This window comes from Ictidomys tridecemlineatus, chromosome 3 (assembly GCF_052094955.1).
Source record: "Ictidomys tridecemlineatus isolate mIctTri1 chromosome 3, mIctTri1.hap1, whole genome shotgun sequence".
Taxonomy (NCBI): Eukaryota; Metazoa; Chordata; class Mammalia; order Rodentia; family Sciuridae; genus Ictidomys; species Ictidomys tridecemlineatus.
This window is the reverse complement of record NC_135479.1, coordinates 205227770-205514870: the sequence shown is the minus strand read 5'-3', so window position 1 is coordinate 205514870 and position 287101 is coordinate 205227770. Positions and strand designations below refer to the sequence as shown.

At 45.4% G+C, this 287101-nt stretch overlaps 5 protein-coding genes and 3 long non-coding RNA genes across 14 annotated transcripts; 5 read left to right on the top strand and 3 right to left on the bottom strand.

Annotated features, from left to right (window-relative positions):
• Window positions 1–11828: 11828 nt before the first annotated feature.
• Window positions 11829–21834, top strand: Cfap298 (cilia and flagella associated protein 298). Its single transcript, XM_005323533.5, has 7 exons — window positions 11829–12291; window positions 14310–14477; window positions 16355–16422; window positions 19439–19597; window positions 20351–20482; window positions 21200–21295; window positions 21548–21834. Exons 1-7 carry the CDS (start codon window positions 12153–12155, stop codon window positions 21656–21658), a joined length of 873 nt encoding a protein of 290 aa, XP_005323590.2. The 5' UTR covers window positions 11829–12152; the 3' UTR covers window positions 21659–21834.
• Window positions 21835–32525: 10691 nt separating this feature from the next.
• On the top strand, window positions 32526–51417 carry LOC144376474 (uncharacterized). Its single transcript, XR_013436997.1, has 4 exons — window positions 32526–32725; window positions 34221–34714; window positions 36178–43340; window positions 45250–51417. It is a non-coding gene; the product is annotated as an uncharacterized LOC144376474 (long non-coding RNA).
• Window positions 51418–54130: 2713 nt separating this feature from the next.
• Eva1c (eva-1 homolog C) lies at window positions 54131–133637 on the bottom strand. 5 transcript variants are annotated; one of them, XM_078044534.1, is made up of 9 exons: window positions 133478–133617; window positions 120633–121009; window positions 96221–96417; window positions 93426–93549; window positions 87447–87599; window positions 69440–69583; window positions 62764–62844; window positions 60830–60919; window positions 54131–54700 (listed from the first exon to the last, which is right to left on the bottom strand). In XM_078044534.1, the coding sequence occupies exons 2-9, from the start codon at window positions 120820–120822 to the stop codon at window positions 54324–54326; spliced, it is 1356 nt and encodes a 451-aa protein (XP_077900660.1). In that variant the 5' UTR covers window positions 120823–121009; window positions 133478–133617; the 3' UTR covers window positions 54131–54323. The 5 variants fall into 5 exon arrangements, with proteins under 5 accessions (XP_077900660.1, XP_005323591.3, XP_040142912.2 ...); XM_005323534.5 differs by lacking the exon at window positions 120633–121009 and having other exon boundaries at window positions 133478–133637; XM_040286978.2 differs by lacking the exon at window positions 120633–121009 and having other exon boundaries at window positions 93426–93546; window positions 133478–133637.
• A 125-nt stretch (window positions 133638–133762) lies between these two features.
• On the top strand, window positions 133763–145198 carry LOC144376473 (uncharacterized). The gene is made up of 2 exons (XR_013436996.1): window positions 133763–133903; window positions 139081–145198. It is a non-coding gene; the product is annotated as an uncharacterized LOC144376473 (long non-coding RNA).
• Window positions 145199–149857: 4659 nt separating this feature from the next.
• LOC120890373 (uncharacterized) lies at window positions 149858–150829 on the bottom strand. Of its 2 annotated transcripts, none has more exons than XR_013436995.1 (2): window positions 150714–150829; window positions 149858–150137 (listed from the first exon to the last, which is right to left on the bottom strand). It is a non-coding gene; the product is annotated as an uncharacterized LOC120890373 (long non-coding RNA). The 2 variants fall into 2 exon arrangements; XR_005734559.2 differs by lacking the exon at window positions 150714–150829 and adding an exon at window positions 150409–150591.
• Urb1 (URB1 ribosome biogenesis factor) lies at window positions 150808–220258 on the top strand. Of its 2 annotated transcripts, XM_005323536.5 has the most exons (39): window positions 150808–150949; window positions 154680–154819; window positions 155751–155902; window positions 156976–157108; window positions 161536–161632; window positions 164422–164507; window positions 165484–165618; window positions 166663–166787; window positions 170374–170569; window positions 171894–172031; window positions 174300–174473; window positions 175298–175427; window positions 176026–176142; window positions 177501–177613; window positions 179513–179632; window positions 181223–181339; window positions 184476–184614; window positions 185399–185569; window positions 186525–186718; window positions 188440–188658; window positions 189277–189456; window positions 190650–191505; window positions 192451–192652; window positions 193243–193429; window positions 196787–196845; window positions 198855–199048; window positions 200418–200528; window positions 200612–200675; window positions 202245–202416; window positions 202784–202889; window positions 210135–210295; window positions 210878–210989; window positions 212712–212818; window positions 213333–213476; window positions 214589–214698; window positions 215827–216012; window positions 216894–217135; window positions 217788–218387; window positions 219518–220258. In XM_005323536.5, the coding sequence occupies exons 1-39, from the start codon at window positions 150808–150810 to the stop codon at window positions 219688–219690; spliced, it is 6804 nt and encodes a 2267-aa protein (XP_005323593.2). In that variant the 3' UTR covers window positions 219691–220258. The 2 variants fall into 2 exon arrangements, with proteins under 2 accessions (XP_005323593.2, XP_021581021.2); XM_021725346.3 differs by lacking the exons at window positions 150808–150949; window positions 154680–154819; window positions 155751–155902; ... (1 more) ...; window positions 161536–161632; window positions 164422–164507 and having other exon boundaries at window positions 165486–165618; window positions 170421–170569.
• A 1779-nt stretch (window positions 220259–222037) lies between these two features.
• Mrap (melanocortin 2 receptor accessory protein) lies at window positions 222038–238803 on the bottom strand. The gene is given in 3 exon segments (XM_005323537.5): window positions 222038–222575; window positions 224996–225095; window positions 238445–238803. Coding segments are annotated over 3 exon segments (480 nt in total). The 5' UTR covers window positions 238551–238803; the 3' UTR covers window positions 222038–222301.
• Window positions 238804–253337: 14534 nt separating this feature from the next.
• On the top strand, window positions 253338–265493 carry Mis18a (MIS18 kinetochore protein A). The gene is made up of 5 exons (XM_005323538.4): window positions 253338–253952; window positions 256615–256681; window positions 260803–260925; window positions 263074–263170; window positions 263728–265493. The coding sequence occupies exons 1-5, from the start codon at window positions 253625–253627 to the stop codon at window positions 263806–263808; spliced, it is 696 nt and encodes a 231-aa protein (XP_005323595.1). The 5' UTR covers window positions 253338–253624; the 3' UTR covers window positions 263809–265493.
• The last annotated feature ends 21608 nt before the right edge of the window (window positions 265494–287101 follow it).

The following is a 287101-nucleotide window of genomic DNA, read 5'->3' as shown; positions in this document are numbered from 1 at the left end:
GCTGCCCCCCTAACCTTCATTGGATGGGAATTTCCCTTGAATTTTTTGTTCCCCAATAAAAGCCCACTCCCTGGCGTGTTCTCTCTCTCGCTAGCCTCTTCAGTAAACCTCGTTACCGCATTAGGAGGCTGGAGGCCGGAGCTAGGAGAAGCAGTCCTGGAGCTGGTATTAAAGGTAATAAGAGTCTTGTCTCTTTAATTTAAAACTCCCTAGCATTTACTCATGAATTGAACCTTCTTTCATGAAGCCAGCGCTGGTCACATGGCAGAAGTGGCACCCAGAAGTGAGGCATAAGTAAATATGACTATGTTGAGTTAGGGAGCACGCTATAGAAATACGGGATTTGTGACATTTTTAGGGTCACGGAAGTACCAGGCAGTTTTTGGAGCGAAGGGTCGTTAAAAAATTTTAATAATGGGGAATTCAACTTCTGATAAAGACATGTATTTGACTATTTTAGAGACAATAATTAATCAGAAGGGAAAGCAAGTTAAAAAGACTCGATTGCTACAATTCTTAAACATTGTAGGTGAATTTTGCCCTTGTTTTTGCGACCAAGATTCACCAAATTTACCTAAATGGGATAAATTAGGAAGGAAATTACATAAAATTTGCCTTTCTAATGAATTACCTGGAAACTTTGAGAATTTTCAAAAGGTTTAGACTGCATTAGAGATTTGTCTTTTTGATTATATGGTCCATAGTCTGGGGCCCCCTGAAGATCTATTGAAAGATATTCAGAGAGCCATTAAGTCTATTCAAATGGAAAAATTGCCTGAGGCTAAGGAAATCTCCTTTCCTCTAAGCCAGCTAAAAACAAAGCTAAGACAAATTATATTCAAACAAAAAACCTCGGGCAAAACCAAAAGTAAAAAACTTAGCTTTGCATGAACCGAACCAGAAACCAGAACCAGAGTAATCTGGAGGAAGACCCTAGAGAGGAAGCCTGGGGGGCGGGGAGGGGGGGGTAGAAGATCCTTCTCCCGGAGAGGAAAATCCAGAAGAGATTCATAGAGAGATAGAAAGTCCTCCTCCACATGGCTTACAAGCCCAGATTCAGCATGGCAATGGGAGAATCTATGGAGGAATCGCAGTCTGAGGGAGCAGAATCAGGGAATTTCAACAGGCTGTTCTTAATAGCACCTGCCCCAGCCATTCGAATTCGGCCACTGTCTGTTAAAAGAACAAATTTTAACAGATACTCTGAGCTGGCAATGACTTTCTTACTCCGTTCCAGCAGGTAATTAGGAAGGCTCAGGAAGCTGGGGAAGATACTAGCAAATTTCAGCTCTTCCCAGTTTTTGAACAGGTTAATGATCAAGACTAGTGTGTTCGCATCCATGCGGTAATTCCTTATAAAACTATTTTTAAAGAGTTAAAAAACGCCTGGGAGGTCTACGTTCCAAATTCACCATTTATGCAGAGCTTGCTTGAGACTGTTTGCTCTCAACTGCTCCCACCGAGTAACTGGATTTCCATCGCCAGGACTTGCTTGAGTGGGGGGATTTTCTACTTTGGAGGTCAAACTGGACAGACTTTTGTTCCGAGCAGGAGCATCCCCTACTGGAAATTAAAATTAATCATAAAAAGTTCAAAGGTGTAGTGGACACAAAGTCAGTCCTGTCTAGTCATTTCTGGCCTAAGAATTGGCCCTTACATATAGCACCAGCTAACCTAGAGGGAATTGGACAAATCTCACAGCCTTCTCAAAGTGCAAATTATCTCCTATCTCCATTGGGAGGATCCTGATGGGACCAATGGAGTTTTTAAAACTTATGTGTTAGAGTCCTTACCAATAAACCTATGGGGAAGAGATATATTAAGCAAAATAGGAGTATTATTAGTAACTCCAAATTCTATGAGATGATTTGAGGAAATTAATCAAGGGATTCTTCCTGGAGATAATGAGGGAACTTATCAGGGAGAGTATCTGCTTACAAACCAGTCTCCTCAATAGAGATTAGTAAATACTCCAAACCAAAATTTTTACTAGGGACCCTGAGTGTTTCCCTGATCCAAAAGATAGCAGAAAAGATCACATGGCTCACAGAAGAGCTTATATGGATTTCTCAGTGGCCCATCTCAGGGGAAAAACTTAAGATAATTCATATGTTAATTGAGGAACAACTTCAGGCTGGTCATACAGAATCAATGCTTAGTCCTTGGAACACCCCCATTTTTGTTATTAAGAAAAAGTCAGGTAATTGGAGGTTACTACAGGATTTAAGGGCAATAAACCATGCAATTCAGCCTATGGGATCATTGCAGCCTAGACTATCTTCCCCCATAGCAATTCCTTTAAACTATAGCTTAATGGCAATAGATCTAAAAGATTGTTTTTTTCTCAATAAGGTTGCATCCTGAGGATTGTGAAAAATTTGCTTTCAGTGTCCCAACAATTAATTTTAAAGAACCCTTAAAATATATAACTGGAAGGTCTTGCCTCAAGGGATGCATAATAGTCCTACTTTATGTCAAAACTTTGTGGGTCAAGCGATAGCTCCTATAAGAGATAACTTTCCTGATGCATATATTATTCATTTTATGGATGATATATTATTGGCTCATGCTAATCCAGAAGTACTTTCAGAAATTTTTACTCAGAGGCTTCACTTACAGCAATGGGTTTGTGCATTGCTCCTCAAAAGATACAAAAGATGCCTCCCTTTCAATATTTAGGTCAGATAATTCAAGGATGTACAATACGTCCTCAAAATCTACAGATAAAAGTTACATACCCTTAATGACTTTCAAAAATTATTAGGAGATATTAATTGGCTGAGGCCATCCTTAAAACTAACTACTTCTGATTTAAGTCCTTTATTTCAGATATTACAAGGAAATCCTTCTCCTGAAAGACCTAAGCAATTTCATTCTGCTTGGGATCTTATTTTGCTCTGAAACTTAACCTCTGACTTATTGTAATCCTAAAGTCAAGAAAAAAATCTACAGAAAAGCTCTGTGGAAACAGTTCAGTTCTTGGAAAAGCTGGAAAAGCCGCAGATAGGCCAAGATAACCACATATCTGAAATTCCAGATGGCTTCCACCTAGGTATGGTGACCAATATCTAAACTAGAAGCCCTGCAGTTTGGCACGTACTCCCCTTGCGACATCCTCACAGTTTAAACCAATCAGTTTAAATGAATCCCCCTCTTATAGTGACCAATCCCTCCTACCCAACTTGTTCCCACCAGTGAATGTGCTAATCATGTTTTAGACTTGTTATTTGATTTTCCCGTGGTGTGTGATGATTTGCTAGGAGATGCTATGATGTATGTGGAGGTCCCTGCCTTCTCCAAAGAATGTATAAAACAAAACCTGGGCTTGGGGCCTCTTAGAGTCACCTGTTGCTGTGTGTGTGCAGAGGACCGAGCTAGCTCGCAATAAACATCTCTTTGCTGCTTACATCGATCTTGGGTCTCTGGTGGTCTTTTGGGGGTCCCGAATTCGAGCATAACACTCTAACCTCTCCACATTAGCTGACAATAGAGGCTAGCTTTTAAAAAGGTTGAAAGTGCAATTAAAAATGCACAGCTTACTAGAGTTAATCCAAAGAACTAGTATATTTATTAATATTTCCAACTGTACATACCCCTATGGGAGCAATATGGCAAAGATTGGGAGTTATTGAGTGGATTCATTTAGCCCACTCTCCCCAAAAGACATTAATTCCTTTTCATGACTCTATTACTCAATTAGTAATTAAAGGTAGAAGGAGAGTTTTACAATTAATTGGATCTGAACCTGATATTATTATTATTCCATTTTCTGTTCAACAAAATAATTGGCTTTTTCAAGCTTCTAGCAAATAGCTTTTGTTGATTTTCCTGGTCAGATAGAAAGTCATTACTCTCGTGATAAAATTATTCAATTTGCATCAATAACACCGCTTATTTTTCCAAAGATTGTACGTGCCCAGCCCATAGATGGAGCCCTCTTGGTGTTCACTGATAGTTCAAGCTCAGGTAAAGTAGGTTTTTTAAAAAAAATTTATTTTTAGTTTTCGGCGGACACAACATCTTTATTTGTACGTGGTGCTGAGGATCGAACCTGGGCCGCACACATGACAGGCGAGCGTGCTACCGCTTGAGCCACATCCCCAGCCCCCAAAAGTAGGTTTTTATAGCCATGTTCACACAGAGGTAACAGAAACCTCATATACTTCTGTCCAAAGAGCAGAGCTGCAAGCTCTCATTTGTGTCTTAAATTACTTTACAAATGAGCCTATTAATATTTATTCTGAAAGCTTATATGCAGTCAGAGTTTTCAAAAACATTGAAACTTCAGTTATTGGATATACCTCATCACAAGAGCTATTTAAATTATTTCATAATCTACAAAAGGCAGTACAAATGCGAAAATACCCATGTTTCATATGACACATATGAGCTCACAATAATCTTCCAGGACCTTTAACTTCAGGTAATGACAAGATTGATAAATTAGTAGCTGTTTGTCAACAGATGTCTCCATGTATTTGTGCACAAGCTTCACATTACTTGTATCATCAGAATGCTTCTAGCTTACATAAAATGCTTAATATTACCAGAGAACAAGCTCGTCAAATTGTAAGTCACTGCCCTAAGTGTGTTATTCACACTCCATCTCTGCCATCAGGGGTAAATCCCTGCGGATTAAAACCAAATCAAATATGGCAAATGGATGTAACTCATTTTCCTAAATTTGGTAAGCAATGTTATGTACATGTGATAGTTACACACATTCCAGATTTATTTTTGCCACAGCAGTACAAAAGAAAATACTCAACATGTAATTTCTCATTGCCTAGCAGCCTTTGCTGTGTTAGGATGCCCTTTACAAATTAAAACAGATAATGTACCAGCTTAAGTAAGCTCTTCTGTGGAGAGCCATTCTCACACGTGACTGGGCAACTCCCGGTTTGGGGCTGAGGCGCTCTGGCTAACTGTGTCGGAGCTTTCCGGGCCCTCTCCTGATGAGAGAACCCGTCTGTGTGGGGGTGTGACTGACCACTGACCCTGGGGGCCAATCACTGACCCTGACCTTGGAGTGCGGCGCCCCTCAACCTTCATTGGATGGAATTCTCCCCTGAATTTCTTGTTCCCCAATAAAAGGCTACTCCCTGGCGTGCTCACTCTCTGTCTCTCCTGCTAGCCCTGAGTAATCCTTGCTGCCCTACTGGGTGGTTCAAGGTGGGAACCAGAGAGGGGAGCCATCTCGGACCTGGTCATAGAAGAAGGTAACTGTGTCTGTGTGTTTTATTTCGATCTCGCTAGCTTTTATGCCAAGAACCTCATTAATGAAACCAATGTGCTGGTTGCATGGTGGACTCTTCTTTTCAACAATTTTGCCAAGAGTTTCAAATTGACCATAAAACAGGAATTCCTTATAACCCCCAGGGTCCTTATAACTTCCAAGGTCAAGCCATTGTGGAACGAGCTCATTTATCTATTAAGCTGAAATTACAAAAATTAAAAGGGGGGAATAGGTTTATGACTCCCCAAAATAGCCTCAACCATGCCTTGTTTGTTTTAAATTTTTAAAATTGTGATGCAGAAGGTCACACTGCAGCTGAGAGACATATGTCTTCCACAACAACACGGCCTTTAGGCAGAGTTTTGTGGAAAGACTTACAGACTGGTCAATGGAAAGACCCAGATTCAGTGATTATGTGGGGCAGAGGTCATGTTTGTATTTTTCCAGAAGATGCTTTCCATCCTATCTGGGTGTCTGAACACGCAATCAGACATGGAAGAGATAGAACTGAGATTCAAGTGACTGAAAATCGACCCGGAGAAGCCTCCACTCAAAAGGAAGAGATATCGAAGATGGATGAAGAGGAACCAACATGACCCAGCTGAAAAGCTGATCTCATGGGAAGACATTGCCGCAGTCCGGCTGCAGCATAATAACCGGGGGGTGACAAATAAGTTGTGTACGTTGATGCAGCAGGAATGGAAGCCCTTTATTGTAGGACAACAGAGCTATTTATACATTTTGCACAGCTTATCTTAATTAGCATAAACTAGATACATCAGTCAACCAATAAGGAATCTCCACACTTAATGGCTTGCTTTTGTTATTTCTCAAACCACTCCCTCTGGCATTTTGCCAGGCACGATCCAGACTTGTTTACGAACTCTAACATTCCCCTGGCAAAATACCAGGTGTTATTTTGACTTGTTTACAGACCTTAACAAGACATAAAGAAATTGACAACATACACTTTTCGAATAATTTGACTCCTAGGAAGGAATAAGACCCCATTGATGATGGTAGCTACAGTGATTGCCCTGCTGGGCTGTCAGGTAAAAGGGAGTCGAGCAGACACTTGACGTATTTCCCAGATCCACCCCTGGTACACCCAGCTGTGTGGACTGGAGAATCTATTCCAGTGTTTACTAATGACTCATTCATGATGGGAGGATTTACAGATACTCATATTACTCCCAATCATGTGACTAGATTTAATTATTCTGGCTATAGTGCCCAATTACCTTTGTGTTGGTCCCACGATAAAGATGCTAGCTGTCTGAGAGTATCAATTGAGGAAAAGACACAGCTGGGAGACCTAGACTGACTAATCATACTATTTATGGAGACTTAAAACCTTATACTATAGCAGTGATTAAAATAGAACTTTCCCATAACAAACCAGTCATTTCTGCAAAATCTTCACGAATACCTCATTGTCCAAATAGTTCTACAATTGAGATTGGCACCTTTCCTAGATGGATACCTTGTGTAAATACTTTTCCTGTACAACATAAGGTGTCTAAAGGTAATGGGTATATTTTACACTGGTCTCCAAAAATTGATGAGATAATTACGAAAAAATTCTGCTATGACACCTGCAGGATTTGATGGCAATATTTTGACTTACAGAGAAGGTGGTATTCAAAAAGATGTTTGGTGCTTAATTGCTGCCTCAGAATTCTTAAATTTTACAGACAAGTCTTTACCAAAATTTGTTGGCAAGAGCTGTAAGGAGGGGTCTTGCTATCGCTTATGAGCCTGTGTCCAATGTCCTTACGTTTTAATCATTGGAAATGTAAAAGTTAAATGGATAGATGATAGATATGTTGTAACATGTAACAATCGTAACCTAACCAATTGTATTAGTAGATATAATAGAGGAAAAGGAGTGCTGGTACTTCATCAGCCCTCTTTGTTTTATTGCCTACTAATATTTCAGAGCCATAGTACACTGATGCTGGTTTTCAGGTCTTACAGCAAATTCATACCCAGCTAGGGAGACCTAGATGTGCCATTGGAATTATAATTGTGGGAGTTGTGGCTTTGGTTTCTTTCATTGCATCCACTTTCACAGCCTAGATAACTTTATCTCAAAATATTCAACATGCAAAATTTCTTAATAATTTAGCCCAAAATACTTCCAAGGCTCTGCGTAATCAAGTAAATATTGATGAAAGGATTGAGACTAATTTAAACGCCTGAGAGGCGACTGTTATAAATATAGGCAATGAACTTTAGGTTTTAAAGTTTAAAGAAAGGCTTAAATACCACACAAGTTATAAATATGTGTGTGTTATAGCTGCCAAGTACAATGCTTCTCTCTGGGATTGGGAAAAGGTTAAGAACCATTTGCTAGGTATTTGGCATAATAATAATAATAGCTTGGATCTTTTGGAACTCCATCATCATATCCAAGATATTCAAAATAAAGAGCTGATTTTTTCCGATCCTTCTTCTTTGGCTAATCAAATATTGAAGGAATTAAATGGATTTAACCCTGGAGATATTCTTAAACACTCATCCTGGTACATTATTGGATTATTCTCTTTGCTGTTAATTATTTTTTGTGTTGTAATTATAGGATGCCGACCCTTCAGAACAACAGTGCAGAGACTCGAGAGAGTAAATCATTGCCTGCTTTTTAAAAGAAAAAAGGGGGAATATGTGGGAGGCCATCCTCACGTGTGATTTGAGTTATCTCCCTGGCTGGGTGAGAGGCACTTAGACACAGCTGTGTCAGAGCTATTCCCCACCCTTTTCCAGGTCCAAGGGCTTGTCCGTGCAGAGGAGTGCCTGACCACTGCCCTGAAGACCCAATCATCGCCCCTGACCTTGGGATACTGCCCCCCTTAACCTTCATTGGATGGGATTTTCCCTTGAATTTTTTGTTCCCCAATAAAAGCTCACTCCCTGGCATGTTCTCTCTCTCTCTCTCTCTCTCTCTCTCTCTCTCTCTCTCTCTCTCCCCCTCTCTCCCTCTCTCCCTCTCTCCCCCTCTCCTCCTCTCCCTCCCCCTCTCCCCCTCCCCCCTCCCCCCTCCCCTGCCCCTCCCCCTCCCCCTCCCTCTCCCCCTCCCTCTCCTCTTCTGTAAACCACATTAGGTGGCTGGAGGCGGGAGCTAGGAGAAGCCATCCCGGAGCTGGTATTAAAGGTGATAAGAGTCTTGTCTCTTTAATTTACAACTCCCTAGCATTTACTCATGAATTGAACCTTCTTTCATGAAACCAGCGCTGGTCGCTGCAGAGTTTCCTAAATAGTTTAATTCTGTTCATTCAACTTTAAGTTACAGGTACAAAATAACTGACTTTACAAAAACCCTTTAAGATAATCTTAGAATTATATGTAGTTTTAAGAAATAATACAGAGCAAGCCCATGTACCCTTTACCCAGTTTCCCCAAGTGGGAACATCCTGCAAACTATACTACAGTAGTACAACTAATATATCAACATTAATGAGAAGCATATCATCACCATAAGGATCCCTTTTCCCATTCCCCTGTCATCTTATCCCATCACAGTCCTTTTCCCCTGTCCTTAACCTCTGCCAACCACTAATCTATTCTCCATTTCTATAATTTTGTCGCTTCAAGAATGTTGTATAAATGGAGCTAGGGGTATAGCTCAGTGATAAGGCACTTGCCTAGCATGCTTGAGGCTCTGGGTTAAAAAACTAGCCCCACCCAAAAAAGTTATGTAAATAGAATCATGTAACATTTTGAGATTGTGTTTTTTCACTTAATATATTCCAGAGATTCATCTAGGTTGCATGTATCAATACATGCAAGCAGCTAGTGATGTTCCTTTTGTTGTAGAGTATTCTTCTACAATATGGATATACTACAACTCATTTAACCATATACCCATCAAAGGACACCTGGCTTATATCCAGTTTGAGGCTATTAGAAAATGCTATGAACTTAATTTTTCATTTTTTCTGAGATAAATCCGAGGAGTACAACTGTTTGGTCATAAGGAGGTGGCATGCTTCAACTGTCTTTTTGTTTGGGTTTTGTTTTTGTGCTGGGGATTGAGCTAGGAGTGCTTTACCACTGAGCTGCATCCCCAGTCCTGTTTCCAAGTGCCTACCATTTTATATTCCTATCAGCAATGTATGTGAGATTCAGTTTCTCCACATCCTTTCCCTACTGGCTACTATCACTGTTTTTTGTTGTTGTTGTTTTTACTGTAGACACTGTAGAAATGGAATTTCATTGTGGTTTAATTCCCATTTCCCAAGCAGCTAGTGATGTTAAATATCCTTTCAAATGCTTATTTGCCCTTTTATATCATCTTTAGTAAATGTCTAAGTGGATTTTTTTACTTTTGAGTTTTGAAGTTTTTCTGTATACTCTAGATGCAACTTATCCTTTGGCATGTGGTTTGAGACTATTTCTCCAGAATCCACTATTTCACAGGATCCACAGTCAGATCTTGAGCTCTACAATGATAAACAAACTCATGAGAAGCTGATATACAAGTCAAAATGCCAATACATTAATGTCAGAGAAATGTGTCTGATCAAGGATTAACAAAAGTCAGAAATGGGAACTCATATATTGTTGGTGAGAGGTTAAATTGGTCCATCAACTCTAGGGATTTAAGAATGTCAGGTGAAATTTATATCCCCTATTAACAAGAAATTTGACTTTTTGAGAAATCGGTACTGAGGAGCATGAGCTTCATCGTTTGTAACGGTGAAACTAGAAACAAACTAAACAACAACAGGGAATGGAATGGCATATTCCTACAGTGAAATAATACAAAGCAGTGAAAATAAGTGAATGAAAATAACCCTCACTGTGGAGCAATAAAGCAAATTACAGGATAATACTATAAGACATCACTATGTAAAACTTAGAATAGCAGTTTACCTCTGGGGAGAGGGAAAGAAGGCAATAGGATTAAAGAAGGGTATAAAGCAACTGTCTAAATTCTGGACTTTTCCTAAAAAGTTTTTAATCATGTAAAAATTGCCTTTTTCTTCCTCACTGCCTGATATCCAGCAGCCATTATGAATGACCTATAAATTATCCAGACCAGAAAGTTCATCACTGATGAACTTATGATGGTCTGTAGCCCCCTCCATCGTGGGCTACGGAACCTGGGTGACTCAGGTGAATTGAGGCTGGCACAAACAGATCACACTGACACAGAAAGTACCTTTTTTCTTAGGGCGTTTCAGAAGGCTTCTCCACATCTAGCTGAAAAACTCAGGAGGGAGGCTGGCAAGAGAGGGAGGGGGCATGTCCTGAAGCCTATTTATTGAGGGGAGTCCTTCAATACAACATTCCACCCAAAAAAGGTAAGGGGTAGTATTACAAAGGAACAAGAAGGCTGCCCACTCCCTTTGGGTAACGCCTACTCCCAAAGCCTTACTCCCTTGCCATCCCAGATGGTATCCACCTGTTTCTATGCTCTGGGAAACCAGTGTCCACATTTCCATCATTCAAGGCTAAGGGTTTTCGGCTCCTTATGTGGCAGTTCTCAACAATGGTCAAAGGATACCTTTGCCCTAAAAATGAACAGTACCTAAATACACAGAAAACTAATCACAAAGCACAAGGCCACAGCAAATGTCATCTTTTTTTTTTTCTTTGAATATTTGAACCCACTTGGCTAACGGGATTTCATCCTGTTGCAGTCTGATCTCTGGGTGTTCAGAGAAGCAGACATGAATTAATCTTGCCACAGCCTAAGCGCTTAAAAGTGTTAGTGGCTCAGATCCCTTGGTTTATGTTGTTTTGAAGTCAGGTAACTGAGGTCAGTTATTCACGTATGGGAGACCTAAAGTTTGAGGTAACATGCTTCAGAAGGGGGAATTCATTCCAAATTCTCGCATTTGGGATCTGAAACCGCTCTTAAAAACCTCAAAACAAAAACCACAAACTCCAAAACGTAGCAAACTACAGGTTTTGCATCATTACAAAGCCACACAGCACGTGCATCCTGTTTATAGACTTCTTTATACCTCTATTTTAATTTGCCTTGCGCTTTCGTTTTTGTTTTCCTATTCGTCGCACTAAATCTCCATGAGAGCCAAGACTCTGGATCCTCAGCTGTGTCGTAGGGCGCCAGGAAGAAACAGTGCCCTTCTGGTTAAGATGTGTTGGACGACACCTAACTGGATATTTTTGGGAGGACTGCTCTGCAACAACCTTGTGGGCTACCGTAGACACATAAATCCGAATCAGCCCGCACAAATAAGTGCTGGCACTCGCCCAGGCCCCCCCCGAGCCTCGAAACCGGACCTACACAGGTCAACTGGAAGCAAAGACCTAGAAGCTCTACTCCAAACTTCCCCAGACCGGAAGCAGCGTGAGTCGTTTCCGGAAGTAAAGACTGCCAACGGCGGAAAAGACTGGGATTTGGGGCGACTATGGGGAAAGTGTTGCTAAACCTGGCCCCTCTGGTGCCCATCAGCCCACCCATTCCCGACCTAGCACCCCCCTGCCTCGGCCCGCCCATTTCCCTGGTTGGGATCTTGGGCCCCTAGAGAATCGGCTGGCGGTTCGCCCTCCCCTCCAGCGACTTAGTGTGAGTTGCTGGAGCAACGTCCACTTCCGGGGTCGGTTCGCTCGAATCCCGCTCCCCCCTGCGGCCTGGGTCGGCGGCCCTTGCGTTCCGTGTGGTTTGTGGCTCAGGCAGCAGCTGCGCACGGAAGCGGATTGTCGGGTGTCCGGCACCCGGGTTCGCCTACACCGCTGACTTAGGGCTGGTTCTGACCGTGGTTGCTGCTGGCAACGTACACTTCCGGGAGCGAGTGCCGGCCCCAGCCCGCCGGACGCCCGAACCCGGGGTTCCAACCTCCACAGCGGTTAGGTAGCCGCTGCTCGCCGCCGGGGAAGACCTCGACCCAGCCTGCAGGTCGCCTGTCGCGGTCCTTTTCGTCGCCTCGGCGGGGCCTCCAGGGCCGCCATGGTTCTACTGCACGTGAAACGAGGCGACGAGAGCCAGTTCCTCCTGCAGGCGCCGGGAAGCGCGGAGCTGGAGGAGCTCACGGCGCAGGTGGCCCGGGTCTACAACGGGCGGCTCAAGGTGCAGCGTCTCTGCTCAGGTGCGGCCGGCGGGGCCGTGTGCCGGGACGGCAGAACCCGGGGCGGGCGCGGGCCGGGCGGGTGAGGACTGGGCGCCCGGGGATGGAAGGTGGGCTCGGGCGGGCCTCGGGGCGAACCAAGGATCAACAACAACGAAAATACGAAGAACGTAGAGCGGGTCTGACCCCACCGGCTCCGAGGGGCAGCGGGTGAGGCCCAGGGTCCCATGAATCAGTGGGAATAAAAGGGAGCCAGACCGGGCTGAAGAACAGGTGTGAGGGTGGAATGGTACCCGCTTGGGTTTACAGACGGTGCTTGCCCTGTTTTGAGACACTCGAGGGAAAGCAGTGTCTGCCTTGGGACGTCCTTGAGAGGGGAGAAGCTGTGAGCAAGTGTTTCCCGTCTCCTTGGAAACAGTGTGTGGTCACCCCCCTCCACTCTGGAGCACCAGTGACCAATAGAAGGGAAGTGCCCCCGTTTTCTATGGTGTCTCATCCGCATGCACGAGCTACTTGTGGATGTTGAACACTTGAAACATGGCTGATGCTACCAAGGAACTGAATTTTTAATTTTTCTCATTTTAATTAATTTTTAAAAGACACATTTTTAAGGTAGCTTCTACATTTAAGAGCACAGCTTAGACCTTAACGTGATTCTCTGGTATTATTGTAATTATTATCATCATTATTGAATGTGTATGTAACTGTATATACATATAGGACAACTATGTAAAATTAATAAACTTGTGATCTAGTAATATCTAACTATATAAAATAGGTGTTATGATTTATTAAAATACATAAATGTGTGATTTTTGCACCATTGGGAATTTTTTTGTGGAAGCATTTTTTTTATTGGTTGCTCAAAACATTACAGTGATTTTGACATATCATATTTCATACATTTGATTCAAGTGGGATATGGATTCTTATTTTTACCACTTGTACAGATTGCAGGATCACATTGGTTATACATCCACGTTTATACATACTGCCATATTAGTGTCTGTTCATGTTTTTAGGAGCATGTTAGTTTCTGAATTAAACGTGTGCTTCCAAAATAGGCTCAACATTATGTTATTTTTAAATTAAAGCGTATGAGAAGAAAAGGAACTCAATATATAAACTGAAAATGTGGTGCGGAATCTAAAAGTCATGTTGGTGTACTTAGAATCCAGTTGCCAGTGTCAGCTGTGACTCCGCAGGCATCAGTGTTCTGCCTTAGGAAGAGGAGGTTGACTAAAGAGATTGTCCCCCAGTTGCTGAGAGTCTAGAAGGGGGAAAATAAAATTCAGTTACACCATTCATTCCATAGTATTATATCCTTACAGGTCACATGATATCTTGACAATCTTGTGGGAACACCTAGTTCCACTTACCTCTTCACAGAAAGAGAGGAAGGGAAGGAGGAGAGAGGAAAAAAGCCAGGCAGTTTTACAAATTAATATGTAGACTGGTTGTGGGGTGAATGTATATGGATTAGGAAGAATATAAAGCTATGCATTTGGATAATGAACATAATAACTAAAACACCGAGGCCCATGTCTTTTATTTTCGAGAGGTGTAGTAAGCTGCTTTAAATCCTCCCCACTGATTTATTTAAATTATCTATGAAGCAATACAAGCCAGCCTCAGATGATAGAGCTATAAGCCAAGGAAGACTGGAGGTCGATAACTGTCTTGCCTGCCTCACAAGGTCACACTTATGAGATCATCTGTGGGGACCCTTTGGGAAGATGGTAAAGCCCCAAATGCCTATGGAGGCTTTCCCTGACTTGAGCTCCAGGCAGCACAGCATGGGGCAAAGGTTTAGCACAGAATCTGCAGCCAGCTGCCTGGGACTGGGGGTGAGTGCTTGAGCTCTCTCTGTTTCCGTTGACTGAGCATGAATCGGTGAGTTTGTCAAGGATCAGGGACAGGACGGGCACATAGTAAGTGGGCCAGATGGACTAGCTCTCTGACTTTCCATTTTTGTGTGGTTTGAAATGTTATAGCGATGATTATGATATATATTGTCTTAACATTCCCTTCTCTTTAAGAAATGGAAGAATTAGCAGAACATGGCATATTTCTCCCTCCCAATATGCAAGGACTGACAGATGAGCAGATTGAAGAACTGAAATTAAAAGATGAATGGGGCGAAAAATGTATTCCCAGTGGAGGTTCAGTATTTAAAAAGGATGACATTGGACGAAGGAATGGACAAGGTAATTGGCCATTTCTGTATGCAGGCCTGAAATACCAGTGTATGAAAGCAGTCATTGAAGTTAAAAACAAAACTATTCATTCTGTACAAAGTTAGGAGAGAGTGCTTGGTGTGACTCCTTGGTAAGACTAATCCAGAATGGTTTAGGTGGATAAGGAGGCTTCTGCCTTCTTGTGGTTACTAAATTGCCACTAGATTATAAGTGTATTAATGAACCATATGAAATTACCATTTCAATAGTTTAGAAATGGCTGAGTACCGGCAATTTTATATGGTTCAGTCCAGTAGTTTGGGGTAGGTGTTTATTGAAAATGTAATGAAGGTTGGGTGCTACCATTTGCAGATGTTGGGTTTGTTTAAAGGACATACCTCTCTGATGCAAAACACTTTAGTATGGGGCAGAACACTGAAGAAATCCTCCTTTTGGTGGATGATTGATAATGTGGGATTAAAAGGGGTGAAAATCCTTTTTGATATCCTTTTTAACCTGTGTAAAAAGCTCCATTTTGTTTATAATTGATCATTTAAGAAACACCTAAATATCTACTATGTCCCTAAAACACTATTAAGAGCAGAAGAGCCTGGTGTGGTATAGTGGCTCTAGAAGGTGAAATAAGAGAATCGTGTATTAAAAGCCAATCTCAGCCACTTGGTGAGGCCATGTCTCAGAAAGGGCTGAGGATGTGGCTCAGTGGTTAAGTGCTCTGGGTGTAATTCCTGGTACCCAAAAAATAAAAGAGCAGAAGAATATATATAAAGTAGTATGCCTGCAGGGCCATTAAAGATCAAAAAAAAAGTTTGTTTTTTTTAATATTGAGGATAATAAGGAGTCCAAATATTGTTCTTTTATTTATTTATTCATTTATTTCTTGATGCTGGAAATTGAACTCCCCAGGGCCTTGCACATACAAAGCTGCTCTTATTCCTCAGCCCCATTTCCTTTGAATTTTCCTGGAAAATAGTTGGTTTTTTTCCATATCTTTTCATAACTAAACTCATTCTCAGTCTGGAGATATTCTTTGCTTTTTAGAAGAAATTACATCATCATCAACCAACAACAAAATAAATAAATAAATAAATAATAAAAATATATATATATATGTATGTATGTATATGACCAGTTAGCAGTTCATTATTCATCTTTAAACTAATACTGCCCTAAATTAACCATTTCTATTCTAATACTGGTTTGTATTTCTAATATTTTCAATGTGTAATTAATACTGTTATTAATTAAGTATATGGTTTCAACTTGCTCTATAACCCCTAGATTTATATACTCCATTTCCATGTCTTTTGCTCCTAAACTTTCAAGTTATTTTTTTCCCCCTTTTCTAAGAATCAGCAGTTTATGGGCCATGTGCCACATGCAATCAGTTGCTTATTTATTTCATTTTTTATGCAGTGCTGGGGAATCAGGCCTCATGCATGCTTCTGCTTTGCCACTGTCCTGCACCCCTAGCCCAGCTTTCCTATTTTTATAAGGTTTTACAGCCACCTGGTTCATTTAAATATTGTCTGTGGCAACTTTTGTGCTATTGTGGCAGAGTTGAGTAGCTGCGCTGAAGCCTGAAAAGCTTAAAAGATTGACTGTCTGGCTTTACAAGAAGTTTGCTGGCCTTCTCTATGCAAGGATGGGTACTCCTACTCTTTGTAAATCTTTTTCACTTTATATATAGTACATTGCAGGCCTCTGTGGTCAAGATGGGACTATTACCTAATTCCCCACAGCTAGGCTTCCTGAATCCCTCCCCTATGTTCCAGAGGCGCAGGCTCTCTCCTTGCACATGCTTCCTGACTCTCACAAGAGGTTCAGGAGAGTCCAGAGACTGTATATTTGATGGCTGTCTCTCTTCCTCTTCTTTTTTATTTTTATAGCTCCAAATGAAAAAATGAAGCAAGTTTTAAAGAAGACTATAGAAGAAGCCAAAGCAATAATATCTAAGGTCAGCTTTTTAAAATGATGCTCTAAAGCTAGTCTTTTGAAATACAGTTTCTAAAATGGTATCTTCTGGAAATACCTGTCAACCGAAGTTTTCTGTTTGTTTTTTAATTTTTGCCTTCCAGAAGCAAAAGAAACAAGCTTGTTTGGGGTGGGCCCTAGCTTTTCCTTTTTATAATTATGAAAGTTATCCAAAATCCTTCTAATTCTTACCAGGCAGACAAGTTTTTGTTGATCTGTGTGAAAATAGGTTCATATTTATAATACAAGTATGAATTAACTTAATCTGATTTTGTTTCTTTTACCTATGTGAAGAAGTTAAGAATAAGTACAGGGGGATTTGAGTATCATGGCCATAGAATAGCCCTGTGATTCTTGATTGATACAGTTTGTGTTTAATATAAATTAGTTTTTTGTAATTTTCTCAAATATTTATATAAATGTATTTTAAAGAAGGAGAGGCATAAATGTTATCATTGATATGCAGGTAATGTGCATCTGGCAGAAAATAATTTAAAATAATTTTTAAGATACTTAAAGAAATGCCATTTTTACCTGTTGCATTTACTTTTAGTGGATGACGTTAGTTGCTGCCGCCTCATCTGTGGTTATCTTGATTTAACTGCTTTTTCTTGTACTCCTTCTGATTCACTTGGCAAAACTGTTACTTTAAATATTTCTGAGACTCTTGAAGCCCTTAGCTAATCTTTCAAGAGCCTCAGGGAAGACTTTCTATTAACTTGGTAAAGGCTCTGTGAAGACTTACTGGAAAGGCCTTGGTTCCTTTGTTTGCGGCACTTCTTCTCTTCGCCTGTAGATTTACCAGGGTGCTTTTTCCTCGGCCCTCATTTTCCCTTAGTGTTTTGTCTCTTCTGCCAACTGCAGATTCCATTCCTCTTCAGCTAACTCTTGCACGTCTGTCCTCTGCCCCAGCATCTTCCTGAAATTGAAGCCCAAGTTTCCAGCCCAAGGTTCTGAGATGGCTGTACCTCAGTGTCCAGCAGCACTTCAAACTCAAATTTTCTAGAACTGAACTCATTGTTTCCCTCACTCCTTTCCCCTCCATATTCTGTACCTAAGACTGAGCACACCACGCCAGCTTTTCTGTTTCGGTTAACAGAACCACCAGTGTTTTGGTTGACAGGCTGCAACCCTGTGTCTTCAGTGTGTCCCTGTCCCCCATGTGCTTTATGTCCTATACTGCCTGCTCCTGAGATGCCTCTTAAGTCCACCTCCTTCCTTTGGTTCTGCAGCCACCTCAAAGCTCCTGTATGTAACCTTCTGCTTTCCGATACCAACTGGGTGTCCTATAATACATGTCAGTTCTGACACTCAACTATCCACAGTACAGACACCACAAGTTAAGAGCAAAACCCTTCAGTTCTGACACTACTTGAGTTAGTATCAGATCCCACAAGTTAGAGGGCAGGGTGACCACCATCACTCCTCCTACCTTCAGGCACCAGCTGCAAGTGGGTTCCCCATAGTACCCACACTTCTCTGTAACCTGGGTATAAATTTGGGGCTTCCCATTTCCCCACCCCAACTTAGTAATTTGTTAGAGTGACTCAACTCATTGAAAGCACTATATTCATGTTCACACATCCATTATAAAGCTTGCAGCTCAGAAATGGTCAAGCAGAAGAGGAGCAGAGCTCCTGTGCTTTCTGCCCACGGAGTCTGTGTGTGTGACCAGAACATCAGTGTATCCACCAACCAGGAAACCCCACTGAGCCTTTATGCCCAGAATTTTTATCAAGGTTTGACAGGCATGATTAAATCATTTGGCCACCTGATCAAGTTCAGTATAGTCACCCTCCCCTCCCTGGTGGTTGGGGCTCAGGGTGAGGCTGAAAGTTTCCATCCTCTAATTATTAACTTGATCTTTCTGGCATGGTCAGCCCTTTCCTGGAAACCATCTTAGTCCATTTTTTTGTTCCTATAACAAGATACCCGTGGCTGGGTACTTTACAAAGAAACTTTATTTGCTTACAAGCTTGGTAGCTAAAAGTTTGTTGTCAGATGATCCCATATGTTTGACTGTAAGACACACATACACCCCCCACACACACACACAAATGCATGCATCACTGTGTCACAACACAGCAGAGTGTGCAAAAGGGGCCATTCGAGTGGGAGAGCCTCACTAACAATAGCCCACTTTTGCAAGAACTTAATCAGGATCCTATGAGCACTACATTAGTCCCTTCCAAGGATGGCATCCCTGTGACCTAATCACCTCCCACTGGGCCCCATCTCTTAACATTGCTTTGCCATGTGCAGCACAGGTTTTCAGTGCTCACCATGGATCACTGTGTTAGCACAAACTTGGGTATTGGTGAAAGGGGCTTTGTTATAAATAACAAGAGACTCCTATCATTCAACTTGAAGCTCTGTGCTAAGAGCCAAGGGCAAAGCCAGATATGCCCTTTATTGTGTCACCCAGTCCTCTGTAACTGGTCTCTCTCTAATTAGGCCCATTCTACCCACTTCAAGGTTAATCTCCCAAAATATCACTCCTTCCCAGAAGAGCCAGTTACTGCCAGTCACCTGGCAGAGTAAATCCAAACTCCTTGCTGGCTCCCACAGCCATACAAACAGCAGTCTGCCCAGCCCCGTCTCTCTTCTCCTGCCTGCCTGGAGCCAAGTGGGTTGGTACCTGCACTTCTCTGCTCTGTCCTGAAGCACCTGCTCGCAGTTCCACCTTTCCAGTCCCCACATGTTTTAAGGCCCACGTAAGAGGCTTGTCCCCCCACAGCCTTTTCTTACCCTCTCCCATCCATGCTGCTAGATTTGGCCCTTTCTTCAAGCGCCACACTTCTCGCTGTGCTGCTCATAGTCTGCTGTCTGATCCAGGTCGCCGTGGACCTGGCTTAGTCCTCAGGTAGATGGAAGTCACTTGAAGAGCAAGAACTGTGTGATTGCTGTTTGTTGTGCTGGCAGGAGTCTTCTGGAGCCTGAGCAACACTTCCTGCGTGGACTGGCCAGGTTGTAGGTAACGGTGCCTCATCCAATTTCAGAAACAAGTGGAAGCCAGTGTCTGTGTCACCATGGAGATGGTCAAAGATGCCCTGGACCAGCTTCGAGGTGCAGTGATGATAGTTTACCCCATGGGGTTGCCGCCCTATGATCCCATCCGGATGGAATTTGAAAATAAAGAAGATCTGTCGGGAACTCAGGTATGGGCTCCTGGGCAGTCTGGAGGTGAGGCCATGTTCCCTCAAAGCCCTTCTGGCTTGGCTGTCCTCTTAAGGGAGCAGTTGTTGCTTCATGCTTCAGAGCAGTGTTCAGAATTCAGGAAAGGACCCTGGGAGGGTGGAAGTCAGAGATGAGGGATTCCATCCACATGTAGAGGATTTTTGAAGATCATTTCTATTTTCTCTGGCTGCTGGAAAGCCAGAAACCTAACTTGTGCTGTTTCCACCCAAAGATATGGGCCTTTTTCCGTGACATTTTGTGTTACAGCCTTACACCATGGTCAATGTTCTTTCCCCACTCCTACAGTCCATTTTCCTTTGAAATTTTCATTTATTCTTTTTAGGTAACCTATATCTTGCTAAGCCACCTTGAGTAGGTGGAATATGCAGAAACAGAGAAGCAGCCCCATATGCCTGTTTTTCCCTGGATTCCATGGTTTCCCCATGGCCATAGGTCCACCTAAGAAGGACCTGGTATTACAGATGAGGTTACTCCCCATTTACCACAGCAAGAAGGTAACTGAGTCTGGGCCTGATTGGAAACTTAACAGGGAAGATGCTAAAAATAGCAAGAACTCTGAGTAGGATGGAGGATGGGGTCCCCTGTGGGGAAAGGAGGATGCCAGAAGCTGTCCCCTGCTGGAAGGGCCACTGCCAGGCTCTGCACCCCTGGCAGGAGCCACACTTGTGGCTCATCCTCACACCTTTGAAGCCAGTTCTTCTGATTTACCCCAGGCAGGACTCAGTGTCATTAAAGAATCAGAGGCGCAACTGTGGTGGGCAGCCAAGGAGTTAAGAAGAACAAAGAAGCTTTCAGACTATGTAGGGAAAAATGAAAAAACCAAAATTATTGTCAAGCTTCAGCAAGTAAGTATCTTTGCTTTAACATACAAGAGTTTCTTATTTATGTTCAAACTGATAACAATGTAGTACCTGAAAGATTTAAACTATTTGTACAAATACTTGAATCCTGTTGGCTTGGGCTTACAGGAAATATCTTCTCTGTGTACACCAATAAAAACTGGAAGAAAATGTGGCTTAATTGGCCATATCTGGAGTTTATGTTAATTTGTAGGGAGGAGGTATGTGCCATGTTAATTTCAACCTAAAAAAGCAGGGCTGCAAGTCAATAAAAATGTGTTCTGCAAGTCAATAAAAATCCAGCCTAGAGCACTTCTAAGTTTCCCAAGCCCCCAGTGCTCTGCAGAGGAAGAGGAAGAAGGGGTAGAGTCCTCTAAGGCTGTCACGTAGCTGTCCGCCTGTGGGGCTGTCTTGGTTTATGCATGCTCCTAAATCACAACTTTATGATGTTGGGAACAAAGCCCTCCACCGTGTCTGTCTCCCACCCCCATTGGGCCTGCAGTGGCTCTCTTGGGAGTGGCTGTGACGCGGAGAGCATAGTGCAGTGCTGTCTCCAGAGCACAGGTACTGTGAAATCCAAGACACCCCATAATATTCACTTTGAATCATCAGATGTGGATGACTTTCAGATGGCAGAGGCAGTTGTAAATCCTTTGTTGCAGTTTTCTGGATTGTCGATGCAAGAAGACTCCTTAGTCTACAATTTGCTTTCCTCTTTTTTAGAGGGGACAGGGAGCACCAGCCCGAGAACCTATTATTAGCAGTGAGGAGCAAAAGCAGCTGATGCTGTATTATCACAGGCGACAGGAGGAGCTCAAGGTAGCTGTTTGGTGGTGGGTTTTCAACAGAGCTGGGACCCAGGGCTTGTGCCCCATGCCTCACCTCAGGGCTAGGGGCAGGTGGGGCTGCAAGTTCTGTAGGATGTCGGGGAGGGACCTTCCTAGAGCTTCTGCCCCTCTCCAGGGATGTCCCCCAGGTTAGCTGGAAGCATCCTGCTCTGGGAGGGCAGGGAGAGGGGAGGTTGGCCACCTTCCTGAGATGCCTTCCCGAGCAAGACATATTTATTTCCAGAAATTGGAAGAAAATGATGATGACACCTGTTTAAATTCTCCATGGGCAGATAACACTGCTTTGAAAAGACAGTTTCATGGGGTAAAGGACATAAAGTGGCGACCAAGATAAAGCTCACCAGTTGTTGAAGCTTTCAAAACTACTATCCCACCTTTCTTTTAGGCAAAATAATTACCATCTTTGATGAAAAATGTTGAAATTTCTACTTTCCTAGTGTTCACTCTGATTTTTAAAATAACAGTTATTCAAAGTTCTTAGAACTTAATAAATATATCCTCAAAAGAAAATGTGTAAAATTATTTTGTTTCAGGACAGCTATGAAGTGTCTTAGGGTTTTTTGATAAAATACTAATGACATGATTACAACATGATTTTTGTCTTCCTGGTTTCTTTATGTTCTAGTAAAAACTGCATTAGAGAAAATTCAAGAGTAGCTTTTCCTTCATAGCAAGTTCACCCACTCTGACATGGAGCTTGACTGTCGGTGACCACTAGAGGGCACCAGATCCATACTGTCCTGTGCATTTCTCCTCAATTGGTTGGAAACTGAAATCTCAGTCTGTGAGGCTTGGGTCTCACTCTGCCCAAGGGTCTACCTGCAGCCACGCATCTCCAAACCTCCAAGATGAAGTTTGCTTCTGGCCAGTGCCTCTCTGCCCTTGTCTGCCAGGAGTAAAGGCCACCTGTGATGGCAGTTGGTAGCCAGGCTGGTCTGACCTAGGAATTTAAGATCCTTTATTCTCCTTCAGTAGATTTCAACAGAGTAGATTGGGTACTGAAAATATGTGCAGGTCCTGGTGAAGGGTGGCAGGGCTTCCTCCAGGCCCAGCCTCGGTTCTCAGTGTGCTAGGGGACCAATGGCATCAGGCTTAGGCAGCCACATTTTGCTTATTGACCTTGGTGGAGTGGGTGGTTCACCCATCATCCTTTGATTTTAAATAGTCCAGCCTGTTGTGCCTATGAACTCTGACCCTTCAGCAAACTCTGACCCTGCAGCTGCTGTGGTGCTACTCGAACTACCTGTGTCAGCCAGGAGTTGCCTAGAAACCCACTTACGCTTGACCTCCAAGATGTGGTTCTCCTAGTTAGAAGGAACACATCTTGCCTGCCCCAAGGAAAAATGAGTTATGAGGGCATTTCTCTATGCTGGCCTTCCTGTGTCCACTGCTCTCTCCTGCCTCAGTGCCTGAGCTCCTCACCATGGCCACAAAGAGGAGGTGTGGGGACAGTTTCCTAGTCCCATTGTGGGAATTCAACCACTTACCCCTCTACACATCTCCATGCGGTGGAGGAAGTAAAACTGGAGCTCAGCAGATTTGTCCAGACTACCCCAACCACCTGGAGGAGATGACCTGGGCTCCTGACAGAGGCTGCAGCAAAACTAAGCCCTGGACATGTTCATCCTCCCCTCTCTCCACCTCCTCCCTGCTCCCTTCCATCACCAATTTGCTTTGGGTGGCTGCCTCAGAGCTGGCTTAGGAGTTAAGCTGCTTTCAAAATTGTTTCCTAAAGTGGGGTGTAGCTGGCTATGTGCCATGCTGTGTCTTCCTTTTTCTGGTCATCAAGTTTTGTAAAACCAAATTTGCATCTCTCTTCTCTTTGATTATCGTTTTAAGTGTGTCTGCCTGAAAAGTTTTTGGCCTTAGGCGATATAAAAGTTTTCTGTAAAAATCTTTTTTTTTTTGAGGAGCACTCTCTTTGCCAATGTGTGGTTTATATGCATAGATTCACACTCAGACTTGAAAGAAAGAGTGAATCAAGGCACACGGTAGGTCATGTGAAGAAACACTACTCCCACGAGGGTGCTCTAGTGGCGGTATTCTGTGACTTCGTATAATCAGCAGAAATTACTAACCAGAGCCACTCATTTCTGTGAGAAGAGTTCACTAGATTCCTTGCATCACACTCTACTGCTGTATTGTGTATCTATGAAAAGAACAATCTTCTCTGCCTTCCTTCTAAGTGTCGCAAGGTAACTGCTCATTGGAATGTAAGCTGTGAGTGGCCCCTTTCACCATCCCTGAGGATGGGGTGACAGGCAGGCAGGCCCTTGTGCCCACTCTGCTCACCACGCTATGTGAATTCGCTTTGCATAAATTTCTGACACATTCAGAGTCACACAGCTAGTGAGGGTGGCACTCGGGGACCACACCTAGGACTTGCTCAGAAGGTCCCAAGACATCTTCCTAGTGGCAAAAGTTAGCTTGGCAGTACACACTATCGATTAGCTCAAGTTTGTGGTCTAGGTTTTATTTTCTTCTGCTTTTAATCCAATGTACATCTTTGGATTAATGTTGAAAGGACATGAAGTGACTGTTGTGTAAGTAGCAGTCCACCTGGCTCTGTGGTTTTATCTTTTGACCTAACTTGTCTTATTGGGTTATTTCGTGGAGACCAGGAATGCTAGTCATAAAACTTCACACCACCTAAAATGTTTTTGACCAACAAACCGACCACACCAGGTAGTATTTCCGTCACAGGATTACCTCGTTCCTTGGCAGCTACACTGCAAAGAATGTGCCATCAAGCTTGAAATTAACTGTCACATGCTTAAGAGCACAATAGCACCGGGGAGTGTCAGCCCTGACAAATTCCCATCCAAAGCCTCAGCAGCCACTTTTTGGAGAGGTGATGAGAGAGAATAGCCTTGACAGTGGTGTCAAGGCCCCAGAAGTTGGCCTTCCTTGTTGCTGGGAGTCCAAGGACAGATGGGGTTGCTTCCCCAAGAATTCAATACTAGATATGGTAGTAAGGGCAGCCAGCATTCAGTTAGACCTCGGTATTTCCCAGACACTTGTACCAAGCACTTATTTTTTTCATTTATACCTCCCAACAGCCAAACTAGGAAGAAACTACTATTATCACTTCACAAATTAGAAAACCAAAGCTCAGAAAGTTTAAACTGCCCAAGAGGCAAGAGGATAAGTTCAAGTCCAGCCCATACAACAGGGAGAAGTCCTGGCTCCAAATTTTTAAAAAGAGCTGGGGACGTAGCCGCAGTAGCAGAGCGTTTGCCTAGTGTATATGAAGTCCTGGGTTCAATCTTTGGCACTGGAAAAGGGAGGCTAATCCCGTTCATGAGAGTTCTACTCTCCTGACCTAATCGCCTCCAGTGTCCCACCTCCTGATGCCATCACCTTGTGGCTTAGGTTTCACCTGTGAGTTTGAGGGGACACAAATACTCAGTTTCTAGCAGTTCACTAACCTCTTAAAGGAAAAGAGAGATACCTTTGAGATGCTTAAAGCAAAAAGGGTACTTGGTTCAACTCTAAAACAGCCACTGCACCAGACCATAAAAGAATGTGTCTGAGGAGAAATCCCTCCTGCTTCCAGGCCTGATGCAGGCAGGTCACAGGATGCTGGGTCACTAGCAAGACTCAAAGGTCCGTTGATGGATGGATTCCCTCAGGTAATCCCTGCTCCATTATTACTTTGGATAAATCATATTCTCTGTCTTCAAATCAAGAAAGCAACAGCTGAGGCTGTCCTGCCATTCCAGTAATGACGCAGCATCCCATGAAGTGCAGAATGGAAAGCATCAAAAGCCGAATTGGTGGTTTTGTGACCTAAGTCCCTGATCTACACTAGCCATGTTAAGTGGCAGCCTTAACCGTAGCTCATCGCTGTTTCTCCCCTAACCCTCCCCGAATGCATCTGGTGCACCAGCCCAAGGTACCTAAGCACATTGTAGATTTTTCCTTGACTTTGTGAAGAAATGCTGTTGTGCTCTGAGGTCCAGAGGGTACAAGTCAGAACTGCAAGAAGGTGGCACATATCCCCCATTACAACACTGAAGCAAGACGGAGCTGGCGCACAGCAGCATGGCCAACAGGACTACAGTGAGGCATGCTGTCTGCAGGCTTCCTCTCCCACTCCCTGCCACCTTGCCACCACTGCCCCAAACAAAGGAGGCTCATACGATGGCAGCATTATTCTTGTGAGTTCTCTGTTTCTTGTTATCCTGTTTGCATGGTGCTAGAACAGATCCTATAGGCTTAGAGCAAAATATAAGATGCACTAGAGCTCATGCCAGCAGAATCCTGTGTTATGGCTAAATCACTTACAGCTGTAAAGATAAAAGGGAGGGAGATTAAAAACTGGGAGCCCTCTGAGTTTGGCTACTTGACTTTGACAGAATGAACTCAGCTCACCTGAACAGGTACTCAGCTTTTGTTGGCACCTGTTTCCAGGCCCTGACCTCTTAGCGTTTCTAGAGGTAATTTACGTTCAGTCACAGAAGGAATTCTGGGGGGTCATAGCTCTCGATTTTTTCTCAGGAATTAATTCGATCAGCTGTTAGATATAGGCTTTTAATAGATGGTCACAGATCCAGAGAGTAAATGAGTATTAAATGACTATTAGTAAATATAATTTGACCTGTTAAAATTTAATTCAAGCAGTCTATATTGGGAAATTCACCATGGGTTGAAATAGAGGAAAATGAAAGAAAACTTTGCCTGGTTGGAAAAAAAAAATTATACTTGCCTGGTTGAAATTATTTTAAAAATTGGGAAAGAAAGAATATTTCAGTGTATGTGAAAAGCTCATCCTTTTGAAGCAAACTTAAGGACTTAATTGTGTAACTACCAGAATGCATATGGTGAGGCACTAAGTGCACCAAGTGCCTTGGAATGTGACTGCATTTGGATTGGAGACAGAGCCCGGGAAGAAGCGATTAGGGTTTAGTTAGGTCAAAGGGTGGAGCTCTGGTCTAATAGGATGGGTGTCCTCAGCAAAGGAAGAGACACCAGGGGCAGACACAGCAAGAAGATAGCCATTTTTTGACCAAGGAGAGATCAAACCTGCCAACACTGTCGTGTGGGACTTCCGGCCTCCAGAACTGTGGGAAAATAATACCTGCTGTTTACAGGGCCTGGAGTGTGGTATGTTGTCATGACAGCCTTGTGGTCTAAGACCAAAAACAGAGGAGATGGATGTTTTTTCCTTTGGTGAAAGTGGACTCTTTCTTAGCATGCCGTAGAACAGACTGATGTGGTAAAATAAATTCTTTTTTCTCAGTGAGGAAAACACCAGGACATGCAATTTGAGCGCTATCTATATATCTCAAGTTCCCCTTTCTGCCCTGGGTCAGGCTGAGAGCCGACTGCTCCCCAATCCCCAGGTCCCTGGGTTCCCCCCTTCCTAAACTCTTGCTAACCACCCCCTTTGAGCTGTAATTAATCACAATATCTGTTTGCTTGTCTGTCTCCCTGGATGGACTGTGAGCTTTGGGGGACAGAGCAGCTGTTTTGGTCAGATTATAACTCTGTCCTCCCAAAGGCAAGTGCCTAGACACTGTCCCCAGTCTTCCTGAAGAACTCTGCAGCGGCCTTGAGGACAAAGGGCAGCACAGCGCCCTCTGCTGTGGGCTCACGCCTGTGCAAAGCAGGGTTCGGAGCTGATTCTGTGAGTGCAGGGCTCAGTGACCAGCTTCCAGGACCCCTGCCAGCCTGGCTCTGTTGTGCCTGAAGATTGCTCTGTTTGCACACGTGCTGCAGGCCGTGGAGTCCTCGGCCACAGGTCGATCTGGGGCTGCTCAGTGCATAATGTGGTCTATGGGTGCCTTTGTCACAGTCCCCTTGGGTACCTGGAGAGAGTCCCCAGTGCAAGTCCACCCTCTAACCTTCTTGACCAAGGAAGCTATCCACAGGCAGATTTTCCTCCTAGGGGAGGAGTCCTCAGCAGAGGGCCAGAAGTTCATTATGCAGAGCCCACCATAGTAGATCATTTTTTTTTTTTAAAGAAAACACTTAAGGGACCAGCAGCGTGGTAATGAATCAGTGCCACTCAGCACAGCATTAAATGGGGCATGCAGGTTCTTTCTGTCTTGGAGGCCTCTATCTAGTGTTTCTCAGAAGGGCCATAGAAATGTCATCTTTGTAAGAAAATGTCAAAGAGGCATGTATCTTAGAAGTTTCCTGCTGAGTATTTGGAGCTGGAGCATGTATTCACCCACATCACCACACCCTTCAAAATAGATCTCCTAAATGGGGGATTAGGACTCCCCTTATCCAGACAGAGTTTGGGGACCTGGAGCCCCCTTCAACCCAGAGTGTCCTTTTTCATATCAGGTGTGCTACAGCAGATTCATTCCTTTAGAGCTTTCCTCATCCACTTGGTTCTACTCCTGTCACAGTCTGTTTTTCGTAACTATAATAAAATGCCTGAAACTGGGTAATAAAAAAAAAGCATAGATGTTTTTTAGGCTTGCGGTTAGGAAGGAGGCTAGGAAGTCTAAAGCCCAGCCCTGCATCGGTTCAGTGCTTTCTTTTTGCATCACAACATGGTAGAAGGCATCATAGGGCAAGACATCAAGCTTCTAGCTCAAGTCTCTTCTTATAAGGTCACTAATGTGATTCTGGGGCCCCATGCTCATGACCCCATCTGAATCTAATCACCCCAAAGGCCCTTGGATATGTAGTGTCCCTCAAAAGTTTATGGTGATTCAATGCAAGAATTTTCAGAGGTTAAATGATCAGATTTAGAGAGGTGCGACATAATCAGTGGAATAATCCACTGATGTGGACTAACTGGATGGTAGCTTTAGCAGCAGGTAGGGTATGGCTGGAGGAAGTAGGTCACTGGGGGTGTGCCCTTGGGGTTTATGTTGTGTTCCTGGTGATCAAGAGCTGTCCCTCTGTTTCCTGGCTGTCTTGTCCTGAGCTGCTTTCCTCCACCTCACCCTTCCACCATCAGTCCTGCCTTACCTGGGGCCCAGAGCAATGAAGTCAGCCATCTATGGACTGAGACCTCGAAAACTGTAAGCCGACATAAACTTTTCCTCCACTATGTTGCTCTTGTCAGGGTTTTTGATCACAATGATGAAAAAGCTAAGACACCCTACCTCTGAACACCATCAGCACATGAATTTGGGGATTAAACTTCACACACATGAACTTTGGGCAGCTACATTCAAAATGCAGAACGGCCTCTTGGGCCACACGTCTCTGCATTATCCTGCCATCGGGTCCAGCAGCCACTGTGGGCACCTGTGGGTACCTGTTGGCACCTGCAGCCACAGGATCCTGGTGAGACCTAGCCAACGTCTCAGTGCCAAGACTTGGTTTTTAATCAAAATCCTACTGTCATGCTTTTGTCCTTAATTTTCTAAGTAACTATTAGGAGACTTTTAACTGTAATGTGTTCTCAATTTAGAAAATTTGGGCAGAAAAAGAATAAAGAAGAAATCAAAAGTAATTCAAATACCAATCTCCAGGGAGTATTACTGTTGGTTTTTTATGATGAAATTAAAATCATGAAAATACAAAAAAGTCATGATGAACCCCAAGAACCTACCACTCAACTTAAAATTGAACAATTTTGCTAATCTTGGGTTTTCTGTCTTCCCATTGCCTCCTACCAAAGTTAAAGAAATTCACCGACTGGGCTGGGCGTGTAGAACACTTACCTAGGTTTAACCCCAGCACAGAAAAAAAGAGACAGAGAGAGAAAGAAGAGGGATGGGGGAGGGAAGGAGGGGAAAAAAAGAACCCCAGATATCATTTCATTTCATCTTCAGTTTTCATGTGTCCCCAACAAGTCATTCGTATAGAACCATCACCAAGAAAACATCAACAAATTCCAAAACTATAAACCATACAAAGAACATTCTCTGGTCAGAATGCAGAAAACCCTGGAAATTCACATTAACATTGAAATCACAAAAAAAAAAAAAAACCTTTCTCCTGAAATTAAGCACAACTCTATGTACATATTCATCATATATAATCTCTTGGGAGAATGGGGATACTCAAAGCATAGTTGTACAATTTCTAGACAGCAATGGAAGATCATATTTGAATTAATGAAAACTAAACAGGAATCCAGGTAAATGTACAGCAGTAAATTCGAGAATTGATTTAAAATTAAAAATAAATTAATTAGACATTTAAATAAAGAACTAGAAAAGAATCAACAAATGAATCAAGAAAATATAGTGAAGGAACTAATGAAGATAAAAATGAAGATAAAAACTGTAAGGAAATTTTAAAAGTTTGAAAAATTGACAAAACTGGAGAACTATTAACTGACAATTAAAAAAGGGAAAAATCACAAATATGCAAAATAAGAAACAATAAGAAAATAAATGAAGGAAAGAATTTCTAAAAATAAGATAACAAGTAAGCAAGTAATTTTGAAAATGCCGAAGTAGATAAATCTCTAGGAAAGGGATACAAATTCAAATAAAAATATAAGCAAATGTAATCCAAAAAAATCATTAAAAATAACATATCATGACCAAGTGGAATTTATTGCAGGAAGGCAAGGGTGGTTTCAAAATTAGGAAATCCACCCCACTAGTAGACCCGGGGAAAGATCACGTGATCATGTCTTAGACTGAATGTTTATGTCCCTTCCCAAATTTAGATGTTAAAACTCTGCTGTGTGATGGTCTTGGGAGATGTGCCTTGGGGGGGACATTGGGTCATGAGGGTAGAATCCTCATGAGCCGGATCAATGCTCTCAGAAGGCCTGAGAAAAGTCCCCTGTCTCTCCGTCCCACCTTGTGAGGCCACAGCAAGGAGCTGCCATCTCTGAACCAGACACTGATGGCACCTTGATCTTGCACTGTGCAGCCTCCAGACTGGGGGAAATAAATGCCACCGCAGTCCTGGGTCCATGGTAATTTGATCCAGCAGCCAGCTAAGGCTGATCTTCTCCATAGATGTCAATAGGGCATTTGACCAAATTCAACTCCTAGGTGACACCTCCGTAAACCACCAGTGGCAGGGTGCAGCTGACGTTGCATCCTAGCACATTTCCTGGCTCTTAGACATCCTTCCAAAATGTGAGGAGGAAGGGGTTCCTTGTTGGTTCTCCAGAGCCCCTCTCAGGAGGAGGTGGAGTTGGAGTGAGCTGTGGGCTGAGGTCTCACCACAACAGTTCAAAGGAGCAAGCCCACGGAGGTGTCTAGGGGAGAGTGGCTCCCGCACACCATCTCGGCCCCTAGTGCCCTACGTCCCACATTTGTGGGTCAGGGGTCAATGTGAAGCTGGAGAACAGGGTCACCTTGAACATAAAAAGCAAGGGCATGAACAAGTGCCCCGGCCTGGGATTCAGCCCTGTGTCTGAACTTGGGCGGTCATGGCAGAGCTGCAGGGTGCTGGTGGTTTTAACCTGGCAGCCTTCGCTCTCCCCCTCTGCACAACGGGGGGTTAACACCGCCACTGCATCTGTTGGAACCATGATCGGCCATGTGTGCCGGAGGCTCAGCCACAGAGTGAACCACGGGGGACTCTGTGTTTCTCACGTACCAGGAGGTTGGGGGCAGGCAATTCGTGCTGGGTGCAGTTGAGGAAGCCACCAAGGTCTCTGCTCCTGCTTGCTTCCCGCCCCGCTGTCCTTGGCTTGAAGTTTTCTTTCCCAGGGTTGCAAAATGGCTCTTGTGCCTGTCTCTGAGCCTCCCCACAGTGTGTCAGGCCCAGATAGGACACGGGGCAAAAGGCAAGAGGCCACAGCATGGGAGCCACTGGTTTGTCCTCTTTTACGAGCCCACCAGCACCTTTCCTGAGTAGAATATCGCCCAAAATGAAAGGAACTGCTTTGTCCAGGTGAGCGGTAGAGGAACACCGGGCGGTCAGTATCCGCTCACCATTCACAGGCAGACCAAGGCCTCCGGAGCTTACCCTGCTATGGTTTAGACATGAGTGTCCCCCAAGAGCTCACATGTGAGACGAGGCAGGAGGTTTAGGGGAAATATGATCCGGTTGTAGGAATCCATCCCAATCTGTGGATTAATCCCCTGGTGGGAATTAACTGAGCTGTAACTGAAGACAGGTAGGGTGTGGCTGGAGGAGGTGGGTCACTGGAGTTTGTACCTTGACATGGTGAGCAGAGATCTCTCTCTCTCTCTCTCTCTCCCCGTCCCTCCCTCTCTCCTTCCTGGTGCCATGTCCTGAGCTGCATTCTCCCACCACACTCTTCCACCATGATGTTCTCCCTCACCTCAGGCCCTGAGGAATGGAGCCGGCTGTCTATGGACTGAAACCTCTTTTGTGAGCCCCAAAATAAACTTTTCCTCCTCTAATTGTTCTTGTCAAGTCTTTTGGTCACACACCCCAACTACCTCCATTCAGGGCTCCACATCTAGTGCCTTAGACCTCTGCCTTAGTCACCCCAAGGCCAGATACCAGACAGTTAGGACACCCCTGCGACTTAGAACTGGCCCCAACTGGCCCCTCCCATCCTGCCAGCCCTGCCTTGCTCCTTCCCTCCTGGGGGGTCCACAATGGCAGCTCCTGCCCCACACCCCCTGCCCCCCTGCCTCCTCACGACCCTGGCACTTCCCTGTGTGGCCTTCTGTGGCGTGGTGTGCCCCTCACCTTGGGGTCTGTGAGTAACCCACTATTTTTAAAATCATATTTGTCTCCTGATCTATAGGCCTCACCACACCTGAATAACAATAAAACCTACATTTTAAACATGAGGACAACACAAAAATATAGGTGAGCACACTGCTGCTCAGAGACTGATCCCGGTCGGAAGGTTGTGGAGATGGTGGTGTGGACCTCAGCCTCGGGTTGGCCCCCAACTCTGCCTGATGCTGAGACTGGGTGCACCTGCCACTGTCCCACATCAACGTCGACCCATACCCCACCACTTTATGTGTCTCTAACTGGACCCACACTTTCAGACCCAAGGAAGAAAGAAGCTGGCCAAGTTTAGCATCTCAAAGAAACATTCACAGCCTGTAAACCCAGAGAGCTTCCGGGCCACTTCGGTCAAAGCCGGGAACAGTTTAGCACTTCCTTGTATATGACGGCACACACCACCTAGCTACACAGAGCTCAAGATCTTGTTCTCCTGAGAGTTTCCATAGCTGAAGGGCAAGCACAACTCTAAACAGAAGATGCGGTGTGCTAGCTTGAGTCTTGAATGTCCCCCCAGGCCATATGCCAAAGGCCCGATTGCCAGTCCCCAGAGCTGTGTGTGGTGGGGGAGGTGTTGGGACCATTAGGGGGTGGGGCCTAGTGGAAGGAGGAGAGGTCATGGGGGCGTGCCCTGGAAAGGGATATGGGCACCCTGATTCCTCCTCTTTCTCTCTCTCCCTTTGCTTCCTGTCCACCACGGTGAGCAGTTCTCCACCATGTGCTCCTGCCATGATGCACTGTGTGGCCACAGGTCCAAAGTATCCGGGCCAAGTGACCATGGACCGAACCTCTGAAACCGTGAGCCAAGGTAAACCATTTCCTTTAAAGTTGATTTTCTCAGGTATCTTGACGCAGCAACTGGAAGCTGACCAACACGTGAGGCCCTGTGAAGTGGGAGCGAGGAGGTGGGCTTACAGGCAGGGTCTCAGCTTGGGACAAGAGGAAACTCATGAGGATTTGCTCTCCAGGGACGGATGGGGCTGACCATGGGAGTTAATCTCAAACCAGGCTCACACCAATATACCGGTGCTGTCAGCCACACGTGGTAGAATCTCCAAAGTGAGAGTCCCCTCCTCTGTGGCACTGTGACCCATCACCCGAGGCTCTTGGAGCACCTGCCTGCTGCCCCGAGACCAGGTTTTCTCAGCCCTCCCTGGAGCCCCAGCACAATTCCACCCAGCCTTTTGGCACAGTTTGTTCCTGGGCCCAGGCAGGTTCTCAGCTGCATTGTGTAGGGAACCCTCTGCCCACCTCTGAGGTCTCTCTGTGCAGTTGTCCCTTCTCTAATCTCTCTTAGGGGAGCTCTAGCCACTTGATCCCCCGGATGCTCAGCTCCATGGCTTCAACTACTGCCCATTCCCACCTTGTCCAGCTTTTTCTAATTCTGATGTTCTAATCCTATGTTCTCAAGTGCTTTGCTCTCTCCTCTCCAGCTTGGCAGGGTGGAGTGAAAGACATATTATGGATAATCACTCATGGCTGTTTGGCCATTGATCAGGAGATACGATGCCAACCCCTAGACTATGCTGTCTTTTCCAGGGCTGCTGTGCAGTTGTTCGGGTTGTACACAGCACAGACATTTCGGGCTGAGAGAATTGTGGGGGCTGAGATGGAGCATAGAGTTGCATCTACCCAGAGAGCGCACCTTTTCCAAAGTTCCCACCTTGTCCTGCCACCATGCCATGTGTTCAGGGGCCACATCCATGGAATGGAAGGTGTCTTTTGTAATTCTCACAAGGGCAATATCTTGACCTAGATGGAAGACCTCTGTCACGGGCAGCGTCCTGAGTCTGGGGAAGCTGGGTGAGGTGTGACGCTCCAAGTGACTGGTCTGAATCCATGAGAGCCCGGCCCAGTCCTGAACTCGGATGTCTGTGACATTGCTAAGGCTCCCCACGGTGACTGGCTGCAGTTCCCGGGTGTCAGCGTGGACAGGGACAAGCAGGGAGGCTCCCAGGCCTCCTCCCTGACGGGATCGAGTGGAGTGGACCCTACTTGTCTTGGCCAGGAGACAGACTGAACGTCCCGTCTTGATTATTCAGCTCTCTCCCTCAACTTCGTGCCTCCCGGTAGCGATCCTCTCTTTGTCTTTAGTAATCTCTCTCTCTCTCTCTCTCTCTCTCTCTCTCTCTCCCCACCCCTCTCTCTCAAAGTCAGGCACAGGCTTCTACCCCCCAGCACTCCTCACCACTAGTGGTGCCATACGATGAAGCATGAAGCGAGGGACAGAGGCATTGAAGGAACCTGGGACTTCTTTCTAACAGTGACCTTCCCGTCTTCTCTTTGCTCATTTCTGCTGCTAGGAACTCAGGTACATCTCCTGGTCCTCATTTGCACCAGGACATGGGCGTAAGAACACAAGGGCAGCGGGACAGAAGGAGCCGGGCTCCAGACACCACGAGCCACGGTCCCCGCAGGGCTGGCCGTGTGGACCTCGACCTGAGCAGGACTCGGCCACTCGCAGGTGAGGCAGTCTCCCTGGGAGAGTGGCGCAGCGTCTGCCTTCCTCTCACCATCCTGGGCCCCAACCCTGCAGCACCTAAAGAAGAGAAGCCAGAATGAGGACCCCTGCGTCCCCCAGGGCTCTGGAGAATCAAGATGCGGTGCAGCCATTGTTGTGCCAAGTGTTGAAAGACGCAAGGGCTTGCAGCGGAGGAGAGCAGGGGGGCTCTGAGCCCCCCGAGACCCGCCCTTAGGAATGCGCCCCACGCTGCAGCCGGATCATCTGCTGACTCGGGCTCACTGACTGCTGTTGGCTGGGCCTCCTGCCTGGCAGCCTCCTCTCCAGCTCTGAAAGGTAAGTCATGACCACGGGCACCGGCTGGCCCCTCAACACCCAAGAGAAGCAAAAGCTGTCCAGAGCTGCCCCTCCCCGGGTGAACCAAAAGACGGGGTGGAGGCATCATTATTTAAGCAAAAAAAAAAAAAAAAGAGAGAGCATTTTGTAATTCTGGAGTTGAGGAAACGGGCAGTCCCCCTTAAGTGGCAGCCACGTGTCTGTTGAGGTTCTTGTGGTCCTTCTCAGGATGGTGTGGGCGTGAGCGCCTGGGGACACCTGGGGACACCGTGTTCCAGTCCAGACACAAACGCTTGCCAGCTCTGACGTCTGAGCAAGTTACTTTGCCTCATCTGTAAAATGGGAATAAAAATTGCCCTGGGTATCCCTTATCCCAAACCAGGGGTATGGCAAGGTTTGGGGATTTAGGATGGTTTTGTATTTGGGGATATTTGCATATGTATAATGAGATATCCTGGGGTTGGGACCCAAGTCTAAGTACAAACAAACAAACCACGAAGACAGCGACCACACCTGCAGTCCCTACCGCTTCCCCTCAAATCCCCTCCGGGAGGCGCTGGGTATTTATACCCACACGCCTGACTTTCAAGACCTTGGATGAAGTTTGCAGCCCGGCCCTGTTGAGAGTGTGGATTTTCCAGATGGGCCTGAAATCCAATGACAGGTGTCCTTTTAGGAGAGACACAGAGGAGAGGGAGAGGCCCCCAAAGTCAGGCTGAGGCTGGGGAGATTTGCCACAAGCCACGGGATGTCTGGAGCCACCAGGAAGTGGCAGAGGTGAGGAAGGACCTACCTCTGTTGACATTCTGATTTCTGACTTCCACTACCCAGAACTGTTACAGAATGCCTGTGACCTTAAGCCACCCTGTTTGTGGCAATTGGTTACAGCAGCCACAGGAAACAGAGTTCAAAGTCAAAGTCCTTCACAGGAGCCCTGGCCCTCACCTCTTACCACCCTGGCCTCCTTCCTTTCTTCAGCAGGTGGAACGTGTGGTCTCCCCAGGGCCTTTGCACTCCCTGTTCTCTTCTCTCTGATTTGTGCTCACGTGCATGCTTGCTAGAAAGCCCTTCTCTTATAGACTCGCACACACCCCTCAAGTGCTGTGTGTGCACAACACGTTTTCTATTTGTTCATTTAAAACCCAACATATATATATATATATATATATATATATATGTGTGTGTGTGTGCATATTTATATAGGCTTGGGTGTAGCTCAGTGGTAGAGCACTTGTCACCGTGTTTGAGACTCTGGGTTCCATTCCCAGACTGGGAAAAAAAAAAAAAGACTCCATATTGATAAAGGAAGGATATCTAAAGTGCATGAAAAACTTTTAAAGCTGAACAATACAAAAGAAGTAACTCAATTTAAAAATGACCTAAGGACACCTCAGCAATAAATATTTCCCGACTGAACAAGCGAAAGGGCTGTCATTAGCTGGACCACCTTCTCCTTTCTCCAGGACCTGGGTGGAAGGACACAGGAGCGAGCAGGCAGGCGGGGAGGAGAGCCCTGCTCCTGCAGGCGGTGCACCTTGGAGAGCGCCCGCCAGCGCCCCCTGGCGCTCCACCACAGCAGGACCACGAGGACTGGAGCTTGAGGGTGCTGGTGGGTGCTCCCCACTCACCCCCAGGAAAGCGCCCCGCGTGGCTTCCAGACCCTGCTGCGGCTGGGGTCGGGGAGAAGCTGAAGCTGAGATGACAGCGGGGCCTGTCATTGGAACAGCAGCCCCTGCCCTGGCTGCTGCCCAGCGCCTCCTGACCAGCGCCTTCCCTTTTCTTTCCTCTCGGATCACGTTCCTGGGAGCACCCAATGTGTCACCCTGGCCTGTCATAACTGAGCCGTCCAAGCGCAGAGAAGGGCATCATCCAGGCTGAAAAGGTGTATTTCATACCCACCCACTTGACTTTCAAGACCCTGAATGAATTTTGCTGAAATAAATGCTCACCTTTGGGTTTGGTCCAAATATGTGAAGTTTTGGTCCCAAGAATCTTTTCTGTGTCTTTCTTTTTCAAAGAATATTAAAAGTGACTGAAAAGAGGGATTTAGGAATGAATGACGACTTTTCAACATGCCTTATGAAATGAAAAGGAGCCGTCACTGTGATATTCCTTAGAGGAACGGATTAGTGAAAATGAGGTCTTGAGTCCAGTCGCTGTTTAATGCAGTGTGACATGACTGTCCTTGCGGGTCCCTGTGTCTAGACCTGCGCAGTCGGCAGGGAGGTGAGAATGGGGGTGAGGCCCACCTGGGATTTCCCAGGACTGCTACCCCAGATCAGCCCTGATTGTCTTGTGTTGAAGGAAATGCCTCCCTCCCTCCCTTGGTCCCCCCACGGAGGTTTCCACAGCCATGAGAGGTGCTCAGAGTCCCACTGAATGAGCCCAGAGGACCAAACTTCCCAGACAAGTTGACGCCATATGGCACCTACATCACTCACCGTTCATGCTGCCAAGTGCAGATATTTATGAGGGACTGAGAAATAACACCTGGTGTCACATCACATTCTTTAACTTCTTTTTTTTCTTTTTAGTTATGCATGACAGTAGAATGTATTTACATGGAGTATAACTTCCCATTCTTGTGGTTGTACATGATGTGGAGTTACACTGCTCATGTATTCATATACGCACTTGGAAAGTTATGTCTGATCCATTCTGTCTTTCCTATTTCCATCCCCCTCCCTTCTCTTCATTCACTTTTATCTGATCCAGTAAACTTCTATTCTTCCCTCCCAGCAACACCCCTTATTCTGTGTTAGCTTCTGCATAACAGAGAGAACATTAGTTTCTGGGGATTGGCTTATCTCACTTAGCACGATAATCTCCAGTTCCATCCATTTATCTGCAAATGCTGTAATTGTATTCTTCTTTATGGCTGAGTAATATTCTATTGCGTATGTGTACCACATTTTCTTCATCCAAAGGACACCTAGCTTAGCTATTGTAAATTGATGTGACGTCACTACAGTATGCTGATTTCAAGTCCTTTGGGTATAGAGTGAGAAATGGGATAACTGGGTCAAATAGTGGTTCCATTCTTAAGTTTTCTGAGGAATCTCCATACTGCTTTCCAGAGGGGTTGCAACAATTTGCAGTCCTACCAACAATGTATGAGTGTATTCTTTCCCCCCTCGCCCACATTTATTGTTACTTGTATTCTTAATAATTGCCATTCTGACTGGAATCTCACTGTAGTTTTAATTCACATTTCTCTAATTGTTAGAGATGTTGAACATTTTTTCATATATTTATTGGCCAATTGTATTTCTTCTTTTCTGAAGTGCCTTTGCCCATTTATTGGTTGGGTTATTTGCTTCTGTTTTATTTTAGTGTTAAGTTTTTTGAGTTCTTTACATGTCCTGGAGATTAATGCTGTATCTGAGGTGCAGGTGGCAAAGATTTTCCCCTATTTTGTAGGCTCTCTGTTTATGTTCTTGATTGTTTCCTTTGCTGTGAAGAAGCTTTTCAGTTTGAGACCATCCCATTGATCAATTCTTGATTTTCCTTCTTGCATTTTAGGTGTCTTGTGGAGGAAGTTGGTTCCTAAGCCCACATGATGGAGAGCTGGACCGACTTTTTCTTCTAGTAGGTTCAGGGTCTCTAGTCTAATGCCTTATGCCCTTGATCCACTTTGAGTTGAGTTTCGTGCAGGGTGAGAGAGAGGGGTTCAATTTCATTCTGCTATGTATGGATTTCCCAGTTTTCCCAGCACCGTTTGTTGAAGAGGATATCTTTTCTCTGATGTCTGTTTATGGTGCCTTTGTCTAGTGTGATATAACCATATTTATGTGTGTTTGTCTCTGTGTCTTCCATTCTGTTCCATTCGTCTTCCTGTCTGTTTTGATGCCTATACCATGCTGGTTTTGTTACTATGGCTCTGTAGTATGGTTTAAGGTCTGGTATTGGGATGCCTCCTGCTTCACGTTTCTTGCTAAGGATTGCTTGACTATTCTGGGCCTCTTATTTTTCCAAATAATTCTTAACTCACTGGAAATCACCTGTCACCTTTAGCACTGAGAAAGATGACCGTGGAGACCAGGGCTGAGGTTTGTGGCCCTGACCAGCCCCAGCAGAGCAGCAGGTGGCTGTGGGAGACCACAACCATGCATCCTATTGCAAGCTGCTAGAAGGTAGGGGCTTTGCTTTCTTCTTGTGGGGACTCCTGGTACCTAAGCTGGACCCTGACACAAAGGAGACCTACATATGTAGCTGCTGTGCGGGAAAGAATTGTCATGGTAAAAATGTAAAAGGCATTGTGCCTGTGCCTGTGTGTGTGTGTGTGTGTGTGTGTGTGTGTGTGTGTGTGTGCGTGCGTGTGTGTATGTGTAGGTACGTGCCCCCCCACACCTCCCCCTCCCCCGCCACCACCACCTTGTGTCATCTCTAGGGACTCATACACAGCCGGTCTCCCCATAGCTTACAGATGGTGGCAGATGTGACTGGGCATAGTCAGGGCTATTTGCCTGACTCAGTCACCCTGTACCAGTGGACCACTGAACATGGAGGCTGCTCTGTGGACCACGCTTCCTCCAGCGGCTTTGCAGCCGACAGAAATGGAGATGCTCCGGTGCATTTAACCAGTGTCCTTTGGACCCAGATCACTGCACTACAAGCCCTCAAGGCCACGGTTATGTTTGCTCTTTGCCTCACAACCACAGTGCTTCTCCCAGTTGGCTGCATGCTGGCCCTGGCTGGGGAGAACTGATGTTTAAGGATTCGTGCAAACTGGTTGTTAAACACAGTCACCATTAAAAATTAAATTATAGAAGTTTACAATTAAACAGCTTATATTAGACACAACAGTAGTAAATTCTCCAAACTCATCACTTCCTAATTATTTCATTTTATCTTTGCTCGGAAGTGTTGTACAAGGAGTGCCACAGGATGCCTCTTCCCAGCTCGGTGACAGTAAGGTCAGGTCTTTAGCTTATACTGCCCAAGGAGGGAGTGTTTACACTGTGGATGTGCAAAGCATCAGGACTTCTTCCTCCCAGACGGCGGGTGGCTACACCTTTCCCAGCACCCGCCGGCCTCAGCCCACCTGGGGCCTGGCACAGAGCAGGCTCAGCTCACATTCTGTAAATAAAGTTCCTTGAGTGATCCGAATGTGATGTCACCTGCTTCCTGCTTGGGTATTGGGCCTTGGGCTACTTGCAGCTCCTGGAAGCTGCTCTGGAATCCATTAGTTTTCTCTGTCACCACTGTGGCCCTAGATGGTGGCATAACACAACAGGAGTTAGCTCTGGAGGCCAAAAGGTGTGGCCAGGGCGATGCTCTCTCTGAGGCTTCCAGGAGAGGCTGCTCCCTGGCCCCTCTCAGCTTCTGGGGGCCCTGGCCATTGTTAGTCCTGCTTGGCTTGTGGCTGCCCAGCTCTGACCCCTGCCTCGGCTGTCGTGTGGCTTCCCCATGAGTCTGTCTCACATACATGTAGCTCCAACCAAAGCTGCAAGAACACTCGATACAGAGGCGGTGTTCAGTTGCCTCTTTCAGGCTTGCTGTGAGGGTGATTCCTATACCCTGTGCTGCACTTAGCGGTTGTCAAAGCTGACGCCACTTGTTTATTTAATCTGATCCTCATTCCATCACATGAGATGGCTTCTCATCACACACACTTTTGTTGCAAACACCTGAAGTTGTTCATGGGCCTCCGGGGGAGCATCCGTGGTCCTCTAGGAGCTCATGTACCCCAGGAGAAGCAGCAGGGAAAGGAAAGCAATTCTGAACAGCTGACACGTGGCCAGTGCCTGCTCCTCCTCCCATCCCTCCACACCCCCCGTTGGCTACACCCGCTGGAAGCCGGAGACAGAGGACATGGTGGCACATGGCCTGGAGGCCAGCACAGGTGGAGAAGGCTGGATACAGCTGAGGACTGACCTTCACAAACAGAAGGATTTCTGTCCAGAGTGAACAAAAAGCCAAGCTGCAGGGGTTGGACTGTGGATGCTGGCGTCCTGGAGACCAGGCAGCTGCGGGCCCAGGGTGTCTGGGAGCTTATTCCAAAGGTATGGATCCCTGGGCCCCACTCCTTGAGATTCCACTACAGTGACTTTTTTTTTCTGCTTCTTTTCAGAGATGAGGTCTCGCTATGTTGCCCAGGATAGCCCTAAACTTCTTCTGGGATCAAGTGATCCTCCTGCCTCAGCCTCCTAAGAAGCTGGGACCACAGGTGCTTGCTACTGCACCTGGTTCCTCGGTGATTCTTGGGGGAGAGGGTGGTGGAGCCAATGGTTTTAGATGTCTTGCACCAGTGTTGGGACGGTCCTAGGCAGGGACTGCAGATGGCCTGGCCGGAGGCTGCCTTAACCTGGGGAAGTCAAGGGCCAGGAAACCAAGGCCATCAAGATGGCTCGACTTTGTGCCTCCACAAAACCCAAACCCTCCCCTCAGCCTGCCCTGCAAACTGCTGCTTTGTCTTCTTCCCTTCTTCTCCTCTGCCCTCTTGGGATTGAGTGGGCAAGCAGATGTGGGAGTGACATGGTGAGAAGCTCAGTGACCATAAATGAAGAGTGTAGGGACAAGAGCCCAGGGGACAGGGACATCTGACCAGAGGAGCTGACTCTGAGCAGCTGTGAGCAGTGTGTCCAGGACCTCAGCTGGGCCTCACCCTGTCCCCAGGCCAGTGACCCACCCCCACTTCCCAGGGCTGGCCAGGCTGGCCCAGAGCACTCTCCACAGCCCTGAGCCTTCCTTGTCCTTGATCTCTCCAGAGACAGGTGATGATCTCCAAAATTAACCTGGTGTGAGAGGAGCAGAGTGCTGGGGTCAGGGGACCAGCTCCCCAGATGACATCCCACAGCTCAAAAGACACCCAGACGACTTGGCCACTCGACTCCGCAGGAGACCCAGTCTCCTGACTGTCACCCCAGGCCACTCCGCCAGTTGCAGGCCACCATCTGTGGACCCACGTTAGTCTCCCTGCCCCAGTATGCTCTCATTGATCCTGGTCTCAAGTGATGGACTAATTTTGTCTATACTGAGGAAGTTCAAGGGCAGGACTGTCCTGGAGTGAAGATTTGCTATGACTCCACCACTGGCCCCCTTCACAAGGAAACCCAGGTTCCCGGCCCAAAAGTGCACAGTGCTAATGCTGATCTCAAAGATGGTGGTGGATTTCCTCCCACAGAGGAGCAGAGATTCAGGGGCCACTCCCTTCAGAGCAGGCCTGGCTTTCCATGCCACGTTGGGTGGGGGAAGGATAGAGACCAGCTGGAGCGACCTTATTGGGTGATTTCCCTGGAGCTGACGCCCTCCATCAGACCCTGGAGTGTCCCCTGTCTCGCCTTCACTACCACAATAGTGACTGTCATCCTTCACTGCATTGTTTCACGTCTGTCTCCCAGACCAGGATGTGAACTCCCTGTGGGTGGGGGCCACACTGTGTTCACCCTGTACCTCCAGGTCCTCACACAGAGCCTCGCACAGAGTGGCGCTCAGAGGAGATCTGCAGAATGGATGAATGAACTGACAGACGGGTGGATGCAAAGGAGGAGAGAGGAGGAAGATGGCATGCCTGTTTGGGGTCTGGGGAGAAGGAACCAGCAGTGCGTCACAGAATCCTGCAGAGTTGGTCCTGACCGAATCCTTTGTGGCTTTCCATCAACATGGAAGTGAGCTCTGAGCCCAGGGTCTGGAGGCCCGTGGAGATCATGGAGGCGTACACAGGGGGGTAGAGGTAGGATCTATCCAAATCGGCCAGGGGCACCCAATTCCTTCGTTGCCAAGAATTATTAGTTGTTGTTGTTGTTATTATTATTATTATTATTATTTTCTTTTGTCAAACAGTGTTAGAAATAATCTACTTGTTTTCACTTTTTTTTTTTTTTAATGAAAGTCATCTGTAAGTCCCTGGTGGCCCTTCTTACCAAGAGGAGATGGTGGAGTTGAAGTAATTCTAGCCCAAAGCAAAGCAACTTGGTACTTTCATTAGAGGTTGTAGCCAGGTGGGGAGCTACCTTGCATGAGCTCCAACCAACTGCTCCAGGTCATCCACAGACTAGGGGTCCCAACAAGATGGCATCCCTCATGCCTATTCTGTTTCAACACCCCACCCCCACATGGGAAACCTAGGGTTTAGTATGGGAACCTAGGATGTAGGATGCATGCTTCTGGAATGTAGTGCTGTGGTAAGGAGGGAGACAGGGAGGGGAGGTGGAGGAGAGAGCGAGCGTGTGTTCAAACTCATAAATACTCATAAATGTTGTATGGAATGGGCTGAGAAAAACTTAGAGGGACCTCCTGTTATCTATCTTTCTTTGCAAAAGAGATTAGAAACATTTCCGTTTTCTTTTATTCTTTCTTCCCGGTGGACATCATTAGCTGCCTAGATTGCATGGGACACTGAGTTCCACTTAAGTCTTGATTTTGATGGGAAGGAAGTTGGTATAGAATAGTTAAATCTGTGAGTTCATCCAATGGGGTTTGTATCCATCCAAGATTCAGTCCCTTTGTTTTGGTTTGGGTACAGGGGATTGAACCCAGTTGTGCTTAACCACGGAGCTATCCTCAGTCCTTTTTATTTGATTCTTATAGGATCTTGCTATGTGGCTGAGGCTGGCTTGAACTTGATCCTCCTGCCTCATCTTCCTGAGTCATTTGGATTATAGGCATGTGTCACTGTGTCCAGGTAAGATTCAGCCCCTTGATGCCCAAATATTGGGCAGAGGAGTGAAATAATAGAAAATTTGGTTAGGGCTGTATTCCTCTCCAAGGGCACATGATGATTGAAGAATTAATTGTGATGCATGTCAGGCACAAATATTTATCAGGTGCAAATATTTGTCACAAAGCCCCAATGCAGATAGCACAGGGCTGTAGATGTGAGCACAGCCCAGATCCTGCCTTCAGGAGGCTTTGTGAGGTGTTCCCAGCACCCTCTTCCTAAGCAAGAGACCCTTTAACTGGTGAAAATTATTCAAACACAAAACACATCATTTAACTGTGGAACAAAACTAGATGGCCTTCAATAGATGAGTGGATAAAAAAAATGTGGTATATATACACAATGAATATTACTCAGCAATAAAAGAGAATAAAATCATGGCATTTGCAGGTAAATGGATGGAGTTAGAGAAGATAATGCTAAGTGAAGTTAGCCAATCCCAAAAAAACAAATGCTGAATGTTTTCTTTGACATAAGGAGGCTGATTCATAGTGGGGTAAGGAGGGGGAGCATGGGAGGAATAGATGAACTCTAGATAGGGCAGAGGGGTGGGAGGGGGCATGGGGTTAGAAATGATGGTGGAATGTGATGAACATCATTACCCAAAGTTCATGTATGAAGACACGAATTGGTGTGAATACTTTGTATACAACCAGAGATATGAAAGATTGTGCTTATGTGTCTAATATGAATTGTAGTGCATTCCACTGTCATATACAAATAACAAATTAATTTTTTAAAACTCTACCATTTAAAAGTCACTGTAAATCGGGCTGGGGTTGTGGCTCAGCAGTTGAGTGAATGCCTTGCATGTGTGGGGCACTGGGTTCCATCCTCAGCACCACATTTTTTTAAAAAAGGTATTATGTCCATCTACAACTAAAAAAATTTTTTTAATTAAAAAAAAGTCTCTGTAAATTGTCCTGGGCATATGGTAAATGGAAAAACACCTCCAAGCCCAAAACTCCAAGTCGCAGTGGGAACAGAGAGCATCTGTGGCACAGTACGCGCGAGTCGCGCTCCCATCTCCCTCCAGCTCCATCCATGTGACAGGAGCTGGACTTGGGCAGCTGTGGACATTTCTCTCCCCCTCGGCCCTTGTCTGGCCTACAGCTTCACCCCAGGAAGGGCAGGCTGCCAGCATCCCTTACCCACCAGCTTTGAGTTGCAGAAGCCATGCCAGGGCAGGCACAGAGGGGGGGGCCTGGGGCTCCCGTTCCACAAGCAGCTTGTCTCCTAGGCTGAGGGTTCTGTCACTGGGGCCTCCGATGTCCTCGGTCTACTCACAAGGCAGAGGGTGTGCACAGGAGGGCCAGAAGACCTGGTGGCTATCCCTCCTCCAGCACTCTCTCCCAGAGCAGGTGCCCTCCAGGAGAAGTGGGCCCCTGTCCCCTTTTTTCTCTGTTTGTGTGGTGGAGAGGCCCAGAGTGACAGGTGGTCCTTCAGGACAGAGTGACGCCCAGCTCTGCTGGAGGCGACTGTCTGTCTTTGGAACAGAGCCTGGAGAAGTTCAAGCTCCAGGGCACCGTTGAACAATGGGGATGGAATAATTAAGCAATCCTGGATAGGAGCTCCAAGATACCAGTAGCAACAAGTGGAGCTGTAGGCCAGCCAGAACTCTGGGGGCACCCGGGAGAGGCTGCAAAGATCAGCCCTCCCGGAAGCGCGCTCATCCTCGGGGGTGCAGAGCCTGTGCGCATGCGCTAGGCCGCACCCACTCGGGAGAGTCGCGTGCATGGCTTCGTGATCTATGTATTATTTTGCAGTTTGAAGTTTCCGTTTAATAATGCCTTCACGTTTCATGTCAGTATAAAAAGATCTACGTCATTTAAAAATAACACAATGTATCTTTATTACTATTTTTTTTTTTCAGATCAGCTGGAATTTTCCCAAGGTGCCTTCAATAAGAAGTTATCCCCATGTATGACCTGAGTGACGGAAGAGGGACTCCAGCAGAAACCCGCTGACCAACGCCCGCCTGGCTTTCCCAGGGCCCAGAGGCTCTGCCATCCAGGTCAAGTTCTAAGGAAGGAAGTGAGGCCGCTCAGAGCTGGGAGGCAACTCTCCGGGTTTGCAAATTCTTCATAGATTAGTAACACATTTTCTTTCTAGTTCATTGTTAGTGAGGAGAGAGAGTTTCCCTTTTTCTCTCTTGGTGAGGTAATGTCATTATTTCGCACATGCCTCTAATTGGAGCTCCCTCCCTTCCGCAGAACCGAGCAGAGCTTTTTCCAGGTCAGATGGGTGCTTAGTCATCTGAACATGAGTCCTGTCCTCTTCCCTGATCTTTCCCAGGCTGCATTTCGTCTCTGGAACAATAGGAAATGACAAGCTCTATTTTCCTTTTCTTGAAAGCACTCGATCCATAGAGTCATGAGCTTGGAACAGAGCAAGTGCAGGCAATTCATGTGTGCCCCCGCTCGGAAGTGACCAGCTTTCCTCTCTTTGTTCTGCCGAGACCCTGTATTCGGAGCTCATGAGAGCCCAGACTTAAAAGCAAGAAGGTTGCATTTTTAACTCAAGATAAATTCCTGATTGGATTTTCTGTCGGAGCCATCTGGAAGAAACGCAACTAGGCTGCGAGCAGTCTTTAAGATTGGGAACCTTTTAAAAAAGGGCTGTGCTGGAAATAATTTGTCAGACCCTTGGCATTGATTTGCATGGTGATATCAGTTGCATTTTAAAGAGTCCTCTCTCTGGGCCTGGTGGTACACTCCAGTGACTCGGGAGGCTGACACAGGAGGATCACAAGTTCAGGGCCACCCTGAGCAATTTAGTGAGACCTTGTCTCAAAATAGAAAATAAAAGAGTGTAGCTCAGTGGTAGAGTGCCCTGGGTTCAATACCCAACAACAAAACAAACAAACAAAAACAAATTAAAGCACTCACAGGACTTGGTGCCCAGAAGAGATTTCTAAGAATGCCAATTTTAGACTCTCCACAGAATTAAGCTGTAATTTGCAGGATGCCAGATTAACTGGATAGTGATCAGCAACCTTTTTAAATTTAAACTGGTTTTTAACTGATACATAAAAATGTCCAGGTATACATATTAATGGGATACCAGAGGATGTTTCAGTATGTGTATTCATTGTGTAATGTTTAAATCAGGTTAAAAATATCTGTCTTCTCAAACAGCTATCATTTATTTCTTTATAGTGAAAGCATTCATAACACTTTCTTCTTGCTTTTTGAGATATATAGTCCATAACTGTTATCACCCAGCTGTGCCATAGCTTCGTACCCAGTTCAACTTCTGATCAACCTCTCCCCATCCCTCCCCAAACCCTTCTCTCCCCAGCTCTGGCAGCGTCCCCACATCCCACCCTTAGCTCCTCTGAGATCAACATTTTATGTTCCACATATGAGTGAGATCAAGTGTCACTTGTATTTCTGGCTTATTTACTAAAATCAAAAGCCAATACTATTCCAAGAGCCAGAGGCCATAGTTTGAGGCCAGGCCCAAATTCCTGGCTGTGGGTCCCTTAACCTACTCCAAGGATTGTCTCTTACCTTGGGAGGATGGAGGGAGGCTGCCCAAAGGGAAAATGCCATCCTTCAATCAGGGCATCAGATCTGCCTCCTGGCATCCTTCACCCCCTGTTTTCCAATGCACCCAACACTGGGCTGTTCCCCATCCCCAGCACACCATTCCCACCTCTAGCTCATTGCTGCCATTCCATTCCGTTTCTCACCTCCACTTTAGGAAATGCTGCTTATTCTTTGAGGAGCCCCGAGGCCATTAGGTGGACTCAGGCTCTCTGCACTCCCAGGGCTGCTGGGTTGCCTCTTCATCATTCCCACATTCTGCCTTGTGAGCTTCAAACCTCTGAAGCCTAAAGAAAAGGCTGAATCTTCTCCTGGGCTCAGCAAAGGGATGGAAGGGACTTAGAGGAGGGCAGACGGTTCAGTGCTCTGCCTGGAAGTGGGAAGCCAGTAGCCTGCGGGGTTGGGAGGAGGGAAGCCCCTCATGCTCTTCTAGGATGGCACAGCCTTCCTGGGGAACGCTGGAAGGAGAGTGAGCAGCAGTGGTGACCCAGGAAGTGTCGGTGCAGCAACTGCTACAGGACAGGTGCCTCAGCTGTGTGCTGCAGAGTGAAAAGGAGCTGCGGGTGGTGTGTGGCTGGGGGCAGGAGAGGGGACACAAGTCCTCAGGCTGTGGCTCTGTGGGGGGGAGGAGTTGGGGCTAACAAAGACGGACCTGTGCACCGAGACACGGGGGCCAGGAGACAGGACAGGTGGGCCATCCCCAAGAAGGTGAGCAGAGGTGGGGTGGGGGTCCCACATTCTGTACCTGGGACTTTGACATCTGATTACATCCCTGGTTGGTGAGGCCGTGTGAGGCAATATCTGCTCCATTTTATCACCGTGAACTGGGTGGGTGTCTCTGAACCTGACGGTGTTTGCTAGCGCAGCATTACCCAGTAGAACCCTCGGCACCATCCAGGTCTGGCCACGTGGCTACTGAGCACTTGCAATGTAACTGGTGAAACTGAGGAGCTGACTTTTACATTTCATTATCTTTATTTTTTGTGGTGCTGGGGATTCAGTCCTGGTCTGTGCCAATCCTGGCTTGCCAGGGGAGCTGTGTACCACGGAGCCACACCTTGGTCCTGTTCATGGCTTTTAATTGAATTTAAATAGCCTCCTGTGGCTAGTGGCTCCCGGCTGGAACTTACGGCCCAGGATTGTCAACACCAGTGATTAGACACTCAGCCTCCTTGGTCCCCAAGGAGCCCAGCACTGCAGCCCATTGATTTGCCCGTTGATTTGAGATTCCTAAAAAGGACTTGGTGGCTCTGGCTTCCTGAGTTCTCCCTGACACGGTTGATGGTTATCACGGCTTTTTCTGGCCTCCTTCTGGCTGGAACCAGGGTGGCTTCCTGTGGACGGAGCATGTAGTGGAGTATTGTTACAATTTCATCTCTGAGGCCACTGTCGAGTCTTGGAGTGAAGTTTGGCCAACTACATTGAGGGTCAGGCTTACAATGGGCTTCTTAGAACAAAATGACCGCAGTTCCGGGTTATGACCACTCTGCCAAAGCTGGGCACGGCCTCCTAAGTCTGTGTGTGGGAGACTTCACAATGGACGGGGCCCCAGAATCCAAGGAAGTCCAGGCTGTGACACCTTTCCTTTGAGCTCTGTAGACAATGTTATTTCTCCCCTACAAACTCTTCCCCATACCCAGGCCTTAGGAGCCTGCCTTGCTCTCTCTCCCTCCCTGCGCTCTTGTGGGGCCTCTGAATTCTGTCCAAAGCCCTCAGCGTGGTCTAAATGGTGCAGTCTTGACCCCACGTGTGCAGGACGCTGCTTCTCAGGAGGACAAAGTCACCCATGACAAATGCCTCAGTGTGTCACTGTTGTGAGTGCAAAGCAGCATCACTCTCCACACCACCAGGAGATACTGTTGCTTTGCCATTTTACAGGGGAGGAAATTGAGGCACAGGTGGGGTCAGGCCTGCACCGTTTAGACCACACTGAGGGCATTGACCCCAAGACCCAGGTAGGGCCTCGTTACAGCAGGGGCAACCCAGAGGGTGAAGATACCCAGAGTCTGCGTGGGGCAGAGTCATGTCCAGCCTGGTGGATGCCAGTTTTCCAGGGACCTGGGGTGCAGAGCAGGGCAGTGACGCTGTCCAGAAGGTCCTTCGAGGCAATGCAGTCTGCTGGGAGCATCCTGGAACCCCAGGGAGAATGGATAAGAGGCTTGGTGCTGTGGTTTGAGTATGGTTTGTCCTCAAGATTCATGTGTTGGAAACCTGGCCTCCAGCATAACCGTGTTGAGAGGCGGTGGGAGCTTTAGGAAGTAATTGGTCATTACTTAATTACCTCAAAGAAGGGATTAATGAAGTTCCTTCTAGAGTGGGTTAGTGACTGTGAAAGCGGGTCGTGATAAAGGGAGCCTGGCTTTCTCCGGCTTCCTGTCTCACCAGGTGACCTCTCCCCAAACCGCTGCCTTTTCTCCTCTTCTCCACCATGCCTGGAGCAGCACTGGCCCTCACCAGAAGCAGAGCAGACACCGGCACCATGCTGTTGGACCTCTAGAACAATAAGTCAAAACCAACAGCTATTCTTGATAAACGCCCCAGTCCCGGGTGTTTGGTTTTAGCAGTAGAAGATGCTACTTGGCTCCCCACAGTGGCCTGTACATCCCAGCACCAGGCTTTAGGGTTGGGGGAACCTGGATGGGGTTTCCAGGTTGAAGAAGGGTGGGGGAGATTGGAGCCCCTTTCCCAAGACTCACCAGGGGTCAGACACGTGGATGGTGGACTTCCTGACACCTCTTATGAGACGGGAAAAGTCTCGATGTTCCTTTGTGGACCCTGCACTGATAATGTGGACCAACAGGGACTGGCATGTAGCCCCAGGTCACAGACCCCACTGGACAGGGTAAGTTAGTGTCTTCAGACAGAGGTTTTTTGTGGGAGGGATTTATTGGGGAGTGGTCTCTGGAGATATGCCTGTAAGAAAGGGAAGACGGGTAGGGCCATTCACAGCACCCCCAGAGCAGCTAGGAAAGTGCACCATTAGTGGGTCAACAGTGGGACTGTCTCCAGAGCTCCCCAAGCCTGCTGGATCCTGGGTGTGCGGTGCTGGAGCAGCAGCAAATACCACAGCAGTCACAAAACACCAGATGCACCTCTAAAAAGCTCTGGCAAATCCAGAAGAGCAGAACCTGACCGCAGGTAGCTCAGGACTTGGAAGTCAGCAGTGGGCAAGTGACTGAGGTGGTGACCGGAGCAAACCTTCCAGCAAGGACTGGCTTCTTTCCACTGGACCTCCAGGCTCCACAGCCTGGACTCTGCTGCCCAGAGATGCACACAGGCACCAGGAAGCAGCAGCCCATGTGTGCCCTGGGCTCCCTGGGGACTTCCGCCCAGGAGCTTCCTCCCAACCACCACGGTCCAGGGGCAGCCTCTCATCCAAATCGGGTTTGGTCATTTTCCTCCTGGGCTTTGTGCCTATCCAAACACAATCTCAGCAGGACCCTCAGCCTCCTTCCATGGGAAGAATGTGGCATTCTTCTTTGGTGCTCAGAAAATGCAAATAAATCACTCTATTTGCACAGGTCAAAGACTGACCCTGGCGTTGGCAGGCATGATGTCCAGCTGCCTCTTCAGGAACCCTGGGAGAGGTGTGTGTGTGTGTGTGTGTGTGTGTGAGAGAGAGAGAGAGAGAGAGAGAGAGAAGGGGTTCCAGGTGCCAGAGAGACTGAGATAAGAGGAAAGCATCATAGACTTGAAACCCATCTGTGGCCAAGGTCAGTGTGGGCACAGCTCTTTGTCCAACAGGCAAACACACTTTGCAGCCATGTACTCTTTGGTCATCCAATGAACAGGGTTTATGTTCACAGAACGAGAGAAGAAGTTGTTTGAGAACCAGAAACAGCTACTACAGGAGGTGCCACTCTGGGAACTGGAACAATATTGAAATGCTCTTGCTAGCTTCAGGGAATTAAAAGGACAAAGGTTCTCTTTGATCAGAATGTAATCATTTTAAAGAAGCTGGACCGCAGAATTCTCTTCATTCTCTGTAATGATCTAGGTTTCTTTCTGGTATCATCATCACACCCAATGACTTCTTCTCATTGCCTGCACTGTGGATGGAGGCCGAAGGGACCTAGAAATCCTAAGGAATCTCAGTCTCACCGAATATACCCCCTGCCTGTCCACATGACACCCTCTTCATGAAGCCCTGCTGTCCACTTGCAGAGGGTCAGTGTAAGAGAATCCATCTTGGAAACTGGCGGGAGAGGGGATGCTGCCCTGATTCACCATGATCACCCCCTTTCCTCTGCTGAGGGGGAACCACAGGACTTCTCTCCAACTCCATCTGCAATAGTTGTGCTATGCACGGTTTTACTCTGGTAAAATACCACATGAGTGTACACAGCAACACTATACACAACAGCCCAAAGAAACAACCCAGATGTTCACCAACTGATGACTGATGACTACATGAATGAGTTGTGGTATATCCAAGCAATGGAATATTATTGAGTCATAAAAAGGTGTCTTGGTGCATTCTATAACACAGAAAAACCTTGAAGACATTATGTGAAATGAAATAAAAAAAATCATATAAGACTACATACTGTGTGGTCCCATTTATACAGACACAAAGCAGATTGGTGGCTCAAGAGACAGGGAAAATGGGGATGGAGTCTTGGTGGGCATTTTTTTTTAAGATTAGTAAATAATTTTTTACTTATATGAAAGATGTTCAGCATTGCCATGAAGTTCTTTAGAAGATAATATAATTTTTTACTTTCTATATCAGAAAATATGAAAGCATTGTCAAAATTTTCCCAAATCAACATCTTATTTTCATCAAAACCAATCACACAGGATTCGCCTTCATATAGCATTTTTGAAAACTTGAGATGAGAAAATTATTGTTTCTGCTATTCAGTATTTTGAATATTCAAACTTTTCCCTTTAGTGTATGAGTCCATCATTTTTCAGGTTTCATTTTGATCATTATGGTCTCAACAAAGGAACCTCTTTCATTGCCATCAAAAGAAAAAAAATTCTACACCAGAAAATCAAAAAAGATCATGAATAATTATTCATAGAAGCTAAGTCTGCAAGAGCAACTCACTTTAATTTTTACTGTGTCTGCAAAATTCCTCCTGTGACGCTGCTATTACAGGTTTGTGCTTTCAAACAGAAGACACAGAAATCTTCTGGCTTTCAAATGGAAAGTGATAGAGAAGAGATGCTTACAAAAAATCAGAATCTCAAATCAAGTGCCTTGTTCCAAAGTGCATCTCATTTTATTCGTTATCTCTGTATCCTGTCCATAATTTAAGACTAAGATGAACCTTTAGGGAATCCTAAGCCATTTTGATTTGGGGTCATTTGTCTAGATTTCCCAGGGTTGGAGTTTTCTTTTTAGGCAGTGAAATATTTAAGAACTAGATAGAGGTGGTGGTGGTATAACACGATGAGTTGATACAATTATACTGAATTCTTCCCTTTAAGATTAATTTTATGTGACTTGAATTTCAACTCCTATTAAAAAAAATTTTTTTGAAGACCTCTCTTCCCATCTGGGAGTCTGGGTCTCCTCACTCCACACCTTCACCTGATGGTCTGTAGCCCTAAAAAAGATGCCTGCTACGGGCTGGGGTTGTGGCTCAGTGGTAGAGCGCTCGCCTCCCACGTGCGGGGCCCTGGGTCCATCCTCAGCACCACGTAAAAATAGATAAATAAAATAAGAGTATTGTGTCCCACTTCAACTAAAATATAAATTTTTTTTTTTAAAAAAGATGCCTGCTCCATACCTGTGACTGTCCCCAAGGGAGCAACTCTGCGTTTCCTGGTGGCTCAGGACCGAGTCAACTCCAGCACATTCTAGCCAGGCGCAGTGGACTCCAACACTTAGTCAGCTTTTCATTGTCGTGGCCAAGATACCCAACGAGAACAATTTACAGGAGGAGGAAAGGTTTATTTGGGGTTTTCGTCATGGTCGCACACTCCATTGCTCTGGGCTGAGCTAGGCAGAACATGGTGGCAGAAGAGCTCACCCCATGGTAGCCAGGGAGGAGAGGAAGGGGGTGGGGGGAGATCACAGCCAAGGCACCAGGCACACCCCCAGGGAGCTACTTCCTCCAGCTACCCCCCACTTGCCTAGAGTTCCCTCCCAGTTAGTCCATTCAAATTATGAACCCAGCAAATGGATTAATCCACCGGTGACATCGCAGTTCTCATAATCATTTCACCTCTGAACATTGCTGCACTAACACAGGAGCTTTCGGGGGACACCTCAGATCCAAACCATAACATTCATCTACGGTTTTTGCAGAGCTGATGCGAGGGCGAAGGGAGACTGGGCGGGGGGCTTGCTGGTGGTAGGTGTATGAGATGGACAAGAATTTTATGCTTCAGTCCCACTAGGATCAAAAGAAAACATCCTCTGCACCAGAGCTATAGTCTCCTGCTCACAGGGGGACATCTGAAGGTGCTGCCAGCACCTTCCAGCACCTTCCAGCACCTTCCTAAACTCTTCTTTCTTCTGCTCCTTCATTAATGCTTTGAAAGCTGACTCCACTTGCCCCTTACCCCACGGGCTGCTGGGTGCTCTGGTTATTGGCTTTTACACCCAGAAGCTCTGCAGTTTTCAACCCTAAGCCGGGAGTCCACAAACTCTTTTGGTTCAGAACAAGAATAACTTTAGTTTTTCTAGACTATATTTACAAAGACAGACTGCGATCCACATCCAGCCTGCTGCCACATCCAGCTAAAAATGGTCTTTATATTCTTAAATAGCTGATGTTAAAAGTAGAAGAATATGTGTAATGTGAGAATTAAATAAAATCCATATTTTGTTGTCTAATGGAACAGAGCCACATTCATTCATTGGATGCTATCTATGGCTTCTTTTGAGCCACAATAGCTAAGATGAGCAGTTGTGGCAATGCCCACAGTATCTGTTGTCCTGCTCTTAAAGAAAAATTTCACCAATCCCTGCTCTAACCAAATAATGTTAGCAAATCAAAGCACTCATGAGCTCGTTTGCTGTCCTGAGTACCAGTACAGATTTTTAAACTGATATCTGTGGATCTTCTGCTTATTCATATGTAAAATAGGGATAATGTCACTGTCTCGTGAAGTTATTGTAAATATACTTATTCAGCGAACAACAGGTAGGGCAGTACCTGTCACTGTAAGTGCTCAGTAAATGTGAGCCCTGTTTACACACAGACTTGTTAATGATAGACACAAACTCAAATAAGTACGGAACGCAAAGACTTCTCCCCTCCTAATTTATTTTGGGGTGCTGTAAACAATCTGAAATGTCCCTTTGATGGCTTTCTGGCTTCACCAGTCTTGGATGCCATGGAAAATTCTCCTTCACAGAAGGTATAAATGAGACAGGCCTGGAGGGGCATCTTGGAACCTTCCCTCTTCGGAAAGTGTGCACTCATTGAGAGGCAGACGGTTTTCAGTAGAAGTGGCTCATGTTCCTCGGGAGGGACGTGTCCAAGCCACTGTTCATCCATATTTCCTGAATGATCTGCTCCCGGCGCTCAATCCTCTCGGCCAGCTCTGCAGCCTCGACGGAGCTGTAGGCTGGGTATGAAGTCCTGCAGAACCCCGCCAGCTCCCCTGGGAACTCCGAATCAGAGGAGTCCTCCTCCTCTGCCTCCTCCTCGCTGTCCGCCCCAGGTCTGTCGCCTCCTGGCACCAGGTGCTCCCTCCCCAGCTGCAGCTCCTGAAAGTCTTTGGTGCAGGACACTCTGATGACCAAGGCACATAAGGTGAGGCTCAGGCCAATGCAGACACTGGACACAAACAGAAGGGCCGCTCTCTCGGGGTGGGCTGCGGAGGAGAGAAGAAGCAAGGAGTTGGGAGATGTCAGTCTTCACCAGCCCAAATCCCACAGAACCCGACGTCTGCCCGGGCAGGCAGCTAGTGAAGAACACCAACCCTGGGCTGCACCTCTGGCACCACCTCGGGGACCCCATCCCTCAGTGGCCAAAAAGAAAAAAAATGTTGAGTCCCGGCAACATGTGTATGTGCATGAGGGGACACAGGAAGAGGGACTCAGGAGCTTTCTAGAGCCAGATTCCCCTGAATTTAAACACGGACCTGCCACTCATTAGATGTGAGATTTTGAGCAAGTTGTATAACCTCTCTGGGCCTCAGGTTCCTCACCTGAACAATGGGGCTAACAAGTACTTTCTTATTTTAACGTTGTTATGATGAAATAGGTTCATTCCTAAGAAGCTCCAGAAATACTCACGGGTGTGTAGCCAATGTTCAATAAAGTGTTAGCTGTTACCAGTGGTAGACTATGAAGAATTAATTTTTGTCTGAAGTACAAATGACTTCTTAAGTTCATTCAGATAGGAACTTAAGTAATAATATTATAGATGTTTGCCAAACTTAATTCCTTTCTTTTTAGGTCAAAAAAAAATAGAAATTCTAGTAATTTTTCCTGCATCCAAATGGACCTTCCATATAGTAATAGAAATAAAAAAATAATGCTACTAAGTTCTATATATCTTGGTCTAAACCCTTACAATGCTTAGTCCTTGCGTAAGGCCAGTGTAGGGAGGACTAATTCACTTATTTTACTATCACCTCTCTATGGTGTCTACCCCTTGGGGTGTGGGCACTTCCATTCTGGATACAAGTAAACTCCTTCTTATTATGGATCTGGAGTCGGCAAACTTTTCCAGTAAATGATCAGACAGTAAATATTTTAGTTTTCATGGGCCATATGATCTCCATTGCACATACCAACCTCTGTTGTTGTAAGACAAAAACAGCCATAGTGTGTAAAGTAGAAGGCACCACTATCCCACTATCCCAATAAAACTTTATTAGTAGATTTGGGCTGTGGGCCACAGTTTGCTGACCTCTGATGCAGATACTACAGCTGGGACCCAGAGGGGAAGCTGCTGTCAAAAGCCAGTGGCCTCTTCAGACTGGAACCCAGAACTTCAACAGGGGGCTCCTTGTGGGGCACACTTTGGTTCCCCCTGCATTTCCTCAGTGCATCTCAATGGACATTTGGAGACACTGGCACTTGGAATGAAGTCATTGCACAGTAAGAGACAAGATGCCAGGACCTGAGGCTCTGAGCCAGCTGACAAATCTTTTCCCCTCTCTTCCGTGCAAATCACAGCCTCATCTTCCCCAATTCCATTCTTGCCTCCTGTATGGTTTGGACACGGTCTAAGTGTGCCCCAAAGCCCATGTGTGAAATATAATCCCACTGCGAGGCATTTACTTGGCTATGGTGCTCGGGGTGGGGCCTTTGAGAAATGATGGAATTAGATAGGCCAGATGGCTAGAGCCCACCTGGAGGGGGTGAGGAGGTGACCGCAGGTTAGACAGCACTAGGCTTGCTGCCTGAGGATGGGGCTCCATAGTTAGTTCCTGTTCTCCCTTTTCTCCTGGGTGGTGGGGTCTGGGTTCTACTGCCAAGACAGCTTCACACCATAGACCTAGTGTCTCTTGACTTAGATGCACCTTCTGCCACGTGACCACTCTCCTGGGCAAGTCCACATCAAGTCCACTGGGATCCAGTGGCCAAAGATGGAGAGGATGGGTCACCCTTGGCAAGCCCCCGGGAAGGGGCTGCCCAGTCAACTGCATGGACTGGTTTGAAGGCTCCTATTCTTGAAGGCTGGTACTTACATGGAATCTTAGAGATGAGCTGGCTGAATCCCTCCTGCTGTGGCTGAGTCACTTGTCCAAAGCCACCTCTAGTTGGGACCCCAGACTCAGACCACGGTTATCTACAGAGCCCCAGGCTTATGCGCGATAAGCACATCCTCTGTTTTCTAGAATCAATCGGACCACATTAGTCGTCTGGGACCCCTTTTCTACCACATGTTCTGGAAGGTAAAGTCACCCGTCTTCTCGTGGTTGAGTAGAATCTTCACACCGTGTTTCGTTGGTATTGTCCTAAATGTCACCGTGGTTCATCACAGGCTAGAGCAAAGGACTCACTTTATCCTCTGTCTGTAGTGTGCTCTCGGGAGCCTCAGACCAGGGGTTGGTGGCCTTTAAGTCCCCTTTTAATTCTTAGATCCTGGTCTGGGACCAACACAAGCAACAGTTCAAATTTAATTCGGTCCAGATAAGATACACAGGAGCCACCTCCTGGGGACCTACTGCCACCAGAGGACCCAGGCAGCAGCCAGGGCCAGGGTCTTCTGAGGGCAAGCTAATGTCCTTTGGCCTTGCGGACAGCACTTAGGGATGTGTCAGGAACTTTCTGTCATGGAACCAAAGATTGGAGACCGTGGGGACACGTCAGAGCCTGTACCTCTGTGACAAGATGGCTGATCTCCACTGGTCCTCCCTGGCAGGGGACCCATGACTGCGACTTTGCAATGTGTGATTAAACTTCTTTCCCTGGGTTTGTCTGAGCCCCAGAGTTCCTGTCACAGGAGACAAGGATGCCCCCCAGTCAGGGGTCGCTGTGAGCCTGTCCCCAGCGCTGGCTCTGCTTCTTTACCTGTGGCCCCGGTTACCCCCAGGACTCTCCAGTCCACAGCAGGGTCTGCGGGAGGGCGGAAGGCACCTGCTCATCACAGTCCCAGGGCGCGGGGCAGGGATGGGAAAAGAGGACCACAAAGGGGTCTGCAGGCCTCCATGGGGCGGCCACACGGAGCCAGGTGCAAAGAAACACTGACGAGGTTAGTGACTAATTGGCAATGGGAGGGGTCATGTTCTGAGGTGAGATGGCACTTACACAAAGTCTCCTCCAGTACAATCTGCCAGGGGACAGTAGCTCATATGGGGACAGCTAGGAAACTGCCTTCCTAAGAAAATCTTGATATCTCTCTCTCTCTCTCTCCCCGCTTCCCTCTCTCTCTCTCTCTCTCTCTCTCTCTCTCACACACACACACACACACACACACACACACACTCCTTGCCGTTCCTCTAATTTCAAAACCTTCTGAGTTGGGAGAGACACCTCACCGATCACTCAAGTTGTCAGGGACCCCTGAGTATTTTCATGTCCCTTTTCCTGACCTCTGTGTTCCCCCCACAGGACGTGCCCCTCAGTTGGTTTCTTCTTGTCCCACGTATACTTGATTGCACTAAGTGTTGACGCTCCTCATGGCCTGACCTACAAGAAGGTAGGAAACATCCTTTTAGATCCAATTTACCAACTACTTGGCAGATTTGGGCCGGAAGCAGCCCAGGTCATGCTCTTGGTCCCCAGATGCTCCTGCCACTGGGCTCTCCTTCAGGGAGCTCTGTCCACTCCTCACCGCATACCTCTGTGACCTCAGATGCTGAAGGTACACCTAAGAGTTGGCTGGTCCCCTCTTTCCAGGAGTGACGAGGATGATGCTTGCATTGTTTGATATTTGCTGTGGCCACTGCCTGGTTAGGTTGGAATTGCCTGTCTGACACCTCTGGTGACAGCTGCCCCGTGGACCACTGACCAAGCACCTTGTGCTGTCACATGCAGGTGGCCACTTAGGGAAGGCCAAAGGCAGACCTGGAGGCATTTCTTCCTCTGTGAGCCTCTGTGACTTGAGTCATGAGAATCCTGTGTGACTCCATCTAGCCAGGGTCCAGCCTGAAGCACTTAAGAGTCATTTCCCCCAGGACAGCAAACCCAGGCTTGGTCATGGCTCGCGGAGATGAAGGTACCCAAACATCCCCAATAAAGCCAAATATCAGCCCATCGAGTCTTCACATTTAAAAAAATTATCTACAAATAGTAAATCCTGGGAGGTAACAATGTCAGGAGAGATCATAATGTCACTTGCTAACTGTGCTCCTTGCCAGCGCTGTCCTAGACACCAGGACCTGTCAGCAAACAAGATGACAAACTCTGCCTTTAAGGAGCTAAGTGTCTCAAGGGGGGACAAGCACTATGGAAAAAAGTCTGTGATTTCTGGGAGCAAGATGTGAGACGGCGGGCAGGATTGGAGAGAATTTGATATCTCAAGGTCAGAAAGGCCCTGGGCCTCCAAATGTTAAGGGCACACCTCTTGGCTCAGAGAAGACCAGCGATGGCTTTGTTGCTGATCCTGGGATCCTGGGCTGGCGCTGTCCATGGCTCAGCTCCTCTGACCCTCAGCTTCTGAAGTGCAGAGTTGGGGGGTCAGAGCTCCATCTCTGGGCTTTGTTGCTATGGACTGAACTTTGTCCTCCCAAGTTCATTTATGAAGCCCCACCTTCATGTGATGGGTATTTGGAGATGGGGCTTTAGGAGGGAATTAAGGTTAAAAGGAGATGGAGGGGTGGGGCGCTAATCTGGTAAGACTGGTGGTTTTACAAGAGGAAGATCCAAGGCCCCATCACTGTCATTCTACGTCCCTCTCCCTCTCTCTGCCTCGGGAGGACCTAGCAAGACGGCAGCTGTCTACAAGCCAGGAAGAAATCGAATCTGCTGCCATCTTGATCTTGGACTTCCATCCTCCAGAACTGTGAAAAGATAAGCATCCCTGGTTGAAGCCCGCGGTCTGCGGCCTCCGGTTATGGTAGCCTGAGCAGACGCAGGCAGTCACGAGGGAAACGAGGCCCACAGCAGAGCTCAGGGCACGGCCGCAGCTCAGCCCGTGAGTCCTTCCCCTTCTCTTCCCCCTTGTTCTGTTTGAAGGAACCTCGTGATGCCTTTTCTCCAAGGGACTTTGAAAACCTGGGGATATTTCTGACAATGACCATCTTTCTGTGTCTTAAACGTAACAGTTCTCAGAATGGCAAGATGTGGAAAGGGTAGGGTGGTTATAAAAAAGAAAGAAACCAGTAACCACATGACAAACCCACAGGAGGAGGAGTGCTCTGGAGAGACCATGGAGGAAGAGTGGCAGGACCAAGCTCGCTGGCGCGCTCTCTCTCTCTCTCTCTCTCTCTCTCTCTCTCCTGTACTGAAATACTTCCTCAAGCCTTATCTCCCTCTGAAGAAGAGTGATCCAAACCCAGTCCCAGCCCCGTCGGCCTTGATAGGAACAACATTATGCATTATATTAATGTGTATTTTACTGAGGGTCTCAGGCTTTGGCCTCTGATATGGTTTGGATAAGTATCCCTCTAAAGTTCGTATGTAAAAGTTGGGTCCCCAGAGCGGGTACTCTGTGAAAGTGCTGTGGACCTAGCAGAAGGGTCTTAGGCCACTCGGGGCATGCACTTAGAGGGGATTGTGGAACCCCGGTCTCTTCCTCTCTGCTCTAATTCAAGATGTGACTGCTCAGTATGTCAGGTGCCCCAATAATCATGATGTGCCAGAGGCCTCACCAACAGGGCTACCTGGTTTTGGACTTAAGCCGCCATAACTCTGAGCCAAAGTAAACCTCCCTTTACTTAGTAAGTATCATATATTGAGTTATAGCAATGGAAAGCTGACAATTATAACCCCCCTGACCAGGCAGGCAGGCACTGTTGAAACTTGGATCAACATGTCAAATTACTATCTGTCGTAAGCTAAGCAGGGAAGGTGGCAAAGATTGTTGGTACCTCCCCAAAGAGGATCTGCAACATGGCCAGGCTGGGCGCAATCCTTCTGGCCCTGCAGTTCAGGAGGACTGAGTCTGATTGCTCCTTGTGGGGAAGATTAACAAAGGAAACCGTGGCAACCACGAGAAATGACACTCCACTGGGAAAGTGACTCTGTCCTCGTGGGGCATGGCTTGTTTTGTTTACTTAAGAGGTTCCATTCTTTTTTCTTCCAGTTGGGGTGGAATTCAATAATCCCACGCCCTTCCCAAATTTTAGACCTGGGAAATGCATTCCAGCTTTTCAGTGGGGAAACACCTGAGGAGCCCAGCCCTAAACAGAACAATTCTATCTGTGGTTCTCTTGCCCGTGGCCTGGTTGCAGCTGTACTTGAATTCGGGTTTCTGGATCTCAGAGCTCGGCAGTTGCCATGTCCAACTAAAAGTCATTTTACCTGTTTCCATTGAATGGCGCATTTGTTAACAAGGCTTTAGTAAATCTGTTAGCATTCCAGGAGGCTTTGAGTCGATGACCTACCTCTAATGTAAGCAAACGCTGCCAGAGAGTTGCTAACCATCACTCCATCTTTCCACAGAACTTTTGACTCACTTGGGTCGAAGTTTATACCTGTTTTATAAATTAAAAAAAAGTACAAAAGAAGTTCATCAGAGCTGTTCATAGTACCCCTGCCATTCCTTGTCCTGGACTACCAGAATAATTAAAAGTCACCAAAATCAAACAAATGAGCCTCTTGCTATATGATGGACAATGAAGCCATTAAGAGTGCACAGTAAGCAGTCCTTGAAAATACTGAACGATAAAAGGGATTAGCAAATCCCTTATTAACAAGCGTCAGTGCCAAATTCAGATGTGGCTCATCCACTCCAGTGCAGAAGAGAACAAATCAATCTTTCCTTCCCAAAGGCAATGGCATTCATTGTGCCTCTGGGAGGCTTAATAGGTAACATCTCGTGTTAAATATGGACCTGCTGCCGGCTCTGTGGACCAGAAATAAGACAAACCTTGGATCCTGGGGGCAGACACTGTAGGTCTGCTTTTTTTGGAGCTCACAGAAGAATGGGGGAGGGTGGCCTGTGTACATGCTGTTGAAACTGCCTGGATGAGTTAGCCAGCTGGTGCTGGGGCAGTCTGGGGGCTCAGGGGACCCCTGAGAACATCAGACAGGGCAGATGTCTATGAGAAAGATGACATAGATTTCTCAGGTCCCCTCTGCAGGGGGACCAGGTATTTATGGGATCAGTGGGTCTGAGATGCAGAGCCTGGCAGAAAGCAGAGTCGTGAACCAAAGAACACAGAAGAACATTACCAGTAATTATTTTTAAGCTTTGAACTAGGGGTGATTTCTGTTTCTTGGTGTTTTCCTGTGGTTTTCATACCAAGAAGTTTATATAAAGGCAAATTATAGGGCTGGGTTGTGGCTCAGTGGCAAAGCACTTGCCTAGCATGCGTGAGGCACTGGGTTCGATCCTCAGCACCACATAAAAATTAATAAATAAAATAAAGGCATTTAAAAAAGCAAATTATACAGTTAGCCCTCTCTATCTGAGGGGGTCTGCATCTGTGGATTCAACCAACCACAGATCAAAAATATTCCCCCCAAAATTGCATCTATACTGAACATGTACAGATTTTTTTCCTTTTCACATTTCCCTAAAAAAATATAACACAGCAACTATTTACATAGCACTGACATCTTATTGGGTATTATAATTAACCTAGAGATCTTTTAAAATATGCAGGGGGATGTGAGTAGGTCACATGCAACACTACTCCATTTTGTATAAGGACATTGAGCTCCTGCTGGTTTTGATTATCTGTGGAGGGTTCTGGAACCAGTTCCCCACAGACAGAGGAACATGGGTACTTTCATAATTAAGGGGAGATACCTAATAAATATAATAAAATAACACACTCACTACCCCAACCCAGCATCTGAGGTGCTTCCTATTCTCTGCAATTTCTCTCAGGAACCCCATGGGTCTGAAATCCATTCTAGATTTGACACAGAAATCAAGATTTCCATCCCTCCTTATTGACAGAAATCCAGGGAAAACTGAAGGAGGAGGGTGGGGTGTGTGGAGGCTGTAGGCCTACCTGGCCCTGGCCACCCGAGTTCCCAACAGGACCATCTTTGCTGACCACGAATGGGCTCCATGTATAATCTAATGTACGTCTGAGCAGATCCTTGTTCAAAGTGGCTTTTCTTTTAGGAAGCAAAATGGGAATGGAGGGGAAGTTTATTCTATTTAATACTTTTATAAAATCAAAACCAAACCAAATGCTGGCTGCTGTCTGCACCATTAGACTCCAGTACTGGCATTACCAGAGTAAGTAGCTCCAAACACCTCCTGATGTCCCCTGTCCCTCTGGGCAATGTGTGCATGGTGGTGATCACGGGGTTCTCTACCTTTACTTCAAGATCAGGGCGAGAAGTAAGCCACCAACATTACCATGTTCAGCGTCCTTCTGCTTCAAAGAAGGCTTGAGGTTAACAATGGCTGGATCGATCGCAGTAAGGATGTTCTTGGGAACTAAAAGCCAAAAAGAAATATTTATATACTTGGTATATTTTTAAAATTTATACACTTAATATATGTTTAAGGTAGATAATATTTAAAATCCACTATTCAGATCGGTTCAAGAATCACTGCTTGTCAGATGCCACATGGACACACATCCATTCTCTCTCTCTTTCACACACACACACACACACACACACACGCACCAATGGTGCCTGAGTAATCACCAAATATCCCCGAAAGGTAAAATTTTAGATCCATTTTTGCATTAATAAAAAAAGTGAAAAATAATAAGACTATGACATATTCATCCCATGGAATACAACCTAATGATAAAAAGAATTAAGTAGTGATACATGTTTTGAACCTCAAGAACATGCTCAGTGGAAGAAGCCATTCACAAAAGATCACCTATCATGTGCTTGCATTTACATGAAATATTCAGAAAAAGTAAATCGAGTGATAGAAGTTAGATTAGTGGCTCCCTGCATCCTCAATGAATGTGAAGGGAATTCCAGGACTCTATGCCAAATGATTCACTAAGTAGGATGAGAGGATTATAGAGAGACTGGTAATGAGGAAGGCAGCCCCATACACGCCTCTGGAGGTGGTTAAAGATTCCTCTGAACTGACCATAAGAATAAGTGGTCAGACGGCAGGATCCCCAGGCACGGCAGCTGGCAGATGACAGCAGAGGCTGAAACAGAGCACAGCATGGATTTCTCAGGTCCCCACTGCAGGGGGACCAGGTGTTCATGGGATCAGAGGGTCAGAGATGCAGAGCCTGGCAGAAAGCACAATCAGAACTAAAGAACACAGAAGAACATGACCAGTAATGATTTTTAGGCCAAGTGCACTGCCTGCCACAGGCCCAGAGAGGGCGGAGGAAACCAAATAGTCTGGCAGCAGAAAATTGCTTCTTTTTATTTGTCCTTTTGCCCAGCTGATATCTGGGATAAGCGCTAACAGGAAATAGAAGTGCAGCCAACACAAACTGCAAGTTCGACTGCGTTGCTTTTTAAAAAGAATGCCTAAGACATCTTCGGCAGCGAGAAAACTTCATTTCCGTTCTCGGAGAGCTTAACTAAATTCTTCTGGGGATGTCCCAGGATCACCAACCAGAGAACATTCCTAAATTGGGAGCTCTCCATGAGCAGGAGGCCCTGGCACCGTCGTGCCCACCAGTGAGGTCAAGTTCTGAAGAGACCCAGAGAAGACGCAGGGCACACTACCCATCCTGGGACCGTGGCAGTGCCTGGAGGGCTGAGATTGAACTCAGGGGCACTTGACCACTGAGCCCCATCCCCAGTCCTATTTTGTATTTTATTTAGAGATAGGGTCTCACTGAGTCGCTTAGTGCCTTGCTTTTGCTGAGGCTGCCTTGGAGCTCGTGATACTCCTGCCTCAGCATCCTGAGCCTCTGGGATTATAAGTGTGGGCCATCGTGCCCAGCACAGGGAGCTTTGTAATCAAACAACCTCTGACTCCTTTCTGGGTCCTGAGAATGATGTTCCTGGTTCCCTGGCACCAGTAAGTCAGGACATGTCATTTCTCCCTGCCAGGAGTGACACTTCCTTCTCACATCTCTCTCTTGGCTCATTCTCCAAATGTGGCCCTAGGAGCCCTTGGCTCTCTGCAAATGCCAGAGACTTCACAGGCATGAAAGATCAAGAATTTTATAGAGGATGCAAATCAAAACTACTCTAAGATCTCATCTCACTCCAGGCAGAATGGTAGCTATTATGAAGACAAACAGCAATAAGTGTTGGCGAGGATGTGGGGGAAAAGGTACACCCATACACTGCTGGTGGGAATGCAAATTGGTGCAGCCAATATGGAAAGCAGTATGGAGATTCCTTGGAAATCTGGGAATGGAACCATCATTTGACCCAGCTATCCCTCTCCTGGGTCTATACCCCCCAAAACTTAAAAACAACATACTACAGGGACACAGCCACATCAATGTTTATTGCAGCCCAATTCATAATAGCTAAACTGTGGAGCCAACCTAGATGCCCTTCAGTGGATGAATGGATTAAAAAATGTGGCATATATATACACAATGGAATTTTACTTAGCAATAAAAGAGAATAAAATCATGGCATTTGCAGATAAATGGATGGCATTGGAGAAGATAATGCTAAGTGAAGTTAGCCAATCCCCAAAAACCAAATGCTGAATGTTTTCTCTGATACAAGGTGACTGACTCATAGTAGGGTGGGGAGGGAGAGCATGGGAGGAATAGATGAATTCTAGATAGGGCAGAGGGGTATGAGGGAAAAGGAGTGGGCAGGGGATTAGCAAGGATGGTAGAATGTGATGGACATCATTCTCCAAAGTACATGCATGAAGACACGAACTGGGTGTCAACATACTTGATATACAGAGATATGAAAAATTGTGGTATATTTGTGTAATAAGAATTTGTAATGCAAAAAAAAAACCAAAATAAAGTACATGTATGAAGACATGAATTGATATGAACATACTTTATATACAAAGATATGAAAAATTGTGCTCTATATGTATAATAAGAATTGCAATACATTCCACTGTCATATATTTAAAATATAAAATCAATTATAAAAAAAGAATTTTATAGAGGAGCTCAGAGAGGAAGGGCATTCTAGAAAGAGCTCTGCAGGATAACCAGACTCATGGGATAGCATCGCCTGTGTCTGACACAGGTCATAGCAGGAAAATTGCTCATTTAGTATGTAAAAAATGGCTCTGATATGTTGAGAGCCACAGCCAAAGGGGCCCCAGTAAACTTCCAGCTGCCAGCTGATGATTGGCTCACAGCGGCCCCAGCAACATCTAGCTGATTGGCTCCTCTGCGGTGATGTTCATTGGGCTGTTTCCCTGCCCTTCAGACTATGGAACTGCTCATTGGGGGACTTCTTTGGCTCCGCCCATGCGACCCAGCCAATCAGCCTCAAGAGCAGGAGGATTGTGGGAGGTAGTGAGGTTGGTGTGGGAGAGAGGCTTGTGGAAGCCGGTGGTGGCAGTTGGGCTCTGAGGGTTTTTTTCCTGAGGAGCTGTTTTGTTTGGCTTTTGTAGTTCTAAAAATAAAGTTAGTTTCTTTTGACAAGTGGCTCCTGAATTGTGCCCAGCCAGACTTCAGCACTGATATTGAAAGAACAGTTTAGGACATTTAAATAACAGGTATCAACACACCTGTCAGATTCTTCAAACCAGTTCAGGACAGGAGCAGGCACTGGGGTGTGATTTATTATCATCTCTCAAACCTGCTCCTCTCCACTTCAGGTAGGTTCATGAAAACACCAGCAAAGTGCTCCTATGGAGCGCCTAATATGGCTGGACCCTGTTGTGGCAAGGTTAAACGATGCATCTAGTAGCCTGGTAAAGATGTGTATTGTTCCCTTTCTAAAGATAGAAAGTAGGGGCTCTAAGAGGCACCATCCCCCAGGAAGGGCAAAGCCTCCACTCCTGGTGTGGCTCACACAACACCCTCACTCTCTCCACCGTGATAGACTGTCCCTGGCACATCCAGCCTTTGGGAATTGAATCCAAGATTATTTTAAAGGATTATAAAGATGGCAAAGCAATTCCCCCTCTGGAAGCCCCTCTTGGATCTGTGTGCCTGAAGCCAGACTCTAAGGGACGTGAATGGTTTGCTAAATTTGGGCAAAACCCTCATTTTGATCAACTGATAGGTTGATTGACTGACTAAATAAACCTACTGTGTCAAACGTGGATCAGTGCAGACTTTAAGAAAGAAATCTCCTAAGTTGAACTTAGGACCTCAAATAATTCTTAACATCAGAGACAAAAATGGTTTGATGTAACCGTAGACTATGGGGTGCCCAGATGGTCGGTATGTGGGTCTTTAAACAGTGACCACTGTCCTCTCCCCAGTCCTCCAGGAGGAGCTGTGGGGCCCCAGAAAGTTGTCAGGGTGGGGATGCTGGCAGTGTCTGCCCTGGTGACCCTTGGACCACAAGAGGACCCTGGGCCTGTGTGATGGGAAGGAGCCCTTCGTGCAGAGAGGAGCAGGGGTCGGGGAGCTGGCTGAGCCACACAGGTCTGCCTTCCCACGGGGACAGCCAAAAATCCAGCTTCTCTAATCAGTTTAGTTAATGGTACAAATACCTCATATTGCAGCACTCTAAAGATGAGGACTGGAATGACGTGTCTCCAAATCCAATCAATGGCCACATGCTCTGAGCTCTGAGTGCCCTGAAGTCAGCCAGACTGAGCTGCTGTCATGGGAACTGCAAAAGGCTGCACAGCCCAGGCGCTCCCCCCAGGGCATGTGACAGTGCTGATGTCAACCACCCAGCCCAGATGCAGGGCGGAAATGCAGAGCCACGAGGAAATGATGCTATAAGACGGGGAGGAATATTCTTTCTAAAATGCAAGTTCCTTGTGCTCTGTGAGAAAACCTTTCAGGGGTTCTCAGTGCCGTCAAGTACAACACACTTGAACTTCCCGTCCCCCCATGTAGGCTGGAGCTCACCCCCCAGGCTTTGTCTATGCCCTGCCTTCTGCCTGCCCTGCCCTTCCCTTCTCCCCCTTTCACTTTGCAGACTCCCCCCGACATGTGGTCACACCTGCCTCAGATACCACACCCCCTGGGAAGCCCTCCTGACCCCTGAGTGCTCTTCATGGTGCCATGACATAGAACCCCCATTTCCACTCTAGCCCCCACCTCCATGCCTGGCATGTCACTCACGCAATAAACACGCACGGCAGGAATAAAGGTGAGCCTGAAGCAGCACTCTCCTGTCCCTCTCTGACCCAAGAACTCAGCCACAGAGCTGAGCCACAGAGCGGCGGTTCATGCCTGATGAAGGCCAGCGATGGGACGTACAGACGCTCACACCCGCAGATTGTCTGGTGAGTCCCTTGATGCCTACCTCTTCCCTGACTGCCAATCTCATGAGGACGAGGACCATGTGCTTTGTTTGCCACTGGACCCTTAGCACCTGGCACAGCTCTGGGCTACAGAGAAGGCACACGGGATGTGCAGAATGGGACATGTGACACCCAGCCCCCATCCCCACCCCCGGTCCTGAAGTTCAGCTGTCTTTTTAGTAGGAGCTAAGGGGAGCCACAGCCCTAGCAGAACAGGCCGGCAGAACCTGCTGCTGCTGGGCTTGAAAGCACACGGGAAAAGTCACCTCATTGGCAGGCTCCAGCCCCGCTCCTCACTCAGACCCAGCTGAGGAGGCCCGCAGGTCTGGGACCTCCGAGTGACGAATGTTGAGCTTCCAGGGAACCTCAGCCAGGAAGGGCTCCAGGTCACCCAGAGCATTTTAGATGCGGTGCAGGAAAAAAGACTGAGCCAGCCAAAGCAGCCTTCCTGTAGCAAACGTGGGTGCTACTATTTGGGGAATACACTTATCTAGTCATGTCATTGTACCTATTGTGGCCTTGACACTAGAGAAAGAATATTTTAGTTCAGCATATAGAAGTCTGGAGATGCAAGGGGGTTTTACCAGCCACAAAAAGGAATGCAGCACTGCCACATGCTCCAGCATGCTTAAACTGTGAAAATACACACCAAAGGTCACACCCTGTGTGACTTGAGTTATAGGAAATGTGCCCAAGAGACGAATCCCTGAAGCAGACAGAAAGCAGACAGGTGGCAGCCCGGGGTTCAGGGGTGTAAGGGTAGATTCGGGGAAGTGGTGAGGTGGGGCGCTGATTAAGGGCATGGCATTTCTTTGGGGGTGATCAGAATGTTCTTAAATCGTTTGTGGTGATGGTTGCACAATTCCATGTACCTACTAAAAACCATTGATTTGTACGTTTGAATGAGTGAATCGTGTGGCTTGGGCGTCACATCTCAATAAAGCTGTATCAAGAGTAACAACCACACAAGGCTGGAGATATTTGTCAGGGGAAAAAGGTATCAAGCTCTTCTTTAGAGAACTCTTTTCTTTGCTTTGTGCTCATTAAAAAAAAAAAAATCAACGTATTCGTCTTACAAAGTAGAGATCTACAGTTCCCTCAGAAGAATAACGAACGGCTGGCTTTTAAGTCGTTTTATGGAATTAGAATCTAAACAAAGCAAGCATTTCATTCTATTATTTAAAGACACTAGAAAAACAAAGTAATGCTGTCATATCACCCTTTTAATTGACTCGGGGTAAGCATTTGATCTGTTGACTCAGTGCTGAGGGTACGTAGATAAAAGAGCTGTTGGCAGCACAGACGGTTAGTCATTTCAGGCCCCAGAGCAGCTCTAGAAGGTTAAGTAGGAGCCAGGCCATTCTTCGGTGAGCTTGCATGACACACCAATAAATTTTCAAGCTGCGTAAGAACCCAGATTGCAATCGCTGTTCCCGGTGACCTCCGCGTTCTCTCTCCTTGCTAGTCCTTCCCCTACCCCCACCTCCTGCCAATCACATTGCTACGGCCTTAAACTCTGACCAAAGAAAATTCTATGACTTATCTGATGTGAATGCCATAAACAAGAATCAGGACTAGAGAGGGGTTCTGGAACGTCTGGGGTGGCCACGCTGTCTCAGAAGGGGAGTCCTTTGGCTCCTTGGCTCCATGCAAACTGCTTTGGTTGACACAATCGTCACCTCCCAAAGAGGCAGCGTCTTGGAGTAGCTGGGTCAGGGCTCATTCTTACCGCATGCGTAGGTAACTGTGAGGTATTTCTTCACTCCTGGCAGGCAGGGGCTTCCGAAATGGTGATTGTTGACGGGGATCTTGCATCTCTGCTTCCCGTAGCACCTTCTGGACAGGACTTGTAAGGCGGAGTAAGACACACAGTCTGAAAGGGAAAATGAACTTTAGGGTTCATTCCACACCAGGCTGCCACCAGCTATGGCACCTCTGTAAGTACATACACAGACTTCAAATCAGATGAAGGTAGTTCCCCTGCTTATGCTTTATTCTCATTAAAGAACCCAACCTGGCAAATGCCATAATATCAATCTTCTTTATAGCTGCATAATATTCCATTGTGTATATATATACCACATTTTCTCTGTCATGCTTAGTGAAATAAGCCAACCTTTCAACCTTTCCCACTCTTTGGAATATTTAATTTGTTTATTCTAAGTCTCCCTCTCCCCTACATGAACATAAGCTCCGTGAAGGAATACTTCTCTCTTGTTTATCATCTAACTGCTACTGCCTGGTCCACTGCAGGAGCCCAATAAATAACTGATGAATGAATAAATGAAATGAAATAATAAAGACAAAAAATGTGTTTTCCCACCCCCTGACACAATGCCATCGTAGTTAGTATTAACTGAACACTGATTTCTCTGGTTTCCATGCGTCCCCCATACATAGATCATGTGTTGGAAACTTGACCCTCAAAGTCATCTGATAGTGGTGTGTAGAGGTGGGGCTCTTTAGCTCTTTAGGATTAGATGAAGTCATGAGGGGGTGACCCCCATAATGTCATTCATTCATGCTTTTACAAGAAGAGGAAGAGAGACCCAAGCCAGCAGGATCACTCTGTCTCACCATGTGAAACCCTCTGCATTAGAACCAGAAAGAAGACTCCTGGACTTTTCAGCTTCTAAAACCTTGAACCAAATACACTTCTATTCTGTATAAATTACCCAGTCTCAGGTGTTTTATTATAGCAACAGAAAATGGACTATTATACCTATAGAGGATGACGTGCTGTGCTATGTACTGTTGGGAAAAAAAACCCAAGAAGACCCCTCCCTTGCCTTCTCAGGATGTGCAGTGGAGTTGGAGAGACAAAACCCATATGTGAGACCAGTGTCTAATAGGTCACCAAGGGACACCGTGAATGAATGTCAGCAAGGAGTGGTCCAGAAAAGAGGTCCTTGAGATCAAGAGCCAGAGGGATCACTGTGGACCAGAGAGGTCAAGACAGGCTTTGGGGTGGGGAGGGGCTTGGCCATGGAAGAAACAGAATGAGTTGGCAGAGGCAGGCCAGAGGGAAATGTATGAACAGAGGTGAGAGGACCAGGAGCAACCCAGGGGCTGGCCGTGAGCTGCAGGAGTGTGTGGGTGGGGCTGGGCAGGACGGAGACGGCCTCTGACTGCTCAGCTAACGCATTTGAACTTCCTTCTGCAAGCAACTGGCGGCCTCAAGAAATGGCCTGACACTAAAGACCCCTGGGGTCAGGGGACAGGATGACCTGGAGAGAAATGGAAATAAAGACGGGGACAACAGTCTGGAATCCATTTTAAGTATGCACAGTGGGGGCAGCTGAGGGTTTGAAGAGCAAGGAATGGAAAGGGAGGGAATTTTAGAGACCTTGCAAAATTCAACCAAGTTGTAATGCTATGATGACAGCTGACATTGGGCCAGGACTGTTCTTAACAGCCTATGTTAATTGATTTAATGTTCCCAATGGCCCTATGAGATAGGCTTTTGATCACACACACACACACACACACACACACACACACACACACACACACACATTTTAGGGATGAGAAAGTTCTAGAACCTCACAGAGCTAGAGAGTAGTGGGACATGGACATGAAAATTGCCAAGGCTCCTGAACCTGCCCGACTGAGCTCTGAGCTCTGTTCTCCAGGTGTCTGGTGGAGCGCAGGTGAGGGAGCTCCCCAGACCAGGGAAGATCTTGAGCTGTGGGCCTGGGACGCTGTGGTGCTGCTGACCATGATCGAGGAAGCCGTAGGAATGGGCAGTCTGCAAACAAGAAATACCGTCCTGCATTCAAGATGGAAGGGGGCTTTCAAGAGGACGTGTAGATGTGGAGGCGGCCAGGACAGGCTCAGGCTGGGGAGACCAGGGGCTGGTGGTCTGGGGAACAGAAGCAGGAGTCGTGTGTGTGTCTGCTCATGTCTTACAGGACAAGCTCCTCATCCTCCTCTCCAACAACCCCCTGCCCTCCCCTACCCAGGCCTGTCCCCGTCCTGGTCTCTCTCCTTCTGGAAAGGGTCGGCTGTGCCCCTTGCCTCTGCTGCACCTCCCCACTCCTCAGTGTCCTCTGTCCCACCCATGCCCTGAAACTGATCCCTTTCCGAGGATCACAGGAACCAACAATTGTCACATCCAAGAGGTGGAAGCCAATCCCAGTTTCTCTCTGTCTCTGGAACTTCTGGTGCCTGAGCTCTTGTTGGAGGATTTCTTCCCAACCTTGGTGCCCTGGTGCCCTTTACCCCAGTTTGTCTCCAATTCCTCTACCCAGAGCCTCTGCAGTGCTGCCACCCAAAGCAAGCTCACTCCCTGATCTGGGCTCTCTCTCCCATGTCCTCCGTCTGGGCTGCAATTCTATCCCTGTTGCTGCCAAACCACTGGACTGCAGCTTTCAGTGGGGCCCATCTTCAGAAGACCTTGAGCAATGACTGCCCGGACTGCACTTGTGGAACAGCTCCCTCCGGTGTGTGGACCAAATGTATCGTCTCGCCCATTCCCCTGCCAACATCCAGGCAGCACCACTCTCCCCTGCGGGCTCTCCAGGTTACATTCCTGCTGCCTGCCTGTCTCTGTGGCTGGTAGAAACACTTTCACAGGAGCCTTAATGGGAAGCCTCTGCTCCCCCCTCCTCCTCCTCACACCCTCCCATCTGATGCAGGACATGAGGAGCCAGGAGGATTAGAGAGAAGAAGGTGAAAGGGAAGAGGATACCTGATGAAGGGGGGGGAGGTGCAGGAGGGGAAGCCCTGAAAGCCAGGGCCCAGGGGCAGCAGGGCCGGAGGTGGACAGTCAGGCCAACAGAGAGCCAGCGGGTCGGGGGATGAAGCGTGCCCTGGATGTGCTCATCTGGTGCTTTCAGAATGGGCCACGAAAACGTGGGTCAGGCTCTGGGAGGGCTTGGGAGGAAGCAGCATCACCCATAAGTGTGTGGAGTGAACAAATGACCCTGGACCAAAGTGGACAGTTTGTCGTGACCCAGCCCTCACTGTGGGTGAGTGGCACTGGAGATGGCAGGGGACATGAGTTCCTTCGGTGGGGCTGGCTGGGCGTGCACAGAGGCACAGCTGTGGGTGGTGATGGGTTAGGTCTTACAGAAGCCACGGTGTGGGCACAGAAGCCAGGTGGGGTTGTGCTGTGGCTGGAGGTGTCCCCCAGAGTCTGTGTGCTGTATACTCACTCCCCAAATTCATATGTCGATTGGTACATGGAGGTGGGGCCTTGGGGGGTGACTAGGATTAGGTGAGGTCATCATGGTGGGGCCCCTATGATGACATTAATGGCTTTATAGGAAGAGGAAGATAGATCTGAGCTAGCCCCATTGCTCTGTCTTGTCCCGATGCCCTTCACTGTGTTATGACACAGCAAGAAGACCCTCACCAGATGCCATGTCCTTGGACTTCCTGGCCTCCAGAATGGTAAGCTAAATTCTTTGTAAATTAGCCAGTCTGTGGTATTTTGTTATAGTAACAGAAAACAACCTGAAGCTAAAATCATAAATCAATAAATGCATCTGCTGAGAAAAAAAAAGGGTTAGGAAAAAAAGCAAGCAATGGAGGGATTCAGGGCACAGGTAACCTCAATGGCTGATCCACAGAGAGGATAATGCATGTGATCAAACGGGCCAGTACAGACGTTCAATCAATAAATGGCGGCTCCTTTGCCAAGGATGCTGGCATCAACTATATTCCAAGGAGCCCCAGCATTCTCAGGAAGCACCTTGGGGACTACACAGGGTAAGTAAAGGGAAGGAGCACGTTTCATGAACGCTCTGCTTTCATCTCTGGATCCGCTGAAGAGCTGTCAAAGAGTCTGGGAAAAGAAATCTCTACGGCTGACCACTAAAATCTCCAGTGGCTAAACACTAACCATAGGAAAGACAATGACCTTAAGGAAAAGACAATCAAATAAATGTATTTGGCCCTCTGTATCTCCAAGTTTCACATCCAAACAACCACCCGTAGAAAATATTTTTTAAATTCCCGAAACTTCCAAAAAGCAAAGCTTGAGTTTGCTGCACTCTGAGTACTATGCTGACTCCACGAGAATGAAGTGGTGCAAAGCATTCTATTAGATAATAGAAGTGACCTTCAGATGATCTGGAGTTCACAGAGCACGTGCACGGTCGGTAGGCAAATACCACAGCATTTCATTTAAGGGCCCGGGGGGTCCTGAGCCATCCCCAGCAGGTACTGAGGGATAACTGTATACGCATCACCACTAATGGTGAGGACTGTTATAAAAGGAAGGATTTGGATATATTCTTGAAAGTTCTGATCTATTTTGTTAAGAACAATTCCACAAAGCCTGATAATCAGGGTGCTGGTCACACAGCAGGAACTCGACCAATAGGTATTTAACAAATGAACTATTGCATTGAAATAAACAGCCTGGCCCATCGGGCAATGCACACACCCCATGTATCTGGCTCTAGAACGTGGGGTTTGCGGGGAAGGGGAGCCCCTGATCTGTACGTCGGAATCTGGGCTGAGAAGAGCTGTCTCCAGGGAAGTTGTTCACCTGTCATTCTTCTGAGTGCCGCGTGGGTCAGCTCTCAGCCATCCCCCCTGGGCTTGGAGTGAATCCATCCTTCCCTGCCGGCCTCAGAACACTCCAGCCTAAAGGAGGCAGCTTGCCAGGCATCCTCTCTTGGTTCCGTCTGAGTGACAAGTACCCAGAGCAAGTCAAGAAGTTGATAAAGCTGGAACAGACTCTTTTACGAGCCTGTCTACAGCAGGTGCCAGAGATGTCAAGTACATCCTTGGGAAGAGCAGGTTCCCCTCTACTGCAGGTTGAGCATCCATAATCCCCAAATCTGAGACCCCAAATGCCTCAAAATCTGAACTTACTGAAGGCCAACGTGACCACCCCGTGGAAAATTTCATACCGTGACATTTTGTTTCCTCCACAAAATTATTTAAAATGTTGCATGACATCACTTCCGGGCGCTGCGTAGAAGCTTTCTATGAAACAGAAATCAATTTCCCACGTTCAGACTCGGGTTCTGTTGCCAAGGTATCTCATGATATATATATATGCAAATGTTCCAAAATCCGAAACGTACAATCCAATGCAAAAGACCCCGTGTCCCAGGCACCTGGATAAGGGACACTCAGCCAGCAGTGCAGTGGGATCACTAGGGCCTTGAGTCACCCAAGGCTCATGTTAAGGTTTAGTAAAGAGACTGTTCGCAGAGGTGGGGCTGGAAGGAGGATGCGGGGCACCATGGAGGAGCCAAGGGAAGGAACAGAGAACAGAGATTGTCCCGTCTCCTCAAGGGGCCGGGGTACAGAGGGGGAAGCTCCACAGAAAGGGAGGCTGGATGGAGCTGGGGCCTTGGGGTGAGCGTGGTGACGCTTCTGCGGTGCTGAGAGGGATGTCCTGCCAGGCGGGAGCCCTGGGGGAAGGAGAGGGTGTGCTCCCCCGCTGCCCACCCGGCGCTCGCTCAGTGTCCCGTGAGGCTGGTGCAAAGCCACTGTGAACTGGTGTTCTCCTCGGCTGTCCCTGAGCGTCCCCGGAAGCCTGCCGTGGTTAAGACTGAATGTCATCTACCTGCAGCAGCTGCAAGGGGCAGAACAGAGCAGTGGCCAAGGGCCTGGCCTCAGGCCAGCTGAAGCCTCCGTTTCCCACTCGGACAGTAAAGGTTCTAGGAGATGATTCCAGGTTGCGACAGGAAGTGAGACCCTTCAAGTACCATGTGTGATGCCGGTACCCACTGTTTCCGGTCACCTTCATCATCATCAGGAGGCCTCTTTACTTAGATGGTGTTAAAGTGCAGATTTTAAGCGTCCCCTAAAGAGCCACGTACTAAAGGCTTGGTCCCAGGCTGGCACTATGGAGAGATGTGGAACCTGTGAGCCGTAGGCCTAGTAGAAGGTCTTCAGGTCATTGGTGGTGTGCCCTCCACGGCCTGGCGGGACTTCAGCCCCTTCCTCTTCTTCTCTCAATGGTGCCCAGGCCACGAGGTAGGCAGCTTTGCCGTCCTATGTGCTCCCCACCATGATGTGCTGCCTCACTACAGCCTCAAAGGCAACGGGGCCCACCAAGCATGCACTGAAACCTCTGAAAACATGAACCCAAATAACCTCTCTGCCTTTACAAGTTGATTATATCGGGTATTTTGTTATAGTAACAGGAAACTGCTGACAGACAGGAAAGTGGGACTTTTGAGATAGGCCTAGGGGACTTTGACAACTGATAGTCTAAATTATACTCCTTCTTTGGTCCTGGGAAGTGAAAACAAGCACAGATGGTCTGTTGTGCAGAAGTCAATATTAAGACCTGTATATAGAAAAAAAATGGAAGGAGATTCACAAAGAAGGTCATAGAGGATATTGTTTGTTAGAGGGAATGATGCAAGATTCCCTCTCAGCCCTATTGATTTTAAGGTACTTTCCAAGTTTTTGTAAGTTAACATTGCTTTAAAATAAGAAAGTATAAAATGAACTTTCTCAAAAAATAGGATAAGATTCATGCCTGGACAGAGGACAGATTTTGAGTAGCAAGTGTCTTGGAGGCATTTTTTTTCATAGCGTAACATTTTCTGTACATATTATATTAAACTATTCTTTGTAAAACTTAACTTGCCCCAGAAGCCATGAGAAGTTTCTCTAGACTAAAGACATCCTCTCCATGTTCCTGTGGTTTATTTTTTTTACTGCTTTGTGGACGCACAGGGCTGATTAAGGATATTTTTGTTGTCTTTAGGAGCCTGGTTGTTATTTGGGGTTCTTGGCTGAGCACATTCACCAGTTGGGAAAAACAAAAGATTTTGTTTCTCCTCAAATAAGCTCAACTGCAGTCCAAGAGCCTGAGGCAGCCCAAAGTCCCTCCCCCACTGGACCAGGACAGTCAAGAGGAGCACAGTGCAGCGTGGGTCCCTGTACAGCGCGGTCCCAGTGCAGCGGGCTATGCGGGGAATTACCAACACTCTCTTAGAAGGTCGATGTTTTAAAACATAATTCTTCTTGTTTCCTCTTTTTTTCTGATAATTTTTCATATTAAAAAGCACAGATAAGCCAAAACCGGGAGGAAAAAAAGATCTCCAATAAATCCTGCTATCAAGAAAAAAAAAATTGACCTTTAAAGAACATTCCTCCCTTTTCTGTGTGTGAAAGTCCTTCTCCATCAAAGGCCGCACATCATTTCTCCATGGATGATACTCCTTCCCACGCAGTAATATATTTGCGAATGTTTTAACATAAGCATTATCTTAAAAGAGCTGCACTTTTAAATTTGTGTGTGTGTGTGTGTGTGTGTGTGTGTGTGTGTGTGTGTGTGGACATGACAACATCCTTAAAGCATAAGCATGGTAGCTTCTGTAGGAGTTCTTGGTGCTGGATTCCTTTGTCAGAGGGTATTAAAAACATTAGGGCTTGGGACACAGACTCCAAACTAGAATCCCGAAAACTGGCTCTGGTACATATCACTGCCAGAATTGTACAAGTGTCCTCTACACATTGTGCTTTCATAGAGCTTTGTGGATAAATGTGCCAGACCATATTCTTTAAAGCTAACAGAAGAAGAGGGCGGCGGGGAAAAGACTCACAGTGGTACACACCTGCAATCCCAGCAACTCGGGAGGCTGAGGCAAGAGGATTGCAAGTTTGAGGCCAGTCTCAGCAATTGAGCAAGGTCCTAAGCCACACAGCAAGACGACCCTGTCTCAAAATAAAAATCAAAAGGGCTGGGGAGATGGCTCTGTGGTCAAGCACTCTTGGGTTTGATCCACGATCCACAGTAGGAGAAAGAAGGACTCCCAGGAATAAGCCGATGGGAGGTCTTGGGGCCATTGGGGCAGTGGACAGGTTTCCGTGGGAGTGAAAGAAGTTATCTCAGTGAGAGAACCCACAGTGTGGTTTCAGGAAGTGGCCCCAGGTGAGTAAGATCTGACTCAGGTTTGACCAGGTCCTTGTTGGCACTGAGCTCTGACCCATTCGCAGGGTCTTACCGTGGCTGTCCAGGGTTAGTTCCCTCCCACACTGATCTGCTTTGCGCCCTGTGCTGCTGGCTGACTGGACTCCCCTCCCGTCCCCCATACGTGTGATAACAAGGTCTTCCACCACTGCAGCTTTGAGTTTTGGCAGTTGTTGAACACTGAGACTGCAGTTAATCGCTCTGGGCCGCCTGTGTTTATTTAGATAATTGGGCTGGCTGCTCTTAAGTGGCCCGTCTTGGCAGTGGGAGCTCCTGGCACCCCTGATCTTTGGCTGAGAAGCCCGGACCTGCCCACACTTGGCCTGGGGACAGCCTGAGCCCCGCCTCTGCGGCCCGTCCTCTTGTTAAGGAAATAGCAGAATCCCTGGATCCTTCCCAGAAAATGTAACCGCAGCGGGAAGGGACGCCCCACCGTGGACGGCCCACGGGGCTCAGTTCTGAGTCCCATGGCCTCGTGTGAATGCCATGTGCTCCTGTTCACGGCTCATGCTCACTCATGCTCACTTCCTTTCCGGTTCCCTTCCACCTAAGTTCCAATGGGCCCCAGTCGCTCCAAGACCTGTCATAAATGCCTCTGGGCAAGCCACCGGCTAAAGGAACTCCGATCCGTCTCTGGACAGACCCCGCAGGGGACAGATCCCGCAGGAGAGGACGATGTCGCTTTTGGAAGAAGGTCTCACGCTGGCTTGTTCGTCTTCCTTTTTACTCTCGAGTGTGGTCGTCCCTCTTGTGTTGGTTTGGGAGAGCTGCTGTGACCTGTGCCACGGACTGGGCGGCTCAGATACCTGAAATGTGTGTCTGGGGGCGGGGAGCGAGATCAGGGTGTCAGCAGGCTGGTTCCCTCGGGGCCTGGCTCCTTGGCTTGCCGTCTTCCCCCTGTGTCTTCACACAGCCATCGCTCTGCACATACCTCCTCTTAGAAGGTGGCCAGTCATCTCGGATGAGGGCCCATCCTTATGACCTCATTTTACCTTAATCACCTCTTTAAAGACCCCATCCCCAAATAAGGCCACATTCTGAGGGACAGGGTTAGGCTTCAATGTATGCGTTTTGGAGGGGAAGAAGTAACCCAAAACAGCCCCCAAGGTGATTCCCCGTGTAGCCTCTTCCCACAAACCCTAAGAGGGTCTGTGTGCCCAGGAGAGTGTGGCTGAGGTCAGAGTAGGCCCCTCTAACTGCTCTCTGCGAGAAGCTAGATGCCATGTTTCCTTTTAAACAATTAAATTTTGGAGTATTTGTTACATAGTCATAGAAAATGGATATGCATTTTGATACCTGGAAATGGATGGCTGGGGTAACGGAATCCTAAACTGTGGGAATGCCCCTGGACTAGGTGACAGAGCTGAGCTGGGAGGACCCTGAGGGGGGTTTAGGGTAAGTCTGGGGGCTTGAGGAGAAGCCCAGCCGCTGTAGTCTTTGTGCCCTTTGGCCGCACGTGGCCTCGGAGCAGAGCTTGGACTCTAAGGGGAATGGCAGGACCTGCTGGGACGTTCCCTGAGGGGCCTGGGCTGCCCTCGCCCCTGATTTTGGTTGGAGCAGCTGTATCTTTACATTTTACTCCGCTGTGCCACACAAATATAACCATCTGTGTGTGGGATGGTGGCAGAAGGTTGGGAAGCTCCGTTCAAGACAAGGGTGTGGTGTGTGACCCATTGTGACCATTTCACGCCGGCCTCCCCATGCCTGGCTGTCTTGATGCACTTCCAAAGTGGGTAGCTAAGACATCATGCCCAGAACACGGGGGCACTGCCCTCCTCCCTCTGCACCCAGGACAGAGGCTGTTTTGAGGCAGGAGTGAATACCCTCAGATTCTTGGAAACGTTCAGTAGGAGCATGTGTCCCCTTGGAAGGGTCCCGACAGCCAGGCACCCCTGGGGATGCTTGTAGGGGCATGATGGCATCTCATTCATAACTCGGTGATCACATGCACACACATCCTGACCTCTACACAGCCGCTCCGTCCCTTCCCCTGAAATTTGTTCTGCATGCAATATACATGGAATAGAAAAAGGTACCAGCCCTGCACAATAAACCAGAACCTACAAGTTCAGAAATAATAGACTGCGGGAAAAGCACACAAAGGGCTACTCTCTGTACTCTTCCAAGAGGCCATAAAAATTTGTAAAATCAATGTAACAATCAATAAAAATCCCAACAGGAAAAAAGAAAAAAGGCTACAGAGATCATGTGTGCAAATATGAACACAAGAATCTCAAAACCATGGGGAAACGTTCAAGGTCATTCATAATTCAAGAAACAAACGAAAACGGTGCTGCAGGATCATTTTACACCTCTCAGATTGGAAACAGCCAGGAAAATCGTACATATGGCTGCCAGAATTGTAGGCAAAGCCCAAGTTATGCCTCACTGTTTACACACAGAAGGTGGTGGGACAAGATTTTGGAAAGAACTCTGATGATACACATGAAGAACTGTAACCATGCCCATGCCCTCGTGGGTAGAAGATGTCTGAGAATGTCTCCCAAGAAAACAATCTAGGAGAAAGAAGAAGCTACAAACACAAAGTCATTATACGTTACTCAGAATATTTTGAAAGTCCAAAGCAACAAGACTCTCCAGCCACCAGGCAATGGTTAAATAAGTGGGTAATGCAGGGGCTGAGCTTGTGGCTCGGTGGCGGAGCGCTCGCCTAGCACAGGCGAGGCCCTGGGCTCAATCCTCAGCACCACATAAAAATAAAAAAAATAAAGCTGTTGTGTCCATCTACAACTAAAAAAAAATATTTTTAAAATAAATGAGTGTGTAACATATTCCTTGAACAAGATGGTAGGGAGGGATGGACAGAGTTAGGACCTTGTTGGTCACCTGGAAAAACACCCAGGACAAAGGAAAACGAAAAAAGCAGAATGCAAATTACCATGATGCTTGAGACCGCAGGGCTTTGAAGAAATAAAGAACAGATGCGTTATCACCTGGACACAGTGTGCAGTTGGATCTTCTTGTTGTTTCTGTTAAGTATTATTCCAGTGTTGGTGCAGAAGAGGAAAATGATGATGATAGTGATGAGGATGAGGATGAGGATGACGATATTTTAGAAAGGCCTAGAAAGGCTCTCTCCCTCAGTGTCTGAATCTTAAAGCCACACTTCACTGTTGTGAAAACCGAAGCCGTCCCTGACCACTGGGGGCTTCTTGGTGATGTGTGACACCCTGAGCCTGAAGCACATGCGAGAGGAAACGCATGCCAGCCACCCTCTCAAACCAGATGTTCCGGGACGCAAACTGGAGAACACCCTCCTAAAGGCGGATGATGAGATCCAGTCTGTCTACTGAATCATGCCAGGGTCTAGGGTAGAGGATAAATAGCCCTTTCCCCTTCTTCAAAGCCGGGCGGCCGAGCTGCAGAACCTACCGGGAAAGCAGAGCTGAGATCACACACACGCTGGCAGCCTGTGGCCTGGATGTCGCCCGTAGGCATGTTTTGTTTGGCTCCCTTGGTGTTTTAAAAGCTGGAACATTTCACATTTTTTGAAAACCCAGATTTCCAGCGTCTCATGAGTGGTCAGAAGCTGTAACAGCAGGCCCACATTCCCAGACGACCATCTCTCTGCAGGAGCTGCGTGGGCACCTCTGTGTGCTGGGGTGTGGTGGGGGACTCTGGTTCATTCACACGTCTCCAGGTTCACACGGGCACTTGTTCTGTGCCAGGCGCCACTCTCGTTGCTGGGAATTCCACAGACCTGGTACCTGCAGAGCTCAGATTCTGGGGAGATGGGCCACACCCAAACATCATGGAGTCCTTCCACCCGAGGAAGAAAATCAACCAGGGATGGCTGGAGGAGGGTGGCAGTGACAAGGTGCTGCTCGGGCAGGTGCTGGGGCACTGCTCTGAGAGGACATTCCAGTGGATTCCTGGACCATGACACTGGGCCAGCTACACAAAGGCATAGATAAGAGCCCAAGCCATGGGCTGGGGATCTAGCTCAGTTGGTAGAGTGCTTGCCTCGCAGGCACAAGGCCCTGGGTTCAATCCCCAGCACCACCAAAGAAATTTAAAAAAGAGAGTCTAGACCAAAGAAGTAGCTTGTGCAAAGACCTGGGGGTCTGAATGAACAAAAGATGTTCCTGAGATTTCGAGGAAAGGGGACAGAGTGGCAGGATGTCAGCCAGGACCAGGTGCAGGGCTTCACAGAGGGGGCAATGTCATCTATTTAATCTTAATGACATCCCTCTGCCTGACAAATGTAGGGACGCAGCCCTGATGATGCAGGCAAGAAAAGCCCAAAGTGGGCTAAGTGGGCCGGGAGCACAGAGGCCAGACTAGAGAGGCTCGGGCATCCGAGGGAGTGCCCAGGACTTGTGGATAGGTCGCTGGGGGGAGCGGAGGTCCAAAGAGTGTACTTTTTCAGGTGGGTGACATCAAAGCCTCTTTATACAGGAGGGATCATGGGATGACTTTGTGTGCCATGCACAGGTTAAAACCTTGAGGCGTGGTTTACCTGGGCCCAGTGAATGGTCTCAGCATCCAGTTAAATGAAGAAAATGTACCCACAGGCAGAGCCTGGCCCCAAGGTGCATCCGCCTCGGAGGTGAGAATGAGGCTGAGGTTTGCACACAAGGCTGAGGCTGAGACGAGTTGAGCATCCTCAAAGGCCACCCTCGGCTTTCCCTTTGGCCCCCTGCACGCGGCCCAGCACAGGCAGAGGGGCTCCGGCATCTGGTCTGTGGCTCACAAAGGCAGGACAGAGCTTGCTCAGCCCGAGTGCCCCGAGAGCGGGGACAGACAAGCCGGATGGGGAGGCAGGGGCTGGGAGGGACTCCACAGGTCCTCCTGCCTTGATCAGCTACTGAGGGGCGCAGACTCCATTCACAGACCCGAGGAATCCGCCAATCTCCACGGAAACCTGTCTCCTGGACCTGGTGCCCGTTAATACTTCATTTGACTAATTACGTTTCCCCTTGGAACCCAGGTCCCATCCACCTTCCAGGAACACAAGGCAGCAAAAACTTATTGGATTTAAATCCTTCAGCCGACAGATCTTACTTGGCTGAAGGAACTTTTCCCAGAAGAGCAACTGAGACAATCTATTATTGCTGCTTCCCCAAACACACGCAGCCAAGTGAGACCCAGTGAGCCCGAGAAGTGGGTGCCCTTCCCCTATATTGCTGTGGGGCTGGGGGAGCACTGAAGAATGCATACAGAAGAAACAGAGCCCGAGGCGCCCTCCAGGACCCCGCAAGCGCCCTTTAGGAAACTCGCTTGAATAATAAAAAGGTCAGCAGTTAAAAGAGTGAAGTCCTGTTCTGCAGAAAGAGGTTAGATCCAAGAGCTTCTTATTTCACCACGGAATTCAGATCACATAAGGAGATGGGAGGATGCCTCTGGCCTCCCTGGGGAGAAAGGCCAGCCCAGAGTGCCCAGGCAATGGTCCCCTCACCTAAGACAGTAGCAGGGAGAAGACAGAAAGTGTGGGGACCCTGAACACAAAGAAACCAACGGCTTCTGTCCAAACACGAGCAGGTGTGATTTGAGAGGGAGAATGGAGATTCAGGAACTCACAGGTCACTCAGGGGAACGGAGCAGAGGAGAGTGCCGTTAGCAGCCGATGGAGAACCCCCTCACATGGGCCTCTCTGCTCATTTGGCCGTCACACCTGTGAAGACAGGAGCCCCGTCCCCCAGGTCTACTTAAGAGCAGCTGGATGACCATGCCTGCCTGCCTTTGGGGATCTTTCAAAGTGGCCTTTTAACAGATGTCCACATTCTCAACAGAGCAGCTTTCCCCCAACACTGGGTATGGGCCTATATTGGTCCATTTTTAGTTACTACAACAAAATACCTGAGACTGAGTAACATTGTAAAGAAAAGAGGTTTATGAGGCCCACAGTTCTTGTCCAAAGTCAAGGGCCCACATCTTGTGATAGTCCTCTTTCTGACAGAGTCCTGAGGCAGCTGAGGGCATCAATAGGCCAGAGATGGGGACAGCATATGTGTGTGACTCTTCTGGACTTTCACTTTCTTCTCTTAAGGCCACCAGTACTCAGTCATAGAGACTCCACTGGTCCACTGGGATGAATTTATCTAATCCTAATCATCTCCCAAAGGCCCACCTTCTTTTTTTTTTTTTTTTTTTATAGAATTGGGGATTAAACCCAGGGCCTTTTATCACTGAGCTACATTCCCAGCCCTTTTTGCTTTTTGAGACAGGGACTCCCAGAGTTGCCCAGACTGGTCTCAAACTTGTGATTCTCCTGCCACAGCCTCCCAAGCAGTTGGGATTAGGCCTGCACCACCACGCCTGGTGCCTGAGGCTCCCCTTGGAAACACCCATAATCAGATTAGATTTCCTTTTAACACCTTCCAGGAGGGATTAAATGCCAGCGGGGACACACTTAGGCCACACCCAGGCCCTAGCATTCTACCCCCCGCCCCCCTACCTCTAAACCTCCTGTCTTCATAACCTAAGTGACAATGGCTCCATCTCCAACAGTCTCAGGGTCTCAGTTTATCCCAGGATTATTTCAAAAGCCCAGAGCCTCCTCTGAGACTCAAGGCAGACCCCTGCAGCTGTAAGCCTGTCCATAAAAACAAGTCCTCTCCTTCCAAGATACCACGGCAGGCCAGGCTGGGGGTGGGGAAACATTCCTATTCCCAAGGAGAGAAACAGGGAAGTAGAAAGAGGAAGCTGCCCCAGGGAAGAGTCAACCTCAGCAGGGCCCATGTCCAATCCCAAAGCTCCAAGTTCAGCATCCCACGCACACTACAGGGAGGGGTGGGTTCCCAAGGCTTTAGTGCGGCTTTGCAGACGGCAGCCGGCAGCCGGGATGACTCTCTCATGCAGTTTCCCCGCAATGGGAGCTGCACATTACTGGGGTCCCCCCTGAGGCTCCAGTCCTGTGGTTCCCAGCAGGGGATCTCTGCGTGGCATTCTGCACACTCAGCACCAGCAGCCCCCAGCCCGGACCACGCTGGCAGAGTGCCGTCCTGTGCTGTGCCCCTGGAGGGTGTCTGAGCCCCTTTCCTGACATTCTGCTGCCCTGGAAGGTCTCTGGGCCTGCGAGGGGAGGGCAGCCTCTCTGGATGGCCTGGCCTCCTGTTTCCCATCCTGGTGTGAAGCCCTAGCTTGCTTTTATCCTCACTAATCCTGCAAGGGGTTTCTTGGTCAGGACCCTCACCTGCTTTTCTTAGCTCCTTCCTTGGCCAAGCTGTGTGTTGATTCCAACCCTTTCCATTCTCTTTCCTTTTGCTCTCGAGTCTCACAGTCAGTCTGACCAAAAGCAGCCCACAGTGCCCAGGACACAATGTAATGCGCTTTGTCCTTTTGACGTCTCCTCGGCTAAGTGAACTAGTCCGTCACCATTGGCTTTCACAAAGCCTTGGGGCATGTACACAATGAAGTCAGGGTCTTTACTCCTTCATAACCAGGGTGACCTTTTCTTCAGTCTCCAAGAAGATCCTTGTTTCCATCTCAGACTGATCCCTAGTCTCTCCTCCTGAGCCCTCACCAGACTTTCCGGTAGTGCTCTTCTTATATATAGTAGCATATTTCTAGCTTGTTCCTTCAGCCTCTTCCAATCTCTGTCTGTTATTCAGCTCCAAAGTCACTTCTACATTTTGGGGTCTAGTTAAAGTAATGACCCATTCCTAGTTATAGTACTGACATTCTTAGTACCAATTTTCTGTATTAGTTTGTTTGCATGTTTTTACTACAATAAAACACCTGAGCTGGGTAACGTTATAAAGGAAAGAGGTTCTGGTTAAATATCAAGGACCTGCATCTGGCGATGGCCTTCTTTCTATGTTTTGTGGTACTGGGGATAGATAGAACCCAGGGTCTTGCATATGCTGGGCAAGTACTCTACCACTGAACTGCACTTCCAGTCCTTTATTAATTTTTGAGACAGGGTCTTAATAAGTTGTTGAGGCTGGCCTTGGACTTATGATCCTCCTGCTTCAGTCTCCTGAGCAGCTGGGATTGCAGGCGTGGGCTACTCTACCTGGCTTGGTGAAGCCCTCCCACTGGCAGAGTCCCGAGGTAGACCAGGGCGTGACAAGGCAACAAACAGAGAGCATATGTGTGTCTCTCCTGGATTCTCTTCTTTTAAAGTCACCAATTTTCTACCAGAGGAACTCTCCTGGGATGACCTAATCCAATCCTCATCACCTCCTGAAGGGCCCAGCTCTAAGCACCAGGGTCAGATCAGGGTTCCAACCTCTTAATAGCTCCCCATGGGGAGTAAATGTCAGCTCCTGAACCCTGACCGTGCCCATGCCATCACGAGTCCTTTGGGGCACATGATCCTGGTGACCTGGCTCTCTATTGAGTCACCTGCATGTTCACCCATACAGTCAGGCCAATTACTTTTCATTTTTAGGTCCAAGGTCCTCCTGAGACACAAATTTACTCCTAATTTCACGTGCCATTCATGAATAAATCATAACGATTTAATACATCAAGGGCTCATTTTAGAAGCTGATCAATAAGTGTGACACTTCATCTGTCTCATGGGTGGGTCTGCCCTTCCTGGTAACACAGTAGAGAGACATGAAGCTTTTTCACTACCACAGGCTGGAATTTGATGGCTAATTTTGTGCATCAATATTCAGTATCCAGTTGTTTGGTTACAAATCAGTGTGGTGCTGCAGTAAAGGTATTTTTTAAGATGAAACTAACATTTAAATCAGTACACTAATTTAAATCTGGAGTAAGACAGATTGCCCTCCGTGGTGTGGATGGGCCTCATGTAATCAGTTGAAGTCTGATTAAGGGCAAAGACAGATTTCTCTAAAAAGGAATTCTCAAGACTGCAGGAATTTTGAATTTGAGACCTCAGGATCGACTCTCCCTTTGGCTTTCCAGTCTGCCAAACTGCCCTGCAGATTAAGACTTGCCAGCTCACAATCTCCCGCCTTTTTCCAAATTTGTGCGCGCACAAACACACACACACTAGACCCTGACTAGTAATACAGGCTGGCTCTGACGGGTGGAGCTATCAGACTACACGAAGGCATCATCTCTTAGCTCCAGACTGCAGGCCTCTAAGTGGCTCTGAACACTCCACATGGAGTGCAGCCTTGAGGTCTTGAACTGGCTCCCCACTCTACCTGGACACTCCTTCCCAAGTGTCTGCTGAGTCCCTCCCTCATCTTTTCTAACTCTCTGCCCCACGTGAACCTCATTCCATAAACTCTGGCTTCTTCACAGCATACCCTGCTTCTCCACCTCCCCTCTCTGGTGTGATTTCCTCCTTAGACTTGTCTGCACCTGACACATGACATAAAATTGTCAATCAGTATCCGTGAGGGATTGGTTCCAGGGTTCCCTGCAGATGCCAAACCCCATGCGTGCTCAAGCCCCTTAATCAAAATGGTGTAGTGTTTGCATACAACCCAGACACATCCTCTCATGGCTTTAGATCATGTCTAGATGATGCACAATACCTGGTGCCATGTAAAAACTATGTCAATACGTGTTACACCATTGTTGAGAGAATAAGAATGGGGGGTGTGCATGTTCAGTGTAGGCAAAAAATTTCCCCCCAAATGTTTTCAATCTCGATCTCAATCCTATTGAATGAATCCGCAGAAGTAGAGCTCACAGACGTGAAGCCCGCTGTACTAGTTCCTTCTTTTCTGCTTTCTCTGCCGTCCACTGCTGGAAGGTCAGATCATCAGTGTAGAGATGGTGTTGGTCACTGATGCCTCCTTGGTGCCTAGAACAGGGCTCTGCATACAGCAGGTACTCAATAACTGCTCGACTTTCCCTCTGACCCAGATGCTGGCCACTGCAGTGACGTCTTTCCCAGGGGACCCAGGGCCCTGATCCACTCAGCACCTAACTATAAGCAAACAAAAGCACGCACCGAAGGGGGGCAGCCGCTGGGCTTCGGAGGCGCAGGTGTCCCTCTCCTGGGTCCTCCTGCCGTAGGTGGCGGAGTAGATGTTGAGGAACTTGGATTGGTGGCAGTGCAGCTTCAGCTCCTGGTCTTCACACACGGTTTTGTTTTTCAGTTCATCTGGAGTGGAAACAAAAGCCGGCGGCACCATCAGCTCCCCTCGGAAGCAACAGGAACGGTGAGCACTGTCCAAGTCCTGGTGCCCAGTCCTCTGAGCTGTACTCAGGACCTGTCTGCCAAGGGCATCTGTGGCCCTGGGAAACAAGTCCTCTGCAGGAAGCAGTGGAAAGTGACCTGCAGACAGCAGGGAGACCCCAGGAGTGATACCAAGGTGCAAAGAACAGACGCCAGGTGAAGGGAGCAGAGACCCGGACGCTCGGAGCCTTCCCTCCCCACTCGCGGATTCCTTGACTGCAGGGCCCTCTAAATGTGGACCTGGGACTCTCACAGGGAAAGACCAGATCTGACCTTCTGGGAGAAGCACCCAGGTAAACCGCACTGCCAATGCCACCATCCACTTCTCCAGAGACGAAAGAGAAGCAGAGATGCTATAAAAGCAAACTACTAGTACTACTGCTATTATGATATTATTATTATTATTTTGCTAGGAAACTGGGCCAAAAGAAGGTGCTGAGTCTGTAAAGAATCCCTGTTTGTGGAAGTGTTAGGAGCTGCCCCACAACCAGGAACCCCAGGTAGGCAAAGTTTGCTTATCTGTTTGCCATAACAAATTATTTGACTATTATACAGTGACATTATAAGTCCACTGTCAAAAAAGAAAAACACTTTATTTTTTAATAGCGTATCCCCAAATCATTCAATTAGTGAAAGGTTTTAATAATGATTTTATTTTTAACATATTTGCTAACACTCCAGCCACGAAAGACTGCGTATCCTATATTTCCATTTACAGCTGTCCCCACATCATCCGAGCTCCTGCCTTCTAGGCTTTCAGTTACCCACGGTCTGAAAGTAGCCCATGGAAAATTCCAGAAAGATGGACTACATTCCCATAATTTTTATCATAGTAATTGTTATAAATATTTTATTATCATTGTTGTTAAACTCTTACTGTGCCTTGTTTATAAATTAAACTTTATCATAGGTAAGTATGTATAAGGAAAAAAAATCACATATATTTCAGGCACCCACTGGGGGTCTTGTAACACATTCCCCCTGGATAAAGGGGGACTATGGTGCAGTCACCGTGTGTTCATTGACAAGGGGAATAAATTCTGAGAAGTGTGTCACGAGGGAATTTTATCATTGGGTGAGCATCACAGTTACTTCCCCATGTCTAGATGGTACCGTCTGCTACATACCTACGCTATCTGGAATAGATGATTGCTACTAGACCACAAACCCACAGCATGTTACTCTCCTGAACACCACAGGCAATCGCAACACAATGGTAAGTGTGTGTGCACCTAAACACATCCACACACTGAAAAAGCACTGTAAAAATACTAAGTTGATAGGAATTTTCCAGACCCATGGTCCGTTTATGGGACCATTGTCATATAGGTGGCCTGTCACTGACCAAAACGTAATTATATGACATGTGACTGTCTACACTATATTCAGAAAGGGAAGTCTTCAGGGGCAGGATGTAGATGAGTGGTTTCCTGAGGGGATGTCAGCAAAGAGCAATAGAAAATGGGCACGGGGAGCGTTTTGAGGTGGTAGAAATGTTCTACGGCTGGACTGTGGTCATGGAAGCAAAACTCGGTAGATATAGACTAAAGATCATCAAACTGTGCACTCAAATGCATGATCTGTATGCTACAAAATTATACTGACTTAATAATATCTTTAACTTATAAACAATAGTAACTAATACTCACTTTTTTGTGTGTGGGAGAGGATACCAGGAATTGAACTCAGGGGCCCTTGACCACTGAGCCACACCCCCAGCTCTATTTTTTTGTATTTTATTTAGAAACAGGGTCTCACGGTGGCTCCCCCAAAACACAAATAACCCAATCAATAAATGGGCCCAGGACATGAACAGACACTTCTCAGAAGAGGATATACAATCGATCTTAAATTGTGTACTCTTCTGAGTAGTGAGTAGTATGTTGAAATCTTTGGCCACCTTGGCTCTATCCCACCCAGGACATGAATCACCCCCTTTTTTTTAGTGTGTCCACTTGATATGTGCTACTTGCCTGTTAGTCATTCACTAGCTGTCTTGGTTACCAGATTGACTGTCACCGTATTGCAGTACTTGTGTTCAAATTATTTGTATTTTACTTGATAATGGTCCCAAAGCACAAGGTTATATTGATGCTTGTGATTTTACTATAGTATGTTGATACAATTGTTCTGTTTTATTATTAATTGTTGTTAATCTCTTACTGTCTCTAATTTATAAATTAAACTTTCTCATAGGTGCATATATATAGGAAAAATAGAGTACACACGAGGTTGAGTATTCTCTGTGGTTTTGGGCACCCCTGGAGATCTTGGAATTCTTTCTCAGTGGATAAGGGAGGACTACTGTACGTAAAATGGGAGCATTCAGGATTAATCAAAGGCTCAGAGAGGAACTCATGTTACAGATGCACAAAATCCCTACCCTGTCTAGTTCCCAAACCACCACCCCTGCCTGTTAGTTGGACACTAGGAAGATCCACATGCAGAGGGCACAGTAGACCTGTGGCTGGGAAAATGTGTAGAAGGCCCTTTACCTGCTCACTGGAAACAGCATAGCAGCTTGAACTTAGAACCAGGGAAAATTTGTTTCCTTTTTTTTTCTAAATAAAAAGAACATATTGACCCTGACCCTGACTTTGGAGGCTTTGAGTCTTTTGGGTGAGTCATCTCCACAAACGCATGAGGATTTCCATGCATTATGCTAAGTCCCACCAACACTGACATTTTCTTCTGACTTCAAAGGCCCAGGGTGAATTTAATGCAGACCAGAGGCCAAGCACCCACTTCCAACTGGGAGAACACCAGAACATGTGAAGAATGCCTTCCAGGGGCAGAGCTTGTCCCCCCAAAAAGGGCAGGAAAAGGCAAGAAAAAACCAAGCTTTATCTAAAAAATGGAAACTTTTTTTTATTTTTTTTAAATCAGACTAGATTTTCATTTATTTATTTATTTATTTGGTCAGAATGTTGAAAAATTAGATTTTTTTTAAAGGCACATCATGAAATGTACCTATTAGCCACATCTCTGAGTTCCAAAGGCCATTCATTGAAGGTAGCCTAGAGGCCAGCAGAACCCACCCAAGGTAACAAAGCACCTGCACGTGAGGCCTCCAGAGATTTCTGTCTCCACATTACAGGCAAATGATCGTCCAAAGTGGAGGGGCCTGTGTCTGTCACATTATGTCCTGGGGGTCACTGTTGTATTATATTTAGTCACTTGGTTCTTTGAGAATGTGCTATTTCACCTAAGAGTGGCATTTCTGGGCTCCAAGGGACAATGGGACTACTAACATAGTTACTCCTTTTCTTAGAGGACTAGGTTTTGCTTTGGGGCTCATTTGCTCTGCAGTGAGGGGTGAGGGCTGCCCTCCAGAAGTAAGTCACCAACACTCCTGCCTCGTAGGTGAGGAGCTGCACAGGAGCTTGGGGAGGTAGCGAAGTGACCCTGCATAGAGGACCCTGGAATGACACTCTCCCTCCTGATTCTACCCATTACAGGGCTGTGTGGGACACCCCATCTCTTTTTAATAATACACACACAGGGGATCCTCAGCTTGCAATGGGGTTATGTCCTCATAAACCCATCACGAGTGGATAATATCATTTTTTAAACAGAAATCATGTTTTTAAATCAGAATTTAATGCATTTAATATGCCTAATCTACCTAACCTCATCGCTTACCAGCAGAGCGCACTGTGAAGTATTGTTATCTCCCCTGGTGGCTGGATGACTAACTGGGAGCTGTGGCTTGCAGCCATAGCTCAGCATTGCAAGAGAGGATTGTACTGCATACTGCTAGCCTGGGCAAAGATCAAAATTTGAAATTTGCTAGGCTCAATCCCTAGCACCAAAAAGAAAAAAAAAAAAAGTGTGGTTTCTACTGAATGTGTATCACTCTCACACCATGATGAAGCTACACATTAACATCCTAAGTCTGGAACCATCCGTACAGTTACTTATCAGTAGTAGCCTTTTAAAGATGGGCAGCGGAACAATTTGCCATGATAAAAGTATCTTATTACGGGCATTTCTTAGGATAGCTAGAACATGGTGACATTACAATGTAGACAAGCACTTGGTCACTTGCGTTTTTAAATTCTGTACAGTGTGCCCTGCCATTTCCCTCACCCAGGAGAGGCCAGGCCATTCCCCTCACTGCCCTCGATCACTCAGATCTGTCCCAAGAATGACTATCTTCTTACATGAATGAGAGCTTCCATGATTGCACTCTCCTTCATGACAAGTCTGGTGCTGAGCATTTTACATGCACCACGCTATTTACAGTCTCTAGACAGCCCTGTGGGGAAGCGGCATTATCTTCTTTTACAATGGAGTCCTGGAGCCTCAGAGAGAGTCCTGAACAGGACCCGAGAGGACACAGCAGCTCACAGCAGAAAGGGAAACAGATCCAGAATTGCCTAGATCTAAGACCTCACCAGAACCAAAACTCTCTGTAGACTCGAGATAGAGAGAATGGAGGGAACCCGACCTCACTGGGGATCTTGCACACATTTCTGTAATTCTCCAAGGCATCCGGTAATGGAGCACACAGCACAGGGCGGGGTCTGGCTGTTCTGCAATACTCAGACCTGTTTGTAGGTATTTGTGATTGTGTGTGAGTGTGTGAGGGTGTGCATGACAGTGTGTATGTGTGAGCATGTGTGATCGCATTGTGTATGCTGCAGGGTGCCGGGTATATGATAAGATGTGTGTGTCAATGGAGCATGTGGTGAGTGTGCACATGCATGGATGTGTTGTGGGTGTGAACATGCGTGGATTAGTGAATGTGTGAGTGCATTTGCATGCACAGTACCCGGGCAGAGCCACAGGAGCAGTTCCAAGGTTTCCAGGTCCTAGCAGGGAGAGGGTTTAGGAGAAGCTTGGATGTCTGCAGAGAGGATCCAGGGGTTCTCCCCAGATGTGCAGTGGAGAAGTGGCACCCATGTGGCTCTGTGCCTCCTACCCTCCAGCACCCAGGCTGCAGTGTCTTGGGGAATTCTGGGCTCCAGAAAGAGAACCAACAGAGAACAAAGTGCAAAAAGTGAAAATGATTGTGTGGGGATTATAAAAATCATCACTCCTTATGTTTTGGTTAAAGGCTGTTGTTATCATTTCTTTTTCAACGGATTAATTAAGAAAGTCTAGGGACGCAATCCCTCGTGGTGTTTCTCAGGCACACGCTGTGTGCATGGAAGAACGACCCACTCATTGAACAGGGATTATTTTTTGGCTGATAAAGGGTTAATCACAAAACCAATTTGCATTAGAAACAGCAAGAGTCAGTGGAGAAAAGCAGAGAATCAGATAGGAGAGATTGCTCTGGCCATGTCCTTCCTCTCTCATCCTCCTTGGAATGAAAATGGCCAACAGAGTCTTGGCCATCTATAAAAATCAGAGAAGGCAGTTTCTAAACATTTGAAGCAGTCGTCTCTGGTGACTGCCTTGTCTCGGTCCTCAAGGACTCCAGCCTCCTACCAGGACTGCCTCTAAAGAGCAGAATTAGTTCTGCATTTTGAGGAAAATCAATGGCTGTTCCTTGTCACCTCTAATAGTTAAGCGTCAGTCAAACTGAGTTTTACGCACTGGGAAGGATTTTTAAATTCATGGATTTATAAAAACACACACCCATTCTTTCTGCCTGTCTGTCTCTGTCTCTCTTTCTCCCCAACGTTTCTGTTAACAAGGTTTCAGAGTTGGATAAACACCAGGGGCAGAGAATTTTCATCAGGAGATTCCAGGAAACCGGGAACCAACCCCACAAGCACTGTTCCCCCCTCAGAAGTTACTTACTAGGTTGGCATTTAAAGGAGACCAGGAGGTATTTACTGCTTCCTGGGCAAAGGTCAGGTCCAAAGACACGGCTATTGACCAGGAGGTGGCAGGCCCGCTGGTTCTGGCACTCGTCCAGCACCTTCTAGAAGGAGGGGTAGAAAAGGCACAGGCTTGTGAACGCACACCGTGTCCGCCAGACCCCACACCTGTGCTGCTCCGGGCTCTGAGGAGCGGGGTAGCCTCCCCACCGGGCCTAACTGTGTTCAGGACAGAAGTACCCACATGTGGGTGAGGGCGCTGGCTCCCTGCTCCTTCCCGAAGGAAGAGACCTGATCCAGCAGAGCCAGGACCATCATCTTAGGACCATCACCCAACCAGCTCAGCTGATGCTCTGGTTGATTCCTTTGGCAAAAGTGCTGACTTCCGGAGGCTCCAGGGGACATGGGCAATATCAAGTGTCAAATAGCAGTGACGATCAGGAATCATCCATACAGCTCCTCCCCTTAGAAGAAGCTCTACAGTGGGACAGGCAGGGATAGCTGGTCAGTGGGACAGGCCCCAGACACCCCAAGTCTTTCCAGCTCATGACCCAGCAAGAGACCAACAAGTGAAAATTACCGCTAATTCCACCATGATCAGACTCAAGGGTAGAGAGCCCATGTCTCCCTTGTGGAGCAATTTACTCAGTGGGACACTCAGGCACTGTGCTGAGTATTTATTCTAAAGCTTTCCTTCCTCTCTCTCTCTCTCTCTCTCTCTCTCTCTCTCTCTCTCCCCTGATTTTCCTTTTTTTTCTAGGCAACTCCTTCATTTGATCACGCATCTGCTCTGTGGAAGCTAATGGACCACCTGATCCTGGGCCATAGAAAGTTCCAGTGTTTTACTGCTATTTTTCCAATTCTTGGTTTCCAAAAGGAACAAACCCTGTCTGTGATTAAACTCAGAGGTCCCAGACTTGAGGACTTGAAGGATGCTGGCTCTACTAGGTGTCACCTGTCACCTCATGGGCCCAGCAGGTATGGACCAATCAACAGAAAGATGCCCAGGGAAGCCCCCAACTCCCCAGGAGGTGTTGCTCTCAGAGGACGATGCATGTTGGCCTGGTCAAGGGTCACCAAAAGTGACTCGGATGTCACAGGACGGCGCCTCGAGGACAAGCTGTGTCCCAGCTGGAAAACACAGAGAGGGGACTTCCTGTTGACGTTAGTCTTGGGTTGGGTCAGTCGTGGTCACCTGAGTGGATGTCAACCTGTCCCCTCTCTCTCTGTCATGAGCAAACTCTCTTGGAGGAAGCACCTTGCCTCTGTTCCCAGCTAAGCTTAAAAGTCACAAAGGAAAGGATCTCTTCTTGATCTCTGGATAAAAGAGCAGGGCACAGGGATGCTTCTGGCAAACGAGCCTCCGAACAGCCTCAGAACAGTGTTCACAAATACTAACTTGTCGGCCTGATGGAACATCCTCTTCCCTCGGGGCACCTGGCCGAGGCAGGAGCTCCCGCCTGCCAGAGTTCAGGCTTTCTCAAAGGAGGCACTTCCGGCCTTTGGGCACTGGCCAAAGTACTTATTATGCACCTAAGAGGGCAGCACACAGCTGGACACCAGGGCTGGGTGGGCAGAGCAATGGGAGCAGATCAACAGGGAATCGGGGCCCCTGAGGGGAGAATTAGGGTAGGTTGGGCAAACCAGGAAACTAACTGCTTGCCTCCATCGAAACATGTTGTCACTCATCAGAGTGTGGAAGCCGCGTCAGAGAATTCATTCCAACCCATGCTTTCTGGCCCCGGGTTAATATTTTCACCAACCACGTGACTGCCTGGACACCAAGATTCTTGGAATGAGAGCAATAAATGTGTGTGAAACAGAAGACCCTCCATCTCATCATGATACTTCTGCCTCTCCTCTTTGGGCCCTAGGAAGAGGGACACAGCATTGAAGGTCATTCTCCTTCTCTTTAGTTATCTCAGTGAATTTATCTTTATCTGTGTTTTCTATGGCTGACAAAATCAAACTGCTTCTAACTTTCCACCTAAGCTAAACACCCAGCTTTCAGTGTATTCATCTGGAACTTGGGAGTCTGAAAAACATCCCAGGCCAAGTGTCTCCATAATCTTGACCAACTACTTAAAACGCCAGGATTAGTGTATGGAAGTGGCTTGGGTAACTGAAAACCATGGGTAGTCTAAAACCATCAGTGAATGTTAGTTTGCCCTCCCTCTACACCATCTTTCCCCAAAAGGGAATGACTTAGAGTTCCCTCCCCCAATTCCTGGCTCTATCTAGAAGAAAAAATAATTCAGCAGAGGCTGCTCAATGTAGCTCCAGAGAATAACCAGGACAATGTGATTATCTTGTGGAGAAGCAAGCCACAGTTTTTGATATTCCTCTTCCTCGTGTCATTCTCTAAGAAGTTGATCGTGACCTTGTACATCTGCTTCACGGAAACACGGTTTCCACCAAAGAATTCCTTTTCTACTTTAGTATTTGTGGGGGATGTGGACCCAGTGGTTGAAGCCCAACTGTGCAGTAAGGAAGATGCCTATGAATAAATTCATATTGCAAATGTACTAAGGGAGCTCTCCAACAGGTAGGGATTATATGGACTCTGGTAAAGGCCTTTGAGAAGCAAATAATAGCTCACCTGCCAAATAGGTGATTTGTACAAATTGAGATTTTCAAGGACCGGATTTGCTTCACAAATACATATTCAGGGAGAGACAGAGAAAGAGACTGAGAGACAGAGAGAGAGAGAGAGAGAGAGAGAGAGAGAGAGCTGAAATCATTTTATCATCTTAACACATCTACAAAAGGTAATACCTGCAAGGTAGTGGGTGCCACACAGGTTAAGCTGTCTTCCCTCTGGGAGGCAGGCTGCTGGGAACTACACATTTGGTAATCTTGCCCATAAAATGCCGATTGGACACTGATTGTAGAATGCCGAGGGCACTGCAGATTCAAGTGGTCCCCGTCACAGGCATAGGCGGTGTGGTTTTGCAGGAGTTTGGTTAGGTAACCTGGAAAATATTTAGCTGGGTTATAAGAGGCCCAGGAACCCACCACTCCTTCACAGTTTTGGAGCAGGAAGACATTGGTTCCCCCAGGGAAGGGGCTGCTCAGTCAGGAAGATGTGGGGTGCGGCCGCCATAGCTGCTCCAGCAGAGAAGCCACCAGAAGTGGCCAAGTTGGAGTTCCAGGAGCAGATGCCGGTTTTCATGTCTGGGCCAGAAACCGTGGTCTGGGGTGGCCCACGGTGAGGCTCTGAGGGCTCCCTTCCCTCAGGAAGCAGAGGGGACAGGCCAGGAGCCAAGGAGTCTGGAAGTACCCCTATAAAGGAGGAAAACATGCTGAGTGGGAGTCCCCCAGCCTGTGGATGCCTGTCCTGAGGGACACCAGGCTCTCTGCTCTCCCAGGCCTTGCTGGGGTGAGGGGATGCAGTTTCACTTTGGGAAACTTCTCCAGGGCCTGTCCCCACCCCTGCTGGAGAGGAAAGCCAGGTGGCCCCCTGCCCTGTGTAGGGCAAGCTGGGAAGAGTGTGGGAGGAGAGAGGGGGAAAGGATGGTGGGGTTTGCTGTGGGTTGAATATGGCCCCCTGAAGGCAGATGTTCTCCAGGAACCTCGGAACGTGACCTCATTTGGAAATAGGGTCACCACAGACATAATTAGTTAAAATGAGGTCACACTGGGGTAAGGAGGTCCCTTGCTACCACTTGTCCTTATAAGAGGAGAAGGAACACAGAAGACAGCTGAGTGAAAACTGAAGGGACATCTACAAGCCAAGGAAGGCCAAGGACTGCCGGCCACCACGGGAAGCTGGGAGAGGCAAGGAAGGAGTATTCTTTGGAGCCTTAGGAGAGAGCGTGGCCCTGCTGATGCCTGGACTCCAGACTTCTGGCCTCCAAAATGTGGGGAGAAGGAGATTCCCTTCCTCCTTCTCACACCTCACGAGGTCGACCGCCAGGCTGCTGGGAGCAGAGCCAGGGACTTTCTGGTGAGGTGTGTGGGAGATGCAGTGGGCAGCCCTCGGCCTCTGAGAGGGAGGAGTGAAGGACAGCTTCAGAACGCCCGGTTCCCACACCGATAACCCCTGCTTACGTCGCTCCATTCAGGTTTCAAAATCCTCCCAGGAATGTGATTTCTGGCCAAATCAGTTCCCTGAACTTCCTGGAAACTCACAGTCCAAGGGATTGAGATAGTCTGGCCTGGGGTCATCCCATTCACCCATCTAGAATGTTCTGAAGAGGCTGCGAACACCTACAAGCACACTTAACCCAGGCCTTGGGCTCCCTCTAAACTTTTATTTCCACCCTTGAAACCTTAAAACATCCCACCAGTATGTACAGCTATAAGGCACAAATAAAAAAAAGAAAGAAAACCATCATGAGAAGGACCACAAATTCAACTACCCTGAGTGAATCCCCTTGGAGGGGCAAAGTCTAACCCTAACCCTAACCTAACCCTAACCCTAACCCTAACCTAACCCTAACCCTAACCCTAACCTAACCCTAACCCTAACCCTAACCCTAACCCTAACCCTAACCCTAACCCTAACCCTAACCCTAACCCTAAGGGGCACCAGGCACCAGTGTGTCTGAGTCCGGCACAAACAGCCAACATCACCATCGTGGTGCACCTGGCCACACACATCAGAGGCCATGCTGAGGCCCTCCAAGGTCCTGAGCCCTGGGCCAGGGTCTCCCTGAAGGGCACCCAGGTGGACCCTGACAAGGTGAAGGACACTGGCCATTCCAGTCTCCTTTGTGGGATCTCACTATGAGCCACATGCTGCTTCCAGGGACCCAGGGTCACACTGATGCTACCTCTAGGCCAGCACCCAAGACTGTGAGCCCACCACTTAGTTCTCGCTCTTCAGACTTCTTATCAAAAGCTTCTTGTCCATGACTGTATCATTCCCAGGACCCTGATGAGTGACCAGCTGGCTACCATACCCAGGTGATTCTAAGAGCATGACTTTGGCTCAAAGTTCATGGTCTTTCCAACGGAATTGTGTGTTATCCAGCTACATGAAAGAAATGACAAGACCCGGGGGCTATGGAGCCACAAGGCAGGAGGGACCTTGCTCCACATTCCTGGACAGAAGGAGTGCCTGCTCCACAGACTGTGAAATGGGTGACAAAGAAGCTTTGGCTGTGTTGGGCCATTATCTTTCTTCACTCTGTTTGTCACATAGTCTAGCCCATCTAAACAGAACTTGACCTCTGCAGAACCATCTGAATCAGAACATGTGTGTGCAGTGCAGTGGCCCCATACCCACCATACCATACCCACCATACCATATCCACCATACCATATCCACCATACCATACCCCCCACCATACCATATCATACCATACCCACCATACCATACCCACCATACCATATCCACCATACCATACCCACCATACCATATCCACCATACCATATCCACCATACCATACCCACCATACCATATCCACCATACCATACCCACCATACCATATCATATCATACCCACCATATCATACCCACCATACCATACCCACCATACCATATCATACCATACCATACCCACCATACCATATCATACCATACCCACCATACCATACCCACCATACCATATGCACCATACCATACCCACCATACCATACCCACCATACCATACCCACCATACCATATCCACCATACCATACCCCCCACCATACCATATCATACCATACCCACCATACCATACCCACCATACCATATCCACCATACCATACCCACCATACCATATCATACCATACCCACCATACCATATCCACCATACCATACCCACCATACCATACCCACCATACCATAACATACTATAATATACCATACCATACCATACCATACCCACCATACCATACCCACCATACCATATCATACCATACCATACCATACCCACCATACCATACCTACCATACCATACCCACCATACCATACCCACCATACTATACCATACCATACCATACCCACCATACCATACCCACCATACCATATCCACCATACCATACCCACCATACCATATCATACCATACCCACCATACCATACCCACCATACCATATCCACCATACCATACCCACCATATCATACCCACCATACCATACCCACCATACCATATCCACCATACCATACCCACCATACCATATCATACCATACCCACCATACCATACCCAACATACCATACCATACTATAACATACCATACCATACCATACCCACCATACCATATCATACCATACCACACCATACCATACCATACCATACCCACCATACCATACCCACCACACCATACCCACCATACCATACCCACCATATCATACCCACCATAACATACCCACCATACCATAACATACCCACCATACCATACCCACCATACCATATCATACTATACCACACCATACCATACCATACCATACCCACCATACCATACCCACCATACCATATCCACCATACCATATCCACCATACCATATCCACCATACCATAACATACCATACCATAACATACCATACCCACCATAACATACCCACCATACCATACCCACCATACCATATCCACCATACCATAACATACCATACCATACCATACCCACCATACCATATCATAACATAACATACCATACCATACCCACCATACCATAACATACCATACCATACCCACCATACCATACCCACCATACCCTCTATACCAAACCATACCCACCATACCATACCCACCATACCATACCCACCATACCATACCATAACATAACATACCATACCATACCCACCATACCATATCCACCATACCATACTCACCATACCATACCATACCACACCATACTATACCATACCAAACCATAACATAACATACCATATTCTCACTCTGAAAATGGAATTCTGAGGGCAGAGCCTCAATGGCTCAATGTGCAGAACTAACAAGTTTGAGCTCATTTGGGCCTTTTGTGCTCTGAGGCAGAGGGGAGCCCCCACCTCAGTCCTAACCCTATGCAGTACAAAGAAGATACGATAGCAATAAAACTTGCACTAAATTTAGTTCAATGCCTTCTTTGAAATCTTTGCCCACATCCAGACTGTGGATAAGAGTCGATGTCAAAATAAAATAAACCATCAAGCCACCAAAAGACACGGAGGAAATTTAAATTAATATTAAATTAAATTAATAATAAACTAATATTATGAAATGGAAGAAGTCAGTCTGAAAAGCCTACATACCATGTACTGTATGTCCAGCCCTATGACATTCTGGGAAAGACAAAACTATGGAGACGGTTAAAAAATGACTGGAGACTGACAGGAGTGAGTGGGGAAGGAGGGTGAGTGTGTGGTGCACAGGAGATTTAGATCAGTGGGATGACTGTGTATGACGTGAAATGGTGCATACATGCCACTTCCATTGTCCAAACTTTTAGCGTGTACAACATCCAGAGTGAACTCTAGTGTAAGCTATGGATGCCGGGTGGCAAAGATGTGTCTGTAGCGGTCCATGTCCATCAGTTGTAACAGACACTCCAGTTGGATCTTTATTGCAGAAGAGCCCGTGTAGGGAGGCAGGTACAGGGAAACTACTTCCTGTTCAGTTTTGCTATGAACCTAATGCTTCTTTAAAAATAAAGTCTGTTTGAAATGAAAAACAAACCAAAAAGATACCTATGTCCCCCCAGGGCAGAACCGCAGACAAGGTTCAGCAGTGGGGAGGGGCTGAGCGGGTCCAGGGGAGCTGGCAATGCTCAGTTCTTAGTCTGAATGGTACACAAAGGCTGTACTGGGTGAAAGTTCACCCTGCTATCCAGGATTTATGCACTTTTATTTGAAAGTAGGTAAATGAAAGGGTTTGTTTAAAAAAAAATTCATCTGTAGTTATAGGCAGAGAAATGGCTCCAAAGATGTCCACCTCTCTTAACCCCCAGGACCTGGATTAGGTTACCTTACATTGTACAAGGGACTCTGTAGGTATGATTAAGCCAAGGATCCTGAGAGGGAGAGACTACCCTGGATTATCTGGGAGGGTCCAAGGTAAACACAAGGGTTCTCAAAATGAAGGAAGCACAAGGGTCAAAAAAAAAGGATATGTTACAGGGAATCAGGTGTGACACAGCCTGGAGCCAAGAGGGTAGGCGGAAAAGGCAAGGGAAAAGATTTCCTGGAGCCTCCGAATGAAGCAGCCTGGCCAACACCTTCATTTTACACTTCTGACCTCATACAGTACCATTAAACTTGTGCTGACTTACGCCACTAAGATCGTGGTAATTTGTTACAATAGTCACAGGAAGTGAACAGTTTATACAAATGACTGTTGCAACACCCTGATGAAGAGGAGAGACGTAGGGCGATGGTTGTAAGAACTAACGTTTAGGGAGAGATTTTGGAATGTTTATACTTGGAAGTGTGTGCATATGTGTATGTGTGTATGTCAATGCACATGCAAATGAGTCCTAGGTCCCAGGTAGGCTGTGGTCCAAGTTTGAAAGTGACTATTGGCAAGAGATTGCTTAAAATTATGGGCCCCACGCTAAATACAGGGAAGGAAATGAGCACAGGAGAGGGGAGAGGTCCAGGGGAGGAGGAGTCCTGCTGGGCCAGCGAGGTCACACTGAGGCAACCACACCAGCAAGCTGGAGAGGCAGGAGGTGGCGGTCAAAAGTTCTTTGAAGGTAGAGTCATTGCAGATCATGGACATGTCCCAGAGTAGCCGTAGCAGGGGGTTCTATGGCTGAATCCCTCCTAGAGAAGGTTCTGGAAATGAGGACGCCAGGGCTGAGAGTGAGGATACCTCCGGAATGAGCACATCCTAAGATGAAGGTGGGAGGCAGGGTGGAGCAGGAGCCTGCTGCCAAGGCAGTTCTTGAACAAGGGCAGATGACGGATGAGCCGCTCCCAATCTAGAGCGCTTTGCAAAAGCGTATCCGCTGCTCAGTGGGCAAGCCCATTCTTTGCAATGTGCTGGGCAGAGTCCACATACTACTTAGCTTCCCCACACCTGGGTTTCTTGGCTGGTTTAAAAGAGAACCATTTAAAAAAAAAAATCTATTAACGCTATTTTTTTGGTAATGGTTCACTCCGGATCAGATTCTGTATCATGTTGGATGAGTCAAAAATGTTTAATTCCTTCATACTCTCTACCAGAGTTTCTTCAGTCTTAACTCTAATTTTATAGGTAAGTCTTTGCTCTCTGGAAAGAATATGAAAGTGCAAGTTCTTTAAAAAGTCAGTCCTTAGAATCCAGTGGAGCCTGACACGCTCTGTTGATCCTGTTTACACTGGTGGGCAAGGGAAACGGGAGGGTGTAGACTGTTCATCGGCTTCACCTTCATGAAGCTTAGGTGGCTGATGCAGTTTAGGAAGCTCCAAGTCACCCTTCCCTGGTGAACACCCCACAGCAGAGAAGCTCCTTAAACTATGGCCACAGCTAGAACCTTCCTCAAAGCAACATCCTGCAAGGCTTGGGGTGGGCAAATCTTAGAGTAGATTCATATGGGTTTTTTAGGTTTTCCTTTTTTTAAACAAAGAGGAAGAATTCCTGGGAAGTGAGCCCCTAAAGAGCAGTGGGAGCTCTCCTCTATCCTCGGAAAGATTTGGGGAGGTCTTCTTGGGACCATGCCCATCACATTGACGGTGAAAACTCATTTGCGTACCAGCAATCAGGGGCTAGAGAATGACCAGAAAGGTGGAAACAACTCATTGTCAAAGTGTTGCATGGGATAATGGGTGTTTTGCAGAGTCAGGGAAGGCATTTCTATGGCAAAATAAAGCCTGGGGCTTGCTGGGATAAGTTCAAGGTCAATACAAGTCTTCCCTGAAGGACTTCTGAGAGCCAGAGGTGCCCGTGTGCCCTGGGACGCCCGAAGACCAGAGCAGGCCCGCGTCTTGACCAACCCCCACCTTTCTGCATCAAGCTTCTGAGGGTTTAGGTTAAACACATGACTGTGTTCAACAAGGTCTCGGCCAAGGCCTGCATCTAACCTGGAGGATTTCAGAGGGCCATGTGGCCACAGAATCATCATGAGTAAGCCAGTGATGGAGGGTGGGGATTACAAATCCCAAGACTAAGGTTCAAACGGGGATCAGGGTGACTGACTGTCGTGCTTACTTTGAGGAACTGATGTCCCCAGGTAGCAGTGTGAGGATCAGATGATGCAATGGGCATATACATCTTTGATCTATGATAAAAAGCCACTGCACAACTCTAAGATATTACCACTGTAAATCTCAAAAAAAAAAAAAAAAGTTAACTAATGTAGAGATCCCATTGGTGAAGTGCTGAACAACCCTGCGCCAATCCAATTCCACTCCCAGTGCCCTCTCAGCTCTGGACCCCCGAGAGAAAAGTACTTAATTCAGCAGCTGCCCTCACAACCCAGAAATGTCACCGTTGAGCTTGCAAGGAATGAAACTTCTCCATCTCTCTCTCCTTTCTTCCTTATAATTAAGATCTAGAAAGTTACTAATATTTAGAGGAGATCAAATGTGCTGCAAATTCTTCCCCTCCCTCTTTTCTGTTACAGTGATGTCCACATTTCCCAAGCTCTAACGCTGCCTGAGCCACTCTGAGCACACCATATCCATGTGCTATAAAGTTCCCCAATCACCAGGGGCCAATTTCACAACCTTGCTTCTGGGAAGAGAATGGAATTCAATTGTTAAGACTTTGCCTCCCACTCCTTCCCCTTCAAAAAAAAAAATAATAAGTGGCACTCTCCTCTTGTAAATGCTGCAGATAAGAGACCACTCCCTTTTATTCACAAACATTCAGAGGTGTCTCTACATGTTTGAAGTCCTTTTCCAGAAAAGAGTGTTTTTTTTTTTCTTTTGTGTGTTGTGGAGAATGCATAGAAGCAATGAGTCAGTATTTCTAAGAATACAGGAAAGGCCCCATGGCAGATGAAGAGTAGGACTGGGCTCCATGTGGCAGGCAAGAAGATCAAAAAGTGATTCAGGGTTGCAGGGTAGCTCAGTGGTAGAATATCTGTCTAGCATGCACAAGGTCCTGGGTTCATCCCCAGCACTAAAAAAAGAAAAAGGTGAAGTTAGATGTGAGTCTAAGTCCTTTCTCTAAATCTGAGTTCAGACTAAGAAACTGAACCTGGAGGTAAATTAGGATGAGAACTAGAATCCTCAGGCTATTTCCTAGATACCTGAGATGGGGCAGGGATTGTGACAGAATCATGAGAAATAGGGTGACAGGGAGTAGTTATTACTACTCTTAAGTGATGAACTTAGATCCTGGCCCCAAAACAAACTAGGGGAGGAGAGATGGTGAACTGAGAGCCTAGACAGGGTGGAGAGGATACTTGCTTTTTGTATGGGAAGATATACTTTCCAGGCCCCCACTTTGCAGTAGAGAGAGCCACTGGAAGGTTCTGGGCAATGGAAAGAGGGCAGAGGGACGTTTGTCATTTGTAGGTCTAGCCCTTGAGACCCCTGTGCAATCCTCTATGTCTTGCTTTCCCCTACCTGCTATCATGTGTGGACAAAGGACAGGATGAGAGCCCCAGAAGTCAGGAGAGGGGCCAGATGGAGGGAGCTGGATCCCCAGATGACAGCATGGAGCAGAGCCTCCCCCATTTCCAATCCCAGTGAACAATGACATCAGCAGGAAGAAATCCTTTATTCTGTGATGACATGGGGACTTGGGGTTTGTTTGCTTCAAGCACCTAGCCTACTATGGCTAACACTCCAGCATCCTGCCAGCTGGTGCTTATGCTAAATACGAAGATGGTAAGACTTTGAGAAGTACCAAAAACAGCTTACTGTTTTGGGATGCTGTTGCCGAACCCATTCCACATGACCAGTAATCATCTTTGGTGGAATCATTTTTTTTAAGGCTTTGTAACAGTTGAAATGAGTTAAATCACTGAGGAGAAGAAAGGGATTAGATGTCTCATTAATTGGCCTCTCAGTCACACTCTTCACTGTGATACTGACTCAAAAATCGCACAATCACAAAGGGAACAGCAGAAGCAAATGGGCTCTAAAGACAGCCACAGTCTAAAAGGCAAAGGATGGAATTTGATATACCATGAGAATGGAGCTTGAAAACAAGGAGAAGCAGCAAATCAGTTACATCTGAGAGATGCAAAGATGGTTTAACATGCCCAAATCAGGGGCTGGGGATGTGGCTCAAGCGGTAGCGCGCTCGCCTAGCATGCGTGCGGCCCGGGTTCGATCCTCAGCAGCACCACATACCAACAAAGATGTTGTGTCCGCCAAGAACTAAGAAAAAATAAATAAATGTTAAAATTCTCTCTCTCTCTCTCTGTCCCCCTCTCTCTCACTCTCTCTTTAAAAAAAAAAAAAAAAAAAAAAAAAAAACATGCCCAAATCATAAATAGAATTAAGGACAAAAATCATGTAGTCATCTCAATAAATGCAAAGAAAGTCTTTAACAATCCCATTTATAATAAAAGGGATAAAAATTGAAGAAGACACTAGAAGATGGAAAGACCTCCCATGTTCATGGATAGGCAGAATTAATATTGTTAAAATGGCCGTACTACCAAAAGCACCATACGGATTAACAAAATTCAGCACCCAATTATGATAAAAACACCGGAGAAATGAGGGATAGAAGAAACCTGCCTCAGTATCATAAAGACTACATATGACAAACCCAAAGCCAACCTCATAGTAAGTGGAAATGAGAGCATTTCCTTTAAAATCTGGAACAAGACAAGGATGTCTGCTCTCACCATTCTTATTTAATATAGTGCTAGAAATTCTAGTGAGAGCAATTAGGCAAAAGAAGGAAATAAAAGGGATACAACTAGGATAGGAAGAAGACAAATTATCACTGTTTGCAGATGGTATGATCCCATACTTAGAAGATCCTAAAAACCCCACCAAAAGACTGCTAGAGCTAATAAACAAATTCAGCAAAGTAGCAGGTTATAAAATCAACAAACAAAAATTTGATGACTTTCCTATATACCAACAATGAATCTGCTGAGAAAAAAAAATCAGGAAAAACAATCCCATTTATAATAGCCTCAAAAAAATAAAACAAAAAACCTAGGAATAAATCTAACCAAGGAGGTGAAAGATCTTTACAATGAAAACTATAAAACATTGAAGAAAGGAACTGAAGAAGACACTAGAAGATGGAAAGACCTCCCATGTTCAAGGATAGGCAGGATTAATATTGGAAAATGGCCATACTACCAAAAGCAACATGCAGATGCAATGCAATGCTCATCAAAGGATCAGTGACATTCTTCACAGAACTAGAAAAAAACAGCCTGAACAATCATTTGGAAGAGTAAAAGACCAAGAATAGCCAAAGCAATTCGAAGGAAGGAAGGAAGGAAGGAAGGAAGGAAGGAAGGAAGGAAGGAAGGAAGGAAAGAAGGAAACACCTGACTTCAAACTACACTATGGAGCTACCATACAAAAAACTGCCTGGTGCTAGCATAAAAACAGACACATAGACCAATGATATAGAATAGAAGATGCAGCAACAAAACTACACGCCTACAGTCATCTGATCCTTCACAAAGGTGTCAAAAGTATACAATGGCGAAAAGACAGAGGTTTTAACCAATGATGTTGGGAAAATTGGTCATCCATATGTCGAAGAATGAGACTAGACCCTTATTTCTCACCCTTCACAAAAAATCAACTCAAAATGAACCAGAGATCTCAGAATTAGATCAGAAACTATGCAACTCCTAGAAGAAAATGTAGGGTGGACACTCCAGCTTTTAGGCACGGGCAACAACTTTCTTTTTTTTTTTTTTTTTTTAGGTGGGGAGAGAGAGAGAGAATTTTTTTAAAGAGAGAGAGAGAGACAGAGACAGAGAGAGAGAGAGAATTTTTAATATTTATTACTTAGTTTTTGGCGGACACATCTTTGTTTGTATGTGGTGCTGAGGATGGAACCCGGGCCACACGCATGCCAGGCGAGCGCGCTACCGCTTGAGCCACATCCCCAGCCCGCAACTTTCTTAATAGGATCCCTAAAACTCAGGAAATAATGCCAAGGGTTTATAAATGAGATGTCACCAAATTTAAAAGCTTCTAAACAGCCCAGGAAGCAATTAGGAATGTGAAGAGAGAACTTACAGAATGGGAGAAAATTCTTGCTAGCTATTCTTCTGACAGAAGAATGCGTAAAGAACTCAAAAAACTTAACACCAAAAAAATCAAATAACCTGATTAATAAGTGGGCCAATGAATTAAGCAGACACTTCTCCAAAGAAGAAATACAAATGGCCCACAAATCCATGGAAAAAAAAATGTTTGACATTGTTAACAATTAGGGAAATGCCAATCAAAATTCCACTGAGATTTCATCTCACACCAGTTAGAAAGGCCGTCATCGAGAATACAATAGTAATAAGTGCTAGATGTGGCGGGAAAGGAATACTGTTAGTGGGATTATGTCAATTAGGACAACCACTGTGGAAATCAGTGTGGAGGCTCAGAAGACCAGGCATGGAACCACCGTACGACCCAACTATGCCATTCCTTGGTATTTATCCTAAGGAATTAAGATCATTGTCGTACTGTAGTGACACATGTGTACCCAGTTTGTACAATTCACAATAGTCAAACTGTGGAACCAGCCTGGATACCCTTCTACAGTTGAATGGATAAAGAAAAATGTGGCATGTGTACACAATGAAGTTTTATTCAGTCTTAAAGAAAAATGAAATTATGTCATTTGTAGGAAAATGGATGGCACTAGAGACCATCATGTTAAGTTAAATAAGCCAAACTCAGAAGGTCAAGGGCTGTATGTTTCCTCTCATAGGTGGAAGCTAGAGAGGAAAAAGGGGGAAAAAGGTGAGGAGGGACTTTGTCATAAAACTCAAAGGGAGATCTGTAAAGTAGAGGAAAGGAACCTGGGGTGGGAAGAGGGGACGGAGGGGGACATGCTGGGGAGCGATGTTGGCCAACTCATATTGTTCCATTATGTGCATGCACAGATAGGTAACGACAAACCCCACCATTATGCGCAACTATAATGCAGCAATAAAACGTGGAAAAATGACAATCAATATATAAATTGAGAGTAGAATTAGTCCTGAGATAGGAGAGTGGGTTTTCACTTAGAGCTTACATTTACATCACGAATGAGATCAATGAAAACATTTTAAATGTTGATTGTTTACAAAGCAGCAGCAGCAGCAGCAGCCTCAGCAGGTGGGCCCTGAGGGACACTCAAGGTCACCTGCTGAGTGTGGGGGATGGGTGGGGACCAAGGGCAGGCTGGCATGATGCTCCGGGCACTCCGGGCACCAGGGGGGCCAATTCGGAGGCCACATGTCCTGTGGAGAGAGTTCAGACTGGAAGCTCAGGTTGGCCTTCAACAGATGGCACTGTGACCTCTGTGCTCCTTGGTTTCCTCCTCTGGAAAATGGACGTCCACCCTGCTCTCCAGTTGATCTACAGCTGATAAGAAACCCTTGAAGCAGAGCACCTCACATAGTGGCCGAGCCTGTCCATTTCCTTCCCTGGAGAGAACAGGGGGGCTATGGCCTGCCTGTGGTTTCAGGGTGTCCGCCACAGGTTCATGTGTTGACATGGGATCCCCTTAGTGAGCTTTTAAGAGGAGGGAAATTTAATCTGGTGCTGGCGTTGAGAGGTGGGACCTTGGAAGCTGATTACGATTGGATAAGGTCAGCGAGGTAGAGCCCCATGATTGGAATAGTGACCGCTTTATAAGAAGAAGAGGACACACACGCATGTGCTTTGTCTTTCATCCTGTGGTACTAGGAGAGGATGGGAGACTGTCAACAAGAAGGCCATCAACAGGTAGGGCCTTGGACTAGAACTGAGAGCCAACTGAGACCTCTTTTCTTTATAAAGTTGCATGCCCTAGGGCACTTTGGTTATAGTAACACAAATGAACTAATACAATGATATTGTGAGAAGGAAAAGAGATTAGGGGCCAGTCTATGGAAATGAGGGCCCCAGAGAAGGAAGGATGAGGAGCACCCCTAATCCACTGGTTCCGGGCTTAGCCTGAGTTTGTCCTGAGAATTAAACATTTGCCTCCATGTTTCAGGTGCTACAGAAGCACTTTTCATGGAATGAGCACAACACTCCCTGAAAAGAACCATTTAAGTGCTAATGCGGAAGAATTTGCTGACTTCTGCTCTGCTCCTTTTTGAGAGTACAAATTCCTGAAATCCAGTTTCCAAGCACTCTTCCTCGACAAACGCAGCTGTCCTCCTTGACAATAAAACTGTGGGGTTGTCTTGGAGCCCTTCTATTTCCAAAGGTATAAAACAAAATAAAGCCCGTAAACTCTCTAAACATGCCACTGTTTGAGAGCATTTAAAGGAATCCCACAACACAAGGGATTAAAATATCCCCACATTTCTCAGTAACAGAGAAAATAACCCTGGAACCTGTCTGCCAACCTCTGACAACAAACCCTGGTTCTTTTCTGCCTTAAGAAAACCCGCACGAGGCACCTGGCTGCCTTTTCCACGCCAACAGGGACCTCCTTCCTTTCATCCTGGTCTTAGAGTTCTTGTTGGTCAATGTTGGGTTTTGACAGCCACTTGACCAGCTGCCCCTTTTCTTGCTATTTTTCTCCATTCATTTCCTTCTTTCGGTGCACTGACCACTGACTCATCAAGCCCTGTACTTTCCCCGTGTATTCATGCATATTTTCAGTGGCTTATTTCTGCGTGGCTGCCCACACGCGTACAGTCAGGCATTGCTTAAAAACAGGAGAATGTTCTGAGAGCTCCGTTGTCAGGCTGCTTCATGGTTGTGTGAACAGGACAGGGTGGGTGCCTTGCACACACCTAGGTCACATCATAATCTCAGTCTGTTGTTGGCTGAATGTCATTCTGCAGCTTGTGACTATGTGTGAGGACTGCAGACCCTGTGCCTGCTGGACACCAACCTGACCCTGCTGTCCTTGACCATGTGGAGCCATAGGGTCAGCCCTCCCCTTTGGAATGTAAGCAGGGACTTGTTTTACTGACAGCTACATCCCTGGCCCCTAGAAAGAGTATGACCTTCAGCAGAAGGGCAACAAGTCATTTCTGAGTGAGCGAGAGAGGGAGGGAGGAAGTTAGCCAAGTAGGAGCTGATGGAAATTAAGTAAGTACAAGTTCTGATCTGATTAACCCTCAGAAGCATCCAGCACCACAGTACTTACAGATTTCTCCTTTTTTAATTTATTTTTTTTTATTTTTTAGTTTTCGGTGGACACAACATCTTTATTTTATTTTTATGTGGTGCTGAGGATCGAACCCAGCGCCCCGCACATGCCAGGTGAGCGCGCTACCACTTGAGCCACATCCCCAGCCCCAGATTTCTCCAGAATGTGGTACATCTGCATGTACACATACGCATGCCTACAGCCTTCCCTAGGTATACACCAAAATTTGCATATACCAAATTCTCACATTTCAAGTCCCTTTGTAAAATGGCCTAATATCTGCATACAACCGACACACATCCTCCCATTCACTTTAAGTCATCTCTAAATTACGTACATCTAATGCAATGTAAACGCTATGTAAATAGTTATAATACTGTGTTATGATTCAAAAATACTAGAAATAAAGTCTGTACGTGTTCACTATAAATACAATTTATTTTCTGAATATTTTCAATCCTCAGATGACGAAACCATGGATACAGAGGGAGGACTGTGTGTGTGTGTGTGTGTGTGTGTATGTGGAGAGAGAGAGAGAGAGAGAGAGAGAGAGAGAGAGAGAAGGATATGAGTCAGTCAATTAAAGAATTACTCCAAATGTTCTGAGTTGGTCTTGAATTACAATCTTTAAATTATATCCCCTGTTTTATTCCAAACAGGTCTGGTAGGAGCCCCTGTGTGCCTTTTCAATCAAACACTCCAAATCCTATAAAAATGAACGCCTTGTTTGGTGACCAGGTACTGACTGCGGAAAGTTATTCCGCGAACATCATCTGGATTCGATTAGCCCTAAAAGTAACTGTATCAATCCCCATTTTCCCCAAGCATCTAACACAAGACACCTTTTCTTTTCTTTGGGATGCAGAGTGATCCCCAAGCTACAGAGCCACTTGGCGGTGAAGCCGGGATTGCAGTGCATTTGATAACTTAATGCAACTTTTACCAGCACTTAAAACGCAGATATGAAATCTATACTTGATCTTTTCTGCTTGGAATTGGCCAAATTAGTGGTTCCCTCCCCACGTACAACAAAAGGCTCTCAGAAACACTCAGGTGCTAACCAACCAGAAGGACCGGCAGAGCCCAACACCCAGGCATGGGGGCGGGGTGGAAGGGTGCCTCTCCACACCTACTGCTCTAAACAGCTTTTGGCTCTGGACAGCTCACTCCCCCTCATGCCCACTTTCAGGATGTGTAGGATGAGCAAGGCAGGCATGTTCAAGGAAGAAACAAAGACTTTAGGGCATGTAAGCTATGTTTAATTGACTTAATTGGAAAATTAGATAGTCATTTCACTGTTCGTAATCATGAATCTCTTTTTTCTTTTTTAACCTTTCACATTAGGGATGGTGATGGTTCCAGAGTAGCATTAGGAATCTCACAAAGCTATCGGCTGTGGGGGCAGGACAGGTTTGCTGTACTCCTGACGGAACATGCTTCATTCCCTAAGCGGGTGACAGAATCAGTGACTGGAAGCTCCTAGAGCTTCAAACGGATGTTAACAGCTTTCTTGAAAAGGCTGTGCTTTGAGCCAGGGTTGGGTGACCCGCTGGCTGTCCCTGTTACGGCTCCTCCCGGGCTCAGAGCCTTCTGGACAGGTCCTTCTGTGACCCTATCTCATTTCTCCTGTGGATTTCACAGAGGCAGAGAGCCCGGCTTGGGAGTTGGCAAGTGATGGCTGGCCACCCTCTGCTCCTCCTAATTGCTTTGCTGGCTCGCTCACCCCAGGGCCTCCTTTGAGTCACCAGCAGACTGAGCTGCACTGGGTGGCCCCGGAGCCCGGGCTATCTTCACTCTCCCATGGGCCCTGTACTTTTCTCTGCTGACCCTTGTCCCTCTGGCTGCCCTCATCCTGTGCTTTCTCCTCTGTTGCCTTATTTTAAGCATCAGTGTTGGGTGACAGCTCAGTGATTCCCCCTTAACATCTACTTTACTCACCACCATCCAGGAATCTTCTTTTTGATTCCTGGCCGTCTTTTGGCTGGAGAAGTTGAAATCGTGCACATACACTCCCCACCCCTGACGCCCCACTGCCAGTGTGTTGGTGGACCCACAGTCGACGCCCCTATTTGTAAATTCTGCATCTTGCAAACCCCCCTGCTTGCTGATAAACATTGGGGGGTGTCCTGGACATGTGCAAAGTGGTGCAAAGTGTGGTTCTCCTGGGGCACAAGGTCCCAAGTGAGATCACAGGGGATGCTCTGCCTTCCTGATTCAGCACTTCAAACTCTCATACCAAAAACAAGTGTCACAGTCCACTTAGGAGAATCCTTTCACATTTTTCGTTGCTGCTGGTGATTTGGTTAGGTAAAACAGCCTCCAAGGAGAGTGCTGAAGTGCTGCCTGGCGTTCTTAACTCCCCCCCAAAATAGTGATGCACCTCACAGAACGAACGTTCGGGAAGCTTCATTCAGTCAAGGCTCTAACAAACTCTGACTTCAGGTCCAAGATCTTCCCAAGTTGAAGGGCCCTAAGCCTCCAGGGCAGGATTTCCAAAGAGGGAGGTGCCCACTCCCTCCCACTCCCTTTACAGTTTGTTACATTATGTCCAGGGTTATCTTGAATGTAACAGAAAGGGAAGGAAGGGGGATGGGGGTGTACCTGGATGAAAAAAGTTGAGCTGAAGAGAAATCGCATTTAGAGGGAAGACAAGTCTCTCCGTTTGGAGGTCTGGCAGGGTGAAGGCCAGCAAAGCCGTGGGAAGAAAAGCAGGGCCTTAAAAACCAGTTGCTCCTAGTCTTGAAGAGGAAACAGGAAAGACTGGGGCCGCACGATATTATTTCTAGCACTGGAGTAACTTGGCTCTTGCAGCCCTAAAGACTCCAGATTTGTAAATGCCACTGGAAGGCAAAAGGCTCTTTATTCTCTCATTTATCACTAAGAAGACCTGCATGTGGCCCTGGCCTTAAGGGCCAGCCAGGCCAATTGCTTATTGTGTCTTGGTGGGTGGGTGCTGTAAGAGGAAGCACCGGGGGGTATGGGGGCAGGCAGAAACAATGGGCGTCTGACCTGCCCAGAGGTGAGGAGAGTTTCCAAGTGGGAGGTGATACCTGGAGAAAGAGCAGGGATAACCATGTGAAGACCATGTACTCAGGCAGCAGGAGCAAAGGAGCTCAAGGGAGCTCTTCAAAGGCTCAGGGGAGCTTCTCAAGGTTCAACACAGCCAGGCTGTAGGGTGAGAGGTTGGAGCAGAGGTTGGGAAGTAAGCAGCACCTTGCTAAGAGTCTGAGCTTTCACCTGATAGTAGGTGGGAGCTACTGCAGGCTGCTATGAAGGGGAGGCAAGCAGGATTTGCAAGACCGAAAACTCTTGGGGTGGCCCGGGTTGGGTAGATGCAGAGACCCATGAAGAAGTCAAGGTGGATGGAGTCCTCCAGGGATGGAGAGAGGATGGTGGCAACTGGATCAGCACAGTGAGAAAAGGAGCAGGAGGGACTGAGATCAAGGCCAAATTCAGGGGTGTATCACACACGAAGCACTTTGTGCTTGGTTGAACACTTGCTGATAACTCTCTTGACATTCTTCTTCTTTTGCTTTTAAGATTTGGAATTCCCATTTTATTATTATCAACGGCATCTTTGACATTTTTATTTATTTTATCTTTGAACTTCTGTTTTATAGTGAAATCAAGGGGGAATGGAGCACGTCTGTACACAGATGAGGTGCCTGCCGTGAGCGCTACTCCCTTCCTGGCCCCTCCCTCCCGTGGAGTGTTCACGATGCATAGAATCCCGGAGGGTCCAGAGCGCGTGGATCCCAGCAAGACCAAAGTGGACACAGGGCAAGCATCGTACTTCCTCAACAGAGACTGCAAGAGACGCTCCCACAGACATTAGACTCAGGATGTGGTTTAATTAAAGAAGGTAATGGGTAATGACATGCTGTACCAAGGACCTCCAAGAGGCCCCCACCCTCTTCTTTCTTGTGTTTCCTTCCTTATACTAGAAATGATGACGCGGGAGGAGAGGAGAAGACGGTGAAGTCCACAGTTCTGTCCTTTGGGTCCTTCCTGACACATCAGGAAGCCAAAGGTAGAGAGTCACTGCGGAATGTGCGGAGATGAAAAAAGAAATAAAAACATTTGAACTCGTTTCTTTCAATGTTCTCATTGATCCAGTGAGGAAAAAAAACCCCACACATGCAAAATATAAATTTTGTCATTTCTATGATTCCATGGCCAAGTTTAATGCTCTTGCAGAAACTTGCATTTGAAAGTGGCATTGCGGGCTGGGGATGTGGCTCAAGCGGTAGCGTGCTCGCCTGGCATGCGTGCAGCCCGGGTTCGATCCTCAGCACCACATACCAACAAAGATGTTGTGTCTGCCGAAAACTAAAAAATATATTATATATATATATATTAAAATTCTCTCTCTCTTAAAAAAAAAGTGGCATTGCGCAAGATAAAAACAGGCAGTCATGCTGATAATTTTAAAAGTTAATTTGTCTTTACTCAGCATATTAAGTGAATTCGGAAAACATTGTGACAAGTTGAGAGACTGAGACCTGAGAAGAAAGGGGAAAGTACACTTTTAAGTTTCTAACATTGTCTTTCCTGTGATTTTAAAACAAGGGCTCCACATCTTCATTTTGCACCGGACTTTGAAAATTATGCAGATGGTTCTGATGTAAATATGGCAGTTTAGCCCTAGAATCGGCAGGAGTGGGTGGTGGGGAATGGAGGCAGAAGGGACAGGGAGGACTCAGGGATGGTGGCCGGGTTTTGTGCAGGTGACGACGTTCATGGGGAAAGCCAGCACCAAGAAGCAGGCTTTGTGATTTTTGTCTGCATAGGCTGACCCTGCCAGTGGGGCATCCCAGTGGTGCCCAAGGTCAGAAGTTCTGCGAGGGATCTTGGAGGACAGACCAGCAAGTCAAGGGAGTGGCCACCTGAGAACAGTGGGCAGGGACGTTTAAGAAATGGTGACAGAGAAAGCCCCATACAACGAGAAGGTAGGGAAGGATGACAGGAGGACCAGCGGGGGTAACTAGGATGAGAGCAGAGGAGGTATTAGGGGTTGACCAGAGTGGGGGTTCATAAGCTCATAACGCTGAGCAAGGCGTTCAACCCCTCTGTGCCCACATATGGTCATCTATAAAAGGAACGTGGTCACAGCACCCATCTCGGGTTCATGGGGGAGATGAAATGAGAAACCACAGTGAAGTGCTCAGATCTTCGCAGTCTTCGATTCCCAAGGCTGTTTTAACAAGGCACCACAAACTGGGTGGCTTGGAATAACAGGAACTGGTAGCTTCACCCTTCTGGAGGCCAGACATCTCAGAGGAAGGTGTGGGTTGGGCCGTGCTCCCTCGAAGACTCTAAGACTCAGCTCCCAGCCTCTTTCCTGGCTGCTGGTAGTTTCTTGGCTCCTGGCAGCACAGCTCCTGTGTCACGTGCTATTCTCCTTGTGTGCACGTCTGTCTCTGTCCAAGTTTCCCCTTTCGTAAGGACACCAGTCCTGTTGGAAGAGGGCCCACCCAGATGACCTCATTTTAACTTGAATACCTTTGTAAAGACTCTGACTCCAAATAAGGTCACATTCTGAGGTACCAAGGGTTAGGACTCCAATCTGCTGCTGTTGAGGGGACACAGTTCCCCACCATAACAACCACTCTGCCCAGCATCAGCTCTGTACAAACATTCACCTTTATTCTTATCACCTCCATTAGTTGTCCTTTTCTTCAAAGGTATGAAGCGGCCCAGCAAGGGGCATCCCAAGGCTGGGGAACCTGTCTGTTGTGGCCACAGTCTCCACAACAGACCGTGTTCCTCCAGCAGCACGGGAAGCCCAGGTGAAAGCCCACAGATTAAGTAAGAAGAGTGAACAGAGGGAAGGGAACAACAGGTTTTGATAAGGAGCCCAAGACCATCACCAGCAGGAAAATCAACAACAACAGTGCAGAGAGAAAATCTCCCTGTCTTCCTCCAATTCTGTGCAGGGGCGAGCAGAAGGCCTGAGACGTCAGGTGGACAGAAGAGACCACACCGCTTCTCAGCCTCCATGCACAGGTAGAAGGAAAGCCATGTTTCGGTCATTTATTAAGTCAAATGGTAAGTCTGATCCGCAGGATGAGAGCCTCACCAGCAGCAAAGATTGTGCTTGCAACTGGCAAGTTGCAGTGCCCTTGGAGATGGTAAGAGGCACAAGCATGACATCTGACCTGGAGGTGAGCGGTGGGTAGCACACAAGGTGACCTACCAGGAGTGCTCAGTGGGACATCACCTCATGGAAAGGATTCCTAGAGTTACTCTGAATGTCATCAATCCCAGGGGAAGACTCAGATGGAGCTGCAGGGTGAGCCACAGCTTGGACAGAGGGAGTCTGTTCTGAGGAAGAACTGAACAGGAAACACTGAGATGCAGCAATAGGCACAATGGGCACAGGCAGCCCCAGCAGAGCCCAGTGGGCAGTCACCTCCTACCCAACCCGGAGCCACGTCCAGGCCTGACGCTCTCCTCACTTCATCCTAACACCAGACAACTTTGACTCCGTCTTCTCAGAAGTCCCCCCTTGCCAATCCACCAGGATCCAGGAAATTTCCTTCTTTTTCTCTAAGACTTACATGTCCTAAGTTCAAGACATTTCCAGCCTTGCTAGATAAATGATCATGTAAGAGGGTCAATTAACACAAGAGATAGGGATGATGATGCCTCCTTTGACCTAAGAGAGGCCCGTGATATACCTCAACCAAAAGTTCACTTCTGCCTGAAGTGATGCACAAGACACCTTGTCTGTGACAGTCCCGCCCCCCAATACATAACAATACAACCAGGAAGAAACATCAGGCAAATACAAACCAAGGGGCATTCCATAAAATAACCATCAAGTATTCTTCAAGAATGCTGTTTTAGCCTGTAGTTCATCACTACAACAAAATACCTGAGACAATTAACCGCATAAAGAAAAAAAATTATTTAGCTCATGAATCTAGAGGTCCCAGTCCAAGACCACTGCTTTGAGCAGTGGCAACAGCAGGGAGCACATGGTGGAGTAAACACCAGGAGCCAAGAAACAGAGACAGAGGGCAGGCCAAGGTCCCACAGTCCCCTTCAAGGACATGCCCCCAATGACCTAAAGACCTCCCTCTAGGATCCACCTTCTGCAGGTTCCACCAACTCCCAATGGCCCCACCCTGGGGAGCCCTTAATGCCTGGTGCTTTGGGGGCCTTTGGAAGACATTCAGTATCTGAACTGTAGCAAAAGCCAATATCAGGAAAGATAAGACGGAGGAGGCGCTCCGGGGTAAAGGAAGCCTATAGGTACACAACAACTCCAAGTGTGATCTGGGATTTTCTCTTGCTCTGAAATTACAGTCAGCTCTCCATATCTGTGGATTTTGTACCCATTGGTTCAAACAATCACTGAACAAAAATATTTGGGGGTAAAACTGTATCTGTACTGAATACATAGACCTTTCCCCTGATCATTATTCCCTATGTGATAAAGAATGACAGCTATTTACATAGCATTTACATTGTATCAGGTGATAAACATCATCTAGAGGTGATTTAAAGTAGACAGGAGGGTGCTCATAACTTATGTGCAAATATGACACCATTTTACATAAGCGACTTGAGCATCAGAGGATTTTGATACCCATGAGGATTCCTGGAACCAAATGACCTCAGACGTGAAAGGATGGAGATGTACACACACACACACACACACACACACACACACACACACACACACACACACACATACACACACACACAAAACTAATGGAATCTGATTAAGGTCTGTAGATTGGAAAATGATATTGCAACACGATTTCCTAATTGTGTTGATCATTGTCTTGGTTATGCAAGAAACTGTCCTTGTTGTTAAGGTACACACGGGGATATTTAGGAATAAAGGAGATCTTGGTTGCAATTAAGAGAGAAAGTAATACGGCAAATGTGGTAAAAGGGTCATATTGGGGAATATAGATGAAAAATATAAAAGACATCTTCATACTAATCTTATAACTTCTCTGAGTTTGAAAAACAGTAATAAATACTAAATATTGAATAAGTAGATCGTTTAAGAATGTGCAATGTTTTCCTGCGGGTCTCAGTCTTATCTTTACGTTAGAATCACCTCAACAGCTTTTAGAAAATATCGATGCCCCAACCCAGAGATTCAGTTCCAATTAGCGAGGAGTTAAACCCCAGGTGTCAGCCTAGTTGAAACACATGGTATATTTAAACCCGAGGTGACTCTGCTGTGACCCCAGAGTAGCAGCCATTTCTGAGCCTGATGTGTTCAGGTGAGAGAGCTCTAGGTGGGAGAGCCCTCGTGCCTGCTTTGTTTGAGAGCCGACCCTGAGGGCAGCTTGGTGACCCCAAACAGGAGCACAGTCATAGGCCCCATCTTGGTCCTGCCACTAAGAAGCCAGGAGACACCTGGTCCAAGTCCTCACCTGTACCATGTCTAGGTTTTCGGAGGCTGAGGAGTCTCCCAGGGGAGCCTGCACAGCATCTCACTCTTATATCCCCTGCCCCGGGTGGGGGTCACACAGAAAGACAGTCCCAAACCCCTGCACTGACTGGGTGTCAGAAAGGGATTTGGATGAGCACAGCTGGCTGGCTTCCGGTACCATGGGCAAGTCCCATCAGTTAGCGCGACTCTCTGAGTTTCTTCCCTCCCTTCACAAGAACTGAAGTCTGGGAGGGGTCTTGGGAAAGAATCTGGAAGAGGCAGAAGAAAGACACCAATCTTCCTCTAAGTCACAGGGAAGCCAAGCTCCCATGGATAAGCTGAGACACCCACCCTTAGCCTCCTCATGAAACAGGTCAGACCTAGCATCTAAGATCATATTCTGTTGCCAGTAACACAATGCCACAGACTGGGTAAGTTATAAAGATCAGAGGTCTATTTGGCTCATTCTTCTGGACCCACATGTGGTGATGCCTTCTTGCTAGCAGAGTCTCAGGACAGCACAGGGGTATCAAGTGGCAAAAGACAGGTATTGCACAAGAGACCTAACCAAGGGGGCCTTAATAGCAGACCCACTGTCAAAAATCACCCATTAATCCATTCGTGAGGGCAGAGTCCTAATCACTCCTTAAAGTTCTCACCTGGTCCTCTCTCTTAATATCTCATACTGGGGATTACATTTCAACCTGAGTTTTGGAGGAGACTGACATATTCAAGGCACAGCACCTGGCTCTGGCGAAACAGTACCCTCACCAAAAGATGATACACAAGGCAGGAGGCTCTGTCTAACCCCAGGCTTCACCTAAAGCTGCACAGAATAGTGGCCACGGGCCACACACAGCCATTGAGCTCCTGAGATGTGGCTGGTCTGAATTTGGATGTGCTATAAGCTAAAATATGCATAAGATTTCCAAGTGTTCACAAGCCAGAAAGATGTAAAATATCTCATTAATAGTTTTAAAATATTGAGTAACATTGAAATAATATTTTGGACATATACGGTTAAATAAAATTTACTAAGGAAATTCATTTTACCTCTTTTACCTTTCCTAATGTGGTCCAGAGGATAGTTAATATTACATATATGAATTACATTATATTTCCACTGGACAGCTCTTTCCCAAAGTCTACATGTTATCCTTTGGTGGCTTATTTTCTCAGTGATAATTTTATTAAAATTAAACCCAGGAAAGGCCAGGCGCAGTGGCGCATGCCTATAACCCCATTGTCTCGGGAGGCTGAGACAGGAGAATAGTGAGTTCAAAGTCAGCCCCAGCAACGGCAAGATGCTCTAAATAAAATACAAAATAGGGCTGGGGATGCGGCTTAGTGGCCAAGTGCCTCTAACCTCCCACCACCACCGAAAAAGAATTAAGTCCAGGAAGGATTTTGTATGCAGTGAAATCAGCTCTGGTCCCTAAATATTCTGCAGAATTCCCCTGTGGTTCTTAGGCTTCCGTAAATCCAACAAATTTACTCTTCCCCACAGTCCACTAAAGTGCAGATACTGTCATATAATGTTCATTTCTCACTGCTTGCTTGAATAATAACAGAGATAATTATACTAATTTAAACCTCACCCTCAGCACTGCAATTTTAACCCAGTCTGTGAGGCTGAATCACAAACATTTGACAATCTTTAAAGTAAAGCTCTCAATTAATACATCAGAGTGCCTAAACCTTGCCTATAATTTACCTTCCCACAGAAAGAGAATACGTGGGTAATGAAGATATATGATACATAGCAGGCTTCCAGCAAAGACTCCTTGGTGGTAATGAGTCACATTCCAGAAGGTTCCATGGAAGGCTGTCATTTGGGGTTGGTTTGCTGTCACCATGGACTGCCTTCTAAGGGTGAAGGCTTCCCGCTTGTGCTTACGCTGCATCCACAGGAGCCATGAACTAGGACATTCCCTTTAAGCAGGGCTTCCTCGCCGTGACTGGGTAGTGGAGAGCCAGGTGGGTTTATCTGTGTCTATTTCTAGAGACTGATCTTCTTGTTCACAGTCTGGTTTCATCTTGGAACCAGCCTGGCGCAATCCATAGCTTGTGGTCTCCATGTTAAATCTCCCACTATGGAAAAACAAAACAAAACAAAATCCCTCTTCAGGGCATTAGGGGAACCCTGGAAAGCAGGAAAAAGGAAATAGGGTTGTTTTACCCAAAATAGATGACACTGGATGTAGGATCCAAGCAAGTGGTTTGAGGGCAAAGCCATCCTGGTCAGGTGAATGGATGGTTGGTGACACTGTGAGAAGGTTTCCCAGCCCAGAACCTTATCAGCTGTTCATTGCACAGAGGGATCCTGGGGCTGAGTATAATGCTCAGCTGCTGGCTCCCTCTCTCTCTTTTTGATAAAGTATGTAATCTTTAAAAACAAGAGAAGACAGATGAGGAGGACCAAAAATATGTGTGTGAATATACATATCATTGTATGTGAATATATATATATCATTGTATGCATATATATATATTATATATATATATTCACATACAATGATATATACACACATATGATGGGAAAGATCGCTGCTCACATGTCCAAGGGTAAAATTAAGACACAACATCTTCATAAACAAGTTTTTCCTGCTTAATTTTCATGACATCTATACCTAGAAGTAAGTTCTGAATGCATGAGTCAGGCACAATGTCTCCAGACCTATATTTTCTAAACCATGAGGAGCAAAAAGAATAGTAAACTCTTCGAAGAACATGCTCTGAAAAAATATATACACAGTCTCCTATATCCATGATTCCTCATCTGCCATCTAATCCACTGCATATCAAAAACATTCAGGAAAAAAATTGTATGTACTGAACACGTACAGGCTCTTCTTATTGTCATTGTCCCTAAACAACTATGACAACTATTGGCATAGCCTTACATCGTTTTTAGGTATTACACTGTGTTACACTGTAGTACATTGTTATAAGTAATCTAGAAATGAGAAAGTATACAGGAGGATGTGCATAAGTTATATGCAAATACTATGCCATGTAATACGGGGGACTTGAGCATCTGCAAATTGGGGTGCCTAAGAGGGTGGGCCCTGGAGTCAATCTCCTATAGATGTTGAGAACAACTGTATGTATACATTATATATAGAACATATACTGTGTACATAGTCAAGAATGTTTTCCTTTTATTGCAGGAAGCCACATTCATTTGAAGGCCATCCTAATCTTTGCATAAGAACACAATATCTTTTAATGAAGAGGGTGTCAGAGAAAAGATGCTTCAGTGTCATAAATATGAGCTAATTCTGAAAACTGAAGTTCTGCAGCCCCCAGATGAGCAGGGACGAGAAAATGAGCAAAGCCCTCCTGTTGGACAGCATTCTCATATCACCCACTTGAAAATTAAATCTGAAACAGAGTTCTGACAGGCCTGCTCTTTTCTTCAGTGCCAAGAGTCATACAATAGACCTTTTTTTTTTTTTTTTTTTTGACAAAGCTCTTAAAATGCTTGGAAATTCAGATAGCCTGACTCACGAAGCTGTACAAATACTGCCCACCAGTTCCTGCTGGTGCCCTTGGAAACAATGCTAGATTTTCTCTGTGTTTGGCAGAAGGAAAGAAATATTTTAAGTAGAGTTGCAACTTGTCTGGGGGAGGGGGGGCGGCGGTGTTCTGAGAGGAGGAGCTGTCCTGGGTCTCATGGCCCCCAGGGTTGGGGTGGTGATTCCCTTTTCAGAGAAATTGCAGGATCCCCCTTCTACTCCAAGTGGACCCTACATTAGTGCTCAGCCCCATGTCCACCCAAGCTCCAAAAATGTCCTAAAAAATGTACAATAGGCAGCACCGAGAGAACACAATGTTGCACAGAATTAACCCACGCATGTGAGTGTGCCAGGGGCGGTCTGTCCCGGGGTGGGTGTGCAGAGGCAGGGGTGGTGATACACAGAGGGGCAGGAGGAGTGAGTGCAAGGGAAGCGAGAGAGAAGACTTAGGGAGATCCAGGGGAGAGCGGGTCTTTGCACAGTCTCCAGGACTTTCCCTCTCTTTGGAATTCCAATCAAACGGCACCCCACACACCTATGATTGTTTCTCTGCGATTTCGAAATCATGGAAATGCTGGCTCACTTCAAGCCTGAACACCTCTCCAGAGCGGTATTTTGGTTTGACATTCATGAGGGCAAACGGTCTAGCCTGAGATGAGGAGGGCCAAGTGTGGGAAGCGGGAAGCCCAGCAGTGGCTGAGTTTCTCTTTCCTGACTGAAGGTACTGAAGGTTGGTTCCCTTGGGCTGCAGAAGGCAAGCTGGGCATGAGGTTGGCAGCGATGCAGCCATGTCTTAGGACTCAGGCTCAACTCTGCCTCGCTGGCATCTCCCAGTCCTGCCACCCCCCTTCCCCCATACTGGGGATTGAACCCAGGGGTGCCTGACCAAAAAATCCTCAGCCTGTTTTTAATTTTTTTTTTTTTTTGAGACAGGGTCTTGCTAAGCTGGTAATTGGTGTTTAAGAAAAAGTTTCACTTGCTTCACGTTCCAAAAGTGTAGAAAACAAAACAAGGACAAGTCTCTGCCATCTAGCCTCTGTGTTCCTCAGCCTCGACCCAGGGACCAGACACTTCTTTGTGATAGGGACTGCCCCATGCTTTGTAAGATGTTCAACAGCATTGCTGGATGTCACCCACTAGGTTCCAATAGCACCCCCACTCCCCAAAGTTATGACAGAAAAAGTTGCCTCCAAATATTGCCAAATGTCCCAGAAGGACAAATTCGTCCTGGGTTGAGAATCATTGGTTTTGACAAAACATTCAGAAAAGCTAAATTTTCATTGGGTAAAATTTCATTCAGGTGGTTGTTGACTCTATGACAATGTGGCATTTGAGTGAAGGTTAACAGACCAAATGATCTGTCTTGAGCAGCCAGAGAGAAAGAAGCCCAAGGTTCATGGCTTCCAAGAGGCATAAGGCTACTTTAAAATAATCCTGGGGCCTCCGATTTCAAAGGAAAAAGAGGGAAATCAGAAGAGAGTATAATATGTCAAAATACACTCTACTATTATGTATATCTATAAAGAACAAATAAAAAATTTAACTTAAAAAAAAAAGAAGAGAGAGACCTTTGAACTTGGGCTTTAAGGTTAGATAAGGCAGAAAAGGCAAAACCATAAGATCTGTAATTGTGCACAGCAGGACCTGCAGCAGTAGGGTCTTGGAGATCCCTTCTCATTCCAAGGCTGTGGATGGGACTGAGTCTTTGCATCCAGCCAACCACCCACAAAGCATCTCTCATTGTTCATTTTGGAAGCAGCATTTAGTTATTCAAGTCTCAAAAAACTGAAAAAGGCATTTAAAAATGATTGTCCCTTAATTTTTCACACCAAATAGACAAGAAAGAGACACATAAGCCTGAACTTGGGTTCAGGGGACATTCTTTTCGTGGAAACAGACTGTAAACTTGTACACATTCCTTGAAGCAAATCCCTCAAAAGCGGTACAAATTGGTTTTCCAGATAAGATCACCCACTCTCTTTTCCACCTGTCTCCCGTGCAAGTACAACAGACAGAGGGAAAAGGGTTCGGCGGCCTGAGTCTCTTTCATTCCTCAAGACAGCACAATGATTTATGATTTCCAAGTCTGAGAATTTCGGAAGCCACCAAACATGAAAAGAGTGAAAATTCTTCTAAGTCAAGAGAAAGAAAAGAGATGACTTGGTAGCATAGTGTGCGCTTCTCAGACTCTGAAACACTACTCTGAAAGCTGTCACAAGTAAGCATTGCATGGTCCCATGCAGACAAAAAGGGTTATTTTATCCAGATTATTCCCCCACATTGCCAGGGAAAAGGGACTCATTTGTAATCATCAAAGGAATGCTGACAGACTTGAAATGGGATTACACTCTATTATACTCATCCGAATTAAAGATTTGTTTTGGAGATCATTCTTAGATTTCTTCCTTTCTGCTCCTCAACTCCAAATGAGGCCATTTGTATTCACGGGACATAGCAGGCAGACATGAAATCAGACTGTTCGCAAACATATGTTTCAGACTCAACGGCCTGAGTTCTGAATTTTAATGTTGCCTGATTTCTGTATGTGGAAAACCTTGCTCTCGGGGTTGAAACTAGCCCTAGCATCATTTCAACCTCTTATTTGTTAGGGCAAGGGAGATTCTACTTTAGGGGCTTCCATGAGCTGGGGGTGCAGGTTGGACGGAATGTAAGTCAGAAATGACCACATGGAAAGGTAAATCTATGCAGAGACAGAGCTGTCTGGCAGGTGTGTGGACACACTAAGAAACCCACGGTTTCAAACTCTGCATTTGATTACAATTTTTATCAGAGAACGTGACCTGCCAAATCTATTGTTGTATTTCAGACTTCTTTGAGATTATTTGTGTGTCCATGAACCCATTTAAACGCAGGCTCCCTCAGGACAGGAATGACTCTTTGGGGTAGCCCTATATCATACATAGCACAGCATCTGGTACCTGAGACACTTTCATGTTTCCTGTTCTTTCCTAGGGAACTACCATTGGGTAGTCATCCTGGAACTGAGACCCCCACTGGAAAGGAGGCTGGGGTGCCCCCCAGTGGGTCAAGAAAGTGTCTTGTGATTTTAAGTGGGGCAGAGAACAAAATATTTGAGAGACCATCTCTCTCTCAAGGTAGAGATATTACTCTTTTAAGTAGGAAGACAAAACAAAGCATGAGGCCAAATGTATTAGAAGTTGTACCACTTCTTTGCTCACAATTTCTTTTCTATCTCATACATTCCTTCCAGACTTAGTGTCTTTCTTCATGAAGTGTATCCTTTAGTGGTTCTTTCAGTAAAGATTTATTAGTGATAAATTTGTTTTTATTATTTCACATGCACTCTTGGAAATTAGTTTTTTAGGTGCATATGTAATCCTGAGCTGACAGCAGAGGGATTTTTTTCTTAAAACCTAGAAAATACTATTTCAGTTCTCACTGTTGTTGGAGACACTTTACAGATAACATTTTTTTCCCTCTGGTTGTTTTTAAAATGGTCACTTTGTTTTTAGTATTTTAGTTTTGATATGATACATTTACAAATAATTCATTTTATTTGTTTTGCTTGGAATACTCAAATTTGAATCTTTCTTGAAAATCTATGTCAGGATACTATGGCCTTGAGTGTTACTTTTCCCAGTTTTCTTTCAGACATTTATCAATGTATATTGAACTTTCATTCTGTCCTCCCATCTTATAAATTTTCTTTCATATTTCCATGTCTTTATCTCTTTTGTTCTATTCCAAATAATTTCTCTAGCTTTATTTTCCAGCTCATTGTTTCTCTCTTCAGCCATGTCTAATCTGCTCTTTAACTTATCTATCAAGCTTTTAATTTTGATCAATATATTTTTTCATGTTAGTAGATATATTTGGCTTTTTTAATTTAAATATGCTTGCTCCTTCTTGATAGTCTTTTGTTTCTTTTTCATTTGAAGAATTTTCTTTCTTTTTTCTCAAGGACTCTGTTGCTGCTGCTATTGAATATTGCGTTTGTAATGTAATGTTGAGTTGTGTGTTCATAATCAGCAGGATTATACCTATAGGCATCTTGAGGAGCCTTTGTTGATGTTTCCATGCAGGGTTTAGATGTGTGTTCATTTTTGCCAAATACTAGGGATATCTTTTATCAGTTTTTCAGCTTGTGTTTCCCAGTAAAGGTAATGAATTCAAAACCCAGAGTCTCAAAAAAGCAGGTCTCTGGTTACGCATTCTCAAAGGAGATTATCTTCTTTCACCAATCCCGAGCCCAAACCGAGACCAGGTTCCTTGTTGTCACTTTGTCACTTTCCTTTGCAAGGACTAATTTGCTTCTCATCCACCTTTTAAGGAAGGTTTACTCCTACAAGGTCACAAATTTCTAAAGAGATCTCTACTCCAATTCCTCCTGTTACACTAGTCTAATGCCTGTCTCCTGCCCTTATGTACCTGTTGATTCCTGATTGTCAAAACCATCAAACAACCCCAGTGCACCCCTAGAGTCAGCTCTGGAAGACCTCTCTGGCCTTCCTGCCCTTCCTTCATTTTTGTTCCCTGAGCACTTCTTCTACTTAATCATTCATTTATGCATTTAAAAGATATTTGTTATATCTTATTTAGCAGTTCCAGGTATCTTTGTGGCTAGATGGTGTTTCCTTCGACAGGCCGTGGAATAAGAGCTGGCTCTGGTTGTTTAAGTGATGAACATTACAGAAGTGGCATTGCTTTGAACTACTTGCAATATGTCTATTTTTATTTTCTTCCCTTGCTATTAGAAAAACTCCTAAAAGTCACTTAACCTCTCTTCACTTTGTCATTGCAATTTTCTGTGACAGTTGTGAGGATTCAAGTAGTTAATGAATGTGAAGTTTCTAGAGCAGTGTTCGTTATGTGGTGATGTATGTGCCAGATACATATACATACAAAAAAACGAAGTGACCAAACTATTGTTAACTCACCAATGTCTCCACTGTGTTGGGACAGTTCTAACTGGAGATGGAATTCATATAGGGGCCAGGGAAGGGATGGTAGAACATGGTCCTGCCTTTCTGAAGGGTGGGAAACGCAGATTAGTCGCATGTTCAGACACTCTTCGAACCTGGGATTCTCCTTCTAGTACGGAAATTTTTGTGATTTTGGGGTTTCTCTTCTTAAGAGAAGGTATTTTCTCACAGAAAGGCACAGACACATCAGCTCATTAAAGGAGTGGCAGAGAACTATAAAATTTCAGTGTGCCCTGGCCCTACCTTCCTGATTCTTTCCTCAGCTCGGATGGTGAGTATAGGTACCTTCAAAACTGGATCAGTACTGGGTTCAAATTCTGCCTCAAACTCTTACTGGCAGCCATGGAGCTTGGGAAAGGAGGCCGGTGGTATTTGGGGGTTGAGACAGAGACAGTTGTTCTCTCAATTTATCTCTTTTGTTTTATCCCAAACTAGTGCCTTTTCAAGACTGCCTAAGGCACTACGCTGACAGGAGAAGACAAGTGACTTCCACATTTTCATAGTCCTGAACCCCATCAGGAAAACTGTTTGAGAACACAGCTCTGAGATCAATGTGTTTGTGTGTACATACTATTCAACTGTCAATTTACATGTCAATAAGCAAAACTTCCCCCCCCCCAAGATAGAACAACAAATACAGTTGGCCTTCTGTGCCCACAGGTTCTATCTCCATGGATGTAAGCACGTGCAGATTTTTAAAAAATAAATAATTGGGTCTGTTGTGAACATGTGCAGACATTTTTTTACCCTTATCCCCTAAACAATGATTTACGTAGCATTTATGTTGCATTAGATATTATAAGCAATTGGGAGATGATTTAAAGTAGACAGTAAGATCTATGTAAGTCATATGCAGATCATATGCCATTTTACATATGATCTGCATATGACTTAGGCATCCCAGGATTTTCCTAACTATGAGGGTCCTGTAACTCTCCCCGGCAGATACTAAGGGACAACTGCAGACAAGTTCAGAAATTCTAACACTTTTCTCCTACATTCTAGTGTACACATAGCCTGCAACGACACCCACTTTGGAATGACGATGGGAAGATGCTTAAGAAAGAGTAGGAAAAGGTCAATCTCCTCCGAAGGCACCTGAAACGGCAGAGTCCACTCCATGAACTCCCTAGAAAGGTCAGGCAGATCGTGGTCACTTTTTTTTCCTTCCTGATCTTGCTGCCTTGACACTCTCAAGGACCAAGTCCCCAGCTTGGCCTTGGTTTAGTGTTGGAGGCTGCCCCGGTCCTGCTTACTAGCTGGGTGGTCCCAGGCAACTTAGTTACGGTCTCTGAGGCTACTTCTCATCTGTAAATGAGATTAATACTTACCTCATGGGGTTGCTCTGAGGATGAAATCAAATAACACTGAGCTCAATTAATTGTTACTCCTTCCCTTTCTGTTTCACCCCTGGGCTGCCCTATCGAATAAAGCACCTGGGCGACCAAAGCCATCAATTACAGGACCGCTCGCAAGCCGAGACACTGCCCTGCTGCAGAAAGAGCTGGCAGAACATTATTCACATATGGTGACTTTCCAAGGAAACAGACAAGCAATTTCAGACACTTGCTCCTCATCGCTCTTCTTCTGTGACAGCTAGACACCTCCTTCGGACACTCAGGTTTGTTTTACTTTAGTTACGAGTTGGCTTTTCATTGCATAAAATGTTTTAAAGTGAAGATAACTCCTGAAATACCGGATGATGTGACGGAGGCATAACAAAACGTGGAGGGGTGTGTGCGCATGTGTGTGTGCCCGTGGGAATGGAATGAGAGGTGTTGACTGGGAGGAGCTGGAAATGCACAGTCCTGGTCTCTCTGAGGGTGAGCCCTGGGCTGGAGTCTGAAGGGGACACCCGGCCAGCCACACCTATGTGCCCCTGGATGAAATGATGCATGAGCAGGAGGCAGCCCTCCTCTGTGACACCAGGGCAGTTGTTCCCAACTCTGCTTTAGAAAAGAGACAATGCCTGGCTCTTCCTGGGTCAATGAAATCAGAAGTCCTGGGGTCCAGCTGAACAAATATTTTTTAGTCTCCTCAAGTCATTCTGTGTGCTTCCAAAGTGTATTCAACTGCCACATTTCAATATTATGAATATTCCTGGCCAATGAAATAAGGAGCTGCCAGTCAGGTTTATTTATTGGGCTGCCAATGAGCTACGTTATAGGCTGATTACATCCCACTAAAACTCACACCGTGAGGTCCAAACTTCCAATACCTTAGAATGTGACTGTATTTGGAGCTATGGCCTTTAAAGAGGTGGTTGAGTTAAAATGAGGTCATTAATGTGGGCTCTGATCCAATATGACTGTTGTCCTTGTAGGGGGGATTAGAACACAGACACACACAGAGAGAAGAGCCTGTGAGGGCACAGTGAGAAGACAGCCATCTTCAAGACAAGGAGAAAGGCCCCAGAAGGAACCAACCCTGCCGAGATCTTGATCTAGGACTTCTACTATCCAGAACCATGGAAAAATAAATCTCTGCGGTTTAAGCCACCCAGCCTGTGGCACTTTGTTACGGCAGCCCACGCAGACTGATACGACCTGGTACTAAGTGCCACTTGTTGCATACTTGGGTTACAGATGGCAGAGAGCAGAACAGTGGCCCAGGGAACCACATCCATCATACAATGACCTTTCTTCGAAGCCAAGGGGCATTTGAGGACAAGGAAGACCTTGCAGACTGCCCCCACTATCTTTGTCTCCCATCCCCTCTCCCTCCTGCTTCTCACACTTTCCACTACATGCTAAAAGTAGGGCAAAACCAGGAAGAAAGGGAAGAAATGGGTGGAAAGAGAAGACTTAAGTGTGTCCTCATCAGAGAAACCACAGAATAAAACCAGCAACAACAAAAAGTCAACAAGTACCCAGGTGCCACTGCAAACCAAGTCCAAAAGACACATTGAAGCCCCACTCTTTAAGGCAGAGGTTTTCATTGATGGGGTCGCAAGGATACCCCACCCTCCTCTCAGCTCTCACCCCCACACTCCAGTGCCTAGCCTTGATCTCTTATACTTCCCTTTGCTTTCTTCAAAGCAACCCCTCAAAAATCAATGACCAATTTGGCTATCTCAGGCCAAATCCTCATTTTGAGGATGCAGTCAATGGAACGGAACCCCATCCCAAAGAGGAACATGGATGGAAGCCAGTCACGTTTGAGGATGGGCTTAAGGATCAGAGGCACTAATTTTGCATGCACCATGCTTGCCTTCTCTAGGACACATTTTTTTAATGCAGTGATGATAGTCTTCTAGTGGCCACTGGCAACATCTCAAAATCCTCAGGGAAGAGAGAGAAGAGAATGCTTGGGAGCCTGTGTCTCAGCAGGCTTGGAGGTGATTAGCACAAGTCACGAGCATGGAGGGGGAGGAGGGGGCCAAGATGCAGCCTCTGGGTTATTAAGAGATCTGATGCTGGAATCCCCAGGGCAAAAAAATCAATGACCCAGGAAAATGATACCAGCTGACAGCCTCAGGCAAAGGCTCAAGGAAGAGTTGCAGAGAAGAGAAAGGCTTAAGTAACTTTCCCAAACTGCAAAGCAGACCTCCTGGGAGGCCCTATAGTATACAGACTGTGGCTGGGACCCCTGACATTTTGGCACTTTCTTTCATATGTATAAACCACCCTCCTGCAAAGGAGTCTCCCTGCATCTTGCACCAGTTTTTGATGTTTCCCTTATTTAGAAAACAAGCCAGCAGCATCTGTATAGTCAAACATGCTCTCCGGTCCTCTGCTATTGTTGTAGAGCTCTGCGGGGGAGGGTCCCCTGTCTCTGTGGAGCCTCTGTTTCATTTCTATATACTCCGCCAAGTTCATAAAAAGGGGAACAGGACTGTCTGTCCCCAGGAAAGCAGGCTTTGAGACCACAGGGAATCACATGATCAGGACCTACTGCTTCAACCAACACATTCAAGTGGACACGAAGACTCATTTTTGGAGCTTAGGACTTTCCTTCCATGCCCTCTAACACAGGGCTTGGGGTAGGGGGTCCTAAAGTTTCCTAAAGTTTCTAGTAAAATCAGCTGACTTTGCAAAACTTCATCTTTCTTCCTGAAACTTTTCTAATGTTTTCTTGATCCCATACTGTATAGAATTGGGGTTTAAACTTGAAAGTGTCTGTGGTTTCCTCTCGTCTTCTTCCTCCTCTTCCCCAAAGGCTGACTTACACTTTCTCCCTAGCCTTCAGGTCCCCAGGAAGTAACACTGAAATATGGGGCTGGGTTGTGGATGGACCTGGCAACAACACCACCTACTGCTGGTTGCAGGGAGTTTAAAGCTCTAGAATTTGGGTCCACATGGAGAACAGAAGGAAAAGGCTTTTGTTATTCTTATTACTTACAGGAATCTGCATCAGAGCATCCATTTCCCTCAGGATGCAGTCTCCCTGTTTGATATGTCAAATTCAAGTGTATAATTATTGCTACACAGACAATTCTAAGCTGGGGTGGGGTGGGAGCGCAGTAACCTATAGACTGTAACAAGTATTGCAACTACTTCCCTAAAGAAACAAACTCTAAGTGTCTATAATCTGTGAAAACAATCTAATGGTTACAGTACAATTTGCCTAAAGCAATATTTGTTCAGTTGCAATGATGTCACCAAAAAAGGGCTTGTCAGCTTTTCATTCTTGCCTTACAATATTCAGAGCTAGATGTACTGAACTTAGAACGGCTCCCTATAGCTTAAATCAGCAAATGCAAAGCTTTTGTAGCAGCCAAGAAAGTTCTATTATAAAGAAAAAGGAAGAAGGAGGAGAAAGAAAGAAAGAAAAAGTCGATAGCACTTGAAAAACCCGATGCATTTCCCCAGCACATTTACCACAGAGTTTTGATTCTCTGGGGCTTGATTTTAAGGGCCATAGTTTGCTTGCCAAATAGGCATATCTTGGCTTCCTTTGCCAAGCAGGAACACTGCCTTGATATTAAATATTCAAAGCAAAGAACCTCTGACCCAAGGGCTTTCAGCTAACAATGGCATTCTCTGTAAGTAAACCAGAAACCCAATTCAACTTTTGCTTTGCCAGTGTTCTTTGCCATGTACTAGTCTACTGCACAAACAGCGCGGAGGAATGACTCCATTTACCATGATTATATTGCAAAAGACCCTGCACCAGGGGGCCCCAGACAGGGTCTGTGTAAAGCCTGGACTTGGCAGAAGATCCCTGAGAAGGGGGAGTGTGGGGCTCGGAGCTGCTTCCCGGGTTAGGCGGAGGGAGTGGGGGCTGTTTGCAGGCTTCCAGCCTTGCCAGTTGGAGACCCAGGGCCATAACTGCAACAAGGGCTCTTGTTACCTTAAACAAGTGCCGCGCTAATAGAAGCACATGTTTCTATAGCCATCACCGACCTCGAAACTTCACTGACTTTGCGGCCACACCTGCCTCCTTGGAACTAACATCCTTTGCAGGAGGTTGGGTCGGAATTCCCAAAAAGAAAAGCCTTGTAGTTTACTCAGTAGGAGGAAGTCGGGACATTTGTATGTGTGTGAAGGAAACCAGGGAGACCGGGAACGTTGGGCACCTATTGGAAGTGAAGTCCTCCCTGTTCTGTGAGCTTCTCCCCATCTCTCATGGGATCTCCACCAGACCTCTGTTGCCCGCAGGCTTGCTCGCTGCCTGCCGGCAAGGACTTCAGGTCTAGGGTCTCCTGCGCTAATCTCCTTATGTGGGCACCCGGGAGTCTGCTTGGGGAGCAACTTAACTATGTGGGTGGCAGAGAAAGTACAACTCCTTCCACCACAACACGTGTATCTTCTAGAGCTGGGCGCGGCATAGGGTTCAGCCTAGGGAGCCGCCAGTGAACGTGCGACTGTCAGTGCTGGGTCGCTGGTGTGGGAAAATTGACGAAGTGGACGGGAGGGCAAGAAACTCCAAACACATTGCACATCCTTCCTTGGAGTGGGGGGCTACCCTGCCGCCACTGCCACACGCAACCATCTATCAGCCAAGAAAACTGACTAAGAGCACTCCTCAACTTTAACCCAACCAGATCGTGGCCCCTCGGGCAGCTGCTCCCAGCGGAGGGCTCACTTGGGCGCAACCTGGCGCCCGGGACGCACCGCGAAGGAGGGCGCTCTTACCGGAGAAGTCCGTGAGTGCTGCGATCTCTTTGGAACAGACCAGGACCGTGCAGTAGAAGAGGCGCAGGAGCTGCCCGGGAGGCTCTACCTGCCTGCGGAGGGCGGGATGCTGCGCGGGCTGGGGCGCTGGCGGTGGGCGCGTGCGTCCTGGCAGGCGCATGGTGCGCTGCGCAGCGGGGCGCCCGGAGGGGCCCAGAGTGCCGGGGGATCGCAGAAAGGAGGGCGGCGTCACATGGCTGAGCGCGTCGGTAGCCTGTAGCTCGTTGCCCCCCCCCGCCGCCTCCTGGCTGTCGGAGCCTCCTCCCAGAAGCAGCCCAGCCCGGGATCCCCAGCAAAGGGGAGGGGGCGGAGAACTGGGGCGGGGCGAGGAGCCCCGGGAAGGATCCGCGTAGTTTCCCCGGGAGGAAATCTCCGCTGCCGCCGCTGGTAAGGAAGCTGGGAGGGTGGGGGGCCTAGAGAAAGCGTAGCTTTCACCCGGCGGAGGCTGCGGAGGCCGGTGGCTGCTGCGTAGCAGGCAGGGGAGAGCGCCCCCAACAGCGCTCCCCAATCTGCGCCACTTGAGCGCCTTCCACGCTGGGGTCACAAACAGGGAGAAGGCCCGACACTCCTGGCCCAGCCCGCGCTGGCGGAGTGCCAGCTTCACCCTGGTCAGTCGAGCAGCGCGACCGGTGCCCGTGACGCACTTTAGAGGCATTTCGGTGTTTGCAGCCCGGGCGCTTCCCAGCGGAGGACCAAGGGAAGGTGGGGTCCTGGAGGCACAGGATAACAGCACTGCTATCCTAGCGACCCGCTGCGCTCCTGGTGTAGTCACCAAGCACTCCTAATTCCCATTTCACATGATAGAAGACCGAGTCCCAGAATTTGCCTAAGGTCTGGCAGACAGGACAAGCACCAATGGGGGTCTCAAAAGAAGTCAAAGGGCCCCAGAACCGATTTCTTTTCCCTTCCACTGTGTTTCCTTTGCTTGTTGATTCTCAGCAGCAATTGGCCATCTTACACTGGGCCCGAATAAAGAGCTGCTGAGCGCTAATAATTGGGCTTTGTTTTAAAATGGGCCACAGCATCTTTACGAACATCTTGATTACGTGCGGTGTGACTCTGGTTTGGAAGCCCAGCCCGGAGGCGAAGAGCTCGGAGGAACCCAGGACAAGTGCGCCCACGGGCAGCTACCTGGGTTGAGAGACCCCAGCCCTACGGTCCGCGCCAGCGATCCCCGCTCGGTGGCGCCGGTCAAAGGGAGAAAAGCCAGGCCGGCGAGCGCTAGGCACAAAATGTTCCTGATCACCGCCCGCAGGCCCTGCCAAGTTCCCGGCGTGCCTGACGCGGAAACGCAGATAATGAGGCCCAAAGGCGGGGCCAGGAGCACTGCCCCCGCGGGCTCCAGAGCCAAAGAGCCTCAGAGCGCTGCAGGGAGGCATGGGAGAGAAAACTCTCGGTGGTGCCCCTTCTGAGGTGGGCCACAGAGATTGCAGAGGGGCAAAAGACACTGAGTTTCACACAGTGCTCCCACAAGGGCTAAGCCAGCGGAATTGGGATTTCTCATTCCCTTTTTCCCTGATGGCAATGCTAAGCTTCAGGATTTGTCGAGCCGGATCGAGTTTACTAGGCACAAAGATTTTTTTACATCTACATGAAAATAAAAACTCAGCCTTCTCAATAATCCTGGGCCATAGGTATTAATGTGCACTTCTTAGTTGGAGTCGCTGGGCCTGGGAGTGTAGATAAGAATGCTCAAGACGCAGAAGTTAGTAAAGTTTGCCCAGGGCTCCGGTCCCTCTTGGATTTTCTAATCTATCCATTCATTGCTTGGGTTTGTATATGAATTGGGTACAGTGTGTGCCAGGTTCTATGCTAGGGACTGGACCTACTGGCAGCGTGAGACAACCACATTCCCTGGGGGGGCAGGGGCTGGCTGCACTGTTCTCTGGTTCTACAGTAGCTTCCAGATGCCAGGGTGGGCATTGTTACTGTGACCGCATACCAGGCGTCCTTATCTGTAAAATCCTCAGGCTAGTTATGAGGATTTAATAAGTGGACACAGGTGATGTGCATAATACAGAGCCTGAAACAGTAAGTGTTCAGTCAATATTAGCTGTGTTACAACATGGAAGAAACACGTTGAACAGTTACTGCCCAACAAATGGAGATTGGTGAAAGACCAGGGGCCACTGGAGCAAAAGAGAGAAACAAGAAGAAATGAGCAGAGCGGGGAGGGCAGATGCCAGGGGGAAATTCCAAGGCAAGATGGATGAGAAAGATGGCAGGAGTTGGCACAAGCTAGGCATGAGGGGAGGGTGAACATTTTAGAAAAGGGCACTAGTCTGTTGAAATCCAAAAAGAATGTGGCTCCATAGAAGGATGAAGAGATGGCTAGGGTGGCTGGAACAGAGGAAAGGGCAGGGTGACCTGGAGAGTCCAACAGGCTGGAGCTGAGGACCTTGGAGGCCTCAGCAAGCACTTCCATCTTTATCTGAAGGTATTGCTTAATGGACATTTTTATGTGAAGCTGGCAGTAGGTTATAAGCAGAGAAGTGATGTGACTGGATGTGCTCTGTAAGAGATTACCATGCTTATAGCTGGAGGTTTAGCTCAGTGGTACAGCATTTGCCTAGCATGAGTTCAATCCACAACACCAAATAAATACATACATACATACATACATATAAGAGTATTGTGGTTGCTGAGTGCAAAGTGACTAGAGGAGTCAAAAGGGACTCCAGGGAACATATGCCCCACAGAGACCCAACAGTTGCTTGGGTAACATTCATTGCAGCATAATCACAGTAGTCAAATGGTGGAAGCAACCAAGTGTCCATCAATGAATGAATGGATCAACAAAATGCAGAATATTATTCACCCATATAAGGAATGACAATCTGACACCTTGAAGATGTTATCCTAAGAAATAAGCCAGGCACAAAAGGACAAATAATGCACGTGTCCACTTATATGAAACATTTACAACAGGCAAATTCATGGAGATAGAATGTACACTAGAGATTACCAGGAGCTGGAGGGAAGGAGTGGAGAGTTACTGTTTAAGGAGTACTGAGTTCCTGTTTGATCTTCAAAATTCGGGAAGTAGTGGTGATGGTTGCATATCTGGGATGTTAATTACAGCCACTGAATTATATAATTAAAATGGTTAAAATGGTACATTTTATGTTATATAAATTTATTAAAACAACAACAACAACAAAAAATGTAATATGCCAAAACTCATTGGATTTTGAATGGATGAGTTGTATGACTTGTGAAAAACATCTCAAACTGCTAAAAAGAAAAAAAAGTCAAACAAGATCACTAAGGTGGGTTTGAAGAGATGGTCAGGAAGGAGTGTGGTCAGGAGAGCATGGCTGTGCTGTAGGCTGGTATGCTGCAGGCCCATACAGAGAGGGAGAAGGGGCCAACTTGGAAGAAGTCTAGGAGGAGGGTGGACAGCACAGTGTAACCAGGAGGGTGTGGGACATAAGGAAGGGAGAGGAGAGTGAGGATAGCTCCCGGGCTTCCCTCTGCATTGCCCTTCAATTGTTGGCTGTTAAATTGGAAGAGTTTACTTCTATTCAAGAATGTTTTTTTTAAATTCTATTTTTTAGTTGTAGACGGACATGATACCTTTATTTTATTTATTCATATTTATGTGGTGCTGAGGATTGAAACCATGCCTCCCGTGTGCAAGGCCAGCGCTCTGCCACTGAGCTACAACCCCAGCCCAAGGATGTTTTAATCTTTCAAGAAAACAAAATAACTACATTCATCTTCCTCTCTGCCTCCCCCATTTCCAAGTACCTTGGTTTCCCCCAATCAAATGGCAACTCCATTCCCTGCCCTATTCCCCTCCTTCTAAATATTATAGAATCAAATACCTCAAATTTGGGGCTCTATAAAAATTCATAGGAAAGGAAGGCAGGGAAAGACTGTGAGCTTCCAAGGAGGGGAAACCTTGCAAAATCAATTTGAGCCATGAGGAGGACTAATCTTTCCTACCAAGGCAATTTTCCCCTAAGCTCTTTCTTCTATGTGGGAATCTGATACATAAAAAGCAATTGTAGCCATTTGATTATTCAGCGCAATTATGGACACTGGCATTAGGGTGAATTCTGTCTGGTGAAAGGTGATCCAAATAACAAACTGTTCCCCAAAATTAATACTCCCACCAACCGTTTGAGATGATGCTAACCAGTTAGCAACATGATTTACTGGTTCATTACAACATAAAATGAAGGGCCGCCTTTAAAAAATTTTGTTCAGAATTCCAAGATAGCAATAGCAGAGCATTCAACCAAGCCTGGGCTATTTGAGCATAGGATCCTGAGTGATTGCCCAGGTCACATGAAGTCAGCCCTGCTGTTACCAGTATCTCCATTTCTCAGATGAGAAAACTGAGAACCCATGCTCAATTGGACCATCCAAGCCAGAATTTGAAGCCCTCTTGTTCTGTAAGGACACAGCAATTAGGGGATGGATGGTAAAATAAGGACTGGGGATATAGATCAGTGGTAGAGCACCTGACTAGCATGGAGCATGGATGAGACCCTTGGTTCAATCCTCAGTACCACAGTTCTCTGTGGGGGAAGTAGGTGTTCCTTTTTATGTGATGGCACCATTAGGCACTCTTGTCTCCTCTTGTATGATTTTAAGATGTGCCTCTGTATTTGCAAAATGCATTCTGTGTATGAGAGGAATCCTTACAGGACGTTGTAAATTAGATGTCTTATTTCATCTCTCTCTTCTTTTTTTTTTTTTTTTTTTGTGTGTGGGGGGGTGGGGTACCAGGGAATGAACTCAAGGGCACTCGACCACTGAGCCACTTCCCTAGCCCTATTTTTTGTATTTTATTTAGAGACAAGGTCTCACTGAGTTGCTTAGCACCTCACTTTTGCTGTGGCTGACTTTTGAACTCGCGATCCTTCTGCTTCAGCCTCCCCAGCTGGGGGAGGTGGAATTACAGGTCCGCACCACCACGCCCAGCTCTCTCTCTTCTTTTGAAGGCAATCTGTCCCATTTTTCTGTTACGATCCTATTTTCCTTCTTCCTTGAGGTCCTGGCTGTTTTCTTCTGCATATATCCCAGCCTATTTTGGAAATTATATACCTGGCACTCAAACTTTGTCTCTTATCATATCCTTTCACCTGAACCATCAAGGTGAGACTTTTAGCTTCTACCAAAGATGAGCTATAGCCTTTCTGAGAAGACGTAAGCCACCATTTATCCACCTCAAAGAAACAGACCTTTCGGCTCAGAAGCAGGAGGCTAAATGTTGTCCAGATCTTAAAAGAGTTATTTTTAGAAAGCAACAAATGGGGGTTTGTTTATGGAATTGGCACCACAGAGCCCATCAATAGCAAAGAACTTTCCTGCTGTTTCTGTAGAAATGTGTGGGGAAGGTTTGGACCAAAAGCAGTTAAAGAAGGCCTTTAAGAATATGTTCACAGCTGTCAACTGATGTCTGCACTGTTAGCCCAGCCAAGGCCAAAGGCATCTAGTCCAATAGTGTCTCTCTTTTTTGTTTCTTGTACTGAAGATTTAACCCAGGGTTGCTTAACCACTGAGCTACATCCCTAGCCCTTTTTATTTATTTATTTTTGTTTGTTTTGATACAGAGTCTTACTACGTTGCTGAGGCTGCCTAAGCCACCATTTATCCACCTCAAAGAAACAGACCTTTTGGCTCATTAGTCCTCACTAGGACTACAGGTATATATCACCACGCTTGGCTAATGTTTTCTAAAATATATATTTTTCGTTAATTTGTGTATACACTGTCCATGTGATTACATGTGAGTCATATTTTTTTTTTTTGTGAAATAAGAACATGCCACCAGCAAACTTTTGGGGTTCCTGGCTCATGGTCAATGATTGAATTCTGATTCATGGAGATTTTTCAGTGTGGGAATTCACTGGGAAACTCACTTTCTGGAGGAGAGCACAGACTGCATCCTGGAGGGAGTGGACACCTCTCTCCCATTTCCTGGCCAAGGCTGAAGAGTACGGTCTGTGTCCCAAGGAAGCCCTGAGGACTCTGCCAGTGGCTTGCCACTCTTCAGTGAATGCTGCAGGGAGCTAGCCAGCTTGAGCCCCACATGAAGGGGTCTTTCATATCCAGAGACCCCCTACTCCCTTCTCCCCCTTCCTTTCATTTAGGGACTGGGCACTTGTTATGGTTTAGATATAAAGTCTTCCCCAAAAGCTCTTAAGTGAGACAATGCAAGAAAGTTTAGAGGTGAAATGATTGGGTTCTGAGAGCCTTAACCTAATCAGTGTGCTAATCCACTGATGGGATTAACTGGGTGGGGACTGTGGGCAGGAAGGGTGTGCCTGCAGGAGGTGGGTCCTTGGGCCTGTGCCTTTGGGGTTTGTATTTTGTCTTTGTTGAGTGGAGCAGTCTCTCTGCTTCCTGGCGGCCATGTCCTGAGCCACCTTCCTCCATCACACTCTTCCACCATGCTGTTCTCCTTCACTTTGGGCCCAGACGTATGGAGCCACCTGTCTATGGACTGAGACCCATGAGTCCCAGATAAACTTTTCCTTCTCTATAACTGTTCTTGTCGGGTTTTTTGGTCACAGCAAAAAACTGACAAAACAATTCTCTTCCTACCTCCTCTGATGTCAGAAAGGGAAGAGTGGCGGTGGAAGGAAGCTGCCTAGCTTGTTGGAAAGCAGCAGCGTGGGTTCTAGCAGCCAGGCCTCCCTGCAGGCCCACACAGCGTAGGGCAGTGGCGAAAGGTGCAGGTTCTGTGGTCAGTGCACAAAGGCTCTGCCAAGTCCCAGCTCTGCCAAGACTGGCCCTGGTGTTACAGCTGTGGTGTCGGTCAAAGTTAACAGCGACTGAGCGTGGAAGCGTCACATGTGGGTAGCCAGATGAAAAACACAGTCATCTACACTTTACGTTGACGTTCATTTTAGGGACTTGGTACATTATTGTTCATTGAGCAGAAGATGATATTTGGTTTTAACTTGAACCCTTAGGAATGTCTTTGCTTCAAATGACACTTTGCCCTCTTAGGTAACGATGGAAACAGCTGCCAACTGTTTCCCCTGAGTGATAGCAGCCCGGTCTCTGGTGGCACAGTAGAAGGGACTTCGCCCATCAGAAAGGGTTGTCTTCCTCTTCCTGTACTCTTCCCAACCCTGATTCTGGAATACCCACTTTTGTTCCCACCTCTGGCCCATCCTGTCAGTCAGCCTGCCTCAAGTCTCGCCCTGTCTTCTGCCCAACAGCGTCCCTGTCCCCTAACCCTCTGTGACATATGTGAGTTTGGGGAACCTGCCTTTCCTCTGAGAAGCCTGCTGAATCTATCTTCAGTTCTGAGGTCTTCTCTTCGAAGGCCTGAAAAAATTGTGTATGTCTAAAATAGATATTTAACCTTTCTTTTTTAAAAATCATTTTTTATTGTGGTGACAAATATATATAATTATATATAAATATAATTCATATAATTTGCCATTTAACCATGTTTATTATAATTATCAACACATATAAATTATGCAAATTAATGGGATTCACTGTTTCCATACACACATACATGTCTGTTCCCCCTTCTTTCTCTACCTTTGTCTCCTTCCCAGTCTCTATTAATCTCTCTTCTACCTTTTGATGATTTTATTTGTTAGTTTCTACACATGAGAGAAAACATTTGATTTAGTCTTTCTGTGCCTGTATTATTTTGCTCAACACAATAGACATGTTTATTGTAACGCTCTTCACAATATTCACTAATATACGGAATTAGCCTAGGTGCCACAAAATAAAATGAATGGATAAAGAAAATGTGTTGTAATATACACAATGGATATTATTCAGCCATAAAGAAGAACAAAATCCCGTCTTTGGGTGGAATTGGAGGGCATCCGAAACATTTTTAGTGTACAGTCAAGTGATATTAAGTAGACTCACACTGCCCAGCAACCATCACCACCATGTATCCACAGAACTGTCTTCATCTTGCACAACTGAAATTCTGTACCCATTGAACAGTTCCACCCTCCCCTCCTCTAAATCACCATTTTATCCTCTGTCTCTACATTTGACAGCTCTATGGATCTCACGTCAGTGGAATAAATAAATGACTGGCTCATTTCCCTTAGCATAATGTCCTCAAGATTCACCCATGTTACAGCATGTGTCGGAATTTCCTTCCTTCCTACGAATTTCTTTCCTTTCTAATATTATAAATATTATTAGATTATGTAAATATAGCAATATATAATAATATTTATGATATTATTCATAACACTCAGGTATGTATGAATGTATGCATGAATGTATACCACATTAGCCTCTCTGGTGACATGTCTCCAAAAGGAAGAAAAGAGAAGGGTAGTCATCTACCATACATGCCAATCGGTTTCCCCTTGGTGAGCAGTGGTGAAAGGCCTTGGCCAGAGGTGAAGGAGAGGGTGGGAGGTGAGGGTGGGAGGCCCAGGCCTATGGCTCAGGCAGGTGGCTGAGGAGAAGCCTAAGCTTTAGGCAAGTCCTGTACAGAACCAGGGAATGTTATGAGGCACCGCCAATGGCGCCCTCTATAGGTGGGAATCTTCACTTCTGTCTCAGAAATGATGACAGTGGTCCATGAATTTAAAAAAAATAATATTATTTTGTGGCAAAATATTCACAACATAAAATTAGCAATCATAACCAAATTAAGTGTGCAATTCAGTAGCATGAAGCACATTGACATTATTGCCTAAGAATCACCACCCTCTGTCTTCACCTTCCAAAACTGAAACTCTGTCTCCATTAAACAATAACTCCCTGTCCCCATATCCCCAGTCCCTGGCAACATCATGCTACTTTCTGTCTCTATGAATTTGACTCCTTTAGGACCTCATGTTAGTGGACTAATGTGATGCTTGTCGTTTTGTGACTCACTTATTTCAACTAACATCATGTCTTCAAAGTTTATTCATGTTTTGCACAAGTCTGAATTTCCTTCCTCTTTAAGGATGAAAAATAATCTATTACATGCATAATCAAAAAAACAGTCTACTATATGCATGTGCCACATTTCATGTATCTATCATCCCCCAATTATCACTTGGGTCGTTTCCACATTTTGTCTATTATGAATATTTGCACTGATGAAAGTGAGTGTCCAAAACATTAGAAAATGTACATGATCCTTCTCAAAGGAGAACTGAAAGCTCTCAAAAAGAAAGTTAACCATAGTCCATCAAGGGGGATTCAGAATCAAACAACAGTGAGCTCTGGTTAAGAAAACAAAGCGGAGGCTGCCAAACCGTCTCAGTTCCTGGTGGCCTCAGTGTCTTGATAGTTTTTCACGGTGCATCTAGACAAACACACACTCAACAATGATGAGCTTGACTTTTACATTTCCTAACTGCCAAGATCCAAACAATAAATAATTTTGTTCTATTAATTAAGAAGTAGTTTTTAAAAATTACGGTACACATAAGTTGAAAGAAAAAAAGATTTTTATTTCATTCTTAAGTAACCACAATTATTTGCTGATGGGGTGTGTGTGTGCTTGTTGGGCACGTCGCTGTTTTTCTAACCTTGAAATGTGTTTGGGTACAGCTACCTTCATTTCCTGTTCCATGTTGACTTTTGCTTAATCCTTGTTTTTGTCAAGTACACACTGAAAACTCAGCTTTCTGAAGCTGTGACATTATTGAACAGAAAGTAACTATTTTGAACTTGAACTAGTAGTTTGCCTGGTCAAGAATTGCTCATTTCCTTCAACATACAAAAATTTCAAAGCAAACGGTAAGTTTCTTCCAGCATTCTGGATGCTTCGGGTGCCTAGTTTGGGAACTGGAAATCCATATCTCATCTTGTCCAGCAAGAAAACGATCCTCTGGCTGACTCTCCAACCAACTTCTCCCTCCATTCCACAGCTACGGTTTGGATGTGGTTATATTGTGTCCTCCACAGTTTCATGGGTTGGAAGGCTTGTCTTCAGTGTGTTGATGTGGGAGGCAACGGAGTTTCCAAATAGGGTCTGGTGCATGTGATTAGGTCATTCAGGGCTGTGCCCTCAAAAGGAATTGATATAGTTCTTATGGGACTCTGGTTAGTTACTCATCTTTCTGATACTGTAACAAATACTTGAGATAAATCAACTTTCCTCTTTACAGAGGAAAAAGCTTCTTGGCTCACAGTTTTGCAGGTTTCTATTCATGAACAATTTGGCCCTGTGGCTTTGGGCCTGTGGCAGCTCAGTACCCCGTGGCAGGAGCACCTGGCAGAGGAAGCCCATTCACTTCACGACAGCCAGGAAGAAAAGAGAGAAAGACAAGGACACCAGGGTCCCATGATTTCTTCAAGGGATCCCCCCCACACACAGAGACAAACTACAGCAGTTATCTTGAGAAGGTTGTTACAAAAGAGCAAGAGTGGTCTCTCCTTGTGTTCTGACTTCCTGTCTCACCACATGAGTGCTCTCTTACCTACATTCCCACGACCATGCCATCCGCCATGATGGGATGAAGTCAGGACGACCTTGAGAGAGCCTGTGCCATGCTGTTCAGATTTCAGCCTCTAATGTGTAAGCTAAATAAGCCTCTTTTCCTTATAAGTTGTACAGCTTCAAATATTTTCTTATAGCAATGGAAAAATGTATAATACACAGACACTCTGGCCTTTTTGTGTTCCTTGACCACTGTGATTTTGTTCCCATCTCAGGGCTTTTGTACTTGCTATAGCTTCTACTTGGAAAGTTCTTTCTCTGTGGGTTGCCATGGATTTCCTCCCTAACTCAGTCAGGTTGTCTGCCGTTCCCTGTTCCACCCCAGTTACCCTCACACCCTTTATTCATCTTCAGAGTGTTCATAGTGACCTGACTGTCATTCTGTCAGTCTTTCTGCCCCTTAGGAGGTGGTTTGCCCAAAACAAACCTCTCTGAAAATACAATGACTTTTGAATGTAGCAGTTGAGGGTTACTTCAATAGTAACAAAGCAAAACGACAGTTTGATGTAAATAAAATGGTTAAGCACAAAAGGGAAGCAAACTGGGTAGTAAAGATTAAGAAAGTAATGAAAATAATACAAATGCACGAAATTGTTACACATTCAACAAGCCAAGCATATGGAAGGGAGAATGGAAATGGGAGGTGATGGCAACATTGTCCAATTGATGCTCAGTTACTTCTGCAGACTGCAAATCCAAATTGGTCCCCACTGTGTGAACGAACATCTCCAGATCCAGGTGGGAAGAACTTCAAAGTCAAATTGAAGAGACTCCCGCATACCAGGGCAGGTGGAATTTATGACCATGTTTTGCAATCTACTACATCATACTTTTCTGATTGATTTTAGGCACTATTCTTTATCATTTATTGGAGTCCTATAATATCCTCCAGTTTTATCCATGTTTTCAAATTTCCTGCCACATTTGAAAACATGAATAAAACTGGAGGGATATTATAGGACTTCAATAAATAATAAAGTTTATATTTATCATTTATTGAAATAGTTTATCATTTATTAAATGAGTTTATAATTTATTAACAGAGTAGAGCTCATGTTAGGTGTTCTTACTACATGTACACACCCCTTAAAAAACACCCCTGAAGGGACACACAGAAATTTTGGGAGGTGATGGATATGTCTCTTGTCCTGATTGTGGTAATAACTTTGTGGTGCATGCACGTGTAGACACTCATCAAATTACGTCCAGTAAATATGTCAAGCTTATTGCATATCATTTGTATCTTAATAAACGTGTTTGGGAATAAAAATAAAAGTTCCTATATCCATGCACATGTCTTTATTTTGTTTTGATTACACTTTTCACAGAAAAGTTGGAAAAAGAGTGATTCTGTATATTCTCATACAGAACCATCTAGTATTCACATTTTCACGAATAGGTAGTACATTTGTTAAAACTAAGGAACCCGCTTTACCATGTTACTCTTAACTCTGGACTGGATTTGCATTTCCCTTACAGGTCCTTTCTGCTCCAGTGTCCAGTCCAGGTACACAGTGCATTTGCCATGTGTCTCCAGTCTCATCTGCTCTTTAATTTTTCTGTCCTTCCTTGTTTATAATGACCTTGACTGTCTTTTTTTTTTTTTTCTTTCTTTCTTCTGGTACTAGGAATTGAACCCAGGGTCTGAGTCAAATCCCCCGTCCTTTTTATTTTTTATTTACAAGACAGGGTCTCACTAAGTTGCTTAGGGCCTTGCTTAGTTGCTGAGGCTGGCTTTGAAATTGCAATCCCCCTGCCTAAGCCTCCCAAGCTGCTGGGATTACAGGCATGCATCACCACGACCAGCTGACCTTGACAGTCTTTTAAAAAGAGTATTGGTCATGCCTTTTTTAATTTTTTTTTAAGAGTGTGCCTCAATTTAGGTTTGTCTGATGTTTTTCACATGATTAGGCTGGAGTTATGGATTTGGGGAAGGACATACAGAAGTGAAGGATGTTATGTTCCATAACATCAGAGATACATAGTAGCAGCATGACTCATCATCATTAGCTGTATGATTTGGAATGTATCTCTGTGTTCATCAGCTTTCCACTGCTGTGAAAAAAAATAACCTAAAATATACTGCCTGAGGAGGAAAGAGTCATGTGGCTTACAGTTTCAAAGATTTTAGTTCATGGTCAGCCAGCTCTATGGCTTTGGGTCTTTTTGAAGCAGAACATCATGGTGGGGAGTGGATGGTAGAGCAAAGATGCTCACCTCATGGTGGCTTGGAAGCAAAGAAAGACAGAGGAGGGATCAGCTCCTAATATCCCCTGCAAGGTCACGCCCTCAGAGACCTAAATTTCTTCCATTAGGCCTCACTTCCCAAAAGTTCCACCATCTTCCAATAGCACAACAGGCTGGCGAACAAAACTTCAACATGTGGCCTTTGGAAGACATTTCAGATCCAAATCATAAGGAACAAGTATTATTTCTTTGTTGGCAGAAAATTCTCTTCTGATAAATTAATTTGAAAATATTGCTATTCAAACTTTTAATATTTCTAATGATGAAGGTGTCAGCCGAGTCTACGTAATAACGTTGAAAGTTAACATTTGATATTTTAACCTCTAAGTTGGCTACATGTTGCTGTTCAGGACCTCAACTCAACAACCTAGTGTTCTTGAGTAGTCAGTCAGTCCAGTCTGAGTTCTCGGTCATCAACATAATACGTATTTATTGGGGAGATAGCCCTTTCAGGCATTGTTCCAGAAGGATCTGTGTGTACCATTTTAAAATCTATTTTTTGAAAATCGAGGCATGTCCCCAAATTTAAAACTATAACACGTGGGATGATGGTTGGAATTCAGGCAGATGGATGTCAACCTTCAGAAGCTCGTTTTCTTCTTTGTCCATGACCTACCTGCCTTCTCATTCCCTCCTCTCCCCACATTTAAAGCCACAGTGATAAGCCAGGTGCAGTGGTGCTTGCCTGTGATCCCAGGTACTTGAGAGACTAAGGCAGGAAGATCACAAGTTTGAGGCCAGCTCATCAAGACCCTAGCAACTTACCAACTTAGACCCTCTCTCAAAATAAAATTTAAAGGACTGGGAATGTGATTCAGTGGTAAAGCACCACTGAGTTTAATCCCTAGTCTGAATGAATGAATGAATGAATGAATGAATGAATGAATAAAACCACACACACTAACTAAAACACAGAACTAAACATTCATTTGGGGGGTTGTGATCTCCAAGAGTCCTCTTTTAAAATGTAAAAAGTAATTTTGCTTGCATCCAGAGATGATAAAAAAAAGTGTAAAAATATTTTTGAATAGGCTTCAAACTGTTACTCTTCCCCAACACCTTATGGTGAATTTATCAAGTTTCCTTATTTTCTGATGATTACCTGAGAACAATTTTTCCAGGGAACAGGTGATGGAGTATAGGGAAGGAAGATAGGACCTAGCATAGGGATCCAGGAAGTCCTGAGAGAGACAGCTCCCTTATTGCTATTTTATTTCATATTGAATAAGGGAATATTTTTGACTCTTTTTATTTTATTTGTGGTGCTGGGGTTTGAACCCAGGGCCTTGTGCATGCAAGGCAAGCACTCTACCAACTGAGCTATATCCCCAGCCTTACTCTTAATTGATTCAGTGAAGGAAAAAGATAGACAATGCTTCTGCTTTTTCTATTTTTCACTATAATTTTAGAAGGAAGCCCCTAATAATCTAATCATAGTTACACTAATGTAATGTGTCCATTGCTCAAGTCACTCATTTATTGCATGGCCTTGTGACAGTTATGTCATCTTGGATTCTTGGTTAACTTATTTATTTGCATGGAATGTATTAGGTATGTCATAGCCTCAATGATATAATATACAATAAGTCCTTTATGATATAAATAAAAATATGATATAATATATAATAAGTCCTTGGTGGGTAAATACTGAGTTACACTTTCTGGAGTATATTATGATTAGCTATATAAAGCAATGTACATAGCAGATGTTGGCAGATATTGGTACTTTGTTGACCTAAATTTGGGAGAATAAGATGCTTATTTCTCTTTTCCAGCCTGTGGATGCTGTGTTCTTCACTGGGATTTATAGCAACTGCCTTTGAAACAATACATTATATTTCTTTTTGCTAAACAAGCAGATAATTAAACCGTCTTGATTTCAGAAAATGTTACACTAAAACATTTATCAGTAATGAGATTAGAATTTGTACCAGAATAGAGAAAGGAATTCCATGCGTTTGCTCTCTAAAATGTGATTGTATTCATAAGCTTTGATCCAAATTAAATAATGCAGGATAAAACTACAAAAATAACTTCGTCTAGTGAATGAAAACTCTCTTATTCTGAGGATTTATGATTAACACAGTATATTATGAACTTTATGTAGATTTTCATTGAACTTCTTCTTTTGCTCCTTTCCAGAACTTAAATTTAACCTTGTCAGATTGAAATGGGTAAGAAATGAACACACACACTTAACAGGTGTAAATGAGAAGGAAGGTCTCTGGAGATGATCTTCTCTAGTGGCTAATAAAGGTTGGTTACTTCCTTTCCTAATTCACCATAGTCCTGGGGTCAGTTCAAAAGCTTCCAGACTCAAACCTGCATTGTGAGCCTTTTGACAGCATTCCAATAAATCAACCTGCTATTTTAGAATTGACTGACATTAACCTAGCTCAAGACTTAGGTCTATGCATTCATTCATTCATATCTATATAGACATTTATTTATTCAACAGTTATTGAACCCTATGATGTGCCCTATGATGTGCATTTTATATAGTGGGAATGGAGCCTTTTGTGTCATTAGACACATTAGTGCATATTTTGGTGAAGGAGTTTGATAAAGAATATTCCATATCACCAATAGGTGAAAAGGGAAGCAAAGGAAAATAAAAAGTAAGAGAATAGACAGAGGGGTGAACAAGAAGAGCCCATATGAAGTGAGACACTTGAGGTTTGTCCAAAGAGTTTCAGAGAGAATGTTCCTGAGGAGGATGCCAGCTTAGAAGGTCCTAGTGGCTGTAATGCTCAATGTTCAACAGGCCAGAACAGACCTGAGGACAAACAATGCAGAGATTTTGTATGGAAAGCTAAATCACTATCTGAAGGTTGGTTGATGAAGTCTGTATCTGAACAAGGGGTTAGTGACCTGGCACCAGTGACTTAGGGTATTGGCCTGAGTCAGTTGAGCATCCATCTATATTTCTGATCCATTACCTGACATCAGGTATGTCTCTGGCAAAGGAATGGGATAGGCACTGCCAACTTCCATTTCTTTAATTTGGTGCTAGATGAGTACTGGTTCCACTTAGGAACTGGAAAATCCTGGCAAGTTCCGTACTCTATCTAATTCTTTGTAAAGCAAACCAGCCCCAAGAGATAGTAATTTGCCCCAGGCCCACAGAGATGGAAACTGAATTCAGCTTTTGCCTGTGTCCTGCGCCTTCCTGCTGCCTCTTTGGGTGGGCTCACACTGGCAGAAAACAAATTTTGTGGCAGCCAATAAACCAGAGAGGAGGACTAGTGTGACCATTAGTTAGAAGTCTGTCTTTTTTAGTAAGTGTTGCCCTTTATAGTCTGAACTTGGAACATTTCTCAATATCGCTACATTTTTTTTTTTCAAATGTGCTGGGGTGTCTCCCTCTGTCTGACTTCCCCCCATGACAGTGGCACTTCCACAGGTGCATTTCCTAGTCTTCCTAGGCCTAGGGTCAGAGACAATACCATGTGTTTTTTCTCCAGCAGGTCACAAACAGCCACATCCTCAGGAGCTTACAACACACTTGCTTACAAAAAACAAGATGGTATTTTTTCACACTGGAAGACAGGACAGAGAATTCCAGGAATTACTGTCCTAATAATTATGATTTATTTAGATAGTACCCAAGTTTTGATGAGGTTGTGTTATACAAAACACACTTGCCAATTTTTACTTATGCATTTTCCTTTATTTCAGCATATTTAATGCAGTACACAAGTCAATAACGGTCTGCAAAAACACACTTTATTCCTGTCAAAGCAGTTTTACAAACATTGCATCATTTGCTGTGCAGGCAGGACTGGGTATGACTGGCTTTACTATCTTCATTTGAATGAGGGAAACTTAGATGCTGCCCACTGAAGGTTTTCACAGAAGTTACTTCATTTGATCCTCCCCGTGCATCTTACACAGCCGAAAGAGCGCGCACACTCCCATCAGTCTGGGCAAGAGTGGGGTGGAGGTTAATCAAGGCGACTTCCTGCTAGACAAGCCTGTCTGGTTCTGGTGGGGACAGACGATGGGGTCGGAGTTAGGGGCACATCCCTGGGCCCTGGTTCCCGAGCAAGGATTTCCCAGCAGCAAGCCCGCCTGGCATCTAACCCGGGAAAATCCACCCTGGCCAACCCGCGGGACCCCCAACAGGCAAAGTATAGAATCCCAGTGCGCGCGAGGCAAGTGCCTTAAGCGACATCTTTAGGGCGCCCTCAAGCCAAGAGCTGAACTCGTGCTGCTGGGACGCGCGGGGGCAGGTGTCGCAGCGGTCCAGAAGGACCTGGGAGGTCTTTCAGTTAGGCAACTGGAGAGCGCCGCCCGGGGCCAAAGGAGGGCCCCAGTAGGCCCTAACCCGCCGCAGCCGGGCGGGGTGTCGTGGCCTGCCTCCAGCCCCAAGCCAGCCCACTGCGACCTCAGGTACCAGCGAAACCCGGGCTCTGGCTAACGGCCTGCCCGGCCCCCTAGCGAGCCCCGCCCCTCAGCAAGCCCCTCCCACCGACGCGGCTCTCCCCTTACCACGCCCCTTCCGCTGAGCTCCCATTCCAGGCCCCGCCTCTTCCGCTAGCCCCGCCCCGTCCCTCTCACGTGTGGGTTCGGGAGCGTGTCTGTTTTCTGCGGGAGTCCTCTCGCCTGGAGGCCTGCGGTGCGTGGTTTCCGTCGCACCGGTACGGTCTCGGCCATGGGGGTCTCCAAGAGGAAGGCCTCAGGCGGCCAGGGCGGTGCAGCTTCCGCTGCGGGGGCAGCCAAGCGGGCCCGCACTGAAGAGCTCACGGGCGTACAGTTCAAGACTCAGCTGAGGGATCCGCAGGGCGCGGGGCCGGGTGAGTGCCGGGCGGCAGGCCCCGGGCAGCGAGCGCGTGCTTGCCAGGTGGCCTTCCTGCCACTGTCTAGACACGGCCAGACACAGCCTGCCGTTTCTGCGGGTCCTCGAGGGTCAGAGCCAAGCTTCTGGTTTTTGAAGGACACTGAGACTCCTGTGACTGTGCGTCCAGGGTCCCCGGCGGGCCAGAGCAGCTCCAGGACTGAGTGCTGCATTTCATTGCCCTGGGCTGTCAGCGACAACAGTGGCGCTGCCTCACTTGGTTTTGACAGTTTCATGCTGTTGCTCCTTTCCCTTGCCTGGGCACAACCATCAGCCGACTCTAAAATCTCCTTGTTGCAATTATCAGGAAAGTAAATCAAGCATCCTCATTCACACACAGAAAATGTTTATAGGGTTTCTACTTGATTCAGGCCAGTTCAGTAAGACAGTTTGGTATTTCCTTGGGCCATTAGCACCATTTTCAATGGCTGTGATCCTTCAACACTTAGGATGACCTGATAACACATGTGCAAGCTATGAGAAACCACCACAACTACTTGTCAGTTGCCAGGATTGGGCCAGTGACTGAGATGGAGCACATTCTGTAACTTAATCTTACTGTTGGTAAAGTGTAACCACAGTTAACAACTACTTGCAATTCTTTAGAAAGAATGGAGGTTAGGAAGAAAGAAACACAATTGAATGTGTTGCCAAGTGGAAACAGTGGCGTATTTCTTCCACATTAAAGAAATTACTAAATCTATGGTCAGCATATCCTCAACTTCTAATTTTTCTCCTATGGATTCTGTTTTTAAACTTTTGATGCCTGCCAGGAACACATACTAATACATTTCACTCATTTAGCCTTTCAGTTTTTATTAGGGTCTAGTGTTTGTTAGGGTTGAGATAAAATGTTGGTGAAAAAAAATCTGCCATAGGCCTTGCCATTGTGGGTCTTACAGTCAAGTGAGAAAGCAGATAATCAATAAAATCTCATATATATAATTCCAAAGGAGCCATGCATAGTGTCTGAGGGTACCTAACGGCCTTGGAACTAATTTGTGAGATGGAAGAAGATTCCTCCAAGGACATGGCTTTTCAAAAGGGCTACAGAAGGGACAGAAACAAGAGCCCTTCTGGAACAAGATGTGTTTAGCTACTATATCCATATTTTATTGTCTGGCTCAGAGAGTACCATGTCATTCATGAGCTGCGCCAGTTGAGCAGGTGTCAGAAAACAACTGGATTGACAGGTGATGGTTGTAAAGGAAGTAGTTGAAAGATACTGCAAAGCTGAAAGTCAGTGGGTGAAAGCATGAATCCCCTGTGCAAAACTGCTTTAGATTTATGTTTGAATCTAGTCTCTTCCTTTGATTCTCTCCTCCCCTTTTTGATATGCTTTCAGCTTCCTCTGAGAGAATTTCTGGAAGATCAGGGAAGTAGAATTGATGGATGCATATTGGAGGATTTTCTTTCCATATAGGCTTAAGGGACAATTTCTATTTATACTTCTTTCGCATGGTACAGGAAAAAGCTGCAGGTGCTCAGTGGATCATCAGGGATGATCCTAGATCAAGAAGGGTTCTGCTTCAAGCCAGTTCCTTGGAAAGTTTGTGCCCCATATTTCACTGCTGATAGAAAAGATCATATTGAAATATGAGTACACAAAAGATTAAACTTTGGAGCTCTCTAGCCTCACATTGCTTCTGTGTTCTCTATACATTAAAGATAGTTCTGATCATTTGGATGTTCCTAGCCGAACCCTCCTTGTGCCTCATTCCAACCCCTGGCCTTGGCAGCTCTCCTTCTGAGTGTCCCTGGAGTCCATCAGCTCCCCTCTTTCTCCACCATCATTCTAGTCCAGGCACCTTCAGTACCTATTGGGACTGTGGCTAAAGCTGCCCAGGGTTGGTCTCTCTTTTCTACCCTTGCTTCCCTACAGCCCTTTCTACATGCAGGAGGTAAATGATGTTTTAGAATTTCAAATCTGATGTTGTCACTCCTCTCATGGCTTCCTTCTGTGGCCTCTCACTGTTCTTAGGGTAAAATCCAGAATCATTACTGGTGCCTCATCTACCCTTGCTTTCTTCTCTGCCTTCATCTCAGGCCACGCTCACTCACCTACTCATTTATTTGCCTAGCATCAGTACTCTCCAGCCTCGGGGCCTTTGCATGTCCTTATCCTGCAACACTAACTTCCAATGCATTTTTGCCATTATCAGGTTAAGTATTACTGCTTCAGGGAAAACCTTCCCAGCCCTCAACTCTAAATCATGTTCCCCAGTTATAACCTCATTATATTCTTGATTTTTGCTTCATTGCACTTAAGTATAATATGACTATTTAAGTGATTGTGGTAGGTAGTTAATAAACATTCATGGAATGAAAGTTGGTCTCTGCTGCATTGTATGTACATGTGAGTAGAGGCCATTTCCAGGTTGTTCACCAGCACTTCCCAGGCACCCACTGTAATGCCCAGTGCATGTGGTGGGTGCTTGGTAGATGGTAAATAGAAAGGTGAGCGCAGAGATGGCAGATGTAATAGGTCAGCAATTTCAACTCTTGAATAGCCTGAACTATCTGGAGTTTTATGTTAGAGTTTGGCAAATGATTCCTTAAAAAAGAATGAATATTACTACTGTTCTTTCTGAATATAGTAGCAGCCCTTGCTGTCTCTTGCATTCTTGCATTTTCTTAAAGGAGAGGGATAGGGCATTGTGAGCAATTCCAGATACCTGAGGATTGAGCTCATGTGACCCTTAAAGGGAATTTTTAGGGTGAATTTATAGAGAAATATGCAAGTAGGAGTCATATCTCTTGGCTTTTGAAGAGCATCAAGGTCCACTGCAGTTCCTGGTGCTGGCAGTGGCCCAGGCTCTGTACATTATATACTCCATCCCACATAAAGCAGCACAGGTCAGCTCTAGCTTTTGAAGGAAGAGCATGGTTTTGGGAGCAAGACTGCCTGGATTTGAGGTCTTGTTCTGCCACTTCTTAGTTAAGTACCCTTGGCCAGGGCCTCAGTTTTCTCATCTCTAAAATGGTTCTAGTTCATGGGGTGAAGGGTCATGGTGAGAATGAAGTGACATGACATAGAACTCATAGATTGCCATCTGTTAGGTGAGGAAATGAAAGCTAGGAGGCCCAGGTGAGAGTGCTGGCTGGAGCCAGGATTGAAACCTGTGCATTCTGTCAGCTCACAGCTTGTTTATTCCTATACTGCCTTCATTCATCAAGTGTTTTTGTAATGTCCATATGGATCATCTACTGGAGCAGTTGAAATAAAGTACATGGCTTAAACTGCATTTATTTATTTTCTCACAGTCTGGACCCTGACAGCTGAGATTGAGGTGCCAGAATGGTTGTTTCTGATGATGATTCCTCCTGGATTGTAGTCAGTTGCCTTCTTCTTGGGTCCTCCTGTGGTCATCACATGTAGAGAGAACCTTCTGATATCTCTTACTTTTCTTACAAGGACACCAATCCTGTGGGATGAAGGCCTCAATCTCATGACCTCATTTAATTTTAATTACCTCCTGAAAGGCTCCATCTCCAAATACAATCTAGTAGGAGGACCACATTATGTGAATTTGGGGGGGAAACAGTTCAGTCCATAACATTTCCAGTGGCTTCTCTGGCTGTGTAGGTAGGTCATGAGGATCACGACAGGGAAAGCGGGTTGCAGTAGTGGCTATGATTGTTTCTGAGGAAACTGTCCTCGCTGACCTTTGAACATTACTCTATTTCAGCCTTGGAAGCATTTGTCACTGCTGCCAAGAAGCTGCCACAAGAAGACAAGTATGATATCGTGGAAGGGTATATAAAGATATCTGTTGAGTGTGCAGAAGTTTTCCAGCTTCTGAGTGGAGAGAAGCGGCCTGAAAGTGAAGTATGTTGTTTCTTACTTGGTTTGATGAAGAGAAAAAAAATGTTAATGATGTTGTGATGTTAAATTTGATGAAATAATGATATAAACATCTCAGACAGTGCCACGTTTCTACAAGAATGATGTTTCTACAGATTTGTCTTGGTGCTATAGGAATACATTCATTAGTACCTTCATGACCTTTGAAAGCATTTTAGTCGGAATCACTAACTTATTATTAATATTTGGTGAATATTCTCAGAGGTAGGATCACAAACTCTTAATCAGAATGTACCTGACTTATTTTAATATAAGCAAAACAGCTAATCACTGTCTCAGGACATGTGGTATTGGTATTATCTTTTGGTTCCAAAGAGGTTGAAAATTCGAGATATTTATGAATTTGTTGAAGTCTCAAGATTATTGTTATAAAGACGGAACAGAATGTCCTCAAAGTGATGAGGCCCAATCCTTTTTAGAGTTTTCTCTCTTTTGGGGAGGTAGGGGTGGGGGTGGTACCAGGGATTGAACTCAGGGGCACTCTACCACTGAACCACATCCCCAGCCGTATTTTGTATTTTATTTAGAGAAAGAGTCTCACTGAGTAAAGCTCCTCACAGTTGCTGAGGCTGGCTTTGAACTTACAATCCTCCAACCTCAGGCTCCCAAACTACTGGGATTATAGGCATGCGCCACTGCACCCAGCTAGAGTTGTTTCTTTTCATGTAATTGAAAGCAAGCCATTTTGTATTTCCAGTCCAGAACCTGGGTCTTTGCAGGTGAGCCTGATAAGCTGCTACCTTTGCCATCTTTGGCTCAGGATCTGAGGAGGCCTGACCCTGCACATTGAAGGTTTCAAGCCTGCAAGTAATTCTGGCTAAGACAAGAGGAGCATGTATGTATAATAGGAAAAGAGATGAGATGATTCATAAGTGTTGTAATTTCTTCTTTGCAGATGCTGTTAATATTTCAAGTTTTTGAGGCCATATTATTGCGGACAGCGAGTGATCTTTCACATTTTCATGTAGTGGGCACCAACATTGTGAAAAAGCTAATGAACAACCATATGAAGCTCATCTGTGAGTCCCTGTATGCCTCAGGTTATCGGTAAGTTGCCTATATCTGTGTGGCAAACAACTAGCCTTTGGGTTTGGTCTGTGTTCAGCTCCCAATGAGTGCATTTGATCTTTACCTTCCCTCATTAAGGAGAGCTGAGCTATTTCTGAGCTGTTGAGGTGGTGCCTTTGCTCCTCCAGCCCCGCTGCCTTTCTTGCTGCCCCAGGCACAGCCCAGCATGCCTTATGTAGTCTGTTCCTTCTTCACTGACTCTTTTCCCAGGTAGTCTCAGGCTATCTCTGTCTACAGCACTTTGTGGAAATGTTACCTCAGTGGGGCCTTTGTTGACCATCCTATGTCCAGTGACATGCCCACTGTCCTGCCCCTTCAGCCTGCTTTATTTTTCTGCATAATGATAAATACCTTACAGTTGACATAATATTCCACATCTATCTCTTGACTGCCTTCCTCCACTGGAATGAAAGGTGTATGTGGGCAGGGCCTTGCCTATCTTATAAAATGTCACTGCCTTCCCGCCTCCTAGAACAGTGCGTCGCACATAATAGGGTTCACTGAGCCACCAGTTTTGGATAAGTAAGCAGAAGGCAGCCAGGTGCTCACTTTTAGAGAAAAGTCCTGTGTTCCAGACATGGGCTGCAGTGTGGTATCTTGGTCACATGATAGTTTACTTGAGAAATAAATTTTCACCTTTGTTTGTTTGTTTCTTTCTTTTTTTTGGTGCTGGGGATTGAAATCAGGGGCAACGTGACCACTGAGCCACCTCCCCAGCCCAATTTTGTATTTTATTTAGAGACAGCGTCTCACAGAGTTGCTTAGCACCTCGCTTTTGCTGAACTCTTTATCCTCCTGCCTCAGGCTCTCAAGCCACTGGGATTACAGGCATGTACCACTGCGTACGGCTACATCTTTGTTTCTTAATCTAACTCATTCTCAGTTTTTTAGCTTTTGAAGTTTTTGTTATACTTGAAGAAAGGAAAGAGCACATCTTCCTCTATTCTGGTTTTGGGATAGCAAATCACACAGCCAGCTGTGTGCTTGGCTTCTTCAGGAAGTTGTCTTACGTTTCTGTTCCCTAACATGCTTGGCTTTCTGTCCCTGTGCAGGTTGGCTCGAGCCTGTCTTAACCTGATGGCTGCCATGGTGAGCCAGGGGCCCGAAGCTGCCAGAGATGTCTGCAGCCATTTTGATTTGAATAAAAAGACCTTGTACACCCTTGTGACTAAGCGGGATTCAAAGGTGAGAACCCAAGGGTTGTGCTCCACTGTGTGGCTCCCTTCTCTTTGGAGGGCTATGGTAGTTTATTTTTCCTCCTCTTGTCTCAGTTCCCAAGCACATAAGAGAGGGGTGTCCTTTGGCAGCAGCCAGCCTCCGTCTGTGAGGAAGGTAGGCCTCACCCTTGCTGATGATGGGTCCAGCTCCTTAGCAGAGCCTAAACAAGTAGGACATCTCAGGAAGCTCCAGGGCTGTGGGGGAGGGGAAGTTGGCTTGGTGATGCTTTGCTTGTGGCCTGTGAGGATGACTTAGTTCTTAAGTGTCTCCTGTTCTAAGCAAATGAGATAACCTCCCAGTCCATCAAGGCTATGAGGTTTCTGAATACCCCAGTCCCCTGTTCCTGTTCTATCCACTTGGGAGAATACCCTTGGAACTCTAAGCCAGTGACATCCTCAAAGAGGGCTCTTATTTTTCTTTAGTTAGTGACTTGTGCCTCCCAATTTTAATCTTGTTATGGGTAAGGGATGAATGTGCCTGAGAGAATGGGAGTGTGAATGCTTGGTCTTTAGGAGTTCCCCGGTAGCTCTAGCAGTGTCACTTGGTTTGGACAGGCTCTTGGGGAGAAAGCACATTGGGATTTCTGTGATACCTCCTGATGTGCCACCTGTAGTTGTGGCAGTGCCTCTTTCCATTTGCCATGTGGGCTGTCTTGCTGGTGAGGTCAGTGCTGTGCACAGCCCCGTGGGACTTTCTTCCACTTCCTGAGCAGGCAGACAAGTATCAACTCCTGTCTGCCAAGGTGAGAACCACATTAGGACAATTCTCCTCTGTAACCACATGCTAGCTTGTGCTCTCAGTTTTTCTGGGAATTCTAGCTGGGTGCTATGGCATGCACCTGTAATATCAGTGGCTTGGGAAGCTGAGTCAGGAGGATCATGAGTTCAGAGCCAGCTCAGCAACTTAGTGAGGCCCTAAGCATCTTAGTGAGACCCCCACCTCAAAACAAAATATAAAAAGGGCTGGGTATGTGGCTTAGTGGCTGAGCACCCCAGGGTTCAATCCCTGGTACCAAAAAAAAAAAAAAAAGAAAGAAAGAAAAAAGTTTCTGCATTGCTAGGAAATAGACTGAAGGGTTAATAATAATATCAAGTGGGATTGGCCTGGTGTTGAGGGTTTTACTGGAATTACAAATAAGGTATTCTCTGAGGGAAAAACATCCAGGTCTTAGTGTCTCTTGGATACTGTGCTTTATTAACATGTTGACAAATTCCATTCAGTGAGTAATGGCTTCTGACATTTAAATGCATTTCTCATAAAAAGAATGTGTGTGCTATTTGCACACCAGAGTAGATTTCTCAGTTCTTTAGTCTTGGCTGGCAGGAAGCTTGGCAGTAGTTATCCATCAGGTACCCCTCCCCTTTTCCCTTCTCTCTTGGCCTTAGCAATCCCAGCCATCTGAGTAAAAAAGAATTAAGTACGTACCCAGGCCACCCACCAAGACCAGATGATATGGGAAAATCAGCAAAGGCTTCCCTTCCTGAAGATGGTGCATCCAGCTGTTTCATCTCAGGGTCTCAGGGCAGGTCATTTTACCTCTTTAGGATCTCAAAAATGGGAGTTAATGTCAAGTTGAAAGTATTTTTACCTCTTGTGTAATTTTCTATATCAGGTATCTTAAGTATTTTGAATGCTGTGTAGGAAATGGTGTCTAGACATTTAATTTTTGTCTCAATGTAGGGAATCTGAGGGATATTAAAGGAACAAGGAACCCCGTGTTCCAGCCTCAGCCAGCGTCATCCACCTTGCACCATTTGTTGCTCAGCCAGCTTTTCAGTTTGCTTGGCTGTGCGTATTATAGCAGATGCTGATGTGAATCATAGTTCATCATGAATATTTCAGCATGTACTCTAACAGAAAAAGACATTTTAAAAAACGAAACCACAGTACCATTATTGCACCTATTATCATTAATTATTTCTCACCATCATCTAAAACCCAGTTTGTCTTAGAATTTTCCTGACCATCTCAAAAATATTTTTATACTTTGCAGTTCAAATTGAGATTCAAACAATATTCACATGTTGTATTTGGTTGATGTGTTCCTCAGGTCCTTTTAAACATCTTTTGAATCTTTGCATTTCCCCTCCTTTTTGTTCAGGCCATTTAGTTATTAAAGATGCTGGTAGCAATTTCTGTATTTTAACGAGTGTATTTGAACACCTGAGAGGGAATTATTAAAGTCTCCTGAAGAAAGGATCATGGGTATATTCTTTCAGCCAAGAAAAGCATTGTTAAAATCTTGTGCCAGAGAGCAGTTTTGCCAAATATGTTTTAGTCTATTTTAGTGTTTTACAGAACAAGCCCTGAAGGGTCCAGGATGTTTTCTTCCTGGAATAACAGCCCTGTGAGGTCACAGGGTAGGAATGAAGAGTAGGCACATGGCCCTCTTTCAGTGGGAGGGTAATGCCTTTGAAGAAATGCTGGAGATGGAGACCGGCCCAGGTGGCTATGTGGGGGTGTGGTGGCAGCCAGCCTGGAGTGGGCAGGTGCTGCATCGTGGGCATTTTCATCTCTTTGCTTCCTCTTCAGGGTTAGCCTCTGAGACTTTGTGTTGTCTGGGATACATAAGATGGGAGCCCTGGTTAATAAATAAGTTCCTTTTCTTTTAGAAATTCATTGTTAGAGGGATTCACAGGAAGATCTAGTACAACTCTGCTGTGACAGAAAGCTCTAGAATGGCTGAAACTGGGACCAGCATTCCAAGGCCCTGTCTCCCAATATTGTTACTTAGTTGTCTTTGCGTCCTTTCAGCCTGACATGAAGGCTTCTTGAATCTTGTAGGGGTTTTGAACTTTGAGTTGGCAAGTGAAGGCACAGGAGCATGAATAACATTCTTAGGAAATGTAGCTCATTTGCAGCCTTGGTTATCATTGTACCTGGGCTCCATGAGGTAAAAAGGCCCACAGACAGGTCCCCAGAAGAGAAAGGATCATTTGAAGCTCTCTGGAATGAATCAACATTGGTGTAATAAGATCTTGCTGAAATGCCGTGTGCATGGACAGAGATTCAGTAAATAAAACTAATGTGCAAGGCCTTGATCCAGGTGTTGAATCCAGGTGTTGATCCACCTATTCTTTTCCCCAGCAGAAGCATATACCCAACAAAGCAAGAAGAAATTTATAAAATACTTGCATAGAAACTGAAATGATATGAAGTGTGCCCCCATGCCCTGAGCAAAAATGAAATGCAAATGCCATGGGAGCCCTGAGAAGAAGGGAGGATTTCTTTATATCAAACATAACACAGCACGTTGTTCAGTTTTTTCTTATTACCCCAATTCTGGTACTTGCTTAGCAGCTGTCTGACATTCAGAGAATTTTCCCCTTCTGTAAAATGAGGATGATAAATATTTCCACTTAAGCTTGTTAAGAGAAATAACTGAGATAATAGATATGCAGTATCTGACATGGTGACTGGCATATAGTAAGTATTCAGTAAGTGTCGTCATCATCCTCATATAACTGCTGCTGCTTCTGTTGCCACCAGGTGAGACAGAACTATTTGGAAGGCAGAGAGGACTTAATCTTCCTAGGCATTGAGGGCAATAATTCTCTATAATATTAACTTATTTCTTGTTAGTGAATTAAGGCACTTTGGAGTAATGGATGAGGGAGAAAATTTCTACTTTAAGCGCACTTACCAATTCTAACCAAAGACCTGCATGGCAATGTGTCCTTGCCTGCTTGGATGTAGAACAGGCTTGATGAGATATGACTTTGCATTAGTGAGGGGGAAACTGCTTAGCTGGTCCTACCGACTTCCTTGGAAATTCTGGCTGCCAGTCATATCCTTTGGTGTCTGCTGCCTTAGGTTATGGCTGAGACCTGAGGGATAGAGTGAGCTCTGATCCTGGGAAGCCCATGCAGGGTTTGTAACATGAAGCATCTGTGCTTTGATTTGTGCTGAGTTCATACCTTATTTATAATATCTAATAAAGATCAGATATCACCTTGGCTTCTCATCAAAAACAGCACCAGTCTTTCTATAATCACTAGATTTTCAGAAACATAGGTGGGTTATTTTTATTGGCAAATGGGAAAACATGGATCTTAGCAAGGTGTCTTTTGCCCTACACCAGCCTGTCCCATAAACTAAAGAAATGTACATGTTAAGTCAGGCAAGGGAATAAAACTTGTTACCCAGGCTTTTTTTTAAAATAGGATTTGAAAAGAGAAAGTAGAGAAGACTAAGGAGGGGGGAAACCCAAAACAAAATCCTGTGCTTTCCATAAAGAGTGGGAATTGGCCTTAGACATCCATCCCCTAATATCTGGGACAAGACTGGGAGACTGGTGATGCTGAGCTGAGAGATGTGTGCGTGTAGCTGCATTCCTCCTCCTGTGGCTCTGTGTGAGAGGTGCATGTGACATGTGGGTCTCTTTTGTCCTCTAGGGAGTGCCTGACGTCCGGCTGGCCTACATCCAGTTCGCCCTCTCTTTCTTAATTGCTGGTGATGACAGCACTATAGGACAAGTGCTGGAGCTGAAAGGTATGGTGTTCCCTTTGTCCCTTAGGAGAGCCCATTTGTTGTGGTTCTGAAAAGCTTGCCTCAAACTGTTTCTTCCAGAAGAAGTCTGCCGCCTTTGCAGCTGCCAGGTACACTGGCATGAAAGACATGTATAGGGGCAAATCTATGGGCCATGCCGTCTTGATTGCTACTCATCATGACTGAGCCAGGCATTCCTCCTGTAAGGCCGTCTGGAATGCTGGGCAGTGCCCTAACAAAGGAGCAGTGCAGACCCCGAGAGGCAAACAAGGAGGCTTTATGACTTTGCCTCCAAAATATACACAGATTCCTAGCCCTTGCTTCCTGGCTTTTCTTAGTAATTCCATTTAAAAAAATAGTTTATAGTATTGGGGAGTAGCCTAGTGGTAGAGTGTTTGCTTAGCATGTGCAAGACCCTGGGTTTGATCCCCAATAAATAAAAACTTAGTGAGTTTGCTTCAGGTTACCAGAACATTAGTAACAGGGCTCTGGAAAGCTCACATTTGACCACTTGGTGACTATCTCTGTAGAACAAGTCTTAGCATAGTTTATTAGGACCATTGTGTTTTTTTTTTAAATTTTAAATTTGTTTTAATTAGTTATACATGACAGAAGAATGCATTTATATACTTTGATATTCATAGATGGGATATGATTTCTCATTTTTCTGAGTGTACATGTTGCAGAATCACATTGGTCTTGCAGTCATATATATATGTAAAGCAATAATGTCTGTTCCATTCTACCATCCTTCTCATCCCCACATTCCTTCCCCTCCCTTCACTTTCCTCTGCCCAATCCAAGGTAACTCCACTCCTCTCTAGTGTCCCACCCACCCTTATTGTGAATTAGTATCCATATACTAGAGAAAACATTTGGCCTTTGGTTTTTTAAGATTGGCTTATTTTGCTTAGCATGATATTCTCAAGCTTCATCCATTTAGTAAATGCCATAATTTCATTCTTTAAAGCTGAGTGATATTCCATTGAATATGTATATCCATTCATCTAATGAAGTAAGCCTAGGTTGGTTTCATAGTTTAGCTATTGTGCATTGAGCTGCTATAAACATTGACATGGATGCATCATTGTAGTATGCTGATTTTAAGTAGGACCACTGTGTTTTATCAAGAGATTGGGTTTGATGATAAATACAACATAATTCAGCATCTGGGAATTACTAAGTACGTTCTTGGAACCATGTCCCATGTCCATGGGTAGAACTCTGAGAGTCATCCTTGGTGGATGACCAGGGTGCTATAGCTGAGTGTGATCTGGTGTCTCCTGAGGGAGCTCTTCTGCCTCTCCCAGGGTGGGTGACAGGAGCTCCCTCCAGAATGGGGTGGGGCAAAGGTCAACCTGTATGTTGTCAGCCTAGTCTGACAGGGCTCCATCACTGCCATGGTAGAACATCATGGAAGAGGAAATGCACTCTCTTTGCATGATGTTGCAGACAATTCTTTCCTTGCTTTGCCCTTTGCCAGGAACTAGGTTCAGGATGTCCTGCTGCTGCTGCTGCTGGGGCAAGGTGTTTCTTCATAATTCCCTTGTGTCCTGTCAGCCAATTGGCATTTAACTAAAGAATAAGGGGCCAAAGGGATAGGTTTCTGCAGGGCAACTGGCCTTATGTATCATAGCATTTAAGATGCTTGATTCAGCAATTTCATGTGTAGTCATTTGTCCTAAGTAGTTAAGGATGTGAGTAGAGATTTGGTTAAGAGACACTTTTATCATATAAACTGGAAATTGGACTCTTGCTAACTATCACCAGGAAGAGACTGGTTGAACAAAGGGAGTTCTAGTCATAAGCTAAAAAAAATGCCATAGGAATATGCTGACATCAAAATTTTTCAGTGTTTTATGATTAGGTGTAAACTTAGTCATAAGTTGTAAAATTTGATCCCATTTTACTGACAGTTAAATAAAGTAGTCTGTATTCATTAGAAAGCTAACAGTTAATTCAGATGTCAGTGGTGTCACCTTTGGGAGTCAAGGTTATGGTTGATTTTAAATCTTATACTTTTGGTTTGCTTGGTATTTTCTGATTTTTTTTTTTTGTGTGTGTGTGTAAGATTAATGAATTTGGGGCTGGGGCCGTGGCTTAGTGTCAGAGTGCTTGCTTGGCATGTGTGAGGCACTGGGTTCGATCCTCAGCACTACATACAAAAATAAGCAAATAAAATAAAGTCATGCTGTCCATATACAACGACCAAAAAAAAAAAAAAAAAAGAATTTTTTAGAAGTTATGTGTGCCCATGAAGCATGCATGAAATGAGTAAAATTGTAATTGTGTCAATGCTTCTATCCAGTGGAACCAGTGAATTAGTAATGACATAGCCTCTGACTCCCTGGTGATCGAGAAATATGAAAAGAAAGCACAAAGCAAAAAGCAAACAAAATTCCCCTCAAATTACCCACCACCAGCCAATAAAATAATGACTATCATTTTAAACATTTCTGAGCAAGTCTAAGCAAGAAATAAATTTTAGATTTATCATACTATACACTCCCTTTCAAATATTCAGTATTGAGATCATTTTACTTAATGGAAGAAAATTGAAGTAAAATGAGATTTAAAAAATGACTGAACTTCTTAAAAATTATTTAATACTTTAGGTACTCTTAATTTCTTGTGTCACATAACTGGGTTTTCTTACAATGAATTTGTATAATCAAGAAAGATAAAACTTTTTTAAAAGGCACATGGTGGTGTTTTTTGTACCGTTTAAACAGTATTATTCTCTCATCTGTTCTCATTTTCTGAGTTTAATGTTTTGAAACTTTTACTTTCAGAATTTATTCCTTGCATTTTTAGCTCAGGCATAAAGGAAGATAGGATTTCTACCATCAACATTTTGTTATCTACCCTGAAAACAAAGGTATGTGTTTGGTGATGGGTGTATGTGTTGTTTGTTTTTTTCTAGTGATTGAAGAAATGGTTCCTGGCATATTCAGGGCTCTGGAGGCTATAGTTATGTAGGCTAGGGAAAAGCAGTGGGTGGGGATCAGGGATGCTGTTGAACATCTTACAGTGTACAAGATAGCTCCCACTCCCCCCATCAGCTTACCTAAGGTAATACAAATACTGACATAGAGGTTTTTTTTTTTTTTAATCTCCCAGAATAGCAATTTTAAAAAAAAGTAAATGATAATGCTAGCAAAGATGCTTTGAATGGGTACTTCACTAGAGAAGGTGTAGCCCTGTGGAAGACAGTTCTGCTACCGTATGTCAAAGGTCTTGTGTTGGTGGACTCTTGAGTTAAGGACACTCTGAACTGGAGTATCCACCAAAACCACAGAGGGATATGTTGAAATACGTGTACGTGGGTCACACCACCAGACATTTTGGGGTGGGTTTTGAGGACTTGTGTCACATTTCCATTTATAAGAACCACAGCAGGTTCCTAGTCAGAGATGTTGTGAAGACTGCAAGGACCTGTTCATGGTTTTATGGGGAATAGGTAGAATGTGGAAGCACCTTGATTGTCACCACAGGGGATTGGTTAAGTAAGTTGTGGTCTGCTCATGGCATAGAATGATATTCAGCTTTCAAATGACGCTTTAAAGGAAATCTTTTTTAAGTTTTTAAATTTTTTTTAGTTGTAGATTGTCACAATAATTTAAATTTTCTTTACTTATTTTTATGTGGTGCCGAGGATCAAACCCAGTGCCTCACATGTGCTAGCCAAGTGCTCTACCACTGAGCTACATCCCCAGCCCTCTAAAGGAATTGTTAATGATGTGGAAAAAGCTTAGCTGCTTAAGTAAGGGAGGCACGAAATATGTAAATGTAAATTTAGTTAAGCAAAAGATAAGCAGTTCTTTAAGCTTCATTTGTTTTACTATTATTTTCAGGTAGTTCACAGTAAAAGTATCACAAAAACACAGAAGGTTCGTTTCTTTACTGGGCAGTTGCTGAACCACATAGCGTCTCTCTACAGCTGGAATGGGATTGTCGACGTGGCGCTGGAAAACCCTGAGGCAGACAAGGTGCAGTCTCAGTTGACCCCAGTGCTGAAATGTGATCCTCAGGAGACTGAAGCATCTGTACTCTAGTCCATACTCAAAAAATAGTCCTCTCATTTGATCTCTTTTCTTTTGGCTATATGGTTATATTATTTGTTTGTTAAACACAATATGATTTTTAAAAATTTTTAATGTTTACAATAGGAATTTTTTCCTAACCTTGGGGTCATTGTGATAGTACACTGTATTTATTTTTTTAATGAGAAAACTACGACTCCCTGTGGCTGACTGACATCTTAAACTCCACATACAGTGCCCACGCCGTAGATTTATAGGGCTCCTCCAGGCTCACTCTTCCTCTTCTCAGTCGGCCTCTTCTTTTTTTTCCTTCTCTTTTTTCATATCTAGTTTTTGGAGTTTCAGAGTTTCTTTCTTTTACTTGAGGATGCTGTCTAAGAGACTTCACAGTTCCTCACCTACCGATGTGGGTAGCTTATTTGTGATATAACTCACGTGTTAAAACAGTTGCTCTCAACGTTGACCCCCATGTGTATTGAGTTTCCTTGTTTTTATTTTCCTCGGGGTGTTTCTGAAATGGACTTGGCCAGTGGAGTTGAAGGTGCAGCCTTCCTGTTAACTACGTGGTAATTGCCTCTCTAGATTCTGCTATGCTTCCTTTTATCTCAGTGACTTGCTGGTATCCTCTTATTTTGAACATGTTTTTTTTTTTTTATGTTCCCGTAGCCGGAAGCCCCACAGGCTTAATAAAAAACACTCCCAAATGTGGAATTTTATTCAGAAGTATAAGAGAAATTAAATCATTTTTAAGCATTTATCAAAACAAGTTTTAACTTGCCTTCCTTATAGTATTCTTTCATCTTGATCAATATATTTCGGTTGTTTTTCTTTCTTGTTTTTTTTTTTTTTTGAATAACATCCAAGTGTTTGATTTTAAATGTTTTCTGAGTTGTTAAAATCAGGCAGGTGATACTGTCCTGTTTTTTATTCTGTAGCTATTATCAAGGTTTATGAGCTTGTGAATCACTGAAGCTTGTTATACCCTTATAGGTGTCTGCTGAAGAAGCAGCGAAAGCCATGGTGAGGGAGCTTGTGCATAACTTCCTGATGGATCTTTGCTGTTCTCTCAAGCATGGCATTAATTTTTATGATGCATCTTTGGGTACCTTTGGCAGGTAAAGTACAACATTCTTATGAACCCCATTGAGTATGCTCCTCAAGTCATTACGACTGTGGTAGGTTAGGACTGAAATTGTGGACATTATCTAACTCATTTTAGGGCTGGGCAGCTGGGGGCCCAGAGAGCTTCTGGGGCCTCAGGGGCAGAGGCCTCAGTGTAGCAATTGTTCTAGACACATGGGTAGTGAAATGTTTCACCGAGGGGAGTGTTCAGTTGTTTACTTAGAGATGGTGGTGGTGGTCAGCTGGATCCAAGAGTGAGTCGCTTAAGTCAGCTTTCCCATGAGGGGAATTCTGACATGACCTCACATGGTCCCAATATAGGTACCATATTATCCTAATTTCCTAGAGGAAAAAATGGTCACAGAAAGGTCAAGATACTTAAGTTTCATTTGAACTCAGGAAATCTGGTTCTATAACTGTCTTGATAACTCAGTAGTTGTTTTTTTTTTATTAGTTGTTCAAAACATTACATAGTTCTTGACATATCATATTTCATACATTTGATTCAACTGGGTTTTGAACTCCCATTTTTACCCCATATACAGATTGCAGAATCACATTGGTTACACATCCACTTTTTTACATACTGCCTTATATGATTAACAACTACTACTCAGTAGTTGTTAATCATATAACTCCAATACATATTTTTTAAATTACTAAAATAATAAACCTACTTTTTTCTCATTTGACAATAAAAATGTTGGATATATTTTCTGATTATTGTGAATGACTTCTCTCTCATCCCCCTTTGACTGCATAGCATTTTATTTTAAGGGTTTAGATAATGTGATTTACTTATAGTTTCAGGCAATCAGAAAATGCCTGATTCTTTCAGAATGGGATAACGTGATGGGAATTATTCTGCTTGCTTGTGATTTTGCACTCATTTCAATTCTGAGATTATTCTGATTTCAGCTTGCCACATCATTTTTTTCCTTCTTTAAGTTTTCTCTTAGTGAAATGTATTTATCTCATCATTGTGAATGAGTTCATATTTCTGCTCAACTGTAACTGCATTTTTATAATCTAATAAAAATCTTAACCATACTTAAAACACATACGCACCCCCACACACCTTTATAAAGTGTTTTTTTTTATATTTATTTTTTAGTTGTAGTTGGACATAATACATTTATTTTTATTTATTTATTTTCATGTGGTGCTGAGGATCCAATCCAGGGCCTTGCACATGCTAGGCGAGCGCTCTACTACTGAGCCACAACCCCAGCTCCTTTTAAAGCATTTTTACCTCCATAACAAGACCCATGAAATAGATGATCACTTAATGAGCACATTGAGTCAAATTGAGGGTGTGGGTCTTTTTGGAATAACCTGTGGTTTCATGAATTTTTGAAGCCACTAGCATAAAACAAATGCTGTGTTGAGGGAGAGGAGGGGAGCTATGTTTGTGGATAGTGATGGGAGGCCTTGAGGAGATGGAAACACGTGCTTCCCTGACAGTTGTGTGGCTCGTCCCTCTTTTCATCCAGGTTCCTGCAGAAAAGTCACCTCTTCAGGGAGGTCTGCCCTTGCCACTCTCTCTGAAGTACTCCCTCCTCTGTCAGTGTTTTTTGCTCAGCCTTGTCACTGATTTCTTAGTACCTTGCATAGAGACTTCTTGCCTCTTTATTATCTGATTGTGTGAAGTGAGAAAAGGGACTGATCTATTTTGGCTTTCAGTGCTTAGGCACATAGTGGGTGTTAGAGAGTGGAGCAAGGTTTAGCAAGCTTTTTCTATAAAGAACCAGATAGTATTTTAGGCTTGGCAAGCCATACAGTTTGTTGTGATTGCTTAGCTGTGCCATTGCAGCACTGGTGTGGCCATAGACGTAGATAAATGGGTGTAACTGATTTCCCCCAAAACTCTTTACATGTATAAAGCTAGGGTGTAACTGATTTCCCCCAAAACTCTTTACATGTATAAAGCTAGGCGGTGGGCTGTGGTGTGGCATCCCTTGGTGTGTGGGTCAAATTAGACAGCTAACCTAGCTAATTTAACTCTGCAGACCTACTCTAATGGCCCTGAGACCTTAGCAGATTACAAATCCTCTCTGTCTTATTTAACTCATTTATCAAATGGAAATAAAAGTAATGCCTGCCTCAGAGGGGTGGAGCATGGCAGCTGCCAGGGGCAGCCTCTGGTGTGCATTGCAACCATATCATTATAAATGCTGTTCATTTTATTACACTGTTTATTAAAATAATAAGTATGTGCAGTATTTTTGACACTATTGGTAGACTTAATGTTCTGTTCATTTGATAGTAGAAACTATATTTCTATTCATGAAATTTTTATATAAAGAATTTTACATCTTTTAAAATTTTTTTACACCTTTCTCTTAAAAGAATACTTTTCAAATAAAATTATATGCTAATTTGGTTTTAGAGAAAATTTTATATATGCAGCTATCATTTAGCATTTTAGTTTCAGTCAATTTATGAGGAGATTCAAGACATAGAGCACCAAGACTTCAGGATAGATAAATAAAACCTAGAGTCTGTGCTTTGGCTGTGTAGATCCTGGGGTTATTGCTCTTTATGTGATACAGGGTCTGCAAGTTTTCCTTACTTTTACTTTGAATCATCTTTTCATGCTCTTGAAGATCATCTTTTCATACTCTCGAAGAAGGAAAAATTTTGAATACTTTCCAACAGTGGATTTTTCCCTGTACTAAATAAACCAGAAATAGAGGGCAGAAGATGTACACAAAGGCTTTATGCTGTCTTATAGTATTTTAGAATTAATTTGATGTCATTATGGACCTTGTGGCAATGCAAGAGCTCTGACTTCATATGAAAAAAAAAAACAAAAACTATCCTTTCAGAAGAAAAATGCCTTTCCTATCTGTATTTTTTATACTCACATATATACATAATATATACATATTTATCTTATGCTTTTTTGTATGGTTGGGGAAATCTGGAGAGGGCAGAACAAAGAGTTTTGGAAGTTTCCACCATAAAGAAATGATAAATGTTTGAAGAGATAAACATGTTTAACCTGCTGTAAACATTAAGCAGTGCATCCTTGTATTACGATGTTACATGGCATTCCATTGGTAGATACAGTTTTTAAGATTTTATGTGTTGGCTAAAAAATAAGTCTTAAAAAATTAAGGGGCATGGGATGTTATTACTATAAGAACATAATTATTATTCAATAAATGCCCATTGAATTGAATACTAAAGGAAAGGAAGAAAGAAATTGGGGGAGGGAGTCCTGCTTGCTGGTTTTGCCTTGTTTTTTTAAAGTAGCTTTGCCTACTAGGCAGACTATAGCTGACTGGCAGCGTAAAGAGGTCGCTGTCTTCATCTTAAGTCAAACTGAACTTGAGGGAGGGAAGGAGGAAAGCAGGGATGGGAGTAGGACAAGGTAGGGGCCCTTTCAGCCACTCAGGAGTAGGGGGTGGAATTGAAGCCCTCTCCTGTGGCACTGAAACCCTACATGCCACTTTGTACCCTGGGGGACGTTTGCCCACTGCCCTGTTACTCCTCTGCCTCTGAGAGCTGCTCCAGCTCCGAGCACATTTTGAATTGTCCTTGTTGACTCTTGCCTCTTGTCTCTGTCCTTAATAGAGGAGGCAACCTGACACTCTTGCACTTCTTGTTGGGTTTGAAAACAGCAGCTGAGGATGAGCTGGTGGCTGAGCTTGTGGTGAACATCCTTAAGGTGTGCCCGGACTTGCTGAACAAATATTTCAAGGAGGTCACGTTTTCCTTTCTTCCAAGAGTGAAGTCCACTTGGCTAAATAATATCAAACTACTAAACAAGGTAAAAAGTACCTGTTGGCTGGGGCAGGGCAGAGCATGAGGAGTTGGGGGAATGCCAGGCATTCTGGTCTGGTCAGGTGTGCAAGTGGGGGCGGGAGACCTCCCTCCAGGGTTAAAGGGCTATTTTAGATGATGTTAACTTGACCTTATTCTTTGAGTAGAGCATGTTGATTTTCAATGAGCTGAATTTTGAGCTTTATTTCTTTTGAATCTGTTGATCCAATTTATCTTGTTCATTATGATGTTGCTTTAGGTGAAATCTTGTTAAGTCTGAGCACAATGAAGCCAGAGTTAGTGAAATATCTGAATTGCAGGACAGTTTTTAAAGATTAGTTTCAAGTCCATAGAATAACTTGAAATGAGCTATTGGATGTTTGCATCCCCCTCACCAAACATTGGAAGTACAGGTTGAATATCCCTACTCAAAATGCTTGGGGTTAAAAGTGTTTCTGATTTTAGAGTTTTTGGATTTTGAAATATTTGCATAGAAACATGTTGGCATTCAAAAAGCTTTGGATTTTGAATTTTCAGATTAGGGATGCTCAACCTGAACTTATTATACATTCTTTGGCAGTATTGCCTGGCTCAGTTAAGCTTTTTTGCTCTGATTTATGGCCTTCTTAGTGATGAAGTACCTGGGATTATTTTCTTGTGCCTCAGTCTGGACCCAGCATTATCTGTTTCATGTATGAGAATTTAGGTGCATGTGCAGTTCCCATGTGTATATCCAGGTGAGAAGGATGTGCCTTGCCCCTTAATGGGGGAGGATGGACGTCTTCTGGCAGCTGCTTCTGGTACTGTCCTCCCAGCCTCACTGAGGGGCAAGTGCTTGGTCTCTGCAGCCTGAGTCGAGTCTTTAATTTGACTGCTTATTAGCCATGTGGTTCAAGGGAAGTCACTTAACCTCACTGAGGGCCAGTTTTGCCATCCATAAGCACATTTTATTTTTAATGTTGGTTGTCCCTACCCCAAAGGGATCGTGAAACTTTAAAAAGATGATGTGATTTGTCAGGTGCCTGTTAAGTGCAGTGGTTGATAGTGATACCACTGTTAGTTCCAGCAGTGATCGATTCACCATCAGAGACTCCCCAGACTAGGCCAAGCTCTGCTTTGGAAGTCACTGCTCTGAGATGCCAAAGCGGTAACCGTATTTTTCTTTAACAAGTGGATTTGGGGTTAATTCTAACCTTGCTCCTAGTGGCCAGTCTGACCTTTATTACTAACTATTTGATTGGAATAGCTTCAGTGTTGGGTTCTTAAAATTAGCTTCAGGTTTAAAACTTATTTCTGGCACCAGCCAAATTTCTTTTCTTCTTTTTCTCCAGATCTATGAGGCCCAACCAGAGGTTTCCCGAGCATTTTGGACCAGGGAGTTTATCCCCTTGCCACGGCTCCTGGCGATGGTGATGGTGACTACAGTGCCCCTGGTGTGCAATAAGATCATGTTCACTCAGGCATTAAATGTAGGTCATGGGTTGCCCCACTTCTGGAACTTTTTCCTGCTAAACCCTCTGGCTGTGTGCGTGAGTGTTCTGAGAATACCAGCCTGACTATTAGATTGTATTTCGTCACAGTGCCTCTGAGGCTTCTAGGTCAGGATTTTAGCTTAAAATGGCCCATGAGTGACAAATCTACATATGTGGGGCAAGGACCTTGGAGCGGAAGCCACTCCTTCTAGGTGTGACTGGGGTTCCATATCTGTCCTTCTCCAGCACATGGCAGGGACCTCTGGATACTTCTTGCCTCTCTAGTCCTACCTAGGGTGGGAGAAATGTTAGAATCAGAAAGGGAAGCTCCTTTATTAAAATATTATCAGTTCAGAATTTTGAGCAGCATGGGGCTGAAAATTGCCAGCAAAGTTTTTCTTTTTTGATTCAGATGATTGGTGTTAAGATTTCATTGGAACATTTATTTTCAGGCATTTTTGAAGGACACATTAGTGGAAAAAAATAGGTACTTATATTTTACATTTTAATTTATTAAAGAGGTCCCCAGGTCCCATCAGGAGTCACATGCTGAAAGGGCTTGTATATGTTTCACCACAGCATCGTAGGTTTAGGTAAATGACTGTGAGTCATTGGCACAACTGGGTTCTGGGCCCTGCCAGTCTCTTTTAGGCCTAAGCGACTAAATTCTTCCTGGGGAGAGTAGGCATCTAGGGGGCACCTCTATCCTTTCAAGCAAGCTGGAATGTACGATGTCAGTAGGAACAGGGTCAGCTTTGTCACACAGACATGAGTTGGCCCAGTGATGATGACACGGTCACCATAAAGTGGTGTAGACAGTGCAATTGAATCTTTTGGTTTCCTCCAGGTTTGTGCTGAATTTGGGCGGTGGGTCAGGAACAGAGAGGACGCCCATGTGGGATGAGGCAGAAAGGTCTTTTGTTCTTTCCTCATAAGAAAATGAGGGCCTATCTAGCTTGTTCATATGTTTTGTGGGAAACATTAGTATTTCTCAAGGGGCTCACAGGAAAACGGAACTGAAAGGAATAGATCAGGTATGGCTCTTTTGAGGGCTGCATTTGTGCTCCCACCTGCTTCCTCCTGGCATTCTGAAAGATGAAAGGCTGGCCTCCCTCCCCTCCCTTACAGTGCTGTCTCAAGATCCTCTCAACGGAGTGATTCAGGGAGTGAGGGAGGGCACAGTCCTCTCCTGGCGGTGCCATCCTGTGCAGGCCCAGGGCCATTGAGCCCCAGTCTTGCCCATGTTCCCAGGTGTCCTTCCCAAGACACCCTTTGTCATATGAGTGGGATCCACTGGTATAAGTGGATCTGGGGACTACAATTATCAGTTGTTTTTGTTTTCTCCCTTACAGTGTTGCCTCAAAAATTGCTGAAGAGTTAGTTTATTTTAGAAACAGGAAACAAGAAGGACTTGTGAGAAGGGGCTTGGGCTTTGTTCCCAACCCTCTAGTGTCATGCGAGCCCTTGCTTGGGCCCTTCTTTTGAAGGAATTGTGGGGTTGCAGACAGTACTGGCTCAAGACATTCTGTGTGCCCACTTGGAATAAATCCACAGCGAGTGGCAATGCTGGGACACCAAGCCGTAGTGGTTGTTAGGCTCAAATTTAGTTAGGAGGTCATTTGTTCCTCCTCACTTCAGATCTTGAGTGTCCCACCCAGAGCTGCCTTACCAACAAATGTGGCATCACTAGGATCATGTGAGAATGCACAGTTCACTTGAGTTGGTCTGGGCCAGAGCCTGGGCCTCTGTAGCCCTTCTAAGAATGGCCCCCCATGATCTGACACCTTCCGTAGGTTAGTGCTGTCACACTGGAGCTACGCTTCCAGCACCTGAACCTCTGAGAGACACGCTACCTTCTGAATCACAGCATTTGCTCACTGAGTTTGGAGGTGGTTTTCCTTCATGAAGAATCTGACATGTTTTTCTGCCGTCTCTCCCTGATGTGGAATGCTTTTAATAGCAGTGGGTGGGTTCTGGTGAGATTTTGTGCTTTTAATGCAGATAATCTGTGTTGTCTGATTGGTTGTCAGAGAAAGCTTACTGAAAACAGACCACAGATACCATTAGTAACCACTTTCCTGGCAGCCGCAGAGGTTTGACCCAGAGGATATCTTGGGGGCACAAGGTCTCCAGGTCTCACAGTGTAGAGTTCATCCATCTCACATGGCTTTCCCTAGTGGTAACCCAGGAAGGGGCAAGAGCCAGCCAGCCTAGTGCTTAGAAATCTAGAGACATTTGTGGATTCAGTGCCTTTTTTCTTCCCAGTTGGACAGCACATCGGTGAGATACACAGCTTTATCCCTTGTTTCTGTCATTTTGAAAAGAGCATTAAAAACCATTGACCACTGCCTGAATAAAGAGTTATGGCAAGAATCAGGCGTGTACACAGCCGTGATGATGGGAGAGTTTGTGCTGCTCTTCAGAGAAGCCCTGAGCAAGGTAGGCACGGGCCCAGGTTTGGCCTTTCCCTACAGACTTCACCATTAGGTAGGGCAGGGTGAAGGGGCCGAGCTGGAAGTGCAGAGGGTGGGAGCCAAGTGACGTGTCCTTGAGCTAGCAGGCAGAATGTGGCATAGGTGCTGAGGATTAGCTGATAAAAGTGCCACGTGGGTTTCACAGTTAGCACAGTCCACAAGTGCTTGGACAAGGTAAGAATTCAGAAGATGCACTTGGTCTCCCACAGAACTGGTGGTGGAGTTCTGGTTCAGGTGGGACCTTGTATCTCATCAGAGGCCATTGTTGTGCCCCTTCCCTTGCCCAGTGGCCCACTGCTGCACACATCTGCTGAGTGTACTGTAACCCACATGAGAAGGGGCTAGGTGACTAGGGAAGCCCCCACCCTTGGCTGATTCTGCTAATAAGGAAGGCCAGACTCTTGTAAACTGGTCAGCTGCTCTGAGAGTAACCGGGTCGTTTGGGCCAAGTGCCCTGGAGCTGGTCCTCAGGAATCATCTCTTCAGGCCCACAGTCTAGCCTGCTGAATGAGTCTTCAGGGGCTTGTTCTCATTATTAGCTCTGTTGTTTTCACCAAAGCCTGTGTACAGTTCCAGAAATTACACCACAGAACAGAGCTTAAAAGAATGTGGGCCTGTTCTCACCCAGCCTCTCACCTTTTTCTTATGCACTAACACTCATGTACTAATATTCACACTCATGCACATGTGCCCCTCCCCCTCTGCATCTTGCTTCCTGTTAGTATACTCAGGTTCATTTATTTCTCTTCATTGTTTACTATGATGATTTATTGGCTTTTTCCTATTTAGATATTGCCAGACCTGAACACTATCGTGTGGGTCTGGCAGTCACTTAAAAAGCAAGAGACAAAACAGGATGATATGAAAGGGAAAAAAAGAGGTGACAGGACTCCAGCTGCCGATGTGACTCACCAGAGTGGTAAGGGCTTCTGGATGGGGGGAATCTCTTGTTTGCCCAGGAAAGAGCTGACAGTAGCCTGGGATGGCTCCTACCTAGAGGGGCCCCTCTGGTGGTGAATGTATCTTTTGTCCTTTTTTGGCTTAGGGCAAGTACTGACTCTCTGAAAACTTGAATTCTGTGTGTCATATGCTCTGGGCTTTCACTCGATAGGTGTGTGGATTAGGAGGTTCTTTTGCTCTGTAGATGGAGGTGGGCTACGTGGTCCCCCTCATATTAAAATATATTAACTTGACCTTGTTGACCAGGTAATGTACTTTGTCTCTCCTATCTAGATACTGTTGAATCCTTACAGAAGTCCTATAGGCATGGGCCCTGCTGTATATCTTCAGTGCTCAGATGAGGACACAAAAGCACAGAGAGAGCAGCCACCCTTTCAATAGTCTTAGCCTTTTTTTGTGTGTTGATGCCTTACATCTTGACATGGGGATATATCGGCAGCCTTAGTGTTCAGTATGCTATTGATCGCTATACAGTGTCACAGGTGGCTCAGCCACTTCCCAGTTGAAATCCAAGAACAAGGACATTTCTTAATCCAGCCTGTTTTCTTTTGGTGCAGACGATGCAGAAACCATTCTTTTGAAAGCCATTCTGCTCCAGGTCATATGCCTCTACCAGAAGGTGGTCCCCCACATGGTCATGCAGTACAACTTTGACTTCAGCAAGCTCCTGAAAGGTTTGTATTAGTGGTTGCAGAAAAGCTGCTGCTCTTTCCACCACGAGGCTGAAGTAGGCACTGATAAACGTGAGCAGAGTTTCAGACTGAGGATCAGGAAAGTTGGGGTGGTTTACCGGCATATTAAATATTAACTGAACACTTAGCTTAGGCAGTAAGTGTGAAGAGGGGAGAAACCAGCCAGCCTGAATCCACAGCCCAGATCAGGTGACATTAATTGTAATACTGACTTTCAAGGGAGCAGAGCATGCTGCAGAAAAGAAAGCCCCATGGAAGGGACATCCCACACCATTCATGCAGAGGCACTTGAAAGTAGTTACCTCGTATTTTTACCTCAATGAGTTGGGTTCAAAACATTTCTCATAAAAGTAACATTATGCTTGTTTGGTCATGGCTCCCTAATGGTCAGGTTTGCCTGATAAAGTTGACTTTGCTATTGGGCCTACAGAGGAAGACTTGCAAAAATACCATTCTTGGCATTTATATAAGCTATTGAAATAGTCCTTTTTAAGAGCTGTAATTAGCTTTTTAAATTATTTGAAGGTGAAATGTTTTCTTTGCTTTGAGAATATACTAGAATACTGGCATTTAGGACTTAGAAGTTGTATCCTTCCCAAGCAAAGGACAAACCCAAAGACGAGGCTAAAGGATAAGGCTCAGCGACCACAGTCCATTCTCTGTCCACAAAACACCTGCCCCATGGGCAGTAAGGCCTGCATCCCATGTAAGGAATAACATCAGGGAGGGGCCACACTTAGAGGCCATGATTCCAGGTATAGGCCAAGGTCAGCGTGGGCTGAGTGATGGGTAAGGGCTATTTTGGGCAAGGGAAATTTGAGCTTTTTATTGAAGAATTTGGATAGGCCTGGTAGCAAGGCATGTCAGGGGCAGCATTTCTCATATAACCTGTGTGAGGGAGCATAGGACATGGGGACAGACCCACATCCTTTTTTCTTTCTAGATATGGTGTTCCTCATCTGGTCCTTTTGGCCAGGGTAGCAGTTGCCAGGCACCCACACCTGAATGACTCTTTGTCTGTGTTTAATTCTAATTTGTTATATATGACAGCAGAATGCATTGCAATTCTTATCACACATATACAGCACAGTTTTTCATATCTCTGGTTGTACACAAAGTATATTCACACCATTCATGTCTTCATGCTTGTACTTAGGGTAATGATGTTCATCTTATTCTACCATCTTTTCTACCCCCATGCCCCCTCCCTTCCCTTCCCATCCCTTTGCCCTATCTAAAGTTTGTCTAATCCTCCCATGCTTTCCCTCCTAACCCCACTATGGCATTTGGATTTTTGGGATTGGCTTACTTCTTGTCTGCATTCTTCACTTCCATCACAGGCATCATCTCCGAGCAGGGCCTGAGAGAGGAGGTGCCACCCATCCTGCAGCACCACATGCTAAAGGTGGCCCTGGAGCTGCCTGCCAACAAGTTTCTGTGGTTGAAGGCACAGGTGGGAAGTAGAGATCTCCAGACTTGCTGGGCTTGTTAGCTTCTATCTCAGTGCTTGTTTTTCTTGTCATTTAAAAAAAAAAAGTAAATAAAATACATTCCTTCTCCTTTGTCTTCATGGGAATAGACACCAAGCCAAGTCAAGCAAAGGATTAAGGGAAGGTCAACAAACACTGCTTACAGCACTTTGTATCTCAGGAACATCTAGGAGCTTTTGTAGAGCATGATGTTGACTCATGGAGGGAAGTTCAGGATGCAGGAAGGAGGTGTTTTTCTGTGGATGTTCAGCTGGGTGCAGTGATACACACTAACTGTTTGGGAGGCTAAAACAGGAGGATCTGAGTCAAGGTCAGCCTGGACAAGTTAGTAAGACCCTGTCTCAAAATTTTAAAAGTAAAAAGATCTGGGGATATAGCTCAGTAGTAGAGCATCAACCCCCGTGTTTTTTTGTTACTCCTGTGCAGTGAGAGAAAACTGGCCAGCCAGACTAAGCATTGTCTAAGCATTGCTTCTTAGTAGCTCACATTTTTTTAATGACTTAGATCTTATGTTAAATTTTTGTAGGAACTAATACCATGGAAAGGCATGTTTGACTTTATACAAGGGGTATTTCCAGAAGGATCTAAGAATGCTGTGTTGCTGGGGTACATGTATGCCCCCCTGCAGTCATCTTGCTAAGGTTCCCTTCATCACAGTTGAAGCCCACTCTTCCTGAGAACTTCCCATGTGCTAGGCTGTGTGCAAATGCTTTGTAGGGCTGCTCTGTTCCCACCACCTAGAGACAAGGTGCTGGGGCAATAAGCACAAGTTCAAGGTCCCAGCTGTGAGTTGGGGTCCAGGAGGGGCCCAGGCATACCTCTCAGAATCCTTCTGTCAGCTTCCTACTGAGCTGTGAGGCACTGGACCCCACCCCAGAGAGGCACTAAGTGGGAAGTATCGTTGACTGTTTTTCACTCTTGCTGAACTAGGCTAATGGTCTTGATGATTTAGTTGGAGACTGACCAGAGGCCTCTTGCTGTGGCAGAACTGGTTTAAAGACATTAATTTGTATACTGTGCTCCACCTTATGCTTGTAAGATGCATCTGCTGACGTAGTCTGCTAGGCTGAGACCCCAGCACTTTACATGTTTAGTGTCATCCTCATTGCCAAGGGCTATGGGGAGTTTTGCAGACTCGACAGAATATGAGCTGGGGATTTGGAGCTCCATGCACTTCTTTTTGGTCCTCGTTATTTTTATGATATATAATTATATATATAGGCATGTGTTCTAAACCCAAAAGCCTTTTAGGAGCATAAGTTGCATATAAGTAGTCAATTATATTTGCACAAGCAGTCTGATAAAGTAAACCCATTGCACCCTTAGACAGGGTCAGATGGCCTCAGTTCCCTCCTCACCACCCACCAAGTATACGGTGTCTACTCCAGGGCTCCCTAAGCTTGGTTCCCAGGAAACAGCTAGTTACCTTCTGGTGCTTTAGTTCCCACATCTGTAAGATAGGGTAGCAGCTATTCCACCACCCCAGGAGAAAGGGGTTGAGTTCAGTGTACGTTAAGAGCCTAGAACTTTGCCAGCACGTGGAGAGGGCTGCCTGTGCTTACTGTTTGACTTGCTGTTATAAGGGTGCTGTTGGGGGGTTTTGAAAAAGTTGTGGTTCCTTATATGTAGAATAACTGTACTTTTGCTGAATGATAGTTAAAATGAGATGAGGTGCAGGATCTGGCAGTATACTGGACATGTAGTTACCTGTTTCCTCAGCAAGTAATGGTCCTTGTTATTTTTATGATATATAATTATATACTAAAATTTAATGTATGTGTATATTTGTGTGTGTGCATATATATATATCTATATATATATATAAAATTACACATTTTGAAAATATATTATTCAATCTCTAGGAAGGCCCAGATATAGAAATTATTGGAGGAGAACGATCAGTGTTTTACTTATTGATGAAAATGTTTGTGACCAGTAGCCATTTACAGCTCAAGTCATTGACCAAACTTCTGATCATAAAGGTGAGCATCTTCTGCCAGGTTTTAATTCTGGAAAGCATTTGTATAGGTCTTCCTTATAGTAAGTGCTTAGTGAGCAATTGTTGAATTCAGGAACTGTATGGGAACTGTTGTAAAGTTTACAGCAGAGGGTTTTAGGGTAGTTGTAATTTTGTGTGTCTTAGCTGCATTCTTGAGAAGCAGCATGGTGACGGGATAAAACATGGGCTTTGAAGTGTGATTCCTGGATTTGAATTCTGGTTTGGTTCTATATCTTCCTGGGTTGCCTGGATAAACTAGTTAACTTCTCTGAATTGTTTTCCCATGGTGAATGGAGACAGTAAAACCGTAGGGTGTTAGAAAAGATTAAATGTAATAAATTAGTAGCCTAGCACATTGTAGACTCAGTAAATACCATATGTACTCTAGGGAACCATTTAATAGTCAATGCTTGCTCTCTCATCTCTGGACTCTGCCTTCTGTGAAGCTTTCAACCTTTTTGATCTTGTCTGTTAAGCACAGGTGTCACCAAAGTCAGTGGGAGAGAATGAGGGCTTTGTTTACTTCTCTTTTTCATATGTGGTTCTCACTTTTCCACAATTGCCTCAGGTCTTACTATAGTATAGCAAGTATAAATAAGTATAAACAAATTTATTCTAATTTGTTATATATGACGGCAGAATGCAATTCATTTCATATTATATACTATACTTGCTATAGTATAGCAGGGAATCTATTGCCTCATTTTTGTTCTGCAAAAAATATCTTGAGGGGTGCTACAAAAACCACATTCACTGTTTTTAGGGTACAGAGATGTGACCTTTCACTTTATTTGAAGGGTTGATGATCTCACTTTACTTTCTCCATCTCACCTGAGCTTACTGAAGACCATGGCTGAGTCTTTGCTCCTGCAGGTTGCCCTTTCCATTCAGGTAGTGCAGGTATGAACTCAAGGGCAGATACATTTTATCATCACGAGTGGCAGATGAGTGGAATTGATACACTGCAGGGTTTGGGGTGCACGCCCTTCGTTACAGGGCTCTGTGCTATATGGCTGTTTAATTCCTCAAGTCTCTGTCATCAGATCATTAGGGGTGTCATTTATTCAGCCCCATAGATTCAGATCCTGCCTGGTACCAGATTCTGTTCTGGTGGTGGTGCTTCTTGCTCAGGTCTGGGTCTTGAGGTACCACATTGAAATGCTATGGTGTGCCTGACTGTGTCCTTGGGGGTTTCCTATAGGCCAAAGGTTGAGTTGCTATGAGGGGTCAGGTATTCCACGTTTACCTAGGTCTTTGTGAAAATCCAGGTGGAATGCCAGCCCCTAAGTGGCAATTGACTCTTTCCCCTTACAAATTCAGGAAATGGGGGAAAGTACTAAGCAGCAGTGAGAGGGGAATCGCATTGTCTTGGATAGACCATGGAATGATTCCTTTTCTTAGGTTCCTTCCATAATGGGGATTATTTGGAAGCAACAACTTTTAAACTGAACTTTTAGATAATACATTCATGCTCCCTGGTTTCCACTTAATGCTGGGGAAGCATGAAGCTACCATGGCTCCCATGGAAAGTGGATTCTGTTCTGACCCATGCTGTGGCATTACTTGCTCACAGATCCTGCGGGACACAGGCGTGTTCGAGCACACATGGAAGGAGCTGGAGCTCTGGCTGGAGCACCTGGATAGCACTGCAGAGGAGAGCAAGGAAACTGTGATTCAGTTTCTGGAACGGGTAAGCCCAGATCCTTACAAGGAGGGACGTTCTGGAGTATGTGTGGCTTTCTCTCGGCACCCTCAGAGATTGTGATGGGCCAGCACCAGAAGGGTCCTTATCTCAGCTGGCTTCTTTTTTTAATTATCATTATAAAATTATTTATTCTAATTTGTTATATATGATGGCAGAATGCAATTCATTTCATATTACACATATAGAGCACAATTTTCAAGTCAATGGTTGTAACACAAAGTATTTTCACACCATTCATGTCTTCATCCATGCACTTAGGGTAATGATGTCTAACTCATATCACCGTCTTTCCTACACCCATGCCCCTCCCTTCCCCTCCTTCCCCTTTGCTCTACCTAAAGTTTCTTCATTCCTCCCATGTTCCTTCCCTTCACGATTATGAGTCAGCATCCTCATATCAAAGAAAACACTTGGCCTTTGGTTTTTTAGGATTGGCTTACTTCATTTAGCATTATATTCTCCAATTTCATCCATTTACCTGCAAATGCCATGATTTATTCTCTTTTAATGCTGAGTAATATTCAATTGTGTATATATACCAAAGTTTTCCTATCCATTCATCTACTGAAGGGCATCTGGGTTGGTTTCACAATTTAGCTATTGTGAATTATACTGCTATAAACATTGATGTGGCTGCGTTACTATAGTATGCTATTTTTAAGTCCTTTGGGTATAAACCAAGGAGTGGGATAGCTGGGTCAAATGGTAGTTCCATTCCAAGTTTTCCAATGAATCTCTGTACTGCTTTCCATATTGGCTGCACCAATTTGTAGTCCCACCAGCAATATATGAGTGTGCCTTTTCTCCCACATCCTCACCAATACTTATTGTTGTTTGTATGCTTGATAGCTACCATTCTGATTGGAGTGAGACGAAATCTTAGTTTTGATTTTCATTTCTCTTAATTGCTAGTGATGATGAACATTTTTTCATATATTGTTTGATTGATTGTATATCCTTTTCTGAGAAGTGTCTGTCAGTTCCTTGTCCCATTTATTGATTGGGTCATTTGTTTTTTAGTGTTAAGGTTTTTGAGTGCTTTATATATCTTAGAGATTAGTGCTCTGATGTGCTTGTGGTAAAGATTTGCTCCCATTCTATAGACTCTCTATTCACCTCACTAATTGTTTGTTTTGATGAGAAGAAGCTTTTTAGTTTGAATCCATCCCATTTATTGATTCTTGGTTTTAATTCTTGGACTATAGGAGTCTTATTTGGAAGTTGGGGCCTAATCCGACATGATGGAGATTTGGGCCTACTTTTTCTTCTATTAGGCACAAGGTCTCTGGTTTAATTCCTAGGTCCTTGATCCACTTTGAGTTGAGTTTTGTGCATGGTGAGAGATAGAGGTTTTAATTTGATTTGGTTACATGTGGGTTTCCAGTTTTCCTAGCACCATTTGTTGAAGAGGCTATCTTTTCTCTAATATACATTTTTGACACCTTTGTCTAATATGAGATAACTATAATTAAGTGGGTTTGTCCCTGTGTCCTCTATCCTGTGCCATTGGTCTACAGGTCTATTTTGGTGCCAGTACCATGCTGTTTTTAATACTGTTGCTCTGCAGTATAGTTTAACATCTGGAATAGTAATGCCACCAACTTTATTCTTCTTTCTAAGGATTGCTTTGGCTATTCTGGGTCTCTTTTTTTTTTTTTTTAAGATGTTGGTCAGTTAAGATTATTATTATTTTATTTTATTTTTTTAAGAGAGAGAGAGAGAATTTATTTATTTCAGGTTTTTTTTTTCCAGCGGACACAACATCTCTGTTTGTACGTGGTGCTGAGGATCGAACCCGGGCCGCATGCATGCCAGGCGAGCATGCTACCGCTTGAGCCACATCCCCAGCTACTTTATTGAATTAATTTACTAGTTCTAGAAGATTTCTCGTAGAATTTTTTGGGTCTTCTAAGTATTGAGTCATATTGTCGGCGAATAGTGATAATTTGAGTTCTTCTTTTTCCTATCCATATCCCTTTAATTTCTTTTATCTAATTGCTCTGGCTAGAGTTTCAAGAACTATGTTAGAGAGAAGTAGTGAAAGAGGGCATCCCTGTCTTGTTCCAGTTTTTAGAGGGAATGCTTTCAGTTTTTCTCCATTTAGAATGATGTTGGCCTGGGGCTTAGCATAGATAGCTTTTACAATGTTGAGATATATTCCTGTTATCCCTAGTTTTTCTAGTGTTTTGAACATGAAAAGGGTGCTATATTTTGTCAAAATTTTTCTCTTCATCTGTTGAGCTGATCAAATGATTTTTATCTTTGAGTCTGTTGATGTGATGAATTACATTTATTGGTTTCCGGATGTTGAACTAACCTTGCATCCTCGAGATGAACCCCACTTGATCGTGATGCATTATCTTTTTAATACGTTTTTGTATTTGGTTTGCCAGAATTTTATTGAGAATTTTTGTATCTATATTCATTAGAGATATTAGCCTGAAGTTTTCTTTCTTTGATGTGTCTTTGACTGGTTTTGGAACAGGGTCATATTGGCCTTATAGAACGTGTTTGGAAGTGTTCCCTCTTTTTCTATTTCATGAAATAGTTTGAGGAGTATTGGTGTTAGTTTCAGCTGGCTTCTTAATTCTGCTGATACCTCAGAATCCACTCAGTTGTAGGATCTATGAAAAAGGAGTAAGTCACTGCTTGCTGTTTCATTTCCTTTCAGGAGTTTTTGCACAGGGGAATAGGAATAGACTAAATGCAGTATTAGAGGATCAGTATACAAAACAGAGGTTTGTTTTGTTTTGTTTTAAATCTAATAAAAAGTTAAAGGGCTGGGGATGTGGCTCAAGCGGTAGCGCGCTCGACTGGCATGCGTGCGGCCCGGGTTCAATCCTCAGCACCACATACCAACAAAGATGTTGTGTCCGCCGAGAACTAAAAAAAAAATAAATAAAATAAATATTAAAATTCTCTCTCTCTCTCTCTCTCTCTCTCTCTCCCACTCTTCTTTAAAAAAAAAAAAGTTAAAAAAAGCAAGAACTTTACAATAAAACTACTCACTAAGTACTGTTAACATTTTTAGTTCTTGATTTTTGACCATTGGCTTTTGGCCTTTTTTTCCCCAAAACTCAAGACTATCTAAATGTTTTCCATTTGGCTTTTTACTGCCCAGATTTTACTGACATTGGTGGCAAATCCTTATTCATACACAGACAAAGCATCTGACTTTGTCCAGGAGGCCAGTACACTGCAGGCCACCATGACGAAGCAAGATGCCGACGATGCCAGCATTCCTGTGTCCCACATTGATGGTAGGTACTGAGGTAACCCTCCCTCTGTGCTGTGCAGCTTGTGTTCTGAAGATCAAGCCACAGTGGTATATTAGCCACAGAGAATGGGGCTGCACTAACGCCTCAGGCAAAGTGCTGATGACCCGTTTCTTGGTGTCAAAAATCTGCCTGTTCCAGAAGTTTGATGCATTTGTTTATGTAATGAGCAGTATGTGCAGAGGTTACATGCTGGATTGTTTACTCTGTGCCAGGTGCTTTTGCAAGCTTTTTACAAATCTTAATCATGTAAAGCTCATAAATAACTTTTGGGCAAGACCACACTGTTGATCTTAATCCAGGTAAACCTTAACTAAAGGAAGGTATTATGGTCCTGGTCCTCATAATATGTAGATGAAGCAGCTGAGGTACCTAGAGAGTTTAGAAACTTGTTCAAGCTCATGCAATTACAATGGAGTAAAGTCAGGATTTCAACCCAGACTCTCTGGCTCTGGTCTGTGCTTTAATCCTCAGACTCTTGCATCTCAAATTTGGCTAGTTTTCCAGTTTAAAATCCCTGGGTTTCTTGTGATATTTGAGAATATTTCAATCTGTTCTCAACTTGGCTGAATATTCTGCATTTTGTCAGAGATTATAAAGACTTCTTAGGCAGTGTCTTTGTTTAGAATCTGACTATATTAAGTGTTTTCCCCCAAGAGAAGTTGAGATTTGTTTCTCCTCATATTTCTCCCTCCCTGTTGTACTGTTTGCCTGGGGTCTTCTGGTGGCTCTTCTCAATTGGACTCCCTTCTCCTCTCTTCTGTCTCAGATGTGCTAGACATGGTGGACGTCCTGGTGGAGGGCAATGAAGGCTTGGATGAGGAAGTTGGATTCTCATTAAATGAAGACATGATCCTGCTCACATTCCCATTCAGTGCTGTGGTCCCTGCAGCCCTGGAAGCCAGGAATAAGTTGCTCCTTGGGACAGAAAATGAAGCAGGTACCTCTACCTGTGTAAAGTCAGCTATTCTGGTGGCATTGGGCCAGCTGGGTCTTGAGGAATAGGATTGCAGAGGCTCTAGAAACAGTCACTAAGAACCCCAGGCAGCAAGAGTTCAAACCCACCAGACTAATAACTGCTTGCCTGCCTGGCAAAGCTCAGAGTGCAGCATATAGGTCCTGAGGCAAGTGCTGAGACTGCCCTTGACTTGTGGTCTTCCTGCCTCCACCCTGAGTTGCTGGGACTCAGTCATGTGCCACTGTGCCTAGGTTACTATTTTTGATATCCCGATGATGAGGATGAGTCCTTCATACTTGCTGGGTTTTCCAGGCAACTCAGACCCAAGGAAGCATCCACAGGTCGCATTGGTGTAATTAGACAGGACAGTCCAGGCTTTGCTACCGTAATAGGTCAGACCCTACAGTCAGGGGTCTAATGTCATAATTTAGTACAGGCTGTTCCAGTGGTTGTCTTACAGTAGTTGATTCAGGAATCCAGGTTGCTCTTGATTTAGAGCTGTGCCCTCTCAACGTGTGGCTTTGAGGATCACTGGAAAGGGGAGAGAGTGGACAATTAAGCAAGAGATGTTGTGGCCTGGAAGGGACAAAGCCTTCCAGCCCCATTCTACCCACAAGAGGGGCTCATGTGCGGAGGCAGAGGGAAGGGCCTAGTGAACCATAGAAAGTCCTAGGTCCAGGTGGCTTTGGACTTGCTTCTTAAATGCCGCTTCCCTGCCTCAGGACCTGAGATCTGACCATGAACTGTCTGTTTAATAAAGTAGAGCTTACAACAGTCTGTGCTGTAACACCTACCTCCCCATGTGGGCATGTGACTCCTAATAGAATTGCTTGAATTTTTCTGGGTCTTGCATAGTTGTGGAAGAAGGTAGTCTTGGTGCCCCTTAGGAAGGCACTTGTGGCAGGCCTTTTCCCACATGCATCTTGCTCCTTTGCAGGGGAAAGCATCGTTACGTATCTGACAGCAGTGCTGACCGACCTCCTCCACACCCAGAGGGACCCCCTGGCTCTGTGTCTTCTCCTCCAGGCTTATGACAAGTTTGAGCCTCCAGGCCCACCTTGCTGCCCTCAGCTCTCCAGGTTTAGCAGATACTACAGCCTTTGGATCCCAGAGCAGGCCCGAGAGCCCTGGGTGAGCTATGTCTGTGATCGCTGCTCCTGCAAAGGGTTTTTTCCTATGAGCCATAGCTGCCTGTGCCACTGCTGTACAGCTTGCAGGGACAAGTTGCTAACCTTCAAGTTTCCCCTATGTAAGAGAGGAAGCTAAGTGGTGACACTGCTGGTCAGCTGATATGACTGAAACACAGAGGACTCAGTGTCCAGCAAGATTACATTTCCCACTGGTTCCATAGTGATGACAGTTGGCTTATCACTGTTTCAGCTTAGGGACAGTAGGTTGTCTTTCTTTTTTTGTTTACTGACTGGTATGTGACTTGTTGTCACTGTCTTCTGTGAACCTTAGCATTCTCCTAGATTTCCCATGCTCACTGGCAGACCTGATCATTCAAGGTCCCCAAGGGTTTCATTCTGCTAAACTGGGATTGTTTTTTTGTTTTTTTGTTTTTCTTTTGGGTGGAGGCTATGTTCTATGTTATGGGATTCTGGCTTCAGGGCAGAGTATTTATAAAAACTGTGTGGAGCCAGAGTTAGCTTTGCTGTATGCATTTTTTGTGTTTTCGTTAAATTTCACTGTAGCTGAGAAAGCAGACAGGTTAGGGCCCTTTTTTTCTGAACAGTAGCCACACTGATTGCATGTTTTCTGTTTATTAGTGCATTCCCAGCCCCATACTAAGCACACTGTGTGTATTTTAAGCCCTTTAATCCTAACAACAACTCTTGAGAAGTAGGTCAAGACTACTACCACCCTTTATATACATGGGGAAACTGAGGCAGAATGAGTCCACAACCAGCCAAGGTTAGAGTCAGGATTTGGTCCCAGCATTCTGGCTCTAGAGCCCATGTTGGTAACAGCTGCTGCCACCTTGCTCTGCACAGAGGCCAAGCTTCTGGCCAGGTGGTTGGTTGCTAGTGTGGAGCTGCTGGATGCTCTGTGCTGCCTCTTCTGGACACTCCGTGTTGGCGTCCCTGCTCAGTTGTGTATGTACAGCAGAGGCTCCCACTTTTAGGGTGCATTGGAATTCCCTGTGGCTTGTTCAGATTTGGCTGGCACACACAGCATGACCCAGCATGTCCCAGGTGGAGCCTGAAAATCAGTGCTTCTCAGCCTATCCCGGTGGTACTGCTGTGCTGATCTGGGAACCCCACTTTGAAAACCTCTGAGTTTGGGGGGCATGTGTGACATTGGGTTTATTATCCTGAGGAAGTTAAGTGTTTGGAGTCATGCTAACATAAGTTATGTGGAGTAAATAAAGAGGGCAGTAGGCAGTTTTGTCAGAAGAAATGAACAGCTTCTGTTTGAGACAGGTTGGCTCCAGAAATTTCCCTTCATTCTGTTTGTTGTTTTCCTGTCCTTCTGACAAAATACGGGTCCCTGGGCTCATGGGAGACAAGTAGCTCCAAGGGCCCCTCAACAGGCTGGGCTTTTCTGTTTCCGGGGATCATCTATCCTATAGTTAAAGCCTTGTCTGTGTGGCACAGGGCTCTGCTCTGCAGGGTCTTTGTGCCTTCCTCTAGATGCCATATGCTCTGTCAGCAGAAACACACTCTAGGAAAATATGTGGGGCTGGTAGTGTTGGAATTAAGTCTACTAAAATGCCACACAGTTTTCAGTCTTTAGCATGATTTTCATGAGGTGTCCTTTGTTACGTGGGTCACCTTGAGTTCATCACCTGTACGCACTGCATTGTGTCATGGTAATTTGTCTTTTATGCTGTCTCTTGCTGTCTCCCTCAGCTCCTACAGGCATTAAGCAGCCCTGTACCCCACACACCTCCAGAGGCCTCCTGCTTCTCTGCCCTGCTGCAGACGGCCTATGAGAGCCAGACACTTTTGGAAGAGTGCATCCAGGCACAGCTGCAGGCCGCCATCCCACACCTTGCCCAGCACCAAGTCCTGCGCTCAGCCAAGCAGGTGCTGCTCTGCCTCAGGACCACTGTGGAGAATTTTGGCCAGGTTAGTGTTGTCTTCCAGCCCTCATGTTCCCAGCGCTCTACCTGCAGGGAATGTGGCCTTGGAGCTAGTCCCCACCACAGGACAGGATTTCTAATGTTCTGGGGCCACAGAGCAAGCCTGTGACTCAGGAATCTGGACACCCAGCTGTGTCTCCCCCATGCTGGCCACTCCTTCCTGGAGCAGGCGTGCAGAGGCAGCAGCATGTCTCTTGGCAGCAGATGCGGCCACAGTTTGGCATGGGGTGGCCCTGCCCCTCTTAGAGTCGACTGGGTCAGCAGCGTGGCAGGCCCCCTCCTTTCCTGAGTTGATTAATCCAGTAGCTGACCTTCGAGCTTTTCCCTGTTGTGGTATATAGTGTTCCAGGTTAGGTTGAGGTTGTCTCATCCCCCTTAACCAAACTAATCCTTTGTGTTTCACCCACGTCAGGAAGACAGGTCTCTCATTTGAGAGAGGACTCAGGGTGGTTGTTCACAAACACTGTGGGTAAAAGGCCTTGGCATCTCAGCCTGCTCCCTTGAGTCTTCTTTTCTTTCCTGATTACCCAGGGACCTGGAAGTCACTGCTGGGTCACCAGGAGCCCTCCTTTCTCTGAGACTCATGTCGTTCTCACCCTCACAGCTGGGCAGAAGTGCGGGCCCCCCCCTCCTACAGCTCTTCCTGGACCTCCTGAGGCTCTTGGTTATTCACTGTGAACAGTTGGATGCCCAGAACCGACAGAAGTGTGAGGCCGCCCAGGCCGAGTCTGACCTTTTTCTGGACATGGAGTCTGTGGCCTCACTGGAGTTGGCTGATGACCAGGTACTACCACCTCTTTCATAGGCAGCCTGTTAGCCTTTTCCCTAAGGTCACAGAGAGGGAAAGATAGTGGCTTTCTGTGTGTGTGCTTCTGATTACATATATGTGTTTACTAAAGAACAGTAGTGAAATGCAGAAAACTGTAGCAGAGATGTTGACCTCATAACCCCCACCCAGGAGGGGTTTCCAGTTAGTCCTCTGCACAGTCACCTCCTCCCTCTGCAAGCACCCCCTCACATCACATGCTGTGAGCCTCTTGGGAACTGTGCTGACCAGAATGGGCAGTGGGAGCCCTTTTGTGAGCACAGGAAGTACAGTGCCCTGAGAAGCAGCCTGTGTCTCCTGTCTTTAGTCTTGTGCAGCAGGCTGTTGAGGTGGGTCAGGTATGTGTTCTACAGTGTGCCATGTAGCTGTTCTGCTGGGCTGCAAAGGCAAGCAAGTTCCTTATTCATAGTCTTGTTGAGACAGCTTTTTTATTTTGATCTTTATCTTGACGTCTGAGAGATGTGTCTTCCCTGTTTCCAACTGGTAAAGCTCTGTTGGGAAGGTGGTAGGCTCCTCCCTTAAGAAAAATGAGGTAAGAAAATGCATTCCTGTCCCTGTGGACTACGGGAATTCCTGGCCAGAAGTCAGGTTCAGCAGGGTTCCACAGGACAGCTGAACCAAGTCATTCTCCAACTAGCCAAGAGCTGCTCTCTGGGCAGTGCTTTAAACTTGGTTGGGCCAGAATTAGTTTCTCAGAGTCCCTTGAGGCCAAGTGTCCTGAGGTGGAGGCAGGATTAACTTCAGTCAGGACACCTTCCCAAGACACATGGCCTGAGATGTGACCACTTGATCCCAGTTGTCCAGAGACACCACATCCCTTTACCAGATTTTGCAGGGCAAGGCTTCTGGGAGACCAGAAGGTGGCTTATCTTAATCACATTTTGCATTTGTGTGTGGCCCACCCTCTGCATTGGGTGGCTGGGGAGAGCGGCTTTGCCGTACAGTAAGTCCACTCTGGCTGGTTGCATCAGACATGCTCGTGAACCTGGGTCAATGCCTTGCAGGGAGGAGCAATCTGTCTCCCGACCATGGGTCAGCAGTAGGGCTACAGCCCTGCTTCCTCCTCACTCTCATGGCAGTGAGTGTTCCCTGGCAGTGACTCCTCCTTGACCCTGTGCCTCATATGAAGTATGTCACTGTCTCTGTTTCAGACACTGGACGAGGTGCTAATGGCCATCCTCAGACACCCGACACTGGAGGGCTGGTTTCTTGCCCTGGAGCAGCAGGCACTGCCCCCTCACACGCTCAGCCCCATCCTCGTGAAGCTCCTGGCGACCCACTTCAGTACAGGGGCCCTTCAGCTGCTGGTGGTGAGCGCCCGAATCCTTTGTAACATGGGTCGGCTTGGCCTCCTGGCCAGGTACTCAGAGGCCATCACCCAAAGTGTGTTGAGGGAGCTGCGAGCCAGGAGAGCAGGCCCACCCACATCACTACCCAAGACCCTACCACAGCTGAAGGCCCTGCAGGAACTGCATCCATACATGGAAGGTGCCCAGCTCCGAGAGGTCACTCTGGCCTTGCTGGACCTACCTGAGGCCCACCTGCTGGCCCAGCGACCCACGAAGTCCCCTGGGAAGGAGAAACACCTGAGCGCTCTCGGAAAGACTTTGGTGCAGCTGTTGACTGGCAGCCCTCAGGACCAGCTACAGAGCCACAAGTTCCTCTGGTCTTCTGAGTATGTGAGAGGACTGGGGCCTCTGCTCCCAACCTTAGCTCTGGATGAACTGGACTCTGTGTTCCTGCACACTCTACAGAGAGACCCTGTGGTGGCCTCCGTGGTGGCAACCGACCTGCTTGACTATTGCCTGGCCCGGCGGACACAGGCGGCCCTTGGCATCGCTGCCCTGCTCCTTCAGCAGAGCTGCACCCACCTGCTGAGGTTTGAGCTGTGGTGTGGGCAGGCTAGTGTGGGCCTCCGCCTGCAGGAGGATCTGGACAGCTTCCTTCCCCTCATCCATCTGTACCTTCAGTGCAGGACTCAGGGCCTCTTCATGCGCCCAGCGAGAGGTATGGAGAAGGCTGACTTTGGGCAACTGGAATGTTACAGGTCAGGGGCTTGAGGAGGAGAGATGCATGTTCATTTTAAAATCCCTCAGCATCCTGGTCTGAGTGCTTTAGTTCTTTTTGCTCTTCCAGCATCTGACCAGCTCTGAAGATTGAGGAAGGTTGAGAAATTCCCAACACCCTTCCATCTCTCCTAACCTAGGGAATAAAGCAAGGGTGCCCCCTTATTACCCTGTGTGAAGGGCCAGGGTTGGGCCGTAGTCGGGGTCTGGGGCTGTGTCTTGCCAAGTTGAGGACTCATTCAGGGCTAGGCCGTGCCTTGTCTACTGCACTGTCCCCACCTCCAGGGGAGATGGTGAGTTGGTGTCATGTGGGACAATGTGGTTCCGGCTTTCTTTTTTCTTTACCCCGCTTGGTTTCAGTTCTGATGTACTTTCTGATTACCTCAATTCAGTTAATTTCTTTTCTGTTAAATGCTCAAATGCCTTTTCCCTTGCTGCTTTGCCTGTTTTGTATAACTTTGTATTGAATGTGAAGATGCTTTAGAAACCAAGACAGCCCCTCAGGCAGGAGCCTTCCTCCAGTAGTTCTTGATGTACCTTTCCTTGGCCACCCTCCCTGCTCCTGCACCTTAGAAAATGAGTCCTGTGGTAGTTCAGAACTTCAGTACTCATGGTCTTATGAACTTAGATCTGGGGCATACATGGCACACTGGGCTCTAGCATTTGTCAAGAATGTTGACTGATGAGATGGAAACGATTAACAGCTGGGCCCCGGGTGGAGACAGATGTATAGCATTTGCTGATTTCCTTGATGCCAATACTATTGCTATGGCCTGTTTCAGGCTACCAGAGTGACATCACAGGATACCTAACAGCAGCTGGCTGCTGTCCAGGCTGGCTCAATTGAGCATTGTGTGATGACCTCTGCATGGTGTCTTTGTCCTAGTGTCCTCTGCTGTAATTTCTGTCTTGAGGAAGACCCTGTGGAAACAGCTGCTGGACAGGCTTCTCAGCGCTAATGGGCCCCCAGAGTCTGGGCTGCTTCAGGAAACTCTGGCCCAGCTAGTCCCATTTGCAAGAGCCAAAGGTCTCCGAATGCTCATGGACCATTTGCCCAGCTTGCTTCAGACTCCAAACAGTCACAAGAGGTAGGAGGGCATGGGTCGTTAGATGGCTGGTCTCCTCTCAGCTTCACTTTTCTCTTTAGTATTTATGAAGTAAGTTAGTGAAAAACAGCTGCTGTCCTGTTGTGCTGGTTGGTGAGGAGCTGTTCTGACAAGAACTCTCTTTCTGACTGTCCATGCTGGAGCAGGCACATCTCCGAGAGCTTCTGAACTGGTGGTGATTTCCCCCCAGGGGTTGGTTGGCAATATCTGACTTTGTTTATTGTCACAGCTAGGGTGAGGGGTGTGGCATCCAGAGGGCAGAGGGCCTGGGATACTGCTAAATATACTGTAATGCACAGGACAGCCCTCTACAAGAAGGAATTATCCGGCCTTAAATGTCTCAGTGCCTACTTGGAGGGACCCTGATCTAGATAAAGTCTACACATAAACATATCCTTCTTTCTGCTGATACTGTTGGTTGTGAACATTATGGTGCATCTTTGATGTTTAAGAGTTGTGGGGAGCCTATGGTTCCTAGGATGGGGAACAGGATTCAGGGCATTGTTCCCATGTAGGTTTTTTCAAGGTTGGATTGAATCCTCTAACTCTGCAACTCTGGTCTCCTGCTGCAGTTGGCTCATGGCAGATGCGGTCTCCACAGCCCTGGAGGGGTCCTCAGGAGAGCTGAGTGCCTGGAGGAAGATCCTGCTACAGTCCTGCATGCAGTGGCTGGTCACGTCCTTCAGTGGTAGCCAACTAGGTGATGCCAGTACCCAGGAGCAAGAGAGGCAGATGCTGCTCAGATTAACCGAGTTGTTGGTAGGTATCATTTTTTACAATCCTGATTACACCTTTAAGGGACAGTAAGCTAGATAAACCAAGCTTTGCAGATACATTTCCAGCCAAGTAGCATGGTAGGACGTAAGAGGGGCCATGTCCAGGCAGAGTAGCAGATGGGCAGCCCTGGAACTGATGAACTGTCTTACATCAGGAGCGACTGCTATGTTGTCAAGTACTTTTTTGTATCTACTGAGATTTTTGGTAAGTTCTTTGTTTTAATTTTTCTGTTAATAAGGTAAATTATATTAATTGTGTATCGAATGTTAAATCAACCTGGCATTCCTGAGATACACATATTTGATCATGATGCATTATCTTTTTTATATACATGTGATTTGATTTTAATGTTTTATATATTCCATAAAGTATTTTTGCTTCTGAGAACATGAGGGATATTAGTTTGTAATTTTATTTTTCATCCTGTTGTATCTTTTTTCCTCTGGTTGATTCCCCCCACCCCCACTCCTGGGTTGGGTGTTGAACCTAGGACCTCATGCACATTAGTCAGGTACTCTACCACAGAGCTGCACTTGCAGCCCTCTAGGACTTTATTTTTATTTTTATTTTTTTGAAATGTGGTTCAAAGCAATTTTATTATGATGCATCTTAATGCAGTTTTCTTCAGGTTTCTTGTGCTTAGGGTTCAGTGAACTGTTGAGTCTGTGGGTTGATACTTTTCATTACAATAGGAAATATTTGGTCATTGTTCCCTTTTATCAAAGTGTCCTTTCTGAAAAATACTATATTTTGCAAAGAAATAATTAACATCCCAAAGTTTAGCAAAAGTATATGAGTTATTCTCAATGCTTGGTATCAAATTGCATTAATAGTCCTAGACTCATGATTAAACTCTGAATCTAAGACTTAAAGTAATTATAGGAAAAGCGGTAAAAATGAACAAGTGTGTGGTAAATACATTTTTAGGTCATAGATCAAGCTGTGTACTTATTTAGTTACTTTAAGAAACTATGAATTTTTATGCCACAGGTTTATGAATTTAAGGAACTCAAACATGGCAGAACTGAGTGAGGGGAGGATCATGCCTGAGACTGGGAGAGCTGAGCCGTGGAGGCAAGAAGTGCCTACTGGCCATGGAGCCACAGGGAGTGCTGCCCAACTTCATGGGCCTCCCCTCTGCCCAGCCATGGGACAGGCACTGGATTGGGCCTTCCTTCCCTCTGGTTTAGTTGAGATATTATGTATGTCATGAAATACACAACTGTTAAGTATACTTCATATTACCTGTGTACCCCACACTCCTGTCCAGGATTTTCATCTTGGGGATGATTCCTGTGCTTTTTCCCCAAACGTGCTTCCCTCTGAAGCCATCACTCTTTTTTTACCCCAAATACTGGGGTTGGAAACAGGGGCACTCTACCACTGAGATATACCCCTAACCCTTTTTCTTTATTTATTTTTATTTTGAGACAGGATCTCACTAAGTTGCTCAGGATGGGCTTGAACTTGTGATCCTCTTGCCTTATCCTCCTGAGTAGCTGGGATTACAGGCATGCATCACCACATCTGGTGGAAACAACCACTCTTGATTTCTGTCAGCATTAGATTATTTTGCCTGTTTTAGGTGGTCATAGACTTGAAATCATACAGCATAGTATGAACCCTTTTGTGTGTCTGGCTTCTTTCAGTTAAATGATGCCTTCTGGACTCATCTGTTGTGGGAATGAGTAGTCTGTTATGTTTTGTTGCTGAGTACTTCTCCATTGTATGATGCCTACGTCCCCTTCCCTAGTTACATGAAAATTTGGAATTACTGGTTTTGTGACTATAAAACTAAATTTAAAACATACTCATTACAAATATAAAGCATTGCAAAACATAGTCTCCCATTACTTAGAGGCCATCCTACTATAGGTTAGGTGTACATCCTTCCAGAGATCTTGCGATATATATCTACGTGCATGTATGTGTACACATGAATGTGCTCGTGAGATAAAACTTAAGTGTAATTTTAGGTTTTCATAGAATCATATTGTGCATGCTGTATGTAACCTGGTATTTTAGCTGTTGGTTTGGTCTGGGGTTCTTTTAATATTTATTTTTTAGTTGTAGTTGGACACAATATCTTTAATTAATTTATTTTTATGTGGTGCTGAGGATTGAACCCAGGGCCTTGCCTGTGCTAGGCAGCTCGTTCCCACAAAATCTACCGCTAAGCCACAACCCCAGCCCTTGGTCTGGTTTTTTAACATAATACCATATTTTGAAATTTCTTTCCCATGCCAGTGACTAAGCACTGCCTTGACCTTTGTCATGGTACAGTGATCATTCCCAGGTAGATGAACAGCAACATGTATTGCTGCACCTGTGAGTGGCTTTCCAGTTTTTGCTATTAGGAAGAGTATAGTGTGTTATTATAAAGCATACGTGATGAATCTCACTTGCTATGTCTTTGCACATTTGATCACTTTTCTCCAGTTGAATACCTGAAAGAGGAACTGCTGGAGCAGAGAGAACATATATTTTAGAATGGAATGAGTAGAGTAGCTTCTTTCAGTTAAATGATGCTTTCTGCTTTCTGAACTCATCCTTTGTGGGAATGTGAAGTCTATTGTGTACTGAATGGGAGTTGACCAAGGTGCCAGCTGCCCCTGGGATTCCTTCCATAGGTTCGGCACTAAGGTCTCCACAGCATGGCCAGCTTGGTGGAGGGAGGCAGCAGCCTAAGCATGCACTGCTGTTAACTGGTCTCTCTGGATCCAGCATCTATTCTTCATTTCCATGTCCCTCTTCCCTTTGTCCAGCATGTACCCAGTCTCACAAGTGGGTCTCCTTGGCTATTTAATTAAAGACTAACTGCAAATCCTTTAGTGCTGTTTGAAATGGTAGACTAAGATAAACTTAGCAGGATGCTCAGGAATTTTTTTTTTCCCCATTCAGTGAGGAGGAGTATGCTAATAAAATGTTATTAGCAGAAATAACGAGTTTTTTTTTTTTAAGTTAAAAAACACCACCAGGCACCAGAAGCCTGTGTGATTTTGAGGTTATTTGGATAACTGTTTCATATTGACTGGAAAGCCCTAACTTCAATCCACAGTCTACATTTTAGGTTCTCCTCTCTACCCTCCCAAACTTAAACTATCTTGTGCTCATCAAGAGTGATCTTAAGGGACTGGAACAGGAGCCGCTGGGAAGGATCAAACTGCGGGGGAGCAGTTGGGGCTCCTCTTTTTCAACTCTTTGGTCAGGTATTTTATAGAAGGGAAATCAGATTCAGAGAGGTAGCTGCCTTCCTAAAACTTGTACAGCTAGAACCTCTCTCAGTATTTTTAAAACACATTGATGTTTCATGATATTTCTTGCTTGCTTTATTCATAGCGTGCACTTAATGAAGTTGATCCTGGTACTTGGCAGAAATTTGTGAAAACAGGACTCAAGTAAGATGATTTTTTATTTACTTGGTATCATTATAAAGGTGTGAATGTCGTTAATCATGAAAAACCTCTTATTTAGCTTGTTATAATACAAGTGGAAGAGCAGGTGTTGCCTCATTTTTAGAGCTAAAAGGTAAAGATGGTTGGAGAAATGAAATGATTTGCCTGTTGACATGCAGGGTGACTCTAATGATGAGGAAGAAGCAACATTTTGAAAAATGAAATATTTTTAAAATATCAAAACGTGCAAAGAGTAATAGCATCCAAATTTGATCCATGATGACAGTTTTTTATGCCTGTACTAAATTTGTCCTAATTCATTTTCTCCTCCTTCCCCCACTGTTCTTGGCTATGCTTTGTCTTGTTCGTGTATATTTTGTATTTTCACATTTTACATGTCTGTGTTTTATCAGTAATGTTTTATGTGTTTAGTATCTTACACAGATGTCTTTCTTTTTCTGTTTTTTCTTTCACCCAGTTGTTTTTGATTTATTGAACTTGATGCATGTAGATCCAAGTCATTCATTTTTATTGTTATATAGTATACTGTCTTTAGATGCTGCACTAATGTAGCCCGTCCTCTACCAACGGACATTAGGCTGTTTCCCCAAGTCTCTCCCTTAGAGTCCTGACTAGACTAGCACATGTATCTTATGTTGCTGTGGGTGAAAGGACATGCTGGCTGTTAATGTAGGCACACCCACAGAGTCCCTCAATGTGCACACTGCTTTCCACAGTTGAGTGAATTGCTCTCTCTGCAATGTGGGTGTAAATCCATTTTTCATGTCCTTGTTGACACTTGACATGGTCAGACTCCTTAGTTTTTGGCACTCACGTAGTTGTGAAATGATGCTGTACCATACCTGTAATTTTCATTTTCCTGATCATTCATTAACTTTAGTCAGAGAAAACTCTCTCTCACAAGAGGAGAGAAAGAAGTGAAAGAGGGTCCAGGTTAATGACAACTATAGATGATCATTATGTTGTGATGGCTTTCTCTCTGACTTTGGTTAATTTGTGAGTATGGAGTACCTACCTTAACTTAGTTGATTCTTTTGGGTTTTTTATTTGTTTGTTTGGGGCAGTGGTTGGTACTAGAGATTAAACCCAGGGTACTTAACCACTGAGCCACATCCACGGTCCTATCTATCTATCTATCTATCTATCTATTTATTTATTTATTTTGAGGCAGAATTCTTTAGGGCCTGGCTTACTTATTGCTGAGGCTGGCCTTGAACTTGTAATCTTCCTGCTTCAGCCTCCTAAGCTGCTGGGATTACAGGCCTGCTATACCATGCCTGGCAATTAGTTGATTCTTAACATTATTCATTTAAAACTAAAAAAACTTTTTTCTAGATTATGGATATTCTGTCTCTGTAGTGGTTTTGAAGGATTTAAGTCATAGTTTCCAGCTTGAGTAGCCAACAGGAAGGAAGCAGGTGAGAGACCTGGCCGGCAGGGTGGGCTGGGCAGCACTCAGTTTCTCTACTCAGGTCCAGTTCTTCCACTGCCTCCTGGTGTTTCAACTAAACAGGAAGTTTGTTTGGTGTTTATGTCATAAAGAAAATTGGATCCTATGCCACATAAGACATTTTGGTCACTAATGGGCCTGTATACGACGGCGTTCCATATGAGATTGTTTCTCCGAGTGATGTAGTAGCTGTCTGAGTAAGCACACTCGAGATGCTTGTACAATGACAAAACTGTCTAACAGTAACAGTTCTCAGAGCGTGTCCCTGTCATCAGTGGTGCAGGCTGCAAATGCACTGTGTCCCACCTTGTTTTCCGAAGCATCTCTGTGTGGTGGTGGACAGTTAGAAACAAGGCTAGCAAGGATGATGCCATGGTAGAGGTAAAACCCAGGTGATGGGTATGTGCACATCCACTGTGACATTCTCAACTTTGTGCTGTGTTTGAAAATCTTACTAGAATTTTGAGAAAAAAAAAAATAGTTTCCTGTAGAATACATTTCCCTAACTTGAAACTCTTTCCCTTTTACCCTGGCCTCCCAGGTTTCGCTATCAGGATCACACCTTCCTACAGACCCTCTGTGCTGCCACACAGCTCCTGTATGGCCCGGAGAGCACTGTGCACACCAAGCTCATCCAGCTCCCGGTGGTCCACATGATGCTCACCCAGCATTCTCTGTTTTTGCCAACACTGCTGACATCTGAGGAAGAAGGAAACCCAGACAGTCAAGTAAAAGGTGACTCTCACACAGCCTTCCCAGTTCAGTTGCAGCTTTTATTTCCTATGTCATCAAAACTTCTCTCCCACTAGTTTTCAATGCTAAACAAGTATTACGAAAATGGCAGTAGAATATCTTGTTTCTGTCAAATCCAGAGTAAAGAAATACTGCTGCCATAAGTTCAGACAACAGTGAGACCTGTTTTAAAGGCCTCATCAGGTTTAAGGGGTCGTGTACTGTATCATGTGCAATGTTAGTGTCTGGGAGTTAGGGAAAGTGAGGGGTGTGGGTCTCTAACCTGAGAGAAATTGATTAGTTGTGTGAATTTTCTTAATGGAAAGATTGAAAATTACCGAGGGAGAAGGGCTGAAACCTGCTCCTTGACAGCAGTTTACTGTTCTGAAGCTCTTCTAAAGCCAGGCTTTAGAAGCATTGACTAAGCAGCTACTTTATGCCCATGAGTCCCAAGTGTGGTTTTGGCTATGGAGGATGTCCAAAAAGTTGTCTGACAGTCCCTGTCCCCTCAAAGCCACACTGAATATTTAGAGAAGCAAAATCAACACCTCAGATCATTGGAAATCTTCACAGGGGCAGTCAGTAATGAACTGCAGGGTGGAAGATAATTGTCACCCAAATGATAGGTAATAGATACATTAAAAAGGGTTGTGCCCTTTATTGAAGCAGGAATATAAATAATAGAGATTTTGGTAGCATAATTGTGTCATTTAGCCTTTCATCTCTGTGACAAAAATACCCAACAAGAACAACTTAGAGGAGGATAAGTTTATTTTGGCTCATGACATTGGAGATTGAGTCCATGCTGGTCTGACTCCATTGCTTTGAGCCCAAGTTGAGGCAGATATCATGGAAGAAGGGTGTGGAAGTTGAAAGAGAAGGACCCACAGAAAAAAAAAAATCCACCTTTTCTGGGGCATACCCCCTGTGACCCACCTTCTCCACCTGCGTTACCACCCAGCCAGTTCATTCAAACTAGGATGGACTGATTTGGTCACAACTCTCATTATGTAATCAGGTTGCCCCTGAATATTCCTGCATTAGCAGGAGCTCTTGGGAGACACCTTATAGCCAAACCTTAACAAGAACCATAGGGGAAAATGCTTGGATTTAAAAATCTTAGTGGCTTAAAATTGTGCAGGGGGCATGAACAGAGACTGGTCCTCAGCCTTGTCAAAGACCTAGGGATACAGCTACTATGAAGATATGTTTATTTTACAAAACAGGAAAGGGACTAGACAGTGGTCCAAACCCCAGAATCATTCGGGGGCTGTTTCAGGCATTTCGATGTTCCCTGGAATGTGCCCTCCCTACTCCTGTGCTGAATGTATGTGTCTCTGCAGGGCTGAGCATTTTGGGGTTTCTCTTCCAGAAGCACTGGTGGACCTGATGGCAACCGTGGTGAGGATGTGCCCCTCTGTCTGTGAGAGTAGCCACTTTGCTGTGCTTCTTGGGGCCTACAGGGCCACCCTCAGCATCTTGGGTAAGGGTTGAGAACTGGTGGGGTGTATCTCATGGTATGTTTAAGGAGCTCAGCTTCCTAAAGGGAGCCTCATTGACTTCCAGATCAGAAGATTTTACTTCTCCTCCGGGCGTATGAACAGAACAAGCTCAGCCTCATTAGTTTCAGGTGAGTGACGGAGCCCGCGTGTGCTGGGACCAGCAGGCACTGAGGGTATTGGCCCTGATGGTGCAGCTGCCTCTCCACACAGCAAATCCCAGGCTTGAGAGTTTTCTCATTGGTTTTCAATTCTCAGTTCAGGGTGACGGAGACAGATCCTCTAGCTCATGCACAACTCCAGCACGAGCTACTCAGGCAAGGCTTGGCCTTGCCTTGGGTCTCCTGGTGGGCCTCCCCCACTGACCGATGGTGCCTGTTAGTGGAGGACCCGCCCTTAGACACACTCCTGACTAAGAGGTCTCATTTGGTTAATTTTTATGGAAATCTTTCTCTTCATGCTTCTCTTTACTTAAAGACATATGATGGGGTTTGGGGAGAAGAGTGAGGAGGGCTGCCTGAACATTAGGCCTGTTCTGTTTGCCCATTCCTGCAAGTGTCTCTCTGTACCCCTCACCCGCCCCTATCTGTCACTCTTCCTCTGTCTGTATATCCTGGGCTCCCAGGAGCTGCTTCACTTTGCTTAAGTTGAAAGCTGTATTAGCTCAGAAGCTGCCACTACCCCAAAGAAAGAGAAACATTCTGTCAAGAATACCCAGGTCTTATGTAGAGACCCATTCTTCCCCTTGTGCACTGGCCCCTTTTCCCTTCTCACCTTGGGGTTGGTACTCTGTCATTTGTACCTCTCCTGGAACAGGAACAGTCCCTGTGTACCTGAGTGAGTGAGGAGGGCAAATCAGGCATAAATCTCATTACCATGAAGAAAGAGCCCTTCTAACTGTCCGTGTTGCCTCAGATTACCCTTGAACTCAAAGAGCCAAGAAGGGAAGGTGAGGCTGTGCAGCAGTGACAGCTAGCTTAGGTTATGAGAGCCTCCCTTCAGCTCTCAGGAGAGTGTGAAGGAAGGAAGTGAGCTCATGGGCTCCATGGAGCTGAGGAACATAAAAGCACTTCTAGTTCCCCAAAGTACTGTCTCCATCCAGGAGATGGCAGAAAGCTGATTGACATTTCAGAGCAGGGAAGTGGCCCTCCTCAGAGCTGGCTTTAGGAGCATCCTGACAGTAGTAGGTCCATCCAGGAGGTAGATAGAGTAAGAAGGAAAATTGGGAGGTGGGGGTGAGGAGAGAGAGGCCTGTCATTTTCTTGGCAGAAGGCCTTGGGGGCCCTCTCTGGGCAGTTGCAGTGGGGGTTTGTGGCATGCATGGTGTGCATAACATACCTGTGATGGACACTCCAGGTGGGGCAGTCTAAAAGTCTTATGCAGGCAGACCTGTTCACTCGTGGCCTGTGGGCAGAAGGAGTTCAGGATTCTGCCTTTGGTGTAACTGGGGCTCTGCAGCCAGGCTCCCCAAGTTTGAATCCTGGCTCTGCCACTTGCCAGCTGGGAGGTAACCAACCAAGCATCTTTCCTAATCTTTTGCCTCTTTTTCCTGTTTTCACAAAGGGGTGATAGCACTGCCTTCCATGGGGGCATCGTGCAGATTGTGTGAATTAATGTACATGAAGTGCTTAGGATGGTGTCATAAAGTGCTGTTCCTACTGAGTCCCTGTGACCAGTCTGCCTTCCCTTTATGGCTCTAGGGTGCTGCTGTGGGGCCCAGCAGCCGTGGAACATCACAAGACATGCCGGAGCCTGGGAAAGTCGCTGTGGCAGCAGCCCAGCGTTGGGGATATTCTTCGCCTGCTGGATCGGGACCAGATGATGCAGACCATCCTGCACTTCCCCTTGAACCGAAGGCTGCTGCCTCCTGAGGTTCGGCTTTTGCCTTCTGCCCCTTCCTCTCCCAGGGCTCCCTCTACACCCTCAGCTTTGTCTTTCTTATTAACTTTTTATTAAGTAAAAGCCCAACTGTGTACAGAACCGACTGGGCCCCAGGTACCCCTCACCCAGACTGGCTACCTTGTATCATTTATTCCCCTCCCCTACAAGCTTATTTGAAGCAAATTCTAAAGATCATAATATGTTTCATATGTAAGCATTGCTTTTTATAGAATCTCTTCTGCTTTAAGCTCTTAAATATTCAAAATAATTTGAGCTTTGATAACAGTGGGTTAACATTGACATGCTGATACATTTGTGAGGTTGAGTCATGCATTTTTATTGGTTTTGGCTATTTCAGGACTCACAGGAATCAGTGTTTAAAGACAAGAGTGTGAAGGTGGATCTCAATGGCCTTTATGACCCCTGCTTTCTCCTTCATCTCTTCAGTGAACTGACCAGGCCAGGTAAATGCAGCCTCCCTCATGGATGCCTGGCTGCTGTGTGGGCTCCTGGGGTCAAATGACAATGTCGATCGTTGCCATAATTCCAGGTTTAAGGTCTGAATCTTGAGATCTTGATGGTTTTCCGTTGTCTTCTCACCTTTTCATTCCAGTGATTTTCAGCAGTCACTGTTACAATCATCTTTTCATTGCTGTGACCAAAAGACCTGACAATAATAACTAAAAAGAGGAATATCTTTTTGGCTCACAATTTCAGAGGTCCATGGTTAGCCAATTCCATAGTTCTGGAGAAGAGCATTATGTTGGAACGGCATGGTGGAGGAAATCAGCTCAGGACATGGCAACCAGGAAGCAGAGAGAGAGCTCTGCTCATCAGGAGCAAAATATAAACCCAAAGGCACACCCGCCAGTGACCTGCTTCCTCTAGCCATCCTCTACCTGCCTACAGTTACCCAGTTACTGCCTAGTTCATGTATATTGGTGGATCGGTCCGCTGATTACTTTATAAGTTTCATAATCTAATCATATCACCTAAAAATGATGCTCTTACACATTCATTTTTGGGGGGACACTTCATGTTTAAACCATAACAGTCACAATTCTCACGTTTTGAATATAAAGTGGTTTTTAGAAAAATATATATTTATCTTTAAAACTAAGGGTGTCTCTTCTTCCTTAATGTTTTCCTAATTCCTAATGATGAGCATTTTCTGAACTTTTCTTAGATAGTGGTCAAATGCCAACAGAAACTAAAGTTTTTATGCTTGAGTTAGAGTCTGCTGAGGTTGACTTGGTTTTGGCTTAAGTGTATTTTCAGAGTTGCATTTTATGCCTAGAAGCCTGAGGTGGACAGTCTTTATGGGTAAATGGGTGGTGGGGAATGAAAATATGTATGTATATAATAGTACCCCTTACTGGGGAGATATCTTCCAAGACCCCCAGTGAATGCCTGAAACCACAGATAGTTGCAAACCCTATATATTCTGTTATTTCTAATGCATACAGAAAGTTTGTGATAAATCACTTGCAGTAAGCAGTTCACAATAGCTTACCATAGATTTTAGCAACCTCAGCATAGAATTTGTTTTCTTGCCTTAAGTTAAAAACTGCCACTTTGTGGCCTCTGACATGTCTGAATTGCCAACATCACTTCTCTTGCTCTTTGGGATTATTATTAAGTAAAATAAAGGTTACTTGAACACAAGCACTATGACACAATGACAGGCTTGATAATAGAAATAATTACTAAGTGACCTGCAGGAGGCAGGGATGATTCACATTCTGGGCCTGACGTGTGTATAATTTTGTCATGCTGCTGAAAGCAGCCTGCAATTTAAGACTTGTGAATTGCTTATTTCTGGAACTTTCCATTTAGTACCTATAGACAGTGGTTGACCACAGATAACTGAAAAACTGTGAACATCTTGAGAATGCTGAACACCTATTAGCAAAGATGGTTGAACTTCCCAAGTTAAAAAACACCAAGAGTTTCTCTTTGAAATGTGCACCCATTTATTTTGTCCATTTTGTAATGAGATTGTGTGTTGGTTGAGTTTTGAGGTTTCTTTATGTATTTTTGTTGTAGTGTTAGTCCACAGAAGGACATGTGTCAGCTTATCTCTTCATCCTCAAAACAAGGTCTTTGATAGAGCAGAAGTTTTCTCTAAATTAGATAGATTTATTCTTTTTAAGTCCAGGGTCTATTTGAGGCATGAAGTTCAGGTCCAGGTTGGTTCGTTTGTTGCTGATGTCCAGTTGTTCAGCCCCCATTTGTTGAAAAATGTCTCCTTTCCCCATTTCCTGCTGGGCTGCAGTGGGAGCCCCTCTGCCCATGAGGCCTCCTGGGAACTGTCCTGAGAGGCCGGGGAGAGGTGGCTATTACTAACACCAGGTAAGGGCCTTGTCAAAGCTGGCAGTGGGGACGGGAGGGTCCTTGCTCTCCACTGGGCTTCCTGTGACACCCCAGTAGGGATGCGAGGGCTTCTTGGATGCTGTCTCAGGAGGGAAATTGGGGCCCCTCCTCATAGCCTAACAGGGCTGAAGTCCAGGCACCCCACTCTGAATTTGCTCGTGTGGTTCAGAACACAGTGAGGTGTCTGACTGCAAGTCAGTTCCTGTGTTGTCTGCCCCTTTCTAGTCTTGGCTCCAGAGAGGAGGCTTTTGTGGTCAGTGCCTGTTGGCACTTCTGGTTGCTGCTTTTTCAGTTCATCCCTCGGGTGTAGGAGGCGGAACAACATTCCAGGGACCCTCAGCACCTGGGAGGTATGGGGGTGCCTTGGAGGCCTGCTGGTATGTCGAGGGCTTCCTTGAAGGGGGCCTCATAGCTATATACATTGGGTGGACTAGGGAGACCACGCCCCCACTGTCTATCGTACTTTCCCCTTTTTTAAACTTGAAAGTTTTCTTTTTATACACAAAAGCTCCTACCTGTGGACAGTTGTGCTAAACCTCTACCATTGCCCTTTGTAACCCTTTTAAAGAGATCAAAGGAGACTGGCTTTTCATTGAGATTCCCCATTAGTAGCTCTTTGTGGCTGGCACTAGCTCCCCTTGAAGAGCACAGTCCTGTTCCTGAAGCTGGATTTTATTTGCAAGCGAACAGGGTATTTTGTACAAATGTCAGAAAGGGTGATAGCAGATGGGTGTCCTCATCGCCCGGGTAGCCACGGGCAGCAGGCTCACCGAGGCAGATCCGCAATCTCTCTGTGCCTTGATGGTATGGTGCCATCCAGGTCTGTTCTTCATCACACATGGAAGTAAATTTTCCACAGTGTAAAAATATGAGTGTGCTGGCCATTGTAACTGGAGAAAATTAGAACAAATCATTTGGTCTCTTCCCCTGCTTCACAATAGAACTCTTAGGATAATATTTAATTCTTAGGAAAATATTTAACAGTAAAATCAGTTGGGTATTTTTCCCTAAGTCTTGAATACTTACTTCCTTTTTACGTGGTAAGGGACAGATCCTGGGAGCCTGGGAGCCTTTTTTGAGGGGAGATGTACCAGTCACCCATCTCCTTACCTTTAAGTCTCCTGATACAGACCATTTTAAATCTTACTGGTATAATATAGTTCTTAAAAAACTGCAAAGCACATTAGTCCTCATCCTGAAAAGTATTTTCAGTAACTCAAAATACTGGTGGTATTAAAATTCACATTGAAGTAGAACATTTCAAAAAGCATAGAGGTGGAAAAGGAAATGTATACAACGAAACCCAAAATACCCTCCAAAGGTAGGTTTATTAGGTGTTGCGATGGGCTTCATGTCCTCAGCAAAAAATGGATGCCTGGTGACTTAAACAGATTTCATTGGCTGCTAATAAAAACAAACCACCCCAACAATAAGACAGTTCATTGGGAGAGGAAAGTTCCAGCACTAAAATCAGTTAAACTGTGACACAGTTGTTTTGGTGAAGCCACCAGCCAAATCAAGAAATAAAGCCTAGGGCTGGGGTTGTGGCTCAGTGGTAGAGCGCTTATCTAGGCATTGGGTTTGATCTCAATTCCACATAAAAATAAATAAATAAAAGTACTATGTCCATCTACAACTAAAACGATAATTAAAAAAAGACATAAAGCATAGTGGGTAGCTCCTCAAGCCCCTTCTTGCCCATATTTGGACTTTACATAAATGGCATCATTCATGGTACATTCTCTGGTGCCAGGCTTCCTTTATCCCCCATCACATCCATGAGAATCACCAAGCTGTATGAAGAAGGCCCCCACAGTGTGTTTTACTTCCCACCTGGCCCAGGGATTGCTGAGCTCCTTGTAGGCCCAACTTGGGTATATGGTGAGTCTTCACGTGTCCTGTCAGTCAGAGAGAAACCACAACTCACAGTTCCATTTTCAACCCTTTGCTGCAAATAAGAACCTATGTTCTTAACCTTAAGCCCTTGACCAAGAAATGGAGCCAATCAAGGCTGTTGGTAATGGCAGTGACAAACACTTTCTCCACAGCTAAGTCTGGTCCTCAACGGAAGAGATCTGAAATCTTTAGCTCATAGTTCACAAAGCAGCCAGCACAGAAAGGTCACTTGTTCTAAGCCTTGTCACCAGACGACCAATACTGAGTCCTACCCCACAGTGCACGTGGTGGGGAGTCCTGTAAGAAGAGGCTTGAGGGAAACTTCCGGATTTAATCCTGGATAATCATTCCAATTAAGCCATTCTCTGAAGGTCTGTTGGTCTGAAGGCCAAATTGCTATTCATGAAGTTCTTCAAACAGAGTGACATTTATAACTGTTTTTAAATAGCCTATTATATTTTCAGCATCCCAAGGGCAACCCTTTTCCATAAGTGTTACAAAGCCAAAGCTTCCATAAAGTAGCAGAGATAATTATGAAATATGAAATTGATTTTTCCTTATGAACATGTGGAAAATTCATTTGTCTCAGAATGTCAGCGATTACTAAAAATATCCCAGCCAGCTGAGTACCAGCTCATTTTAGTGAATGTAACATTAAATGTTTAGACTTCTTTTCCAAATATATTCTATGTATAGTATTTGTTATGTAGGTATCTCTCAAACACAACTCTTCTTTTCCAAAACAATTTAAATCTAATTTGGTGCTTTTAAAGCTTTTGGGCTTTCCTTCCCCATCAAAAGTAATCAGTTGTGAGAAATCAAGAAATTGAATCCATCAGCCATTGGAACCCACAAGTCATATGATTCTTCCTTTTCCATTCTTTCAGTTTTTATCTGTGTCTTGATGTTAAAAGTGGGCTTTGGTAGGCAATCTGCACTGGAATTCTGCTTCTTTCCTGATCTGTCCATCTCTGCCTTTTAATTGGAATATATTCACCAGTTATATTTATGAGATTATGATCTGACTCTGTTTTATCTTCTTTGTTGATTTTTAGCATGTGTGTGTGTGTGTGTGTGTGTATGTGTGTGTGTGTGTGTGTGTGTGTGTGTAGTGGTTGCTTTAGGATTCATATTACACGTCTTTAATTTATTGCCATTTACCTGCCGTGGAGATGATTCCACTTTGGACATGATGTGAGATCCTTATAATGGTATGAACTCATTATTCCCTTTTGGCTTTTGTGCTATTCTTACCACACACTGTATTTCAATATCTATAAACCTCACAATAGATTGCTATTTTTGCCTCATTATTTTTTGAAGAGATTTACTTGTTTGTATTCACCACATGGCCATCAGTTCTTTTATTAGTGCATATTAATTATACAGAATAATGGGTTTCATTGCGGCATATTCATACATGTGTAGACATACTTCAGTCACTTTCCTGCCCTCCCTCCTCCCCCTGCTCCTTCCTCTTCTCTAATAGTCTCCCTTCCTGAAGGTGCCATTTTTACCATTTTTTTGTTCTCTGTAGTCCTTGATGTAGATCCACATTTCTATTTGATATAATTCTACTTCTGTCTGAAATACTTCAGTTAAGAATTCTTGTAGTTCAAGTCTGCTAGTGATCAAGTCTTTTAGCTTTTTTATATCTGAAAAAAAAAAACTTTTGAAAGATTTTCAAAGGGAATAGAATTCTAGTTTAATAGGCTTTTTTTGTGCAGTACTTGAAAGATGTTGTTCCACTGATTTCTGGGTCACATGGTGTTGCTAACAATAATCATCTGCCATTTTTCTTCTCTTTTTTCTGTGTGTTGTGTATCTGCTTTTAAGATCTTTTTTCATTACTTGTCTCAAGCAATTTGATTAAGATATGCTTGGATAGGATTTTTTGTTTGTTTGTTTCTTGTGCTTGGGGTTCCTTGAGCCTCTTGGCCCTATGTGGGTATAGGTCTTGTCAAATATGGAAGTTTGGGCTGCTTAGATTGCCCCACAGCTCAGGGATGTTCTCTTCATCATGGTTTTTAAAATGCTGTTCTGTCTGTGATTTAGTTTGGATAGTTCTATTATTACTGTCTTCTGAGTCACAAGCCTTTTTATTTTCCATAGTATCTAATTCAGTGGACCATTCAGTACATTTTCATCTCAAACATTATAGTTTACATCCCTAGAAACATGGTTTGTGTTTTTATATCCTATATTTAATATGCTCCATCTGCCCTCTAATAGTCTCCCTATTTTTTAAAAATGCTATTAATGGTGTATCTTCTCTTGGTAGTATATTACAAGATTACCAGCTTAGAGCAGTCATTTCATTTGGCTTGCATTTATTTCCTAACTAGGTTATTGGTTACTCACTCTAAAGAACTTCATAACATCTTTATGGATAATTATCATGGCTAGGATAATTATCATGTATGTGTTTGTGGCACTGGGGTTTGAACCCAGGATCTCAAGTATGCTAGGCAAGTGCTATATCACTGAGCTACATCCCCAGACCTTTTATTTTATTTATTTTATTTTTTATTTTATTTTATTTTATCTTGAGACAGGTTCTTGCTAAGTTGCTCAGGCTGGTCTGGAACTTGCAATTCTCCTGCCTTAGCCTCCCAAGTTGCTGGGATTGTAGGCATGCATCACTGCACCCAGCTCAGATAAATCATTTTTTAACAAATGACCTATCTCTATTCCAAGTCCTTCTTGACAGAATTTGTTTTGTAAAAAGGCCTGGGTTCTTATTAAAGTATTCTGAACATTGTGGTAAGGTCCTCTGCATATCTGATCCACTTTGAGTCTTGTCCTCATCTAGAGCAGTAGGAGCCTCTCCAGGCCTCACAGATACCAGCCAGAAGGCTCTTCTGGCTATAGCTGTTACTCAAGTATGGTGAACCAGTCTTCTGAGAGATTTTTTTAGTTTGTTTGAAGAATGAATAAGGGTTGCAGAGTGAATCTAGCTTAATCCTTTGTAAAACTGATGAGCCAGGTCCAACTGGCTTATACTGGCTACATTTCCCAGCCTTCCCTTCTGTATTTTCCTAGGTGGTGCTTGCAGTTAGTAACACCATGGCTGTGGGCTGAACAGGCAGACATGGGGAGCTGGCTGCAGATCCCCAGTCAAGGCCCCGGCTCTTGGCTGAGCACTTAGCCCTGGGTCTCAGCATTCCTCTGTTCCTTTCCAGCTCATGGGATGTTCATGGGAGAAAGTGAAATAACCCCAGTGAGGATTTACAGGCTCTTAGAAACTGAAGACATGGCAGTTATTGCCACAAAAAGGGAAATATTTTTTAATCCAACTCTGCAGCTGTTAGGGAGCCAGAGAAAGACTTGCTTGCTTACATTCAGCACATGTAGCTGAGATTGGTAAGATGCAGAAAAGAAAAGAATAAGAATCATAAAATCCTGTTGTATGTTTAGTGTAGTATTTTGTTTCTCTGTAGAATTTGTGGTGGACTGTCGAAAATTTTTGGATTCAAATGCTCTGGGCCTAACTGTGGCAGCCCTCAGTAGCTATGACCCCCAGATGCGAGCTGCAGCTTATTCCGTCCTGGCGGCCTACTACTCACACCTGGAGGGTGCTCGGTTCCGGGAGCAGTCCCAGGTGAGTAGGAAATGGGGACAAGCCTATGGGAGGACGATGGGCCTGGCAGATGTCAGAGAACTAGCTGGCTGTCTGCTGGGTCTGGTAGGAATATTTACTGGAACAGGTATGTTGCTGGGAGATCTGCTGAGGAACTAGTCTTTTGCCTCTAGGAGGTGATGCAGGAAGCTACCTTTGAGCCTCATCTCCTGGGGAGTAAGAGCAAGGTTTCCCCTTACAATGGCTCTTCCTGTGGGTAGACAGATGCTTGGTTTCTATTGAGCATTTCTTTGGTCTAAACTTAGTAATGAAGATTTCTGACCCTCAAAAATCTGTGCCCTGTGCTAGGAGAGAACCAAGAGCAGCCTCTCAGGATACAGTGCCTGGCCTTATCTCTGCCATTGGGCATGGGCTTGCCTCCTGAAAGAAGGTGAAAAGCAAAACACGTCCCTAAAATGGTAGCAAGCTGGTGTCTTGTGCTGTGAGCTGCATCCTTTGTGTCCCTGGGTTGGGAGGAGCAGGCACGCCTGCACAGTGGTGGTTCAGCTACAGAGTCACAGTTCTGAAAGTGCTCCCCCCACCCCGCTCTACCCTATCTTTCAGCTGCTTTACCTGTTGGATGTGGTCCGGAATGGTATTCGAACCCCGAACATGAGACTCACTTTTACCTTGGCTCTCTTCATTGCCAAGGCAGCCCTGCAGATTTTGAAACCAGGTATCCCTGATATAATCTGGTTAGAGAGAAATTGAAAATTGAAGATTGAGCAAGTTTGCATCTGGAATTTATCCCACGAGTGTAATCAGTCACATATCTATGAGAAATGACATGTTCAAGGTCATTCAGAGCCTGTAATAGTAAAGAACTGTAATAGTGAAGAACTGGGAGCCATCGTAACACCCATCAGTAGTAGACAGAAAATAAGTGTTGAAACTCTGTAGGACTAGATCCAGAAAAAACTAAATGGAAAAAAAAAAAAAAGATGCAGAACAGTGTGTATGATGGGGGCAAGGAGTATGGACTCATATTTGCATGTTATATAAAACTGGTAAAAGCAAATAAAACCCAGGAGATCACAGCATCCCTGAATGTGACCATATTAGGGACTAAGCTGGCGCTGAGAGCTTGGACTTGAGCTAAGTGCCTTGGGCCCCTTCCTGCCTCGGTGTCTTCACTCTGAAGCAGGGTGATAATAGCACCACTGCCACACCTCTAGGATCACTGTGCAGGTGACACCCCAGAACCTTCACAGGCTGCCTGGCACAGTGCCTCCCATCAGGTTGGCCGCTGCTCTTGGTCCTCACTAGTCCCTGCTTAGGAGAACGCAGAGTGGCTTAGGGGTCCCTAGCTGGAAAGCATGGAGTCACTGTGCACGTGTCACTGGGTTTTTAGAACACAGCTCCAGTGTTACCCACAGGGAAGCGGGGCTCCTCCACTGAGGTGGTGTGAGCAAGAAACCTTAATTCATCACATGTCTTTGTTTTGCCATTATTGAGAAAAAATGGTGGAATGCTGGTACAGTTGAGGACTGCAGGGTTTTTTTAGCATAGATGGTTGTATCTCAGATGAGAAAACAGCCCCCCAGCTGATGCCACCACCTTCACACCAGCTGAGGCCCCCAAGGTTGAGTAGTGTGTCCAACACCACAGTTAGCTTGTATCAGGCTGCTCTTAGAATTCAGATCTGATTTTCATTTCCTCCTTAGTAACTTTTAAAAATATTTTTTAGTTGCTGATGGACTTTTATTTTATTTGCATGTGGTAATGAGAATTGAACCCAGTACCTCACACAGGCTAGGCAAGCACTTTTCTACTAGGCTACAACCCCAGCCCACAATCCTATGTAATTTTTATGACATGGTTTTTCCCTGCCTTACAAATTTGAGGAAGAAGAAATATAATTAAAAATAATTTGTAGATTTTAAAAGTCCTATTATGAGAAAATACAGCAGAGACCATGATGTTTGTAGTCCCCACCTCCCATCCAGTGTGTGGCACCCGGGTGTAGCTGTCCCACATCAGCACGCAGGTTGAGGTGGGACCTGCAGGCAGCAGATGCTGAGCTGGCTCAGGCTGTAGTGGGAGGAGGGTCTCACCTCTGCCTGTGTTCTTGAACTGAGGCTCCCTTCCTGAGATAGGTCTTCTCTGTGGGAAGCAGAGGAGAGTGGGCTGATGGGTGTGATGTCAGTCCTGTGCTGCTGTCTGTGTGGCCAGGTCCAGCAATGGTTCTGAACCACAAGGGAAAGCCCATGTGCGGTTGCAACATCAGGTGTCCAGCTGTATTCTAATTCTCAAGAACCAGTGTTCTGGGCAAGGGTAGAAAAGCTCCCTGGGGACAGGGCCTCGTGGCTAATACCCAGAGCACCTGCCTCCCGTGCTCTGCCAGCCTCAAGGTGTCCTATTGACACTTGCAGTCAGTGACTATCTTGCCTGTTCTCAGAGGAACACATGTACTGGAAGATCAGCAAGTTCCTGCTGTCACATGAGTACTTGAACATGGACAAAGTGCCGGGCTTCTACCAGTTCTTCTACAGCTCTGACTTTGAGGTAATGCTTTCAAAGCTCCTAGAGAGTCCTGAACTGTATCACTCAGTCACTGTTATTTTTCTGGTGTTTTCCTCATTAATACCATTTCCCACACAGCTGAGATGATTGCACAAACAAGGTCACAAAAAGGAGCCGTTCACATGGGCTTCTGTGTAGATGGGGCTCCTGTCCCCCGCACTGATCATGCTTCTTGAACCCTTAACACTCTCTGTCAGTCCTGACTCTTCCCACATTCTCCTGGGATTTCCTTGGTGAATGCCTGGGTTAAATAAAAGTATCTTTTTGTGGAGCCCCCTGCCTGACCAAAAACAGCTTGGTGTTTGAACTGACCTGGTCCTTTATTCCTGACCTGAAGCAGTGGAATCAGGGACGAGACTAAGGGTTTTAATATATAATCAGAAACAGAGGCCAGGGCTCCTATGGCAGTCTTCGCCACCACTTGAAAACAGTGGTGTTTGAAGGGTTGTCAGATGAAAGGACTTTAATGATGCTTTCTCATTTGCCTGGGTTATAGCAAAAAACCGAACAGGAATGGGTGTTTGGGATTCTGCGGCAGGGGATTCGTGACAAAAACAGCTATGAGCTTTGTGCCCGGCGAGGGGTCTTCCACATTATCCTGACCTTCTTCAGCAGCCCGCTGTGTGACGAAGTGGCACAGGTGAGCTAATTCTGTAGGATTATTTGAGACAGAAAGGTCTGCTCTGTTTTGTGGTTTTATTTGGAAGCCAAGTCCTTGTGAATTCTAACCCAATGTGGATGTGACCGCCCTGAGCCTGGCTTTGAAATGAGGAAAATGAGGTTCCATTGACGCCCGTCCTTCTGCCTGCATGTAGTGTAGGCTAATTCACTCATGCGCAGGGTGGGATGCCCAGTACCATTTCTCCCCCGATGAAATGCTTTTCATTGCCTCCCTCTCACTGTGCTCTTGACTGATAGGGATGCCTTTTATTTTGCTTTCATAAGAAAGGGACCAATCAGTAATCATGAGCCTGTGGAGCTGGCCAAGAGCTTAGGAACAAATTACTCCACATAAGTGACAGAGGTGCCCTCAAGCCACCAGGATTTCACTTAGTGCTCAGAAGCATCAAAACTTGTAAGGAAATTGGGAGTCTTAACTGCCTGCCACCCCTAGCTAATTTGGAATCTGACCTTAGACTTCATTTCCTAGAACCAAGAGCTGACAAACGTGTTTTTTAGGAAATAGGTAGAAAAAGGCTTTGGCATTTCCATTAATTCCTAGCAAGTTGGCTTTTGTTTCTGGTATTTTGTGAAATGTAGATGAATAGGAGTAAGTCAGGATTAAGAAGCATGTTGGAATAACCAGAATTTGAATACAGTGGCTTTTTACTTTTTTTTGGCATATGAGAATTCTGAGGCACTATTGAGTATTTCAGGGGCAGTCCCATCTTAATGGCCCCCTTTCCAGGTAATGAAACAGAAGGGCAGAGTAGGCTCCAGAGGCTCAGAGCTGGGCTAGAGATGGGCCCACATTCCTTCTCCCACTGGGCTGCTGCATATCGGGGCTGTGTGGTTTCTTGGCTCCATCTTTGCTTGTGGTTGGTTCCTTATGATGGGTTTGTTGAAGTGGGGCTCTTCCCAGCCTCCCAGTTGCTGGAAGCCTTTCTTCTGGCTGTCACTGGTGGGGAAGGATACTTTCCTTCACAGCCATACTATGACAGATTTAGCAAAGCAGCCTTCATTTGGAGCATGCCTTTGATAAGTAAGTTTGGTTCTTCCACCAAGAAGTATCATTTTGTTTTGGATTTTCAGAATTGGATCCTGGAAATTCTACAGAATGCTGCCCAAGTTGCGAGATCTGCCTATGAAATCATACGGGACTATAGCCTTTTAACGTGGATTTTACACATCCTTGAGAACAAGTAAGTGCTTTTTGCATGAGAGATATATCAGGTTAGAGGAAGGTGGAATGGAGACATGATATCTACTACCAGTTGGAGTGTCTAGTAGACACCATGCTCTCTGAAACAGTGTCCTCTGATGCCCAGCATGCCTGACAGTCCCCTGGTAATACCCAGGTGACTTTCCCTCCCCTTCCCTGAAGCTCTTCCTTTCGGGGTAGATTATTGGAAGTTGCTGGGTGACAGTGGCTCAGTTCAGTACTCCTATTGCCATTGCGGGTCCAGGGGGCTCAGTGATGAGCCTGCACTGCTGTGGTGCAGGGGGCTGGAGTTGGAGATTCACTGTGATATCTGACGACCTTCAGTCCCTGAGGCCATCCAGAGAGCCGAAGACTGTTACAGGGTGCTTGTGACTGGAAGACTTTGTCTCTCAAAGAACTAGCCACTGGCAGAGAAGCCCAGAGGTCTCTAGGCTCTTCATCCCTTTTTTTTTTTTTTTTTTTGAAGTATCTTCTAAAATTCCATAGAATAAAACAATATTCTAAATATTATGTCTTTGAACATCGACTTTAAGATAGTTTCAGATTTATAAAAGGCATAATTAGCTGGACAGTGGTGCAGGCCTACAATTCCAGCTGCTTGGAAGGCCGAGGTTGGAGGATTGAGTTCAAAGCCAGCCTCAGCAATGGTGAGGCACTAAGCAACTCAGTTTGACCCTGTCTCTAAATAAAGTACAAAATTGGGCTGGGGATGTGACTCAGTGGTCGAGCGCCCCGAGTTCAATCCCCCACCCCTCCCCCCAAAAAAACTACACAAATAATAAAAAGCATAATTAGCCAATTATTCCTGGTTCCTGGCTAGTACCTTGAAGTTTTAGAAGGTTGCTATCATAAATGGGACAGTGTAGTGCAGCTCTCCGGAACTTCTGGAGGGACTTAGGGCAGTCCTCTGGTTAGAAAGGAGTGTGGGGCCCTGGCTTGTGTTGGAGCTGAATTGGCATCTGGGCCACCCTGTTTTTATTTAGAGGATGTGCTTTTTGAGAAGGTGAGCAGATAGGACCATATCCTCTTCTGCAATCCTGCCCTCCCACCTCCACAGACCGACAGGAGAGGATGTGGCAGGACTGGACCACTGCTGTGTTTGTTTCAGATTTCTGGAGACTCAGCTGCTCTCTAATGTGATCTCCTTGCTGCATACACTGTGGGTGACCAACTTAGGAGACAAAAGAGTAGAGGGGAACTGCCAGCCTGGCTCCCATGAGCCCCGCAAGCTGCTTGCCCTGCACCTGGTCAACGAGTTCCTTTATGTCCTTGTCGCACTTATGAAGCATCTGAGGTGAGCTGCCCCACCAGGTGACCCCTAACATGCCTATTTGAGGTTGCAGTGGCCAGTGCCACTTACTACTCTTTCCTGTTACTAAGGACACCAAGATGCCACAGGCGGGTTCTGGCCATGTCCTGGTTTGAATCAGGCCAGAATTCTGGTACCAAGTGTTGATGTTGTAAGGACATCTGTTGCAGCTCTTTTCTTCACTCTGCTAACAAACTAGAAGATGAGTAGCAAACAGATTAGACTCAGTATGAAGCATTGCTTGAAAAGGAGCAGGACATTCTGTTTCATGTTCCAAATTCAGTGAAGTCTCTGGTAGACAGCCATGCTTCTCATTTTGGGATCATCAGGAGTTGTTGCTGAGGACAAATTGCTCTTTAAAGTAATGGTTTTACTTTTAATGTTGTGTGGGATACATGTTACTTAGTTTTAAATTTCTCGGAGTTTAGAGAGATGTGTCTCCTCCCAGTGCCTATCAGTCAGGCATCAGCCATGGGAGTGATGCTGTCCTGGAGCCTTCCTGGGCCTTCTTCACTTGAGTCTGATAGTCCTGAGATGGAGAGGAATTGGCACAGCCCTGGTGTGGACTCGTGTACATCTCCTAGCTCTGACTCCTCAGCTTTCTGCCAGCTACTCATTTAGCTAAGGTTTCCAAACAGACCTTTCTTCCTCTGGGGTAGGGGTTAGACTCTGGGTCTTCTTTTTCCCCTTCTCTGGAGCAGCTCACTTTTCCCTCCTCTGTGTACTGGGGGCTGTGCTAGGTATCTTGTAAAGGGAAACCTGGTTCCTGAGTGAACTGACATTGAAGGCCACTCCAGCCCTGTGCTGTCCTTCCGGGAGAGGGAGGCAGCTTTTGCTCAGTCTATAATGTCTGCTCCCCCCAACAGGCCTACCTTGGCTTCCACCCAGCTCGTCAGCTTCTTTAAGACACTCGATTCCGTGCTGAGATACCGGGCCACCGTTCTGCAGACCTTTAAGGACATGGGCCGATTCACTGTGAATGAGATGGTACTTTCCACCCAAGACGTCCTGGTCCTCTTGCATAAGTGGAGCATCATCGAAAGAAACACTAAGCTGCAGGAAGACCTGAGAGCAGCTATTGAGAAGTGCCAACTCAGGGACCTAATGAGTAAGTGTCAGAACCCAAGACAGCTCTCAAGCTGCTTTGGGTCCACCCAGAGCAGCCAGAGTCCCTCCCTCTGTGAGCAGCATATCTAAAGCCTCAAGGCCTAGAGCGAGTGGGGAGACCTGGGTTTAAGTCCAGCCTTGCTGCTAAGTAGCTTTTGCCTTTGAGTAAGTCACTTAACCTCCCCAAGTATAAGGATGCTAACCTGTAGAGCAGGTAGGAGGCAGCTAAGAGCTACTTGCCCACCTTGCCCTGTGATGTGGGGTCGAGAGAACAAATTGGCCAGACCTCCTGGATCCACACTGTGACACTGCCATGTCCAGGTCTATGTTTCCTCCTGTGTATTTCTTTTTCTTTTTTGAGGTGAGGTCTCTCTGAGTTGCCCAGGCTGGCCTCAAACTCTAGTGTTCCTTTACCTTAGCCTTAGCCTCCAAGGAGCTAGGACTACAGGTGCACCACTGCACCTGGCTTTTCTCATCCACTAATGAAAATGTTGTCATTAACAGCAATGGCAGTGGATGTCATGTAGGAGAAGGCCTCTAGGAGCAATGCCACGTGCCTGGGACCCTGAGCTGCCCCCTCCCTTCTCCTTAGAGGAGGATCTGTGCGGAGGGGGGTGCCCAGCCTCACTGCCGTTTTTCTCCTTGATTAATAGAAGTGCTCAAGGATAAGAACAGGCCCATTGTGCCAGCCCGAGCCAAAGGCCCACGGAGCCGAAAAAGGAGGCCTGGAGAGGCAGAGGCTACGGTCAACCCTGAACTGACTGCATCTAGTTTGGAAACATGCAAGGGTCTCCTGCGGTCCATACTGACCTACTGGGGGCCTGTGGTCCCTGGATCTGAACCTGCTCAGGAGCCTGCAGACCAGACCACCCTGGAAAGTGAAGCACCAGGTCCTGGGTATGCCATTGCCTCCCTGGTGGTCAGCTGGGTGCTGCGGTCAGTAGGCGAGTGCCCACTCAGCAGGGCAGAAGCTATGGGACTCCTTGGCTGGCTCAAGAACCACATTTTGCCACATGCAGAGGTGGTAGCTGACCTTCTTGGGGACAGTGCTGTGAGGAGCAGCATGTTTAAGCTCTACAGCCGCCTCTGCAGTGCTGAGGAGCTGGTGGGTCCTGCACAGGATGTGGCCTACCTATTCACCACGGTCATGCTTCAGTTGGTGGCAGCTCAGGGCCAGGTACAGAGCCCCTTGCACCAAGCAGTGGAAGCTCTGTGGACATCTTCTCTGGATGAGAAAGACAAAGCCCCACAAGGTAATACTGGCTTTTTGGTTGGAAGCTGAAGGAATGTATGGGTGGACTGGGCAGAAGCTTGTGTCCCTTAGAGTCAGTTAGGCCCTGCCAGAAACTTCCCAGTTTGGTGCTTTGACAAAGTATTTGAGTGGCCCCTCACACAATTCTGGGGATTGCCAGTGGTTTGCCATTTGGCCCTAGTGTAAATGGAGAGGAAGCCTTTGCCTTGGCTCCCAGGTGAGACACCAGTGATAGGTTTGTGGTAGAGAAAGGAGCAACCTCAGACTCTCCCATGCTGCATAGCACAGCATGTGTGACCACCACCCAAATGGGGGATTGCATTGCATGTCACAGCAAAGCTTGTACGTGTGCATGCACACATGTGTGGACATCTGCAGAAGTGCACAAATGCATGCACGTGGTTTGTGCTTGCACTTAGCAGATGCCCACAATTTGGGACACAGGAGTGAGTGAAGAAGGAATTTCGCAGCTTTAATGGTTGTGAGAAGACTTGGGAGGCAGGCGTGGCCTCCTCCATCTGGGAGGGTGCTCCCTTTCACTGAGGGATGTGGAGGGGAGCTGGGAGGGGAAGAGCCAGCAGGCCACGCAAGTGAATTGACCCAATAGTGTGATGACTCTCTTCCTCTCACCTGGCTGCAGCCAGAAAAGTAAGTCTTTCTGCCCATTAGACCATCTCTCCCCGCTCAGGCGGTTGAGGATATGATGTGAGATGATTCTGGGAAGTGCTTCTCAGAATCCAATGCTGGCTCCAGGTGTGGGTGCTCAAAAGCAGAAGAAACCTATGTTGTAGTAACTTCTTTTTTATATTATTTATATTTATAAAATATTCTCATGGGCTGGGATTGTGGCTCAGAGGTAGAGCACTCGCCTACCATGTGTGAAACACTGGTTCGATCTCAGCACCACATAAAAATAAAGATATGTGTCCACTTATCACTGAAAATAAATATTTTTAAAAATTTCATATTCATCAGAAGGTTTAAAATAAAAATGATTAACACAAAAATTAAGCCATCACAAAAGCAATTTTTCGTATAGGTGCTCACCCGGTGTTGCTGCCCTGTGGCGGGAGGCTGGCTTTCCCTCCCAGTGTCCTCACAGCCTTGTCTGACTCTTCTCTGCCTCCACAGCATTCCTCGTGTCCCTGTATGTTAAGGATGTCTGGCTGGGCACCCGGCAGCCAGCCAACCTTCTGGCCCATGTTCGAATGGTCTGTGATGCTGCAAAGGACACGGCAGGTGGTGAAGAGGAGGCCATCATTGTGCTCTGCAAGGACACTGCTGCCTCTGTCTTAGAGGCATGAACACCAGCTTCTGAAGTTTGGCTGGGTCAAGTTTCAGGAAAGACATGAACCGGCAGGTTCAATACATTAATTCGGTTTTCTGAAAAATGTTGGAAGGACTTTACTTAACTGACCAATAAATAATAAGCTCAAGGGACCATGTGTACCAAATGGGCAGAGCCATGTGACTCAGGTGCATTAGGGCCACCAGGCTCATCAGGGCCAGGTGGGCAGGTCTTTCCTTGTCTCTGGGAGTGCCTTGTGGAGTGCCTTGTGTTTTGCCGGAAACTGCTCAAGTCGAGGGTGCTTGTGAGTGCAGAACAGATTTGTGGATATTGAATCAGCTAAGATGTTGAAAAGTCTGTCATTTTTTGATGACCATGAAAATAGATATTTGAAGTTTTCTGTCTGTAAGAAGTCATGACAAAATTTTGTATACTCTGAATGCGTAAGTTCCGGCAGTGTTTTTGATTATTTTATTATTAAATCCTCAAGATTGACAGAAATTACAGCATATGTTTCCAAAGTTATATTTCAAAGAGATTTTTGAGTGTTATAATTTCTTGATATTAAATGTCTATTTTTGTAATGTTTTTGTATTTTGCTTTGATTTTGATGATTTTATTCCAGAGACCTGCATTTTATAGGTCAGAATTTGATTTTGGAGGTTCACATGTTAGTGGGTATTGGAGATAACAAGAGTCAATGTGAAATCTCATTGGTTTCACAGCCAAAATACTAGTCTGTTCCTTTCAGACTCTTCCACACATGCTGGGCCCTGGGGGTCTGTTATGTTACTTGGGAAGCAGTTACCTAATTTGTCCAGAATAATGTACATAGCACTGAGAACGGCTTGGTTTTGCCTTAAACATTCAGACTTACTGATATTCTTTTTAGAATGTTTTGTAAGTTTTAAATGACTTAAGGTTTTTAACCGAAGTAAGAATAATGCCTACTATGTTTAGTCCCTTTACCACAAATAGAGTTCGTTGTCTAAAAAGCAAGGGCCATTTATCTCTCCTGTTCACTCCCCCATCAAAAGAGGCCACAGCAGGATTCTTGGAGACCATTCTGAGGTTGAAATTCCACATTTGGATTCAGGTTGGCCTCTGCAAGCACTGTTCCCGCTAAGGTTCCATTTTCTGTGTCTTCTCTTCATGGTTCCCTCTGAACCTGTGTCTTACCCTTCTGTCACATGCTTACTGAGTTTTCTTCTGATTCATGAGGAGCAGGGTCTGGGGTGTGTCCCTGCAGCCCAGGCGTCTAGGAGAGGTGAGGAGGGGCCACTCACAGAGTGAACTTCCTTGGCCCCAGCACAGGCCTCGGGCTGTCAGCTGTCTCCTAGGTTCTTAAGTTCCAACATGGGTGGGATTTGACTTCCCAGCTTTGCCTGGGCAGGCTCAGACTCAGCTTACCTGGTGACCCTGCCCACCTCTGACATGAGCCCTGGGAAGGTGGGGTTGCCGGGCAGCCCTGGGCTACTGAGCACACCTGTGCTTTCCCACACGCCCTCACCCTGTGGAACCAATTTCTAATCACTAGGGTGGAGGAGAGTCTCACCTTGTGGAGAATAGATTGTACAAGGTCTTCACCAAGACCTAGAACTCAAAACACTGAACCATAAGTGCAGCCAGTTCTCTGGATCTGCAGGTTCCTGGGCCACGAATTCAGCTAAGAATCGCATCTGTACTGATCATGGACAGACTTCCTGTCATTCTCTGAACAGCACCGTGGAACAGCTGTTTCCTAGCATTTGCACTGTGTTGGGTATCACAAGTATGGGAGGATATAAGTAAGTTATATGCAAATACATTTTACAGAAGCAACCTGAGCCTCTGTAGATTTTGGCCTCCTTGAGGGGTTCTAGAACCAAGCCCCAATGATTTCAAAGGACAGCTATATTTTAAATATTCCTGTGAAAGAAAAAAATTATTTTAAAACTAAAACTCACCAACTGGTTACCTAAAAGTTCTGGGTGGCACAAGTGGGTTTTCAGGACCTTGTTGCATGATTCTGCTGGATACTAGAGGACTAGAAGCTCAGGGATCTCAGATCCATGGGGACAAGTGGAGTCTCGAGTGGGACTTCACCTGCCAGCCTCAGCATGGCTGAGGCCCTCTGTGAACATGGAGTCTGCTTTGCTCCCCTTGGGCACAGGCATGGCCTCCCTGCAGGGGAGACCTCTTGGGCACTGTGTTGAAAAGCTGAGGAGGAGAACATGACCTGGCCAGCTGGCTGGCAAAGGAGATGCCACACATCTTAGTAGTGGAGGACACACGAGTACTCTGCAGGCCTCCCAGTGTCCTAACAAAGGTGCAGATGGATCAAGTGCACGCAGGCAGTATTCACAGAGGGGCTGGCACAGTGGTAGGGGTCAGTAAGGACTTTTAATTCATGCATATTTTATTTTCCTACTCCTCTTAAAGCCAAAGTAAGAAGTGAGCAGATTAAGTATGGTAATAAAATCAGCCATGTCTGTGATGACTTCTCTATGCCAGAGGAGCCATATGCAAGTCTTTGACAGATGCTCGTGATGTGCCTCCTGATAGTCGTTGACCTGATCACTTTCTGCTACATGTAAACAAGCTTTGAAAAGGCAACATGTGTGTCCAGTTGGTTCAGCATTCCCAGTTCACTCGGCCATGACTGTGGCTAATTGAGAGGTTCTGTCTCCGGGCTCACTGTGCTTGATCCTGATGTCATGGGGACACCCATCCAGGTCCTGTTCCCGGAGGAGATCTGGGGGAACCACGGGGGTGAGGCAGAGGGACTCATGCTGTAGCCACTACTCAGCCCCAGATCTGCTTCCTGGTGTCTCTACTGCCCCGTGGGAGGCCCTCCTGACGCAGGAGGGGAGGTTGAGGCTGTGATTCCATGGGCACATTTGGTGATGCTGGGGGCTGGTCCTGTGGACAGAGCAAATGGGAGACATCAAAGGAGCTGGCCGAAAGCATTTCTCACCTGTGCTGCCCAGGGCCATAGGGAAGGCCCATGGAGTCGGGGAGGGGTCACTGAATCCATTACAGATTTCTGAGAAGACAGGAAGAGCTTTGTCAGGAAGGAGGCCTCAGTCTCTCCCTCAAGGTTACTTCCTCTTGTTCTCATTTCCAGGGGCCTAGAGCAGATTCACCTTCCATTCAGCCACTGGTATGAATAAGCTCTGCTTAGATCCATACCCAAGCCAACTTGTATCTGAGATAAGAAGTCCATCCTCCCTGTATTCTGCCCAGAGGTGTAGGGGCAGTGGACACGCTGCCTGGCAGGTGCCCCAGCCACCACTTCCCGCCTGGCTTGGGTATCTACCACAAAATGGGCTAGTAGGTGCCCTACAGGTATCATCAGGGTGAAGTGAGGCATGTGGGGCCGCTGCCTAAGCTAGAGGTCAAGTTTCAATGTGCTATTATGTTCACTTAGATGAAGAACACAGGACAGGAGCCCATGGAGGCAGAGGCCCCTCATTTCAGAAACCTCAGCATAAGACAGCCTTTCATTTCTTCCTCTCTCTCTTCCTGTATTCCTGTCTTCTACATGGAAAGAGTGACTCCTTGGGGAGCACCTCTCATTCCTAAATCTTACTAAGGATTGTCTTTGCTGCCCTGGGTATTCCGTGTCTGTTACATGGTGCCGTGAGGGCTGAACAACATGAATTCACCCCTGTAAAACTGTAGCCCAAAGACTGTGCTGTCCTCTGGCACTGGGCTCTGTAGAGGCCCCGGTGTGCCCCCCAGACCAGGGGACTTTCCACCAGGAGGATTACAGGCAATCCTTGCAAAGTGTCCTAGGCATAGGGAGGGCTTGCTGCAAGACACCTCAGAGGAGCAGAAAAGAAAAGTGATTTCCTTAGTTTATCCCCAAGTGTCTCAGGGTAAAATATGCTTAAGTGTAATATGAGTTCTAAATTTTGAAAGAAAAGAAGGGATTTCTTCACTCTCAAAAGCTGATCCCTTGGCTGGTGTTCAATTGGTAGGGTGCTTGCTACACATGCACAAGGTCTTGGGTTCAATCCCCAGCACCACACACACAACGAGTCCCTGCCTCCCGGCCAGAAATGACCTGGTGAGTATAGACAGGGTGAATTAGCATCCGAGGGCAGGGTGGGAGGTAAAATGAGGGGCAGGAGAGAATCAGAGGCCCTTTTACAATGCATCAGTCCACAGGTTCCTCACAGGAGCTGACCTGGGACCCCATCAGGTGTAGGGGTTGGTTCTTTTAGGGACACCAAGACCCCTCCTCTATTCCTGTCTCGGCAGCAGCTCTGCCCGTCTCTGCTGGCTAGCTCCTGGAGATTTGAGTGGTCTTTCTCCTCAAGGACTACCCATATGGCTGTCATGGTCCACAGAGGTGCACAGCCCAGTCGTCCAATTGGACCACTCAGTGCCGCAGCCATCGTACCTAGTCCATCTCTTGGGTTCCTGATTCCAAATTTGAAACTGGGCATCAGGCAGGCCACGCAGCCACCGGCCAGCTTCTAGATGGGCTTTCACTGGGTCCATTGCCCACCCTGATCCCATCAGCCTGCAGGCCAGTTGACTAGCATGAGGCAAGATTCAGATGAGCTGGGTTCTAATTACTGCTTGAAGCTCCTAGATTTTGTCTCCAATGCAACCAACACTGAGGCACACATACGGGGTTCAACAGGAGACAGTACTCACAGTGCCTCATCTGAGGTTGCATTTTCCTGTTAATCTGGTTGGCAACACTTATGGGGCACATGGTATCATTTTGTTACCTTTTTAAACTGAATTGAGATATATTTTACATGTGGTAAAGTTCACCCACTTAAATATATATATAATTCACGGTTGTGCATCTGTGGCCATAATCTAATTTTAGAACAGTTTTATCATCCCCCACAAAGGAACCCATAAGCAGTCCCCCGCTTCCCCTGCCTTCTCCAGCCCTAGACCACCACCAATTTGCTTTCTATCTCTATGGATTTTGCCTATTCTGGACATTTCACATAAATGGAGTCACACAATACGTCATCTTTTGTGTCTGCCTTCTTTTACTTAGATGTCTTTAAGGCATAGTCAAGTTGCGTAACCATGGGGACACATTTGGAGAAGTGGGTCATTAGGCGGTTTTATTGTCATGCAAACCTCAGAGAGTACTCAACACACACTAGACTGTCTTCCAGGTAACCAGGAGATATACTCTCATGGATCCACCACCGTTCTTTGTTGAAGAGCACCTTGTCATGTGGTGCACAACTGTCCGTCATGTGGTGGTTGGACTCGGCCCTCTGTTCCTCTTCTGCTGCACCAATATTCTATGCCATTGCTCTTTAGCGCCTGAGTTCCCAGGATGCCCTCCCCCTCCCACTTACCTCATCTGTGAGGACCCCGACCAGGACATGTAGAGCAGAATGAGGAAGAGGAGCACCACAAACGCAGCCAGGCTCACCCAAAAGGCGATGACAATAGCATCTGCAAGAGGAACAGGATGTTCTTGAGGCCAGTTTGCCATCAACCATAACCAACGGCGAGGGGAAATAGGGAGTCCAGGTACCGCGCTATGGCCCTGAGTGGAACTGTCCTCTAGTCTCACCTCTCAGCCACTGGCCTACGGAGGGTTTTCCAGTAAAGACCTTGGGAAAGAACAGTAAAGCAGGGAAGCAGGCATTTTTATTTTCCAGGGCAACTAGCCACTGGGTAATTAGCTGATTGTGGAAGGAAAACAGTTAATACAATCCTGTGGCACCCTCTAGATCTGCTTCTTAGATATTCCTACTCCCTCGAGGATTGGTTTTTCTTCCTTCTCTCCCTGGGAAGGGAGAAGAAAGGGCTGTGGGCAGCTCCATGGCCTTGGTGACCAGCCTCATGGGGAGCAGTGTCAGAGGCCCCGTGAGGCAGAGACCTAGAGGATGATGTGCCCTGGGCTGTGGTGTCCATGGAGAGCCAAGGCCTTGGTGCTCTGAGGTGGTCAGCTGAGGCCTTCCCTGGGCAACCTGCCCAGGTCAGGGACTAGGGAAGTGGTCTCCTTTTTCAGGTGGAAAAGCTCACCTCTGGGCAGTGTAGGGAGAAGAAACCCTTTTGCAGCCACTATGCTCCAGCAAAGGGAAATCCAGAAACAGGCCTAGCTCTTCTAGATCCGGCAGGACCTGGCGGGGCAGGTGGTGCCTTTCTCTGGAGCTCCAGGTCCAGAAGATGGTGTAAATTGCTGGGGAACCGTTTGCTACCAGTAGGGTGGGTTTCTCCCCCCCATGATTATTTAATGGGTGAACAAATGAATGGGAGCAAGAACAAGCAACTGAAGGAATGAATGGAGTGTTAGAAATTTGTGAGCCAAACAGACATGGAGGTGGAGCTCTGGGTGTGATGGATGGAATCACCATTCCTTGAAATGCATGGGGGACTGGTTTCAGACCCCCTGTAGATACTGAAATCCTCGGATGCCCAAGTCCTTTATCTAAAGTAGCACAGTATTTGTATATAACCAACCCACGTCATGTTATCCACTTTGAATCATCTCCAGATTACTTAACAATACCCAGTACAATGTTAATCCTATAATAGCATTTAGTAATTATGTAGTAAATATATATTACTATATAATAAATTTATATCATAAATTATATATAAATAATTATATTGTGCTGGTAATAAGCACAAGAGGAAAGTCTGCACATTTTTAATAGAGAAGGGATTTTTTTCCAAGCATTTTCAGTCTTGATTGGTTGAATCTATGCATGTAGAACCCTCCAATACAGGGGGTGGGGTGGCATACCTGAGTACAGGGGGTCATCTCTGCCCTCCACAACTCAGAAGGCAGAGGGAGAAATGGAGGACTTGTAATTATGAGTGATCCTGGACCCTAACCATTAACTTTGAAAATGGTCTAACGGGTGCGTCCTTGTAATTCCAGCAGCTCAGGAGGCTGAGACAGGAGAATCGCGAGTTCAAAGCCAGCCGCAGCAACTCTGCCAGGCCCCAGGAAACTCAGCGAGACTCTGTCTCTAAATAAAATACAAAACAGGGCTGGCTCCGTGGCTGAGCACCCCTGGGTTCAATCCCTGTTACCAAAAGAACAACACAACAACAAAAAAAGGTCTCATGAAAAGCTGCCGCACTTACAATAGGAATCAGGAGCCCGCTGGCTGGTGACATCAGCGCTCGGGGTCTACACTCCAAGGAAGGACAGATGCCAAACACCAGGCTGGCTCTCTCGTCTTTCCTATCTCTCCTTGAGCTGAGAAGCCCGTGGTGGTACCCAAGAACATTAAGCTGCTTGGGGGACCCTTGGACTCCTGGAAAGTAGAAATGACCCCACGTGTCCAGAGCTCGAGGACTTGCCAGCTCACCGGGCATTATTCTCCATTCCCAGAGAGCTGCCATGTACTTCATAGCTTCCCAAGTACAAAAGGGCATGTTTTTTTTTTTTTTCTGAAAATTTGGCTTGAGATTGCATTCAGTAAGGATATTTTAGATTTCTGCAGACACTAATGCTTTTTCCTCCTCCATCAAAGCAATGCAGGATTTGAGGTCGCTCACCCCCCCGATGAGTTCTGCCAGGACTCTTAGGATTTCAACAGCCGAGCGTGCCCTTCTCAGGCTCACCCTCATCTGCCTCAGTTCTTGTCACTATCCCCAGATACTGGGGGGACATGAGGCTTCGCCTCTCAAAGCACAGTGTGTTCAGATAAGTGAGGTTTAAATTTTTGCCACACCGAAAGATGATCAGTAGCCACTCCTTATTTTTCCATACTAAATTTGTTTTCATGGTGTTCTTTTGGAAAAAAAAGGCAACCAAAATAAAAAATGCAAGCCCTTTTTTCTCCAAGTGCTGGGAGAGAACATTTTGTTCCAAGAGCAAAAAAGAGCACTTCCCAGTTTGGGGAGGGTTCTAACATCCACGGGTTGTTTTCACAAGGAGTCCCAGGCTGGCTTGATGGTGAAACTGGCCCATTTATGGGAAACTTTCTCTCTCTCCTCCCCTCCTGTCCTCACCTCCTCCCGGTCCCCTCTTGTTCGTCCCTCTCCGTTTCTCCTTCTCTCTCCCCCCCCCTTTTCTTTTCCCTCCTTGGTCTCCTGGTAAACACTGGTGGAATGAGAAGCATTAGACATCAACAGTGGAGTGACAAGAAAAGGCTCTGGGTGACATGGCCTGGCTTCCATTTGCTTCTCCTTGAGGGATTTCTCCTTGGAACTTGGTCCTAACAAATGACCCCCATTAAGTTTCCTACTCGGTGGGCACTTCAGTTTTGTTGCATGAAAACCACTCAATCTCAGCTTTAGCTACTCACATTTGGGTCCTGGAGGCCTAGGAGATCCACTTCAAGATCCTTCTATTCCTGGGGGAATGACAGTGTGGCAAAAGCCCAACTTTGGAGGTGTGGAACTTTTTGAGTTCCAATTCTGAGGGCCATTCCTTAGCTGTGTTGCCTCAGGCGATCTGAGATTTTCCCCTCTCTGAATCTGTTCACTTGGAAGGTGGGATGACAGTACCTATCAGATTAGGTGTTAGGAGGATTAAACAGAGTGATGTGTGTGTGTATAATGCATGTGGCGCACTTTCTTGTTCAATGATGTGAAATGATTTATAAATAGAACTAAAATTATTGTTTCCGTTCAGAGGGTTTTGCCGCAAGTGATAGTGCTGCTTCCTTCAAGCTCACTAAAGTGTAAGGTATGAGCCATAGTAATTATGGCCCAGACTGACGGCTGTTGGTCCTGCTGTCCGCTTCTGTGTGCGGCCATTGTGATGGACCCTTGCTTTCCAGTGGGCACATGGCTGCCTGGGGCGAGACCACATCTCACAGCCTCCTTTTCAACCAGACAGGACCATTGATAAGGTGATGGCCAAGGAGACGTGACAGGAACCCTACTGGAGTCTTCCTCCAGAGACCGCTAGACTTCTGGTCCCTTGTGTCCTTTCTTATTCCTCCGTGCCATTTTGCTACTTATCGTGGATGTGAGTAGGAGCTTGTCTTGGGACCTGAGGGATGTGCCTTGGATGGCAGAGTAATGAGCTGGGGAGAAGCTGGTTCCCAAGGATTTCATGGAGTTCATTCACCAACCCGGTCTCTCTTTTACATAAGAGAGAAATCAACTTCTGTTTCATCTGCTACTCTGCCAGCCATCGTCAACGTCCTTTTCCAAGTCAGTGAAAAAATGGAGTTGGTAACGCCAGGACCGAAATCCCAGGTGAAGGCTGACCTTCGAAATAGGCACCCTCCCTCTTCCATAGAGAGAAATTTTCCTAAAATTCATCTATTGATCAAGCATTTACAGGACTCCTCTGTTGAGATTACTCTCAAGGGCTCCTTTGTAGATCACTGTGCACACACACACACCCCCACACACACACACACAAATACACAATTTGCTACATTATGAAACATTATTGCATTTTGACTCCTAGAAACATCAATCAGCTTAATCACCCATTTCATTTCTCTGATTTACTTTTGAGTATATCTAAAGTATTTCCAGGAAGCAATCCATTCTCAAAAGATATAAAAAATTTACCACCATAATGATTTCATGGAATGTGCTGTAAGTTTCATTAAAAAGGGGTTAAAAGAAAGTTTTGAGCAATAACAGAATCATTCAGCAGCTGCACCTCCTCCTAGAGGGCACTTCAACACAAATTTATTCCGAGGTAAACATTCTGGTATCTCTTTAAGTCAGTATATCCTGCTGCCCTATGTATAGGACACCTATAAAAATCTTAAATTGATCAATAAATATACTACTTATGGTCCCTTTGAAATAAATATTATGATTTTAGAGTTTTCTATTCTTTTGAGGAAAGTAATAGATGAGTGATTATAGTGTTTGAAAATATATATTTTCTTCTATGTGAAAAACATATAAAGGGCTGGGTGCAGTGGCGCACACCTGTAATCCCAGAGACTCGGGAGGCTGAGGCAGGAGGATCTCGAGTTCAAAGGCAGCCTCAGCAACGGTGGGGCACTAAGCACCTCAGTGAGACCCTGTCTCTAAATAAAATACAAAATTGGGCTGGGGCTGTGGCTCTGTGGCCGAGTACCACCAAGTTCAATCTCTGGTACCCCCCAAAATAAACACACACACACACACACACACACAGAGGCACGCATGCACACACACACACATATATGTAAAGGATATATAAGCTTTAGATTGATTTCCAACCATTTCCATTTTAATGAACTTGCGTTAGTTTCACTGAAATATTTGCAGAACTAAAAACTTGGGTCTCTCTCTCTCTTTTTTTTTCCCCAATTTTTCCAGGGGTAGAGAGTATCAGGGATTGAACTCAGGGGCACTCAACCACTGAGCCACATCCCCAGCCCTATTTTGTATTTTATTTGGAGACAGGGTCTCACTGAGTGGCATAGTGCCTTGCCATTGCTGAGGGTGGCGTTGAACTCACAATCCTCTCCTCCCAGCCTCTGAGATTACAGGTGGGCGCCATTGCGCCCGGCAAAAACTTGGGTCTTCTTGGGTTGAAAATCACTACTGTGTCACGCACAGGGGATGCACCATTGGCTGAAGAGATTGAGGCCATGGTAAAGCCGGGCCCTGAAACGTCACTCTGAATGCCAGGAAGGTTGTAGGCAGTACTTGGTTCAGTCTGTTCATTGAATTCTTTGCACTCAGAAGAGACTCTTTGTGTTCAGAAGGGATTGATTATTGGTGTGTTTTTCTTCTGCTGCTCCCAGCTCTTGGAGTAGCCGATGAGCAGGCCACATTACTAAGCTGCCAGAGGCAGCGCATCAACACATCCCTCCTAACCCGTAATTAAAGATAGGCACCATATGGACGGACCCAAGAGGTAGAGAGCCCAGCAACACAGCCACACTCCTAAAGGGGAGCCCAGCCGTCTCGCTGCTGTCTCCAAGGGGGCTTTAGACCGGGAGCTGGAGGCACATCTTGTTAGAAAAATCTGTTTCGTCACCATTAAACTGGAATATGGGATCGGTTTTCCTCTAAGCTTAGCGGCCCAGGCAGTCAAACATACAGTTCGTCAATTCAGGCAGGTCTCAGGAATCGAATCTGTGCGTTCCACCTTGTTAAGAGCTGGGGACACCCTTTTTCTCTCCACAAAACAACCAGAAGCCATGTCGAAAATCACAAAAGTGCCTGTGAATCGCACCAGGTTTTGAGCTTTCCCTGGGAAAGGTCAGCCGTGGCCTTGGACCCAGCCCTGGTTGGCCCAAGCATGTTTTCTATACGTCCCAACCATGACGGGATATATTCCAGTGTATGGGCATGATCACAAAAATCTTAAAATCCTTCCTGCTTGTCTCAGGAGCCCTGGGTATTTTTCCTCTGTTTTGTTTCCTTCTCTGTTCAGTGCAAGAGTCGAACCCAGCCTGGTCTGCCATGTTTCAACCAGTTGACCCAGGTGGCCTTTCTTAAGAAGATCTGAGCCAGAGCTTTGCCTCTTGGTCCCCACCTTGAAGCCCTCCTGGGTCTGGACTCCTTTCCCAGCTTCTTCCTGTCTTTGATGTGCCTGCTACAGAGAAGCCGGCAGAACCGGGGTGCCGGGCTTTCTGAGTCTGGGAGGAGACCCAAGTGAGAGAAAGTTGAATGTATCAGCAGGAGAGTCACCTGCTGTCTGTGATGCCCCCTGCCTGGGTGCACCTGACCCTACGTCTGAAGCCATCAAAGGAGACTATGGAAGCCTGGTCCCTTCCCGAGACTGCCTGATTCAGCTTTTGCTGATCATTTGGGAAAATAAAAGTGACACAGGGACAGAGGTACCACAGAGTATGGATGATAAAGATGTCCAGTTCTGTATTTTTAGTAAACTTACTGGGATTCAAATACCGAGAACAGAAGTTTATAGGAAGTTTTCCCTCCTGGGGACGAATGGTTTTAATAGGAAAATCTTAAAAACACCCTATATATCCAAACTTGGAGAACACCGTGAAGCCATTTACAAAGCTTTTGTGCTTTAAAACACGGTATTGTTATGGTTTGAATATGGGTAGAGTCTCCCAAAGGCCCACCCATTAAAAAGTTGGTCCGCAGGGTAGTGCTCTTAGGAGGTGCTGCGGGCCTGTAGGAGGTGGGGCCTAGTGGGAGGTCCTTAGGTTACTGGGGACATTCCCTTAAAGAGGACTGTGGGACTCTGACCCCTTCCTCTCTCTCTCTCTGTTTCCTGGCTCGTGGTTATGTAAGTGGTTGTCATACCAGGTGCTCCCTCACCAGAGGCCCAAAGCAATGGTGCCACCTGATCTTGGATGGAACCATCCAAAATCGTGAACCTAATAAAGTTTTTCTCTTTATAAGTTAATTGCTTCGGGTATTTTGTTATAGTTACATGAAGATGACTGATGCATCGGGCAAAAAAGAAAAAAAAAAAAGAGTACAAAACACATAGATGATGAGTTTGTTTGTGAGACAAACCTTGGAGGGCTTCAGCCCTCTTCAGAGAAGGTGTAGTTTGGCCACCAGATACCAGAGATGTTGGTTGGCTTTGCCAGGCCTGAGCTAGGCTGGAGCTGAGGGACCCACCACAGACAACCTTCTAGAGTGACAGTGAGTGGGGGCGGGGGGGGGGAGCTGGGTGTTCAGCGGGAGTCTGTCTGATGGTGCATGGCAGACCACAGGTGGCTCTGCGGGGGCCACACAGGGCTGTGGTTTCCACATTGAGACGGCCACACAGTGGTTATTGCCACACTGAGGCTGCAAGACGTCAGGGGCCCAGGGTCCGGCCAGTGGTTTCACCAGACGTATTCCTGCCCACCCTGCTGACTCCTGGCCCAGCCCTGCCCCCCGCACTGCCCCTCCGGATCCTGGGCCTGTGAAAGAGCACCTTGTGCTTCCTTTAAGGAGAGGTGCTTAAGGGAATCCTGTCGTTTCGGTGTCAATTATCCATGTATCTCTCCCCAGTATGCAGAGCTGAGAAGCAGTAGGTCAACGGTTGACACAGACATTCATCGTGAAAGTTAAGACCACATAAAGGAGCCGCCTGCTACACACGCGTTTCTATTTATCCAACAAGGATTCATTGCATGCTTTATATGTATCGGGCCTCGCTCCAGATGTGGGCCGGGTTCCTTTTCCCTGGAGCATGGAGTCTGTTGAGAATTTGCCACTCTCACTCCAAGTGTCGTGGGGAGAGTCCTGGAGGCTTTGGAACCTGGGCTTTAAGTTCCACTCTGTGAGTACCTGGCTGCGCCTCTCTGGACCCCGGCTCCCCTCTGTTCATTTCCAATTCAGAACACCGTAGCATACTGACGCAAGGTGGGCTCTGCGTCCTGGACAGTCAGCTCCCAGGGGCAAGGCTATTACTAACTTTAAATTTCCAGCCCCACTACGTCACCTGCCCAGGTGTTATCCACCATCAAACTTCCTATTTTCACCAGAGGAATATGTATAGCAGCCAACTGGATCTTGTCCCTTCCCTGTCTAGAGTGTCAGATGACACCTATGGCTGATGGGAAGTCCTTTGAGACTGGCCCGTGACATCCAGCCCCTGTGTGGCCTACAGCTCTCAAGTCTGTCATATAAAAAGAACTCACACGTCATCCTCCTGGACGCACCTACTTTGTCCATGGGAGTGTAACTGTTCTCAACCCTGGAAAAGCCCTTTATCTTAAATTCAGGTACATCCTTGTTGATCCCGTGGGACTCCCCTTCTCTAGGAAGACAACTTTTGCCCTTGGGACCATGGATCCCCAGGCCTCTGACTTCCCCTTGTGGGAATCCTTCTCTGTGCTCCACAATCTTTACAAATCTCCAGTGCAACACCATTAATGGAATAGTAGCTTATTAATGGTATCTCCCTCTTGGCTGGAATGATGAAGATAAATACAGAGTAGCCTTTTTGATACCTTCATCAAATCAGTGACCTTTACAAAAAAGGCCTCCTCTAGAATAAAAAAAGACTCAAGGGACATAACAACCAGATGCTATCCATCCATGTGGATTGGTCAAAAATAGCTCATAAGCACATATGGGGAAAGTTGAATCTAGACTGATGTGTTAGCTTTCCATTATTGTGACAAAATACCTGAGATAATCAACTTAAAAAGAGAAAAGTTTTGTGTTAGCTGACAATTTCAGACGTTTTAATATTTGGTTGCTTGGCCCTGTTGCTGTAGGCCTGTGGCAGCACAGTGCAGTGTGGCAGGAACACATGATGGAACAGCTGAGAAGCAAAGATAAAGACAGAAAAGGGCCAGGCTCCCAGTCTCTCTTTCAAGAGTATGTCCCCAGTAACCTAACTTTCTTCCACTGGACCCCAATTCCTAACAATTCTACCACCTCCCACTAACGCCGCAGACTGGATACCAAGCCTTCAACACATGGGCCTTTGGGTGACATTCAAGATCCAAACTGTAACAGCTGAGTAGTAAGTGACTGTAAGAAATAATCACTGGAATGCTGCAGGTGTACTGGTATTATTTTCTTAGGGTTTCCTAATGAAGCATTTGGCAGAGGAATGTCATGATGATCTACGTGGAAATACGTAACCAAAAAGTAAGTAAGAGTAACAAAATTAAGCTAATGAAAAAACCCAGGGCATGAATTTATTTTTCTCTTGTACCACCAGCTCCCAGTGCAGTGTCTAGCAGATTTTTTTTTGATGGTTGAATTGAATGTGAACAAAGGTAAAAAGGTAGGAGAAACTGCAGTGTGTTCCTGCTGTGGGGAGGAGGTGGGTTTCATGGGAGAGAATGGAAAACTAAAGTTGTAAGTCCAAGTTTCAGAGGGAACGCCCCAAGTAAGAGGGGACCTAGGCTCACTCACTGGGGAAGGCAGAGACGGGAAAGGCCGAGGGCCACAGCTGAGCCTATAGAGTGACACCGAGGACCTGGGCCCGCCGTGCTCCAGGGCCACCAGCTGGGTGGCTGTGATTAGTGAGGTGGCCAGAGTCAGGGCACTTTCTAACCTTCTCTAAGACCCAGGTCCGTGGCAGCCCTGATGGTGTTTGGGCAGCGTGGAGAGAAAGAGGAGAATGAGGAGACGGTTTCCAGTGCCCAGTGCCCGGGTGCCCGGGAGGAGGAACCTGCTGTGGTTCCACCGGGGCAGCCCAGCGTACACTCGAGGGCCAGTGGGCCGGTGGGCCTGCTTGCGCTTCTACACCAACGTGCACAAACTGGGGGGCTGCATGGCTTGGACGTGAGGTGTCCCCCAAAGCTCATGAGTGAGACAGGACAAGAAGGTTTGGAGTGAGGGGATCGGGCTGTGAGAGCCCCGACCCCTCATGGGATCCAGTGAGTGGGACTGGAGGTGGGCAGGGTGTGGGGGACAGCGTCCCCTCCCTCTCACCTAGTCACCTTCCAAAGGCCCTGCCTCCTGACGCCATCACATCCTGTTGGGGGTTTCAACACGTGGATCTGGGGGGGACCCAAGCCTTTGGACCCCAACAACCCAGGAGAGAAGATGGAGACGGAAATGAAGACGAGAGTCACAGGCCGGGGTGGGGACGGGGACACAGCCCGTGAGGGTTGCGGATTGGCGTTTTCTGAAGAGACAGTTCCAGAAGACGAGGACGATGAAGACGGTGCCCAGCCTGACCGCAGGGGCCCAGGGAAGGAGAGCTGGGGAGGGGCAGCGTTTGGCAACCAGGGTGGAGGGGCTGGCTGCTGGCCAGAGGGCAAAGGGGTCGGTGCTGTACACGTGGACAAGGCCGAGGAGGACAGGCGCTGGGTGGACTGTGGGGGCAGGACAGCTGATGAGACGGCCAGAGGGGTCCACCATGCCAGTCCATCCCTCTGGTGGCCAAGTCTCTGTGGCTACTGTTCCTGTGGTCAGGGGATTCCCCATCCCCTCTGCCACCACGAAGGGTCCCCGCTGAGGACCAGCCAGCCTGCTTTCAGCACCCTGGGTGGGGGTGTGTCTGGTGTCCACAGTCTACGGAGCCCAAGGTGACGTCTGTGGTGGTGACTGCGGCAAGTGGTTTATTTTCAAATGTCTTTCCTTTTGATGCAGGCCTCTACAAACCAGGAACATGGCCTGCCGCGAGGGCGGTCCTTGTCACCGTGGATTACGCCAGGTGAGAAAAGCCAGTGGCAAAGGACAATAGCCGATGTCTCCACTCTCAGGGCCTGTCTCGGTGAGGGTGGACTCTGGGTGGCTTAAATAACAGAGATTCACTTCTCATAGTTCCAGAAGGGGGGAGTCCAAGATCAGTGTGGACAGTGCCTGGTAAGGACTCTCCCGGTTACGTTTCCCCGTAGTGTGGGGGAGAGGGGGGAGAAGGAGAGGGAGAGAGACCCCCCCGGTCTTTTACAAGGACATTAGTCCCCTCTTGAGAGCTCCACTTCGTGACCTAATCACTCCCAAGGACACTGACTCCAAATCCCACTGCACTGGGGAGTGGGGCATCAGTGTGAGTCAGAGGTGCACAAACAGTAAGTCACAACAAGTCCCTGGCATGGTCAGATCCACAGGGACAAAAGTAGGGTGGCAGTGGCCACGGACAGGGGAGGTTGAACAGGTACCAAGTTTCCATTTGGGAAGGGATGGCTTTCTGGAGATGGTCAGCGGCCACGGTGTGCACCCATGTGAGCGTACCTGCTGCTGCTGAGCTGGACTCCCGAGTAGTTGGATGATGAGTCTCATATTATCCCTAGACAAGAAGAGGGTCTCAGTCCCAGAGGCTCCGGAGGCTGAGGCAGGAGGATTGTGAGTTCAAAGCCAGCCTCGGCAAAAGCGAGGCCCTAAGCAACTCAGTGAGATGTTGTCTCTAAATAAAATACAAAATAGGGCTGGGGGTGTGGCTCAGTGGTCGAGTGGCCCTGAGTTCAACCCCTGAACACCCCCCACCCAAAGGAAAATGGTTTCTGTCAAAATGGACCGCATCAAAATATTTGAAACTCTTTCAAACCACCCAGAGCATAAAGCTGTCGTCACTAGCAGACAGCACAGCTTTCTGCAAACTCAAGGTGCTGTCCTCCCCAGCTGAGGGCAAGGACGGCCCTTGCCCGTGCACGGGGGGCCCTGCCCGATGCAGTCCCAGACCAGGCTCTGGGGGGAGAGGGCTGATGTGGGGAAAGTTCTGGATTTTCCCTCAGGAGCGTCTGGAACGAAGCTATTAGACACAGTGTGTAGAGCAGGAGTGTGTGTGAGTGAGTGTGTGAGTGTGTGAGTGTGTGAGTGAGTGTGTGGGTGTGTGAGTGAGTGTGTGGGTGACGAGCGTGTGTGCATACATGTTCACGTGGGGACAGGGACACAGACATACCCTCGTTGGCATGGAAATGTTAACACTTTTTTTTTTTCCCCCCTCAATGTTGGGGTGAAGTGTTTTATTGTATGAATCTTTTACTAAGAGCCTTTTAACCTTGAAAAATTTATCTCAAAAAATTGAATAATACAATATTTCAGACACAGACAAAATACGGAAGAAAAGGACAACATCTAGGTATCCCTTAAACACCTTGCCATATTTGATCCAGATGCTTTCAGAACGTTACAGAGACAGTTGGAAACCCGCCCTGTCCCAGTGTCTCCCCACCCCAAGGGAATTGGAGACGGTCTCAGAATTTCAACACTTCTTCCCTTGACAGACGCAACCTAGTTCTCTCCTCTCGAATCTGGCCAGCCTTAGTCATGTTCCCGCCCAAGGCCGCGCAGCTGGCTAAGAGGCAGAGCCCAGCTAACTGGCCTGGAGACCAGGTGACCCCCTTCTGGGGACTTCCGTCTTGTGGCCTGGGCCCCAGGATTTAAACTCAGGGTTTAAGCATTCTTGTGGCAGGTGTTTTTGTCTAACCCATCATTTTTTTTTTCTAGGAAAAAAAAAAGAAATTAAGTTCAGATAAGACACCAAGACTGAGGCCCCAGAGACCTACCCAGGAGTCAAAGTTCCCAGAGGAGCACGTCTCCGTGGGTTCAAAGCTCTCCTCCATCCTTGGGGTTTGCCTCTGTGAGCCTCTAGTCGAGTGGGAACTGATCTACGAAACTGAGACTTCTGAAGAGAACTGTTGTACGAAAGATTTCTTTGGAGGTGAATCTGCTTGGCTTTCCTATAAAGTTGGTGACTTAATTTACTTCTTGAGACAGATACCATGGGGTTGTACTGTGGGAAACAGCCAAGGAACCCGAGGTTTCTGACTGGACAGGCCGGGAGGGGCATGTTTCCTTCTGTGGACTCCCTGTCCCTGGGTTCTGTTTCTTATTCTCCTTTCCTTGGCTGACTTTGTTGTCTTGATTGAGTAGCTGGACAGATCAGGTTGCCCACAGAGTGCCAAGTTACCCAGGAGAAAAGCAAAGGATGTGAACTCACGTTTATCCTCCCTGAGACCCTGAAGATGATATACCAGTTTGCATTTCCCCAGGAATTACATCACATATCTTAGAGGTAGAGAGAAGACCTCTCCCAAAGCTAAACAGAGACTATGGAAAAAGCAAGCTGCAATTTGAAGAAACTCACTGAGATCATTAAAACCCCAGACAAATGAAACTTGATCAAGAAATCTGTCTTAACAGAATATTGTGGCTGCGTGCGGTGGCGCATACCTGCAATCTCAGCAGCTCGGGAGGCTGAGGGGAGGCAGGAGGACTGAGAGTTCAAAGCCAGCTTCGGCAAAAGTGAGGTGCTAAGCAACTTAGTGAGACCCTGTCTCTAAATAAAATACAAAATAGGGCTGGGGCCCGGGGCTCAGTGGTCAAGGGCCCCTGAGTTCAATCCCTGGTACCGCCCCTTCCCCCACACAAAAAGAATATTCTTAATTTTGCGGCAGATTAACACACAAACTGGTTACAGAAGATTACAAACACAATCTGACTCCCACTGCGGCTTACCCTGACATCTAGGGTAAATAAGAAGAAAAAAGGCAGGAGTTCCCAGTGGACCCCCAGCCTCTGCCTGGCCTCCTTTCCCAGTTTCGACTCACGTTTGTTGGCTTTCAGCTTCTTCTCGTCTACAGGAATGAGGTCCAGGTAGTCCAGGTAGTATTCATAGCTGTAGTACGGGGAGGATGTGTTTGTCCCGTTGGCCATGATTGTGGCACTGGCGAGGCAGCGTCCGACCAGTGGCTCACATCCAGAATGGGGCTCTGGGCCTCTGGAAGGAGATTGCTTAACTGATTTCTGTAGGAATCATCCAAGTGTGTCTGTGGGTCTCCAGGCACAAGGCCTGCCCACTTATCAGAGCCGCTGTGCTGGAGGAAAGGTCAGGGGGGTGTGCCTGACATGTTCAGCCTACACGCAGGGCCTCCCATCCTGCCCCCGCCTGATACAGCTCCAAAGCAAGCAGAGCAGAACAGCCAGGGATCAGATTTCCAGTGCAGCTCTAGATGGCCCCACAGCCGAAGCAGGGGAGCTGGGCAGAAGACAGACACTGGGGCCTCTCCAAAGAGAAGATGCCCAAGGGGCTGGAGAAGACAATCACTTTTTGCCTTCAGTCATTGAAAAGTTAATAAAGCCATTAGCGGATGCCTGACAGCGCCCTTGACGTGCATGGAGAGCTCTTGGTGCTATTAAGCAATCAGCAAGTCCCTGGCTTGGATTCGGTGTCTGAGAGCAGGAGTTGAGAGATGCCAGCCCTGAACATGTTCCTTGCACACGTATAACCAATCCCTTAAAACCAAAATGGCAGAGTGCAGCTCTCTGCTTTTCCTAAACCCCCAGGAACCAACCAGCCGGCTGATTTGTCCCAAGTGAAGAGGCTGTTTATATGGGCAAAATCCGCCCAGGATTCAGCTCTTGGCCAACACACTGGGGTGAGTTCTGAGTTTCTGGAGAGCCCCCCTCTAAAGTGATTCCTTCGCTCGTCGAAGACCCCTAGACGGTACTAAGGGGAACACTCTGTGTGTTGGAATGAGAAGGCCGAAATGTGAGAGGAGCCCCAGAACGTTGCTTTTGGGAATCAGGACGTCAGAGTGCAGTTTTATGGGACCTTTCCTGTGATCTCCCCGCTGGCCGGGGTTGTGGATTCAGGTCTACACTGCCAGAGTTAAGCTGGGCATTGAGAGTGTGGACCGTCCACCTGGTTAACCGCAGCTCTGCTGGTCTGATCAGGCTGCTCTGTCCGCAGCACCCCTCAGCTGACGGGGATGGGAGCGGTGAGCTCTTGGCTTCCCAGAGCCAACAGGGGGAAAATCCCTTGAAAAAGTCAAAGAAAACTCCTGTTTCCTCTGCTCTGTGCACTCCTGATGTCTGGGTTGGTTTTCTGGGGTGAGTTCCTTTCACGCCAAGTAATTCCCAAGTTTCAGTTCAGTTTTGGCGCAGGTTGATAGATGCATCTGACTTACAAGCCCAGAGATGTCAGAGACACCCCCCACCTCCAGGGTAGAGGCCCAGTCCCATGAAACTCCAAAGTCCCAGATAGTCACTGTTCTTCTGAACCCCAGATACACATCAGCAATCCCCACAGCCCCCTTCTCCGTTGTGATTCTGTCATCACGCCATGTCTGGCTCAGATAAAACTTTGGAAAACGGGTTACTTACAAGATCACCTGTGTATCATAAAAGAATACTAGACACTAAGGAACAGCTAAATGGAAGAGATTTTCCCTTGTTCTTTCTCCCTGTCTTCCACCTTACAAGAAAGTCACTGTGAAAGAATCCGTCCACTGGGGGTGCTTTCTGTTCCCTCCAACCCCGCCCTGTGTATAAAGCCAGGACTGCTCAGCTCATCATCAGAACTCTTGCTGTAATTCTAGAGCGACAAATAAAGCCAATTAAGGCCTTTACCCAAAATTTGTTGGAATTGTCTTTGGGCAGGATTTGGGAATCGATGAACAGGGTGGATGTCGACCATGAGGATGTTTGAGAAAAGTGAATGATTGGTGAACAACTGGTTGGAAGGTGTAGCTGTCTTGCAAGCCACTGTTTCTGTCAGTCAGCTTTCTGTCCCTGTTGGTCAGCTTCCCGTTGCTGTCACCAACAGACCTGACACACGGGACTTAAAGGAGGGAAGACCGTTGGACTCATGGTTTCAGAGGGTCTCAGTCCAGGGTCAGCTTTGGACTAGGGTGAGGCAGGACATCATGGCAGAAGGGAGAGGTGCAGGACAGCTGCTCAGCACATGGCAGCTGGAAGGAGAGAGAGGGGTGGGGGGGGAGAGGGAGAGAGGAAAGAGGGTCCCAGGACAAGACGCAGTCCCAAGGGCATTCCCTCGGAGACCTACTTCCTCCAACCACGCCCCCCCCCCCCCCCCCCCCCCGTGGTTCCCACTCCTCTCCGCGGTCCTTTCTCGTTGTCAGTCCATCCGATGGATTAACCACAGGTGAGGATAGAACCCTCAGAATTCAGTCACTGCCCCAAAGACCGCCCCGTACCTTGCTGTATTGGGACCAGGCTTCAACACGTGAGCACATGAGCTCTTGACGAGCATTCCCAGCCCACACCATGACAGTACTGTCACAACCACCTGATACGACCAACGTACTTAGAGAAAAGGTTTGTTTTAGAGGTGTCAGTCCATGGTTGGTTAAGACCTGTGCCCCCACATCATGGGTGGGAGCAACTTAACATCCCAATTAAAGCACTCTGTATGGTGTTTTACAAAGAGGGTTCCGACCTTTCACCACTTACGCACCCCCCTCATCCTGACCTTCCATATCCTCAGAAAACCATGAAGAGTGTTTCTGTACCTCTTGCCCATGGGTTGCACTTGGACTTGTGTTGGCTTTGACTCATACAAATATTATGAAGTTGTGTTGGCTGGGGATACAGCTCAGTGGGGGAGCACTTGCCGAGCATGCACGAGATCCTCAGTTTGAATCACAGGACAGGGGGAGAGGGGAGGAAGAAGTCATGTAAGTTCTAGGCCAAGGTCTTAAAAGGTCTTCCACACTCTCCGTCTCCTGCCCGGTTACTATGTGCGTAAGCAGGAGCTGGCCTTCGGGATGATCAGGGACAGCTGTGCGGTCAGCAGCCAGGAGCAGAGCTGCCTAGCTAACATGCAACTGGTACAGAGCCATGAGTAGCCCAGTCCCAACCCAGAGACACCCAGCTGAGCCCAACTGCATTGCTAATCCACAGAAGTGTGAGATTTAGAGCTAAATGGGGTGATTTCTCACTCAGTAAGAGGTAACCAATAAAACGTGAAAATTTCTGTTGCTTTACATCTTCATCAGATTTATTATTTTTAGTCTTTTTAACTTTATCTATTTTGGTAAGTTCCTATGATTTTTTTTTAAACTCACTTCTGTAAGACCCTTAAGTTTTCTGTTTTTTAAAGTGTTTGAAGACAAAGATCGTCCTCTGCCTGGTAGCTGTAATATCAGAATCTGTTGATAGTATCCATCCAATTAAAAACTTTCCATGGGATTTAAAAACAAAATCCTTCGTTGTAAAAACCATAAGGCTGCAAAGAATGCTACGTCAACCACCCCAAGTTATTTATATATAAAATCACAAAATTAGAATCCAATCAACCTGTGTGCCATGTTGTGAAATAGCATACATTCCAAAAACCAGCCTGCAGATAACAACTGCAAAATGTGGACACGCTATGACATGGGGACACTGAGGAGTGACACCAAGAGTGACAGAAACTGAAGGGAGGGCCGCACTGAGCCTGGGAACGGCACCGGGTGAGCTTTGTGTCTGTGGAGCGTTTCCTCGAGTGCATTCCCTGGGCTTGGCTCCAGGAGTCAGGGGACCTGGGAAGGCGGGCAGCAGAGTAGGTGGAAAGTGGAGGCGCAGGGCATACTGGAGGAAAAGGAGCCATAGAAAGGCAAACCCCAAAGTCTGCTTGCTGAACTTCACTTGGGGGCTGGGGAAGTGGCCCAGTGGGAGAGAACTCGCCTAGTGGAGGCAAGGCCCCCGGTTCCCTCCCCAACACAGAAAAATAAATGCTCATTTCCTTGACTGAGGTCCAACACCAAAATGAAAGTGATCACAGCAGCCAAATCTGGAACAACTGCGTTCAATAAATGAATAAGAAACATCCTAATAACTATATATAATAAGATAAAAATGAAAAAAATAGGAACATATATTATTGTTATACACACACTTTTATTTTACAACTGATGAGATTACATTGACCAATCATTATTATTCAAACTCTATAATTTACATTACGGTGTGGGTTTAGACAAAAGAATGATAATATGTATCCACCATTATATATATAGTGAGAAAGTCTGACAGCCCTAAAATTCCCCATGGTCCACCCAAGTGCTCTAAGTATTTCATTTGGTGGGATGCTAACAGAAATGGCCATCTATCTTTAATTTCAAATTCTACTTATTCATTGCCAGTAAGTAGAAAATTGACTGACTTTCATATTATTCCTATATCTGTAACCTTGCTAAAATTGTCTATTGGTTCTAGAAGTGTTTTTGTTAATTGGTTTAGATTTATTTCTTCCCTCTTGTTCAGTTTACCTTTGATTTCCTTTTCTTACCTTACTGCATTGGCTATGACCTCCAGTACACTGTAGAAAAGAAGTGGTGAGAGGGGACATCCTTGTCTTCTTCATGATCTTTGGGGGAAAACTTGTTTTTATTCTTTCATTGAATTGGCATCTATTTGTTATTGAAGAGATGGGTTATTTTCCCTGAAGAGTTTGACAATTGATATCACAGTAGTGTTAGTCCTGTTTTCCCATCCCTGTATTTCCTGAAAAATGAAGTCAGACTAAAAGTGAACCCTTGTTTGATCAAGAAGAGTCTAATTGGTGTGGTGTCCATTCCTTGGAAGACACAAGATGTCTGGTTGTTTTCTTTTTTTAAATTGTGTCTTAAAAAGTGATGATCATTGCTGAGGTCATTTAATTCATTGATTGTAAAGATAGTAATCTTATTCTACCATCCCTTCTTTATTTATTAGCTGCAATCTTTGCAAAAAAAACCCAAATACTTCCTCATGAACTATTTTGTTATCCAAGGTCTGTCGGGAGAGGTGAATGAATCATTGCTTTGAACTGGCCCCTGGACAGAGGTGACACCACTCCTGGATATTTCTCTGGGAAACCACTGATTGAAAACTGCCCAGTAGATGGTGACTTCTGTTAAATAGGAGAATTCTGTGCTTACCATAGAATTCTTTAGCTCATAGCTTTGAATTCAAATGCCAGCTCCCAGGGATAGAGGAATCTGAGCATAGCAAGATAACTACAATGTTTGACCTATGCTGTAACCTTCAAGTCTGCCTAGTAGAAACTTTGGACAATGGGTTTCCTGGGTGCCACAGGAAGCCCCAAGCATTACAACAGTGAAATAGCTACAAGAATGTTTCTAGCCCTGTCACTTTCCAGTGCACAAAGAACAATGCCTCTATACTTCTTGATCATGAGTCCCTATATAAGTAAACTTGCTGGGCCAGCTCTTCAGACACTGTTTCTCTAAGAGTGTGTGTTCCACATGATCCCAGCTTTTCCTCAATATCTCTGTGTGTGTTTTTCTTAATCCCCCATCGCCTCTCGCTGGTTTCTTGAATTCAGCTGTGTGGATCAGAGCGAAGTTCCAGTTTATAGATGCTGTTATTTTTTTTTGAAAGGTTTTAGAGAAATGATTGTTTTCTAGATCCTCCAAAGGTGAACAGTGAATGGCTATAAAACATGGTTATGAATTTGTGGATTTGAACACATTTTGTGTTTGAATTCCTTGCTGATATGCAAAGTGCCTCTTCATGTTATTCCTTTAGTAGCTTGTTTTATTTGATTGTTTTAAAAAATAACTGCCTTGCTTTCTGGAATGACAGGAAGTTTCAGCCTTATTGTATACATTTCTTGCCCTAAACCTTGGATTTGGTCATTTCTCAAGGAATCCACCATTTTTCTTAGTGAGAAAGGGATTTAATCATCACTGTCTGGGTGCTGGGGTTGCTTATTGTTACTGGGATTGCTACAATGTTTAGGTCTGTTCAACTAGAGAGCTAGGAAACATTTATTTTTTAAGTTAAAAATACAAGTTCATTCTCATATTTCCACTTCAAAATCAGCTTAGAGTTTTTATTTAACCAAATCTTAGCCATATCACTTTTTTTTTCCCAAAACCTAAAACCCTATTCTCAATGCAACAAATCTTCTCTTAAGGCTCCAAAATCTTACAATGAATGATATTTTAGAATGCTAAGTCGTGATGTGAATTTATTTCATTCATTTGCTGTAGTCAATTAGTTTACTCTTTCAGTTTGAAGATTTGTATATTTTAGCTCTGGGAAATTGTATTGGATCGCTGGGTGTAGTGGAGTATGCCTGTAATCCCAGCAGCTCAGGAGGCTGAGGCAGGAAGATCTTGAGTTCAAAGCCAGCCTCAGCAACTTAGTGAAGCCCCAAGCAACTTAATGACACCTGTTTAAAAAAAAAAAATTTAAAAAGAACTGGGGATGTGGCTCAGTGGTTACGGGCTCTCGGGTTCACTATCTGATACCACCCCCCTCCCCCCCCCAAAAAAAAAAAGAAAGAAAGAAAGGAATTCTATTCTATTGTTTCAGATGTTGGACTCCTGAACTGAATGCCTGAACGCTTATGACTCTTCTCTCCTGCTTTTTTATAATTCTTAGTTGTTTAGTTCTATTTTCTGCAAATTTCTTCATCTTTCAATTCTTCAGTGGTGGGAAATGGATATTGCAATGATTTTGGGTCTCCACCTTGCATCTTTGAGGATACGATATTTCCTCAAATCTCTTTAAGAAGACTGAATTTGTCACACTTAAGGACCTCTGGTGTTGTTCTGGACTCTGCCGTCATGATGCCCACCTTTCATCAGTCTGTTTGGAGAACGACCTTTTAGTAGTGAACAGGAATGTTTGTGTTTGGCACAGGTGTCAAAAAACGTCATTGCCTATTTGAGACTTTCCTCTGATACCCAGAAAAATGAAAGGAACTAGGAGAAAACTTGGGAGGTTTCCTTCTTTCTTCCTTGGAAGAAAGTGAGAGTCTGACTTAAGAACTTTATATCGGAAGTGTCCTCTTCCCTAACGTGATATTGCAACCCCTCAAAGTCAACACTCTAGAAAGACTACGGTTTGAAAATGACAAGGCCATCATCAAATGTACGATATTAAAGATCAGCAATTTGATCTAGGGGTGCGATCACTGTGCTTGGGATCTGGAGATTCCAGTTCCATACTGCAATCTGTGTTTAGTGAGAGAACCCCGATGTGAACTAGCTTAAACACAGCGGGGTTTGATGGGGATAGGCTGTGCAGGTGGCCTGGGCAGCTGGGGGGTGAGCGGTGGGAAATGGATATTGCAATGACTCTGGGTCTCCACCTTGCATCTTGCTTCTCTCTGAATGTCAATGTCATGGCAGGCTGTATCACCACTTCAGATGGGATAGTGCTGGATCATGAATCAAGAGGAAAGGTGAGCAGAGGACCTGGCAAGTCCAGGGGTGGGCACAGATTTGGTGCTAGTTTGGTGACCTGCTCACTTTGCACCAGTCACTGTGTCCACGTTCAAGTTGGTGGCTACGACTGACCCTTAGGGTTAGGGCACAACCCGCCTCTAGAATGGGGTGGGAATAAGGTAAGCTTTGAGGACGTGAGCCCCACTCCAGCCACGCTGTTGGAGTTGAGGGGAGAAGGAGCAGTTTTCTTACAAGAGGAAGAATGTGCTTGACAAACGTCAGCCCAGATGTGCACAAATCTCTGCTTCGAATGACATCTGTGACTCCCCTGGACCTCAGCTTTTCCATCTCTAGAGTGAGATGTGTCTTTTTCTCAGCTCAAATACATGATTTTGCTAAAAACCACGTTATGGCTGTGATTCCACATATCAAATAGGAGAGGGAAACTAACTATTTAAAGAACATCCTGCCTTCAAGAATTTTTAAGAAGGAGAAGCATATTCCTGAAAGTTATTGTTTCGTTCCTGGAACACAGATATAAATACCTAACCCCACTTTCCCACAATGCATTTTATCCTGTTAGGGAGGGCTGTCATGGTGGCAGAAGGTCCCTGGGGGTTGAACACACAGTATGGCAGTCTCTTGGTGCCAGCTGGTCAGGGAAGGCAGCCTCTGGTGCCATCTGCCTTCTAGACATATCTCTAGAGACAAAGTTGGATCCGATGGTTCTCCAATGCAGCTGCAACCAATTCTCCACGTACTCAAGAGCCAGCTGTCTGATGCCAGCAACCTGCAATCACACCTGATTGTCATTCTCGTGGGTAAGTATAAGGAAGTCCACGCCATCGAAATCTACTCTGGGACTGTAATCAGCAGCCATTAATTTCTAATTTTCCTCAATCGTCAGAGCACTTTTAAGAATCCATAATTCTTCTGGCAAAATTGTCGAGATCTCATCTGGTTTGTCTTCCTTTTTCCCATTGCTTCTCTTCCCTGGTTATAAGTACTCCCCACTCCAACGCTAGCACTTGACATTGAGTTGGACTAGAATCTGTTTGTTATTTACACCAAGGCTTCTGAACCAAGTCAGAAATGAGATCTGAATCAGGTCGTCTGAGTAACTGATGGATGAACAGGAAAGACCCAAGGGTGGGATAAAAATGGAACCTGACTTGACATTTGCTTCTCTCTCTATATTTAGAACTTATTCTACTTGCCCTGGACTAAATCCAGGACAGTCTCTGGGTGTCTTTCAGACATTCCCTGTTACCAGAATTTTAGACACAGGTCCTGGGCTCTTGGGGTTCCAAAGGACTAGGTTTAGCCACCTCTCCCAAGATGCCAATCAAAGAGATAATGAGTGGGAAGGCAGGAAAGGAGCTTATCAGCGTGCTTGGAAGAGCAACAGAGGTTTAGTGACTTAAGATTTGTCTCCAAGGGGGTAACAAGAACTTTGAAATTTCACAGCCAAGAGAACAAAGGCAAGGGTCTAAGGTTTACATAGCTGGGGGCTTTGAATAGCTGGCAAAGAAGGTCATCTGGGTCAGGCTGTGGTCTGGTTGATTATTATTATCTCAGAATTGGTTCTGCAAAGTTCCCGGGAATTTGTCTTCACTTGAGGGGGAGATTCTGTTCTCATTAGGAGATTCTTGGTCCTGCTCAGGGGAGCAGCCTCGGTTCCTGTCATGGGTTAACTGCTCCCGCTTAGGGGGGCAATCTCATCATGGGGTGGTCTGTCTGTGAGGCTCACTGTTGCTTGGGAGTAGCTTCCACTCCTTATCATAAAGATGTTTATGGATGAGACCTGTTGTTCCTGGAACCCAAGGTCACTGCAGGAGAGAATGACTCAGGAGAACTCAAAAGGGAAAAAAGTTAAACAGGCAAAATGGAGCTGGTTAGGTCAGTGACTGGCCCCTCGTTCACCGATGCACCCTGCTCTCTACTGTGGGAGGTTGACCTGATGGGTGACATCAACATGCTCCACATCTGCCGGACTCTGGCTGGATCTGGGCCATGGGGAGCTCCAGCAGGGAAGAAGGGCCAGGTGAGGGGATTCAACATCTTACGGTCACTTGGCCTCTTCAACTGAAAAGCAGTTCTCTCAAGGAGAGCTGCTTCTCACAACTCTCTCTCCTTCAGGCTTCTAGCAGTTTCTCTCCTGGTATCCCTGTGGGTCCAGCAAAAGGTGGTTTGTCCTGCTAACCTAGACTCATTCCTGAAAACCCAGATTCTTGCACTGTCCCTCGTGGTTTTCTCTTAGGTGCTGCCCACATCACTGTCATTTCACACTTTGTAAAGAAACACCCCCCATATTTGGGGAATTGGAGTCCATGTTCTGCCAGGGCCCCTGAGGAAGTGGTCAGTTCTGCAGCTACTCAATGAAGAAATGACAGTGCTGATCGATATGGCAAGCTGCCCAAGGTGGGGAAGGGGGCCTAGCTGGGTCTGCCGTCTCTCGCCTCCCCTGCTCCCTGCCTGTCTGGACTAACACGGGGTAAGAAGGAGGCAGGAACCTGCTCTATCATATCTTGGTTTCAGGCCCATGGCCTTAGAACCAACCCTCTCTCCTGGTATCCACCCCCAGCTGCCTGCCCACAACCCAGGAGGCTCTCCTCCTGGGCTGGCTCTCCAGGGCCCTTCTCATACTGATACTTACTACTAAAGTGCTGTCGTCTGAATTGTTCCCCAAAAGTTCATATGTCGAAGGCTTGGTCCCCAAAGTGGGGCTTTTGGAAAATGACTGGATCATGAGGACTCTGTTATGGTACGGACATGAGATATTCCCCCAAATCTCCTGGGTTAGGCAGGAATGTTTAGCAGTGAATTGAACAGATTATGAGAGCGGTAATCCACTTGATGGATTAATAATTTGAATGACTTAACTGGGTGGTAAATGTAGGTGGGTGGGTATAGCTGAAGGAAGAGGTCACTGAGTTGTCTCTTGGAAATTACATATTTTGTCCCTTGCTCCTATGCGTTCTCTCTCTCTCTCCTCTCTCTCTCCCTCCTGTCTGTCATGAGTGGAGCAGCCTTCTCCACCATGCCCTTCTGCTGTGACATTCTACCTCCCTAGGATCAGATTGATGGAGTCAGTCAACCATGGACTGAACCTCTGAAACTGTAAGCCCCAAATAAACTTTTCCTCCACTAAGTTGTTTTTGCCAGGCTTTTTGGTCATAGAGACAAAAAGTTGACCACCACAGGCTCTAATCTCATTAGTAGTTGGATTAGCAATTTGAATGGACTACTGGTAAGTGGTGGAAACTGTAGGCAGGTGGGGCATGGTCAGGGGAAGTAGGTCATTGGGAGCATGCCCTTGGGGACTATATCTGTCCCTGCTGTCTGTCTGTCTGTCTCTCTCTGCTTGTCAACTGGCCATGGACTGAAAACTCTGTGAGCCAAAATAAAATCTTTCCTCCCTCCTTTAGGTTGCTTATGTCAGATATTTTTGTCACAGTGCTGAAAAGCTAGCACAAGGGCCTTCATCCTTCCACGGTATCTCTCTGGGCAGAATTTAAGACCGCAGATGAACCTCTTGCCAGCAGAGTTGACGGTTTATGTGGATGACCTTTATTGTGCCACCCAAACAGCTCAACATCCTGAGCCTCTCATGGCCAGTGTGTCCCCAAATGCCTGGGAACCCACAGACTACAAACTTCCTCAAAGTCTCCTCTCAGACAAACTGAGGCAAGAAGGCAGCACGCTGGACCTTCTCTACTGGGGAGCAGGAGTGGAGCTCACAGCCCTGCCCCTCTCCACAGGAATCCTTCTATTTTCTCCAGTCTCCTATGTTCTCAAAGTGTGGGAGAGCAGGGGGGAATTCTTCACCAACATCGACTCTCAAGATTTTTCCAGGGGAGGAGGGCAATCTGTCTCACTCACATTTTGATATCTAATTTTCACCTCAAGTTGGAGACTTAAAACTCCAGTTTTAATATATTGTAATAGGTTGTTTTATGTTTTCAATTTCTTGTAAAAACATAACCGGGACTGGAGGTGTGGCTCAGGAGGAGAGTGAGTGCCTAGTCACGCCAGGCCTCAGCTTGGTCTCCAGAATGACCTGGCAACAACAAAAAATAAAAATAAAAATGTCAGTGGCCTCTACCTGTAGTCCCAGGTACTTAGGAGGCTGAGGCAGGAGAATCGCTTGAGCCCAAGTGTTCCAGTCTAGGCAAGTAGCAAGACCCTCTCAAAGAAAAACAAACAACCCTTCAAACTGGCTTCTGCAGTAAAGAGAATTGGTCAGCTCATGTGGCTGGAAGTCAGGATGGTGCTCAGTTTCTCCGTGATTCTCTTAGATGTGCTCTTCCCCAAGCGTATAAAATGGCTGCCTGCAGCAACCTGGGTACTGATACCACAGGTTTCCGGTGACAAGTCCTGCTTCCTCCCTTGTTGAAGTCAACATCAGAGAAGCCCACTGAGGCAAGCATATACAGCAGGGCTTATTTAAAAAGCGGAAACACAGACTTTTCCCGGGAGGGAGAAGGGGGCCATGGCTGGTATCCTGGTATCCCAAGAAGTGAGAGCCTTCTTCTGCCTTTTTGTCTGTCCTAGGCTTCCTTGTTCCGCTGCTCTCTTCTCTCTCCTTCCTGCATACATGACTAGGCCCAGGAGATGTTCAATGGGATGGGCAAAAGGTGAGAACCAGATGGGCTATAGGGGCCAAAGTGGCGTGATCTGGGCAGGGAGGGGGTGTGATTAACAACTTTTATAACTCCCTATAGGGAGGGACAATCCCTGGGAAAGGTTACCTTAGCAACAGGTTGGAGCTGGGGCAGGTTATCTTGATAAGGGTGGAGGAAGGGCTCTGAAGGCATTAACATTTCATTAACATCAGCCTCTTCAACTTCCCAGACCCAAATTGGCCTCCATTCTGAATACCTACCTTTTAATTCTGGCTTCAGTGTGAGCAGTCTTGGCCAAATCCAGAGAACAAAGAGGGCATCTCTTCCCTCAACCACCGAATAAGAGCCTTGAGACTTCTGATTGGACAAGATTTAACGTCTTAGGTGAAGTTGTTAACCCTGTGCTGATTGGCTTAAGTCTGGAAGAGAGGTGGGCTATACAGATTGGTTTAAATCTCTGGGAACCGATTCCTGGGATTGGTGGTGATTGCCCTACCTCCTTGTGTAACTAGAAGGAAAGATGGTTCAGAAAGATGCTACCACCAACCAATCCAAGGTCACGATCCTCAAGCATTTCATTTTGTCCCCAGTGATTTCGAGACCTCTTAATTATTTTATATCACACCATAAAAACACATGTGCCTACAGAGGAATTTATTTTGCATTGGGACTGACTTCCATTAGTCACAAGGGGATCCATGATACTTCCATTAGGCATAGTGCCCAGGATCTGTGATACTTTTAAGGGTTCCCCCATGAGAAGCTTAATTTCATTTAAAACCAGAAAAAAGTTAACTTTTATGTCAAGGAAAATGTTTTCCTATATAATTTTAATATATCTATATTTTATAGTAACACAGGTACAAAATTGTATAATTTTTATTTAGTTTTTATGGAGGAAAGGGCCCATCAAGGCAGAAATGTGTTGGGTCCCTGAAAGTCACCATGCAGCCCTGCTTTGGCATTCATTAGTCCCCCTTCTCTGCAGTTTTTCTTTTACTGGCTTCATTTGTCCCTTGTGTTAGTTTTCTACCACTGTGACCAAAACATCTGACAAGATCAACTTAGAGGAGAAGTTTATCTTGGCTCATGATTTCAGAGGTTTGGTCCATGGTTGGTTGATTTCATTGCTCTGGGCCCAAGAGGAGGAAGAGCATCATGCAGAAGGGTGTGGTGTAGGAGCTCATGGTGGCCAGAAAGCAGAGAGAAGGAGGGAGCAAGATGAAAGGGCCACAGGAAAGATGAACTCTTCCAGGTCATGAACCCTTGAGGCCCACCTCTGCTAGCCAACCCCCCATGGTTGCCACCCAGTCAGTCCATTTAAACTTGAACAAAACGATTAGGTTACATCCTCTTAATCGAATCATTTCACCTTCGAATATTCCTACATCAACACAGGAGTTTTTTTGGGTGACACACCTTATATCCAAATCATAATATCCCTGGTCCAAAATTAAATGGAAAATTCTAGTACCAAACAATTTGTAAGTTTTAAAAAAAATCTATTACAGTGTATTTTTATGTACTTATATTTTGTAGTAAATTGTTCTATTTTTGGTTATTGTTATTTTCTTTCAGGTGACTAATCTATGAATTCCACTTCCTCATGGGTATGTATGTGCAGGAAAAAACACGGGGTTGCTACTATCTATGGTTTCAAGCATCCACTGAGGTTTTAAAGTATCCCCTGAGGATACAGGAGAGGGGTTGCTTTACTGGGATATGCCATATGGGAAATTGTCGACAATAGGAAACCAAAGAGTTCATCCCTTGAATTCTCAAGTTGCTATCCATTTACTTAAAGAATTCATGTGGATGTGCCAATATTGTACCAGAGACATTGTGCGTGAAGACGGCAGTCTAGGAAGGTCAGGTTTGGCTCTATAAAAATAAGCAGGAGGGAAGAGAATTCCAGGGTGGGGACAAAAAAAAGGTCTAAATTATTTGAAGCATTTTCTTTCAGTTGGAGGCTACTTAACAATGGCATGGTGTGCTAGGGCTACCTTATGCACATATTCTATCACTCGATCCTCATTAACAACCCTGTGCTGTACTGACCCATTAACCCATAGCCTTTCCACCTGTTTCCTACACGGTTACTCCCAACCTCCTGGAGGCAAGGGTAGGGCAACCCAGGACTTCCGACTCCAAAGCTTTTGCTTTTTGCTAATGGCCCCTAAAGTTGGAAGTAAGTTCTAGCTAATGGAGCAAAGTGAGCAATGGCTTGAGAAGAATACCCAAAGCTCAGTGGGAGCAGATGCGAGTCCTTGGGGGCAGCTTTCCTCCCAGATGCGCTCTCTATGGTGTGGTCCCTCAGTGCCCACCAGCTTTCCCTCCAGACCTGGGCCTTCTGAAGTCAGAGGCTGGCTTTCTGGGGCACCTGAGCAAGTCTGTGCCTCCTGCAAGGGCGCGCAGCTTCCCCAGCCGCACAGCGGAGCACTTCCTCGCTTTCCACCCGGTTCGCTCCGGCCCCTCCCCGCCCCAGCCAGCTTCTCCAAGCTGCCCTCGTCCGAGGGACCCAGGGCCCTTCTAAGATCTGGTTCCAGAAATAACAAGGCACAAAAAGAGCTTGTGATGAGGCGGCTCCTGCCCACCTCGCAGGAAGTGGGGCCTCAGGAGCACACAGGGCAGTGCCGTCGTGGGAGCGCTCGTGCTGACAGCCCCTAGGAGCCGCTGGGGACGCGAATTCTCGGTCTCCGACCCCGAGTCTGTGAGAGTGGGACCCGGAATCTTTTCAGGCACGCTAAAGTTCAGGGGACCAAGGCATCTCGCCGAGGGGCTGGGCCAAAGGAAGCACCTACACGCCCTAAATCCTCCGCCCGGGCGGCTGCGGGAATCCGCTGCAGCTGCCGCGGGGGGGGGGGGGCGGGGGGGGGGTTGATGTCCTCACGGGGCGCCGTGGCTTTCTCAGTGATGCTGTCCTTTCCGTGTAAAGGGTGAGTTACCCTTCTTAGGCTCATAATCCAGCCAATTTTAGCAGCTTTAATTTCTTTAGGACGGAGGATCTAACGCAAAGCCTAGGGACTAGCCGGCCTGGCCCAGACGGCCAGCGAGCATGCGCATTAGAGGCTTCGCGTCGCCTTCCTTAGGCCCCGCCCCTGGGCCACGGCCCCTCCCGGCGACGCCTTCCTGCCCCGCCCCGCGCAGGCGCAGCCGCGTTTTTCCCTTGGAGCTCTGGGGCGCGGGCTATTTGTAGATTATGGCGGGCTCTTGGTCATTGGGTCGTCACAGAGGGTGTATCTCCACTTGCTGCGCGGGTGACCTCAAGGATAAGAGGAACGACTCGTCGCCGTTGGGCAGGAGGCTCTCGGAGGACTCGGGCCGCCACCGGCTGCTGGAGAAGTGGGCGAGCATGTGGAACTCCGTGAGCACAGACGCGACCGAGGCCAGCACCGACAGGTTTCCCGAGGAGGCGGCCCCGGCGGAGCCCCCGCTGGTGTTCCTGTGCTCCGGCTGCCGGCGTCCGCTGGGCGACTCGCTGAGCTGGGTCACCAGCCAGGAGGACACCAACTGCATCCTGCTGCGCTGTCAGTGCGGGCGGGCCGCGCTGGGGGGCTGGGGCCTGGTTCCCAGGTGTGCTACACCTGGGCGTCCTGGGGGAGGGAGGTTCCGCTGCAGGGAGGCTTGCAAAGCAGAGAGGCCCGCCTGAGCTTTCTCAGGAAAAGGGGAGGAGGAGGCTCACTCTGTTGTAGGGACAAAGGAGGCAAGGCACCGAAGATAGCAGGAAACAGTTTCATTTGGCTGCAGCCAGGTTCAGAGGGCACAGCTTTTGCTGTAATCAATTAATCCCCTGAACCCCGACTTCAGGGAATTTCAGAGTTTTATACCCAGCGTGTAAGGGAAGGGACTCAGAAGTTCACAGTCTGCAGGAGTTCACATAAAAGCAGCTCTTTCTTTCACTGTTCTGGGCAAGTTAACCCTTCAAGGACAACACCTGAGAAGGGGAGAGCTTCTTCTCCCCTCTCCTTCCTCCCCCTGCCAGCTGTTACCATGGAGCCCATTTGTAACTTATCTTAAAAATGTAGACATCTCTGTGAAGCCCAGCTCAAGGCCAGAGGCCTTGTCTGCACATTTCTACAAGGTACTATACTGGATACCTTTGTGAAAACTAGTAAGGGGGTGTCCAGCACCTGGAGTGCTGGTATCTTCCCGGCCAGTGGCCAAGTAAACAGGGCGACAGGAAAACAGGAAGTTACATTGGACTCTTTTGCAGAGGCTCTTGCTGACAGTCCTAAAATCAGCCATGGTGAAGGGGGCTTTTCTGGGGAGAAAGGGGTGCCACTTCAACCCCAGCAGTTGGGTTCGTGAGTGATGGGTCTTTTTATGAGGTCCCCATCCCAGAAGAGCAGCGGTTGGATGAGCATTATTCAGAAACAAGTGATCAAGCATTTGAGGTGTAGCCTGACCAGTACGGATTGCTCCCCACGGAAATCTGCGGGCTGTTAATTTCTCACTTAAACTTCCAGATACGCTCCATACACATAGGCACTTATTCAAATGTTAAAGTTTCAAAAAGACTTGAGATTACATTCATCTCATTAAGACTAAATGGGCACAGTTCTCTTTTTTGCCGCATACGTATATTCTGAATATTTTTCCATGTTATTTGAACATGATACGCTTCGTTTTAGCAGCTGCTTAGTGTATCCTTGTTGAGGGGCTGTATGGCTTGGTGATGAAGGCTCTAGACTGTACTTGGGTTCTGGTCTGCCGCTGATTAGCTGCGTGTCCTTGGGCAGGCTAGTTAACCTCTCTGTGCCTCAGTTTCCTTTCCTCTTCTATACAACTGGGGTAATTTTCACATGGGTATTGGTGAGAAGTGAGTGAGTTAATGTGTGCTATATGTTTTGAGTAAGACCCAAGTGCAACTTCAGTGATTTCTCTAATGAGAGTGCTGTTGATCTGCCCAATCTGGCTATTGATAGAGGTTTAGGTTGTTTCCAGTACTATATGATTAGAACGGCATATATTCAGGTTGAATTTTGATAGAGTAGGAGCCCTTACTTTTGGTATATGGGTTTATCTTATATATGCCTTTTAAGAAATAATATGTTAAGTCTTTCATTTTATTTGTCTTGTTTTTATAGCTTTTCTATTTTTTGCCATATTAATTTTACATATAAAGTGCTATTGTTTTCATAATTTAGTTTTTTATGTCAGTAGTTTTTAAATTTTAAAAACTATATACAAATATCTTGGCTTTAGATAATTTGACTTATACCCACCTCCCTACCCCTGTGAGAACACTTGGATAACTCTAATGCTTTATTATTATAGGAAAACTTCTCATAGGCCTTCCCTTCCTGAGTTTGCTTAATCATCATAAGCTGTCTTCCCCCGTCTTCCAAAAAGAAAGCATTGAAGGAGGAAAAGGAGTGGAAATGGGGTAGGTCAGTCAGCACTACTGCAGGTCTGTACTGTTAGTGCAGCAGGCGGTGCTGGTGGTTTGGGGCCTGGAGCAAGGTTTGTGAAGTAGGGCTGACATGACAGCAGTGCAGTGGATACAGGGGAGCAGGATGAGGAGGTGGAGAACCAAGGACCAGGGCTGGGGGTACTCCCCAGAACTGCATCATCTAAGGATGACTCCCCAGCTTCTGCATTGAGCAGTTGGGCAGGTGGAAGTGGGATGTACTGACTTATGGCAGACTGTAGAAGCAGGTGGAATTAAGAATCTCTTTTGTCCTTCTTACATCTGATGTCTTTTCTCCAATTCTCTGGGAACGTCCTCTGCCGCTCCTGTGGTCTAGCTGTGAGCCTCGTCCAAGTCATGGTTGAAGTAAAAGATACTTAGCTGGGATACTAAGGACCCTTTCAGTTATTTTTAGAAAAATGAGCTCTGCATTTGCAGTCTGGAGGTGTATCTGTTGGCTTTTAGCAACTTCTTTGGTTTTGCTCCCAATTTTACTCTGTCTGGCAGATGCTCTTTGTAGTCTGTGATTTTAGATTCTCATTGTTCCAAGTTCCACTACTGATTGAAACCCCTCCCTTTGACTTTATTTATTTTGTCAATGATTTCCAAAGGAAGGGAATAAAATAACTCCTCTCCCACCATCTTTTCCTGAAGACCCCTGTACATTGAGTTTTGAACCATCCTTGTGTGTGTGACTTTGGTCTCTTATTTTGTTCTGGAAGTCCTCTGTAAAATCCCAAAATACATTAATAAAGCGTTTTTACTTTCTCTCTTTCCAGGTGTTTCCTGTAATGTTTCTGTGGATAAAGAGCAGAAGCTTTCCAAACGTAAAGATGAAAATGGTTGGTGAGTAAGGTTGTATGTTTGTGGATATTTAGAGAAAATGCTTATTTTTAGATGAAACTCTTCCATCATCCCATTATCCCAAGTGATTACTTAGGCTAAAACTGTTTTCATGGTAATTGAATCAGTATAATATTGGTCATTCAGAGATATCATTTCTTCAGTGATGGTGGTTGGTCCCCTTTAGATAGTGAAATGGATGTTTCTGAACTTCTGAGGGCATATTCTGACACTGCCTTTATGGGTCTTTTGGCTTGATGCTGAAGAGAATTGAAATAAAACATAGAATAAAAATATCTCTATCATAAAATCTCAAAGTCAAGACAGGTGCTACCTATATGTCTGGGAACATATAGAAAATCTACGTGTGACTGGGGATATAGCTCAGTTGGTAGAGTGCTTGCCTTGCATGCACAGGGCCCTGGGTTTGATCCCCAGCACCACCCCAAAAAAAAAAAAAAAAAAAAAAAAAGAAAAGAAAAGAAAAAGAAAACCTACGTGTGTACACATACATACAGCTTATTGGGGTAAACAGTTAAGGCTGCCCATGGCCATAAGTAACCAACCCTTGGGGCTGCAGCAATCCCAGGCCTGTGTGGCTACTGCAATGATTGAGGGGACAGATATCTTGCCATATCTGCCACCCATCAGCTGCAAGTGGCTAAATGGGAAGCTCTGTCTCATATAAATGAGAAATGTATCTTATTGAGGTATATGAAATAATTTTAAGTGGTAGTACACAAAGAAGCATACATTGATAATTATATATATTTTTTTAATTTTTAAAATTTGTTTTGATAATTATATTTTAATTACTAAAAATACTGATTTCATTTTTGGTAATGCTAGGGTATCCTATACAAGGAATGTATTTTAATTTTTAAAAATTTACTCAAAGGAAAGTTAAATTGATAATGATATAGGTAATATGTAGATGTGACAAATAGTGCTGTTGGCAAGCAGGTGATTAAGACTTTGAAAACTCAGATCATTTTTCACTTTGTGGATGAAGAGGACAAGACAGGGAGGTTGGAACTTCACTAAGGCTGGGGCTGATTGACTGAAAGGGCTTGGATGATGCGTGGGTCTCTCTGAAGTGTCCTGTCGTCTCTGCTTCCCAAGTCTGGTCATTTGATGTCATCTTCTCCATTTTCTGCCATGTCTGTGTACCAGCTGCACTCTTGTATTCTTAGTGTATTTTCATTAAATTAACTCAAAACTGGAGTTTAAATTTATTTTTTAAAGGTATCTTTATATTACTTCCATAAATTCATCATTGATCATAACTTTAAAGTAAATCTCAAGGTAATGACAATGAAATGAACATTTTTAGGTCTGGCCAAAATATCATTGCTGACCAGTTCCTGAGGTCTGTTCTCTTACTGTTAAAAAGATTGGCAAGTATGAGACACGTGTTAAAAACAATCTAGTCAAACAGACTTTCTTCTCTTTGATAATGAGGATTGGTAGATAATTGAAGAGGAATTGATTTTCTCACTCTGTGATCTAGAGTTATTTAATGTTGTTTACTTGTATCACCTAAACCCATTGTTCACACTGCCTTAAATTGTCTTGAGTTTCACTGAGGCCCTGTACCTCCACTTTTGGGAAAACCGTGTTGCTTTGGCATGCGTGTGCATTTTTTGATGGAGCCACCCTACCTGTCTAATAAGGTGCTGATGGTAGAAAGCACTGTGGGCTTTAGGAGGAGGCAGTGCTGTTTCCTCTGTCCTTTCTGACTCTGCCCTTTGTTAAGGATCGTTCAACCTAACTCATTCCTCATCTAAAATTACCTCATGATATCTGCCCTGCTTTTTCAACATTATTGTTCAACGATAAGGGTGAATTCTGACAAAAGCTGTGCCTGCAGGATGACGCTGTAGTGGTAGTGGCTCTCAGCCTTCATTGTCCCCCGGGATTATTCTACAGGTGTGGTTTAGCCTGTTTTTGTTACTATAGTGAAAATACGGAGGCAGGTACTTTATAAACAAAAGAGGTTTATTTTGGCTTGTAGTTCTGGAGATACAAGATCTAGGGGCCACATTTGGTGATGGCTTTCTTATTAGCTGAGTCGCCAGGTGGTACAGAGCACCACATGGCAGGAGACAGGGAGCTTGCATGTGTAGATCTCTTTGTCCTCCTTATGATACAGCCACCAGGATTCAATCATGGGGACTAACTCCTAGTGATCTCATCTAATCCTAATCAGCTCTCAAAGGTCCCAGCTTTGAACACCATAGGAAGTCTTGGTTTGCAACCTCTTAATACCTCAAAAAGGGGATTAAATTTCAGCATGAATTTGAACAAACCATATTCACACCATACTGAAATGTGAAGGGGTTTGTTTGTACTCTGGTGGTGCCTAAACTGTTTTTGATAATTCAAGTTAAAACAGTCTTAACCAACGATCAATGTGTTTTGAGGTCAACCCCAAGATTTCTCTGAGTGTTCTTTCTTGGCTGATGACACTTACATTAGGTGTTAGTTCACAAGCTTGATAATTTTAAGTGGTGGCCTCTTAATTATTATAAGGTTGGTATGTAGCATGAGATTTGCCATTTTACTGTAGGTAGATGCTTTTTTATTTCTTACATAAAACCTTTTTTAAAAAAATCCCTTAGGTGCTTAATATGGAATCAGTGGTATGTTATTAAGCTAATTATGTCACCAGTGAGAACTCATAATTTATCAGGTGGTGATCCATTTTGATCTTTTTCCCATATGTTGCTGCAGTAATTAGAAACATCTCCCGTTATCTGTAGGTAAATACTCATGCAGTCTATAATATGGTGTCTGGTTCTTAGAAGCTCCTTTTGCTGATAGAAGGAACAGGTATTTAGGGATGATGACTGGCTCACATACTGAGCAAGAGTTAAAATGCTTATGAAGTAATAATCTTTTAGGATATATATTTCATGACTGTGATCAATAGATCTATGTGTTGGGACTATAGTTTTAGTATAGTTGTTTATAGAATCATAAATTTGGAGTGACCAGTGTGACAGGCTTTGATGAGACAGTGGATTTTAAGCCACATTTAAAGAAGACAGAAATTGGCATGGTAGCAGCCGGGTACGTTCACATGTGTGGAAACTGGGTTGGGAAGTGTCCATATGAAGGAACAGTTATGTGGAGAAGTAATGGTGGATCATTAAGCAAAATACCTGTGAACCACTCATGTAGGATATCTGTGGTTGACAGAAAAGTACTGTGTCAAAGTGTAATGTTTTAAGAAAGTTAATTCTAACAAACTTATATTGAACACATGTCAAATAAAATATCTATTTAACCAGTTAACGAGGGAACCAGAACATGGCAGAGCTGGATGAGAGGGAGGGTACTGCCATATAGGTCAAATCTAGTTAATGTCCTGCAACACAGCAGCAACCTTTGGAGTTATCTTTTCTACTAGCAGAAATCATTTGCATCTCTACCAGACTTAAATTATTTGCAACTTACCAGTCTTCTATGATTCATCATTAACTTTAGGCAGTCTTTTTAAGTAAGCAAACACCTCTACTAGAGCAAGCTAGACAAGCTTACGCCCATGGACCGGGCCCTTTTTTGCGAGTACATTTTAGTTAGAACCAGATTATTCAGTTATGTCTTGTCTCTGGCTGCTCCCATGTTCCAGTGGCAAAGTTGATAGTTACCACAGATACAGATGGCCTGAAAGTCTCAACAACTGTATATTTTCTGGTTTATTAAAGGAAAAAATTGCCTAGTACCTTTGCCTAGAGCGCTAGTGACCCTCGGTGGGCTTATTGGTTAGATAGTGACATTAAAAGGACATGTAGATTCTTTTAGTCATATTTCCAAAATCAATCTGATTTTCTAAATACTGGACAGAGGAGTTTACATTCTAGAAAGTATCAGTATCCTCTCTTCTTGTCATTTGTATGTCGGTGTCATTAGGTGTGCAAGGCAGTGTGCCTGGAGATGAATACAGTGTAATATGTCTTATAAGCATCTTACCATCATTTTTTCCTTCCACGTATATGAATCAATATGATCAGAATGGCACAGTTTAGAGCTTAAGTACTTAGCATTTATGGATTTAACAATGGGGTTTTTGTCATAGTGAGTTGCTATTTTGCTAAAGTGGTGGCATTTCTTTATGACAGCATTCTCGAGACCCTGTACTGTGCGGGTTGCTCCCTCCATCTTGGCTATGTGTTCAGGTGCACTCCCAAGAATCTGGATTATAAGAGAGACTTGTTTTGCCTCAGTGTTGAAGCCATTGAAAGGTAAGTTTCCATCTGATTTCTCAGTTAAGTTTACGGAGAAGATGATATGAAAACATCAGAACTGAATCAACATTGTTTGTTAAAATTTATTTTCAAGTAATAATTTCTGACAGTCAAATCACTAATTTTTGTTTTGCTTTGATCTGACTGCTTTGGCACTGGAAAAGTCAAGCATTAAATTATTATTAATTATTAAATTATTACTTTAAAAAATTGAATGTAGCTTTGTAAGATTTTTTTTTTAAGCAGTTGTGAAGATCAGTGTATGTTTTCCATTCCTTCCCTCCCTCAGTTTTTAGCTTCCTAGACTTTGTGAAAAAACAGGAATTTCAAAATTGGTTAGGAAAGAAGTCTCTGGTGTTCTGGAAAGGTAGAGGCACAAAGTCCTAACATTTCCAATAGTAAAGAATGGTCTGCTTCTCTTTGAGATACACAAGGAAAAGTAACATTGTTCATGTAATAAAAGACTTAAGATTTATTTAGAGTAATGGTTAGGAAGCATTCAGTTCTGGTTTAGTGACAGAATCAGAGAATTTCAGGTATCTAAATGGTCTTCCAATTTATTGGCCTTTTTAAATGGGAAGCATAAAGTTAAGTAAATTTTTGATCCCAGGGCATTTTCACTCATCCTGGTAAAGATGTTGCCCTCGAGATTTTTAAGCATGCCTAAAAAAACTTGTATTATATTAGGAAAGAGAAACAAATTAAGAAAGGAAAGTGCCTATACTTTCATTATTTGAGGCATTTCATCCCCTGTGTTGAATTTCTTAGATTTTTCTCTTTAAAAAATTTAGAACAGTATTCTTTTTATGAATTTCTAATCCATTTACTCCTTGTTAAATCACTTCAATTTTGAACTCCCCCACCCCCTTTTTTGAAGCTAGACAGTTTTAGATCAAAATTTTATAATCCACAAACTTTTCATAGGCCTTAGACAAAAGGATAATATAACAAGTTCTGTTCCTTGCTACAAAGCCTGTAGGAGTGTCTGGCGAGATGCCTGTTTTGGTTTTAATATGTGAATAGAAGACGTGGGCCCAGACAAATGCTACCTTAATATCCATGAGAATTTTATCACGTCTGTGAAAGTACAGGTATAAAAGACGTGAAATTTGAATCCAGCAGAGTTGGTACAAAACTTTCAAAAGTGATATTATCTGTGTAAAAGAAAATGTGTAGGAGGTTTTATCCCAGAAGATCATAATATTGAAGCTGTTTTTCCTGAGCAGTTGCATTTAGAATCCAAGTTACTTTGGGGAGAGGATTTGAATGCCAAGGATTCTGTTTTTATTTGAGAAGTAGATACCTTCTGTAATGTTTATTTATGGTTTTAGAAGTTACTTAAATGCCATTTAGTTTTTCTACCTCATCTCCTTTCTTTGTTTGATTTTATAAACAGCATGTTAATTGCCTTCTGCAGTTTTGCCCACAGTGCTGTTTTTTCAGGAATATAATTTATAGGGTTTCCAAGGGCAGACTTCTTATTTGGCAAAAGAAGCAACATCAAAATTGTTACATGTAATAAAAGACTTCTACCAAAGAAATGCAAAAGAATCAAATTTCCTTCCATGTCTAGATTTATTTGGTTGCCAACACTTGGGCCTCTTTTCCACCTGTTACCAGGTCATTTTTTCTGCTATAATTACTTTTCTAAGCCATAGCATCTCACGACCCTGGAGAGTTGAGCCACACATGACTTGGAGCATAATTGTTGAAATTGCCCAAATTTTGGAAAGCGTGAGTTGACCCCACAAATTATTATTTATTAAAAGTCAACTTTGAAAATACATTTCCAAAATTTACGTAAAACCAGAAAGCAGTGGCTTCTTCAGGACCACCATCTTCTTCACGGTCTTTAAACTTGTCTTTAGAGTTTTGAACTCTTAACATTTTGCCACTCAATATAGAGCAGGTTTATTCCAGTAATGAAATGTTTGTGGACAGTGAATATGTAGAAGTATCTGGACAAAGGTGCTGTGCAGAAAGACATGATTTTGTGTAGTACAGCTTCCTAGATAAGCTTTTACCAAAAATAGCTGTTTTGTTTGTTTACTTGGTATATAATGCAAAGAGTTTTAGTATTAACTGACATAAATTTAGCATTTGTTTCTTTTACATGTTTTAACTTTGTACTGTGTTACACTTCAGTTATACTTTAGGGTCCTCTGAAAAACAAATTATGCCAGAAGATAAAGAGCTTTTTAATCTTGAAAGCCGAGTTGAAATAGAAAAGTCTCTAAAACAGGTAATTTTATTCTGAATGTTTTATGTCTGTACAAACAATTTCCTGTCAGTGAAAAAGTTCTCTATGTAGTGAGACTGAGAATGCCATCTGTTTTGATCTTAGCCCTTTATGGCAAGAGAGTGCGTATTTCAGTTGTCACTAGAGTTGACTTTTGGGAGGAACTGATCTGTAAATTAAGCTGAGACTTTATCAACAAACTAGTGGGGACATTTTATGCCAAAATCAAGTCAGAATATATTCTAAAATGATTAAACTAGAAATATAGCTTTGAATCAAATCACTATTTTATTGGAATCAGTTTCCTTGGTATAAACACACTTATATTGAATGTTAATGTCTTCTTGTGGTCAAACAGGCAAGATGGTGGCGAGTGAATAGTTGAATTATATTTTATTTAAATAAAGTTATGGCCCTAAATAGTTTTTGTTAAATACTGAATATCTATCTTGTATAATGAATAACTTGAAAATTGCATTAACAGTATATATTTTAATTGCATTTAACCATGTATAATTTTAGCCATATTCATGCTTGTGTTTGTTTTTTCAACTCTTTAGATGGAAGATGTCTTGAAAGCATTGCAAACGAAGCTGTGGGAGGTTGAATCAAAATTGTCCTTTATGAGCTGCAAAAGCTGAACTCTGTTCCATGTTGTGTCTCTTGTTCTTTCCCATCCGTTATATCTTAAATGAGAAGAATTGTAGAATCATTTCTGCAGCTGTATTTTATGGCAAAGAGGTGATTATTTCCCACATTAGAATTTTTAAGCTATTTTATGATACTTGCTGGAATTGAAATTTAGGAATTTGTATTTTGATAAGAAACTGGGCTGAGTTTTTAGAATTATTTTCTTCTCTGTGTCAGACTCATTATTATTGATTTTCTATTTTTTAAGGAACAATTTTGCTTTTAATACTTTGAACAGTGGGCTGGGATTGTGGCTCAGCAGTAGAATTCTCATCTAACATGTGTGAGGCCCAGGGTTCAATCCTCAGCATCAAATAAAAATAAATAGATAGAATAAAGATATTATGTCCAACTATTTCTAAAAAATAAATGTTTAAAAACAGTACTTTGGACAGTATTAAATAGTGAATGGTAAAAATCTTAAAGAGTTTTTTCTCTCTCTCTCTCTATATATATATATTTAGTTGTAGATGGACACAGTACCTTTATTTTTTTATTATTATTATTTTTTTTTTATGGTGCAGGGGAATCGAACCCAGTACCTCACGCATGCTAGGCAAGTGCTCTACCACTGAGCCACAGCCCCAGCCCTTAAAGAGTTTTTTCTGCATCTTGTGTGATTGAATCTTCTTTAAAAACTAATGCTTAAAGTTCTCTGGAGAATCTGTCTATTGAGTTATTTGTCAGAACCATGTGGAAACTTAGACAAGAACAGAGTAGCACAAATGTATATAAGGGTTCCACTTTATGCTACTTATTTACTACTGTATGCTAATAAAGTTTATCAGTGAGTAATAAGTATCTCTAGGGGTAGGATTCTGGGAGAATATGTACAAGCATTTCTCTTAGAAGTTATTCTGCTTAGAAGTTCTAATATTCCTGAGAATAACAGAATTATTGTGTCAGTGTCCCAAGTCATATTGTCTTGTCATTCAAAGTTCTAGTGTAACTGCTTTATTAGCCATTTGGCCTGAGGCCCATCAATTTGATTCTCTTTTTCTCATCTTTAAAATAACTACCTACCTCTCTTTCATCAAGGATGATCAAATTAGAAGATGTATGTGATCATACTTTGAAGACAGGCATCACAAAGATAAATGATAAAGATTTAGTTCTCAGGAGACTTGACTTGATTTAACTTCTAGCTGGCTATAAAGGCCAGTTTGAATTGTCAACTTGATTGGATTAAGAGATGCCAAGGGTTAAGAGGTTTATGGGTGTGTGGGTGAGGGTGTGTCTAGGAATGATTGGCATGTGGGATAGCCAACTGAAATGGAGACCTCCCTAAGCAAGGACAGCACCATCCTATAGGATGATGGCTTGGATGGAATAAAAGAACAAGGAAGCAGATGCAAGCTCCATTCTTTTTGAACAACTTCTTGATTGCTGCTGTGATCATCTGAGCATATCGGCTCTTGCTTTTTCACTCTTCCAAAGCGTACTCTGCCAGTGATTCTTCAGAAGCCTTCCATCTCGTACTAGGGTAGCACTGTTGATCCCTCTTGTTCTGGGACTTTAGCCTCTTGGACTTCGAGGCTACTGATTCTTCCAGCTCTCTAGCCGGCAGATGGCCATTGTGGGTTATCCAGAATGTGTATCTTAGGACAACCTAATAAATCCCCTTTTTATAATTATACTTCCTGCTGATTTTGTTCCTGTAGAGAGAACCCTAATACACTGGCCTACCCATAAGATTGGTGGATATAAAAGAAAAAAAAAATGCACTCAATTATCTAGTTTCCTTTCCAGTTACAAATATGTGAACATTGAGAAAATTAAAAAAATAGGAAAATAGTGGAAAGAAAAAAGTAAAACCACAAGTCTGACAAAGATAATTATGATTCACACTTTTGAGTGTGGCCATTGTAATATGGGAATTTGGGATCATACTGGACATAATTACTTTTACTTAAAATATTTCCTGAAATATTTGTACATCATTGAGAGTTGAACAGCCCTAATATGAAAATCCAAGATTTGAATTGCTCCAAAATTAAAAAAAAAAAAAAAAACTTAAAATCTAAAACACTTCTAAGTCCTAAACACTTTGGATAACGAATACTCAACCTATAATCCCTTATACCCTGAGTTTTGTCTACCTATAATGAAACATCATATTTAAAAAATTGTCCAAGGGGCTGGGGATGTGGCTCAAGCGGTAGCGTGCTCGCCTGGCATGCGTGTGGCCTGGGTTCGATCCTCAGCACCATATACAAACAAAGATGATGTGTTCGCCAAAAACTAAAAAATAAATATTGAAAAACTTTCTGTCTCTCTCTAAAAAAATATATATTAAAAAAATAAAAACTTGTCCAAATGTGTTTATGTGGGGTGTCAGTTTCCTATTACTACCACAAATACCTGAGATAATCAACTTAGAAAGTGAAAAGGTTTAATTTGGCTTACAGTTATTGTGGCTTGTTACTTAAGGGCCTGTGGTGAGCAGCACTTCGAGGTAGGATCATGTGGCAGAGCAAAGCCTCTCAGCTCACGGCCAGAAGACAAGGTCAAGACCAGAGTCCCACAGTCCCTTTCAAGGGTAGACCCCCAATGGCCTGAACTCCCACCGGCCCCACCTTTTAAGTTACTATCACCTCCCAGTAGGGCCATTCTGGGGACCAAGCCTTTGGGCCTCTGGGTGACATTTCAGATCTAAAGAATAGCACCTGGTATGACATCCACACTTTTTAGTGGTTTATTTGGCAGTGGAGTTTAATCATCAAGTACGATGGGACGTGTAAAGCTCCAGTGATACTCGGGAGCCAGCTCTGGAGAGCCCATTGTTAAGTGTTCAGGAGTAGTGTGAACTGGTGGTTAAGCCATCGGTAGTTTGTAACTGGCCATGGCAGAGGTGTTAACACCGGAGAAAGCAGCAACTGCTTAAAAAAAATCTGCTTCCCCTGGACCCCTGGGGCTGTTTTCTCACACTGACCTTTATATTTTCAGGCTCCTTCCATACTTACAGAGAGAAAGACTTACCTTTAAACACCTCAAAGACCAAGACCTAATACTGTACATCTAAAATGAAGCGCTATTTCTTACCACTCGAGTCACGTTCTTCACCTCTTCTGGAGGAAGAGCAAAGTTCCCAAAAGCATATGACTTGGAATTTTACGTAAATGGCATTATGTACATCTTTAGGGTTCTCCCTGAGTACGGAACTGGGGAGTAGCTTGTAAACAAGCAGAGAAAGTGCAAAACCAATTGTTGCTGGGGCTCTGCTGGCTGCTCCCCTTCCCCCTGATTTCCCCTGCATTCTGCCTCTGCCCTTGCTACTGCCTCTCCAGTTTCCCTTGAATACTTCCCATTTCAATGATCCTGTTCTGTCTCTGGACCCTGGATCTGAATCTGATGATCTGCAGACACCCCCGCCCACCAACACTCTGCACATGGAGCCTGTTTGCTAGGACAGAGCCCGTCATTTCCTCTTACAGCCCTCTCTCCCATGACTATCCTGCCCTCGACCTGAAACCCTAGAGTGACATCCACTTCGCCCGCCATTCCTTGCCTCCACCTCCAGTCGATTGTCAGGGATGCTTGATTCTCTCCCGAATTTCCTCGTTCCCCTCTGCCCTGTCCATTTTCCTTTTAGGCTTCATTATCTCCTGCTGAAATCATCATTTAATTACTGTAATCCCCGACCCTCAAATCCAGGGTTCTGCATTTCCCCATTGCACACAAAATACACTTCTCAATATGGAGTTCCATACGGAGCTCCCTTGATCTGGCCCCAGGTGGCTTTGAGGCTCATCTTCCCTATCCTGCTGGCCCTCTGATCTTTTGCCAATCAGACACACCCTGTGCCTCATCTCTGCCCCTTTTCTGTGTAGTTCTTAGTCCTCCTTAAAGGCCCTATTTGGATGCCACTTTCTCTGAAGTCCTTGTCCATTCCTTTGCCAGAATGAGCCCCTTCTGCTTCATCACTCCGGTTTCATTTCAGGATATTCTTCTTGCCTTATTACTTTGGTTTTGTATTCTATTTTTGTGGGAATGATTTCTTCAAGACTGGGTTATCCTCCCCGCCTCAGTGTGGGGGCTTTTCCCCCAAAGTGTGGAACTTTGTACACTGGATGGAGACAATAATAGTTTTTAAATGAAGAGAGCAATTTTGATCCCATTTATTTCCTGTAAGATCAGTCATGATGGTAAATGAAACAAACTGCAAAAACTAAGCTGAGAAAAATGTTTATATCAAAATGTTCTAAACTGGATTTAATATTTCAGAATTGACATATAAGAATTTACAAAAACCCCACACACCTAAATGCAGTGGTTGTGTGGGGTTAGCATGAATCGTTAACCTTGTAAATAAGAATTCAAGGGACGATTACCACATTGATCTCATTTGCATGTGTAATTGCCCACCTGTGATCATTCTACTGTCTACTGCCTATTCCTTCTTTCTACTCCCACACCAAGATAAAAATACTAGGTATTTAAAAAAATTATTTCTAACCAAATACAATAAATTCTTAAAATTGGAAGTGCAAATGTGACTCCTCTTTTTGAAACAAGATGCTTACAGTGGGCCTCTGCGTGTGCTGAGGGAGCGAGAAGCCCAACAGATAGATACACACATGGGCCCCTTGCAAAGTGCAAATCACAAAATGAGACTTGGAGATAAGTTGTCCTAGAGTGTACCACATTCAGTGACCAAGAACACCAGGAAAGAAGAACATGGCATGTATTAATGCAGTATCCATGAGTGCAGTCAGATGCCAACCTGAAATAGCTGCTCCTCTAATAAGAAGGTTGTGGGTGGCCAGGAAGGTGTCTGAGGTGGACAGCAGACCTTCAGGCCTCATCCAGGCTGCTGGACTGGAACTTGGGAGTTCAGACTCTAAGTGTCCCATCACATCAAGTGTGAGACGAGTGGGCTGAGGGGCAGTGCTGCCCAGCTTTCATGAGTCAGATGGTCCTTCCATAGGCTCATCCACTCTGGCACCACTGTTAATTTGCCCAAATACACAGTCATTTTTCTAGTACCACATCTGACAACTAGTGCCCTAGGTTTGTGCTACTCTCAGACCCAGACCAAGGCTGAGATTTTTTTTTCCTAACTCAGACCACAAGGGGCCGCATTTCACCACATAAATATTCATCCTGTCCAGCCCGTCTACAGCCACACTGAGGGCTGCAAGAGCCCCTTCCGATGGGTAGGTGCCTCACTGCAACCGGGAGCTTATCCATCCACTCTTGTAACAAAGCTCCTTAATTAAATTAATAGCCAGCCTCCCCCCCCCCACAACCGATTGCCAACAGTTTAGGTTATTCATTCCTAAAATTGTTGACACCTACGCTCCTGCAGCGTTTCCCCCAAGAGACTCAGATTTTACACGGGAAGTTAATTATGGTTTCTCTTTCAGTCATTTCTTATGTTTCCATGACTCAGGTTCATTACCAAACCCGTCCCCCCTACCCTCCTGCGCCCCCCCATGCTTTCTGAATTCAATCCTTTAATGCTGTGTTTTCCAGTTTGGTTTGAAATTACCAACTGAAAAGTGTCAGACTTCCAGAACATACACAACTTTTGATCACCTTGCTGATGTGTCTGACTCAAGAGACATCCCAGGAATCCTGCATGGCTTGTATCAGTGCCATCGACTCCTTTGGAAAGATCAAGGAGCAGCTTTATCTCCTTACGGAACAAGGCATCCAAAGCATATTATTTAGATTAGAACATTTTCCAAAACTTAGTAAATTAAGAAAATTACGGTTGGCCCTCCCCTATCCATAGGTTCCACATTAACAGAGTCAACCAGTCATGAATCAAATATATTTTAAGAAATTGCCTCTGAGCGAACATCTTTTTTGTTTGCCATTATTCCCTGAACTTTGCTTAGCATTTACCTTATATTAGGTATTATAAGTAATCAAAAGATGATGTAATGTATGGGAGGATGTGTGTAGATTATACGCAAACAATGTCATTTTATACAAAGCACTTGAACCAATTTTTATATCCTTGTGGGTGCAGAATCCAATCCTCTGTAGGTCCTGGGGAATGGCTGTACATTTTATGTCAGACTTTCATTTGCTGAAATAGATTTTTTTTTATACTTCTGTATTAGATTACTCATGCATTAAATTATTATATTCATTAGAATGTAGCACAGGCTGAGAGGTGGATCTGCGAAGTCCCACCGGACTGGGAAGCCTAGAGCCTTGGGGTCTGGATCCTGCTGTGCCTCTCACTGTTGGGGCATTTTGAATCCTTGGCTTCCCATTTAACTATATATGAGGAGGTTTTCAAATCGGTCTATAAAAGCCATCTGAAGTATTTTGTTCATTTTAGTTAAGTCAATAAGTTGGGTATCTCGAATCTGAAAAATCCCAAATCTGAAATGCTCCAAAATCTGCAAGAGTCATAATGATGTCACATCATGAGTGGAAAATTCCACATCCAACTGTATGTGAGGAGTCACAGTCAAGATGCCGGTCACTCAACGTATTGTATAAAATCACCTCCAGGCTAGGGGTCTAATATGTACACGGGACATCAATGAGTTTCACGTTTAGACTCGGCCCCAGTCCTGAAGATACCTCCTTATGGGTATGCAAATATCCCCAAACCTGAAAGCATCTGAAATCTGAAACACTTCTAGCTCCAAGCATTTCAGCGAAGGGATACTCAGCCGGGACTGATCTGAAATGGAGGCCGTGGTCAGTAGCTGATCACACAAAGCATGTGTAACCCGATGGACGGCAGCAGAACCTCGCCCTTGACAGCATGAAGACCACAAAAGAGGCTTAGAATAGAAGTTCCACCCACACTTGCCGCTGCCGCCTGATGAACAGTCGTGGGTGGCAGGCAGGTGGCATGTCTTGAAGACAATGCTTGCATTGGCTCTTGGGATTCTGAACAGAATGAAAACATGGGCACGTGAGCACTTTATTTAACAGCGTCTCTGGTCAGCAGCATTTCACAAGCATCTTCATGATCCAGATGCACGGGTAATTTCTTTTGTTATCGCCTGTCTTGCTCTCAATGAGAAGGCGGGCCTGCTGTACTCGGTTCACTCGCTCAAGTTCTGTTTTATCCCCCCCCCCCCACTCTGTATCCCCTGAGCAAAGCCACAACCAAACCCAACTTGAATTAGTCAGCGCTGGATGTCAGCCATGGAGCAGGACCAGCAAAGTCCCGTGATGCCAGCCCGCTGGGCAGGGTTTCCAAGGCAACGGCTGCCGTCTTTCTCTCAGAAGGAAAACCTAGGAGAATCCAGTCCTGATGTGGCTCTGAAGAGAGCCAGTGTGGGGGAAACCATCTGTGAATGAGGAGACTGTGCTTCGAGCCTGGTTTTGTTTCTTTCTTGGTGAGGATGAATCTCATTCACATCTATTTTGCTTTTTGCTCCGAAATGAACATTTGGATTCAACTATTTGTGATGGACAGGTTAAAAGCATAGTCAAAAGAGACACAGACCACCAGTCTGAAAAGCCCTCCTGGGTGATCGTCCTGATTAAGAAATAACAGAGTCAGGTTGGATGTCATGGCGCATGCCGGACATCTCAGCTACTTGAGAGGTTGGCAGGTTGGAGGCCAGCCGGGGGCAACTTGGTGAAACCCTGTCTCAAAATAAAGAAGAGCTGAGAATATAACTCAGAGATAGGATGCACCTGGGTTCACTCCCCAGTACCCCCAAAGACAGGTTTCTCAGAGAATCGATAAACATTTGTCACTAAATGTAAGATTAGCATGAGCCAAGATACAGACAAGCGTAGTCCCCAACCTGAACAGCTCCCGTCTCCAATGCTCTTCTCATCGTTAGCAGGACTATAAAGTCTAAGTCAGCACGAGTGGAAGAGGGAATTCTTCATAACGAAGCTGGAATGACAGCCGTAAACTGTCCCAGGCCACCCAGCCTCATGGTAAGAAGTCTTTCTAGCAAAGGCTTTCTTAGCAGTCAGAGTTCAAAAACCACTGGACACTCAGTGACAGAAGAGTCCAATTCAGCCCATCAGGTGGGCTGGGAATAGAGACTCGCTGAGCCTGGGGAATCCAACAGAGAGGAACAAAAGGGACGCTGCCTCTGAGGGGAGCCCTCTGAGCTGGCCTGGTCAGGGGTTTTTCAACTTTCTAAAGAAGACAACCCTTGGGGAAAGAATACAGTCATTTTGCCAGCACTGCCTCAGAGGTTTCTGGGAAAAACAACCCTGATACAGAAAACATGAAAACATGTTTGTGTTTATGATTCACTTTGTATTTCCTTAAGAAATCCATTGAAATTAAACGTCAGTAAGTTTGTGAGACATGTTTATTAATAAACTGATTTTTCCATCCATAGCCAGTTCAGGGTCGGATTTAATAAATGTCAAGAGCTGTCTTTCCACACTGATACACACTGTGCCTAGGTGTAGGTAGCCACAATGTTTGTCCTCTGACTAAATGAAGTTTCCTGGAGAAGTATTCTTAAAACCTTAAAAAGTAGACAAGAAATGTACTTTTGCTATAGAAAAACTAGAAGATACAGCTAAAGAAAACAATAAAATCCCCTGTAATCCAGGTAGCTATAAATAACCACTATTGACTATTTTGGTAAATATCCTTCCACACCATTTCCTAGGCTTTTAATTCATGTACATAATTATAAAAACGACAGCTGACTGTGCCTGTTCTAAAATATCATGTTATGTGAACAATGTTCCAGGTCAGCAAATATACTTTCATAACTGTATGTTATTTCACAGTATTGAATAGTTCATTTAACCCAACTCCTGGCTGGGTATGGGGTTGTTCCCAGTTTTTTGGTACTATATAAACAATGTGGTGGTGGACGTCTTCTAGTGAAACCTTTGGGCACATGTGATGAATGAATATGGATTACGTGAGTTTGGCGGGATATCTGAGATAGAAGGAACACATAATAAGGCTAAAAGAGCCAACAGGCTCTTGAGCACATCACTGAAACTCTCTGTGCTAGTCTTCTTATTTGTACTCACGTTACAAAAATTAGAGAAAATTAATGAATCCTGCCCCTTGAACTGTATCACTGAAAGGATTAGAGAAGGGGAGAGTGTAAAAAGTCATTTAAAGTTATAAAGCAATTTACTTCTATAGGGATCGATTATTTCCTTTTCAAAATGCTGTTTTGAAAATTTCTCTTAAAAATTGAAACGATTTCCCATTTTCTTTTTGACATTTTCCAGGGAAATTAATGTTTAGAAACCCACCAATAAGTGTTGGATGATTTGGAAGCTAAGACGCTTAAATGGGCATTTCCAGGGAGAAGCTACTAGAAATGCTTGGGGCCAGACACCTGCCTGCCCTCTGAATTGTCACAAGTCAAAGGCAGTGGGAGCAACAGGCTTGCCAAAGGTCCCCTTCTTGGAGGTGGCATTGTCCCTTGCTGTGAGAGGCTGGTGGGGCCCAGGGTTCCCTGACTCACCCCCTCACTCCCTCCCCTCCCCTGGGGATCCCAGGAGCAGGGAGTCTGTGGGAAGGGCTGCTTAGAAACGAGTGTGATTTGGGTCTGACGCTGTCCAGCTCCAGAGACAGAGGCCAGCCTGCTGTCAGAGATAAAAATCACTGTTGGAAGGGGAGTCTGGGAAAACAGTTGAATAGAGAATCCTGGGAGTTCCAGCCACACTTAGGAGAAGTTCGGAGGGGGTGAAGAAGAACTTGCAGCCTGGGTTAACACAGGGTCACTCCCCCTGTTGGACACTCTGCGCTTCCCATGTACCTGTCCATCAGCAGCGGGGTGGGGACGCCAGGTCCCCACACCCAGCAGTCTAGAGCTAGTCACAGGCCCTCAATGCACAAGTTGGGTGCTGGCAGTCAGACGGGTGACCCATGCCATGTCCTGCGATGCGCCACCAGGTGGAGTTCTGTGAGAATGGCCTGTACAGCAGGCCACCTTCCTCCCCACTGAGGGGCCCTGAGGATGCCCCTCCTCAGTTTTCATAAGCCCAAGGGAGATCCAGGCTCACTGTTCTCCTACCAAAGATAAGAGTGACCAGCGCGGGTGGCCAGCATGGAGGGGAGGCCACCAGCCACGCAGCTTGCAGGCATTTCACAGGCATCGCTCAGGGTCCCTAAGTAAACTAGGTTTTATTCCCGCCCATGTAGGAGGACATCTTGGGTTAGAAGGAAATAGGTACGGAGCACCTTGGAGCATTAGGCAGCTGACTTATTTTTCTTTCCTGGATAGCCCTCAAAACTTGAGCTCATGTGATAGGAGATCAATTTAGTTAAGTTAGGGAGAAAGGAAAGGGTATTTTTGGAATTTCACGGTGAAGGGGCAAAAGGACACTCATTTTGCTGGAGCAGAGAGGGACAAATGCTAGGCTTGATGAAAGATCTTTCTTTACTTTGCTGTAGCTGTCGCCCTTGCGGTTATTTAAAGATCTTGGACTATTTTAAGTGTGCTGTGTAACGCTGACCAAGTAATGCGCCAATACCTTTCCGCAGATTTTTAAAACCACACCGAAGACCGAAGTCCTGATGGGGAGTCCTCCTAGTGGAGCTGATTTTTATTTCAGTTGCTATTAAAGTTCAAAACAAGGTCCATCGAATCTCATCACGATGAAGGGCAGTATCTTATGATGGACCATAACTACAAAAATCATGAACGTTTCTGAGAGTAATTAGTCCCTCGCGCCCTCAGAAACGGTCTTCCACCTTAGTGAACAGATCTGAAAAAGAGACCAGTGTGGAGTCAACAGATCACTTCTTGGGTTGCCTTCAACTGTCTACTTCCTACTTCTGTTCCTTGATTTTGTCTTTCCGTTTGTTGACCGTGCAGATGGAGGGGCAGGTTTAATTTGAATTTATTCTCTAACCTGGCAAATTCAAGAAAAAGTATGCAAAATCGTGCAAAATCGTGATTTGGAGCCCGAGGAAGATCAGGCCTCTGCTTCGATCTTCCTAAACTCTGGCTTTAGGGGCGCTGGGTAGGGGGTGTGCAAGGGCCACCCCAGTTCCTTGGGGGAAGTGTTGGTGAGTGTCTAAGGATTTGGGGTCAGCTGATGGGAGGAGAGGAAGTGGGGGAGACAGGAGGCCAGAGGGAGAGAGAGGGAAAAGGAAGGGGGCAATGGAAAGGAGGGGAAGAGTGTGAGTGGAAGTGGTGTATCTTGGAGCCACACTGTTTTCTCAAGGTGTTTTTCAAGCAGGCAGAGGACTGACAGCCTTCAGGGACGCGCTTCAAAACCCGTCTTTCCCTTTGTTGGGTGGTTGGAGGTTTGGAGAACCGTGCAGAAAATTGGTGTGATATTCCCCCTCCTGTGGATGGAATCTGCGTGCTTCCTTCCTCTGGTCTTCACCCCTAATCACGAGGCGCACAGTTCTGCTGGGATTTCTCATGCCCAGGAAGAGGAGGCAGGAGGGAGGAGAGCAGTCGGCTTGACAGCCGAGTGTCCCGTCCACCTAGGAGAGGTAGAGTGAGGCTCTTCTGGAAGCTGCGGGGAACCAGAGCTGGAGGAGAAACAAGAGCTGCCCCCAGACAGAGGGGGCAGCCTGCGGGTGAGCAATCTGGGCAACTCCGAGAAACGACGAGGGGACGGCGAGATGGAGGTCCTGTCCCCAAGAGAGAGAGGGCTCAGGATCCCGGCCATTTGGATCCCAACTGGTCAAAAGGGAAAACGGAACATGCTGGTTATGTCCATGTGTCTATAAACAGAACTGGGGTCTCGAGGGCTTTGTTATGGGGACAGAAAAGGTTCGAATTTCTGTATTATGAAAACTTTCTTTTACAAGGATGCGTTTTCTATTTTTTTTTAATGCAATACAGATATTTCTATTTTGGAAAAAAAAAATTGGGGCCAGATTCAAGGTTCCCTAGGTTGGTGTGTTGGGGGCTGGAAAGACGTGCTGTTGGCCAGCGCACAGGCAGCCGCGATGCAAGGGAGGAAAGGTCAAGTCTCAAGTCCAGAAAAGGGGCTTCTGTCTCTGCCCTGCTCCTACCTGTCAGGAGGTGGCTGTCTCCTCTCTGCTTTTCTCCTCTGTGAATTGCGGTACCAAGAATATCCTCCTTGCAGTTGAAAGGCTTCCATGAAAACCCTCCATAGAAATTGCTTTTGAGAATTGCCATGTGAAGGTTGGTGGTTAGAAGTTTGGAGAACCGCGCAGAACATTGGTGTGATATTCCCCCCAGGGTGCATGGAATATCCGAGCTTCCTTCCCCTGGTCTTCACCCCTAATCACAACTTGTGTAGAACAGAGACAAATACGGCCCAGGCTGCTCAGCTGGCGATTCCTGTTGCACCCAGGCTCTCCTCCCTCCCCTGCAACCCCAGCTCAGAGGCTGAGGTCACGTCTCTGTACTGAGCGCTTGGATAGAGGATGGTGTGGCTGGGTCCCTCCTTGGGCATCCCTCCTCGTCTGTCAAATGTCAGAGAATGATGCGCTGCTCCCTCCGGGCTCTGCGGCTGGGCTGAGAGGAGGTTCTGCTCCCACCCTGGGGGCATCCACGCGGTTGCAGCGGACCTCGGAGCCTTGGTCAGCCTGGGAGGCTTAATGACAGCTGAATCAGTGATCTTGGGTTTATTTTGGGGTCTTTCCAAAGCAAGGAGGAAAAAAGTAATTTTATTTTTACAAAGAAGAGGAAAATGCCCAGAAACACGTTGCCATCATTTTTTTCTGGTTTCTTGGTTCCTGTAACTTCCTCAGCAGGAGAAGGCAAATGTACTGCTCCCGACAAAGGCTTCTTATGTTCTTTCACCACAAGGCCAAGCGGGCAGGGGAGGAAGGAAGAGAGGTGCAGGGTTCGGACCTTCCTTTCTGGAGAATAGGACGTTCTGTGGGCAAGCAGCTGCCCTGGTTGTAGGTTAAACCAGCATCGCACGGACGGGAAGAGTTAGAGAGGCCTCGGGAATCCAGTGGGGGCAGAACTGTGTGAACTAGAGTTCTGTGAAAGCCTGGGTCAACGTCTCTGGCCTCATTAGAGCTGAATAGAGTAGGGTAGCAGGACGAAGGGATTCCCAGCACAGCTTTTATTCCCTTTCTGCTGCAATGGTGTGAACCAGCGGCATATTCATCTTTGTTTTGGTCTATAAATGGAACATATATCCGTGTGCTAAGTTTGATTTAATCAGCTTTTATTGAGCACCTACTATATGCCTGGATTCTGGCTGGATTCTAGCCAGGGAACAAACACCAAAAGGTGCAGCATCAAGGATAGTATGGAAAGAGGAAAGGGCATGTATACGAATCTATAGTTCTACCACCCTGCAACCTTCAGCCAGTTACCTACTGCTGTTGATTCTCAGTTCTCTGGTCTGCAAAACATAGCGGTAATATCGTAGGGAAAAATTAAACTCCAGGAGATAACACACATGACTGTTGCGGTGAAAGTTCTTTGGGCTAAAGAAAAACAAAACTCACTCCAAACAAGTTTAACCAGGAAAGAGAATTTCTTGGAAGGATGTGGGGATCTCTCTTGGGATTGACTAAAAGTTTTAGCCTGGAAACATGGAGAGCAGGGACCAGGGGCGTCCTCGCCTCAAAGTGCCCAATAACAAGGCGACTCTCGGTGCTGGCCTCTGGGACTCTCAGTTCTGGCTCTTGTTTGGGTGGGTTTTCTCTGACCACAGGCCAGGCCCCATCTGGAAGCTGGCTAGACTGGGGAATGGAGGCCCATGTTCACCTCCTATAGCCACAAGTCAGATGCCACACGCTGGGCAGCCTACACATCAGAAGCCCCTGTACCCACAGCCCTGGAGGCCTGTCATCCAAGATCTCACCTTGGCCCGTGGATGGCAGCTTCTCCAGGTTCCTCACAGGTCTCCCCTCTGTGTACAGGTGTGTCCTGTCTTTTCTTCATAGACGATCAGGGCCTACCTTAAAGACCTCATTTTAACTCAATGATCTGTTTCAAGACCCTCTCCCCAATATGGTTGCCTTCTGAGACACCAGTGGCTAGGATTTCAACACACCAATTCCTCACAGCCCACAGTTCAGCCTGTAACAATAACGTCCAACAAAGACTCTTGTTGGAAGGACATTCCCAAAGGCGTCCACTCGGGTAATGTCCCTAACCCAGTGACAGAAACATGGCTGGCTTTTTTCAAATGTTGGTCCCTTCGGTTCTTCCCTTGTAGAACACCAGCTCTCGGCCTGCAGGGACTCATCCTCCTAGAGGGAGAAGATGCCTAGGATCTGGACCAAGTCCTGAGCCAGGGGGAGGGTGCAGACTGGGGACTCAGGAGTTTAAGGTTCTGGCCTGAGTCACCATGGCTTCTCAAAGAGTAAGAAATGCCACCTCTTGAGGCCATTTCTCCTGTGTCAAGTGGGGTATGCAGGAAGGGATGAGAGGGCCCTGGTGTCTGGGATTGCAAGCCTGCATCTGTTCAGGGCCGAGCACCAGGGTGAGGGGCACGTAACTAGCGTTGGACAGCGTCGCTGTGGAAGGCTTTGTGTTTGCTCAATGGAGTGTTTCCCCTAATCTCTGTTTGGAGCCAGTCATCGGCCATGACTGACTGGCTTTTGTTTTGGTCAAAAGCAACTCATCTTTTTTTTCTTCTGGGGAGAAAAAAAAAGAAAATTCTGCCCTTTGGAGCCAAAGAAGCACGTTTCTGGGGGGAAGCCTCAGAGAAAGCACTTCCTGCTCCTTCCTGGGTCCAGCCCCAGAAGACACACAGATCCTGCTGCGGCCCTTGACATTCTGAGAAAGAAGGCACAGGAAAGGGCCCAGGGGGACATGGTAATGAAGTGAAGGGGTTAGAACCAGAGCCAGAGAGTCCAGGAGGGAGCTGTCTTCAGTTGAGTTGCGGCATGGACGTTTCTCTGGGAGTAGCCACGAGGACACGGCCCTTCATTCACTGTTTATGTGGGATGCATCTTGAGACTCATATTTTACGTGTGGAACATCTTACTGTGGGATGAAGGGCTCAATAAATGACATCCTCTCCTCCTAGCCAGCATTTAAACCAACCGAAAGATAAGACCAAAGGGAATGAAACTGTCCGCAGGGGCCTAGTCAGGAGTTTCCTAATGGAAACCATAGATGGACAGAGGCTTGTGAAACTGGTGGCAAGAAGGGACAATCCAAAGGGTATGGTCTCAGATCTTGATCTGGTTAGACTTAAAGGCACGTGTGAGGACGGGGGCCAAGCTATGTTGGTTCAGTTGCTCTTCCCAACAAATGAGAAAGGGGTGGCTGCTGTGGCTGGAATGGGGTCTGTCCCCCAGAGGTTCATGTGGTGGAGGCTTGGTCCTCAATATGGTGATGTGAAGAGCTGGTGAGCCTTTAAGAGGAGGGGACTGGTGGGAAGTCATTAGGTCATCAGGCACATGCCTCTGTAACAGTTGATTTGAATGGTCGACTTGATTGGATTAAGAGATGCCAAAGATTAATAGCCTTCTGGGTGTGTCAGTGAGGATGGGTCTATTAATGATTGGCATGTGGGATAGCCAATTGAAGTGGAGACCCTCCCTAAGTGTGGGCAGCACCATCCAATAGGGTGGGAGGCTTGGATGGAATTAAAGTATTTTATTTGGAGACAGGGTCTCACTGAGTTGCTTAGTGCCTCACCATTGCTGAGGCTGCCTTTGTAATTGAGATCCTCCTGCCTCAGTCTCCCGAGCTGCTGGGTTTCCAGGCGTGGGCCACCAGCCCAGCTCTATTCTTCTTGAACAGTTCTTGATTGCTGTGGGGATCACCTGAGGACATCAGACTACAGCTCCTTCACTCTTCCAAAAGCGGAAGCTGCCAGTGATTCTCCAGGAAGTTTCCAGAAGCCTGTGGTCTCAGACTGGAGGGGCACCATGGATACCCCTTGTTCTGGGGCTTCAGCCTCTTGGACTGTGCAGCTACTGGTTCCTCCAGCTCTCCAGCCTGCAGATGACCACTGTGAACTATCCAGCTTCTGGTCTTCTATGCCAGTCTGATAAATCCCATTTTTATAGTCTCACTTCCTGTCAGTTCCATTCCTTTAGAGAACTCTGACTAATGCACCTTCAGAAGAGTTTAAGCTGGTCTCATGGAATGAGTTAGTTTCCATAATCGGCTGTTTTGAGAAGAGTGAACTAATCCCTGAATCCTTCTGGCTTCCTGTGTTATCATGGGTTCTCTTCTGCACCTGATCCCATCATTGTGACCCTATCTATCCATCAGGAGGCCCTCACCAGAGCCAAACAGAAGCTGGTATCATGTTCTTTGACTTCTAGAACTTTAAGTAAAATAAGCTTCTTAAAAATAACCTTTCCTTCCTCAGGTGTTTTGTTATAGATATGCGAAACAGAAAAATATAGTGGCAATGGGGCAGATAGAGGCCTGAGTGTTAGGCTTATGTATGTTCTTCTCCATCAAGAAAAGGTTAGGAATAGGGAAGAAAAGTTCCCCTTTACACTCTTCTTTTCCTCAAAACCATTCATCAAGATATTCAGTTGTGAATATCAAAATCTCTGGGGCACTATGAAGGCAGTGCTAAGAGGAAATTCATTGTATTGAGCTCATACATTAAAAGAATAAAAAGTCAACAAATAAATGACCTAACATTGCATCTCAAAGCCCTAGAAAAAGAAGAGCAAATCAACACCAAAGCAGTAGAAACAGGAAATGATTAAAATCAGAGCTGAATCAATAAAATTGAAACAAAAGAGACAATTCAAAAAGTTGATAAAACAAAAGGTTCTTTGAAAGAATAAATAAAATTAGTAAACCCTTAGCTACACTAATGAAGAGAAAGAAAGAGAAAATTCAAATTATAAAAATCCATGATGAAAACGGAAATATCATGATTTAAACTACTAAAATATAGAAGATAATTGAAATTATTTTGAAAATTTATACTCCAATAAAATGGAAAGTCTCAAAGACATTGACAAATTTCTAGAGACATGATCTACACATACTGAATCAGGAGGACACACACAATGAAACAGATCAATATCAAACAATAAAACAGAGGAAAGCATCAAAAGTCCACCAACCAAGAAAAGCCTAGGACCTTTTGAATTCTCAGAGGAACGAAATTAAAAAGATAGGAATAGGAAAAGAAGAACTCAAAGAACCGTGTCTTCTATTTGCCAACGAAATGATCCTATATTTATCAAATCCAAAAAATTCTGTGAGAAAACTTTTAGAACTTATAAATGAATTCAGCAAAGTAGCAGGATATAAAATTAATACCCATAAATCAAATGAGTTTCTGTACATAAGCGATGAATCCACTGAAAGAGATATTAGTAGATTAATTTCTCAATAGCCTCAAAAACAAACAAACAAACAACAAACAAACAAAAGGGCCTTGGGAATCAATCTAACAAAAGAGTTGAAAGACCTCTCCAATGAAAACTACAGAACACTAAAAAAAAAAAGAAACTAACGAAGACCTTAGTAGATGGAAAAGTCTCCCATGCTCTTTATAGGCAGAATTAATATTGTCACAATGGCCAGACTACCAAAAGTGCTTACACAGGTTTAATGCAATTCCTATTAAAATCCCAATGACATTCTTCATAGAACTAGAAAAAGCAATCATGAAATTCATTTGGAAAAATAAGAGACCCAGAATAGCCAAAGAAATCCTTAGCATGAAGAGTGAAGCAGGTGGCCTCACAATACCAGACCTTAAACTATAGTACAGAGCAATAGTAACAAAAACGGCATGGTACTGGCACCAGTGGTACAGAATGGAAGACACAGAGACAAACCCACATAAATGAGGTTATCTCATACTAGACAAAGTTTCCAAAAACATGCATGGGGAAAAGATAGCCTATTCAACAAATGGTGCTGGGAAAACTGGGAATCTATATGTAGCAAAATGAAATTAAACCTCTATCTCTCACCCTGCAACTCAACTCAAAATGGATCAAAGACTTAGGCACTAGAACAGACCCTGTGCCTAATAAAAGGAAAGGTAGGCCCAAATCTTCATCTCGTTGACTTAAGACCTGACTTCCTTAACAAGACTCCTAAAGAGCAAGAAGTAAAATTAAGAATCAATAAATGGGATGGATTGAAACTAAAAAGCTTCTTCTCAGCAAAGGAAACAATCAATAATTCGAAAAGAGAGCCTACAGAATGGGATAATACCTTTACCACATGCACCTCAGATAGAGCACTAATCTCCAAAATATATAAAGAACTCAAAAAAACTTAACACCAAAATAAAAACAAAAACAAAAAAACAAATGAATAAATGAGCTAAGGAACTGAACAGACACTTCATAGAAAAAGAAATATAACCGATCAACAAACATATGAAAAAGTGTTCATCATCTCTAGCAATTAGAGAAATGCAAATCAACTCACTCCATTCAGAACAGTAACTATCAAGAATACCAACAATAATAAGTGTTGGTGAGGATGTGGGAAAAGGTACACTCATACATTGCTGGTGGGGCTGCAAATTGGAGAAACCACTCTGGAAAACAGCATGGAGATTCCTCAGAAAATCTGGAATGGAACCACCATTTGATCCAGCTATCCCATTCCTTGCTTTATACACAAAGGACTTAAAATCAGCCTTCCAGAATGATGCAGCCACATCCATGTTTATAGCAGCTCAATTCATAATAGCTAAACTATGATACCAACCTAGATGCCCTTCAACAGATAAATGGATAAAGAAAATGTGGTACATATACACTATGGAATATTACTCAGCCTTAAAGAAGAATGAAATTATGGCATTTGACGGAACTAGAGAATATCATGCTAAGTGAAATAAGCCAATCCCCAAATACCAAAGGCTGAATGTTTTCTCTGGTAAGTGGATGGGAATCCATAGTTGGGACTGGGGGTAGGGAAGAATGAAGGAACTTTGGATTGTGCATAGGGGAGTGAAGAGAGGGATGGGGTTGTGGGGATGGGAAGGACAGTAGAATGAAACAACATTATTACCCTATAGACATGTATGATTACACACTGGAGTGACTCTGCACCAAGAGGAATGAGAAGTTGTGTCCCGTTTGTGTACAATGTGTCAACATGCATTCTGCTGTCATGTATAACCAATGAGAACGAATTAAAAAATCGAAATGAATAAATAAGTAAAGGAAACAAAACAAACAAACCTAAGGCATCCCGTTGTGAGAAGTCTTTTCTGCAGCTGTGGACAGAGAGGGGAAGTTCACACCAATGACCTCTGGTGAGCCACCATCTGATCTTGTCATTGGAAGTCCTCTGGTTGGCCACCTGCCACCAGAATTCCTCCCTGGTCTCCTCCCTCCCAGGCTGCAGCTTCCTCTTGTGTTGATGGAGCTCTCCTTCTGGCATGGATTTCTCCTGAACAAGTCCTCTTAGGAGACAGCGTCCACCCTGCACCCTTGCGTTGGATGACTGGGAGACGATGGAGGAGTCTGCTCAACACACCTTCATCCTTTTACTTTGGGTTTCAACCCCTGGCAGCTCAGGAGAGCCAGTAGGGCTGCAGACATTTCAGAGTTCCCAATCTCTCTCCTCGGGGTAGGTGGGGGAACTTTCCATGGTGATAAGTGATGCTACTTTCCTTCCAAAGGTAGACAGAGCTCCGTCTGGGTGTTCAGTACCATAATCATTTATAGCAAGACTCTGCCAAAGGGTAAAAAGTGGCCTCCTAGGCATTGAACAGGGTCATGAAATTAGTAGTTGAGCCTTCACAGGTCAATCCATCTATTAAGACTTCACTTTTGAGAATAATGTGTGTGATAGAACGGACTTGGTTCTTTTTCTAAATGGAATCCAGATTTCAAGTCTGATTATTGAATAGGTTCCTCTTTTTCCACTCATTTAAGAGGCTGCTTTAACTTTGCACTAAATATGTACCTTGCTCTGGTTTTGGACTCTGTTCTATGTCCATGGATCTATTTGTCTACTGAGGCACCAACAGCATGCTTTTAAAATCGTGGTGTCTCTATGGTGTGTTCTGATAGCTCCTAGAGCAAACACGTCTGTTATTGTGTCCGTTGGAAAGCATTCTTAGTTTTGTATATGGAATTCTATTGCTCATCCTTTTTCTTTTTAAAGAAGTTAACCTTTTTTGAGGCTTCATCTATATACAATAAAATTAGCGAAGAATGTAAGTAGTATACAATTTTGAGTTTGACACAAGAATGTGGTTATGTCACCACCTTTATAATTACAATATAGCCCATATCCACCTCTCCCACCCCAGATTCATTCTTGCTCTTTTGGAGTTAACCCAGTTCCCAATCCTGGCCCCAGGAAACTGGCTCTTTCTTCTGTGGCTGTGGTTTTTCCTTTTCTAGAATGTTATAAGGAACTCACACAGTGTATAGTTTTTTTTTTTGCCTGACTTTTCTTAGCTCAGTGTTTTTGAAGTGATTCATGTTGTTTTAGGAATAAACATTGTTCCTTTTTATTGCTGGTGGTGGTCCACTGTGTGGATAGACTGCAATTTGTTTATCCATTCGACCAGTGATGGACATTGGGGTGGTCTCCAGTTTTTGACCATTATCATTTAAACTTCTAACAAACGTTAGCTTACAAATTTTTGCATGGACATAGGCTTACATGTCTCTTGGTCTTGTGAGCATATATGATAAGTTTATACCTTTATAAGAAATAATTTTGATGTTCCAGTTTCTCTGCATCCTCAGCAACACTTATTATTGTGGGACTTTGACTTTTAGCTATGTGGTGGTATCTCATGGCCGTTTTAATCTGCATTTGCTTAGTGACTAGTGATAGCCTCTTTTCATGGACTTGTTACCTAGACATATCTTTGACAAAGTGTCGGTGCAAGGGTTTGACCCTATCAGTACGCCTGTGTTTTGACGTAACCTATCATGTGAGGTCTTATGTGGAATTTTGTATTTGTGATGTCACGTTGGCATTTAAAAGTTTTCAGATTTTGGAGTCCTTCAGACTTTGTTGTTTTGAATTCAGATGCCCAACCTTTATTTCCCCGCTCCTTTAGCTTGTCTTTTCATTTTTTTTTAACTTTCACAGGGTAAAAAGTTTTGATGATGATGATGATAAAGTCCAGTTTAACAATTTAATCTCTTTTGGTGTTGTATCTCAGAACGCTTTGCCTAGGCCCGGATCGCAAAGATTTTCTTCCTTGTTTTCTTCTAAAAAGTTTAAAAAGTCTTATATTTTTCCTTTAGGTTTATGGTCTATTTTAGTTTTCCTTACTAGAAGGTGTGAGGTTTATGTGGAATTTATTATTAGTAGAAGCGCCCATGGATGTCCAGTTCTCTGCACCATTTGTGGAAAACACCACTCTTCTTCCATTGAATTGCTTTTGCACCTTTATTAAAAACCAGCTGATCACACTCACGAGGGCCTGCTTCTGGGTTCCCAATTTGCTCTGCTCATACTGTCCGGGATATAAAGAGTTCACGCACTGGGCCTCAGCTCGCACTTTTATTGGAGGAAGTGTTTTAAAGCAATGCCAGGCCATGCTGGCCTCCCCCTTTGGGGTCTTTGCTGCCCTTGTACATCTCTCCTGGTCGGACAGCCCAGGGAAGGGGACATTCCTCTTGTGATCGCAGAATGGGGCCTGCCACGTAACGGGTGCTCGGTATCTGTGGGCTGAAATCGCTAGTCGTCCACTTGCTGAATACTGCCTACATTCAGGAGAACAGACAACAAGATGAAGGCTCTTGGTTCACAGCTGAGAAGCCGCGACATTTTGCTGTGCTGCAGAGGTGGGGAGATTTCCTTTTCTTTTAGTAAGGAATAATCAGGCGAAGAAAATATACTTTTGGGTTTTGACTTTTTCCCACTCCATCAAAATGAAATAATTGGGTTGAGTCCCATAGGAAGACATGATATAGTTTTACCCTTAAGATCCCCTGTTTTATTCAATAAAAGAGAGTGAAGGACGCGGCCGGCATTGCTTCCATTTCCAGGCATCTCTGAGAAGGGACGGGCCAGAGGATGACCTTATGATCCCCCATGCTGAGGTGGGTTCTGACTTGTGCTGGGAACTTGGTGAGCTTAGGCTGCTTCTGGCCACTCTGGAGAGTCTCTCTGGTGAGGAACTAATTGTTAAGAGATCAGTCCTGCAGAGTTTCACCTGGACACGGCTTGAGAAGGCGCTTCTTCATCATAGTGCTGTTTATAGTGAATTTGTTTTTCTTTATGGAGCTGGGGATTGAAATCAGGGCCTCACACATTGCTAGGCAGGCACTCGACCGCCCAGCTAGGTCCCCGGCCCCATGATGAAATTTTTCCTGTGATGCCACTGAGCTGTTGAGGGCTGACACGTGCATCTCTTCTGTCCCTGCCAGGGAAGAGTGTCAGGAAGCCAGCTTGAGAATCCCCAGTCCCTTCTCTGGTGTTGTTTCTCACCTCTCTTTTTCAGATGGTCTGGTGTCGTGGGCAGGCAGCAAGACTGGCAAAGCTGGCTTTGAGACTAAGGGCTCAGGGTCTCCATGTTCCTTCCTTTTCAAGAAAGGAAAATAGAGTGACGTGTGGCTCCACAACAGGGACCTGTTCTGAGAAATGTGCTGACAGGCAATTTCATCCTGGTGTGAGCGTCATGGAGCGTGCTCACAAACAAGACAGTCATGACGTCACCAGCTGAGGTCATCCTACTGGACGCACATCACACATGCAGTCCCTCCTTGATGGAAACGTCATTACCTGGTGCATGACTGTACTCAGGACACGGCTTATGTCTGAGCACACCTTCTTCGCTGACAGAGAATTATAAATGATTAAGTAGCTATTCGGTGACCTATCTATGTCAGCTGGCCCTCCTATCTCTTTGAGTGTTGGATTGTCAACTAGACAGTTTGCTCCTTCAAGTAAACCATCATGCCTCTGGAATCTTGCCTGCATTTTCATTGCGTTTTCTCTGAAAGGTGAAGAATTTGAACATCTACTTCTAAAATGACCTCACCAAATGAATGACTTAACCCTGAAAGCAAATAGTTATATGTTTAATTTTCAGAGTCATGACATTGTGCATGAAAGTGATGGGAAGGTAAGTGCCATCTACGTTGACGTTGAATAAAAATACAGTCATTACAGTCTTTCCAGAAAATACCCAAAGCCAAATAAGACCTGGTGACAGTGAAGTGTGATTTTGAGGGACTGAACCACATTTTCGCAGCGTGGCAGACCTCAGTTTCTGCTCTTTTCTTTAAATAAAAACTTCTAAATATTTCACCAGCATCTGTCAAGTCTCCCAGAAGTGAGCCATGAATGAGGTTTTCCATTTTATGGGGATTGTACTGGATGTTAGAAAAATAAACGGCAGATAAATGAATCCAGGGAGGAAGGATGTAAATACACTCTGTAGGAACCGCTTCCTGAGAAGTGAATGCTGGACAGAATTTCTTGAGCAAGCAACTAAAAAGAGAAAACCCAGAGTTTTTAGGCATCAGAGTTTGCGGAGGTTGGTTCCCTA

Excerpts from the sequence above, each read along its gene's own strand:
- Cfap298 (XM_005323533.5), top strand. The coding sequence starts at position 12,153 with ATGGTTCTACTGCACGTGAAACGAGGCGACGAGAGCCAGTTCCTCCTG. Across the intron at positions 14,478-16,354 it reads TGGACGAAGGAATGGACAAG|CTCCAAATGAAAAAATGAAG; the intron begins GTAATTGGCCAT and ends TTATTTTTATAG. Across the intron at positions 21,296-21,547 it reads GGCGACAGGAGGAGCTCAAG|AAATTGGAAGAAAATGATGA; the intron begins GTAGCTGTTTGG and ends ATTTATTTCCAG.
- Eva1c (XM_078044534.1), bottom strand. The coding sequence starts at position 120,822 with ATGCAGCGTAAGCACAAGCGGGAAGCCTTCACCCTTAGAAGGCAGTCC. Across the intron at positions 87,600-93,425 it reads CTCCTTTAAATGCCAACCTA|ATGAACTGAAAAACAAAACC; the intron begins GTAAGTAACTTC and ends TTTCCACTCCAG. Across the intron at positions 54,701-60,829 it reads AGCGTTTGCTTACATTAGAG|CCCACCCCGAGAGAGCGGCC; the intron begins GTAGGTCATCGA and ends TCTCCTCCGCAG.
- Urb1 (XM_005323536.5), top strand. The coding sequence starts at position 150,808 with ATGGGGGTCTCCAAGAGGAAGGCCTCAGGCGGCCAGGGCGGTGCAGCT. Across the intron at positions 175,428-176,025 it reads CGATGTGACTCACCAGAGTG|ACGATGCAGAAACCATTCTT; the intron begins GTAAGGGCTTCT and ends CTTTTGGTGCAG. Across the intron at positions 179,633-181,222 it reads CCAAACTTCTGATCATAAAG|ATCCTGCGGGACACAGGCGT; the intron begins GTGAGCATCTTC and ends ACTTGCTCACAG.
- Mis18a (XM_005323538.4), top strand. The coding sequence starts at position 253,625 with ATGGCGGGCTCTTGGTCATTGGGTCGTCACAGAGGGTGTATCTCCACT. Across the intron at positions 253,953-256,614 it reads CAACTGCATCCTGCTGCGCT|GTGTTTCCTGTAATGTTTCT; the intron begins GTCAGTGCGGGC and ends CTCTCTTTCCAG. Across the intron at positions 260,926-263,073 it reads AGTGTTGAAGCCATTGAAAG|TTATACTTTAGGGTCCTCTG; the intron begins GTAAGTTTCCAT and ends GTTACACTTCAG.